The 285,322-nt window shown below is 43.6% G+C and overlaps 14 protein-coding genes, 1 long non-coding RNA gene and 3 other non-coding genes across 47 annotated transcripts in view; 8 read left to right on the top strand and 10 right to left on the bottom strand.

Moving 5' to 3' along the window:
* zgc:172182 (coiled-coil domain-containing protein 89) overlaps window positions 1–592 on the bottom strand; it is a 2,690-nt gene extending 2,098 nt beyond the window's left edge. Inside the window, exon 1 of the mRNA XM_028991539.1 lies at window positions 202–592. Coding sequence (XP_028847372.1) covers window positions 202–261 — 60 coding nt within the window. The 5' untranslated portion in view covers window positions 262–592. The remainder of the gene's footprint in view (window positions 1–201) is intronic.
* An 8,149-nt stretch (window positions 593–8,741) lies between these two features.
* On the bottom strand, window positions 8,742–20,802 carry marchf4b (membrane associated ring-CH-type finger 4b). The gene is made up of 4 exons (XM_028991409.1): window positions 19,847–20,802; window positions 14,074–14,229; window positions 13,098–13,290; window positions 8,742–10,085 (listed from the first exon to the last, which is right to left on the bottom strand). Exons 1-4 carry the CDS (start codon window positions 20,159–20,161, stop codon window positions 9,658–9,660), a joined length of 1,092 nt encoding a protein of 363 aa, XP_028847242.1. The 5' UTR covers window positions 20,162–20,802; the 3' UTR covers window positions 8,742–9,657.
* A 754-nt stretch (window positions 20,803–21,556) lies between these two features.
* LOC114796667 (SWI/SNF related, matrix associated, actin dependent regulator of chromatin, subfamily a-like 1) lies at window positions 21,557–30,891 on the top strand. 3 transcript variants are annotated; one of them, XR_003750772.1, is made up of 17 exons: window positions 21,557–21,894; window positions 22,191–22,503; window positions 22,596–22,646; window positions 23,018–23,278; window positions 23,568–23,618; window positions 23,814–23,997; window positions 24,204–24,354; window positions 25,777–25,938; window positions 26,350–26,415; window positions 27,294–27,434; window positions 27,876–28,094; window positions 28,602–28,672; window positions 28,774–28,876; window positions 28,990–29,172; window positions 29,676–29,739; window positions 29,829–29,929; window positions 30,385–30,401. XR_003750772.1 is itself a non-coding variant. In XM_028991068.1 (17 exons), exons 1-17 carry the CDS (start codon window positions 21,745–21,747, stop codon window positions 30,735–30,737), a joined length of 2,466 nt encoding a protein of 821 aa, XP_028846901.1. In that variant the 5' UTR covers window positions 21,557–21,744; the 3' UTR covers window positions 30,738–30,891. The 3 variants fall into 3 exon arrangements, 1 of the variants encoding a protein (XP_028846901.1); XM_028991068.1 differs by lacking the exon at window positions 29,676–29,739 and adding an exon at window positions 30,576–30,891 and having other exon boundaries at window positions 30,385–30,481; XR_003750771.1 differs by having other exon boundaries at window positions 29,676–29,929; window positions 30,385–30,430.
* A 511-nt stretch (window positions 30,892–31,402) lies between these two features.
* LOC114796668 (thioredoxin domain-containing protein 3 homolog) lies at window positions 31,403–42,449 on the bottom strand. The gene is made up of 18 exons (XM_028991070.1): window positions 42,115–42,449; window positions 41,976–42,033; window positions 41,579–41,682; window positions 41,428–41,499; window positions 39,922–40,038; window positions 39,773–39,845; window positions 39,618–39,694; window positions 39,351–39,443; window positions 38,291–38,445; window positions 37,766–37,968; window positions 37,382–37,526; window positions 37,155–37,262; window positions 36,170–36,321; window positions 35,927–36,071; window positions 33,181–33,443; window positions 32,202–32,291; window positions 31,875–31,985; window positions 31,403–31,716 (listed from the first exon to the last, which is right to left on the bottom strand). The coding sequence occupies exons 1-18, from the start codon at window positions 42,145–42,147 to the stop codon at window positions 31,646–31,648; spliced, it is 2,070 nt and encodes a 689-aa protein (XP_028846903.1). The 5' UTR covers window positions 42,148–42,449; the 3' UTR covers window positions 31,403–31,645.
* Window positions 42,450–92,464: 50,015 nt separating this feature from the next.
* On the bottom strand, window positions 92,465–105,160 carry LOC114797333 (UPF0524 protein C3orf70 homolog B-like). Its single transcript, XM_028992178.1, has 2 exons — window positions 104,660–105,160; window positions 92,465–94,148 (listed from the first exon to the last, which is right to left on the bottom strand). The coding sequence occupies exons 1-2, from the start codon at window positions 104,826–104,828 to the stop codon at window positions 93,532–93,534; spliced, it is 786 nt and encodes a 261-aa protein (XP_028848011.1). The 5' UTR covers window positions 104,829–105,160; the 3' UTR covers window positions 92,465–93,531.
* A 7,409-nt stretch (window positions 105,161–112,569) lies between these two features.
* On the bottom strand, window positions 112,570–123,187 carry LOC114797048 (sterol 26-hydroxylase, mitochondrial-like). The gene is made up of 9 exons (XM_028991659.1): window positions 122,870–123,187; window positions 122,136–122,329; window positions 121,568–121,767; window positions 120,314–120,511; window positions 117,703–117,866; window positions 116,970–117,136; window positions 115,252–115,333; window positions 114,950–115,153; window positions 112,570–114,459 (listed from the first exon to the last, which is right to left on the bottom strand). The coding sequence occupies exons 1-9, from the start codon at window positions 123,077–123,079 to the stop codon at window positions 114,337–114,339; spliced, it is 1,542 nt and encodes a 513-aa protein (XP_028847492.1). The 5' UTR covers window positions 123,080–123,187; the 3' UTR covers window positions 112,570–114,336.
* Window positions 123,188–126,839: 3,652 nt separating this feature from the next.
* Window positions 126,840–130,631, bottom strand: eaf2 (ELL associated factor 2). Its single transcript, XM_028991658.1, has 6 exons — window positions 130,442–130,631; window positions 129,899–129,993; window positions 129,685–129,821; window positions 129,400–129,587; window positions 128,054–128,293; window positions 126,840–127,781 (listed from the first exon to the last, which is right to left on the bottom strand). The coding sequence occupies exons 1-6, from the start codon at window positions 130,602–130,604 to the stop codon at window positions 127,732–127,734; spliced, it is 873 nt and encodes a 290-aa protein (XP_028847491.1). The 5' UTR covers window positions 130,605–130,631; the 3' UTR covers window positions 126,840–127,731.
* Window positions 130,632–134,396: 3,765 nt separating this feature from the next.
* arhgef49 (Rho guanine nucleotide exchange factor 49) lies at window positions 134,397–170,654 on the top strand. 3 transcript variants are annotated; one of them, XM_028991686.1, is made up of 8 exons: window positions 134,397–134,504; window positions 156,600–156,758; window positions 158,677–160,235; window positions 163,186–163,414; window positions 164,461–164,656; window positions 166,060–166,646; window positions 167,062–167,207; window positions 167,734–170,654. In XM_028991686.1, exons 3-8 carry the CDS (start codon window positions 158,701–158,703, stop codon window positions 168,554–168,556), a joined length of 3,516 nt encoding a protein of 1,171 aa, XP_028847519.1. In that variant the 5' UTR covers window positions 134,397–134,504; window positions 156,600–156,758; window positions 158,677–158,700; the 3' UTR covers window positions 168,557–170,654. The 3 variants fall into 3 exon arrangements, with proteins under 3 accessions (XP_028847519.1, XP_028847517.1, XP_028847518.1); XM_028991684.1 differs by having other exon boundaries at window positions 164,458–164,656; XM_028991685.1 differs by lacking the exon at window positions 134,397–134,504 and adding an exon at window positions 149,471–149,716 and having other exon boundaries at window positions 164,458–164,656.
* Window positions 138,779–149,290, bottom strand: LOC114797064 (uncharacterized). Its single transcript, XR_003750801.1, has 2 exons — window positions 147,899–149,290; window positions 138,779–139,138 (listed from the first exon to the last, which is right to left on the bottom strand). It is a non-coding gene; the product is annotated as an uncharacterized LOC114797064 (long non-coding RNA).
* Window positions 170,655–170,716: 62 nt separating the features above from the next.
* On the bottom strand, window positions 170,717–175,293 carry tsn (translin). The gene is made up of 6 exons (XM_028991570.1): window positions 175,141–175,293; window positions 174,965–175,058; window positions 174,793–174,889; window positions 173,671–173,786; window positions 173,288–173,367; window positions 170,717–172,376 (listed from the first exon to the last, which is right to left on the bottom strand). Exons 1-6 carry the CDS (start codon window positions 175,204–175,206, stop codon window positions 172,146–172,148), a joined length of 684 nt encoding a protein of 227 aa, XP_028847403.1. The 5' UTR covers window positions 175,207–175,293; the 3' UTR covers window positions 170,717–172,145.
* Window positions 175,294–176,523: 1,230 nt separating this feature from the next.
* LOC114797057 (high affinity cGMP-specific 3',5'-cyclic phosphodiesterase 9A) lies at window positions 176,524–183,985 on the bottom strand. 2 transcript variants are annotated; one of them, XM_028991672.1, is made up of 14 exons: window positions 183,871–183,985; window positions 182,873–183,034; window positions 182,622–182,673; window positions 182,122–182,224; window positions 181,908–182,050; window positions 181,687–181,746; window positions 180,238–180,415; window positions 178,645–178,767; window positions 178,462–178,554; window positions 178,122–178,189; window positions 177,926–178,028; window positions 177,596–177,700; window positions 177,245–177,391; window positions 176,524–177,023 (listed from the first exon to the last, which is right to left on the bottom strand). In XM_028991672.1, the coding sequence occupies exons 1-14, from the start codon at window positions 183,956–183,958 to the stop codon at window positions 176,898–176,900; spliced, it is 1,551 nt and encodes a 516-aa protein (XP_028847505.1). In that variant the 5' UTR covers window positions 183,959–183,985; the 3' UTR covers window positions 176,524–176,897. The 2 variants fall into 2 exon arrangements, with proteins under 2 accessions (XP_028847505.1, XP_028847506.1); XM_028991673.1 differs by lacking the exons at window positions 176,524–177,023; window positions 177,245–177,391 and adding an exon at window positions 177,405–177,463.
* Window positions 183,986–184,769: 784 nt separating this feature from the next.
* nifk (nucleolar protein interacting with the FHA domain of MKI67) lies at window positions 184,770–187,666 on the top strand. Its single transcript, XM_028991742.1, has 6 exons — window positions 184,770–184,961; window positions 186,015–186,143; window positions 186,434–186,542; window positions 186,657–186,868; window positions 186,955–187,020; window positions 187,306–187,666. The coding sequence occupies exons 1-6, from the start codon at window positions 184,845–184,847 to the stop codon at window positions 187,516–187,518; spliced, it is 846 nt and encodes a 281-aa protein (XP_028847575.1). The 5' UTR covers window positions 184,770–184,844; the 3' UTR covers window positions 187,519–187,666.
* Window positions 186,204–186,336, top strand: LOC114797539 (small nucleolar RNA ACA64). Its single transcript, XR_003750910.1, has one exon. It is a non-coding gene; the product is annotated as a small nucleolar RNA ACA64 (small nucleolar RNA).
* LOC114797538 (small nucleolar RNA ACA64) lies at window positions 187,127–187,255 on the top strand. The gene has a single exon (XR_003750909.1). It is a non-coding gene; the product is annotated as a small nucleolar RNA ACA64 (small nucleolar RNA).
* An 819-nt stretch (window positions 187,667–188,485) lies between the features above and the next one.
* On the top strand, window positions 188,486–247,699 carry clasp1a (cytoplasmic linker associated protein 1a). Of its 23 annotated transcripts, XM_028990374.1 has the most exons (45): window positions 188,486–188,619; window positions 190,299–190,736; window positions 205,106–205,184; window positions 205,368–205,471; window positions 205,656–205,747; window positions 205,841–205,916; window positions 206,495–206,592; window positions 209,747–209,817; window positions 220,072–220,215; window positions 221,152–221,228; window positions 221,358–221,450; window positions 221,598–221,743; window positions 222,606–222,741; window positions 222,839–222,909; window positions 223,269–223,328; window positions 223,699–223,776; window positions 223,856–224,023; window positions 224,899–224,945; window positions 225,117–225,287; window positions 225,935–225,958; window positions 228,078–228,176; window positions 228,546–228,572; window positions 229,165–229,320; window positions 230,529–230,636; window positions 231,097–231,159; window positions 231,894–231,997; window positions 232,574–232,597; window positions 233,363–233,607; window positions 234,089–234,152; window positions 234,418–234,420; window positions 234,581–234,744; window positions 234,865–234,943; window positions 235,020–235,163; window positions 235,569–235,664; window positions 236,593–236,736; window positions 236,950–237,056; window positions 237,575–237,700; window positions 239,932–240,079; window positions 241,094–241,340; window positions 241,719–241,775; window positions 242,178–242,368; window positions 242,492–242,620; window positions 242,836–243,042; window positions 243,789–243,905; window positions 245,678–247,699. In XM_028990374.1, exons 2-45 carry the CDS (start codon window positions 190,542–190,544, stop codon window positions 245,762–245,764), a joined length of 4,866 nt encoding a protein of 1,621 aa, XP_028846207.1. In that variant the 5' UTR covers window positions 188,486–188,619; window positions 190,299–190,541; the 3' UTR covers window positions 245,765–247,699. The 23 variants fall into 23 exon arrangements, with proteins under 23 accessions (XP_028846207.1, XP_028846208.1, XP_028846210.1 ...); XM_028990375.1 differs by lacking the exon at window positions 225,935–225,958; XM_028990377.1 differs by lacking the exon at window positions 228,546–228,572.
* Window positions 204,626–204,754, bottom strand: LOC114797536 (U4atac minor spliceosomal RNA). The gene has a single exon (XR_003750908.1). It is a non-coding gene; the product is annotated as a U4atac minor spliceosomal RNA (small nuclear RNA).
* Window positions 247,700–248,732: 1,033 nt separating the features above from the next.
* tfcp2l1 (transcription factor CP2-like 1) lies at window positions 248,733–259,247 on the top strand. Of its 3 annotated transcripts, XM_028992107.1 has the most exons (15): window positions 248,733–248,789; window positions 249,576–249,724; window positions 250,856–250,929; window positions 251,633–251,738; window positions 252,048–252,154; window positions 252,603–252,755; window positions 253,107–253,217; window positions 253,926–254,023; window positions 255,344–255,395; window positions 255,515–255,608; window positions 256,052–256,142; window positions 257,392–257,480; window positions 257,870–258,012; window positions 258,570–258,621; window positions 259,112–259,247. In XM_028992107.1, the coding sequence occupies exons 1-15, from the start codon at window positions 248,734–248,736 to the stop codon at window positions 259,147–259,149; spliced, it is 1,413 nt and encodes a 470-aa protein (XP_028847940.1). In that variant the 5' UTR covers window position 248,733; the 3' UTR covers window positions 259,150–259,247. The 3 variants fall into 3 exon arrangements, with proteins under 3 accessions (XP_028847940.1, XP_028847939.1, XP_028847942.1); XM_028992106.1 differs by lacking the exons at window positions 258,570–258,621; window positions 259,112–259,247 and having other exon boundaries at window positions 257,870–258,208; XM_028992109.1 differs by lacking the exons at window positions 248,733–248,789; window positions 250,856–250,929; window positions 258,570–258,621; window positions 259,112–259,247 and having other exon boundaries at window positions 249,588–249,724; window positions 257,870–258,208.
* A 4,745-nt stretch (window positions 259,248–263,992) lies between these two features.
* LOC114797314 (sterile alpha motif domain-containing protein 9-like) lies at window positions 263,993–275,690 on the top strand. Its single transcript, XM_028992149.1, has 4 exons — window positions 263,993–264,095; window positions 264,704–264,741; window positions 265,360–265,423; window positions 270,730–275,690. Exons 3-4 carry the CDS (start codon window positions 265,400–265,402, stop codon window positions 275,230–275,232), a joined length of 4,527 nt encoding a protein of 1,508 aa, XP_028847982.1. The 5' UTR covers window positions 263,993–264,095; window positions 264,704–264,741; window positions 265,360–265,399; the 3' UTR covers window positions 275,233–275,690.
* Window positions 275,691–285,322: the final 9,632 nt, after the last annotated feature.

Genomic DNA, 285,322 nt, shown 5'->3' with positions numbered 1-285,322 from the left:
GCGGACTGCGAATCGCGCATGTGACAGAAAGGTGTACGACGCCTGCAATAACAAGCGCAGACCCGCCCTGACAAAAGGCGCCGTCGCCGCATTTACTTGCCTCCAGCGGGTCGCGAAATTGCACGCATTTTGGGTTTTTTTTTTTTTGACGCAGATTGCGTGCGACGTAGCCGCTAGCCGACCCGTCTGCGCTCCGCGTACCTGTTTGGTGTCCGCGATCATCCTCCGGAGGTCCTCCGGGCTCCTCTGCGGCGACGCCATGCCGAAGGGGGGGGAATAAGAAGGACGCGGGGCCGCCGAGAGCCTGAAGTTTGAGCTGTTGCCAGCGGGAACGGGGGGACGGACGCTGGGTCCTGACTCCGGCGCGCCTGACCGCCACACCACGCGTCAGTGCGCAGCTCCCGGACGCCAGAGCGGGCGGCCACGGGCTCTTCTCATTTTTAATCAAACCTTGTGAATTTGGTTAGTGAAGTGCAACGGGTAGGGTGTGTTTCGTCCTAATTCTGGCTGTATAGGTTGTTTCAAGCACAATTCGTCCGCACTAGGCAAACAATGGGATAAAAGGACGTTACCCAAATCTGACGCCCGCATTTAATCGTCGTTTAGTTTATGAAAGGCGAGCAGCGCCCCCTGCTGTATTGGAATGTGGAAAAAAATACATTTACATTTACAGCATTTATCAGACGCCCTTATCCAGAGCGACTTACAATCAGTAGTTACAGGGACAGTCCCCCCCTGGAGACACCCAGGGTTTAAGTGTCTTGCTCAGGGACACAATGGTAGTAAGTGGGGTTTGAACCTGGGTCTTCTGGTTCGTAGGCGAGTGTGTTACAACCAGAAGTGGGACAAAGTCATTGCTTTTCAAGTCACAAGTAAGTCTCAAGTCTTTGCCCTCAAGTCCCAAGTCAAGTGCCAAGTCAAGACAGGCAAGTGTCGAGTCAAGTCCAAAGTCAAGACTGATAAGTCTCAAGTCAAGTCCTAAGTCCTGCAGTTTGAGTTTCGAGTCCTTTCAAGTCTTTTCAACCGCACAATAATAATAATATATTTTCACCGATCGTGTATGCTTTTAAAATCTATTGTTTTATTAAAACAAGTGCAATTGAAACTGCAGAAATAAATAGTGCTGACATTGCACTATTAACTCATATTTTTTAAGAATATTCTTCATTTTAAACCACTGCTTTACAGAATAAACGCATCTGAAAAAACAAGTGCAACTGTAATTATTTGAACAAAAAGTGCTAACATTGTATTTCCATGACATATTGCATTTCAATTAGTTCCACAGCAGTTTGTCCTGTCCTGTAACAAACACATGAACATAACAGACTTAACCGCGGGAAGTGGAAAATAAGATGTACTTGTGTTTACCAACTGTTTATTCAGTTAAATAGCTGCATCCATGTTACCACGTCACGTTTGATGTGGTAATTTCACAGTTCGAAGACTCGTTCTCGCCCCCTACAGTGCAATTCGGCTAGGTCTACATCCACACTAAAATATCAAGGTGAAAGTCATCATAGTGTAGCGGTTCTTCTTCTGCGTTGTGTAACTTTTTGATTTCGTTTCTTGAACCACAAATGATGAGCTGACACCCAAGAGATTTTCTGTGCAAAGTGTATTCTGTACAAAAAGCAAGGTCGCGTCAGAACATCGCGTCACACATCGCGTCTTTCTGCACCTCTCTCTACTCTCACAACTCACGCCATGTGTCCAAGAGAACTGAACATTAACATAAAGCATTCACAATTTACAATACTGCATTCCTGTACAAAAAGCAAGGTCGCGTCAGAACATCGCGTCTATCTGCACCTCTCTCTACAATATACAGTATTAAAAGAACATAAAAAAATATTCACAAAATAACACACATGCAAAATATTCCTAATATGTACATAAATTAAAATGAAACAAATAACTTTTTGCACACAAACCCCACGCACCTCTCACAGCTCACGCCATGTGTCCAAGAGACATGAAACGGGTCTCAAAAACAAAATAAAAGTCTTTAGAAAATAAGAACATAAAAGACACAAGAAAGAAGAAATATACTTAGAAATCTAACCATTTAACTCCGACACAATAGATTGCGTAGTATAGACCCAGATCCCAAGCCAACTTTGTGAATAGATTAACGGCGATATTTTTTTTATCGCCGATAAGAGTCTCACACAGCACGTTAACGCCGATAACGGCCCACCACTAATATGTATGTATTGTGTGTCTTTGTTGGTGGCTAAAATACACGTTGCTGCTGACCGCCGTCTACTGTGTGCGATACTGTACATTGGCTAATGTTATGTATAAGTACCTCATCCTACCAGGTTTAAAAAAAAAAAACATTAATAAGTGTACGAATTAAGGGAGTGAACTCGCAGTGGACAGATTACCAGTTTGCGACGTTAACAGCGAGTTTACAGCCTCACTGATTTAACTACACAGCAAAGAAAAGTTAGCAAATAAGCGTTAGCATTCACTCAGAACTTACCGTTCTTTGTGCAACTTCAAATGTCGAACGAAGTTGGAAGTTGTTGTATCTCCGTCTGTAATCTTCGACCCGCATGTTTTGCATACTGATATTCGTTTTTTGTTGACCACCTCGTAGTTTTTATATCCGAACGAAACTATCTTTGGTATAATTTTGTCTAACTGGCGCGTTATTTGAGAGTTCCACTGCAGTGGTTGTCCTGTAATTTGATTGGATGGATGCTGTTGGCTCAAAACCACGTGGATCTAATTTGATTGGATGTCTTGCCGACAGCAAATACGCGCACAGACGCACATATACACAGACATTGAAAGATAAAGAGCGTTCGGTGATAACATACGTTTTAATATTTAAGTTTTCTGGGAAACAGCAAGTCTTGTCAAGTCAAAAGGCTCAAGTCCAAGTGAAGTCACGAGTCAATGATGTTAAAGTCCAAGTCGAGTTGCAAGTCTCTTTACATTTTGTCAAGTTGAGTCTAAAGTCATCAAATTAATGACTCGAGTCTGACTCGAGTCCAAGTCATGTGACTCGAGTCCACACCTCTGGTTACAACCACTAGGCTACTGCCACCCCACAGAAAAAAAATACATACTCGAACTAGAGTGGGAGGATTCATATTTTTCATTCTTGTTCATTAAAGGGCATATAAAATGTCTGAACGGCTTAGTTATTTACGAGGGATTCTACAGGGTGCGTTCATTTTGTGAGCAAGTTTGCTTCCTTACCCGCGAGCCCACCACTGTCCCACTGAGTTGATGCATTTCTAGGCTTCATGTGAATAACGTAGTCTGTTGCGGTGGTGGTGGTGAAGCTTTTTTTTTTGAGCATCATTATTTGTACCACCACAATGATTGGCATTAAGAAGCAGCAGCTATTCCACCAGTAGGCCAGTTTAACCACTTCACACAGGCGGTAGATTTTTTTAATCTCCGTCATCCACGGCCAAGGCTGTGTTGAACCACACAACATCTCTAAAAAAAATACAGGCCCCCACAGTGCAATTACTTTATGAAGAATAAATCTTAAATTGTTTTTCTCAAACCTCTGGTTGTACTCATGGTACTTCTAATAGCAGGCTGAGGTTTATACGCTGTCCACTGGCACACGGTTGCTTTGGCAATGAAACTCAGGTGAGTCTATTGATATGGCGGGGCACTGTCACAGAGTCACAAAAAGACACAGGAGGCAGGATTATGTATTTGCTGTATTCGCACTATTATCTGTTGAACACAATCAGACAAAACAAGGTCAGCGTCAAAGGGTGGGAGCATGGTACCCGCCGAACAGGGAACAGGGTGTGGGCAGACTCCTTTGACCAAAAACATATACAAGGTGTCGATATGACTGGAAATTGGCATTTAAATCTTGCTGCATCCTGATTGGTCAGTCTCTTCGGTTGGCTGTTCAGGCTTTGATAAACAAAAATGTGTTTATTAAATAAGTCATGCTTGTTGAAGGTTTATATAGATCTTAATAACTGCTGATTCTTGTGATCGTGACATCCTCTGTACTGCTGGACCTTACAGCAGCATTTGATCCAGTTGACCATATTATATTAATTTTCCCGGCTGAAACATTGGATGGGAGTTAAAGGGACTACACTACAATGGTTTAGATCATATCTTTTTGACAGACATTTTTCTGTCAGCATTAGTGACTGTACATCCTCCTGGGCGCCTGTTCACTGTGGGGTCCTCCAGGGCTCTGTACTTGGCCCTTTACTGTCTTCCTTGTACATCATCCAACTTAGAAAATATGACATTTCATACAATTATGCTGATGATACACAAATCTGCTTACCTCTAAAATGGATAGACTCCATCTTTTTAAAACCATTACTTGACTGCCTGGCTGACATTATGGCTTTGAACTTTTAACATTTTAATGAAAGCAAAATAGAGGTGCTAATTTTTAAGCCCAATGAAACTGCTAACTTCCCTAAAGTGGACATTAGTTACTTAGAATTTAAAGTTAAGCTTTCGGTACAGAACCTGGGTATAATCGTGGATGCTGATTTTAAATTTGACAAGCAGATAAGCTCTATGGTCAAGTCAAGTTGTTATAAATTCAGACTTTTATCCAAAGTTAAGCCCTTTTTTTACATTTTAATGATTTTGAGAAGACCATACATGCTTTTATAACATCACAGCTTGACTACTGCACAGCTCTCTATTCAGTCACTGTTATCTTCAGTCACTGTTATCAAGCTTCAGCTGATAGCAAGAAATAGGTAGCAGCGTGTATGAACACATTACAAATTTAATGTCAATTACCACCTTATATCAGATTTGTTCCCACTACTTTACTATATTTTACTCTAGTTTACTGAAATGCATTTTTTAGATATTGGATCTGTTGTGTACATTTGTTTGTCCTTTTATGTTTTGTACAGCACTTTGGTGCAGTGGAGCTGCTGTTCAAATGCTCTAGAAATAAATTGAGACTCTAATTTAATCTAAAGGTTACTCACAAGTAAAGCTTGTAAGTGTTTTTTAATTAATTTGATGCCACCACCGTCCACAGAAAATAAAATAAATAGTCTCTTTTGTCTGTTTTACAAAGAGAAGTAGGAATTTTCATGAACACAGGACATTCAGAGTGCAGATTTGAAAGTTTTTTCTTTATGGTAACAATATATCTGAGGTTTGAGAATAAACCATGAAATTACCCACTGCTGCTAACAGACGCCTCCGATTCAAAACTCATAATTTCCTCATAACCTTGATGAGTCAGACGACTGAGAAAATCTCATTTCATGGATGCATCTCAGAATATATTAATGGACGGTACAGTTCTACTGTGATGACATGATTTTAAATCTAAATTCGCCCGAGGTGCGTTCGATGATGATAATAATAATAAACTGCAGAATATAGGCAACATCCATTGACATTTCAGGGAAAATAATCTGCTTGATCTGAATTATCCTACAATGCAATGGCTTCAGCAAGCCAATTCTTTATAGGTCTTTTCTTCTTCTGACAATCATTACATTGTAGAACACCACAAAAAAAATGGAATCACAATCCTATTCCAGGACCAAAGCCGTGACCTTTTGTTGTGATGGCCGCATTTTACACAATGGGCAGAGTTCCTTGTTAGCTTTTTGGTTCCTTCTCATTCACTCATGTTAATAATTGTATCACGGCTCCCGTGTCATCGCCGCACCCCCAGGGGCGCACAACTCTAACCTGAGCCGTCGACCCGGACGAAAATCTAATCAAACACGCCAGCCAGTATAACACGCCTACACACCACAAACTCTTAGTTGATTCTAATCGCATTGTTGTCAGCCGTTGACCTTGCTTTTTGGATGACCCTTACCGTCTCCCGTCTGACCCCGCTGATCTTCGACCCTTGTGCTCTTAACAACGCTGCCTCTGCCATCTCCTCAGAAGAGCCACGTTCTTCAGCCTCTGGCCTCCCACACCCGCTGCTCCACGGGCTGTTCACGCTCCCGCTCTCATTCCCCGGTGTCTGACCTCCCAGGACCTCCGGTGTCTGGCCTCCGTTGCCATGGCACCCCAAACTCACAGACTCAAACCTGCTTCATCAGGCCCCGCAGGTGCGTCCCAGGTTCTGCCTCCTGACGAACTGTCTTATGAAGCTGCTTGTGATGATTACATTAGTGTGTACATCAGTCCTGAAGGTAAAATAAGTGTTTTCTGTGGTTACGTTCTACAAAGTGGCCTCCATCATAGTCCCCATAGGCTCCATGGAGTAGTTGTGTCCATACTTTTGACTTGTGGTTTGCATGGCATTTCTGTTGTTATCAGAAAGGGCACATCGAGGACTCGTTGTTCTGCACACTGTCACGGTACTGTAATTCTATACCCATTCAAATTCCAGCAACAGTCAGAGGGAAACTCGTCTCACCCAGTTCTGACCTCCAGACTGGAGATGAACCTGTTTTTTTCTCCACATGCCTGAGGAAACGTAAAACCCACACTTGATCTTCTGCAACATGACAGCTGCTCCGCTCATGGATAGACACGTTGAGTTGGAAATGTTTGGATTTTTTTTTTTTTAACTCGAGACTGGCTTGGTTGTTTTCAGACATTTTCCTTAAAAAGAACAAAATAAAAGAAAGCTTACTTCAAGGCAAAGAGAACGCGTGTGAGGCAGAGATCCAGGGAAATAGGGGAGAAACATGGCCAATTAATTCATGCTGAACTCTCAATAACCTCCTCTTCCAAGCAAGCTGTTACTGTCCCCCTTCACGCCAATATCAGCAGGTCGGGGCTTGAATAATTCAGTGGGCAGACGTGGAGTTACCTGAATCCCAGAAGACTGGCTGTGGAGGAGCGGACTGCTGTACACACTGTAATCTGAGGGAGTTCAACTGCATTATCTGAGACGGTTGAGATGGCATCTTCACACAGCGCTCGATGGAAGCGTTACATCTGAAAAAACTTGGCAACGTGGCTGGAGACGAAGCTGACGGCAGTCATCCGTCTGGATATGTTCAAAGCGGTGGTCTCCAAGCCTCTTTTTTTTCAGCACGATTGCTTTCATGTAAGACAATTTTCCGCGGACTGTACAGCGAAGCACTTGGACGTGCATAATAACCACAACTCACCATATCGCAGAATCAGTGGGAGCCCTGAGCTCTAGAAGCTCTCCAGGGATGTTTGTGTCTCGTCTCACTTAATTTAGTTCGGGTTCGCCTGTGGGTGTGATTCATCGAGCATCGAATCTATGACCGAGACAAGTGTGATGATCTGATAATTTTACAAAATAATAAAATAAATGATTATGAAAAGCCCATTGTGCCCAGAGCCAAATGTTCCTCGCTGTGGTGTTTGGGGAACAGTGTTTTAGAAGGTACTGTTTTGCGCAGATCCACTTTTGTAAAAAAACACCCTATAAGAGTGAACATTATAATGTGTATAAGTATTATGGCTGTATTTGCTTTGATTTACATATTACATGTCAATGCAACTTCAGCCTGACCAGGTCACCACTATGAAACCAGAGCACAGAGCCGGTTGATTTCAACTTTCGGACAGTTTTTGCTCACAGTGTCCCTGTTTCATCACTGATTGAACAAGTTGCAGGCCAGAAGTCCAAATGAGGAGTACACAAACACAGAGGGTGACCATGCACTGTGGACTGCTCCAACAGACAAGAAGAATGGCTGATAGTCAGTTGAAATGCTCTCATGTTCCCATGTTCAGTCAAGGTTGTACTGAAGTTATACTCAAGTTACATAGGGTGGTAGTAGACTAGTGGGTAACACACTCGCCTATGAACCAGAAGACCCAGGTTCAAACCCCACTTACTACCTGAGCAAGACACTTAACGCTAAGTTGCTCCAGGGGGGACTGTCCCTGTAACTACTGATTGTAAGTCGCTCTGGATAAGGGCGTCTGATAAATGCTGTAAATGTAAATGTAAATAAAATGGTCCAAAATTCAGCCTTGGTGCAGAATTACAGCCACGTTTCTCCAGTCCCCAATTGAGATTTCCCCAGGATGCGCTGTTTTGATGTCTGTAGCTTTAAATGTTAATCAGGAGGAGAGCAACATATAGAAGTGAGCAGACATTCACAGAAATGACGTCATCAACACCATTCACCAACCACATTGTTTAGTGCAGACAGAAAGTCGTGTCAGGGTTTTTGCCAGAAAAAAATTCCCCTTGTGATGACATAAAGGGGCTAATTCCAGATCCGGCAATCTGAGCTGCCTCGATTTGAACCGCGAAGCAGGATGACCAAAGCACTCTTTATACATATTGCCATTTCTAGCCACTTCAGGACCATAGACAGGCTAGGGGAACTCGTATTAATGTTAAATAAAAGTGCAAAGTGACATTTTCATAATAGGGGACCTTTAAAGTGCTTTGGTCTGTCTGTCTTAATGCTTTTGAAATGAAAAGAAGAACAATGCTGATTGGACGTCTCATCAGTACACATGTGTCCGTGTCCGTTGGTGGACATTTCACGATGAAAACAACTACAAAGCGATTGTACTGGAATATGGAATATGCGAATTAGGACAAAAAATTACTAAGCCCCCTTCCTACAATGACCAATGCCCATTCCAACGTCAGCAAACAGTTTCAGAGCAAGAGAAACTGACAGGACAGTGTGCATGGGGAAATTTGTGTTCAGATTTTGTTCACACACAAAGACCAGAGGAGTTGAGGGGCTGTTAGTTGAAGAACTTTGGACTACATGTTATATGAAACAGAACTGGTTTTAGAAGGTTAGACATCAAAAGAATGAATGAATATGTTGGATAAATCATCGCACAATATTTCTGGGCTTTATTCGCTTTTTAAGCAGCTAAAGGATTTCATTTAACTTGACCGTAATCATCTCACATGAGCATTAAGAGAAAAAAAACGAAACAAGAAACACATTAAAAACAAAAGATTTCCTGAATAAAACATGATTACATCAAATAAATCAGCGAAAGTCATGTAATTACTGGTCTTCTTCATCTGCCGTTATAAGAGCGAGAGGAAATGAATGCCCAGAGGCCTCGAATAATCGAGTTAGCAGACAGGGTCATGCTCCGCTTTCTTCCCAGTCAATGGCCCGCTGAAGACCAATGTTGATTTGTTTAATTGCTGCCATTCAGAAGAATATCTCGCCAATCTTGCCGACATGAGTTCAAGCCGAGACAGAAATGAAAAGCCAGAAACGTGTGACGGCAGAAGAGGCGTGAGGAGCGCCCGCGCGAGTGTTGGTTGGAGCGCGGAGGGGTGGGGAGTGAATCATCTCGGTTTCCAGGGAACGCTTGTCTAAGTGATCGGACTCTCAGCCCAAAGCTGCAGAAACACAGCGGGCCCTGAGAAGACTGCAGTAATCAGGAGGTGTGTGTGTGTGTGTGTGTGTGTGTGTGTGTGTGTGTTGTTGGTGGGGAGGGGGGGAATTCATCTCTGAATCCATTTTTTCCAATAAACAATCTTGACTAAACAGATATGGAAGTCGATGCAAAGCGCTGAATAAATTCATAAGCCGGGGCGCAGAGGAACTTTCATTTCTCATCTAATCCAAATCAATACCCAACCTGCTCCACACAGCCACAGACATTGATCTCAACACGAAAGGCAAGGCATTGACAAATAGATACGCACATAAAAAAAAAAAGATCGTTTTAAATAGCAATTCTCAAGTGTTCCTCCTGTGTGCTCAGGATAAGGCCTCAGAGAGCGTGACATCAGACTGTGGTGACTCTCATGACCAGCTCTCGGCTGGTGCTGCTGGGTTGTCCCCCCCGGGCCTCGTGCTGCCGTAGGTGGCTGAACAGTTGGAGGAAGTTGTATGCATAGTGCTGCTCGGACGCCGCGTTGCCCTGGGTGGCGGAGTTCTGTGCGTCCGAGCTGGTTGTGGTTGCCGCGACGGTGGGAGTCTCTGCGGCCGGCGTAGTCGCGGCAACGGCCGCCATAATGGAAGACGTGGAAGGGGACGCGCTGGGCCCGGCCTCGGCCCTCTGGTGGAGCATCGATAACGTCCACTCCCTGTCCCCGTTCTTCAAGTCCTCAGTGTCTTTCATTTTGTCATAGTTCAAAACCTTCCACTGCTGATTGACCGCCTGCCAGCGGTGGAAGATACGGAACACAGAGGGTCCCTCATGGACAATCAGAGCTGAAAAGGAAAAAAATCTGTTTAGAGTGGTTTTAAAAATGGTATATATATCTTTTTTTTTTCTTTTTGCAATTTACCTGCCTTTTCAAAATATCAAGTGATTACGTGCATGTTTCATCCTGACAGAAGTAAATGAAGAGTGGCATTGCTATTTTAAGGTAGGAAAACGACTGTGTCTAACATCACTGGTGCACCACCAAACAATATTTTTGCACTTTAGAATTGTGCGAGTTTAAGACACTCGCTAGCAGTAATAGTAACATTGACAAACCCATTAGTTTTGGTGCTTTCCACTTTCTGCTATGTGTCAGATCCCCATGGGTAAAGTATGCATGCAGTGTACAATTAATTAAAACAAAAACTTACAAGATACCATTGAAAAAAATGATTTGTCAAAATGCAGTTCTGTTTGAATCGCAATCAATATATAATGAGATATGCTCTCTCTTACACATTACATTATGGCATATTGATCCAAATACAAGATAACCCCAAATAAATATAACATTACCCCCTTTTCTTGACTAATTAAAAATGATTGAAAATATTGAATTTCTTTTTTTTACTAGAAGACAAATGTAAGAAGACACCTTTTGGGTTAATACAGTATTTTAAATTATACATGCCTTATTGCTTTATCATTGCTGACATTGTGATTCTTGTATATATTTTTAGGTTCTCATATCTGTAAATATTGAAAATATTTCCTCTCTGGGCCAGTTGAAAGGGAAAAACAATGTATTGATTTTATAGACAAATTTCACATGATGAAAAGCTCAAATGAAAGTAACAGAATTTACTAGAAGCTATCCTGACATTTACACTTTTTACTCTCTCCTTAAAAACACATAAAGCATGAAAAATCACGACTTTTCCAAAGCATCCCGCCAGACGCTCACTTCATCTCTCTCTGTCTGATGATAAGAGAGTTGCTGCTTTTTCTTCTCCTTGCTGTCTTCAAGGTGACAAGTTAATCTCGGTGAAGAGAGATGCTAATGACTCCAACGCCGGTTTCCCTTTTCTCACCGGAGACAATCCATCTCCCTCATCCTCTCTGATTCTCACTTGTTCTTTGGCTCTCCTCCCTCAGCAAGTTTGTGAAAACTTGCTGATTCCTGTCCACATCAACGGATTCCACAAAATGACCTGAGGCTGGCCAACATAATGCAAAAATAATATAGAAATCCATACCTTCATACATAAAAAACATGATGAAATATCAAGCCAATATCTTAGGTCATTATTGTTCCAATTGTATCCACTTGGCGCAGGCCAAGTCATACACTTTACAAGGTCATACACTTTCTTTCAGCCAACTGTCTACTACCAGGGCAAAATATGTCTCTGTCCATATATTCATAAGAAAACAAGATTTTCTTATAAATTTTATATTAAATGTATTCAAATAATTATAGGGTGAAACATGCTCAATTTCCTATTTATTCAATTGGCCTTCCATTCGAGACGACTTGGTGGTGATACGAAAGCTTGCTATCTGAAAAATATCTTACTCACCTCGTGGGTGAGCATGTACTAAACATGGCTGGTTAATATAGCAAATGCTTTTAAAAAAAAAATCATATCATATCAGTTAGCTGATCTTTACAATATTACAAAACAAACTTTAATAAAGTTGAGGGCATTCTATACTCACTTGTGTTTGTATTGATTTTGATTGCTTGTCAGTCCAGAATCCTGAGACTGTGTACATTTATTTACACACACACAAGCATCAAGCAATCGTGTCTGCTTGCTTTTATAAGTATTACAACAAATTAAATAAATTAAATATTGTCTATTAATTTATACTCATTTACTCATGTGCTTTTTTCCTATGGACGAACATCTTACCTTAGCTGTGTTATATGTGCTTGAAACCAGTGCCAGAAAGGCAAACCCATTGATCTAAATAATGTGACTGAGCCTAGTGGTCAATAGTAATAAACACACCACTGCGGTCCCAAACAATAAGCCCAAGATACATTATTTATCAGTTCCTAAATAATCCTGTCAGGCCTGAATGTGAAGTCTCCGGCTGCTTTAATTAAGGTTGCGTCCAATTTGGGATTCAGCTGGAAGATGGATCAGGGTTTTCAAGGGCCCTGTTTCCACTGAAGAGGACGTTAAGGTGGTTAAAGGCTGCTCACTGCAGCCCTCTGTTTAAAAACGAAGGGGTTAAATATGAGTCTGTAATTTCCAAAGTCAGAGCAGTTCAGGGCTTCCTGAACTGGGCTTCCAGAAAGCCATTCATTACATTTTCACCCATTTTTGCACTGTTTAACACCCAAAAACAGGCACAATTCCCATAAACGATATAGACGATCCCTTGTTCCCCGGAGACACAGAACACACATAATGAATTACAGTATTGATCACAATACAAAGACATCCCGTTTTTAGAGTAAAAGCTTTTTGCGGACCAAATCTTATTTTTATACAGGAAATAAATACATAATTGATAAATAGATAACATGAATGTGCTTTTCATTTATGCTGATAAATTATTAGTGTTATTATTTCTACCAACCTGGCAACTCTGGTGGATGGCTCACTTAAAACACTCTTTACAAAATATCATACATCGCACCATCTACTAGTGTTCTGTGTTTTTGTCTAGAACCCAAACATTAGCCTTTTTTGAAGTAAAGAGAAAAAAAATGTACAATAATAATTCAGCAGTAACAGTACTGACGAAAAGCTACTAAATTAAAGAATGATAATTCTCTAAAATTGAACCCAAACTAGTTCTTCTTTGTTTGGTAGTCAGGCTGCAGGTTTGGTAGCCTGTAGACCCGGGTTGGGTGGGGTGATTGCCTAACAAGAGTCAGGTCAGGTCATCCAAACAGAAGTCCAACACAAATTATGTCTAAAAGAGTGTAGATGTTTTACTTTAAGTGTGCGACTTAACTTCCAGTTGATTCATTGAATTAAGATGCTCTTAACCATTTATGAAAAATTCATAAGAGGGATTATATAAACCACAGCTGGTAACGGCCTTCGTAACGCACTCACCAATGCAGACGACATCCATGAAACCATACATGCCATAGCAGATCTGGAAGAGCAGGTCCTGCCTTTGCCACTTAGCCGAGGGGCTGAAAGATGACCAGACCAGCCAGGAGATGCTGGCGATAAGGAAGAGCGAGCCGAGAATGGCAGCTGCGATCTGAACCTTCTCGATCACTGTCAGGGAGATGGCCTGCCACTGCACGGGAAGAGACGGTGAGAAGAGTTCAGTGCGGCGCGGCGAGCGTGGGGGCTATTTTTATAACACATCCAAAAATAAAGGTGCTGACACAAGGATCAGGAAAAATCGTATCCGATTCACAACGCGGTGTGGGGTTCGGTGCTGCAAATCGCACAGATTGAATTTACACACTGTGCTCATGAGCCAAGTCCACACAGCCAGCAGGTGGTCAGGAAACGCAGGAACTGATAATAACATAACATTTTATTCCATAGTTACTTCTGGTGTCCTGCGGCGGGTTGGCGCTCACACTGCCCAGTGTGCAGGCGTGACCCTGAGTAGGACTAAGCGTGTATGGAAAGTGGTTTTAATTGGTTGAGAGCAAACCTCACGCCTTCATTACTCTGACGTGACTATCAATACCCCTGCACCATAATACATTCAGTTACAGCACCATGTGACCAGCTGCTGCCTGCGTGGCATTGCTTAGGAACAGCTGAATGTGAGATAAGCCATGTCAGCATGGAAGATGCATCTCTAACGTGTATTCAACAATAAACACACACAAAAATACACTTTCTGGTTTTCTATTTGGGGATATATATATATATATATATATATATCCACATATATATATGTGTGTGTGTGTGTGTGTGTGTGTGTGTGTGTAAATATATATATACACACGCTTTGAATACTGATTGTCCGTGATGCTTTACTCTTCCAGGATCTGTGTGTCTGTGTGCGTGTGTATAGTGTTATGTCTGCTTGGCTTTTTCTCCGTTGCGCTGAGCTGCTCACCTGCAGGGGGTTTTTGGTGCTGATGGCGATGACCTGATACTTGTAGTAGCACAGTTCACAGGTCCAGGATCCCCTTTCACTGATCCACTTGATCAGACAGGGCTGGTGAGTGCTGCGGACAGATCCGCTGCAGCGGCACGGACTCAGCAGCTCTCCCTGCACAGAGAGATGGAGTTGGCGTGAGCTGAGCGACTCGTTCTGACAGGCGGAAATTTACAGTTCAATCCCATAAAAAAACAAAGAGACCACCCAACTTTAGTCCCGTTCGCCGTTGCACAGGACAAAAAAAACGTGGTTGTGTAATTCACAATAGGAAGAATTTGTGCTTGGCAGCATTAAACACCTTTAGTAGGCATGTTGGCCTGCAGGCTCTTCCCGCAGCGTGACAGGTGTCACGGCACATTCTGTTTCAGTCGGGAGCCATGCTGCCCGCAGCTCGCTTTAGCCCACAACACACTACAGCAGAACCGCGCATTTTTACATAATATACAAACAGATATAAGAACACCTTTTTCCAGGGTCCAAAAAATGGTCAGAGCATCCTCACGGCATTCATATATTCAAGTCAAACATGCATTTAAGTGTTTATCAAACAGATCGCTTCATCAATATAACAAAACCTGGCATAAACTCAAAAATCATCACCGCAGACAGCTCATCTTTATTATTCAATATAACATACCACCTTGGACGGCTGATGGAAACATGGAGGAAATAGTCGTTTTATAACAGCATTTATTTTTATAGTGCCATTTCAACACGGGTTACATGACCTCAGAAATACCGAAGATGCTCTCAAAGAATTTTCCATGTGCAGATATACAGGCTGGAAATAAATGTTTTTTCTTTAAAACGGATGTGTTCAGGTTGCTATTTCGCTATATAAATAATTACAAATTGAATTTGAGGACCAATGTACAGGCATATTTGCTATTGGGTAAATATATGGGATGTAGATGCGCAGTAAATGGCACATCCGGTGGGTGGCATTTCTTTCCAGAGCAGTTTTGAAATGCCACCAACCATCACGGGTGGTAGTAGCCTAGTGGGTAACACACTCGCCTATGAACCAGAACACCCGGGTTCGAATCCCACTTACTACCATTGTGTCCCTGAGCAAGACACTTAACCCTAAATTGCTCCAGGGAGACTGTCCCTGTAATACTGATTGTAAGTCGCTCTGGATAAGGGCGTCTGATAAATGCTGTAAATGTAAATGTAAATCAGCCGTTCAGGGACATCAGAACGAACAATCCTGCCACCTGAACAAAGAGAAGAAACCAGGAGAAAGATGGAACAAAAACAAGCCCTTTCACAGATGGGCCTGGTGGCAGAGCCTTGGCGTGGGTCTGGTGCGGTACGGGACAATCCAGCCTTTCTCTGGCAGCGTCGCGGGAGGAATGGGCGAGAGCCAGGAGTAACGCCTGTTCAGTCCACTGTTTCAAAGGTGGAGGATGAGCAGCACAGGCGGCGTTAATTAGCTCGGTGTCAAACGCTCTCTCTCTGAGAACCCTGCATACTTACAGCTACGTGACTGAAGTGGCCGGTGGTTAGTGCATGAGTGCACTGGGTCGCTTGTAACTTCAGCTCCCACGATGGGCCACCTTTTGGGCCCTTAACATCTGAATGTGAAACATGTGTCCCTGTTCTCTGTGCACTTGTCTGGGTTTAAGGGATTATTTTGCACACAGAAAGAAAAGCAACACACGGCATATGTGACAGTAGGCCAATGGGTATCAAACAGGCAGGTTTAACCTTCAGTGACCTGTGATATTAAGTTATCTACATTCGATTAATGATATCTGAAGAAAACAAAACCTTTAGTGACTTTAGTGTAGTTTTGCAGCTATAAATCAATAACCTGAATGTACTGATACTGGATTGCAGCTTATTTGCTGGTGGGTGGCAGTCTCATAGAGGCTGACAAACTCTGAACCAGATGACTACAAAGGTTACAACCCCACTTACTACCATTGTAACTCCAAGGGGAGGGGACTGTCCCTAAAACTGGTGATTACATCACTCTGAATAAGGACATCTCCTAAATCAAATAAACATAAAAGTAAGACATAAAATTATCTAGAAAATTCTTGGTTCCATAATTCTACATTCATTACATATTAAGTGAAAAAGCTTTGTTTTATGACTATGGCAGATGAAAACTATAAAAACTTTTATTTCATTGGAATATTAACTACAAATATGACCAATTTTTATTTAGATGCTATTTATTGTCCCACCTTGGAGATCTAGACAATATCTTATTTTAAAATGAATATAGGCATTGCTATGTCCCAGCCAGAATGCCTCATGGCTATGTTTTGGCAACATGTCTCCAAACTGCTTACCACTGACATGTCCAGTGAAATGGAAGAGGACATGTGCCAGGTATTTAAATTGGCAAAGGTCCTTCTCAATTAAATGTGAATTCCTTATGTGAATGGCATTGGAGGGGAGATGCTGGACATGGAATCAAAGACGCCATAAAACGCTGAAAACAATTTAAATGCAGATGAAGACGCGACTCCCTGATAATTGACTCAATCTCAAACGTAGCAAGCCCCACCTCCCCTGAAAAAAAAAGGGCTCCAGCACAAATGAATGATAGAAACTGAAAACGCATTTAGGCACAGAGTGGTTTCTCCATCAGCATTCGCTGGGCCAGGGGCGCGATGTCAAGCCTTGTAATTATTGATATTGCATCATGCAAATTGAATGACCCCTTCAATGCATGAGCAATAAGACCAGGACTCCAAATTACTGCATTGCGTGATTTAATGTCTCCCTTGAAGTCCAACCCAAGGACCTCCAATTCCCTCTCCGAGCCAAAAGGACCTCGATCGTCCCATCATCAGAGCTACCTTTGTGAAAGACCTTTAGCAATCCAGCCCATTCGTTCTGCTCTGAAAATGTGACGGCCCTCTGAGCAGTTAATAGATTTTTTTTTTTGCACCCGAACCCCACTTCACTCCATCCTCACTTCTTTAGCGTGCAGCGTGCCGATTCGACTTATCCTTCCTTACTCATTTTTTGAGGTGTACAAACTCGCATGGAGTGACAGCCGAGTATGTAATAGGATTTGCAGATGAAACACTCCCCGCTCTCCCTCTACCAAGTTCCTTTGACAGATGAGTCGCTTCAGCTGGTGAAGTATGTGGGGAATTTCATCAGGCGTTTTTTTTTTTGTTGTTGTTGTTGCCCCTTCCATTCCTCGCCAAGCACCACGAGGACTCCGTGGCCTTTGGTGGCAGAATTAACACCATTGAATCCCTCCCTGCCTTACGGCTCGCCGTGGTCCACCTCCGGACCTCTGAGGGAACTGGAGACCCAGATCCATTACAGACAGCTAAATAATTTAAGAGGACTGCTTCTACACTGGTAGTGTAGACAACAAAAAAAAGTGATCAAATTGTGTCTCATCCCGCTGCATTTCATCACCATGGGAGCGGCGAGCAGAAATCCGCAGTAGAGGTGCACAACGGGCCGGGTCGCACCGTGGCCCTTTGCAGGGGATGAAGGGAGCTCTGGGAAATTGCATTAATGAATGGAATCGGACTGTGGCGCTTCCCTGGGCTGCAGCCACACTGCCTGAGACTCCAGAGAGGAGCAGGACCAGGACAGTCGGCGCTCTGGCTGTCAGATCAACCGTGTTAGAAAAAAAAAAAATAAATTCTGAGGTCTTATGGCAAAGGACGGAGGACCATGGTGTGTTGGGCACCGAAAAAAAAAAAAAAAGTTTAACATTGAAATAAAAACCAGACTTTTAAGCACGGGGTGCAGGGTGATGTCTCATCATATTGGTATTCATTGCTGTTGCAGCAAATCTCCGGCTTTTATAATAAGAAAGCCTGAAGCGCTTCAGGTTGCAATTGAATAATTGGAGAAGACAGCACCAGTGAGTGGAGTGGAGCCTGCACACAGACCCAATTCCAGAACAACAGAGGGGAGCGGAGATCTCCGGTGGACTAAACATGTTGCAGGCGGATCAATGCAGGCAATTACAGCCTCCTGCCAGACGCTATAGCATGATGGGATATCTTCATAGGATGGTACGTTTGGAAACGCAATTCCGTACCCAAACGACAGAACGGAGGGTTGATATTTGTTCTACGCTGAGGTGAAAATTGAAATGGAGATGAAATTGTGGCCTGTGTTAAGAGAATATGAAGCAGGCATGTTTATTTAAATCCATTCTAGAGATTTCTATTGCACTCAGGACAACAACAATATTTATCTGTGCGTGTTGCATTGCAGCCGCTCATCATTACTCACCCTCTCGAGCATGTAATTGCTACCTTGGGTACGGCATTCATGTTTTCTCCTCCGTGGTCCTGACTTTAACAGGAAGGTCTTTCAGGCCTGCAGAAGGCCCATCATGCCGCACACCGGAATAACTTCTACTGTATCATTAATCATTAGCGTGTAGGAACAGGGAATTATGTATGGTGTGCTGTAATGCATATTGTGCGTTGGTTTTAAGCCCATGCCTGGTGGGTGCTCCGGCCAAATGACACGGGTGCCTGGCGACACCTTGCTGGACCAGTTCTGAAGGCTGCATCAGTGGTTTGGCTTACTTATATATATTCTGGTTTTGGTTTGATAATATTTTGTATTTATTATCTTGTTCAAATATTTACTAACACTGCACCACACCTATTGCATGCTCACCCTGTGTCTTAAAAGGGCCAAAGTGTCGGGCCGTCAACAGTAGGGTCTGTCAAAGCCCATTGAGACATATGTGATTTTGGGCTATATAAGAAATAAATGTTGTTGTTGTTGTTGTTGTTATGTTTGGAATAAAACATAAACACAGCCACCCCCCCTTATCCAGAACTATCTAGCTAACATGCAGTTGCATTTACAGCATTTATCAGACAGCCTTATCCAGAGCGACTTACAATCAGTAGTTACAGGGACAGTCCCCCCCCTGGAGATACTCAGGGTTAAGTGTCTTGCTCAGAGACACAATGGTAGTAAGTGGTTCAATGGTTCATAGGCGGGTGTGTTACCCACTAGGCTACTACCACCCTGATACCCTGATATGCACATTATCTCTGTATTTATCTATGGGAGCTATTTTCATACCAGCACTAAATGCAGCGCTACACTATAAGCATGGTGTTAATTCAGTAGCTTAATGTACGCCGTCCTCAGCATGTACACAAATAGATTAAAAAAAAAGAAAGAACCACAAAGAAGTTGTGTCCTGACGAAGAGAAGCCAACTATCCTTAATTATTCCTGTTACTTTGAATTCAGTTTCTATAAAGAGTTTAAAATGGGAGCTGCTCTCGGGCACAGCGAAACCATAGCCCTCGATCGGTCACATGAGCAAACATCATTAGACAGCACGTGTCTTTCTTGTTTCGTCTATTTCTAAATGCAAATGTTTTGACTGACGCCAGTGAACAAGCGTCTTTCGAAATGCATCCCTTCCTTATGCTGCCATGCTGTCTGTAATAAAGGTAGAGCAAGACTTGCCTACGGCCCTGAACGTAACAGCGTGAACACTTTTGAGGGCCTTGAGGTACAAGCAGGCGCATTAAAAGGTGCCAAACCCCAGTGACCGACCAACGCAGCCTTAAAGGCAACACCTTGTAACTTATTCTCAGACAGAGTCCTCACAGCGCCAGCTCCATCCATCGGCTCTGCTGTCCAGGTGTCCTAGGGAATTAGGGACGGAGCGCTGTAATGTACATTGTCCATGCCTCCTGGACACCTACATAAAACGATCTGTCTGTCTGCGTGTCGAGACAAGCCCAGTCCCACCGTACCTGCTCTGGTCCCTGGAAGCATATCCTGCACACCGGCGTCCGGATGCCGCTGGTGCAGCTGATGAGGGAGAACCGCTCCTCCCGCTTGGGGAAGTCGTCCGGGGAGCAGGCGAAGTGAAAGGCGTCGCAGGACGCGTCCGTCCCCGCGGCTGCCTCCGCCTGCGGACCGGCCCGGACCAGCGTGTTGTTGTTCCCGTGCTCGGTGACCCCGGGCTCGGCCCTTTGTCCGATCATGGGGGTGGGCGCGGGCGGAGGCGGCCTGAAAAAGAGGAGCTTCAGGTCACCGAGCAGGACGCAACAGCGGCTCTTCAGCATGCCGGGGCTGCGGACGGGGGCGACGACGGAACTTTCCCTCACGGCCAGCCCATCCGCCAACTCGGGCGGCGTTTTATTATAGCGTCTTTATTATAGGGCCGCGTGTCCGAAGCCATGAAGCCAGGGGAAATTTGGGGCGACGAGGGTCCACGGCGCCTTAATCCGAAACCCGGCGCAGGAAATGTCAGCGGACCGCCAACAAATGTCCTTTTTCGTAGAAGGATCAAATAAAGAAGGCGAGACGACGCATTAGTTCTGCGACAGGCGAGTGAAGTTGCGACGAGTCTTTTACAGCCAGTTTCCTGCAGTTCCACCGCGTTTAAAAAAAAAAAAACACGATTCTTCCGGTCCTCCTTCCCCAGCCGATCGGTGGAAAACGGTGAAAATCCCGCTCATGTGTTCCCGCAAGAGAGCGTGCGAGCGAGCGTGCGTGCTGCTAGGCTGATGCTGCGGCTCGAGTGCCGCGATTCCTGGGATGAACACGTGACGCGGCGGACACAAGCGCCCCATCCGCGGGGCAGTCAGTAGATGTTATTAAACGGTGCATGTGGAGGGTTGTCTTCGTGGTCTTACGGTAGAGACAATCCTCCGTTGTTGCTCCATTATCACTTATTATCACTATGTTTTCTTATTAATGTGCATTATATCGCGCACTAGGAATCATATTTGGATCAGACATAAAAAAAAATATTTCCCATGTAGTCTTATCACACCAAAGTCCCCTTTTAAATGCAACACTCGCTCGGTATTTTTTTTTTTTGTTACTGATTATTTAACATAATAAAATTATAGATTTGAAAATCATACTTTGTGAAGGATCCATATAAAGAAGAAAATACGACACCTGTAAACCGGTGTGTAGGTCTCACGAATCGAATGTAAAGTGTATGTTTATTCGTGCGGTTGTAGTCGATAAGACACAGGTGGGAGCACGGCCCCCTCCCATCATTCTCCTCCCCACCGAGCAAAAGCACCCACCCCACACACTGCTCCCCGGGCGCCTGTCATGGCTGCCCACTGCTCACCAAGGGTTGTGGGTTAAATGCAGAGGACAAATTTCACTGTGTGCACCTGCTGTGTATCACAAGTGACAATCACTTCACTTTTTTATTTTCATAAATAATACATGAATAAAAATGACCGGGCTTGGTCTGTTTTACGTCCCATGCAAATATAACAAAATGCATAACGAATGCACGCTCATAAGGCTTTTGGAGTCGATTGCTATGCATGCAGTGATCTGCCCCCCTTAAACCTGTAGTACTCTTCAGGATGGGCGTCAACGCCGAAATCGCACTACACTCCGATTGGCCGAACGTCACGCCAATCATCCGCTAGACGACCTCCGCGTTACGTCACCTCCGTTTCTACTATGCCGCCGCGCTCGAAGAGAAGTTTTGCGTGACATTTTCGTTTGATTCGTCAGATCGTATCGTTCAGTTGTTGTTGTTGTTTTTTTTTTATATAAAAACCATACCGTCTTTTGTCACACGTAATTCAACCTGCTTGGACGTGGCCGACATGGCGGCGTTATAATTGCAAGATAATGAGCGATTCTAACACCGCCTGAAGCACGGCGAGCGATGTCCTCCTCCTTGACGGCCGAGCAGCAGCAGAGAATCGAGGAGAACAGGCAGCGCGCGTTGGCGCGGAGGGCCGAGAGACTGGCGCAGGCTGCCGGTCCACAGACTCCTGTCAGCCCGCCTCGTCCCGGTCCCAGTCGGGCACCGCAGGCATGTAGACCCACTTAAACCTGACATGCTACTGATAAATCTGCTCAGTTACCCGGGTTCGAACCCATCGTGTCCCTTACTACGGGGTAGTAAGGCACACTTAACCCTGAGGGTCTCCAGGGGGACTATCTGGGTAACACACTGGCCTATGAACCAGAAGACCCAGGTTCAAATCCCACTTACTTTCATTGTGTCTCTGAGAAAGACACTTAACCCTGAGGGTCTCCAGGGGGGGACTGTCCCTGTAACTACTGATTGTAAGGCGCTCTGGATAATGTAATCTTTTCTTTTCACAGACCAGACCTACAGATGCCATTCCTCACCAAAAAGATGCAGAGGTTCGCCAAAAACCCGAAACTTTGACAGACAGTTATTCGGGCTCGCCAGGACCGGTCCCGAGCGTTGGACAAGCCGCCCGACCGCCGCCCGTCTGTCTGGAGAGGCGACCACCACGTGCTGCCGGGCCTGGAGGAGGTGCGGTGCCGGCGAGGTCCGCTGCTGGTGTTAAAGGGAGGTGCGTTGCCCACAACGCATCACGCTTCAGGGTTGAAATCAGCTACCATGCTGAGCTTATCGCCCTCTTCAAAAACCTCCCCTCCAGGAACTACGGTAAGCGGTTAATATTTAATAAGTGTGTGCATACTGACTGTTTATGCATTTGATCAAGAACCTATTTATTTTGGTTTGTGTCTTTTGAACAGATCCAGCAACGAAGATGTGGAATTTTGGCTTGGAAGACTACAGTCAACTGAGTATGTGTTTTCTTCCTATTTCTAGACCTTTTTAAATAAATTCTTATTACTTGAGTAGTAAATCTGTCTAAATATGAACCGCACGATAATCCAGAGATAGAATGCTGTGCGCTTCTGGAAGACCTGATACATATTTGTTTGTTGCATAAATCAGGGTGAGGACAGCTGGTCTGTGTGTGTGTGTGTGTGTGTGTGTGTGTGTGTGCAGGTTTTTGGCACGACCTTTCAGTCAGTCAACACTAAAGGCTCCTCTGAACAGCTTATGTTGTTGACAAAAAAAAAAAAATAAAAATGTTCCCCACCTCTGGTAAATAAAATGGAATTACTGGTCATTAGCATATTTGTAACGGGACGTCTTCTCTTGTTGTCAGTGGAAGAGGCAGCCAGCATACATTCAGTGTCTCTGAAGCCGCTGGATGCTATGGAAGGCCTGGACGTGGCAGGGGCCACCAGTCGCGCGCGTGATGCCGCGGCTCTGGCCGCCCTGATGAGACTGTGTCAGGGTTGGCAGAAACCAGCAGCCACCTTGAAGGGCCAGTGCACCCTGATGTCCTGCTCCCATTTTGAGGTTGACATTGGTTATCAGGCTGATGTCATTGGCATCTTTAAGCAAATGCCATCCAAAATCTACGGTGTGTGTGTGTGTGTGCGTGCGCCCGCGCATATGCACATGTCATTAACCCTTCCTAATCCTACAACCCTTCACTAATACCACATCAGCACGTCTCTAATACCACATTTTTGGAATTTGGAAAATGACTTTTGCAAGATACAGATTTCATTTAAATTTTATTCTGTAATACCACTTTTAAGATGCATGTCACTCTGCCACATCTTACATTTCAGTAAAACTCTACTTTAAATAAAAAGGAAAAGTGGTAAGAAAATATCTTGGGGGATATTGTAATTTCTTCATTTCAGACATGAAGACCAGAAAGTGGAGTTTCTTGTTGGAGGACTATGAGAAGCTAAGTGAGTCTCAATCTGAAATCCTGCTTGCTTTGTTAAGCCTGGATCTTTTAACAGTTGTACATTTCGGGCTATTACCCTTTACAAAAATAAAAAATAATAATTCTTTAATCCAAGGATCATAAATGCGACTAAAGTTATATTAGTCAACAAGGATTTGATTGTCTGACCCTCAGTCCACATTTTATTTCCCACCAGTGGAGGCTCTTAGTGTGATCCCCTCTGTGGAGGTGGAGCCTCTACCCAGAGCAGTGGTCCAGACCTTCTCCTCTCAATTTGAGAAAAGCCAGTCCAGGTCCCCACAGATCCCTGAAGCCGACCTCTCCAGCGTAGACTCGAGTCTGACATGCAGCTTAATGCCCTTCCAGAGGGATGGAGTTAAGTAGGTGACTTCTAGTACTGATTAGCTATACTGTTGTAGAAATATAGAATGGCATAGTCATTTTTACATCTGCTATATTATTAAATTAGATACCAAGACATAACTAGTAGTATGGAACTATACTACATATAAATGGAGACTTAAGGTTGCGGTATTTAAATCGCTTGTGTCCCTCTCTTATTTGCTCCGCCGGCTTCATGCTGTAGTTTTGCGGTGTCCAGGGGGGGCCGCTTGCTCTTGGCCGATGACATGGGCCTGGGGAAGACGGTGCAGGCCATCTGCATCGCTGCCTACTACAGGAAAGAGTGGCCGCTGCTGGTGGTGGCACCATCATCGGTGCGATTTACGTGGGCTGAGGTACAACTAGGCGATGTTCCCGAAAAGTGTCACACTATTTCTATATGTTTTCTGCAAGATAATCGATATCACATTCCCTTATGTATTTATTTTATTGAAATACACAGTTTTATTGAAATAGACAAAACATAATAATACATAACATGCTTACAATTCTTACCCATCACAATGTCTTTCATATTTTTACCACCAAAAAGAAAAGAGGAAGGAGGAAAAAAAAGAGGGTGATATTACCTTATTTTTAGTGATTGTAACCATCATTGTGATTGTAACCATCACCGTTGGTGAGCAGCCATGAAAGGCACCCGGGGAGCAGTGTGTGGGGATTCAGGGGTACCTCAATGGCACCTTGGCCATTTGGGATTTGAACCCACAACCTTTCAATGCGAGTCCGCTTCCTGTAATTGCCATAAACCAATTTAATTATTAATAGATTGAATTAGTAAGCCTACATGCATTTCATTGACAGTTGTATATGTGTTGTGTATGACGGGGACTGTTTATCATTATTCTTGTATGGAGTTAAATAATACAAGCTTTGCTGCATGATAGATACTAACAAACTCTTGTTTGGAGCCCTTTTGTCTTTTTTGGCTGGACTAATGAGCTCCCTCAGTTAAAATCTCCCCCTTCAAACAAACTCCCCCAGGCCAGAGCGCCTGCAGAAACGTCTGCTGCTCAATCGATGGCCAGGTCCTTTCTCAGACCACCGAATAAGGAGGGCAGACTTCTTTTTTTAATGACGTTTATGCCCAGTCGAGATCTTTCTTTTGAGCAGTGGTGCTCAGTATCTCTCCTTGTCTCCATCGCTCTTTCTGCTCCATCAGCTATATATAAAGGGACTGGAGTTTTGACTATAAGCCTTAATGACAAATGAAGTCACAACAGAGAAAGATACTGAAGCAGGGGGAAGCTGGGTATGTACTATAAAACATTTAGAATTATTATTCATGCCTGTGTCATGTTAAATATATTTTGTACTGCATACATATATTGTGGAATAACACATAAGTGGTGGTTAGAATTATTTAATGAATTACAAATTAAATGTATGCAAATAATGATGAAGAATAGATACATTTAACCTTAAATAATGTAATAAAAATAAATCTAATAATATAAAAGCCCGCAAGTAGGCAGCGAGTGTCATGTATCAGGACAACACTAAATAGCATGTTCTTATTCAATATCGTGGTCAGTCAGAGTTTGTAATGTGACTGGAATTATACATTTATTATGTTTATTATTAGTGTCACAGGATTCTCTCATTCCCTTCTTAAATGTCATAATAAGCATTGTTACAACTATTCATAACTATTTCATGAAAATAATTAATTCTTTCTTTCAAATATCAGAGGCTACCACTAACTAGTGTTCGTCCTTGCTGCTGCACACTGTGGCACCCTTCTGACCCCCCCTCAGGCCTTCCGGCGATGGCTGCCCTCGGTCCAGCCTGACAGTGTTAATGTGGTGGTGACGGGGAAGGACAGATTGCGAGGAGGCCTGGTCAACATCATCAGCTACGATCTCCTGAGTAAAATGGACAAGCAGAGGACGGCCGAGCCCTTTAATGTCCTCATCATGGTGAGGAGTCGAGCGCTCTCAGAATACGGTAGAGAATAAAATGCTGATTTAGATCATTTCTCACATATCAACCATTTAAGCATAAATGTACATTCAGTATTGAGCAGGCATTTTCAGCAGTAAAACACACAAATAGTAATGAGTGTCAATAATTAAATTTGGATATTTAGTGATGGGGAAAACAACAACGCATTGCTGTTCAGAGAATAAAAGGATAAGTCTCTTTCTTTAATGAATAAAGTTAATAAAATGATTGCACATGTCATTGTGATACAGAGCATAATGTGTAAAATCATCATCAACATCCAGCTGCCCGCAATAGATAAGGGACTTTTTCTTTGTATCTTTTTTCTTTGTATCTTTTTGATTTGATTCTTGTTTCTCATATCTGTTTGTTTTTTTTTATTGCAGGATGAGTCCCACTTTTTGAAAAATATGAAGACTGCACGCTGTAAGGCTGCTTTACCGTTACTGAAGGTAATATATTCTCCTCGGTGACCTGAAACGAACCTCACCAAGCAGTAACTCCGAACGTTGTAGAGGGGTCAACAATGTCACTTCTCATTCACTTTGAGTAGGGTGACGTAATGCGTTGACAAATGAAATTGAGGGTTCGCTTCTTCACTTCGCTTGAGGAAGGCAGTCGCATGGCACTTAAGCAAATGTTCCTGAGCAGGTGTTAGACGGTCATATTACATTCATACAAATCCACTATGACAGCTAGATAGCTGCTTTCATGGAAATCAGTTTATGAAAATTTCACTTTGAGATTATTTAACATTAATACGAGTTCCCCTAGCCTCTTATGGTCCTGCAGTGGCCAGAAATAAAGTGTGCTTTGGTCATTCTGCTTCACTGTTCAGTCCCATGAAAAAGGAACTCCACCGACCGTAATGGCTTGAAAATGAGCAAAAATGTATTTTTGATTCCAGTCACATGAGACTCTGAAGAACCAGATGGGTTCATTTTATTTTTGGGGGGAAAAACGCAGACACAAGTTCCTCACTTCTATAGACGATCTCCTCCACGTCCCGCCTCTCTCCTCCTCATTAGCATTTAAAGCTACAGACACCGAAACGGTGCGTCCTGGGGAAATCTCATTGTGGTACTGGCTCAAAGTGGCTGTAATTCTGCACCAAGGCTGAATTTCGGCAAGAGACTCCAAGAGACTATTGGGTGACCTCTTAATTTAATTCATTCTGGGACCTTTAAGCAACTAATTTTTTTCTAATATATTTCTGTGCATGTCACCTGGACACATTTATAAATATGTTTTGTAGAATCAAAAGCTAGAAAGTAGAATCAAAGCGTTGTTTTTTTTTATGTAATAAAAGAAGCTGCTTGTTTTTTATCAGGTGGCAAAACGAGTGATCCTGCTGTCAGGAACCCCTGCCATGTCCCGCCCTGCAGAGCTCTACACACAGATACTGGCCGTGTGCCCTACACTCTTCCCACGATTCCACGACTTTGGCGGTCGTTACTGCGATGCCAAGCAGGTCAGGCCCTCGTCTCTTTAATTCGACCGCACTTCGGCTTCAGAGGGTTAATGTCTGATTGCACTGCAGCTTTGTGATTGGATGCGGTGGGGGAGGATGAGGTATTGCTACTTAAAGTAATTAGAATCCTCTGTTTATTTCAGTGGCTGCATCAGAATCAGAAATGTCACCAGGATTAATTTATAGAAATTTGTTACTCATTGAGTCAGTTCTATATATTCGTATTAAGATTATAAACTATGTAAACTATGTACTTGTTTTAATTTATTTATGGTAATCTCAGATAGAATTAATCATCCAATTCACACTGCCATTCCCAACTCGGAGAGTGGTGGGCAACAGTGTCCTCCAGTTTCTATCCTTAATGGCTCAGTGTTGAGGCTGTAGAGGCAGTGATCAGGATGTTGTCATCCTCTCCACTGTCCCCATTCTACCCCACAGCTCCCCTGGGGCTGGGATTACTCAGGCTCCTCCAACCTGGGCGAACTGAAGCTGCTGCTGGAAGAGTCTCTGATGCTGCGCCGACTTAAAAGCGAGGTCCTCTCCCAGCTCCCGTCCAAGCAGCGCAAGGTTGTCACCATCACCACAGATGGCATCAACGCCCGTACCAAAGCTGCACTCTCCGCTGCCGCCAAGGAGCTCACCAAAGGCCACCGCAACGTGAGGGAGGGGTGACATTTTGGACGTGTCATGTGACCTTAGAGCTGAAATGAAAGTACTTTAGTTAACACGCCCTTATGAGACACTACAACCTTTACCGCATTCAAATCAGTTGTTGTTCATGATACGCTAGTGTCAAGATTTTAAGATTTGGGAAACAGGTTTGTCCCAATAGGATCATTCACAGGATAATCTAATATTCCATTATTCAATAAACAGCATAATATTATTACTATAGAATAATTAATTAGCATTTTATGCTGTCATTTTAATTTTATATCTGCTACACATTAATTCTGCATATGGGTTTATCCCCATTTTTTGTGTGTCTGGTTTGTACATTTGATGTAAGACAGAATGGCACCTCACTGGGAAAACGCAGTGCAGTCCAGACTCCCACCCACTGCTGTTTGATGTATTTACTTGTTTTCATCCAGAGCTGAGGGAAGAAGAGTCTGTGTGATATGAAATGACTGTTTTTTTTTACTTCTCCTTCTGGCTCATCAGAAGATGAAAGAGAAAGAGGCTCTTCTCATCTTTTACAACCACACAGCAGAGGCCAAGATCATGGCCATCGTGTGAGTTCAGAGTTCAACAGCAGTGCCTTGCCATTCGCGGCGCTCCTCACCGCATTGCAAAACGATGAATTATATATATTTCAATTTCTCGTCTCTCTCAGGGAGTACATCTTGGACATGCTGGAGTGTGGAAGGGAGAAGTTTTTGGTGTTTGCCCATCATAGGATGGTGCTGGACCGTGTGACCAAGGAGCTTGGGGAGAAGGTGAGGAAAGCGATTTTCTTCCCTTTACCAGACAGGTCAATTTTTATTTTTCCCACCTGGAGACAAAACCATCATCATCATCAATCATTCATTGCTCAATTGTCCCCGGCCAGGGTGTGAGTCACATTCGCATAGACGGGTCCACAAGCTCGGCGGAGCGGCAGCAGCTGTGCGACCGGTTCCAGTTTTCAGAGAAGAGTTGCGTCGCTGTCCTCTCCATCACTGCCGCCAACATGGGCCTAACGCTGCACTCTGCCAACCTGGTCATCTTCGCTGAGCTGTTCTGGAACCCGGGGGTATTTACCGTTCATCTTGTCAGCGGTGGCCGAGCTGGTAAGGAAGCGACCCCGTAATCAGAAGGTTGCCGGTTCGTATCCCGATCCGCCAAGGTGCCACTGAACAAAGCGCCGTCCCCACACACTGCTCCCCGGGCACCTGTCACGGCTGCCCACTGCTCACCAAGGGTGATGGTTAAAAGCAGAGGACACATTTCGTTGTGTCACCGTGTGCTGTGCTGCAGTGTTTTCCAGTGACAGTCACTTCACTTTCACTTTTAATATTATTCTTAATATCACTTATTTTGAAGAGGCGTGAGACGTGCCGCCCGAAACACATTTTGATGGGCTGATGTGGAAGTCAGGATGTTCCCTTTGGAAGATCCATTAGAATATTCTATGGCTGAATTGTTTTGGTCGTAAATGTTGTAAATGTTCCTTTTGGAGGAGCCCTGTGTAGACCTCAACTTCCCAAGTCACATGACCTCATATAAAACAAAAGTACATTTGAACATTTCATGTAGGCTCATTAACAACAACATAACAACGGCAGGCAAGACGTTGTACGGAAAGACTTCAGTGTGGCAGGTCTGAGATTCTTTTACCGTCACCAGTTTCTGATTCAAACTTTATGACTGGCCTTCATCAATTATTCCCTTTCTGACATTTTTTCCCAGGTATTGATTCAGGCTGAGGACAGAGTGCATCGAATCGGACAGACCAGCAGCGTCGACATCCACTACCTGGTAGCCAAAGGGACGGCTGACGATCACCTCTGGTAACTGGATCCATTGCTTTGTAAAGACTTTAGATCAGAGGTCTCCACTCTTTGTCCTGGTCCTGTATGCTTTTGATTCAGCTCCTCGGTTCATCACCTCATTGTTGAGGCGGAACAAGGAAAGATCTGAGCTACAGGCCTTTATGACCTCTACTGTTGATTGTTAATGTTACTATTTATGTTAATGCTGTATTATTGTACAGAACTTCCCAAACCTGCTTACTTTTTTAATTAATAAATGAATTGATTACTGTAGTGCAGAATCACATGAAATTCTGACCTGTTTTCTGGGTGGGATCTTATACATTTTGTTCTTTTACACATTCTTGTACTTTTTTTTTTTTGTGTGCAAGTGATCACAGAAATAGCCTTGTTGATATTTTTTGCCCACAGTGATGCTTGTTAAAAGTGCACTTCTTACAAAATTAATGTAGCCACTGTGTGTGTCTCCTCAGGCCCATGATTCAGGAGAAGATGAATGTGCTGGAGCGGGTTGGGCTGTCTGAGTCCAACCTGTCTGACAAGGCAGAGTCAGCCAGCTTCCACAGCAAGGTGTCCTTCTATCACTTACTAATTTGATGGATATGAAATGTGCTGACCCTGTTCATTCATTTATTCACTCACTCATTCATTCATTCATTCACAGGATCCACAGCAGAGGAGCATCACTGAAATGTTCCAGCAGTCCTTCACAGAGGATGACATGGACGAGGCTGTTCTGCTAGAAGCAGCAAATGACTGGGAAGAAAGTGAGTCGGGAGTTGACCCCCAAAAAAAGAGGCGGATTGATGACTTCTTTGGTCATTGAGGGAGTCATTATGGAAGTTAACTTATCATGAAAAACTATTAACAGCTTGTTTAATGCCTTGTGTTTATTTCTTATGTTCATACCTGTAATTATAATATTAATGTATTATGTTTTATATGCAATAAAAATGCATTTGTTACTGTGGGATCACTTATGATTGTCTACTGTGTGCAACGCTTTCAGTCAAGTCTTCTGTGTTGCTCAGGTAAAAAGCCAAATTGCTCATAGGTATTCATTGAAAAAGAATCAAAAATACACTTTAACTAAATAACGTAACAAAACAAAACTTTACAATGTTTGTCTGGTCAAAACTGAACCTGACCTGACAGGGTGTGTGAAGGGAAATTTGAAAGTTTCTCATACAGAGCTAGCAAAACAAGATCGTAAATTGTCGTGGTCTGCAGCCTTATCTCTGAAGAATGTGTGAGATCAAGTTCTGGGCATGTCATGTTCAGTGCTTTGGTTGCAAAATCACTTGACCATATACATGCACATCCCTGTATTCGGATTTAGAGATTCTTATAGCAAGTCTTCCCATGTACACATGTAAATAAAGCCTAGCTGAATTCATTTAACTTCTGTCATTGTGGCTCCTCAGACGCTCGGCGCTGGACATTTCCACATCAGGTGGAGAAGATCTGTGTTGTAATGGTTTAACACAATGGAAATGAGATCCGAACCTTTATTAAGCAACACGGTCCGTCTGCCCACAGGAATGTTTCTCCATCAAATGAACACATTTCTTTATTTTTTAAAATAATCTATTTAATCCTATCATGCCCAGGCCCTGGTGAGGCCTTCTTCTGTGGGCTTAAAATGGAATCCTTAAACTGGAAGCAAAAATGTTTTGGAGCAGAGGGGGAGGAGGACACACTGTCCTGTCCTCAGGTCTGAACTGTGCCAGGCAGTCAGTCCTGAGCTGAGCTGAGATCATGGTCATGGTCATCATTCTGGTTTTCTGTAGAGGTCATATCACTTCCTGCAATTCATAAGCACGTTATTAGTCTATTGTCATGCATTTTTTTGTATCATTTTTAATTAGTATTTTTGTTGAACTAATTCAAGTTCTGAAGACCTCTCAGATAAGCTCTGAATGTGAAAAGGTGAGAGGTGGAAGGCATTCGCACAGCTGCTAACCTGTGCTGCTTATGGAACTGTGTGAAGTCACTTCCTCCACCTGTCCTCCGTTCAGTGTGCCATCGGCAGGCAATGTGGGGTCGGCACCTGAGACCTCACCCGCTGGCTCGTCTTCCCACAAGAACATGTTAAACAGTTTTTTTGGTTTTCTCATTGTATGATGTACAGTAACTAATAGATGGGCTCAAGAACATGGCTATTGGTGTGAGATGCTTTTCATTCTTCTGGGTAAACATGTGAGCATTGTCTGATGTATTCAATTTTCAGTTTAGTACCTTAGTACGAAAAAAAAACTGCAGTTGTAGGTCTAATCTTGATGCTTTCTACCTGAACTCATGGACTCTGCCGATGGCTCAGGACCTTCCTCTGAAGCGGACCGTGAACCAAGTTGCTTGAAGTCTACAGAACTGTCAATGCCTTGACATAACAGGGAATATTCCATATTAAACTTCAGAAAAATGAGAAACTACTATGGATGTGTGAAATGTATACACAAGTATTATGATATTAAAAAATACAATATTTATTTTTAAATGCCAGTTAGCATCACTCATCAAAGGCTGTGAGTTTGAAACTCGGACCGTGTGCGTGTGTGGAGTTTGCATGCTCTCCTTGTGTTGGCACAGGTTTCCTCAGGGTTCTCCGGTTTCGCCGTCATCCAAAAGTATGTATACGGGCAAATTGGTGACTAAATTGACCGTAGATGTGAGTGAATGGTGTGCGTGTGCGCCCTGTGGTGTGCCGATGCCCCGACCTTTGTGAGTTGTAGGCCCTGCAGTGGTGGCGTGGCGGGCAAAGAAATGCACCCGTAATGGGAAGGTTGCTGTTCCCCACTTGTCTGTGTGCATGATTATGCAAAATGATGCAATTGTTCCACTAAACTTGGCAGATGTAGCATGAGGCAAGGAAGAACCTTTACCTTAATAGCTCTGTAGACAAATCCATATCCCAACCAAAATTCCTGGCCTGTAACTGTCTATTCAGCAGAAAGCATTTTCATGGAAGGAAAAATAGCATAACAAAACCTTGGTCCTTGTTCTGCACCTCGCGATATTGTGTCTGGTTCAAAAAATGACTGGCTGAGAGAGCCGGTTAAGACAGCGACTGCCTCTGATGCACGACAAGTTTTCTGCTTGGCTTGGGATGTTGTTGAATAGAAAGGGCCTGGCAGCCCTTTTTTTACACAGAAACCACGGACCTGACACAGTAAACGAGAGTGAAATGCGCATTGAACCATGTGAAAATTAAACTCGGAGCATCTAAGCGTTCTCGAGGAACCGCTGAGGAACCAAGAGGATTCCAGTACCTTCTGTAGAGGAGCTCATCTCGGCCTGGCTGTCAGCGCCGGTCTCAGGGTCGACTTCGCCGAAGATGAGGTGTATTTTGTCGCGGGCGTGCTGACAGTCAGAGGAACCGTGAACCGAGTTTTGCAGGATGTCTTTGGCGAAGCGAGCTCGGAGAGAATTTGCCGCCATGTTGCGAGCCTCTGCCGGGTCTGTGGGCCCCATCATTGCCCTCCACTCCTCCACAGCATTGACTTTACTGAGAATCAGCATGAGGCAGGGCCCACTGAGGAACGGGGGAGATGTTCAGTGAACAGAACAGTTCCTGTTGTTTTCAGGTATTGGACGTTGTTCATAGTTAAGGTCACAGTTCTGAACAACACGTCAAAATAATAATATATTTTTATATCTATAGCATCTTGACAATCTTTGCAGTTCAAAGTGCTTAATACAGATATCAGAAAGATAGAAAAACAGTAACAGATATTCATTTGAAAACCATAAAAACTAAAACATCTGTTTGCATTATATTGTACTGTATTTTATTACTTTACTTTACTTTACTTTATTTGGCAGACGCTTTTATCCAAAGCGACTTACAATGGGAAGACACCAGCAATTCTCGTTCGATTTCTATAGAATATCAAGTATACAAACTAAGAGCCCTGATAAGGCTTAGACTTGTCATTGAAGAACATGCTCGGAGAGTGTTGGGTGCTAGACTAAGAAAAATTATAATGTATTTATACATTTTGTATTTGTTTGTTCAATGTGTATGCATGTGTATGTGTTAAATTTGTCTGTAATATTTTTGGAATAAGAGGGTTTTCACCTTCTTCTTAAAAGTGGTGATAGTCTCGGCTAGTCGTGTGGAGGAGGGCAGGTTGTTCCACCAGCCAGGGACAACAACGGAGAACAGACATGATTGGAATCGGAGACCCCGTGAAGAAGGAATTTTTAGTCTCCTTTCGTTTGCCGATCTGAGAGAGCGTGTAGGAGTGTATCTAGGTAGTAGTGTGTTGATGTAGGACGGCGCAGTTCCATTTACACAGTTATTAATTATTAATTATGTATTTTAGTGTATGTGAATTTATGCCCGTTGATTACACTCATAATAAAATGCTGTAAATGCAGTGAAAATAAGGCATTAAGAACTATGAGCAAAAATCACACATTCGTCCTTTAAAGAGTGTTTAGTGTGTACCCCATTTGGGGCAGTGACGGCCTAGTGGGTGAGGAAGCAGACTCCAAAGTAGCCGAGGACTCCAAAGCACCAAAGTACCATCCCCACACGCTGTTCCCCGGGTGCCTTTCATGGTTGCTCGCTAAGGGTAATGGGTTAAATGCAGAGGAAACATTTTGTTGTGTGTCTATCACGATAACAACAACAACAAAAAAAAAACGCATACTGTACACACATAACAATATGGGTGCTATTTTCACACTTGTTTGGTTGCGTAAATAGATATGATGAAAAAAAGAATAATCATTATTAATATTAATTGTGACATATTGACTGGCGCGGGTTTAAATAATCAAGAGGAAGTAGCTGCATCACTATCCTCCCATTTTAAACTCCATTTGTAAAATCATCATTGAAAATTGGGTGGTTTCCTTTCTTACAGGTATCTACCAAGCACTTTTTTTTTTTATTATTTATGCAAATCCTGAAGATGCTGTTGACCTGACTAGTGAACAAGCCCAACACTTAAAAGTAAAAGTAAAGTGATCGTCATTGTGAAACACGGTGCACACAACGAAATGTGTTCTCTGCAGTGTGCGGGGACGGTGCTTTGCTCAGTGGCACCTTGTCGGTTCGGGATTTGAACCGCCAACCTTCCGATTACGGTTCTGTTGCCTTACCCGCTAGGCCAGCCACTGCCGGCAGTACTTACCTTGTGATACCTATGTGATTCCTTGTTAAAATAAAACCTATAAAGCAATGACTGCAATCTCTGTTCCAGTGGCTAACACTGCTTATACGGAAAAGAGGGGATGTCTTGAGAAATCTCCGTAGTCTCTGTACACACGTCAGCAGCCCAGATTCAGTGGAATCCTAATGAGGTGTAAACCTGGGCAATTTGGCCATGAGAAATCACCAGCTCGGCCCCTTGAACAGCGGATGCCAAGAAGCGGGTGTAGCTGTGCTCAGCAGAGGAGCAAATCTGAGAGGAAAGCTCGTCCGAGAGTGAGGCGTGCACTTTGATAAAGCAGAAACCTGGATGGCCAATGGAGATATAAATAACCTGGCGCCGGGCACATCTCTGGCATATCTACTGTCTGCTGACAGGAGGAACGTTGGCACCTTGGTTCCTTCTCAAAGTACAAATTCAGATATAGCATGAGCACAAATATAAATGGCATATGGCTGGTCTACAACAAAACGTCCAGCCAAGAACATTTTACTTTAGCACTTTTTACCTTTATTACATTTTCAGTGAACCTTTTATTTTTGATTAACATAGTACTAGAATTAAAATACCTGTAAAATATATATTCTTATGTAGTGCTTCTCAGTTTAGAATATAGTGAACAGGTTTGCTTCATAATTGAACTCAAAATTAAATTAACTAAACTGGTAAACTTGCTATGAAACTGGTATCAACTGGCGTTAACTTTTCTTCTCAACCTTTTCATTTAGTTGTATTTGTCATGCATGCTGCTGTCTTTGTGAAACAGAAATATATCCCCCTTGTAAAGGGTCACATATATTTGGTGATTAATTTATGACATTTTTAGCAGAAAACAAAGTTATGTCTGAAATCTCACCGACACATGAAGTCCACCAGCTGGTTGAAGAAGGGCTTGCTCTGGTGTTCCTTGTAGAACTGCTCAGCCATCTCTCTGGAGAGAACCATCTCCTTCATCTGAGTGACTGTGAAGCCTCCTGCTTCAACCTCGGCTAATATTGTCTCTGTGGAAAAGACCGAATTTGTTCAACAAACTTTAATGAGTGAACATGAGCTGGTCGGTGTTTCTGTACGGAAATATGGTCATATGTTGGTCACACACCTTTGTGTTCCCCCATGGCGTCGGGTTTTATGACAGCCAGAGTTTCCTCATGAGGGAAGAAGAAGTCTATTTCATGTTTAGCCTCCTCATCAGTGCCGCTGCCATGGAGCTGGTTAATGGCCTCACCCTCTAACCTAAACTGAGCCCGGAGGCTGGAAAACCACATCACAGAGACCCCATATGAAAGGCTTTTGAACTAAATCCTACAGGATTTTTGTAGCTGATCTATGACACTACTGGAAATCTACTCACACTGCAAAATACTAAACCTGCATAATCTGCATAATGAGGAAGGAACTCTGTCACTGGGCCGCAGGGTAAGCTCAGGTCATTTATTTAACACCCTTCAGACAGTAAATAAATTAGAAATAAAATGTAGTGCAAAATAATGCAAATGTGGAAGTGATCAAATCTGTATTCATAGGTCATTAATGCTAACATTTATAGACATGGCACATAGGGCATGTTCATTAATGTCACATCATGTGTTGTCTTCTGGATTTATACAAATAATCTGATCTCTAACCAGCAAGGAAGAACTGGTTAGAATATGAACCGCTCACATTTTAACCAGTTCATATTAGTGCACACAGTGAGGTTTTATCCATATGTATGTTTATCTACATATGAATTTTTTCTTCTTGTCTTTGGCATGTGACTAGAGCTGAGTTTTCTCTGTAGAGTGGTGTGCCATTAAAATTGCAAAATTGCAAAATATAGATGTCCTTTCTGCTCCTCTGCCTGTCAAAATGCTGACAATTCCAACTCGCAAGTGAATGTATCTGTGGATGCCCTGAAAAAATGGGTTGCTAGATCAGCCATCTCTGTCATTGCACTACCTACAACTTAGGAGATCAAAAGCTTGAATCAGGTACATATCGGAAATTGGATTCAGTCTCTCTCACACACACACACACACACACACACACACACACATCATCATCACCAGATGTAGTTTCAGTGTGCGTGCTGTGAAGGCCTGTACCTGTCAGGCTGCTCCTGCAGGGCCCTGCTGATGTCCTTGGGTCCCAGTAAGCTCCTCCAGTGATGGACGGCATCCCTCCTGGCGAGTGCCAGAGCCAGAACCGGGCCACTGTGAAGACGACGAGCCTTTTCTCAGGTGTTTTATATGCTCTACAGGAGCACTGCACTGACTGACTGCTGTATATTTTATGCATCTTCCATTATTCTTTCGGATTCTGTTTGAATTACCTGGTCATGCTTCTGAGTAGCGCTGGGAAGTAGTTCTCCTCTTCATGGCTGCAGTAGAAGCTCCTGACTTGCTGCTCTGTCAACATCACCTCTTTCTGAAGAGCAACGGTGAAGCCGGCCTCATGAATTCTGGACAGGATTTTTTCTGCACAGACATTACCAAAAAAGCATTAAAATAACCAAGATGACTTTAAACGTAGAAAGAAATGATTACGTCTACATTTTTTGGCAGGTGCCAGTGAGAACATTGCTTGCGTGGGCATAAATGTAAATGAAACGTGTTTCTGCTAAAAGAAAATATTCTCAGACTATGGGGGGCTTGAGGGGGTTGGTGGCTGTAGGATAAAGCTTCCTGGTACACAGAAATGTGGTGTTGGCACCGACCCCTGTTTTCCCTGGCAACGTCGGGCCGGATGAGAGCCAGTGTCCTCTCCGCAGGTTCCCTTTCCGCCTCGTCCGGCTCCGAGGCCGCTGCCGCCTCCCTGAAGCTGGGAAAGAAGAAGGCCAGCTCCCTGCTGGCGCGCTCGCTGTCCTCGCTGCCGTGCAGGCCGTTCTGCAGGGCCGCCGAGCCGTACAGAGCGCGCAGGCTGAGGGAGGAGAGAGGGCACAGGGGGAGAGGTGGGCACAGATGGCATCGCTGCCGGGGCCCTGTGAGGGCACAGGGAAGGGGAGAGCAAGGAGGATGTGCCAGTATGCTGCAACTCATCCTGTGCTGCTTGAGTGGAACACGTTCTACAGGGATAAATAAATCAACTCTATACATCTTTACAGTAAATTCTATGGCCTTTTAGGGGAGGGAAATTCTGTCTGTCTATACATGTGTATCTGGGATGTAACATAGTGCTACATGACCTGCTTTCAAACAAGTTGAAACCTTCAAGGTCAAACAGATAAAAGATGCCGGTGTACCTCTCTGGTCGCTGCCTTCTGGCCTCCTCGACGTTCGCGGGACCAATGAACTCTCTCCACGCTTGGATGACATCTTTTGAACCCTCGGTACAGGATACCACCAGGATGTGGGAGGGGCCACTGGACATGAACTGAACCAGGTCCTCAAAGTATGCCTAAATGTCGAGAAGAACAATTGATCTCAGTCACATCTATTTTACATAGATTTTTATTGTGATGACTTAAATAAATAGTACTTTTATCAGCATTTTTTACCCAGCTTTATGTATATTTATCATATCAAAATAACGGTAATACAATGCTGGTTTCAGAATTATTAATTGAACTGATGTAATGTCATGCCACCATATGACCACAAGATGGACACTAATTCACGAATTAAGTGCCAGGCATTTGGGTAATATACATAATATATAACATATATATGCATACTATTTGTCTGTGTGAGCATGTGTGTTTTATTCTCTGCTTCTTATTGCACATTGTCTTGTGACCTTTGTGAAAGGCACTATAAAAAATACTTTTTTACATTGTCCATGCATACAGTACAGGCCAAAAGGTTGAACACACCTTCTCATTCAATGCGTTTTCTTTATTTTCATGACCATTTACATTGGTAGATGTCACTCAATGCATCAAAACTAAGAATGAACACATGTGGAGGTATGTACTTATGTACTCTGTTAATTAGTGAACACCACTAGTGTGACCAATGGTGCTGTAAAAATCACTCCCAAAGTCATCAGGGTCAGAGTATAAGCTCTCTCTACTCCCCTTTATGATGCAGTGTACTGTACCCAGTGGACCACATGGCACACTGGATATTATTTCAGCGGCTTAATAAAAAAATGTTTTTAAAAAAAAAGCAGTTCTGCCCCAAATGGAAACCCACATCATTAGACAAAAATAAGAAAAACAAGGGAATGAACTAGAAATGGAACCATAGTGAGCCATTTAGAACATGTAATCATCTGATCGAGAACAAACAAAGAATATCCAAATCATGGTTTGGTTCTAATCTTTTGTTTAATCAGAGTGTTTGTTTTGAGGGTTGCTCTACCTCTGCTGCCTTGTGCTGATAGAAATCTCGGGCCTCATCTTCAGTCAGCGTCCGTTCCTCATGAGCCAGAATCTCAAACCCCACATCCTGGATCTAAAAAGGCAATTTTCCATCTCTTTTATCTGCTTTTCTCTTATCTCTGCCATGCAGCAGGATCTGCTCAACCTTCATTTAGTTACATGGGATGCACCCAATGCAGCTTCAGCATCTCACCAATTTCTGGTGAGCCTGTCACGCTTTGTTTAAAACTGCAGCACAATGGTGTACCTTCATCATGATCTCATTCACTTTGCCATGTGCAACGGCATCTGGTTTGATGATGCCGACGGTGTGAGACTTGTTAGCTGGAATCAGGAAAATCTAAATCAGTGAGTGGGCAGCCCAGCCAACTTAACACCCAGAATCATAGCAAAGCCAAGTACCCAGCAAATCTTCCTCAGAATCGTTCACTTCGTTCGCGACTTTATCCTCATTTGTCAAGCCCTCATCCTTAACCTTAAAAGCAAAGAAATTATTGAAGATCGTTTAACAGGACTTCAAAATGCAAATGAAATGTGGGTCTGAGCCTTACCACCCTGTGCATTAGCCCTTCCTTCAGGACCCTCTTCTCCTGACACAGCAGCTCCACTATGATCTTCTGCAGCAGCGGGGCATCAGCTCCTCTCTGAACACCAACCAATTCCCCACCCTGCTCACGTCACAGGTTATTAAATCAAGAGCTCAGATTTATATGAACAACGATGTTGTCAATGTTACCAGACAGGTTCAATTAAAAAAAAAAACACGATAGTCCAGTTAATATGTAAGGGAGTCCAAGCCAAGGCTAACCGAGGCAAAATTAATACAAACAAACACAAGGAGACCAGCCCCTGCAGCTTTAAAACATATAAATCAGGAGCAAAATACCTAAATGACCTACTGACCCGCTCTCAGTACAGATGACATATAAAAGTCCTGCCTGTGGTGAGAGAGGCTTCAAAAGGGGCGTGAATTTATCAAATTTCCACGTAGTCCAACAGAGGTAAAATAATAAATAATAATAATAAAGTGAAGTGATTGTCACATGTGATACACAGCAGCACAGCACACGGTGCACACAGTGAAATTTGTCCTCTGCATTTAACCCATCACCCTGAGTGAGCAGTGGGCAGCCATGTCAGGCGCCCGGGGAGCAGTGTGGGGGGACGGTGCTTTGCTCAGTGGCACCTCAGTGGCACCTTGGCGGATTGGGATTCGAACCGGCAACCTTCTGATTACGGGGCCGCTTCCTTAACTGCTAGGCCACCACAGCCCCAGCAGCAACAAGAAAAGCAAATCACATACACACCATTCCTCTATAATGCTTACCATGCTAAATCACATAACTGTCCCAGAAATACTGTATTTTAACACTTTGACCTTCATATTTGAAAATGAAGTGAAGATTCACATCTTTGTGAAACACTGCAGCACAGCACACGGTGATACAATGAAATTTGTCCTATGCTTTTAACCATCACCCTTGGTGAGCAGTGGGCAGCCATGACAGGTGCCCGGGGAGCAGTGTGTGGGGATGGAGCTTTGCTCAGTGGCACCTCAGTGGCACCTTGGTGGATCGGGATTCGAACCGGCAACTTAACATTGACATTCTGCTACATACTGTGTCAGTGCAGTATGCACAGCCACTGCCCAGTGATGTCTGTGTCTGATGTTCTCTTTGAACATAAATATACGCTTGCATTTTTAGCTTGCTTGCGTTTTTTTTCTATCCTTGGTTCCTTTTTATTCTATATCTATATTAATATATTCTATATTTTATTCTAGATCTGCTATCTTTGCACAGTCAAAAAAAAACAGAGCGGTTCAGGAGTCACTGTCTGCATTTTTTACTGGTATAACTATGCACATGACAAATAAAAAACTGCTGCTGATCACACATATAATGCACACATCCTTACATTACTAAATTCTGACTGCTGCTGCAACTTTTTTATTTTTAGTTTATATGAATTTAGTCTGCATGTCTCTTTATACTCTATAAGAACATATATAGCTGTGAGAACAATTAGGTTCATTTTTACTATTTTCACAGGCTTACCCCATAGAACAGAAAGGTGGGCTCACACCTATCCCTGTACCCTTTCAGAGCTTCAATGCTGTCGGCCTCGGCCTGGATGGAAAACGGTGAGGTCAGGCCAGGCCAGGCCAGGAGAACATTGCTTCTGCGTTCCACGTGACACCATACTCACTGTGGCAAAATGCAAGAGGTCGTCCGCCAGTTCGTTCTTTATTTTTCTGAAGAGGCTCACAACGGCACGACAGGGACCACACCACCTCTGGTAGACGTCCACCACTAGAGGAAGTGAGCAAGAAATGGAGGAAAAAAAAACTTCAGTTTTGCAGTTTATGTCGTTTGCTGTGTGTTGATGCAGTTCTAATTACAGACACAAGATGGCAGCAGCGCCAATTCTAAAACTTCACAGTTGCTTGACTAATAAAATCTTATAAATATCTTATCTTAATAAATGGCGCAGGACGCGGAGCACAGCTGCCATAAGTTACTCGCAAGTTGCTCTCATGATTAGTGCAAGGTTAATGCACAGTTCATTGCTGTGCAGCAGCGCACGGATTTGGCTGATTCGCTACCTGTCAACCCCGTCGTCGCCCTCATTTCGGACCATTGCTCTTCGCTGGTAATGGACGCCTGTGGATGATGAAAAAGAAATAACAAGAACGAAACGCAATAGTCGCAGACTATTCAACGAATTGCGGAGAGACGACTGACCTGCAGACTGACTTCTTTCTTTTTCGACGCCATGGACACTCTCAACTAACAGCGATGCCCAGACGTGCCTTTACACGACAGTTCTAGTCGTGCATGGCCCTGGTTTAAGTTCTAGTCTCGCCGGTTAACCCGCCGCATGTGTTTGGACCCGTTGCCTAGCACCTCGGGTCACGTGACCGCGGCGGACCAGTGCTGCCCCCACGCGGTGCAGTTCCGCAACTGACCGCGTCTTCAGCGGGGCGGTTCTATTAAAACCCTCACAGTGTGGTTAAAAATCACGTTTTTATTTCCACGAACAGCTTAACACGAGATTAAGAGGAGAACGCAAAAGGAAGATGACGATTCATACAGCCCTTTTACGGCATGAATTGCGACTCAAGGTGAAAAACACATGTAAAAAATATATAAAAATAGGAAGAACAGTAAAATTAATAAAATATGAACAATTAAAACTGATTAAAAAATAAATAAATAAAACTGAAATATTTTTTTAATTAAAGCTGATGACATTAAATAATTAGGTCCTCAATTTTTCAAGTGATTTTTTAAGATATGTAAGATCTGTACAAAAATCTGGGTATGTCACGCATACTATAAACAAACACATCATTTTATGGAAATGTGCACCTATGCACACTTTTACTGCTGTAACATGTGAGCCAGATACAGGAGTAAACAGTCACTTTCACATCAGAGTTACACAACTAAACTCATTTTTTTACACAAGAACATTGTATTGGAGAGAGAAGATTTGTGTATCATTGTGTATGATTATTTTGTATATTATTTGTGTACTTGAAACTGGTGAATAAGGCCCACACACTAAGTCTTACAAATTTAGAACATCAATAAAAAGTAATACAGTAATATTGAACTGATTGTCATTGCGAAATGTGTCCTCTGCTTTTAATCATCACCATTGGTGAGCAGTGGACAGCCATGACAGGACAGGAGCCCAGGGAGCAGCATGTGGCACTTGGTGGCTCGGGATTCAAACATGGCAACCTTCTGATAACGGGTCCATTTCCTTACATGCTAGGTCACCACTGCCCCACAAGTGCAGCGAGCTCAATCGTTATTCTTTTGTTTGCACCGTGATCAGACTAGTTTTCATGATAGTTCAGTATTATTTGTCTGTCTGGCCTGACCTGTCAAAACATTTTCTGGTCTGTGAGACATGATTAATTTACCAGGGTCACCCTCTGTGAATCAGCACTCATCCTGAGGCCGAACACTGTTTACTACAGAGCTGCAGCCAAGTCTCTCTGGAGATCCCCCTCAGCGGTGCTCTTTGTGGCATTTATATGCTAAGCAGACCTTGGGAGAATTCTTACAGTGTGGCCATCTTTTATTTTATTTTTTTATTTTTTTGGTACTTTTGCACTCTTATGAAGGTTTAAGGAAAGTCTATTGTGTGATTGTATTGTGAGAGGTTTGCAGTGCCCAGAGGCAGATTTTGACTCACATTAAAATGACATCTGAACCTGTAAAGTTGTACAGTTTATGGTAAATCATTGTGAACATTGTGCAGGATGTAAGGGATCCACGTTAGCAATATTATGGAATCAGAGCACACCCAACAATCTTGCTTACCAGAATATAGGAGATCAATATATTAGAGAAATTCTGAGAAATTAGTACAACAAGACCACAGTTTAGTCAGTAGTGTTTTAAAAATAGGAATCTGCATCATATAGAAACTGGAGTTTTATTAAACTTAAACAACCAAAAACAAAAATAGATTAAAATCTAAAAATGTAACATTACACATACATATATTTATAAAGCAATTAAGTATGAGTTGGCAATGAACTAAAACACCCTAATAACTATAATTGCAAAAATAACAGTAATTTGATTTGATTTGATATATACATAAATACACACAAACATTGATTGACCTCGTTCACTGTCAGAGAATTTCCAGAGAAATGCAGATTTCCTAAATGTCATACATGTGGAGTGATCCATAGCTATCCATTGTGGCAATCTCCATAGCTTTTCACTGAGAGTTAAAATATTGGAACTGAAGAGCAGTTCCTGAAGAGCAGTTCCTGTTTCACTTTTTTGTCTCCTAGGGGGCACTGTTGTGTAAGTGTTAACCTGATGGCATCCTTTCTTCAACCTTTGGAAACAGAAAATACCTCACCCTTCCCCAAAATATTTTACCATGTGAGCCATGTGGCCAGGGAAACTCATCTGCACGCCAAACAGCTCGGTGGTGGACAGTGAGTTTGTTCTTTATGCTTGGTGCATATGGCTGCAATTCAGGCTCACCAAGGAGAAATACGGCTGACCCAAGTTCATGCTGTACACCATTTGTACAATTTCAAACAGTCCAGCAGCTAAACTGAGCCTGACTGTGGTGCCAGATGGGCAGAGTTTTCACGTCTGGGATGATTCCGATGCATTGGTTTTATCAGACAAGCCTAAATTAAGCATCTGGCGGGTGCTGTTTGTCACCCAGGGTGTGTGTGGTGTGTGGGCGAAGATAGCCAATGCTCCACTGTGAGATAAGTCAGATTAAAGATGATGATATAACCTGAGTTGGATGATACAACATGGACTGGTTTCCCAGGCAAGGATTAAGTCTCCCTCTGGACAAACATGCATCTGTGGTTGGAGGCATAATCCTTGTCTGAGAAATGGGTCCCCTAAAGAACACCATTAATCAGATTGAGGTGTCCACTCTCAGGAAAAAATATACTAATTAACCCACTTTTATCAGGCTTATGCAATGTATTAATATTGTATCAGGGCTGTCAAAGTTAGTGTTAATTGTAAGTATGTAAGATGTTAAAAAAAGAACACAGCTCTTGTGTGGGGTCTGTACTGTGACACAGAAGCAGAAATTACCTACGTTAATGTGGAAACTTAAGTTGAAGGAGTTTTAGGACCGTTTCACATCATTTGTGGAGCATGGTATCGTGTAGTTGTTTGACAGAGTAATTCATGGCTAATTGAACACAGAAGACACAGGTTCAAATCCCACTTACTACCATTGTGTCCCTGAGCAAGACACTTTACCAAAACACTTTGCAGAGGGAGATGTGGTAGTTCTTGTAGATGACTGCTTGCCATTTAATTTATGGGTTCATGGGTTTTGGGAAAGGTCATTGACGTTCTACCAGACAAGAAATGTCTTATTCGTAGAGTTTGAAGTAAAACAAAGACAGACCAAATCTTGGATAGACCAATTACAAAGGTCTATCTCCTGACAGAATCAGAATGGGCCGGTGATAAAGACTAAGTCCCAACAATTAGCCATGTGCTCTGGCTGTTTCTATCTTTCTCATGCCATATTTCCTCAACTTTCTATCTGTACATAAATTTTTTTTTGTACATACCAAGTCAACACTGGACTGAAGTTCCCTGATATTATAACCACTTATAACAGAACATATATGCCTTCAGGACACACCTTCGCATTCATGTGTTTTCTTTATTTTCATGACCATTTACATTGGTAGATTCTCACTGAAGGCATCAAAACTATAAATGAACACATGTGGAGTTATGTACATAACAAAATAAACCGTCCTTTGCTCTGATTACTGCTTTGCACACTCTTGGCATTCTCTCGATGAGCTTCAAGAGGTGTTGAAATGATCTTTCAACAGTCTTGAAGGAGTTCCCAGAAGTGTTAGCACTTGTTGGCCCCTTTGCCTTCACTCTGCGGTCCAGCTCACCCCAAACCACCTTGATTGGGTTCAGGACTGTGGAGGCCAGGTCTCCACTTTTTGTTAAGTACTTAACTCCACACGTGTTCATTCATAGTTTTGATGCCTTCAGTGAGAATCTACCAACATAAATGGTCATGAAAATAAAGAAACACATTGAATGAGAAGGTGTGTTGGCATGTACTGCATATTATAATGAGTTTAACAGAATAATCTTTTATTAGTGCCACAAGTGAGAAATTCACATTGTCATGGCAGAAAGTGGACAGTACAACATAATAGCAACAAAAACTTAATAGCATAGAGAATATGCCAACAGTATAATATGAAAAGTTGACTATACAAATAAAGAATTTCGAAATAACTGTGGATGAGGGTATTAAAAACTATATGTATATATAAAAAATATGTATGAGTGGATATATATAAATATATTGCACAGAGGAAAACACTAGTTCTCACATACTGCAGTCAGTTACAGTACATTTTTGAGGGAATTCATATTTTGTGCATTTATTTCTAACATGTTAAAATAGGTCCACGGTCATGTAGGTGAGCAGACTGAACATAGACACGGTTGCACTCATCAGTCCTGCGCGAAGGGAAATGTTATTCATTTAAATAAATTATCCGCTACAGTTGCTCCTTTTTCACAGAGCACAGAAAGAAATTATGATATCTGATAAATAAAGCTCTGTGTGTATGCTAATGTTGTGTGCCATTGCTCGGAGAAGGTTAACGATGGGTTCTATTGACTGCATGCCACTCAGAAACAAGCTGCACACAGGAACAGGAACTCCTACCAGTCGTCCTGTCAATCTGTCAATGTGTTTTTATTATTCTTTTGTGTTAAGAAAGCCATTGCTATTGTGCCACAGTGAAACAAAGACAAAAGCTGGCTTATCTCTCAACGGATTAGGAGTTATCTGCAGCCGGGCTGTAATTGGTTTTTGGAGGTAGCATTTTACTCTGGCAGATTTCCGCGTATTGAAAGCAGGTTCATTAGACGTCTGCAGCGGAGGCTCTTTGGCTTTAAAGGTCTCATCGCAGATCACTGCAAAGTGATCACGTTGGCCTACGCAGATGGTTTTCTCATCAATTTACATCCCCCAAAAGCTTTCCACCCTCCAAATTGCTGCATCTAGCCCATACAGAACAGCTGATGGCTCTTTAGCCGGTGCAATTTCCATAATCAGCGCAATCTCATTCCATAGTTTTCAGTCATGGGTTTCCATGTGGGTCATCTGAGAAAACCTACTTCATGAACTGAAATGTAGAATTACATTATCACCAATTAATGGTGGAATTTATAATCTTTTTGTCCATAAGCAGTATGAACACTGTTTTTATTTAAACATCCTGGTCTTTGTGAAGGCTGCAGAATGCAAACAAGAGCAGGGATGTTACAGATTAAATTTGAGGTGAACATATGTACCGAAGTTAACTAACATCCATTTTGAAATGCTTTCATTTTAATAGAAGCTGTCGTGTAGATTCCACTCCCACGACGTGTTACACTGGTGAAGCGACAATCGGATCTGATTCCGGTCAGAGAATCAGGAGCCTGGAGGCCAGCTTATCAATTATCTTATTTATTAACGAAGTATGTGTGTGTGTGTGTGTGGTTTTCAGTCATGAACGCACACATTTACATGTGAAAAATAAGCGTGGCTCATTAGGTGTCACACTCTAACCGGACCAGATAGAAACAACTAACCAAATCTGGTTCCGCCCTAAGTCTTTCTGACACAGCCGCCCCCAATTGTCCTCTAGGAGAATTGTACCTCATCCAGAAAGACTATCCAAACTGCGATCATCCTCGCTGAGCTGGGGAAGGCGAATCAGTCGAGTGACTGGGCGCTTGAAGATCTTACCATGTGCTTCAACGGTAGCAGTACGCACTCGGCCGTCTGGACCAGGAAAGGTCTCAGTCACAGTCCCTACAGGCCATAGTGCTCGTGGAAGTCTAGGGTCGAGGACAATTGGATGAATCATGTCGACTTCCAAGTCAGAGTCTCCCTCCAACCCTGATCAGTCCAACAGCCTCATCGTATTCAGGTGCCAAAGCACTCAACCGACTGTCTGGTGCTACAGATCGGTTGGCCTTGAGGGCCTTGAACTCATGTGGGAATGATTCCTCTTGAGCTTGTGCTAAGAGGCTCCTCTCAGCAGCAATGTAGTCAGCCACCTCGTACGTACTGTCGCTGGAGGGAACAGCCGCCCCGTGTAGTGCCCTCACTGTGGCATGGATGAGCTCTCGCCAAGTCGGGTACTGCTCAAGGTCCTGGGCTAAAGTATTCACTACTGAAGTAGCTCCGACAAAGGCACCTTTCCGAAGCTCACCTAGGTCTGGTTCGGGACATGTGCTGGGCATAGTAGGCCACTGGGCAGGTGACTGCAGTAAGAATTTGGGACCCGATCTCCACTGATGAGGCTGCACTAACGCCTGTAATGGTAACCCCCTAGTGATGTGGTCTGCCGGATTGTGGGCTGAATTCACGTACCTCCAGCTCGCCACGTCGGTTAGGCTCTGGATTTCTGCTACCCGCGTCCCCACAAAGACCTTGTAGCGGCAGGACTCCGAACCTAGCCAATGCAGCACAGTAGTGGAGTCTGACCAACAGACGACCTGTCTTATAGGAATTGTCAGCTCGGTCTGGATCACTTTAGCTAGCTGAGCTCCGGTTAGTGCTGCACTCAGCTCCAGGCGGGGCATGGAGAGACACTTCTTGGGTGCAACACGAGACCTGGCTAAGATAAAGGCTATGTGTACATTAGAGTTATCGTCCAGGGTGCGTAGATAGGCAACTGAACCATAAGCTCTCTCCGACGCGTCACAGAAGATATGGAGTTCTCTCACAGCTGTGTGGGTATCTGCACAGGCTGGCGCATATGGTCGTGGAAACTGTACCTGAGTGAGGTACTTGAGTTCACTGACCCATGTGAGCCATTGGTCTCGCAAAGTCTGCGGCTTGATCAGGTCATCCCATCCCTGCTCTTGCTTCCAGAGGTCTTGGATAAGGACCTTAGCCCTGGTAGTGAATGGCACGATGAAACCCAGCGGGTCATACTGGCTGGCCAGGGTCTTATACAGGTTCCTCATGATAGGCTGAAGATTCTCTGGGGTGCGATGCTTAAAGCTTAGTGTGTCACTGATGCAGTTCCACTGCAAGCCAAGCGTTGGCTCTTGGATGTCTGAGGTGCTCCGTGACAGCCATAACTCGCTACTAGGAGACCTGGCCTCCGGTGGGAGATGTTTGATGACTGAAGGTAAACTACTCGCCCACTGTCTGATTTCAAATCCTCCCTCAGCCAGGAGCTGTCTCAGGCTGTCCACCACAACCTTGGCTTCATCTGGATCTGGGGTGCTGTAAAGGCAGTTGTCGACATAGAAGGCCTGGGTGACTACCTCAGCAATGCCAGCAGTGTCGGATTTCAGATGTTCAACGTGGTGCTGTAGTGCATATATTGCGCAGCATGGACTGCATGTTGTCCCAAACGGGAGTACCTGCCATTCATAGATGGTCGGCTCTTCGTCCCTGTGCATATTTCTCCACAGAAAACGCAGAATTGGTCGGTCTTGTGGTAACAAGCGCACTTGATGAAACATGCCCTTTATGTCGCCGCTGACAGCAACTGTATGCTGACGAAACCTCATGAGGACACCAAGCAAGGAGGGCCCTAAGGACGGACCAGGCTGCAATTGTTCATTAAGTGATTGGCCATGGTACTGAAAGGAACAGTTGAAGACTATCCTGTTCTTGCCATTGTGTTGAACCATATGGTGGGGAATGTACCACGATTCAGCAGTCTTACGTGCTTCCTCTGGTGAGACTTTAGCTACGTATCCTGCTTCCTCCAGCTTGAGAATTTCAGAGCAGTAATCCTTGGCCTTAAGTGGATCCCGATCGAGCTGGCGTTCTATTCGGCGGAGACTCGGTAACACAGCTTCTTCTGGTGCATGAAGGATACTGATAGGAGTGCGACGAAGCAGCGGGGTTGCATAGCGCTGTCTGCCATCCACACTGACTTGAGTAGTGGTGGTTTGCAACAAGTTGTAAGCTTGCTGGTCTAGCTTTGATCGGGTTACTTCTTTCGCACAGAAAGGCACTGTATCCATCTGCCATAAGCGTTGTACGTGCTGGAGTAGCTCAACATCAGCTGAGGCCGTGGTAATATGCAGGCACTGCTGATGTCCACTACATGGGCTCTGAATGGGGATCATTGGACCTTGGAGTGACCAGCCTAATCGAGTGCAGACTGCTATAGGCCCTCCGGTTGGACCTTGGCGAATGGGCTCAATGGGAGAAAGTAGATGTGGCATGTCCGATCCAATGAGGAGCAACGGTTGCACATGCTCTACCGGAAGCAGTGGAAGACCGCTTAGATGATGATAGGCTCTCTGGAGAGCTGCGACAGGATAGTCATGTTCGGCTAGGCTTAACTCTTGGGCTGTGAAAGCATTTGAAACTTTATGCTTCTCAGTAGGCCTGGATATAGGTGAGACCTCAAAGGAGACCGTCCGGCCATGTAGCTGCTTCACCTTCTGGTGGACTGTCTGAAGAGGGAGAGTCTCAGGAGTTCCACTGATCCTGAGGTCCTGTACGACAGGTGAGAGAACAATAGTTCTTTCTGAGCCATCATCTAGGATAGCATAGGCCTCCATAGACCGGTGGCCGTTGTGGATGAGAACCTTCACAACCTTAAGCATGACTCTCTGGGACCGGTTCGGGCGGTCAAGGTAGACCTTAGAGTCTGGTGAACTCACCATGAGAACTGTGTTTGAACTATCGTGAAAGGCATGGTGCAGTACAGTAAGGTGCACCTCTTTACAAATCTTGCAGGGCCGTTTGAGGTTGCAGCTTTCGATCGAATGGCTACGCCCGCACCTCTGGCACCGTTTCCGGTCATTAATCCAGGCAATGACTTGTCTTGTGTTGAGTTTCTTGAAATTCTCACAGTAATTGAGGTAGTGATCTCTGCTATCGCAGTAAGGACAGTAAGGCTTGGGTTTGGGGGTGATCCTGCTATGAGCAGGCTCAGCTGGAGTAGCCTCCTTAACTGTGAACAAGACAGGTGTTGAGCGCTCCTTGTGGTATGGGCCCTTCCGCTCATTCTTGGTGAATTTAGGAGGGTCACCTGAGGAGAGTGCTGTGGCACAACTGGCTATACGCTTGACCTGTGACTTAATTTGTAGCCAGGCAGCTAGGTCAGGAAGTGTGTAAGTTCTGTTTGTACCAGACTGCAGGATGCCTCGGTTGATACAGAATTCAACAAAACTGTCTCTGTATGAAGGTGGCAGTTTGCAGAGCAGCCTGTCCACGTGAGAGCCGCACATGAGCTCATAACCATTTTGACCTTCAAGAGTCTGCAGCATGCCCACTAGTGACTGAACTGACAAAGCGAAGGAGTCAAAGGCATTTGTGTCGCCCATTCTGAGAGCTGGAGTGTTCAGGATGGCACCCAGCTCTGATTGGACAAGCTGTCGTGGTTGGCCATATTTGTCTTGCAGTGCTTGGAGTGCAGCAGTATATGGGCTTGAATCGTACATGTAAGCCTTTGCCAATTGAACAGCACTAGGAAGTTTCAGGTGACTAAGTAACACCTGATATTTGTATTGCTCACTGAGGTGACTATGGCCATTTAACAGATTGTCTAGTGCCATTTTCAGAAGGGTAAACTCACTTTCACGGCCGCTCTCGAACACTGGCAGTGTGGGCCTTGGGATGCCATATGCTGAGGCCAGTAGTAGCTCTGTTCCGGGTTGTGGTGGTAAGCCAGATTGGGGAACCGCTACTGTTGGGTACATCGGGATATGGTGATTTGTGTCATTTAGTGCTGTGTTCCTCTGCTGAGGGCCTGATATGGGTAGCACTAAATGATTAGGTGATGGCTGCCAGGTGGCAGCATGTAATGCTGGGTTAAAGGGAGAAGGTACCTCACATGGCTGCGTGCTGATGGGTACAGGGTGCTGCGCTGCTAAGCTGTGACAGGGTTGTGACCTCACCTCAGCCCTGGAAGGAATTACTGCTGTTGTTGCTGTATGTGGATCCAGAGATGATGATGGTGTCTGATTCATTGTGCTGGAAACTACAAATGGAACTTGTACAGGTGCAGCTGAAGATAGCGCCATTGTATTCACAGTGGTTGACGTCATAGCTGTGGTAACTGTGAGTGGCGGTGGCACTGCAGCCAGTGTATTGAGGTGTGTCCTAACCGGACTCTGTGGTGTAGGTGTTACTGTCCCGAGTGGTGCACCGGTAGGAAAATGTGGGTTGAAGCCTGCTGCTGGTGATGATGGGGGTTCCAGTGTATCTGCACTGGGGTCTGCTGATAGCATTGAGGTTACAAGTTTGGCAATCTGAAGATCAGTCTCTGCTTGCTTCAAGCGACGATTTCTCTCCAGTCGTTTAGTTAAGGCCTCTCTGGCCTGCAGTGCCTCCTCTTGAGCCTGCTGCGCTGCTTTCACTTGGGCCTGCAGCTGTTGGTGTTGTAATTCGGCCAGTAGGTCATCTTCCATCTCCTGACGGAGGTTCTGGAGTTGATGCTGTTTAATATTTTCCTCCAGGAATGCAGCTTGTACAGCGGACAATGATTGAGCTGGATAGAACCCAGTAGAGCAAGAGGTCTTCCTTGTTGATCGTGAACTAGAGGTGCGTGCACTGTGAGATGTTTTCCTCGTGTTGCTTCCTTGTGTGTCATTAGAACAGGTGGAAGGCGTTGGAGGGCGAGCATCTGAGGGACAGTAACTAACCTCATATTCTGCTAAGTGGAGGGGGAGACGACTCACTCTGGTGGGTCTGGTCGGTGCATCTGTCGCTGCGTGATCCATATTGTCCTTTATTGCTTCATCCGGCTCGAAGGACCATCAAATGTCGTGTAGATTCCACTCCCACGACGTGTTACACTGGTGAAGCGACAATCGGATCTGATTCCGGTCAGAGAATCAGGAGCCTGGAGGCCAGCTTATCAATTATCTTATTTATTAACGAAGTATGTGTGTGTGTGTGTGTGGTTTTCAGTCATGAACGCACACATTTACATGTGAAAAATAAGCGTGGCTCATTAGGTGTCACACTCTAACCGGACCAGATAGAAACAACTAACCAAATCTGGTTCCGCCCTAAGTCTTTCTGACAGAAGCAATGATGTAAACTTTGGTTTCTAATAGAGATTTTTTGACTGAGCTCTGAACCATCCATCAGCATGAATATTAGAATAACTGAATGATGAGGGGAGAAAACACCTTTCTGGTTGCATGACATCACTGAAAGAAATAGCTTTTTATTAACATTTGAAACATTTCACACGAGCAAAAACCGGCAATGGATACATGACTACCTTTTAAACAAGCATCACCCTTGCACCCTTTGTCCACCCTCCAGGGTACTTGTACTATATTGACTGGTTTCAATAAATTTTTGTCCTGTCATTTATCAGTTTATTGTCGTGGCCGCCGTTACATGGGGTTTGGCTCTCTCGCTCATGCAAGGACTCTCTGTAAGAAATCCCCTTCTGGGCTCTCGTTTTGAGGATGTGGGCATTTCTGACAGCCCATCCCGCATTTGAATTACGTGACGGCCTCAGGTCTTCCCCTGTTGTTCTGGGGGTTGCGGGGACTCATTATGCCGGCCCCTTGTGTGCCCAGTTGAATATTCCTCAGCTGCGTGCATCATTACCCTGAGCGCAGCTGTGGCGTATGCTGCTGCTGCTGCTGTGGTGTGTGTGTGTGTGTGTGTGTGTGTGTGAGACAGAGCTGGAGGAGGGTAATTGCTTATGGTTGGAGTCTACAGATGAAGAAACACCCAGGGATGCTCCGTTGCATGGGGGGGGCCTTGGCATGTTTTATTCATCGGCCTCGCGCCATCGCAAATCCTGCTGCCCTCCCCGGCAGAGCTAAAAAACATGGCGATGCCACGTATCACTTTTCTCCCCGGCCTCGAGGCGGTGGTCCTGCTGGGTGATGGAAAGAAACACCTATAAACGCTTGGATCACATTTTCTGTTTCTCTCTGAGAATGTTATGAACTACAATATCTCAGAAATTGGTCTCTCTTTATAAACTCCGCTCCAAACCCACTGCAGCTGCTAGAGTCTCCATCAACATCAGTTATTATCTTGAAGATGGATTCATAATTCTTAGTGTTCTCTTTGGATACCTTTCCAAACGTGCGTGTTTATTTGCATGGGCTTTAATAAGTGCATTTACTCCAATACAATTCTCTTGGTTTTATATTCTGAGTGGTTTTGAGTATTCTTGCAGTCTGCATTTGCTTCTTCTTCCCAAATATTAAATTCCCATTCACTGGTCCTCACAACTTCTGGCACCTTATTTGTTCTAGAACCATAGCTCGAATGATGAGGGGAGCTAAGGAGAATTCCATTAGGGGGGGTATCTGTGCACAGAAATCACACCTTAGTTCTATTGACACAGTTTGGATTACTGCGGTTCGGTAAAGTATGTTGTCGGTCCAGTGGGGGTAAAAGTTTAAAAATGTTTGACTTCTTTCTTTCTTAAAAATGAAACGGCGATTTACTAAATATAAGTATGGCTCTTTTAAAGTGTTTTCTTTTTACTTATACCATTTACTCAAACACGTTTTTCTAGTTTTTCGTAACATGACATTAGTGGGGGTGGCTTGCGTCACTGTCATTGTGCTTAGAACAGTAGAGCTTTGGACATTGTTCCTTCATGTCTAACAGATATGATTTATAATGATGATGTTCGTAGACATTTCATCTGTCCTAATCAGCCTGTGTGCACAACAGCTTGTGTTGTTGTTACTGTGCCTGTATTAACTGCGGGGTGCAGTAGAAATAGTGGAACATTTTTCTAAATAACATTGGTATTGACCATGCTTATGTGCAGTTCCCCAGCAAAAATTTTAACTATGTCTCTGTCGTTGCTTATTTTTGCTAAGAACTGATCTCCAGTGGTGGTCTGAATCAGTTGAGCATCTTTCTTAAGAACAAGGGCAGACATTTATTTTCCTAACAGTAAAAGGTAAATCAGTGACGTAATAACCATCCTGAGCCATAATAAACTACAGCACCACATTATTTCATCTTCAGATGTACCTGGAAAGGCCCCATGGCCAGACTACTATTGATTTTTGTCTGTGGCTTAGACTTCTTTTAAGAAAAAAACACTTCGTTAGAGTGGCTCATCCAATATGCATTAATCTCAAGCAAACATTGGCCAAAAAAAAAGGAGAAGCCTTTTCATTTTCTCAGTCAGCACAACCAGGCCCTATTAGCCAACAGAAACTTCAAGCTCAGAAGCCCTCAGAGGACGGTGCCGTGTTAACGTAATTAAACTCATGTCCTCCAGGACTTGGCTTCATTAAGGGAAAAAGTTTCTGCTCCCGTTTTAAATAAGCCAGAGTCCGAAATGAGGTTATTTTTAGGAATCGAACGCATGCCTGAACAGGGAGAGGGCAATGCTGTAACGTGTCAGAGAGCTCTTCTGCTGCTGGCTGCTGGATTACCAGTTCTTCTCACACAAAGCAAATACATGGAGATATACATTCCAGTTTCCCAAACCTTTATTCGGTCTGTAAGGCCCAGTCTCTTTTCCAGCTTCTGCTCTCTGAGTAAGAATAAAACTAATTTTGGGTCTTTCTACCAGTATTAGTAATGCAAGAACATACAGTGGGTATGGAAAGTATTCAGATTCACACTTTGTTATATTGCAGCCATTTGCTAAAATCATTTAAGTAATTTTTTTTCCTCAGCATTTCATATAACAGAAAAACACAGAATTGGCGTTTTTGCATATTTATTAAGAAAGAAAAACTGAAATATTCAGTATTCAGACCATTTGCAGTGACACTCATATACTCAGGCGCTGTCCATTTCTTTGTCACGTCCATGCGGGCAGGACGTGGCGGGTGTACGGAGAGGAGGACGAAGAGTGACAAGGAGACGAGGAATGAAGGACGCTTTCACCTGACATCACGAAACAGGGGTTTAATGGTAATGGTGAACACGGAACAGAACGTTAAAGACCTGACGGCGAACAGAAACGAACAGGGCAGCTTTATACAATTAACAGGTGAAAACGATTAGGGAACATTTCACATAACAATGAAACTCCGGTCCGGATCCCAGATCGTGACATTCTTCTGACCATCCTTGAGATGGTTCTACACCTTCATTTGAATCCAGCTGTGTTGGATTATACTGACTAGACTTGATTCGGAAAGCCACGCCCCTGTCTATATAAGACCTTACAGCTCACAATGCATGTCAGAGCAAATGAGAATCACGAGGTCAAAGGAACTGCCTGAAGAGCTCAGAGACAGAATTGTGGCAAGGCACAGATCTGGCCAAGGTTACAAAAAAACATTTCTGCTGCATTTAAGGTCCCTAAGACCACAGTGGCTTCCATAATCCTTAAATGGAAGACGTTTTGGACAACCAGAACCCTTCCTAGAGCTGGCAGTCTGGCCAAACTGATCTATCGGGGGAGAAGAGCCTTGGAGAGAGAGGTAAAGAAGAACCCAAAGATCACTGTGGCTGAGCTCCAGAGATGCAGTCGGGAGATGGGAGAAAGTTGTAGAAAGTGAAGCATCACTGCAGGCCTCCACCAGTTGAGGCTAAAATGAGAAATAAGATTCTCTGGTCTGATGAGACCAAGATAGAACTTTTTGGCCTTAATTCTAAGTGGTATGTGTGGAGAAAACCAGGCACTGCTCATCACCTGTCCAATACAGTCCCAACAGTGAAGCATGATGGTGGCAGCATAATGCTGTGAGGGTGTTTTGCAGCTGCAAGGACAGGATGACTGGTTGCAACCAAGGGAAAGATGAATGCGGCCAAGTACAACAACAATATTTATTCCTTATATAGCCCAAAATCACATACAGTATGTCTCAATGGGCTTACAAAGATATCCTGGATGAAAACTTTCTCCATAGTGCTAAGTACCTCAGACAGAGCTGAAGGTTTACCTTCCAACAAGACAATGACCCTAAGCACACAGCCAAAATAACAAAGGAGTGGCTTCACAACAACAACCAGAGCCCTGACATAAACCCAATGGAGCATCTCTGGAGAGACCTAAAAATGGCTGTGCACCAACGTTTACCATTCAACCTGCCAGAACTGGAGAGGATCTGCAAGGAGGAATGGTAGAGGATCCCCAAATACAGATGTGAAACTTGTTGCATCTTTCACAAAAAGACTCATGGCTGTATTAGATCAAAATGTGCTTCTACTAAATACCAAGCAAAGGGTCTGAATACTGGGTCTGAATACTGAATACATGTGATATTTCAGTTTTTCTTTTGTTAGTAAATTTGCTAAAATGTCAAGAATTCTGTGTTTTTCTGTCAATATGAACTGGCCTGTTACTCAGAACAGTATTCCTTCTGGCGCATTAATTTGGACGTTTATTTAGGCAAATCTGACAGATTTCATAAGGAAAACAAAGACAGATTCACTGTCATGGCTCTCCTTGGTGGCTGGAAAAGGGGGGTGCTGCAAAGTATTCTAAGTTATCATAAGGACACATCTAGCCATCTAGATTTGAGTTAATGGTGTGTATGAACATGTCGTTCTATCCCCAAAAAATCAACAATTAAGCAAAAGCTATTTTAAATGCGCCTTATATCACAAATGCATCTAATAGAATAATGGTCAGCTGACCAGTGTTTGTAGATTGATCTCCAGCAGGTGCTGGCCAATATCACCAGCTTTGTAATAATACTGCTAATAATAATGAGAGTCACACAAAGGTCCCCAGAGGAAGACACCTGGAACATGAGAGCCCCCAGCTCCACACAGGTGTCAGCTTTCCATGCAGAGCACCTGCATTCATCTTCATATGCTGAACACATGCCTCCAAGGGCCAGATTGTGTTTGTGTGCATTTGTGCATTTCCTGTGATCTTGTGCATTTGTAATGTGATAATCCTGTTATTAACGTTAACAGGATTCCAAGTGCTGTTTTCTCATTTCCAACATCCCACAGGAACCTTGGGAGGTATGCATTTATCTCCAAATAAATTACACCTGGATACAGAAATCACAAATGCCTCGGATGTCTGTTAGATATCAAATCCGTATGGAAGGCTTGGTCAGGAGCTGTGGCGTCACCTCTAAATCCTGCATTTATCTGTCCTGCCCCTCCTGCCTCTCACTCTCATCCCAATCCCCCATTTCTAGATCACATTTGCAGACATGAACAGGTGCACATTAGTGTCACAGTGAAATCTTGAACAAACATGTAACCCAGAATGCCTTGCTTCATGTGATGTAACCCCAAAATCAAATCCTTCAGATTGGATTAAAACAACATACATGAAATCCTTAAACAGGCTGTGCGCTATGCACTGCTTAATCTTTTAAATACACTTATTGAAACTTTTGTTTATCCAGCACAAAAGAGATTTCCATGGAGTCATTAAATTTAATTTTAAAAATATAGAAAAATATAGTGAAAAAAGTATATATTGAATAACCTTTAATCAAACTGAGAGATAAATAGACACACAAACACTATATATAAATCACACAGATACAAAACTTATTCTAGCCAAAGACAAGCCTTATATGAAGATGAGACGGACAGTAAAGGCGTTTTAGGGATAGTTCTAATTTACACGGCCCTGTATCTGTGACTTTTTGTGCGCAGTGAACTTTTACTGTTTGCCTACCACACCCTACCTGGACCTGCAAGCATGTGGGTTGAACTTTGTCCATCTGCTTCAATTAATGCCCCGTCAATATTCAGTGGAGGATCTGTCTTGTTAACACATAGCATCAAACATGAGGAGCTATAGCCAGATGCAGTCAGGAGTCCAACTACCCATCTGTTCATACAAAACCTTCATCCAAGTGCCTGGCACAGCCCAGTGATTTGCCTTCTTTATTGGCACTGCATCGTAACACAGCATAGGATGTGCACAGTGGTGAGAATCAAAAGCAGATGTTGACAGACCGACCCAACCATGCAGCTACTTGACAGTGTGCACGTTCCTCTCAAGATCTGATATTTACTTTTCTTTCCAGGTTGCTTGAAATCTATCTTTAATTAAATTATGCGCGGGTAATAATTGGTATACCAGATAAAGAGGAAGAACCTCACCTGCTCTCCAGTTTGACCTTCTTAATTGAATATCTTTAACCCCTTAAGTTCCATTATCTCCACCTGACAGCAGAGGTGAAAAAAACTATGTTCTACAATACCAATACAGCTGTGCTGTATTGGTATTGTACAAATATATGTATTGTACAAATATATGTACAAATAGATTGTATACTGAAGTTCAAGCAACAATGGTTAAGAATGGGAAAGAATTCAACCTTCACGGCTTCAACTCTGTGGTAAAAAAAAACACATAAAGAAGATTCCACTCAAGATATGAGACACGGTCTAAAATGCAGCAGCACTCAGGAAGCTGCGACTAATCGTGCTGGGCCACAGACTCGGCAACAAGAAATCAAGCAAATCGGCATGATGTGGGCTATTCCTGCTTGTGACATCCCATGGCAGAGTAAGTGTATGTTCTGTTTGTGTGTCTGTCTTTTTCTGTCTCTCTCTGTAATGTTGCAGGGTGGCTCCTCATCAGCCCATGATTGGACTCCTGCCCCTTCCTGTCGTGATTGGTGGGCTGTAATAGGGCAGAGGGCTCAAAATGGCATCTGTTTGGGACAAGAGGGAAGTGGTGTGAAGACAAGACAAGACAAGACAAGACAAGACCAGACCAGACCAGACCAGACCAGACCAGAATCACACCTCAACTGACCAGAACCAGTTTGTTTGTAATAAATGGTAAGTGCAATCGAGTCGTTTGGAGGTTGTGCTCAATTTTTCCCATTTGCTATGTCCCCGACTCTAGACCAGGGACGCACATGCTGAACATTTACCTGCTGGTTATGGTATAATCGGACACCCCCATGTTAACTTGTGTCAGGGCACACCCTGCACATACAGACGCAAATGGTCTGGTGAAAGACACTCAAGTTCAAGTCACAGCTGGACTTGAACTTCCTTTTATCGTTATATTTATAACTTTTGTTCCAATTCAGTTTATGAAACCATATCAGGCAGAATTAAACTGAAAATAAATAGATTTGCTGGTGTCACTCAACCTGATTTTAAAAAGTAATCAGCGAGCAGCAACTGTTCCAAGAATAAGAAGGTACCGATGCTCCATTTTTACCTATTGCTGACTGGAGTGAAGCAGCCATTTGGTTTGTGGCCTCACTGCACACATGCTACGACTCAGGCCTGCAACTTTATTTCATGTTTGCAGAGTAAAGTGTGTGCTCTTTACAGTAGTGAAGGGTTATTGAAGGGTTACAGAGAAGCTGGGTATTTACACAGACTGGCGAAATGGCGAAGTGCTACCCGACTGTTTCATCATGCCACTGAGCAAAGCACCGTCCCCACACACTGCTGCCCTTTCATGGCTGCCCACTGCTCACCAAGCAGAGGACACATTTCGTTGTGTGCACCATGTGCTGTGCTGCAGCGTTTCACAAGGACAATCACTTTCATGTTTATGTTCAAGTCCATTATACCCTTCCCAGTGGCCACCTGTTCCATCTCCCAGCAAAAGCCCTCCCTGCCCCAGCTTCCAGAGGAGGTCAAGGAAACCTCAGATCCAGAGGACAATCTCTTTTATTTCTCTGTGTGTCTGTCTTGTGTACGTTGCCCCCACTCCCCCTCTTTGTGTCCACCTGATGGCGACTGAGCAGCGGAGCAGAACCCCAGGGAAGAAGTTCCTGGGGGGGGTGCAGTAAAGTTTGGGGACTCTGGGGTGGGGGTTATTGGGGAAGCAACGGTGCTGGACACTCTGTACTCAGAGCGCACCTACCTGCGGATCAGTCATTGGTGGTAAAAAAAAGGTGGTAGTAGCCTAGTGGATAAGACACTCGCCTATGAACCAGAAGACCCGGGTTCAAATCCCACTTACTACCATTGTGTCCCTGAGCAAGACACTTAACCTTAAGTTGCTCCAGGGAGACTGTCCCTGTTAATAATGATTGTAAGTCGCTCTGGATAAGGGCGTCTGATAAATGCTGTAAATGTAAATGTGAAATGGTCACCAGAGGGTCTGTGACTGCCCCCCCTTGGGGCAACCAGGAGACAGATGGGAGGCATCTACAGGCACATGCAATGGTCACAGTGATGTTATCCAATATGCGATGCACAGTCTGGGTGCCAACAGCTCTGCCCACTCCAATCATTCAAGCCAGCCTAGTGGGGTTTTGAGCGGCTGTCACCATTTTCTTCAATCTTCGATAAACCAGGGCAATGCCTAATCCAATCCTCATGCAATCTGTAATCATGGTTCTGAATAGGTAAATATCTTGGATATCCTCCATGGAAAGAGCTGCCAGACACACAACCCTCCACCTCTCCCATCTCTCCATCATGTAGCCAGCTGCAGGACTCAATTGATGTTAGGTTTGAGATTGGGCGGTATTTTGAAATTTCACTGATGTCAAGATCAGGCTTTTTAATAATAGGATTTATAACTGCTTGTTTATGTAATGTTGGGACATAGCCAGTGCTTATGCATGCACTGATTAGATCCAGTAATGGCTCCCATATATCCTTGAATAGCTTTGTTGGTGCACTGTCTAACATGCAGGTCGAATATTAGACAATAAAAAAAGTGATCTTGGTCCCACTCCCACTACCAAACCAAACATTCCGACAGTTTATCAGGTCCTGAATTCAGTGCCATTTTCAATATCACCCCATGTGCTATGACTATTATAGCACCGTGAAAACATCCCCCTAACAGCTATATTCAATCAAGCGACTATTCTTCCTGTTCGACTTCAAGGGCAATTCAAATGGAAATTGCCGGAAAAGCAGCTTTTTAAATAAACTGTAATCACCTCACCCAGTCTTTTTTGTGCTGGGAATTTCTTCACAGATTTAGAGCTACAGTTAGACTACTTGCAGGAAAAACAAGAATAAGGTGATTATTCCAGCTATTCTAAAGTGTAGTGATTGTCACATGTGATACACAGCAGCACAGCACACGGTGCACACAGTGAAATTTGTCCTCTGCATTTAACCCATCACCCTGAGCAGCCATGACAGGCGCCCGGGGAGCAGTGTGTGGGGACGGTGCTTTGCTCAGTGGCACCTCAGTGGCACCTTGGCAGATTGGGATTTGAACCGGCAACCTTCTGATTACGGGGGCGCTTCCTTAACCGCTAGGTCACCACTGCCCCGTGCTATATGCCACCACTGCTATATGCTCACTGATGTAGACACATCCTGAATCCTTTCCTGAGCAGATTTCAAAAATAGGATGTTTCATTGATAACAGAAGCCAGAATTGGCTTGACCAAATCTATGCCCCTTCTTTTCCAAGGTTAAAGCCAGGAATGAGGATCAGAGAGCCACGCTCACTGCACATGTTCCTCGAAGGACTCCTAAGCTCAGAACAGCCGAATGGACTGTCCGTCCGAAAATACCCCTGGAGGAAGGAAGCGCTCAGTCCTTCTCATCTCCAATGCCTTTAATCAGCGAAGCCGCTCCGCTGTTCTTTCACGAGCCTTTCAACCAAATCAGGCAGCACAGGAGAGAAAACGGCAGATGCAGGAGTCCTCCAAAGCCAGCAGACACTTTCTGGTGATGCCCCATGCCATATGTAGGCTAGTGTAAACCAGTAGTAGCCGTCTTTCATTTAATCTTTTTCTGTTGCCTGGATTTGGGAATGGAGGTGGACTGAAACGTGACCTGTCTGGCACACGGTTCTGAATTTTATGATTGCTTCTGTTTCATTCTGCAGAAGTTATGTTGATTTTATAAGAAAACACATTACCTTTTGCCATTTGGGTTGAATACATCTTCAAGATAAAAGCACTAAAGCACTTCATGAATACATGATTTTTATTATTTTACTGGTATGGGAACCAGGAGCACATTGAGTAATTCTGGTCACACTCTGCTCTAAGGTTGTCCTGGCAAAAATGTGCAGTGAGATGAATTGAAATTAGGAACCGCAGACCTTGTTTCTATCACATTTTCTTAAATAGTATTTTTGTTGAGTCTGTAAGGACCTGACTGGTGCCATGGTTTTGACTCGAGCATGACCTCATGTGCTTCAGATACTGGATAATCAGGTGAACTTCGCTGGATCTCAGTATCAAGTAAATTTAAGTGGTTATAAAAAGGAACAGACAGCTGTGGCATTTGGGAAGCCTGTGGGCATCTTGTTGTAACTGATAAACATGGTACATGACTACGCTTCAAAATTCAGCATGCTACGTCTCTCTACTCTTCCTAATGAGGCAGCTATGTTATGTACTTATGACTGTACACTTCTCCTGTAAATAGACCTTCAAAGCAGTTTGTAATTATGACTGTCTGCAGGACCATTACCATGGGGTTGTAACAGGGAGGTGGTAATTGTTTTAGGGCATGAAATGAAATGATTAAAATAATTTATTTGCTTAAAAGTGGGGTTTATGGAACAAAAATTCTCACATCTGGTGTTCAAATAGCCTTTTTTCATACAAATTTATTGGATGTTAATCTCTAAGTACAAAATGTATAGACCTGCCATATTGTCTGACAATATGACAGGATAGTTTTTTTTACATTTACAGCATTTAGCAGATGGCCTTGTCCAGAGTGACTTACAATCAGTAGTTACAGGGACAGTCCCCCCTGGAGACACTCAGGGTTAAGTGTCTTGCTCAGGGACACAATGGTAGTAAGTGGGGTTTGAACCTGGGTCTTCTGGTTCATTGGCGAGTGTGTTACCCACTAGGCTACTACCACCCCTTTTGTGTGAGGCTCAGCCAGAAAGCATATTTACATACACCACATCTACTATTTTTGTTAATGTAAGGGTGATAACAGATGCACCCATGACCAATCTAGAGCTTCAGCCAGATCCACCTCGCTGATTAGAGAACCCTCAATAAACAAGTGTTTTTTCATACCTGACCTGACACGTGCCAAGTGATTTCAGAGTTCACTGCACCATAAAACCTATATTTCTGCACAGGAATGATCCACACTAGCAACGTTGTGCCTGTTCATCCTCGGAAATAGGAAAGCCGGCAGCGTAAGCTCGAAGTCTGAATTCTGTGAACGTTTCACTGACTGGACATAATGCCATATTGCCATTGCCTGGGGCAACCTGAAATTACAAGTTGACAGCAACTTCCAGCATAGCATTTACAGGAATTATGCTTTGCCACTGAGTATGTTACAGAGACCAAATCATATAATTAAATTTCAGACACGGTCACCTCTGTCTCTAAACCATCATAGTAAATACCATAAATGTACGTGCCCTATGCCTGTATGAAAGGCATAATTCCAATTTATTATGCCAATGCTGTTTCTGCTTGTTTTTCCAAAGGACTCTTCAAATTATTAACCATAAAATTCTTAACAATTCAAACTCTTAAAACTTTTAACCTTTAAATCTGCTGTTTAGTAAAATTGTAGATGCCTCCCCACACTCCCCTGTCATTTGTTGACCTGTCTTAACCCACTGTTCCATTCACTTTTGTGGTTTCTGTCCACGTTGTATTACCATGTCTCTGTTCAGCTTACCCTGCCTGAGCGATCAAGCCATTTTTGTTTCTGTGCACGATTAAAACTCCCCATTTCACCATGTTGTGCACCTATGCCTCCTCCCTTCAATGCAGCCTGGCACCTTATATTTAATATATTCTGTTTTGCTTGTTTTGCAAAATAAAAGGAGAAAGCGATAGAGGAAGTTAAGAGAAAAGCCAGGAACCAAGCTGTAGAGCGATAGTTTGGCCCTCGAGAAACAGGGAGAGAAAGCAAGACTCAGGAACTGTGGGGAGAACCCCCACCTCCCGATGGAGGAGGAAGTGAAGAGAGCATAGCTCCCAAGAGAGAATTCTTTTATACATTTGACTCGCAAAAAGACCAATCAGGATTGGTCCTTTCATGTCTCTGCCTTATTCAAAAAGATACAGTGGTCACCTTCACCTGACAAGGATTTTCTCGTCATAACACCTCAAGCCATCAAGCCACAAAATGCCACAGACCTGGGATTTACCATCTTACAATAGTTCTCTTTTTTCTGAATGTTTTACATTTTATGTGCTGTGACGGAATATATTACTGGATACATTAATGTTCAGCCAACATTACAGTTACTATATTTTTTTATTTATATTTATTATATAACATTACTTGTTATATAATAAATATCTTAAATACACTTGGAAAAAAAAAATGCAGAACCTTTCAATGTGTTTATGAACCTGTAAAAACAATGAAGACCATGTGGTGTGGGAGAAGAGAATAGAGTGTGTAGAAAAAATTCTTTCTCCCTCCACACAAAGCACTGTATTCAACCACTCCAATTTGATTTTACCTGGCAGAAAGAGGCATGGCACAATAGAGGTTAAAAATGAACAGTTTCTAATTTATTAACACATTCACATTGTAGTTACATGTGAATATTGAATGTAAAAAGGTACCAAGGTTACAGAGAAAGTAAAAATGAGAAGAAAGAGTAAAGAGGGAGAAGAGAAAGAGAAGGGGAGAGAAAGGCTCAGAAGCCTTCCGGCTTCCGATGGAAAACCCCCTGAGCAAGAAAGCTCAGAGCCCTTTTCCCACATGTGAGCAGACTTTTATACCCCTAGCCTACAGGAAGATGTCACTGGCCTACAGGAAGTTGTCATTGACCAATCAGAACCTGTTGTTTCTGATGTCACATTTACATTTACAGCATTTATCAGACGCCTTTATCCAGAGCAACTTACAATCAGTATTACAGGGACAGTCTCCCTGGAGCAATTTAGGGTTAAGTGTCTTGCTCAGGGACACAATGGTAGTAAGTGGGATTCGAACCCGGGTCTTCTGGTTCATAGGCGAGTGTGTTACCCACTAGGCTACTACCACCCTGTCACGCCCCCGGTGCCTCCCATTTGGGGAAGACAAAGAGGGTGGGCGGTCCTGACGGCTGATACTTCACGCGTAACCGTCAGACAAAAGACATGTAAAACAGAGGTGTCGAATCTTCACGCACAACCATCGACACAGGAATGTCACACTTCCCCCTGCAGACATCTGTTATGCAAGGCAAAAGCAAGCTCCCGTGATGTCCATTCTTACAAACCTTTCTGATGACACTTTGGCACAAATACAAGTCTGTTCTGGTCCCCTGACATGTTCTGTGCTGTGCTGCTGTGTATCACATGAGACAATCACTTCACTTTACTTCATAATTTTTCTTTTTTTTGTTTTAATATATATCCCCTTATAATCTGAAGTCTCTTTCTGAAAATACTGCATGTAAAACTGTTATATTATTACAGAAAGGAAAGGAGAAGGAGAGAAAAGCAGAGTGCTAATCTCCAGAGATGGAGCCTGGACCTGGAGAAGCAGGGAAGGAGAGAGAAAGGGGAGAAACCCCCCGGGAAAAAGGGTCCCCGACGGAGAAGGAAAATTAGCCTGCAGCCTTCAAGAGAACCTCTTTTATATTTGCCATTTGACTTCCAAAATGATGGCACAAGGTCTGCCTTGTCCAAGCAGAACATATAGTGGTCTTCCGTGCCCAACAAGACTTTCCTGTCATGGCACCTCAGGGCATTTGTTGGCCTTCTCACCCTGGTGACACCTCCTGCTTGCTTGCGGGAGGCCGCCGCTTGACAAAAGTATACAACAGCCTGGACCTTGAATTTCCCATATTACAATGTTTTAGGGGAGGGGTTGAAAATTCTCTGGGTGGAAAAAGCATGAGAACATGACAACATAAGTGGACTAATTCTAGATCTGACTCTCTGAACAGCCAAACAGAATGGCCAAGGCACTATTAGGCATGCAAGGGGAACTCGTAGTAATTCTCACAAAGTGAAATTTTCATGATAGGGGACCTTTAAGTACCAGATTACAGATGAGGGCAAAGTTACAACATGCTGCATGATGTTCAATTATCAGGCATTAACGTTACTGTGGCTAATGCAACAACTAACCGGGAAGGTCTACTGGGCTGGCATCTACAATATGTGCCAGATCTCAGGATCACATGCTGCCCTGCCAACACTTTTTAACTTTGGTTACAGCACAACATTTACTTCAGTCTGGAGTTGTATTAACTTGTATTATTATTATGTTTTTGGTGCGTGGTTGTGACTCAGCATGCTTTTATAGCGAATGACTGCAATCAGTCAAGTCTAATTGTTGTACACATTTACAGATGGCAATTACCCATCAGAGCAAAGATACGTGATAAATTTCCTGATTGAAATTGGTTTTGGTGCAAATACAACAAGCCTGCCTCACAGGAGATCCATATTAATAATAAACTCATAACTATGGCTAGCACTTATACTCCAAACTTTACAACCTGAGAGAAATTGCATAGTCTAATGAAGTTATAGAGCTAAGATAGGATTTACTCGGTCAGGGTTGCTGACCTACACATGAATATCTGATATCACCGTCATTTAGCCTTATTGTGAATGTAATATAATAGACATAGCGTGCAGGGATTGTAACCGTCCTTATTGTTGGTGTATATTTTTTTCTGATAGTAATTTTAATGATTGACTGCTCTCACATACCCCACTTCCTCATTTTGGATTATTTAAACTTTAACACATTAAATGTTAGAAGTAGCACAAGCAGTACTGTCAAATACCTAGTTGTTTAAGCTTGAAATTGTCCAAAAAAACTGTGTTCCTTAGTACCTACATTCAACAAGACAATTCCCCCCAAAATGTCAAAAATATGCACAAATCTGACAACACTGAGTGCAAGTTTTGCTGCTATTAATAAATGTGGTTCACACCAGTGTGACTCGACATGTAATGAGCACATGATCTCTGTCATAATAATCTGAGGCCCAAACCAAACACGAAGCTACATTACTGGCTCTTTTATTCAGATTTTTATTCTGAATTCTGATTTGCAAAGTGGTAGTGAGACATTTCTGAACACATCCAACATCACTGTTGGCAACACAGAAATGCTTGTGCCATCCCTGTGTTGTACAATTTCATTCATGTAGCTTTTTTTGTCACCAACGGTTACCTAAGGGAGAACAGCGGACCTGTGAAAGGCAGTCGTCACTTGGTTTTGGTGAAAACAGGCTGCATTAATTCCGCTTGGCTAATGTGCTCATTAGCGCGTTTGACGTGTGAGACTCTGGGCTCCGTGTTGTCAATTCTTCAGCTATGCTGACATGACAATGCCTTGCTCCTGCCATCAGCAAGGTCCACATCATTATGACGCCTGAATTAATGGGTTAATTCAAACCACATCCTTCTTGATGTATGGGAGGTGTGTAAGGGTTAGGGTGTCACATGATTCCATCCATGTGACTGGGAGCAACACGGAAACAAGGTAATGTGACTCCTATAAATTGGCAAGACGGCCACTGGCAGCCGCTCAGTCATATTGACACACGTCAATGAGACTCGGCTCCACTCTTTCTTCGAATGTCTGTCGCAGGAGGTTCGCCACCTGCGGCAGGAATGGGACCGAGGCGAGCGGAGAGGCACACCTAACCACTCTGTCTCTGATTTTCGAGTTGCAGCCTCGTCGTTACCCCAGTTCCCAATCGCAGATTGCTTTACTCCTCTCCCTGTTGACCGGTCTGAGTGGGCGGCTGCGTGGCTGAACGCCCCCAATTCTGCGTCACTGACCTATGCCGCGTTCGTGGAGGAGTTAAAAAAACACATTCTGCCATCCGGATGGCGTGGAAGATGTTGCGTCACAGTTGTATCATCTGCGCCAGGGTTCCTCGTCCATCATGTCAATTTACCGCACGTTTCCGGACCCTGGCTGCAAAAACTCCACCATCCACCCCTTTACTAACACCGCCCTCGACGCCCTCTTGGGTGCCAAGTACTTCACGAAAGCTGGATCTGCGCTCAGTCTACAACCTCATCTGCATCCGAGAGGGCGACGAGTGGAAGACAGCATTCATCACCCCCACTGGTCTCTTCTAGTTATTAGTTATCCCCTTTGGACTGTGCAATGCACCCGCTGTCTTTCAGAAGTTCATTAACGACGCTCTACAGGACATGCTGGGATGGGGGGTGTATGCTTACCTGGATGAAGTCCTCATCTACTCACCCACCTTGGAATCTCACATCCAACATGTGAGAGCAGTCCTGAAGAGATTGCTCGCCCACCGACGGTACTGTAAGTACCAGCGCTCCACCACGTTCCTGGGTTTTACCATCTCACCCCAGGGTGTGGCCATGGAGCCCAAGAAGCTAGAAGCAGTCGCTCTACCCACGATGCTGAAACAGCTGCAAGGGTTTCTTGGGTCAACTCAATCCCCGTCAGGCGAGGTGGGCCCTTTTCTTCGAACAATTCAACTTTCATCTATCTTGCTGTCCCACTTCCAGGAACCAAAAAGCTGACGCACTGTCCCGACAGCACGCTCAGATTCCCAATCGGCCGACCCCGAGCCCATTCTCCCACCTCATTGTATCCTGGGTCCTCTCCGGTGGTCCCTGGAGACTAAGGTCCAGTCTACCCAAACGTCCGACCCTGGCCCGGCCAACATCCGACCAGGGTGCCTGTATGTCCCCAATACCTGCCGGTCTGATGTGCTGCATTGGGGCGACTTCTCTGTACTCTCGGGCCATCCAGGATGTCAAAAGACCCTCTCCTTCATTCGCCAGGCGTTCTGGTGGCCTTCGTTATGGCGGGATGTACAGGCCTACGTGGACGCCTGTGACGTCTCTGCCCGGGCCAAGACTCCAAACACTCCTGCTGTTGGTCCCCTGCGTCCTCTTCCCATTCCTCATCGTCCCTGGACTCATAGTGGATCGCTTCTCCACGGGCGGTCCACTTGGTCGCCCTGCCCGGCCTACCGTCATCCGCCACAACTGCTGACCTCGTGCTTCAACACGTCGTTGGCCTCCATGGGTTCCCCCAGGACATTGTCTCCAATCGGGGACCCCAGTTTGTCTCAGCTGTGTGGATTCCACCTGCAGTCTCTCCTCTGGCTACCACCCTCAGACCAACGGCCAGGTGGAGAGAACCAACCAACAGCTGGGACGATACCTTTCGGTGCTTTGCGTCAGATCATCAACGCACCTGGCCCAGTTTCCTCCTTTGGCCGGAGCTGGCCCATAACCTGCAGGTTTCCGCCGCCACCGGACATAGCCCATTTGAAGTCTGTTACGGCTTTCAACCCGCCATCTTCGCCCACCAGGTGCCCGCAGGTGGGGTCCCTTCGGGCCGTCAGATGACCCGTGGCTGCCGAAACACCTGGAGAACAGCGCGGTCAGCCCTCCTCACCGCCACCCGCAGGACGTCAGCCCAGCACGACTGCCGACTGCACTTCCAAGTGGAACAGAGAGTGTGGCTGTCCACCCAGGATCTTCGAACTGAGTCACACAAACAGTCACGTACATTTTGGATCCTGAGCCGGATCAATCCCCTCGCCTACCATCTCCAGCTCCCTCCTACTGTCCGTGTCCATCCAGTATTCCATGTCAGCAAGCTGAAGCCATTCATCCAATCATCTGTTCATCCGCCGGCTCCGGATCCTGTTCATCCGCCGGCCACGTATCGTCGACGGGGGACCGGCTTACACGGTCGAACGCATCATCGACTCTCGGCGCAGGGGTCGGGGGTCCAATATTTGGTGCACTGGACCGGCTACGGACCGGAAGAGTGGTGCTGGATCCCGAGTCAGTTCATCTTGGACCCTTCCTTGGTGACTGAGTACCGGCAGCGAATCGCTTCCGCTCCGGGGCCGCTTACTACCATTGTGTCCCTGAACAGGAACCCTAAGTTGCTCCAGGGGATGACTGTCCCTGTAACTACTGATAAGGGTGTCTGATAAATGCTGTAAATGTAAAATGAAAATACATATTTGCTCTGAGTTGTCCACCTCCAGTGAAACAGGTACAGTGGTTGCTTTCAGAGCACTAATCCAATTCTCCAACTCGCCATGTCTAATAAAAGTCAATCAGTCATCCAGTCTGCAGTTATGAATAAAATATGGTCAGCAGGGTTCCTTTGGACAAAAGCAAACCGTTGATGTAGGAGGTAGTGGTTGTCTGCGCTATTGGGTGCGCTATTTAACAAGTTCATTTGAGGTTTTACTCGATACCACTGAGGAAGGGCGAACTTAAACATTCTCAAACAATCTCGAAAGGACGGCAAGATTTTACTCATTGAGCTGGGGCAGAAGCTGCCACAAATTTAACAGCAGACACACACACGAGGATTACAAGTGGATCCCACACTTATATCCTTATCCTATCCAATCTGATGATCATCTAAAGACCGGCAGGCAATTACCACTGCATTCATGTGGTGTACTGAAGAATTCAGAGTGTAGCCTTGGAATCGACCCTGCAAGCTGAGCTCTGCAGAGATTGGCGCCAGCAGAAATGTAAGAATGATAATAAACTAATAGTTTATTTGAGCACTTAATCATGTTTCTCGTCTGTAAAATGGTCCTGCATGGAATGTTTGGCAACCATAACTATGTAGAAGTACCATATAGGCCATTGCATGATGCATCAGATAGGGAACATCAAGTTCAGTCTAAATGAGTGTTTGCAGTGGTATCCATGCCAACATTGACGGCAGTCATTTTTCAGCTATGGCGGCATTCAGTGAAAATGAACAGTATACAAGGTGGGCCATTTATATGGATACACCTCAATAAAATGGGAATGGTTGGTGATATTAACATCCTGTTTGTGGCACATTAGTATATGTGAGGAGGCAAACTTTTCAAGATGGGTGGTGACCATAGTGGCCATTTTGAAGTGGCCATGTCGGAACCAACTTTTGTTGTGACATCAAATTTATTGGTAATTTCACAAGAAAAACAATGGTGTGCTTGGTTTTAACGTAACTTTATTCTTTCATGAGTCATTTACAAGTTTCTGACCACTTATAAAATGTGTTCAATGTCACCAACCATCCCCATTTTATTAAGGCATATCCATATAAATGGCCCACCCTGTAGATGGTTAGTTTGCCATAGTCTGCCGTATACCTTGAAAAGGAACATAAGCATAAAAATTGGATGAGTCTTTTCAAATCAAATAAAGTATTTGAAAAGTTGAGAATGTTTTATTTTCATACCGAAATGGCCAACACCACACCAAGGTTCAAGAGTGCGGGCTGTGTGCACAGGGAAAAGAATAGGAGAAGGAGTCAAGGAGAGGATACAAGGATCATTTTACTTGGACTCATAGAGTCAAGAAGAGCTGAGTCGGGTTCATGGGAGAAGTCCACAATGATTAAGTCCACAATGTCCACAATTATTGATGGATTTTTTTAAGCAGTGTGGAAGTGGCATTGATTACATAGACAGAATCAACATGTCATAGATGACATATTTCTGCTTGCCCAGTTCTTTATCCTTGTTACAAATGTTGTGATTTCCCATTAAATTGAACAGTCCACACCACACATTATTCAATATTCATCACATTATTCTTCACAAGAGAGCTTATTATCAATTCTTGACCAGTGCAGGAAGCTATTTAAAGGTGAACATATTACTGAGCAAATTGGTAATCAGATTAATTATTCTTAAAACACACACACACACACTTTCTGGATAACAGGACTGCCCCACATTGTAATTAATATATGCTGTTCAAAAAAATAAATGGTGAAGTGGGTGGTATTAGATTAGTGGGTAACATACTCGCCTATGAACCAGGCGACCCAGGTTCAAACTCCACTTACTACCATTGTGTCCCTGAGCAAGATACTTAACTCTGAGTTGCTCCAGGGGGGGACTGTCCCTGTACCTACTGATTGTAAGTCGCTCTGGATAAGTCGTAAGTCGCATGTCTGGATAAGTTGTAAGTCGTATCTGGTAAATGCTGTAAATGTAAATGTGCAGCATGTTTGGCATTTGCCAGAGAACACAAAGATTGACAAATTCGCCACTTGTGCCTTGTGCTCTTCACAGATAAAAGTAGGTTCATACTGAGCATATCTGACAGATGTGACCAGAGTCTGGAGATGCTGTGGAGAACGTTTTGCTGCCTACAACACCCTCCAGCATGTGGGTCAGACATTTCTTTTGGGGGCCACACAGCCCTCCATGTCCTCACCAAAGGTAGTCTGATTGCCATTAGGTCCTCAGGCCTCTTGTGAGACCCTATGCTGGTGCGGTTGGTCTTGGATTCCTCCTAATGCACGACAATGCTAGACCTCATGTGGCTGGAGTGTCAGCAGTTCCTGCAAGATGAAGGCATTGAAGCTATGGACTGGCCCGCCCGTTCACCAGACATGAATCCAGTTGAGCACATCTGCGACATCATGTCTCGCTTTTTCCACCAACACCATGTTGCACCACAGACTATGCCAGAGTTGGCAGATACTTTAGTCCAGGTCATACAGGCACGTGGAGGCCACAGACTTGTTTTAAGGAATTACATCAAAGTTGGATCAGCCTGTAGTATGTTTTTTTCCACTTTAATTTTCAGCGTGAGTCCAAATCCAGACCTCCATGGTTGAAAAATGTCCATCTAATTTTTGTATGATTTTGTTGTCAACACATTCAGCTATGTAAAGAATAAAGTATTTAATAAGAATATTTAATTAATTTGAGATGGGATGTCTTGTTTTGTGTTCCTGTTATTTTTTGAGCAGTGTAGAATGGCTCCACCAATCACACTACAGGATGATGCCAAGATAAAATGCTTCCAACAGCTCACGACATGGGCATGACTGTGTGGTGTTGAGTGTGTGTGTGTGTGTGTCAGAGACCTGCTGAATCAGATTAGCATGTGGTGTGGACCGCACAGCATACGGACACTTAGAGAGATGAACTGCCATGTTTACAGGCCGCTGTCTGTATTTGCAATGGTCCTTCCAGCATCCCTGCTAAATATTACAGATTACATGCAGAGAAGATTCGCCTGCTGTGACCGCTTTTAAGCACACAAACATGTCGAGTCCACCACGCAGACTCCCCAGTGTCCTCCCACCACCGCTGCTGCACTGCTATACCATAGCAAAGCGCTTTACTCCGAAATGCCTGTGTGAGCCTGAGCATGAGCTTTAGAAAATTGTGTGCAAATAAAGATATATTTCATGTCTCCTGAACATTAAATGAAGTAACTCATGGACTCACGCATAGTCAGCTGCTTTCAATGAAACAAATGCAGAGCTTTGAACATTACTTCTTTAGAAGTTGTCCCACTGTTAAAAAAGCGATATTATTTTGTGAACAAAAATATTGTCACTATTTTAATTTAGCTTTTTTAATGCTCTGTGGGAGAAAAGGTTGCCAGGGTAACAGGCAAATCTGCGCTCGAGTGCACGCATAAAAGTAAAGAGGAGAGCAAAATATTTAAGGATACATAATTATAAATAGTATTTTAGGTATTAACCTCACCCATCAAAGCACCCAGAGAGCATCTCTCTGTGTCGGTCTTCGCGTTTGTCTTTGCAGTGGCATTCAGTCAGTAGTCAGTATGGTAAGAGCTGGTATGGAAAAAGTAAAACTTAGATTATTGGAGTGATTGAAGTGTCATTGTGAAACACGGCAGCACAGCACGGTAACACAACGAAACGTGTCCTCTGCTTTTAACCATCACCCTTGGTGAGCAGCGGGCAGCCATGACAGGCGCCCGGGGAGCAGTGTGTTTGGACGGTGCTTTGCTCAGTGGCACCTTGGCAGCTCAGGATTCAAACCGGCAAACCTTCTAATTACGGGGCCGCTTCCTTGACTGCTAGGCCACAACTGCTCACATTCTTGCTCACATTCTTGGCCAATAAATGCAATTCCGCAAAATAAATGCGAAATTGTGACGTTGTATCAAATATTTCAAAATCAGTGTCTGGTTGTGTTGTTCAAAACTTTTGTCATGTCCCAGTGTCGTCAGGCCATGGATCAGCCAGCATTCATGGAAATGACGTCATCAACAGCATTTACCAACCCAATTTTTTTTGCACAAACAGGAAGTCGTTGATGGGTTTTTCAGTTCTTTAGTGACTCGTGTGACAGAGTCACAGAGCAACTGCAATGCTTCGGACATTTTCAAGCTATGTCGGTCGGTGGAGTTCCTTTTTTAGGGGAGGGGAGGGAAATTCTCTGGGCTCACAAAGCCTCAGATAACCTTTCCTCTTATGATGACCGTCTGATCTGCCGCTCTCTGATCGGCAAATCAGAATGGCCCATACACAGTTTAGGGGAACTAGTATTAACGTTAACTAATCTCACAGAGTGAAATTTTCATATTAGGGGACCTTTACATTTACATTTACAGCATTTATCAGATGCCCTTATCCAGAGCGACTTACAATCAGTAGTTACAGGGACAGTCCCCCTGGAGCAACTTAGGGTTAAGTGTCTTGCTCAGGGACACAATGGTAGTAAGTGGGATTTAAACCCGGGTCTTCTGGTTCATAGGCAAGTGTGTTACCCACTAGGCTACTACCACCTTTAAGTAACGTTACCTTCCATCTTATATATTTTTGTCCAATATTCATCCCTTCCCACCAGAGATTTTTAAATGGGGACCCCTTTGACCTCTGGCCAGTGCAGGTGCATCCCCAAGAGGCGCTCATAGCCTGCTTTTAAACCAGCTGGTCTCTCCCAAGCAGCCATAGAGATTAAATACTTACTCCTATTATCCCCCAATGGCATTAAAATCACATTCAGCCTGGGTTGTGTTAGATGCACATAACCTGTTTCTAATATACTTTCAGAAGCCAGTTGTTCTCTTTTGTTTTCTTCTTGTATGCCGAATATCAGTTTTTTGAAACTCCCATATCCAGTGGACTATGGAGAATCCCTGATCCTCTGGGAGATGGAAGTACAGCATCTGTGCACACAATGTGATGAATTATAGAACATCTTATGGCAGATATTCTGTACATTGCCCCCATTCACACTCCCGCTAATACAGTTTGTAGAGTGCACTCACCTCTCTGTCATGCCAACTGCAACTGTCAGCGGGCTCAATAAACCCATTGCAAAGTCCTTTACCGAAACACAAGCATAACGTCGCTGTTTGTGCCATGGTTGCCATTAAAAAGTCATTAGGGGAACACAATGCTGTGCGGTGTAGCACTGATTGCGGTACATCCATCTTGCAGAGACGGGTATTTGCTGCTGTCTCACTGCCGACCAGCCTGCTTGCCTCAGGCCATGGCAGACATCAGAGAAATGCAGCCAGTGCCTGTTATCATGTTCCATGAGAAAGCAACTTTTGGTAGACCAAACATTTATTTGAAAATAGTTTTTAGGAGAATTTACATTAAATCATTAAAATATTTTAAATACCAAAAATGAATAAATTGAATTTATGTAAATAAAAGGTGCATAAAAAGTAAAAACAAACTGCGCTATTGAGTTATGGAGTTTTGGAAAATTCACCTCATCTTATAGGCTTAGTCCTTAAGCCTGAACAATTCCAACAATTCCAAACCTAGAGCAAAACAAACAAAAAGAACAAACAAGCAAGAACAAGTTGATATAAGGCAATATTGCAAAGTATTTTATTTGAAGTCACACATTAATGAATATGAAATTAGACCATACAATGTTTTTTGCCGGATCCACAAAGCTCTACAAATCTAATGCAAAGGTTTCTACAAAAAGAGTGTCGTTATCTACAGTGTCTATCTGGCATTCAAATGTATCTGACAATGCTCAGTCCAGCCACTATTATCTTATTTCATTGTCTATTATCTGATATAAAAATCTATTCGAAATCTATATATAATCAGTTTTTAGATAAATCAGATAATGGACAATGATATCAGATTACAGTGGCTGGACTGAGCATTTCTTCATATATACAGTAAATTCAGCTTTGTTGGCCAGGGCTACTTTCAAGTGTGTGAGATGCATTTAAAAACACACACTGCTTCAGTTAAACCTGTGCAGTTGTGTGGTTCCGAACATCAGACTTTCTCCTGACGTGTGCCCTTTGACAATTACATTTTTGGACATCTGAAGAGCCTGGTTCTTGTCACAGCAATGAAGCAGGACCCGCATGACCTCTGCTGGCAGTTCTCTCAGATGAGGATCATCCTGTCTGCCATCGCCCAGTGAAGCCGGTGGAGATCTGCCAAACCACGGAAGTTGTCTTGAAGGGGGTCTTACTTGACTCATTTGACAGTTTGACAGTCCCAGGCCATATTGCGTCATGAAGTTCATGTCACCCCTGAGGGAAATGGAAAATTTGCCCACTGTATGAAAGTAGGTGCAAGTAAAATTAAGTGTTGGATATTTTAAATATATATTTTTTCCATTCATGTTCTTCATCTTCATTTTTTTTTCATTATTAAATTCCATAAATTAAAGTAACTTATCAGTACAACATTTACAGTTCCAGCAAAGAGTTAAATATAGATATAAGAGTTTAATGTAAGTTAAGTATATATACACACACACACACACATACATAAACATATACATAAATATGGCAGTGCCAATTAGCACATTAGGAGAGTAAGAAATGAGCTTAAAAAACAGAAAGGGACACTCCTGTTTCTGGATGGTAGTAGCCTAGTGGATAAGGTCACTCACCTATGAACCAGAAGACCGTAAAATCAGAGGTTCAATCCACACTTAGTACCATTGTGTCCCTGAGCAATTTGCTCCAGGGGGACTGTCCCTATAACTACTGATTGTAAGTCGCTGTGGATAAGGGTGTCTGATAAATGCTGTAAATGTAAATGTGAAGAAAATTCACTATTTCTATACTGCAAATTGCAAAATGAACATCAGCAATATCATTATGCACTTTTGGGCTATAAAACTTCCAATTCCACATTCCCATGATGCTCATTTTAGGTGTGCAAATTAAGCTGAGTAGCTTTATTAAGACATTTGTAATGTGTAAAGGGAGACTGGTTTTCAGGCTTCTCTTTATTCAAGATCCATTGCCCCTCCAGACCTACCAAATGATTTATCAGAATATACAGTATACATAATTTACCCTCATCTATGCATTTTTACTGTAACAAAGGGTGCAGCTGCAGTCATTTCCACCCCCTGGCGTGCCTCTTCAGCAGCTGTCGCTTCACAAACGTTTCTAACCGCGCCTCCTATATGCCGCTTCCAGGACCAAGGCCTTAATCGTCTTAAGGGTGAGCGCACTTTTCTAATCAGCTTGTTGTACACTTGATTTCTAAATTAATTGTACAATTTATTGGTCACATTAATGGTGGGAACATTTTTTTATGATTTATTGTGGTACATCACAAAAAACATGTTTTAAACATTACAACATTGGTATTTTTTGCCCAGATGTAATTTCATTCCATATCTTCCAATTGTCTTGATGTCAGTCAGATACCGAACAACCTTGATAAAAATGCAGAAGCCCTCCGGTGTCATAAAACCCTCTTCAAGGAGAAAGTGGTATCGTTGTTGACTGCATCTACTTTGCGATTAATGCTCTCCTCTACTTTACGGCACCTGAAGAACGATATAAGCATCCGGGTGACCTTGACACCCTTGTTGTTATTTACATGGAAAATAGATGTTGACCGTACACGGCCTCTGAATGACCTCTACATGAAATAAACATGAGAACTCTCGATTCTCTCTTCACATCGACCTTGAGTGACTTAGGAGAGTCACTCATGTGGGCTTAAGGTCCACATTTCCTTGGAGGGACGACGCTGCAAGAGCCCAACTGTTCATTTGTGGACAGTGCATTAACTGTATGCACGTATTCCATTATTAATTCCTTTCTTTGTTTCTAAAAACAAAGCGAAACAGTGAAAGAAACAACTGGACCCTGTCTGCCGCCCACATGCGTCGCCTTGGAACTACCGGGATAATTGGCATCAATTTAAACAACTCTGAGCGGCGTGCATGTATAGTAGCGCTCTGCCTTCTTTTACCCATCAGTCTCGTTCCCAGTGGCACGTAGTGACAAGGCTGTTTTTACAGTCAAATAGATGAGGCTGCTGCAGAGCACAGAGGGGAGGAGGCAGGTTACATTACCCACTAATGGATATTAAATGTAAGGTTTCGACAGACTGATGGCAAGCCTGAAGGTTCTAAAAGAAGGACACCTACATTTCCAGTGTCACATTTACCTGATGTAAGAGAAAATCTAATTATTATGTTAAAATTGGACTTTTATGCAACATGTAAACTAGTTATTTTGACTGAGATCGCACTAAATGAAACTTGGCAACTGGGCCCAAACTGAGTAGATACTCTGCACATTCTATGCAATTCCCATCCATCTTTGACCCTGATGTGGTACTTGAAATAGCCACTTGCTGTAGCAGAGTCAGACACACATTAGTCAATTAGTTTTAAATCTGTATATAGTGATGATCTCTGTGGCCACTCAAAATCCTGAACTATTGAAATGGTATCAAGTGTTACCTGTCTGGGCCAACACTACAGTCCACAACACTGGGAGCTGTGCATTGGCTTGATGAATGGAATTACAGTTTTAAAGCTCTAGGACACTGAAAACTCACTTTTAGGATGAAATAGGATGTGAAGAACTAGTATCAATTGATAACGTTCATTTTTCACTGTGAAATTGACCTGGGAACTTTGCTCATATGCACATTTCCATATAAAATAAATAGTATTACAGCCTGATGAGTAGTATTTAAGGTGGAACAGACCATTTGAAAAAGGTCACACCTGTTGAAAAGGGAGGGGGAAGGGAGGTTAATTGCACTCATAATATTGTCAATCCAAACAATCCAAACTGTATGTTAATCTGGTTAAATTCAGTATGGTTCTGAGAACAGGTTTTACAATAAAATATGATAATATATAAGATTTCTATTGTATATGTTACACATATGTTTCTGTGGGGGAAATGGCCATTCCTGTCCCAGAGGTTTCCAGAGGAAACAGGAATGCCCTGAATAGTCTCCAGTTCGGCATTTGTACGACCTCTGCAGGTAAAGTAATGCGAGAGACACAGTGAGAGGAATATCAATCTCCACAGTCTGCCAAGGACTTCAGCTGTGTAATGGACTGTGGGAATAATGTTTAATCAACATAAACAAGGCACACAGTCCTGTAAGTGGGAGAATGTCATGATGCAAAAAGCTAGTTGCAAAAACTGACATCTCAATGTAGCATTTTTGTAATTATATGACTTGTCTTTGTTGATGAGCCATAATTGGATAATGCTCTTTGCAAAATTGCTACAGCGCAGTACAAAAGCCAGAAAGAGTTTGAGAATGTTATCGGGAGTGAACAGAGGTCTCTGAGGACTGAGCATTGCGATGTACTTGCACGAGTTTTTGGAGAAGTCTCTTCGGTCTTTCCACTATTAATTAACATAGCAGGAACCCTTGTGCTGCAAATACAATGTGATTTTAATTAATGACTGCAAGCAAACTAATGAACAAAAACACTCCCTTTATCCCTTGGTGTTTTGCACCGGTACCCACCATGCAGATTCTTTGCTGGGCTGAAGAGGTCTGGGCATGTTTAACATGCCAGATACATTGGAAACAATGAGACCCAACCATTTTGTCTTCATTAGAAGAACATTTGTAAGCCAGCAGCTATATTGTTTCGATGCTGCATTACACCACTGTCCTTTTTTCACAATAAGACAACAATACCAAAGAAAGCTAACCACACCCAACAGGCCGTAAATAGAGAAGAGATGAATATGAATGCGGGAAGGCTTAAGCATGGCAAACTGAGTTTACTGGGGCCTATCAGAACAAAAGATCAGGGGGATCCCTGGGCAAAATGGCAGCCTTGGTTGTGTGCAAATTTTGCAACTGGCGCCCTGTAAATAACAAGAAGGTTTTAGCTGTCAGCTCAAGCAGTGACAGTAACGAGCCGAGCACAGGGCGTGAAGCGTACGGCAACAGCTTGCACTGCAAGCTTCACGGCACTTGGGCAAAGTCTGATAAGGCGGCAACGAGGGAATGCGCCTCTGTTCTGCAAACAAATGCAAGACAGAACAGACCAAAGTAGAAGGGCGCAGTCCAAGGACGGCCGTCGACGCCGCAAATTTGATCTGGAAATTTGATCTGCAAATTTGTGACAGGAACCAGTACATATGTCTGGATATACCCTGAAAACTCGAGGAACGAGTGCTTCGGCACGAGTGCTATGCTTCATCACTTTACTGCAGTCGGAGGTTCTGTGAGGTCAAAGGCATCAGAAGTTTTATAGAAAAAAATGGCAGTCAAATTCAGTCTACGTTATTTTTACATTTAAATCTAAGGCCCCAGTCTGAGGCTAAGCAGTGATGTGTTAATGTGGTCAAAGCCAGAGTGGGGAAAATCTAAAGCAAAGTGATAGTGAAGTGGTTGTCATTGTGAAACACTGCAGCACAGTACACAGTGACACAACAAAATGTTTCCTCTGCTTTTAACTCATCACCCTTGGTGGGCAGCCATGAAAGGGACGGTGCTTTGCTCAGTGGCACCTCAATGGCACCTTGGCGGTTGAGGATTTGAACCTGCAACCTTCCATTCTGCTTCCTTTCACGACTTCCCCTCCATTCTTTACTTCACTATTTATTTTTGTGCAAACTTTCGACTTTTACTTTTTTGCACGACTATCTGGACTTTCTACTACGTTTTCAAATCAGGGTCAGATGCCGTCTAAATCCACAGAATACGAACTCTCTGCAATGCTTGGTATATTCCGCTTTTACCTCATGCCCTCACTGTAACGTGCACAAGATTATGAAGAAAAAAGTGTTTAAGAAAAAAATATATAAAACCAGATGGCAACACAGTGGAAAATGTGATAGTGGCAAAAAGCTTAGCTCAGCAAAATGACTGTTCAAACTGGTGAAAAGTTTAGTAAAGCAATGGAGAGTCGAGTCAAGAAACAATCCCCGAAACAAATTTACAAGCAGCAAATCATATGGAAAGAATAGGTACTATAGGTTGGTGTTTACTGGCTGCTCTTTTACCCTGCTAGCTTGACCCGACACGAGCCTGAACCCACGAAGATTTACAGCTGTATTGCGCATTGTTTAGACTGCTGCTTTGTGTCCGATTACTGGGCCGAACCTGGTTTTGTAATGTATTTATTTATTAATTATTTCTTTTTGCTGCCACGTCTGTACGCCAGGGATCTGGCGTGCTGCCTGAATTCAGAGTAAAGGATCACATCACTGTCTGTGTCTTTCTCTTGCCTCTCCCCCTTATAGAAAACACGCACACAATGATGTGGGTAGTTCTCGAATGGCACTCAAAGTCCTACACATGATCTCCTGCTGTTGAATAGAAGTTAGTCATAGGTTATGCATTTAATGTTACTCCATAGGTTTTGAAGTCTGAAGGGTAATATTTATGTGTTTTCTGTATCTGTTTGCATACCAATAAAGTTTTTGAACGCCGAATTTTAGAATTTTTCTCAGCTTGCAATTGGACATGGAATCCAGTAAACCTTTCCCTAAAGAAATGGGGGTTTTGTCCTTCCCAAGGTTACTTTATACTTACGTTTTAGATCCTGTACTTTTTCTTTAACTTGAGTATAAAAGTTCAGTTAATACTTCAACTTTTACTTCAGTCTTTTTAAACACAGGTATCTATAATTGTACTTGAGTAAATAATGCATGTACTTTTGACACCTCAGGCCAAAGGAGTGGCAATATCTAGAAGACCGGGTCAAGTTGCTGTCAAGCTACAGCCGATGAGAGTGAAAGACAAAAATGGTGACAAAATGGGGTGGGTACATACAGACAAATCATATATCTCATGAGTGCCAATCTGTTTGTTCATCTGTTCTTTTTTGTCTGTCTTTTTTAGAAAATACCATTGTGCAAACAACTTGTCCGAGAGGTTAAGGAAGCGGACCCGTAATCAGAAGGTTGCCGGTTCATTTACAGCATTTATCAGACGCCCTTATCCAGAGCGACTTACAATCAGTAGTTACAGGGACAGTCCCCCTGGAGCAACTTAGGGTTAAGTGTCTTGCTCAGGGACACAATGGTAGTAAGTGGGATTTGAACCTGGGTCTTCTGGTTCATAGGCGAGTGTGTTACCCACTAGGCTACTACCACCACTCCTGCTTGTTTTAACTTGTTTCCGTGGGTCTTGACATTTACAACCCTTACAACCTCATCAGAGGACAGAAAGTTGCATAATGTCAACTGTAAACTTGAACTTTGAAAGTTGTGTAGTCAACTTTACTTTGACATTTGTGGATCTGTTCTATGACTTAATGGGTTGTTTTTTTGACCCGTGTAACATATCCACCAATCTTCACAGTGATCGGAGTGGGTTCAGCAAAATGTGTCCTCTGCTTTTAACCATCACCCTTGGTGAGCAGTTGGCAGCCATGACAGGCTCCTGGGGAGTAGTGTGTGGGAACGGTGCTTTTCTCAGTGGCACCACAGTGATTCGAACCAGCAACCTTCTGATTCCGGGTCTGCTTCGTTAACCTCTAGGCCACCACTGTCCCATATAGTAATTCTTGGGCCAACTGATTTGAATGAGTTCCATTCATGAATTATAAAGATTTCAGCTCATTTCCTGAACTCTCCCAATAATATTCAGAGGCATATTGTTTGTTTTATGAACTCATATAAAGATAATATTTAAATTATTGTGTTTTTACATGGTTTTCGCAACCTTTTTACGCTGGTGGATCAAACTAAATTACTTTAACAAACCATTTGATGGAAGTCTGAAGGCATTTTAGTCTTCTCCCAAACCTCATTTCACACTTCCTGATACCTTTTGCTCACTTATGTAAGGCAAACAGGGCCTCCTGCCTTTTCAAAGGATTAAGAAAAGATTTGTCAGAATTGGAGGGCGTGTAAATTCATCAGAATCCTCCACTGTAGGCTTACCTCATTAAATTCATTCACCTTCTCAGGAGTCTGAACTCACCCCCTCCCTCTATGTCTGCATTCTCTAGCTCCAGCCAGGCAGCTGAACAGCAGCTGACAATGCTGACAAATAGGAAGGCGGAACCCTCAAAAACTAGGCAGGAATAATTGGAAAAAGAATATTGCTGCTAAAGTTACTGCGCCTTTGAAATGCAAACTGCTGCTCTGGTTGATTGAAGAACAGGGAAATTTACATCAGCAGGCCAAATAAGGAACCGCGGGACTGAGAAAGGAAGTTCGTCAAATTCCAGCATGTTGTTGTTCTGCTGACATTTTTTATTGCACTTTTCCATAAATATTCATGTTAACGGTCCAAAGGAGCCACTCAGAATCAGAAAGAGTTGTAAGGTGCAGCAGAATTGGGGAGATTGGAATTGGAAAATCAGCAGACCCTCTTTACCTGTGAGAAATCTATTGCCAATCAGAATTAACCAACTTCCAGGAAAAACAGCCTGGATTTGGAATAAAGGGGCTGCTGGGTGTTTTGAACACATATCATATAGCTTTAACCTGACCTTCAGATGTGGTAGTAGCCTAATGGGTAACACACTCGCCTATGAACCAGAAGACCCAGGTTCAAATCATGCTTACTACCATTGTGTCCCTGAGCAAGACACTTAACCCTGAATGTCTCCGGGGGGGGACTGTCCCTGTAACTACTGATTGTAAGTCACCCTGGATAAGGGCGTCTGATAAATGCTGTAAATGTAAAATGTGTGCACTTTATCCGGCTTGTAGCATTCGCACAACTTTTCCAGACTTCTGTGACATATATTTTACAGACATAATACCAGGAGTGGTGAAGGTCTTCAGATATCCTTCCTTTCCAAGATGATGACTGATAAGTCCATTCCACAGTCAGTCAGCACCTGTCCCTGAGGCCCAGAGAGCGCACAGCCCATAATCAAAAGCCTGCAGCAGACATCACATACTACTGCATGGACTCAAAACATTTGAACCAGGGGTCAGAGATCACCAGTGAATTTTAGCAGTAAAGAGGAGGAGTTTTCTTTGTTATCCTACAGAGCAGCTCGACCACCCCGGGTTGTAATGTGAAGTGTCTTGAAATAAAAACAGTGAACTGATAACAACACCCCGCTGGCTTTGGGGATTATAGTTGCCAAGGAACAGCCAATTTCATTGCAAGATTGCAACACCTATATTTTCTATTTGGTCTCAAAACCCATCATGACAGACATCTGAGGACACAGCAAGGGATGATGGGAAAGAGGGGGAGTGAGCAGGTGATTTCCGAGCAGAGATAAGCTTCGGAAATGAATGTAGGATATATTGTTCCTCGCAGGTTAACCCCACTGGAGGATGCAGAACAAGAATGACACCACTTACCAATTAACTTTTAATTAAACAGATTTGCAGACATTCCAGTTAATTTCGATGTAAAAATTGATTTTGTTAAGCATGAGCTCCTACCCAGCTAAGGGGAATTCAGCCCGTGTTTCAATTTTCTGCTACAGTTGTGTCCAGAAAACTGGATACTGTACATGTTGCAGAAATCGTGGATAGAAGCGTGTCTTCAATCATGTTTCCATCTCCACAAGCCCTGAAAACAGCAGGGACCGCTCAATGGAGCATGTTGTTGCAGATTCTTCAAAGAGCTCCACACTACACAGAGGGAACATTAAGCCGTTTCATTCCAGCGTTCGCCGCACTAATGACAATGGATGGCAAAGCTGTTAGATTTTTTTTTTAAGAGATGCTGAGATGATAGTGGCTGCTGGTGGCAGTCACTGTAATTTTCATGCAAATGCTAATCCATTAACCACTGCTCAGATGTTTTTTCTCAATTATATCCTATCAGGACATATCATAATGAAAATGTTTTAACCAATTTATCAGTGTTGTTGCATTGTTTGTTTTGTGTAAAACTATGTTTGACCATTTTTATAGTTCTCTGTAGGATACACGCTAGGTTATTGTTCAAATGTTCTTACTGTATTGATTTAAGGGGTTGCTCAGAGGTTAATATAGAATCATAAAGGGGCAGTGGTGGCCTAGCGGTTAAGGAAGCGGCCCCGTAATCAGAAGGTTGCCGGTTCGAATTCCAATCCGCCAAGGTGCCACTGAGGTGCCACTGAGCAAAGCACCGTCCCCACACACTGCTCCCCGGGCGCCTGTCATGGCTGCCCACTGCCCTCTCAGGGTGACTGGATAAATGCAGAGGACAAATTTCACTGAGTGCTGTGCTGCTGTGTATCACATGTGACAATCACTTCGATTTTAGTTTTAAATAAATGTATATATGTTTTATGCATTTGATGCAAAAAAAAGACACCGTGTCACTGTGTGCTATGCTGCAGTGTTTCACAATGACAATCACTTCACTTTCACTTCAAATGTTGACAAAATGTTTCTCATATTTCAAATATGAAAATGTTTCATATTTGATAAATAATGAAAATGAATGAAAAGGACAAACCTTCTATAGCTGGGGTAGATAAGAAAAATTATATACATACATATACATACAAACACAGTTAAACACATTTAGCGTCGAAGATCATGGAGAGGCATGTGGACGTGACCATTTTTAAGGACTTCTGTGTTTGAGATCTAGGTGAATATGTTCTGTATGCAAAGTCTAGGGAGGTAAAGGAAGTGTGAAAAAGACTTTTCATGCATAAGCAGAAATATTACCTGGAATTTCATGCATGCAACAAGTCCAGCTCTGATTCAAATGCTAATTTTGGGGTGAGGCAGTTGGGGGCTGAGGTAACAGGAGGTGAAGGACGGATGTGTGTGTGTGTGTGTGTGTGTGTGTGTGTGTGTGTTTGGGCTGGAGCTGGACAGCAGGCTACAGATAACCATCTGCTGCTCCTCATCTGCCCAGCCTGCAGGTCCATTCACACGGCACTTTAATCAGCCGTGTCTGTGCGAACCAACATGCGCCGTTTATCACCGAGCTTCTGCTATTCAACAGCAAATGAGTTCAGCGCCGCAACCGTCAGGTTTTTTTTTTTCACTTTCATTTCCATTTATTCAATGGAAGCAAATATTGCAAATGTATGTGTGACAGACACAATGAATGAGAGCGAGAGAGCACACCATTTAAAATATTCCAGGAAATACAATTTTCCCTCCATGGACTGAACCAAAGATGTCAAAAAATTTGCTGGAGGAAAAAACTTATGTATATAGGTGTATGTATATATTATGTATATATATAATATAACTATATATATAAACACACACACACACTCTGAGTGTGTGAGTGTGTGTGGTTATATATATATTTAGTTATGTAGAGAAACATACTGTTTACTTTTTGGGCAAGAGAACAATTTATGCTTTAAAGGTATTGGGTATTTATAAGAAAAAAATGTGTGCGTGTGTCTAGTCAGACTTTCAAGGCAGTGGTCTGAAGTGGGACAAATCTGTGGTCTTTTTGGAATGGCTTTGGGACACAGAATCAACACTGATTGGGAATCCCACTGATGCTCCTTGAATTCTAGAATAGCTTGAGACATATTAAGATGTGTAAGAGAGTGGAGGTCCGTTAAAAAACAAAATAAGAAATGGTTGTAATATATATATTTATATTGGAAACAAGCAAATGTCTACAGATGGAAATCAATATTGTATTGCTGCTCAGAAAACAATAAGATAACAGAGTGTTTTTCTCATGACATTGTTTCATGAAAATTAGGAAATTTTGCACACACCACTAATTCAATTTCACTGCACTTTATATATCCTGCTTGCTCTGCTCCTCAGGCACCACTCCACTATTTGAGAAGCACTGCCTTAGACACACTTGACGGTATGACTGTCACCACCCTGACACTTCTAGGGTCAGTGGTTCCATTTTACAGACTGGAGTTTTGTGTTTTCTGTCTTGTGCTCCTGTTTACCCTGATTGTGTGAATTATTATTATTATAAATTTATCCTTGCTGTGTCCTGCCCTTGTTCGGTCTTTTGTCTTTTATCCCCATTTCATGTGTTCATGTCTTGTGATGGTTTAAGTGCCCAGTTTATTTTATGCTCAAATTCCCCCGTTTTTGAGTCTGAGCGTTTGTGTCCATCCTTTCATGCAACGTTCCTGGCTATGAGGCTCTTTAAGAGCAGGAGAGGCAGCTCTTGGCTTAGAAGACCACAACAGCTTTAGTCAGGACCAGGTCTATATGTGACTTTTGTCTTTGAGCTATTGTTGGTTCTTTTCAATGTGCTAAATGTCAATATCCTCAAAATCATAATCCAGTATCCTAATCTAAGTATGGCTCTGCATCAGTCTGTGGTCCTTCTAAATTCACTTTTGTTGTTGCAATAGGTCCCTTATGTAATTTGTGGTTGAAGGGCATGCTTTTATTGCATCAAAGACATCAGTTCCCACGTCAGTAGCAGGGATTTAGATTTATAACTTTTGTCCCAAATCCTTCTAGAGAGATGATGTGTGCTCTCATATCCCCAGATGTGGCCTATTTATGCTCATCTATTTTAGGTTCCACCATAGGAAGTATATTAAAAAGGACAGAACAATACTCTGACGAGGACCTGGATTATGTATTCATTAATGCATCTGCTGCTGGAAGTTGGGGGGGGGGGGGGGGGGGGCACATTATTGTCTCCAGGCTCAACTTCAATATGTCTGCTAAACACTAAATTCCCCTCAGCAGCCACAGAGCGCAAAGAGAACAATTGCAGGTAATAATTGGAGTACGCACTCATAGCACACTCTAATTCAATTGGACTTGTTAATTGTGCATCATCCGTGGTGTGCAGCTAACCACACACAGAATAGTTGTACCACCCCACCATAATGCTGCTGTATGTCATCATTGTTCTTTTATTGTAAGGTCCATTGGGATGCAGTGGTAGTGCTGTCAGGAGTTGGATTTCTGTTCAAGGCCTTCTGTTCAAGGTAAACAGAACACTTCCATCCCGACCCAGAAAATCCCATCATCTTTTCTTCGTAGTGGGAGGTATCAGAGGTTCAGTGCAGGGCAAGCTTCCTATGACCCGTAACTCTCACACACACACACACACATACTCATAATCTCATACGGTAGCACCGGAGGGGGTGGGCGTCAAATCAGCCGAAGTAATGAAAGAGCTGGAGCACAATTCAGCGGCTGATCAACACAGTTAAAAATCTATCACCAATCCATATACAGTACAGTGGGATAGAGAAATCAGGCACACGAAAAACATTTTCTTTTTCACTCATCACTCAAATTATGGTTGCAAGAGAAATGTTTATAAATGTTGATAGTCTCCAAACTAAATTCAAAATACATTTACAGACCCTCTTATCCAGACTGACTTACAATCAGTAGTTAAAGGGACGGTCCTATTTTCCACGCTCAGACTTAAATGTCTTGCTCAGGGACACAATTGTTGAAAGTGGGGTTGGATTCTGTGACTTTGTGCTCGTCTGGTTCATAGGCAAGCGTCTAAACCATTAGGCTACTAGCAACATAAAACATATTAGCAGAACAACAATGAATCAACAAACTAAACCAGTTCATACCCTTTATGACATCATAATAACGTTTTAACTTAGGATGGGTTAAACAATCAAAAGTTCTGTACGTGTAAAAGAACTTTTGAAAACCAGAAGCGCTTTAAGAACTGGGTGTTTCTTTTCCTTAGTGTCAGTTAATTCACTTGTTCTGTTTATGGCATTAGCATTTAATGCATTTAGCAGATGCCCTTATCCAGAGCAACTTACAATCAGTAGTTACAGGGACAGTCCACCTGGAGACACTCAGGGTTAAGTGTCTTGCTCATGGACACAATGGTAGTAGGTGGGGTTTGAACCTGTGACTTTGTGGTTTTGTGGTTCATATGCAAGTGTCTTACTCACTAGGCTACTACCACCCTTATTTTTATCTCAAAATATTCATTTCGCTGTAAGTCAGTGTCTGCATAACACTTATCATTACGGAGCTTATTAAGAATATTTAGGACATGCAAAAAACTCCTGGTCAGGGGACACGCTTTGTGAACCCAGACGTCTGTAGCATAAGCTTCACATCTATAGGCAGAAAATCATCCCAACGTAGCCTCTAAGACCGCAGCTCATTCTAAAAGGACATGCAATTCCGGCTCCGATAAAGTGTCAGGCTCAGGCAGGTGTAGCACTGAGACGATGGGTGCAGCGAGCCGGCGTGTTCTCAGCAGATAAGAGAGGACATTTTACACCTGACACATTCACCCTAACATTCAGCCACAGATAAACAGGCTGGATGGAGAAGAGGTCCCAGCAGCTACTTTATTTTCCATGCTGAAATGTGGATCCAGCCACAAGTTCCTTCTGTTCTGATTTCAAAGTCTGACCTGTGAATGTCCCTATGTATGTTCTGTGCAGCAATTTGCAAGTCAATGTATATTGCCTGAAGACAGATCCAATGAAGTTCAGACTTTCAAAGTGACACTAAAATCAAAGTGGTAACTCTGACATTGTGACTGAAAATGACTTTGCCAGACATTAAAGTGCCCCGTATGAGATTTTTGCTCCTGGAGAATTAAAACCCCATAAAGCAGGGGGTAGAATTTGACCAGAAATCTGTGAACCGTAGTAGTTGTATTTCACACTGCTGCCATGTTAAAAATGAGTTTAACAAGACTAAGGACTAAGATGGTTGTCACCCAGATTAGTTAGGTTCACTTCCTCAAGAAATAGATGCCTTTGACCTTATACTGCCCCATACTGCCCGATGCTAACTGACTAGCTGACTTACTCATTATGTTACCTCTCTTACATCTCTTTTAATCTAGCAATGCACCCACAACAGATTTACATTGATGGAAATTAATGGGAAGACCAACCACAGTCATGCTGTTATGGTATATAAAAACGCCCAGTACACCCCAACATACCACAGCATTCACCAAAGTTTCCAACACCTCAGAATAATTCATCCCAGGAAGTTAGCCTATGGTTTAAGGTAGAGTGGAACACTGGTGAATGTGAAACATCTGCAGCAAGTGACAAGTGACACAATGAAATGCTGTCTCCTTAGAGACAACCTTTTTTCTCAGCGGGTGTGTCGGGACCAGGATGCTGTGCTTCGGTCTGTCTGCTACTCTCAAATGATAGTCAGTCACTTGCTCTTCTTCTCCTCCAAATTCCAGATCTGGGATCATTGGTTACTTTTACTCTGAAGGGAGGGGAATAAAAATCTGTTATATTTTATGAATGAGACTCTGACATAACATCAGGAGAGGTGGGATTTTTGGCCCAAAGATCCCACTGGTAGCTATAAGTCATCAAAATATGGCTCCAAATGAATCCACAATGCATTAAACTCACAATGGGATAATCATTCGCTTATCATTAGACATCTTCATGACAAAACAATGCAACTGTTATGATGATTGAGATCAATGCAATCTACAACATTTGTGTTACCCATGAATGTTTATGCTATTTCATGTTAATGGCACTGGATCAAATGAATATATGTTTATATTAATAAATGTTGTAATAATACATGTTTGAAATAAAGCCCCTCTGTCTAGGCAGCGCCCATGGCTATGGCCAGGATGGCGTGTTTGTGTGTATGTGCTTTGTTTGTTCATTGTTGTTCAGTTTAACTGCAAAGACAACAGGAAATGTGTGAGTCAGCTGTAATGACTTCTTCAGGGGGCTCCAACCAAAATCTGAAGGTTTGCTTGGCAGAGTCTTTTGATAGGATCTGATGTCTCCCCTCCACAACATGACGGCTGGATGCACAGCCAGACGGATATCTATTTTTAAATCCGTCTCTCATTCCCTCATATTACTTCTTCCTGCCTGTGATTCCATTTCTGTCTCCCCAAAGTTTCCTCACTCGCTCTCTCTGTCCCGCTCACTTCCTGCCAGCAGGGTGATTCATGCACAGGATATGTTCCCATAACTGTAGACCAGGAGGAATTTGATCTCTGTAGTTGTGTCGGTTTGTCCTATAGCTCTAGAGAGAGGAGATCAATAGGAATATTTTCAAGGCGAGGCAGCAAGAATCAATGGGACATCAGCTGAAGGTGAGGCAGACATTCCAAGGGACACACTTTTTTCGGCTTCATTCAGCAAACTGTGATTTGAATGTGAATAGAACATAATTTCTGTGCACCAGCTGGGCCCAGCTAAGACTGTCGTGTGCATAGTGCCACGTCTATGTAAACAACGCTCTCCATATGCTTTACAGCAATGTTCACATGGCCCCGCCAAAGTGACTCACATCCCACCTTATGCATTTATGTGACTCGCATATGAATGGATGTTTTCAAGCAGTATGAGCACGGAAATCAGATCTTTTCAGTCCAATTTGAGCCACTTTCATCTGATCCAAGGCCGTGTGGCATGAATGAGAGTCTTCAGATTGGCATTCATGCTGTTTTTGTGCCTATGTGCATGTGCTGAACGAATGTCATCACCATTCAGCATTTGCTGTGTGGCAAAAATGTCATTTCATAGGACTGACATATTCTCATCTTAGTTACTAGAGTGTCTCATAAAAGAAATTTCCAGCTTAGTCAATACTAGTTTGTGGATTTTTCTCCATGCAGTTCCATTCAGAATAGCTCAGTAAATGCTGAACCTTGCCATGTTAACTCTCACATGAAATACTTCACAGCTACTGTAGGACTTGTTGTTCACCAACAATTATTGCCCTGACCTGACTGAAGAGGTCTTTAATGCTCCTCCTCTGCCTTTTTTTCATGTGTTAATAAAAAACAAATTGGCTACGTTCACATAAGTGAAGTGTCTCAAATCCATTTATTCTTAATTCTTTGTTTAAATCCACACATATCTTATGTTTCTAGGACTGGACACAGAAATGATGAAATCAGATTTCACTTTCCTCCATGGTATTGGACCAGAAACATCAGATTTATGACCATGCGAATAGTCAGTTCTCAGAACAGTCAGAGAAAAGCAGTGAAGCTTGTAACGTGAATAAAACTAAAGAAATCATCAGCAACATGAAAAGCACAAGTAGAGACCAGTGTTTCAAGTGTTTATATTAAATTGAAAGATTTAACAAAAATCATCATCATAAGAAAAATTGCTACAGTACAATAGCATGGCGTGAGGTGCCCTTGAAATCATAGGCAGTTCAAACTCATGTGAAGGATGTATCAATGACCCTGCATCATTTCCTTTAAATATCTCAGAGGGAAACCTGCATTATATAAGATGTAATGCTTTAGGAGTGTTTGCAGATGACAAATTTACTTGTTCCACAGTGCTTGAATTGAAGCTCTGATCACCATTCGTCATGTTTGGTTTGGTAACATACATGTATGACAAAAGTGGGTTTAAATATTTCAGAATGAAAAAGTATTTGAGTAGTGACTTTGAGTAGCTAAATCGTGACTTTTCATCTCTGATTATTTTAATGCCTGAAAAAATTATAATTACACATCACCATTGTTCATGGTAGCACCGAGCAGGCATTCACACCCATGCTCCAGGTCATCTGAAGCAGGGCGACAATGACTGTGAACCACTGGAAAAAAAGGCCTCCTTTATCAAAGTCACACTGGTGCGCCCTAACCTCTTACATGATTTAAATATTTTTGAACTGCACCAATGACTGCATTTTAGATCTGTCTCTCTACTTGCCTTTTCTCTTACTCAGATGTAGGATTATTATTTATTAAGTCATTGCACCCTGGGCTCTAGAGTTACTCAGCTGTTACTAAACATAGATGAAAACAATATGCAAAAAAATGTTCGGCCTAACACTGCTATATGGTCAGATATTATGAAAGAGCATGCATCTGGGAATATTTCCTTTTCTGGCATCTGCTGACACTATGCTGGACAATGTCTCTATCGAATAAATCATGCGAGGGCTTGTCATTAGGAGAACCAAAGATGGGAGCAGCCAGCGGTGCATTTATCCACATATTGTCTCTGAGCTAATGTGATAAGATGCGAAACAAACAGCGGACTGCTAGTTAGTTCCTCCCCCAAATTCATGGTTCAGTGGAGACGCGTGGCATATCAAAGAGAGGAGGAGGTGATGAGGGTGGAAGGAAGAGCTTTCTCGGGGTGGGAAATGTCACACAGTAGTTTCAATGTTTTCAATTATTTCCACAAGGGACTTGGATGGTGAGAGCAGAGAGCAATCATCCTGGTCCCAGAGGCTCACTGGGCTGGAATTCCCATCTGTGCTCAGTTCCTCATCCTCTTCCTCCTCTGAGTCCTCCTCACATGACTCCAGGAAGTGTCGCCCCAATGCATTTATCCCAGAGTCCTCGGAGCTGGATGGTGAAGAGCAGTGGTCCATTTTGGGTCCCTTAATCTTCTCCAGGGGGGCGTTGAATGGTTGGTCTGTGGGCAATGGCCTTGGAGATTCTGGAGCCAGAGTGGCAAGGTGTGGGTGTGGCTGTGGTGGTGCAGAAGCTGGTATTAATGGTGGTGGCAATGGGCGCTGCACATAGCACATCTTGCCATTGATGCGCTTGACTATGTAGTCGTCGATGAAGAGGTCGGAGATAATGCAGTACTTGGGCGACTCGGGACAGGGCGGAGGCAGGAAGCAGGGGGCGATGCGGAGGAAGCGACGCGTCAGTGAGATGGAGAGGTCGATGGTGTCGGAGTAGCCAGACGGAGCAGCGGGTACCGACGTGCTGGGCAGCTGTCCGACTGTTGTCATTGGCTGGTAAACATATTTACCTGCGGAAAGCAATGAACACTCGCATTAGGAAGAGGCATGGGTGGTAGGGTGGTAGTAGCCTAGAAGAGGCATGGGTGGTAGGATAGTAGTAGCCTTGAAGAGGCATGGGTGGTAGGGTGGTAGTAGCCTAGAAGAGGCATGGGTGGTAGGATAGTAGTAGCCTAGAAGAGGCATGGGTGGTAGGGTGGTAGTAGCCTACAAGAGGCATGGGTGGTAGGGTGGTAGTAGCCTACAAGAGGCATGGGTGGTAGGGTAGTAATAGCCTTGAAGAGGCATGGATGGTAGGGTGGTAGTAGCCTAGAAGGGGTATGGGTGGTAGGGTGGTAGTAGCCTACAAGAGGCATGGGTGGTAGGGTGGTAGTAGCCTACAAGAGGCATGGGTGGTAGGGTGGTAATAGCCTTGAAGAGGCATGGATGGTAGGGTGGTAGTAGCCTACAAGGGGTATGGGTGGTAGGGTGGTAGTAGCCTAGAAGGGGTATGGGTGGTAGGGTGGTAGTAGCCTACAAGAGGCATGGGTGGTAGGATATTAGTAGCCTAGAAGAGTTATGGCTGGTAGGGTGGTAATAGCCTATAAGAGGCATGGGTGGTAGGGTGGTAATAGCCTAGAAGAGGCATGGGTGGTAGGGTGGTAGTAGCCCAGAAGAGGCATAGGTGGTAGGGTAGTAGTAGCCTAGAAGAGGCATGGGTGCTAGGGTGATAGTAGCCTAGTGGGTAACATATTCACCTATGAACCAGACCACAGGTTCAAACCCAACTTACTTGTGTCCCTGAGCAGGACAATTAACCCTGAGTGTCTCCAGGGGGGGACTGTCCCTGTCACTACTGATCATATGTCGCTCTGGATAAGGGTTTCTGATAAATGCCGTAAAATGTAAATGCAAGCAGGCTGGAAAAACGCTGGGTCTGTAACATCTGAGCAGTTTGCCTGAGTTTGCATTTGGGCCGTGGCCAGACACTCGCGTGTTCTGCAATGTTACCCAGAGCAGCTGTGTCTTCGCTTTTAATAATTCAAGCAAAGGAGCCAGAGCTAGAACAGAGCCCAGTGCCAGATCCAAACCACTGCACTGCAGCTTCAACTGGCTTCTTTATCACATGTTTTTAGTTTCTAACACAGAACTAAAGTTATTCACAAAGTCAGCAAAACAACTTCTTACCCGTTTACTACAACACTGGCACCTGCATGGGTTCCATATTGTGAACTGGCGTTGGAACCGACCAGGGAGGAGGAAAAGAGGTACGAGTGGGACCTCTTTTTTTCCTCCCCAAATTGCAATTTGCAAATCATGCAATTCTGAGGTATCCTTGTGGATATTTAAGCAGAATATTTACACTCACTCACTTGCTTACTCACTTTCCAAAACTGCTTAGTCCTACTGAGGTTCACGGCTGCCACAGCCCACTCTGGGACACTGATGCGCACACAAGGGTGCAGAAACACACACACCATTCATTCACACCCACGGATAGAGTGGACAGCGTTAGGAAACTGAAAACCCCAGGGGAATCCCGCACCAACACAGGGAAAGCCTACCACAAGGTCCAAACTCACAACCACAAACTCACAACCACCATTATATTTACAATATAATGAAATACCAGCTGACTGGCATTTCACCTGAAAACCAATTCACATCAATAAGATCTTGAAGCCTAATGAAGCAAAGAAGAACAGTTGTCCCTATTTTGAACACAAGGCTTTCACCTTAAAGCTTAAATCTTTATCTAGAATAGAGGAAACCAATTTATGTTGTGACAGTGCTACACAGTACGTATTTAACCGCATTGACCACCGTGGCCAATGCCTGCTTAAACAAACGTCCTGCCCCATTAATTCAAACTTTCAATGGTGAGAAAGAAAGCAATAGACTAGCCACAATCTTTACTATACAAGATTTACTACTGTAGCTGACAAATCCACTGGAAAAAGCACAAATTAGATGTGCTGTGCTGTCTTTGCACAGACCCCCACTCCGCCTCCCCCATCTAAACAGTATGAAAACTAACCAATGTCAAGTTTCTCAGCTGGGCATACACTGTTATGCCCATACATTAAACTGGGAATACACTGTTATGCCCATATATAACACTGGACATACACTGTTATGCCCATATATAACACTGGACATACACTGTTATGCCGATTCATAACACTGGGCATACACTGGTATGCCCATACATTAAACTGGGAATACACTGTTATGCTCATATATAACACTGGGCATACACTGTTATGCCCATACATTAAACTGGGAATACACTGTTATGCCCATATATAACACTGGGCATACACTGTTATGCCCATACATTACACTGGGAATAAATACACTGTTATGCCCATATATAACACTGAGCATACACTGTTAGCCATTGAGCTAACAGGTTACATGGTTCTCCCGCAAGAAAGGATGCATTGTTCAAACAAGAAAAGATGTACAATCTCCACCGTTATTGCCAGACACTACTTTATGATGGATAAATGCAGACCCTTATACCTTCCTCCTGAACTCAGTGTCTTACTGCTAACTGCTTTGTACATAGCACCAAATGCTAATGCTGGCTCGGCTCTGGGGCATTTGCATGAAAGCAGTCCTTCCCAAACTTCATCAACACATAAAATTTGCAACCAGGGGAGAAAAAACACTGGACAACCTGTGTACAAACAGTAGGCTGGCCTACAAGGCTAAATCCCTAGCACACCTTGGTCAGTCTGATCACACGTCCATGCTTCTGATACCTACATACAGCCCCCTCAGAAATCAAGCTCCCATCATCACCCGCACTGTCACTACATGGCCCAACAGGAGACCTGGAGAACCACAGGTCATGTCACCAGGGATGTCACCAGACAATGTCATGTCACCAGAGATGTCACCAGACAATATCACCAATGTCACATTAGGACCTATCCCAACAGGGATCCCTGGATGACGAGGGAGGTCCGAAGCCTGCTGAAAGCCAGGTCGGGGGATATGAAACATTACAGTACAGCCAGAGCCAATCTGAAGAGAGGCATCCAAGAGGCCAAGGCAGCGCACAGCAGGAGCATAGAGGGTCACATGAGGAGCAACAACACCAGGCAGGCAGCACATCACCAGCTACAAATCCAGCTATAATACTGAATATATGGCAACACCAACAGCAGTTCCGCAACAGCCACCAGTCCAATGTAATTTGTATATATTATGTTTATTACTATTTGATTTGTTTGTTATTTAAGTCTTTCTTATTATTTCTTATTAATGTTCCTAGAGAAAAGGAACAGCACATGGCAGACACAAGCAAACCTTTTTAACATGGTCTTGCCTACTTATCAACAGGGAGAAAAGTTATTTATAGCGGTAAATCAAATTCATTTTTGTGACTCTTCCCCCCTTTCTAAAGTGGAGCCATACACTCCACCGCCTAATTTTATTTTTCTGCACGCCAAATTGTCAAAGCAGCACATTTCGCTTGGTTCAGCATCACTACTGATGTGTTTTTTTCTTCTGCTTCCGATGTGTTCATATTGCACGTTTAGTAAATCTCTGTCTTCAAAATCTTAGTAACTGATGAGATAATTCACTAAAAAATACATTCAGTAGGCGACTAGTTCATTGTTCTTGTCACAGTTTCAGTCTCATAGAGAAGTGTTTCTTTGCACAGAATAAACTGGAGGACCTAGACACAAAATAAAGCTTTTCCCTTTCCCACCCCGGCAGCTCACTAAGGGATCATCCTTTTTTCAATGCCAAACCTTTTTTAGTTTTGTTAATATTGGCAATAATGACAACTGTTACTGTTGGGTTTGAAGAAATATGCGTCAGGGACTGTCACGTTTAAAGGAGGCACAGAGGTGAAGCATAATGATGACAAAATAAAAAAAACATAAACACGGCATGAGGGCCAAAAGGGACAGAGAAACACAAAGGGATGGGAAACGAACCCAGAGGTGACTGCTTGACCAATATGCATGTTGAATTTTTGGAGAATGTTTAGGGTTCCTCAGGGCAGGGAAGCATGGACGCAATTTCTCGACTTTTTTTTCATCAGGCTTAGCAGGGCACAAAGACATCTACACAGAACATTGTAAAATACAATGACCGGATCCCAACTAGATGAAATATACATTTTTACTTAACGTGAAAGAAAGTGAAGTGATTGTCACATGTGATACACAGTAGCACAGCACACGGTGCACACAGTGAAACTTGTCCTCTGCATTTATCCCATCACCCTGAGTGAGCAGTGGGCAGCCATGACAGGCGCCCGGGGAGCAGTGTGTGGGGACGGTGCTTTGCTCAGTGGCACCTCGGTGGCACCTTGGCGGATCGGGATTCGAACCGGCGACCTTCTGATTACGGGGACACTTCCTTAACCACTAGGCCACCACTCCCCCCTAGAAAATTCGAACCTCATGCCCACGGACTGCGAGACCAGAGACCGGTGATATTACCCCTGAGCTACCTGGCGTCCAACCTGAGTACTTAACACTTAACATGAAACTCCGGCCCAGAACGTGGAAAAGGAACACCCCAAAAAGTCAGAATCATGACATAAATACATTTTGCACAAATGGCTTCTATAGGCCCTTGGTATCAAAAAATCCAAGGACCCCCTCCTCTTCAAATGGTCTCAGTCCACTAATCATCCATGATACACTTTGGATCAAACAGAAACCAGATTTAAATCAGCATGTTTCTGCAAGTTCTTTGTAGTGTAACCTTATGATATGATGGATTGATACTGGGCCTGAAGCTGTATTTTTTTCTTTGATCAAAATTGAAGCTGCAGTATCACATGTCTCCAAACAGTAGAACATCTAGACCAAACTGTGAACCAAACGCATTCACCTATCACAAAATATTAGCAACACTGTCTTCAAATGCAAGCATAATGCATTCAAAAAAGTTGGAAGCCCGTGGAAATCATAGCAGAACATATGTCATAAATGATTTATGTAATTACCCATTAGGGTCAGTGTGCTTTCTGACTGGCAATTGGTAGCAGTGTTATTACAAGGTGTGTGTGAAGATTTGATCGGGTTTTGGTCTGTTTTGTGAATGCTGGCCATACAAAGGATTTTGGTTTCAGAACATAATGTAAGATTCATTGGGAAAATGCCTCTCATGCAATCCAAACATTTTGCTTATGAATAAATAACTTCCTCACCACGTGTGCACTGGTCCATCGGTCTGCTGGGCCTAATTGGGTAGCGCAGGCAGACAGGGTGTCGGCACGGCCCTACTGCTCTGTAATGAGACTCCAGCGTGTGGCAGCCGGAATTAGGAGTGTGTGAGTGTGTTAGCACTGTTGCTGTTTGTGTGAGCATGTGACGATTGCATACGGAGCTAATGGGTCTTGTGTTTGTGTGTGACGCTGTAGTAACTTGTGTTGAGGTGGACTGGTTGGTGTGTGTGCAATGTGTGTCTGTATGTAAAAGTAAAGAGAAGTCATTGTGAAACACAGCTCAGCACACGCTGACACAACGAAATGTGTCCTCTGCTTTTAACCAGTGGGCAGCCATGACAGGTGCCCGGGGAGCAGGGTGTGGGGACGGTGCTTTGCTCCGTGGCACCTCAGTGGTACCTTGGGATTTGAACCGGCAACCTTCTGATTACGGGGCTACTTCCTTTACCACTAGGACACCACAGCCCATAAGAAAGAAACACTTCCCAATTCGGGGCTGAGCATTTTCACAATTTTCACAAGCAAAAAAAAAATTAAAAAACACGCTTAACACCCCAAATCCATACAACTACAGTATGACTGTACATATGCATTTAGATTACGTGTGCATTTAGCAATCACAAGAGTGCTGTGTGTTGAATTAACAGTGAAATGACATTATTTTTGTACAGGCGAGGTGATGTGCAGTGTTTTTCCCCTTTTACGCTGGCATGAAGTCTGTTTTTTGCTGCCATAAAAACAGATAAATGGACTTGGACATGCATTTTTTTGTGCATCAGGTCTCAAAAATAGGGCCCTCAATCTCTTCCCCAGCTCAGTTATCAGAACCAATCAGACCCATTCCAACAGCACCCATCATCTGCAGTCCCACGACTGCCACTCCGACTGGGAAAAGGATCCTCTCACCCCCGCCATGAATAATGCAATGCTCTACATCTGCCTTCAACACAGATGGGAATTCATCCGTCCAGCCTTCCCCACCATCTCTCCTCCACCTCCTGGCTGAGGGCCTACTCAAGGTCAGTCCAGCAATTTTGTTTGCCGAGGCTGAGGAACCTACGGAGGCGTCTGGAGGGACCCCGTCAGCGTGACTTATTCGATGTTTATTCGTTTGCCTCGGTAGAGGAGGCGAGGTAAGTCCTGACTACATTATTCATGTTGTGGAGTAGGTTTTGGGTAAGAACGCGCTCGTCCAGATGAACGTCAGAGGAGATTGTGTTAGGCCCTAATGATGCCCTCGGGCCTCTTCCCCTACATAGATTTTTCTTTGCGGCCGTTTTATCCCTGCTCACTTTTAGATCTTCTCTCTGTGAATTATCTGCTTCTAATTATGACTCCACTCATGAGCAGATGCACCTGACTTGGTGTCATTCCAGCACGATTCCATTCCAGAGAAGCAAAGAGCAACACAGTAGTAACTCCTCCGCACATTTTTCATCCGACGCTACAACACGCAGGGGGCGCGCTGTTTATTCACCCCATTTCATTTCTGTCATACGTGTTTTCATTATAATGATACCACTATGAGGGGAAAAGCGTGCATTGAAATCGGGCTTTTTGGGCGAGAAAAGTGAACGTCGGGAAGCCTTTTTTCTCCTCGTGGTTGTGGCTTTTGAAAGGCTTCTTTAACAGCGGGAGAGATAACGAGCCAATTTACCTGCCCATTCAGCCAGGAGAAAACGCCTCCACTGGGCATTAGACTCGCGCAAGAACAACATTCAGCGATACGCAACTTGCAGCAGAACCTGAAGAAATAAGCGTGAGGGAGAAGGAGCACAAAGAACCGAGGAAGCGGTAGAACCGGATACCTTATGACTGAGATGAAGTGGTAAAGGCAGCAGAGCAGCTTGAAGAAAAGCAACAGGGGAAACAGTGATGGGAATCCAGGTACAGATGTGATGTGGTGCGCTCTGTACTAGAATCAGGGCCGGAGTGGGACTCATTTTCTGCTCTGGAGTTTCAGGCCTCAGACTGGCCCCCTTTAGACCTATTATTATTAAAATCATGTAATTATAACACTACATATTAAATCTACCATAGTGCACTGTTAAAGCCTTGGATGTTGTAAACTGTATTTTTCTAAAATATTTCCAATTCAGTGCAAGTAAGGGTTGCTTCACAATGTAGATTCATTTCAACATGAGGCACATCTCCAACATTATTCCATTTGTTAAAATGTTTTGTTCTGTTCAAATAGATATCCAAACATAAAAAATAAACAAATATATCAATATTAAAAATTAATTAATTCATATTAAATTCCCAGTTATGTGGTGTCTATAGTTGTTAGTTGTCTAATTTAGTTTTAGTCCATTCTTTGCGTCAATCTGTCATTTTAGTCAGAATTTCCAATCTATATTTTGTTATATTTATCGTCATATGACCAGCATTTACATCTCGTCTTCATCACATCAACAAGGTTTTTTGACAAAGATATTTTGTCATTAATTCAATTGATAAAAACAAAACTAGTTTTGTCACATCATACTATTATTTATATAACGATATTTCATATGCCGCAACACAACACAATTCATTAGTTTTCCTGACCAAGTGTACTTACTTGTGCTTATTTCATCTACCCGGCCCAAAAAAATCTAGAGAACACTGGACCTTGAGTCCCAAACTTCAGAACGTCACACGGGAATTGTCCCGGTCCTCCCGATTAGCCACATGGGGCTGGATTAGAATAGTTTATGAGAACAGGTCAAGACCTCTAGGCGTCTAGAGAGCAGAACAGGATATAATCACTCGGCTAGGCACTAGGTCCTTAACTCATCTAGTTTAAACATAGACCTCCAGGCAGGACCTAAAACTGCTCAGAGCAATGTGACTTTTGTGAATGCCCCCCCATGGGAAAATATGGTGCATAGTGTTTATGATCACATTTTCATTAGTGTATAATCACATCTAACTATAAATCTTCTACAGTTCTTCTGTAGTCGGGTGGTTAGGACACGAGTCTTTGACCTGAGGGAACTGGATTCGATTCTCACCTTGGATGCACTTTTGGGGCATTGGTTGGCATAGCGGGTAAGGAAACGGACCCGTAATCAGAAGGTTACAGGTTCGAATCCCAAACCGCCAATCACTTCACTGTCACTTTTATAGAGGCTTGGTCCTATTTAAGAAGTGAAGTGATTGTCACATGTGATCCACAGCAGCACAGCACATGGTGCACACAGTGAAATTTGTCCTCTGCATTTAAGCCATCACCCTTAGTGAGCAGTGGGCAGCCATGACAGGCGCCCGGGGAGCAGTGTGTGGGGACGGTGCTTTGCTCAGTTGCACCTCAGTGGCACCATGGCGGATCGGGATTCGAACCGGCAACCTTCTGATTACGGAGCCGCTTCCTTAACCGCTAGGCCCCAGAGTAAGGAGTGGTTCCTCTTCCACACACTCAGCCATGATGCATCTTTTCCTATAGTGGCCAGAAGAACATGTTTGATGAGATGTTTGCTTATGAAGGAAGGGGTGAGGGGGCATTTAGTTGCTTGCAGATAAACTACAGGGTAACTACAAGTTATGCCTTGCCTGTTCAAATCAGTTAATAGATGACAAGTGTATTTCCCATTATTTCCAAAAAGAAACAATAGTTCCTCTAATAAGTCTTAATTGCTATTGTGCATTTAGCACAATGACTGGCTCTACGTGTCATACGTCTATTTTGGTTTGTTTTGTTAAATCTGTCCAACAAAGGGCCATGTCGCCCTGCCAGAACTCGCAGAGGAAATCAGCATTTGACAGCTGGAGCGGCGGGCAGCGCGCCAAAGCGGCAGAGATCCCGACTCCGGCTTCCGCAGACCACACAGAGATTTACACCGGCAGCCGGGGGATTCCGCCGCCCAAGGACGCCGCCACACAAAGGACATTATTAAGAAAGCTAAAACCTGAGCAAATCCGCGGCGGCGCTTGCGGCTGCCGGCGGGGAGATTTGCTGTCGTTTCCAACCACCTTGTGTGAAAGGTAATTGCCGGAATCACCGGAGGGCACTGCAACTGGAAATTATAGACCCCAACAATGACGGACGAGCTTCTCGCAGAGCGGTGCAGCAGACGTCACAAGTCATTTTCGAACCATCAGTCCCTGTCTGAGCAAAACGGACCAAACCACGCACCTTCACTTAAATCCCATTCATGAACAAGTCTGCCGGTGCATCCAAAAAAACTGGAATTATTGTGACGGGAAAACCTCCATGTGCTCTATGCTGCATTCGTTACACCTCAAGTGAAATATGTATTGATTCTGAGTGACATTGCGGCTTAATGTCACGTCCCATGACACGCCCCCTTCCTTTTCCTGAGTATCAGGGTTTCGCGTGCGTTGTCCTTCTCACGTCCGGGCTGTAGGTTCCTGATCACATTCCATCCCCAGGTCCCTGCGGCATGGACCGGGATCCTCACCGTGTAACTAGTGTCAGGAGCGGCCTGTTACGGCGAATCGTTATCCGGAGATCGCAGAACCCCGAGGTGTCCCCCACGTCCGAGGTCATCCCCGTAAGGTAAACGCTTAACGGGAGGTAACTGTCTGCACTGATCTCTCCCTCTTCATTAAGAACCAGACGCTGGAGAAATCTCACCGCGCGCTAAATAGACGCGCTTCCTTTTGGTCCAAATCAGCGGGGGGCGAAGACAAAAATCTGGGCACAGGAAGGAGAATTGCGAGAGAGAGATGAACAACAACATTTCTATTGTCCACCGCTGCCAGGCAGTTACATTTTCATTTGACAATTGGCCCCCCCAATAAGACTGAACGGACCCGATCATTTAATGGACTGTTTTTAAAAAAGCATGTTTTATTATCTGCTTATCCTTATTTAATGCGGTAGCCAGCTTTGCGGTGCGTGATCGGTGGACATGTGGTGGACATCCAAGCGAGGTCTGCTGCTTCACCGGCATCGCTGAGAAACACAACCGTGAGACGCACGGCTGGTGGCGGTGAGGTTCACACATCTATTATTGAAGGGGGTACGGTCTCCAGAGCCGAGGACGCAGCCGGGCTACTTTTCATGTCCTTTCGGCAGCTCTGACTGTCTTTTCCAGGAAACCCGGGGCCTGGACTGGTCTAATTGGACTGTGTGCGTTGGGGACGCCACTATTGACGGACGGGCCATGCCAGGCCATGCATGTGTGCACCATCCAATAATGCAAAGTGCAAGTCTACATCCTGCTGATCTATCAGCCTTGCTCAACACTAATATTACCCACGTGACTTGGGTGCTCCGGGATCGTGGGGGACACTGTCCCAATTTAACTGCGGGATTAATTAACAAGGAATCTGATTAAATCGAGTCCGTCCCCGTGCGAACTTCTCGCGCATGGGTCCGGCGGAAGGGACACTTACAGTGACACCAGCCCAGGTGGCAGCACCAGTGCAGTTTGAAGCACCTCCCGTGGCTGTGCGTGGCGCAGATGGAGAGTCCGTCGCACGGCAGAAAGTCCGGTCTGCCCGCGCAGCTCCTGGCCAGCGCCTGCGCCTCGTCCAACTTCTCGCTCTTCGCGGAGGAAGCCATCGGTGTCGCCTCCGCGTCCCCGGAACCTGCGTGATGTCGCGGGAACGTCGCTTACGGGACCGGCACCGACGGCACTACTCACCGGCGCGGCACCCCCGCGCTGCCCCGGGTCCCCAGCACCACATCTGCGGGAAAACTTTGCGGTCCCATCGGCGTCGCCAGCCGCGCACCCGTCACCCCTCTCCCGAGCACCTGGATTAATTCGCGCAGGAATGCAATCGGGAAACTGTAATAACACGCCGGTTCCGACACGCACGGCGGCGTCCGTGCGGACGGGAATCAGCGCGGCTGCGCCGGTCCGCGGAGTTGCGCCTTCGCTCCGCTGCCCGCCTCCGAGCGGAGCGGGGTTGCCAGGTGCGGACAGAACCGCCCGATAAAGCGGAGTGGCCTGAAGTTTGGACTGAAAAGACAGAAATGCAGATTGGTGTGAATAATTTGTTTACTAAATCATAAAACAAATGCAAAACTATAGCCTCCCGTTGCCAGTTAGTTGAAATGTGCTTTTATTGCGTTAGAGCAAATAAAATTTTTTTTTAATAATGTTAACTTTGAGTGGATATTGTCTATACCAATATTTATAACTTTATTCTACTTTACTAAATGTTTAATTCTACAAACATAAATGCTAAAAAGCTGGCAGGATAAAGCAGGTTGAATGTTGTTTAGAAAATACATCAAATTAATCAGATTCAAAGAAGAAAAACAGCAGCAAAGAGACTATTTTATATCTATGTTATTTTGAATCTTGTATAATTTTGATTTTTTTGGTTATCTGTATTAGTTTATATATTTCTTAGAATTTCCCTTACATGGCACTGTATGAAATAGAAAATGACTTACAACAAGCAAACCTGGCGACCCTGCTGGAATCTGAATTTGATCGCTCTCTCTTTTTACCTCTCTCTCTCTATTTCTCCCTCCCTCTCTCTCTCCCTCCCTCTCTCTCTTTTGCTCTCTCTCTTTCTCCCTCCCTCGCTCTCTATTTTGTCTCTCTATCTCTTTTCCCTCTCTCTCTCTCTTTTGCTCTCTTTCTCCCTCCCTCTCTCTCTCTCTTTCTCCCTCTCTTTCTCTCTATCTCTCTCTCCCTCTCTGTCTCCCTCTCTCTCCCCAGGTGGTCGTGCTATTGTTCGTGTGGGCATCAGCAGCCTACAAGTGCGAAGCATTATGCACGAACCGCCACCCGATATTTCGGACACAGCAGACCGAGGCCTGTGTGAAATTCGTTGCAGTTCGTGCATCATTCATTGTCGCCCTCGTCTAGTTAAAGTTCACAGTAAAGGGCGACCTGCATATTAAATGGAATTGGATTAAACTGCCCGCGGCCAGATCTGGCATCTAGAGACCTTTCAATACCTATTGAAGCAAAATATAATTGACCCGTCATAAAAACAGGCTGAGTAATGTAATTTAACCATTAAATATATATTATTGTTAAGCCTACAGTATCTCAGGTCAAAAGGTGACTTTGGTTCTGTTTCCACATGACAAAGACAGTTGACAGCTGGCATTGGCTCTTGCATAGGTGGCATAATGAGGCTGAGTTTCTACAGAGACACCGGGCATCATTCCCCTTTGGGAATAGGACGGGGTGGCAGTCCAAGTCGTCTTAACCACAGACATCTATACAGACTGCCAATGGGGAACTGGACTAAAGCCCCCCCACCTTTCCTTTAACTGGAGATTTAAAAAATTAAATTAGACTACAACCTAACTCTGATTCCCTACCGACCTGTTACTCTGTTCCCTACCCCACTCTAAAAGCACAGCGGCTATGAACCTCGGATTAGCAGAGAAGCAACTATCACACGTGGAGTGTAAGCTGGATGATGGCGGAGAAAGGGTCATGCTTCATTTATGCATGTTTATGTATAATATTTCACACAATGCAACGAAGGAAAGATTCTGCTGTGATTTGTGGGCCGGTCGGCCCTCGCTGGGAAGACATGGCACCGTTGGTGCGGCTCATCAAACGGCGCCCCGCCCTCTTCTTTCACCCTGTGACTAATGGCATCCTCACTTCCCATCTTTAATCACAGGCTCGGGGCTTAGATAAAATATTCGTACTTCAGCAAGCAAGTTTACTCTGAATTATAACACATGCAAACTCCGTTGGTGTTTGTTCATGCTTACTCTTGTATTCTAATATACAGTACAGGCCAAAAGTTTGGACTCACCTTCTCATTCAATGTGACACACCTTCTCATTCTTTATTTTCATGACCATTTACTTTGGTAGATTCTCACTGAAGGCATCAAAACTATGAATGAACTATGAGTTATGTACTTAACAAAAAGTGGAGACCTGGCCTCCACAGTCACCGGACCGGAACCCAATGAAGCTCGTCGAGAGAATGCCAAGAGAGTGCAAAGCAGTAATCAGAGCAAAGGGCGGCTATTTTGAAGACACTAGGATATAAAACATGTTTTCAGTTATTTCAGCTTTTTTTGTTAAGTACATAACTCCACATGTGTTCATTCATAGTTTTGATGGCTTCAGTGAGAATCTACCAACGTAAATGGTCATGAAAATAAAGAAAGCGCATTGAATGAGAAGGTGTGTCCAAACTTTTGGCCTGTACTATATGTACAGTTTTTATTGTTCTGAAAAGGTGGACCAAATCACAAAGACCTTAGCACCCTTGGGAACAATAGAAAACACTTGGCAATACCAAGCAACTCCCCAGGATATCCCAACTGCAGTGGCACAACTTTTAACCAGCACCAAGAAATACGAGCACATCACCCCAGTCTAAGCTCCTTTGCACTGGCTCCCAATCCGCTACAGGATTGATTTTTAAATTCTTCTATTTACCTTTGAATGTCTGAATGGCCTTCCTCCTCAGTGTCTATCGGATTTGATGCAGTCCTACTCTCCTTCACGTGCCCTTAGGTCAGCTGATCATTAGGCAGGTAGAATCCCTCTGTTGTTAGAAATACGTGCTTTCGAAATAAAGTGGATTGATTGAACAATTACCCATCACCACCCTAACAACTAACTCAGATACGATACACTAACCTCCTTTCAACCTCCTACCATTTCAGCGGACATCTAGCAAAACCTTCACACATCAAAGCAACGCTTTAGTCTTTTCTTTCAGATATCGGATAATCTTACATTTATATTTTACATTTACAGCATTTACCAGACGCCCTTATCCAGAGCGACTGATAATAAAAGAATGTCATCGCTGCGCTACAGACAGTTTAATCGTCTGACACGATTGGGTCCTAGCTGTTGAGGAAGCGACCCCCATAATCAGAAGGTTGCCGGTCCGAATCCCGATCCACCAAGGTGCCACTGAGGTGCCACTGAGCACCTTCCCCACACACTGCTCCTCGGGCGCCTGTCGTGGCTGCTCTCTAAGGGTGATGGTTAAAAGCAGAGGACACATTTCGTTGTGTGCACCAAGTGCTGTGCTGCAGTGTATCACAATGGCAATCACTTCACTTTCACTATTTCAATGTTCTGGCAGGGGTTCCTCAATCAACAGCTTCAACAAAACTATTAGGAACAGGAATGAATTTGAATATGCCAGTGCTTCAGATGTAATTTCCAAGGATTTTTTTTTACCAAAGCTGGTACAATCCCGAATCTCATATCGGGCTCCAAACACAAACCACAGCCAGTTCCTCACTCCAGATCAGACCTAGAACAGACGCCATCAGGAAATGAAGTACTCCAGCAACCTTGCCGAACGACTGGAGCAGAATGATGTATAGAGTCAAAGCAGTGAAGCCTGAGCCAGCGCTTCCTACCTTAACAAGAAAGCACATCAGAAAAGTCAACGGAAGGTGCCCGAGCCAAAAAAAAAATGTAAAAAAAGAAGGGAAGCCTGCCTCAAATCTCTCCCTGCCGCACTTCGTCTCTTTATGATGACAGAGCGTGGAGCTGCTGGCGTGATAGGGAGACGGATGTCTGGGCTTACTGTAGAAAAGGTGAAGCACTAGCAGCACGCGGACAGTGTAGAGCAGTGTGTCTGTGTGATGCATTCGTTTTGTTTCTTATTTTATTTGGATGGACTGGAATAAACCCTGTTTTCCTATTAGTTTCTGCTTGTGAGAACAATAAATCTAGATATTTTGTCATTGCATTCAGAAATCCTAGTAAAGGTGCGAAAAACGTTAAAAGAGTTCTGATGTCAGGTCTATGATGTCTATTTTTCTGTGTTGCAGAAATAGTGGATCACATAAAAAAAAAATTTTTAGACCTCTTAAATTAATCCTCGTAATTTCTGGTAGGCCTCAGTTTAGGCCAGATTGACCAGAGAGTAGGTATATGTACAATATCACAGAGTTTGCAGTCGAGGTGAACGACTTTTTCTCCAGGAAAAACATCAAACAGTGTCCCAGGACCTTTAATAGGTTAAGTCTATGACCTCAGGATTGTATGAACCTAAATGTATGAAATCTGAACTTCGGAACTCACATACAGTAATGGTGTATTACACAATATGACGGTATAAGTTACGACAACCTGGAGAACATCCTAACATCCGAGCTCCCATCAGACCCTCAGGTAGAAGCTGCTGTCCTGTGCATGCATCAGAATGTGAGCCTTGTACAATATCACCCTTGCCCCAGCATCATCTGGGAAGGATTCTCTTTCTTGAGGACAGGCTAGAGGTTGCATGATCAGCAGCTGTGAGCTCAGAGCATGTCAGAAAACATGTACACAAATGCACTCCACTGTCATTTCTAGAAATAACATATACTATATGCTCGGATTATACCAATAAATGATTTTAGCTGCCTTTAACTGTATTGCTGGGAGCAGTAAATTATATTTAGGTAAATCAAAAACACTACAGACATCCCAAATTCAGATTTTACTCTGGCTGAGAAGTGTAAATCCCAATTGCATATCCAAACTGACATGATTACATAGGACAGAAGTGGGATCCACTATAGCTTAGCAAACTAGGTCATTTCAATGGGTCTTAAAGGGCCCATCATCTCTGTCCCATCCATCTCTGTCTGTTGTCGTGGCATAGACCCCAGCAAACAAAGGTCTTACTTTTAAAATATATAAGTAGAAGAGTTGAGTAAAAATGAAGAAATACATAAATGCTAATTCTAATCAATCATGTATGCATGTTAAATAGCAAGAAAACATCAACGTGCCATTACGTCCTAATTGTGCACCAGAGTTTCATTTCACTACAAACGAAGAGGAAACTCTTATCTGATTTGATTGTGAGGGGGGGAATAATTCCCGCTGTTAATCTGCAAATGGCTGAGCTGAGACGTTCGTTTGCAGTTAAATGGAAAAGGCCAGACAGATGCATGGGGCAGATGTTTTGCCACGCTGGGCAAAATAAACCCCCCAGAGAGGTCAGTGCTGCCAGTGATGAATATGGAGTGGGTTTCATGCACAAGAACCTTGTTTGATATTTTGATCAAAGAGTTCTGCAGAGACTTTTCCCCTTCATATATAATAAAAATGATGTGGGTTCCCCATAAACAGCTTTATCTGTATTGGTCTTGCATGTCTACACATTTGCACTGCATTGCTGGTGTTGGTCATGATGGTGATGGTCAGTACTAAGATGGCCAACCTGCTCTGTTAATTAGTTGGTCTAACACTGTTGCAGCTCGTAAGAAACTGTCACTAGCAGTGATAAACCATTATCATCAATAATTCAGTTTCACTGATCTGCACATAAGATTTGAGCCCAAATCCACCCACTGCACAGTTTTGAAAAATGGGTAAGGGGATGAGAGGTAGGGCGGAGTGGGCCTTTATGCTGGTGTTCCGTGTCATTAATCCAAGCCACGCTCTGATCAGCTGGTAGTGCCCGTGAAAGTGACAGTCAGCTCTGCCAGGTTAGGTGAGATTCCTGTCCACACGGAATAAAAATGGTTCATTTAAAGGAGGCTGAACAACAACAACATGAACAACATGATTCAACAATGTAATTCATTTATTACACATAACACATGTATTTAAACACCAAAAACTGTAGATGATGAACATTAAGGGCACTAAGCCTTGTTCACTGGTGCAAAATATAACATAAATAAATGACAATGTGTGACAACAGGGGTAGGTTTAAATCATCCAGAATGAGAAAGTGTGTGAGTGTGAAAGCTGTCAATCATCAGGCTCCACCCATTTTAAACTCACTAAAGATCTTAATCTGGGTGACAGAAACAATTACACGTCTTTTAGATACAGATAAGGTACAATGTAAATCCTACATAATATCCCTACTTTTAGTGCATAACACTGTACTTTGTGCCCTAAGGAAGTGTGATCAACTACTGTGCATGCATGTTTTGTCCTCTACTGTCCACTTTTTGTTAATACTATTTATTCTTTATTTTAATTTTATGTTTGTTGCCATAACTCTGTATGGCTGAACAAGCCGTTCCAAAGCACTTGTTGCCAGTGAACAATACAAATTTAGTTTTCAGCAGGGTCACCAAAGGTCATGGTCAAAGGTCAATTGCTGATGCAGAGAGTATGAATCTTATTTGGGCGTCATCTTGTTCACACGCCTGCATGTATGACTGCATCATAAAATAATCTTACAAAGTTGTTGTGAGGACACCTGATGCTATAGTGTATTCCAGGATGGAACCAACCAACAAGGCGTGAGTTTCTTTTCAGCCTGATCTTATAACCATAAACAATGGCTCTTTAAAAACTGCCATCTGTATCCTGTGTGGGCTATAGAAATCTGCTCCTGCAATCTGCTCCTTCAGCCCCAGCTTCTTGGCCAATTTTAATTATTCTGAATTTATTTGAGTAAGGGAGGTCACGATTAATATTCTAACAATGTTTGTCCTTTTTCATACGTTGAATAATACATCATAAGTGCAGAGCAACCCTGAGTCGTCCTGACAGGGATATGAAACATTTATTTTCTTTTCGCTGTGGAGGAAATTGTGGCTGCCATGTTCCCTCTGAATCGGCGGAGGCCCGGATATCCACTGTCCTTCTGTGCCACTGCAGTTGAACGCAACCTTACATCACAACATACTGGTGCAGAAGGCCTTCACGTGATTTGTTTAAAGGGTAAAAGCCATGTCCGCAAGCATGAGCACCAGGTTCTGACATCTGTCCCAGATGCTGATGCTCTTCTCGTTGTCTCAGAAAGTGAAGCAAAATCTTAGAAAAATGCATCACAAGAAAATGTAGAATTTATTTATGGATTACTCGTTCTTTGAGTTCAAAATGAATGTAGAAAGTCATATCCATACAGACAGCTTTACCTGAATTTGCCAGAATTTGTGTAACCTACTCTTTTGCTGCCCTCTTGTGGACAAACGTTTTGCTGAAGCATTTCATAATTTCGATTGTCTTGCAAAATTTAATTTACAGGAAAATTGAGGCAAATATTCATAAACATTGTTTCAATTAAAAAAACTTAATCTTAAGACTTAATCTTAATAAGGAAATAATATTAATCTTAATATACCTTGTAATTACTAAGGCATTTACTAAGATTTTCAAGACTGCCTAGTACTCTATTATTTAGTGTACTGAATATGATGTCAATAAGTAAATTATTCATGAAATTATTCTTAAAATACTGTAAATTAACTATCTTTGTGTTCTGAACTATTGCAGATTCACTTAAAAAGGACACACAATAACATGAAAGGATAATCTAATATTGAAAATGTCATAAATTGAAATATTCTGCATCTACATTGCTTAGCTAAAAACTTAAGAACATGTTTTATGCATTCAGAATGATATGTTTTCTCATGATTGTGAAAAAAAAAATTTAGGCATAGATTTAGGCATAGAAATAAAGTATAAATTGAGATGTCAAGACAAGTGTTATACATAATAATGAGAAATATTAGCAAAAAAATTAAATATGCACAACCTCAGAATTTAGACAGACCAGTTATAGCTGATCTGTACAATTTTTATACTGGAGCCTTAATAAATAGATGTAGATTTATTTGGATGTAATGTTTTGGTTTTTCACCCCATATCATACAGTTAGTGGTTTCCTGTGTGAGTATGTTTTTTTTTCTGCTGTTTGTTGAATTGCCCAAACAAAGAGAACAGGAAGAGTTTAAAACAAAAGAAGTGGAGCAAACTGCAGTACGAACCAGAACGGTTCCCAAATGGACACCTGGCAGCAGCTCAACCTTTCCTCTTCCAGACTGTTCTCTTTCACTGAAAGTGAAAGTGTAAATAAAGCGATTACAGCACACGGTGACACAACGAAATGTGTCCTCTGCTCTAAACCCTTGGTGAACAGTGGGCAGCTATGACAGGCGCCTGGGGAGCAGTGTGTGGGGACGGTGTTTGCTCAGTGGCACCTTGACGGATCGGGATTCGAACAGCCCTTTCCTTAACGCAGTTAAAGCCTAACCAGTTACATGTTAGATTGTTCGTAATATAATTCTAAAAAAGAGTTGGAAGAAAACATGTTTTTTTAATTGAAACAATGTTTATGAATATTTGCCTCAATTTTCCTGTAAATTAATTTGACAGATATTTTTCAATGCCAATAAATTCAGTAAAAGCTAAAAAATTTCCAGTAATTTTCACAGTAATATTATTCAGCGTGCTTAAATCCCTCAAATTAAGCATGAGCAATCAATCAGCAATCACTCGACTTAAGTTACAATCAAGTTACTTTCCATTTTCCCAAAAGCCATAAATACATTTTAAAGGGTAAAGTTTTGTAAATTGACAATGATACACTAGAGGGCATGCTTTACTGTGAACCAGCCTTACTATTATGGGGGCATGGGGTTATACAGAAAGCGCAGGCTCTTTGGTTCAGTGTACTTCTTTTAGCCGAACACTGACACTGTAAATACATAAAACAAGGCACACATTTTCATAAAAAGATATATTTTTATATTTAGCAATAAACATGGGTTAATGGTGTATATTACTTGGGAAAAGAGAATTTGTCTGTACAAAAATGCATTTTTTTTTTTATTTATATGCAGTCAGCTCCTCTGGAATTAACTTTCCTTGTTAAAGTGAAGTGATTGTCATTGTGATACACTGCAGCACAGCACATGGTGCGCACATTGAAATGTGCTTTTAACCATCACCCTTGGTGAGCAGTGAACAACCATGAAAGGCGCACGGGGAGCAGTGGCACCACCGTGGTTTGAGATTCAAACCTGCAACCTTCCGATATTTAGTCCGCTTCCTTATTTGCTAGGACACCACTGCCACTTCCATTCTGTCTCAGATCTTCCCAAGCCTTCATTAACCACTGGGTTAAGGTAAAGCTGCATTGTTGTGAGCACAGTGTAGAAGTATTTCAGTATAAAACTAAAAGCAGTGCCATATGTCTAAAACATACTGAATTCCAGTAGGAAACAAACCATTAAAAAGAGTCAAGATTTGGAACACAAAGACAAACAATTACTAACATAGATATTTACAAAAAAAAAAAAAAAAGTTTTAAAAGGATTTCAGTACTATTATACTTATACATCCAGTTAAGATTCTCATTTTGTCTGAAGGTAAAATTATAGCTAAATTCTTTCTGTGTGGTTCTCAGCGAGGCTCTTGTGTGAACTCAGTGTTTCTTCCTGTCTAAGAACTGAAGGTTGATGTGCGTGCCTGGAACCAGCAGTGTTCTTGTGAGAGCCTTAACGGTTTTTCCAGAAGGATCCGGCCGTACCTCATAATGCTTCATTAGCTGCAAACACAGTGGCAAAGAATCACAAAGTGTTTACTTCATCTCGTCTTGCTCCACGGGCTTTTTTAAAATAGTATAGGAACGCCACCGCTGAACAATGATCAATATCCAGGTTTATATTCAATCAGGTCAGTTATTCATTGACTTCCTGCTGTCAACACAGAGTTTTATCACATTTCTAAACAGCGATGGGAACAGGGCAAAGGTGAAGGTCTGCAATTGATTGCGTTAATTGCTCTGGACGTGGTCCTGTCTCTTCATAAACCCGAGATGCATACACCCTGTTCTGGGTCATTTTAGTCCAAATCTACAAAGGTTAAATTGTAAACGAATACCGCTATTTTCCTGGTTAAAGGAACATCTTGCTTTTTCAAACATTGTTTTCACATTTAGAAATGTAATGTCACGACGTAGTAGAGCCATAAAACCCACTGTGATGTTTTAAGGGCCAGTGCTGCTAAACAAAGTGCACTGGTTGAACTTTACTGACCCGGGACAGGAGGAGGTACATCTCCAGCTCAGCGACCCTGCGGCCCAAACAGGCTCGGACTCCGAAGCCAAAGGGCACAGAGCCAAATGGGTGCTGGTTGAGTTGCTTCTCCCCTCTGAGCCAGCGCTGGGGTTGAAACGAGTGGGCTTCTGGGAAGATCTTCTCATCATAGGAGACGGCGTAGTGGCACAGGTGAAACAGCGTCTGGGGGAAGAAAGGTACCGAAGTTGCACCTCTCAGAAGGTGACCTCGCAGCCTGCTGATGGACCAAAGTGTCGCTGACACTGCGCAGCACTGCTCACCTTCTTAGGGAACAGATGCCCACCAACGACAACCTCGTTTTCAGCAGTAATTCGGGCATTGCCTGGGACCACTGGATACAGTCTGAAACACACATACAGACTATTCAGCCATTGCCCTCAAATGTATTCACGTGTAAATGTTAGTATCTGTTGCTGGTGTAAATTCTCATTATACACGTCACAGAAGAATTCAATACTTTTTTTTTAACTCAGTGTTGTACTTTACAATTTTTAGAATATATAATAATCATCATTTTAAACACAGCAGATATGATATAAATAAGCAGACAAGCAGTTCGCTGGAACCGGGTGATCTCACATCAACACAAACTCCAGGTCAGAGATAAGTGAGATAAGGACTACACGCGTTGTGACAGATGACAGTGATTATTTCAGAACTGTAGATTTATATTTTACAACACTGGTAACAGGCAAGGATGGTTTGGAGTTTTTAATTCATTCTAATTTAGCTTTGTTGTGCTAATGAAAATATGTAAAATAGGTTAGTTCAGAAATTTTGATTAGAGTACAGTTTGTTAATTTATTTTATTTAGTTGTGTGTTTGATAATAGAGGTGGGGTGGGAATTGATTCAGCATAATACTTAATATTTTATGTGAAGCTATTGTATGATTCAGGGACACTTGATATTGCTATTTTTTAAAAATACAAATAAATAAATAAATAAATAAAAACAGTTAAAAGGTTTTACTATAATAATCAATTATTTTTCAATCCACTTTCGGATGGTGGTCATATTGAGTGTAAGTGAAGTAATTGTTATTGTGAACTTGGAAAAACAAGATGAAGGCAGATAAAGAAACTAGGAAAGCGTCGTCTATGATTAAATCAAATGTCTGGGTGAAGGCTGTTCTTGATTCTTTGACAAGGATGGGACAAGAGAACCCAGCTGTGTGATATCATCGTGACATTTCATCGCAGACACCGTCTCTACGGAGTGGTTTGAGGAAAGTTTGTGTACAGCAGAAAGAATGGACTCATATGTCACTATTAGGATCATTAGGGGATTGGCGACTGCTGTCTTACGGTCTTCAGACTCGAGCATTACATGAACGTACACCAGAGGGAACACTGTCGATCTCCTGCAGATACCTGCACGTGAGGTGCTTTGCTTACATGCATACCCAGCAGTGGGCAGGCTCATGGCTAGAGTGTGGCGCATACATGGCTTTTTTTAATAGAAGAGAACGAGATATAGAACGAGAATAGAACGAGAATCTTACAGCTCCCGACTCACAAACTCCAGACTGATGTCAGCACGAGATGGAACAGTGCGAAGGAATATCACAGAACATTTAAAAATCACAATAATATCGTGTCGTTGGGTCTCTGGTGAGTCGCACCTCTATTAGATAAGGGCCGTTTCAAAGGGCCGTTCAGCGGTTAAAAGCCTGTCGGTGAGTGCTCTTCATCTTAGTCTCTCTCCATTTAAAATACATATATGAGAGGTTTGCTTCAGATGAATGATCGAAGTGTAGGAACACCATCAGTGGCTTTCTGGTTCCAGTTTCGGACTGGTGCCCTAGGCAAGTGCCTGCTTTACGTACTCAGCGGTGGCCGCCCTGGTTTGACTACGTGGCACCACTGTTACAATGAGCTTCAAAAGGTCAACAAAAAAAAAACCCATCTAGTCTAACGTTGAAGGGTTTTATGCATTATGTGTAGACATCCCTCCCTGTGGACAATGTTTGCACCTACCGCAACGTTTCTCTCACCACGGCCTTAAGCCAGGGCATATTAGAGATGTCGTCGCTGGTGGGAATCTTGTCCCCAGGGCAGACGCCAATGACCTCCTGGTACAGCTTCTCCTGAATCTCTGGCTCTCGTGCCAGGTGATACAGGGACCAGGATATGGTGTTGGACGTCTGGAGAGCAACAAGATGACAAACGCTGAAGAATATGAGCACAATGAACTAGTTTACATGACATTTGACTCACATTTTATAGATCGTTTTGAAGAAGACATAGTGGCATTTTCTATTCAAATATGTTGCATATTCAAAATAATGAAAAAGATTCTGGTCTGGTCCTGACCGTACCTCTCTGTTGACCTTCATATAGCACATAATTCACTCATTTAGATACCAGTTGCATATTCTGTTTGAAATGCTGTTGAGACGTACAGTTGTGTGCGATACAGCTCTCCACGTTATACAGTCCCAATATGACATCATGTCTAAACTGACAGATTAATTTTAACTGTGAACACAAACCCTATGGCCAGAATATGGCACTCATGTTGTGCTGTTAGAAGCACCCCTGTGTGTGAAGTACCCATGTTCCTGGAAATTAATGTGACGTTGATTCTGAAGCCGAAATATCCAACTATGTGATTTGTATGTGCGTTCTTAGTGTCTGCACGTGCTGCTGGATTGCTGTCCACGTTGCCCTGAGCAGGGGCACACCCTGCACCGTTCATGCAGAACCTCACCGTATCCACTCCAGCCAGCAGGAGCTCGGTGACGCTCCCCAGCACCTCTGTGACAGACATGTGCTCGCTGACCAGTAAGTGTGTGAGGTACTCGCCCTCCACCACCTTCCCTTCTTTTACATTCTCCTGAATCTCTTTCATCTTCTTGTGCACCAGATCATTCGCTGTTGGGCAAGGAGAGAGAGAAACCAATTAAGAGACAAAATAATACACTAATACCCTACACATATTATTTTACCCAGTATGTTCATCAAACTGAGACTGTGGTCATTTTGAGTGAAAGTGAAATAATTGTCTTTGTGATACAATACAAAACCTCACACAAAAGGGGTGAAAGTGAAGTGATTGTCACACGTGATACACAGCAGCACAGCACACAGTGCACACAGTGAAATTTGTCCTCTGCTTTTAACCATCACCCTTGGTGAGCAGCCATGACAGGCGTCCGGGGAGCAGTGTGTGGGGACGGTGCTTTGTTCAGTTAGATCAAATGTCTGGGTGCAGGCTGTTCTTGATTCTTTGACAAACATGGGGCAAAAGAGAATACAACTGTTAGGTCCCTGGACGTATGCTCCCACGTGTTCTGTGTGGCTGGATGTGTTTTTGTGTCCTGTCTCTTTTAGGTTGAAGCCTACCAGCTCCACCTACCATCTGCCTATTGGTCACCTCCACCTATAAAAAGAGACTTCAGATGGTGTTAGTGAGGTCCCCAGGGTCTGCTAGACCCTTACTCTTTCGGGAGGTCCCCAGGGTCCATGGAGATCTGCAAGGAGCTCATTTGGGGATCTCATTTGTGTGTCTTGTTGCTATGAGTGATATACCCTTTGTTGTTAGCGTGTGTTAGCCTGTTAGGCTTTAATGTGCCCTTTTTTGTTAACTTGTGCATGTTTTGAGTTATCCCCGCTTGGACCATCCCTTCCTTAAAGCTGTTTGATGTTGGTTAGTTGTCCAGTGTGCTGTTTATTGTACCTGTTAGCACCCTGTAAATAAATCCACTGTTTGTATGCTTTGTTTGGTTGGGTGTGAAAACAGTGGACGTCTTCCTCTCCACACCCTTCCACGTTTCTTAGACCCCTAGACCTAGGAATAGGGCTGCACGATTTGGGGGAAAAAGACATTTTGCAATTATTGAGATCAATATTGCGATATGATAAAGGACACTTGCTTGTATGTATATGAAAAGTTGCATACAAATTACTAATACTGAAATGTTTAATTTCAAAGTGAAACATACAAACTTCTTATAACAACTTGAAATGCCCAGTGCTTTCAAAATACAATATTCTACAAAATTAAATAATCACAATGAACAACGAACCCCGGTAAGGCTAAACACTGTTTTTGATTATATTTGGCCATTATAAAATCCCATATTATAGTACTTTCGTTAACCAAAATGTTGTTTGGAGGCTGACTTGAACACAGTGATGCATAGCTTTGCTAGCTTAGCTAAGGTTAAGATTTGTAAACTGAAGTGAATTTCTTTAGGAAACCTTCAAAGTTTGAGAAAAGTTAACTAAACAGTTAAGAACAGTCTAAATAGTTAATGCCTACGTTTAGCCAAAACGTTGTTTGGAGGTTGACTTGAACACAGGAATGCATAGCTTCGCTATCTTAGCCTAGTTTAGCTAAGGTTAAGACTTATAAAACGGGATTTTATAATGGCCAAATATGTTCAAAACAATTGTCCTGCCTTACCTATCTGGTTTGGAGCGTACAGCGGTTTGTACAGCCCCAAGCAGCACAAGAGTGAGGCATTTTTATGCACTTCTCTCCATAGACATGTATATGCGTCACGACCCAGCAGAGCCTATCGCAATATGGCGGCATGTTGACGTACGATGCAGCTCGTCATGTGACGTTTACCCAGTCATGAATCTGAAGTCTCCATTGAACTGAATCGAAAGTCATGTGACCAAACACGTCACATCTGACTGAAATGAGACTTCAGTCAGCTCGCAAACTTTGAGAGAATGAGAGAATGTGTTGCCGATCCAATCCATGTACTAATCATTTAAATCGCATCTTTTTGCGTTCATGTAATCACACAGACTGACATCGCGATTACGATTGTGATTAGATTAATCGTGCAGTACTACCTAGGAACGTGACCACAACGAAGATGAGGGCTCACCTCAGCCGCCACCATCCTGAGATATTGTTAGCTGCGGACGGCAAAGCTAATCCATACCAATCCTGAACAAACGTAGTCTAACAAAGCTACCTTCCAGTTCAGAGTGTGCAAAAAGAAAAACACAATCCATCCGTGTCCACCCAATGTTGTGGTAAATAAGGGCTTCTGGAACCCAGCTATGTGATATCATCATGACATTTCATCGTGGACACCGTCTCCACGGAGAAGGTTGAGGAAAATTTGTGCACAGCAAAAAGACTTTGCGAGCTCTGGACTCATACGTGACTATAAGGCTCATTAGGTCACAGAGGATTGGCGACTGCTGTCTTACGTTCTACAGAAACGTCACACCAGACTTGGGCAATAAAGAGAGAGAGAAACCAATTAAGAGACAATATAATACCCTAACAATGCACATAATGCACCCAAAGTTTATACATTACTTTGCCCAGTATGTCTTGCTTCTCAGTAACTTACCCACTTTAAACAGATGATCCCACACAGCCACAAAGTGCTTCCAGGCGGGCAAGTAGGGCCACAGGGACTTAGGGAAGAGAACTACGAGGTTGGACAGGCGAAACATTTCTCCCACGGAAAATATGAACTTCTGCGTCTCCTCAGGCATCACCTCATTCATACAGCCAAGGCGGGTCTCAAACAGCACAGAGGAGATCCCTGCGGAGAAACGGGATAGGAAACATCACCACACCTACACATTTTACAGTACTGCAAATGCTATTCATTTTAATAATAATCATTGAGTGAGTCTTTCACGGTTGCTTCTCTGCACAAGAATAACAAAAACTGACCATTAGCAGACCAACTTCTGGATGTTTGGATAATTTGGATTCAAGAAAAAAACTGAATCAAGAATGTAAAAAAAGCCAGTGGAATCACAAATCGGCAAATTAAACATTAAATTGCAGATGTTAAACATAAAAAGGATAACAAAATGTCCATTTAACACTGGGTTGCTATTTGTAAACTTTAGAGGACATCTGAAACTGAAAGATTAAGCTGGAGGTTTATTGCTTAATTGCTGTCCTTCAACTATTAACTCCAGCCTGACCAGAGCCTGAGAACTGAGCCACGGCATCCCATCACACAGAATCTAATCAGTTGTCCAAGGTCATGTGCAAACTCCAATTTCTGACACACCTCGAAAGCCAGACTCCATTGGCTGTGTCAATTTTATTCACTAAACCAAATAAAGTAATAGTATTCACAATAATCAAAAATAATCATTATGAAATATAAGAAACATTACTCAAAGCTACTGGGACAAACTGGTTGTAAAATTTTAAAGGTGAAACATGCCAAATTTTAAATGGTAACTCTGTTTTGTCTGTAAGTGTGTGTGTGTGTGTGTGTGTGTGTGTGTGTCCACACACTGCTCCCCTGCCGCCTATCATGGCTGCCCACTGCTTACTCAGGGTGATGGGTTAAATGCAGAGGACAAAGTTCACTGTGTGCACTGTGTGCTGTGCTGCTGTGTTTCACATGTGACAATCACTTGTGATTGTGCTCTGGCAGCCGCGCACTAGCTGAAACAGAATTTAGTTACTATAGCTATGCATAAATTAGAACATCGCTGTGTTTTCATAACCTAACAATGTGTCCACAGAGAACGCCATGTAACAATGACAAGAGCAGCTCAGGGGCAAGTTTTAAAACTGATGAAGACAAAGACAGGACGTCTAGTCCTCAGTCATATCACACAATGTCACTCACCTTCAAACGCAAACTTGTAGAGCTCTCCCGCCAGGTCATTCACCATGACACCGTTTCCCGACGTCTTCCTGAGCCAGTCCACCTTCTTGACAAAGTCTGTGGTCACGTCATTGATCGCGTTGGTGTACGTGGACACGTGCTTGGGTTTCAGCATTCTCGGGTTCAGAATGCTCCGGATTCTTTGCCATTCTTTACCCATCCTGGAACGTCAGCAACATAACAAGGCGTGAGACGGATGGTTCCTGATATCGGACAGAACTGCTGAAATGGATTCACAGAGAAAGCACTTTATTTGTGCAACTTTGCAAATTCGCTTAATGATTCATGAGTCTTTAAAAAAAAATCAAAAATAAAAGTAGAAAATTTAGATTTTTTTTTTTTCATTTAAATTAATTAAATCATTAAATTACTTTGAGTACTATGCCAAGTCGCTCAGTATCTTTTTATTCCTTCATCAGCAGCTGATGAAGGAATGATGAAGGCCACGTTTGTGCTTGGGCATCTCGGACCGCTGCAGACAGACCGCACCGGCCACGAGATCGCGGCTGCGGTCAGACGAGAGCCCTACTCACTCCGTGAGGGTCCGAAGGCGTGACTGCGGAGCTCCCGGTACGTCCTCCAGTGCGGCATGTCCGTGCGGATGGGGTGTCGGCCTTCCTGCCTCAGCACCTGCTCGATCAGCTCAGCGCCGGCAACGTTCACAATCACCATGGGGCCGAACTTGGACTTCCAGAGGGGGCCGTAGATTTTGCTGTGTTCTATCTAGTGCAGAAAGTTCAAGGATAAAGCTGCCTTACTTTAATACAAAAAAAAAAAGAATTAGAAATACAAGCTGCTCCACCAAGTGCGCATGACGTTGCAACACGTTCTGCACTCGTGAGGGAACAGGTTGAAGCTTGTGTTTTTTTGACGGAATTCATATCTACGGTCTGCAAACTATGCCGTGCCTGCAGCGAAAACCAATAAACGATGCACATCGAGGGCACTGGTGGCCTAGCGGGTAAGGATGCGCCCCCGTAATCAGAAGGTCGCCGGTTCGAATCCCGATCCGCCAAGGTGCCACTGAGGTCCCACACGCTGCTCCCCGGGCGCCTGTCATGGCTGCCCACTGCGCACCAAGGGTGATGGTTAAAAGCAGAGGACACGTTCCGTTGTGTCACCGTGTGCTGTGCTGCGGTTTATCACAATGACGATCACTTCACTTTCACTTTTCGATGGTCGCCATTGACAATAAGAAGTAAACGTGTATTTTGTTAAAACAAAAACGCACGATGCTTGTAAAAAAAAAAAAGCATAACTTACTTGCATCTGATGCATGATGGGAAAATAGCCTTTAACAAACAGCCAGTAGAGCGAAGTCAGCAAACCGGGTCCGTCCAGATCCTCCATGGTTTTGTGCTTGTTGTTCTCGGCCAGCGCGGTGCTCGGCGAGGAGGCGCACAGCCGCCGGGCCCCCGCCTCTCCCCACCACGCCAGCCGGCCGCCGCGCCGCCACAGGGTCCTGGCCAGCATGCTCCCTCCGTCCGTCCTCCTCTCGCCGCGGTAGTGCGCGCTCTCGCCCCGGTTTACCCGCTTTTTACTCCGGCGGAGGGAGTGCGGAGCTCCGAGCGGGGCGTTAACCCTTCACTCCCCGGAAAGTTGGCATTTAAACACCCCCTCCCGTCCCCCGGTGTCCCCGTCCACTGGTGCCATTTACAGCATTTACCAGACGCCCTTATCCAGAGCGACTTACAATCAGTAGTCACAGGGACAGTCCCCCCCTGGAGCAACTTAGGGTTAAATGTCTTGCTCAGGGACACAATGGTAGTAAGTGGGACTTGAACCTGGGTCTTCTGGTTCATAGGCGAGTGTGTTACCCAATTGGCCACTACCACCACTTCCACTAGGCCACTGTCCCCGTCCCCAGTCCCCTAGTGTCCTCGTCCCCATTATTCTGCTCGTTGTGCAATCTGGGCCGCTTCTGGAAAGTAAAGTTGTTGGTATTGTTTCTGTGTCGAGTCTCACGAGAAAGTTTCAACCAATTCTGCAAAAGACGGAAGGGGGAGATGGAATGCAAAAGCGAACGAACACAGAGAGCGTCGCTATTTCTATTACTGCGTTGCGGGAAACGCCGCTCGCAACGTCGAACCACGAGGTGACACAAGAACACCACGACACAAGAACTCCTCGACGCTGGTGTCACACGGGCGGCGGGGACCGCGGTACTAAACCCCGGGGCAGGCCCACCAACCACGAGCTTGCCTCAGAGTCCATTCCGTCTCGGTACAAACGATTTTCCCCAGAACCCGGCTTTTCCGAACATTCCGAACATTCAGGAATTTGCAACGTTTTAAACCCTCTATGCGCCTCGGTTTTATTTTCTTTTTTTTTTTCAATGCAAATTGTGTTATTTATGCACTGACTGTTGTAGACTTTTATACGTGAAAGATTAGCAGAGACATTTGTTTTTTACAGTGTCATATTAAAAACCTACATTAAAATCCCTTTGACAGAAAAGTGTGTTTCTATATAAAGTTATAAAAAGTTTATAAACCTCTCGCTGTAAACGTTCATACTTTCCATGTTCATACTTTTCAGTTGGCCAAGATTTCTAAAAATCCTTTCTTTGTATTGGTTTTAAGTAATATTCTTTTGGGGGGGTTTCATTAGTTGAAATAAATAAACTTTTTGAAGATATTGAAAATATATGACCAGCAACCTGTATGCCTAATCGTTATCCTGTTTGTCTTCCTCGTCTTCTTCTGTTCCTTCCTGATCAAGCCTTCCTTCTACATCTTTATTTCTTCTCACTTCTCTGCACCAGTCATCCGGGACATCCCGAACAATGGGTAATTTTGATATGTGCCCCCCGCAGAGACAGCTCCAGTGCCATCAGGGTGGTAGTAGCCTAGTGGGTAACACACTCGCCTATGAACCAGAAGACCCGGGTTCGAATCCCATTTACTACCATTGTGTCCCTGAGCAAGACACTTAACCTTAAGCTGCTCCAGGGGGACTGTCCCTGTAACCACTGATTGTAAGTCACGTCTTAGAAATGCCATAAAATGTAAATTCCAATCACGGCCCCCTATTTACACTAACCTTTACACTCACCTAGTCAACCGGCGTATTGCTCGTTCTAATAGAATCACATAAGAGTTTCTTTAGAATTTCATTTTGTGGCCACCCCCCCAAGTTAAAAATTCCTAAATGCATCTGGACCATCACTTACGTGTGCAGTGCAATTTAAGTCGCAATTTGTGAGTTTGTTGGAAGGTGTGCACGCTATTATAATTCCTTTTGACGTATTTATCAGGGAGCGTCTGCACATCTGCCAGTGGTAGGCATATATTGGCGTGTCCTAATAAAAATTCCCTCTGAATGCGATAGCAAGGCGATGTTTAATTTGCACATCAAGTCTCTTGCTGTTAAATTTACCATTAACCGTTGTAATGTTGTAACACAGATTGTTGTAACGTTTGTGGTTTTATGTGCAAAATTCCCCCAGGGTCAACGCTTGACCTTTACTTTATTTTACTTTACTTTACCTTATTTTGCAGACGCTTTTATCCAAAGCGACTTACAGGAGGGGGACACCAGCAATTCTTGTTCGATTTCTATAGATTTTGAGTTTACAAAAACTAAGAGCCCTAATAAGGCCTAACTTGTCAAAAAAAGAACATGTTCGGAGATTGTTAAGTGCTAGATTTTTTATTTTGTGCAGTGTGTACGCATGTGCGTGTGTAAGTGTTAGATTTGTCTGAAATACTTTTTGAATAAGAGGGTTTTCACCTGCTTCTTAAAGGTGGTGGTAGTCTCGGCTAGTCATATGGAGGAGGGCAGGTTGTTCCACCAGGGAGGGACAACAACGGAGAACAGAGTTGATTGGAATCAGAGACCCCGTGAATAAGGAATTTTAAGTCTCATTTCATTTGCCGATCTGAGAGAGCGTGCAGGAGTGTAGCTAGGTAGTATTGTATTGATGTAGGAGGGTGCAGTTCCATTTACAGCCCTGTAGGCGAGCATCAAGGATTTGAACTCAATGCGAGCAGCTACCAGGAGCCAGTGGAGAGAGGTAAGAAGAGGTCTGGAGATAGCTGCAATGTGATGGTTCTGACTCAGTTTGTCGTCAATCCAAACTCCAAGGCTTTTTGCAGACGCCGTGGGTGTTAACAGTAGTGAGCCAAATACTCATTATCCAAATACTCATGTGTCCCTATTTCTGACACTTGAGGGTTATGTAGTGTTCTTAAGTGCTATTATGTGTGTATCAGTCTGTGAAATCCTAAAGTGAAAAAATAAAGCTCACTTAAACTTGAACTAATGTGTTTATCATGTGGGTGTGTTACCTCCCCCCATGATCAGCTTGCCCACAGTTGGGCATGGATTCCATGGTCCAGAGGCTGACAGAACAACAAGAAAATCTGGAGTGATAAAGTGCAGAAGCTGATGGAAGAGAACCAGAAGCTGAGAAGATTGAGAGTAGACACTTGAGTGGAGTTCCAATAATGGCTTCAAATCTTTGGATGTCACTCTTTGTTTCTTTACCTCATTAGGTTCATTTTGACAGAGTGCCTACACTACACATATGAGTCACCTTGCTAAAGGGGACCTCAGTGGCACTTTCGTGTGGCAACCTTCCGATTAAGGGTCCACTTCCTGTCCCTGTAGACTCTCATAGACAAAAACCTAATTTTTATGTAGTAATTGGGAAATAAATTAGTAAAATGTACATAACAAACATGGTAAATTGCTGATATTATAAAGCATGATGGGAAATAAGGATTTTGTGGAACAAGGAAAAAAAAAAGACAATATTGTTTAAATCCATAATTTCTTGCCAAATTAAGGATGTGTGCATGTACAGCAAACGGTAGTACACAATAAGGAATAAGAACATTTTGTCTTTTTCTTTGCACAAATTAAGGAAGATACTGACAGTGTAATTACAGCGAATTAATTTGAACAACATAAAGAAGTGCAGGACGGGCTGCCCACGGGGCAGTGGTGGCCTAGCGGTTAAGGAAGCGGCCCCGTAATCAGAAGGTTGCCGGTTCGAATCCCGATCTGCCAAGGTGCCACTGAGGTGCCACTGAGCAAAGCACCGTCCCCACACACTGCTCCCCGGGCGCCTGTCATGGCTGCCCACTGCTCACTCAGGGTGATGGCTTAAAAGCAGAGGACAAATTTCACTGTGTGCACCGTGTGCTGTGCTGTGTATCACATGTGACAATCACTTCACTTTCACACTTTCACATATCTTCCATTGAAAGCAATAGAGAAAGTAAACATGCAAGTTTGAAAGATATCGATTTATTCTAATTTGTACTGAAGACATCTTTATTCAAATGCAGCATAGAACCCTAAGTACCTTTAAAACCTTTAGATTTTAATATTTAAGATGGCACCTGTACATTTAGCACGTGGTGTTGCCTTCCTGTTCCAGGAAGCCGCCACCACCAGTTGACTTTCAGCTACATTTTCCACAGACAGTAAATGACAGAACCAAAAGTAGCCCAGCAGCTCACAAACACATGAGAAAAGGGACAAATGACAGGTGAAAGTCACCGAATCAGACCCTTACGGTCAGTCAGAAGAACCACGTCTTGCCTGTGGGGAAAGACTATAAATATTTGCCTTTTTAGCACATAATGATATGTTGGTCAGAAGAACAAGAGACATTCAAGTATTGCAGGGATAAGGCGCCACAACCAAGTCTTCAGGATCAGAATTCGATAATAAACTCCTTCATTTCAAGTAAAGCAACGACATCTTCAAAATTAAGCCCAGATAATGTTGACCACTGTGGGCCACAAACATACAAACTATAAAATACTTTTAATATGGCATCTCAGTCTAGTCTGACAGTTTCAGCACATAAAATATGTGAAGAGCTGTTACTACAGGTTTCTTAGCAGGGAGAAAAAGCAGTCTGGTGTAGGCACCGAGCTCTACACCCCCACCCCCCCAAAAAAAGTGATAAAATATCTCTGCAAAAACAATCTTTTTAATCCTCCAATAACAAAATTTACCAGAGTTAAGAGTTTAGGAAGGGAAAAGAAAATTGAATATTTTACAGTCAGGATTTGTGTTCCTCCAGTCTCGGAGCCTGACTGACGAACTCTTCTCTTGTACCAGTTGTAGACAGTGTAAATGTTTTACCGCATCAGCACCAGACCTTGGCCTCAGTCGTCGTCACTCTCACTTCCAGACTCGCTCAGCTCAAGATCATTTTCTGCAGGGTGGAAAGAGGAATCACGCAAATTGCTTTTTGTAAACACTTGAACATTTCTTATAAATTCTTTTTCTTTTATTATATGTTACTCATGTGAATAGCATTGTTCTTTCCATTTGGATCAGATACGCTACACTTCTCTCAAGATAAAAAGGTTAAAATACAAAGACCCCAAACACCCCTGTCTGTAACATACAATCACATAGGATTCATAACATTTAGAAATTCTCTCAGAAATCCCACTGGATTGGATTTCTAATTGCCTGACTCACTAAGCGTATTCATGAGGTGACCTCCTCCCTCCTCGGTACGGCTGTGGGTGGTGTTGGTGAGGATGGGCATGCTATGGCTGGGCATAGGAGCAGGTGGGGGTCCGCTGGGCGGGCGACGTGATTCATCCTCAGAGTCGCTGCTGCTGCTGGAGCTTTCGCTGCTGGAGGAGGAGCTCTGAGAGTCGGATGAGCTGTCGCTGCAGCTCAACTGATCCATAACCCGTGCCTCAGCCATGAGCTCTGAAACACACACAAAGAGTTTGGTCATTCACGTCAACCTAATATCTTTAACAAATTCATTAAGTAACCTGCCATGGTTAAAAATATATACATACAGTACAGGCCAAAAGTTTGGACACACCTTCTCATTCGATGTGTTTTCTTTATTTTCATGACCATTTACATTGGTATATTCTCACTAAAGGCTTCAAAACTATGAATGGACACATGTGGAGTTATGTACTTAACAAAAAGTGGAGACCTGGCCTCCACAGTCACCGGACCTGAACCCAATCGAGATGGTTTGGGGTGAGCTGGAACGCAGAGTGAAGGCAAAGGGGCCAACAAGTGCTAAACACCTCTGGGAACTCCTTCAAGACTGTTGTAAAACCATATCAGGTGACGAACTCTTGAAGCTCATCAAGAGAATGCCAAGAGTGTGCAAAGCAGTAATCTGAGCAAAGGGCGGCTATTTTGAAGAAACTAGAATATAAAACATGTTTTCAGTTATTTCACCTTTTTTTGTTAAGTACATAACTCCATGAAAATAAAATAAACATGGAAATAAAGAAAACACATTGAATGCGAAGCTGTGGCCAAACTTTTGGCCTGTACTGTATATATCAATCAACCTCTAGCTCTATACCATTTACTGTATTAAGGACACCAATCTGCAATTTGAATAGCACTTCACCGCTTTGTGAATTTTGTATACCAGCAATGCATTTCACTAATGTTGGGCATGTTACATACTAATAATAATTTGAGCAGCTAAATTAACAAGGGACTACAACAACACAATGAAAAGATTACTTCAATCTGGGCTACAAGTGCATGGCTGCATAATTCTCCGACTGAGAATTGTTGCTAAACTTGGCCAAATGTTTAGTATGTGATATTAAAATATGTATTGATGTGAAATGGTGACAAGCGCTCAACTATGTTTCCAGAGTGTCATACTATTTTAAAATAGTATATTTTTGGAACAAACCAATAGACACTGGGGAAGGAGGGGGGGCCCTCATCAACACCCTTTAGACACTTTGGAATGTACTCCATTATACATACTGAGATGGTGGTTCAAACTATGGTTTATATATACAGATATCAAAAAAGGATCCCGTTACCTCTCTCAATGTCATCCATAGGGGACGCAGGAGACAGCTTCTCTTTGGGAGGCGAGCTCTTGGGCGGGGCCTTGCTGCTGCTGCTGCTGCTGCTGGTGGTGCTGCCGCCGCTGCCATTCTTCATCTGCTGACTCAACCGACTGGTCTGCTGGTCCAAGCGTGATTGGATTTTACTGCTGCCCTCAGCCCTAAAGTGGTCCAAAATAACACACATACACACCACTCATTAAAAAAGCATGTATGACTAAATTTCTTGTGTCTATAGAGCACCATGCAATTATTCACCTAGTCTTTTTCACTGCAATGTTGCTGTTGAGTTTCTCCAGTCGGTACTCCCCGGTGTCATGGTTCACTATGAGAATGCATTCCTTCATGTATGGCCTCTTGGAGCCTTTGAAAACTGTAACCGGGGTAGTAGATCCCTGTGAGAGAAACAGAGCCGTTGAACCGACGCAGACAGAACAGGACATGTGGAAATGAAAAGTTCCCTTATACATACCTCTAGGTTGGGCAATGTGATCGTAACCTGCTCCCCTTTGCCCACCTCTAGCTCCCCCTCACAGGAAGTATCAATGGAAGCAGGTTTAAAATCGTCTAAAGGCAAACATTGGAAAGGATATCAGCACATTAAAAGTTAAAATTCGCTATTTGATGAAGGCCGGTCATTACACGGGCATATCCAGCAGAGGGGGCTAAAGTGCCGCATCGGAAAGGGCCCCTGCGTGTTCGCCAACCATCTGTTTGCTGAAAAAAAACCTTATTTTTTACCGTACTGTATGCGTATAAGACAGGCGAACAGTTCGCACGTCCTTTTAGCAGTATTTACATTGGTAACAAAGCGGCCCGTGACCCCAAGACTACACTGTAACTGTGAAATTTTTTCGTGCCGCTTGGCAAGTGAATAGCTGTCCAAGCAGAAGCCTGATCGCAAAACGTAGAGCCATGTCGATTTAACCGAATGATATATAAGGCAGCCGGTAATTAGCAGTCAAGTTACATTTGTCATAATCAACAATAGAGTAAAAAAAATCTTGTCACTTACATCGCACCGTATGGAATGCGCTTTTTGGTTGTTTCTCAAACGTTTCGCCCAATTTGAGAATGTGTTCCTGATTGTCAAAGTTTGAGTAAGTTGTCCCATTCATTCTAGATGAAGTTTGGAAACATATGTTAACATGTAACTTTCCACTTCCACTCAAGACCATCTATGGCAGAGTTAGCCACCTCACGCCTAAAACCGACGCTTGTGTTTCCTTTGCTGTGATTGGGTGGGCGCGTTTTTGCACGTTTCGATTGGTTGAAAGCCTTGTCCGTCAACGATCCTGCCGCCCGTTTGCCTTCGAGTACTGGAATCAGCTGTTACGACGCGCTAGTGGCCGCTGGTAGGTTGAAGCGTTCTCTGTTTCTGATCCTGGATCAGGTATAAACCTGAATGAAGAACAACCATTGTGGTTTGGGGCGGAAGTCGTTCCTCCAATGGCTTCCTTTATGTTTATCATATGGCACTGAAAACGCTAACTTGGCAGTGTTACATTTTTATATATGTGAAACTCTTGACATATATATATATATATATATGTGAGCAAATATCTTCGGAATTATTTTGTTTCCCGTTTTGCTGCGAATATCCACATCTTTGCTTTTTGAGCTCTGGAGACAGGTTTCTTTATGGTTCTTAAGTGATACTTTGATACATAATCAATTATTTAATTTATTCAAATCATCCTAATTTCAAAATGTAATTACTGTATCCCAAAGTCTTGTATAGGTAACCAGTTATATGCAAAGTATAAGTACATTAAATAGGCAAATGCATACGTTTTGCAGATACCATTATCTGAACTCACAATAAAGTTAACTGTTCAGCCCAATAAAGATGTAAATCAGTTCATGGTGTCATCAGCTGCATGATGTGATAGACAGAGTCCATTTTTCAAACGTCTGGATGTGTCCTTCAGTGAATATTGTCCTTTGTCATTGTGTTAAATGTTTGTGGCCCACAACTTAATTTTTAAATTGCATATAACACAATTTTTTAATTGTGGAGAAGTTCAACAGATTGAGTTAATTACAGAAGATTAGAATGATAAACTGGTTGGGACTTTAAATAAGATCATTAACAGTTAACAGTTAATTAATCCTTAATCTTTTGAGATTGGCTGTGTAAGAACTTTTACGGCCATATGTCTACCTTGGATGGCCCAAGCGAGCATCATGACGTCTGCCCAGAATATGCCAAACATCTCCTTTCCAAAAATAATCACGATACACTCACTTGACTGTCCTTATGAGCACCTCACAAAAGCATGGATGGATGCTAAAAAATTTGAATCTCAAACCCTGACATAATAATACTTCTGACTGTTAGGAAATGAACTCTACTGCAATCTGGTGATTTAAGACATTGGACTTTGCATACATTGAGTTTTCAGGCAACATTGTCAAGTCCAAGTGTTCCCAGTGTAGCAGAAGTGAGACACCCTCGTGCTCAGTAAGATAATATCCAGCCCCGGCTTCATTTCAACCAAACCCTGTACCGGTTGGATCAGATGTTAGGGTCTTGTAAAATGATATAGCAGTTGATGCAGTTTGTGCTTGTGCAATTCTAATCACAATTCTAGTGGTTTGTGCTGGATGGAAAAAAGATTTATATATTGTACTGTCAAAACGTTCTTCATCTTCCCAGTGGTAACTCTGACATTGTTATGGAGGGGATAATCTAAAAGTGTAAAAGATAATAATAATGCTAACAAATAATAATAATTAAAAAGTGTCAATGGATTCATATCTAGATATGTGCTAGAAGAGCTGGGGATTTTTATCTCCCAACTCTGTAGACTAATGGATGATCTCCTGCAGGCCAAAGAGAACCGTGGATGAAAATAAAGTAATTCTGTGATAAACGGTTTAGGTGAATCAATACTTGAGATTTGTTCTGTCACAATTTTGTTCTCAATGGTTTCTGCACGAATCCCGCACAATCCCATGAATTTAATTAGAACAATATCCGTATGCATATTGTAGGTATATAAACCTTGCTCCTTAAAAAGTGACAATGACAATAGAGGTGTATCTTACATTTACATCTAGTTTATGCCATTTATCAGACACTCTTATCCAGAGTGCCTTATGATCAGTAGTTGCAGGTTAAGTGTCTTGCTCAGGGACACAATGGTAGTTAGTGGGTTTTGAACCTGGGTCTTCTGGTTTACAGCTGAGTGTGTAACCCACTAGGCTACTACCACCCATTGGTAGTCTTATCTTATATTTCTCTGGAGTTATGATGTCTGGACCGCTCCTTTAATTAAGGGCCTCGGCCCTTTTCTTCTCCCCGACCAATCAGCACCGGTCAGCGCCGTTCCCAAGGAGACCCCCCCCCCCCCCCTGCGTAAAGAGGCTGCCTGGCGCGGTGCCCTGAGGAGGACTGTCTCCTTTAATACACGCTGGTGTTTCACCGGAGCTCCAGCCACGCGGAGAGACACTGATAGATGGGGGGCGAGCCAAGAAAGGCGTATCAGTATCAGGGCTTCCAGAGAAGGAGAAGCGGTAATGAGCGAAGCGTCAGCGAGTAACTGGGCGCTGTTGCCAGGTCCGCAGAATCTAAGCCATTCCGCAAACTTTGACAGACTGGCAGTCAGGTGTTGTTGTTCTTTTTTTTTTGACCTGGTAAGATCAATAATAGTGAAATGTCTATAAGACTTTTATAACTAAAAGTTTACTTTCTTATATTTGCTTGATATAATGGAAGAATGAACCTTCAGGAAAAAATATCGATCAGGCTCAGGGAATAGTAGTTATTGTCAGCCACCGCATAGCATTAGCATTTTGATGACAATATGAAAGCCAGCTAATATCTAATGTGTGCTGTTTATGTGATGTTTAAAGCAGAGGACACGTTTCTTTGTGCCACCGTGTGCTGTGCTGAAGTGTATCACAATCCTTTCACTTAGGTATAGAAATTGCATTTTTCACTGGCATTAATATTATAACTGTGATATAATCAGTGTTGTAGAGTAACGGAATACATGTACCTGAGTTACGTATTTAGAATACAAAATATGAGTAACTGTATTTCGTTACAGTTGCCATTTAAATGAGTGATAATCAGAATACAGTTACTTAAAAAAAGGATTACACGGCTGTATTTTCCTGTTTCATATGTTAGGCTATCCCCTCCCCTCTCTATTTTGGTAATTCCACGCTGCCGTGGACCACGCATAACACAGGTGTTCTGTCGAAACATGCTGCCTATCGAGTTGTGCTACCTAGCGGATCTGGGCATGCGCAGTCCCTCAAGTTTGCGCTCTGTTTCAGCGCCCATAAATCCATGCTACCCCTGAAATTGTATATAAATAGGATTTAATTCACTATTACACCATGACCTTTATACTCTTACAGTGCACATTGACTGAGTGTGTGTAAGGTGACACGCCATCACCCGGTTTAACCTCACCGCTGAGGAGGACCGCACGGAACGGGGACTGCTGTAATTGGCCGCTTTCCGCCGCGAGGAAGGTGCGGTCCTAATCAAAAAGAGGGTCATTTTTCTTGTGCAAGGCTACTTTTTATTTTAACTAAGTGATGGAATATCTTGGTGACCATAACAGTAAATACTTTTCAATGGCATATTTTGTGTTTCTCTTCCACTTTTCAGCTTTATAAATAAATAAATATTTAGGGAAAAACAGGGCTTTTTTATTATCTGTGATTGCTACATTCATGTAGTTGTAAAAAAGCATGACAATATATTAAGTAATCCGAAGTATTCAGAATACGTTACTCACATTGAGTAACTTAACGGAATACGTTACAAACTACATTTTGGGGCGTGTGTTCTGTAATCTGTAACGGAATACATTTTAAAAGTAACCTTCCCTACACTGGTTATAATCATGACTGTTGTATCCAGTCTGTGCATGCTGCGATCGCCAAGCCGGTCTCCTTGCACCGACCTGGCCTGCTTGATTCCGTCGCGAGATCTGGCAACCCCGCTTTGTGGACCATCGCCGGGCGCAGGCGGCTTTTCCAGAGAGGAGGTCCGGTGGGGGCTCAGAATCCGCGAGATCTTGTCTGAAAGCGGCGCTGAAGTGAAGGCACCTTGCACGGTAGGTGGAAAAATAACTCACAAACGCCTCCGTGCGTTCGACCACGTGTCCGGGCTCCGGCGCGCATGGTCCCCAGCGCTGTGTTTGGTGACCTTGCACTTTTTAATTTTTTTTTTTTTTTACCCCAACGCGACTGAAAATCGTGAATGCGTGATGATGTCACAATGGAATTGAGCAAAAGTCACCTGGCGATTTTGAATGGATTATTCTGCAGATCTGGCCGGGGTGCACATGGTGATTATTCCGCACCGATCGCCCGCTACGTTCTTTTAACACGTTGGTGCGCTTTGTTTTAATCGTGGAGCCTGAGATCAGATGCGCGTGTGACAACGTCGGATGCCCGTGACGCCAGAGGGAGCGAGAGACGCTTCTTCTCCGATTCTTATCTGACCCGCACAGTCCAATAACTGGGCCGATCACGAACTATTCGGTGATCTTCTTATTACTGCCCGTCTGAAATCGAACAACTGGCCCAAAATGCACGTGGCGAGAGCAAATTGTTGGTATTTTTGGTGTAACCCCCCCCCTCCCTGGTCAGAGGGCGCATGCAGGTGAGGGCAAGCGATGCAGGGGCTGTCACAGAGGCGCATTGGGTGGGAAACCATCCAGTGCATCCACAGGGATGGCTGTTCGGTGACTTTTGCTGTCCCTTTTTTCCTCAGAAGGACAGGTGGGGTCCAGCTGGCGCCCTAAGCCTGCTGGACAGGCCGGCCTGTTCGTGCTTGTGGGGTTCGAGCAACTCCTGCCTAATGCTGTCTGACTGCCGGTGACATCTGTTTCAGCGCAGCGGCGCCGTATAGCGGCCAGTGACAAGTTAAGATATCTAATTGTTTTCCGTGTTATTAAATATTAATACCATTAATGGGTTTTTGTAAGACAACCCCCCCCCCCCTTCACTACTGAATTAAAAATTGAAGATCTGTAACCTAGACACCTGCCGCAACGACACCCTTGTCATGATGTCCCAATACACGCAAAGAAACACTTTGCATTTTACCATCTGATGAGGTGTAAGTGGGTCACGACATGAAAAATATGAATGAGTAAAAATGTTTTGCCTTACTGTAAGACATGAAAGGTTGACTTTTATTATGTAATATAAGGCACTGTAGCATGCATGCCAACTGGCCGCTAAATAAAGAAACCCGCGGGGAAATTTATCTGCGCCACGTCGCGCAGAGTGCAGGAAACGCACACCGGGCCTTCCGCTGCCACGCAGACCAGCGCTGAGCTCCGGTGGCCTTAGGACAGGTTGGCCGCGGCTCGTTTAAATCAAGCCTGAACGGAGGTCCGGCGCAGTGGATCTCGCGTCCCCCCCGAGGGCCGCGGCCCCTCGTGCACGGACGGGGGTCAATAGCACTAGACTTAATGAGACAGGGCTATTTCTCAGGCCGCACGGGCCGAGCGAGCGAGCGAGGGAGGGAGACGGGGCTCCTCGCGCGAGTGCCTACAGCAAAGCACTCAAGACATGAGCTGTAATGGACTCTTTTAATTTAAACGTGAGTTGGCAGAGCTCGACGGAACGTAACTGTCGTCCACTAATTCATTTGCTGATATTGGAGCCCGGGTCCAAATAGTCTCTCCACTTCATGAGCCACAGTCATTAGGAGGAAGTCATTAGGTGATTGTGGTTCCGTCGTCAGACACAGAGGGGTTAAAAAAAAAAAAAAACGTTTCGTGCCAATGGGCTGGCTCGTTCAAATGGCAAAAATGTACTGATGCGGCGCTCCGGTCGATCCTGCGTATCGACAGCGCAACGCATAAGGCCTTTACATAACTCTGCTGTGGGGCATGTACGGGTCTGTGCGCCGGACATTTTCTTTGTTTCTCGGCGAAGCGCTGATTTTAGAACCCACCGGCAGTCGTTAGTATTCTCCGCGGCGCGTCCGTGATAAATATGCCGCGACGCGCTATTGATGAATTGACGATCTGCCGTTCGCGTTGGCAGTCTGGTATAACCTGTTATTGATGATGTGTCCGCGGTTACATGCAGGGCGGAGACACCCTGGCCGGCGCTGGCACGGAGACACGTCCGTGACGACTAGATCCCCCTCGTCCCTGCCGCGGACACGCGCCGGCGTAGATTAACTGGCTTTAACTGCGAGGCCTCACGCCCACTTGGGACCCGGCGTGAAAAATCTGGCCGCCCTCGGCCTCGCCGTGGAGACGACTTTTTGTTTTGTTTTTCGAGAGCAGATCTGTGTCTCCAAAAAGGATGTAAAAACGTCCGGATTTAGTGTCGCCGCACACTAGTAGGGATGGGATGCTCCCTTGGGGACCAGCCCTTCAGGACCATGTGTGTGTTTGTGTGATTTTATCGCCTGGTTTATGTCCCTGTTTGCTTTTAATGACGTTGTCCAGCAGAACGGCGGACCCGCAGCGCGCCGCCGCGGTAAACAGCCCCCCCATTGTTTCCTGATCGCACCTTCCACCGCGCGGAGGTGCCTGCTAAAGTGAAGTGATTGTCACACGTGATACACAGCAGCACAGCACACGGTGCACACAGTGAAATTTGTCCTCTGCATTTAACCCGTCACCCTGAGTGAGCAGTGGGCAGCCATGACAGGCGCCCGGGGAGCGGTGTGTGGGGACTGCGCTTTGCTCAGTGGGACCTTGGCGGATCGGGATTCGAACCGGCAACCTTCTGATTACGGGGCCGCTTCCTTAACCACTAGGCCACGACTGCCCCCCCCCCACAAGCAGACTGCCAATACCGGTGCATCAGACGGATGATAGGGTCTTGGTAGTGGATGCTTGGAACATGCCATTTATTACCCCGGGGGTAATTAAAGCCACACGGCTGGGCAAAGGAACATGAATAATGTTCCCCATTGATTCCAACCTATTCTGTGATGAATGTGTTTGGGACCCGTATCAATGTATTTATCAGTCGGCCTACAGTTGTGTCTGTCTAAAGGACAAACATCAAGTCCAGTGTCCAGGAAAATCGCTGTCAAGGTCAAAATTATTATTATTCAAATTGTGCACGGTCGTCATAGTTTTGGGATTGTGTCTAAGGTGTCTGTATTGTGTTAAAGAGGATGTTAGTGGAGGTAGTGACCCGCCCTGTCTTGAAACATGCAACACTGAGATAGTGTAACATCATGTTTGCTTTCAGTCCCACGTGAAATGGTGAAGAGATAATATAACATTTACATTTATGGCATTTATCAGACACCCTTATCCAGAGCGACTTACAATCAGTAGTTACAGGGGACAGTCCCCCTGGAGCAACTCAGGGTTAAGTGTCTTGCTCAGGGACACAATGGTAGTAAGTGGGATTTGAACCTGGGTCTCCTGGTTCATAGGCGAGTGTGTTACCCACTAGGCTACTACCACCTGTAACCAAATAAATTTGCCACGTTAACCCGTGTGAAATACACAGTAAATCAGTAGCTGCCGGATTCACCAGGTTTTAATTTCCACTCCGGTTTGGATAAAATTGCCATCCCTGCGGCCGCTGACGCCCGTTCTGCTTTTGATGGAGAGCGAAAGGGTTGTGTGGAAAATAAATGCAGCTCTCGGCCGGGCTCTCGGAGGGCCATGTAATAAAACGCTAATGCCGTCGGCTTAACGCGGCCTGGCGGCAGCTCGGCCGGGCTCGTGGCCTCGGATGTGGCGCTGGCAGGTGCTGGCTTCAGTGGCTCAGCAGCCGCTACCTCCTGGCTGCCTCGCCTGGCGTGCCGTCGCCTGGCCGCGTGAGGACTCGGATCGTCTCCGCGTGGCGGTGCCCGCGACGTCCGGCGCTACGAGAATAAAGATGTCGACACCTTAAACCTGCAGCAGCACTGAGAAGTCTCCGAGCGTAAGAAATGTGTTCGGTGCCATGATCTTGACCTCTCGGGACTGACCCTCACACGAATTACACTTCCATTAGCCTCCTGGCAACGTTTAATCTGCCAAAGCTGGGGAGTTAATGAGCTTTGGGTAATAGACAGTAAACATGATATCATGATTTTTTAAGATACTATTTAACCGTATATCATTATGTCTGAGTCTTTTCTGCCTTTGGTTGAATTGTCTGGTGTGGTAGAACTGATTCGGTTATAACTGATTAAAAAGCCAACCCATGAATTCATGTTAAATTTCATATAATCCATATATATTTTATCATATAAAACGCTAAATAATTTTTACGATGACAATGCTTTTGATTCAAACGTAATACTTAATTTTTCCAACAATATAAAGAACACGTTTACAGTCCAGAGACTGCACTGTAGTATTTTGTGTCTGTGCTTGAAAAGATGTAAAAAGAAGACAAAAGAATGACATAATGCCCAATTGCGTTTAAAATAAATGGCAATTGTATATATTCCCGCCGTAGCTCAGGACTGATTCGTTTTGTACGTTTGCAGTACAATTTGATCTCACAGCGTTGGCTCCTGCTGTAGCTGTTCACATATTTGTCGAGTACCCATGAGTAAAAACATACAGGGGTTTCCAGTTGTGTCTCTCTTTGTGTGCTGCAGCTGTGGCCGCGAGGCAGAAAGGTAAAAGCCCCCCCGCTGACACGTAGGTGGTGGGGGTTCTCATCAGGGCGGCTGGGCAGAGCGGTTCCGGACCGTTTCCCAGAGGTCGCTGACCACTCCCTCATCAGCCGCCAGCGTCTCTCCAGGCCGAATGGAAGCTCCCTGCAAGACGTTAATGGGAGGAAGAAGTCCAGATTATGCGGATTCAGACCAGTGCTGCTGGCTTAGCAAGACAATACTGGCCAACCAATACAGCATCAGAACATTAAACTCGGTAATAATTGCTAAACGTTATATTGCAATATGCTTATCGTTATCATGCGTTTTATTTTTGCGTTGTGGTCCAGTATTGCTTTATTATACAATTCATACAATCATAAATAGGAGACATTTGTTACAGTATTAGATCAGCCATTATTGAGCCCTCCTATATATTTCATGTGTACCTTTTGGCCAGTGAAATGCAGAACACAATAAAACCAGCAACGCCGATCTATATTGTTTCAACCCGGGAAAAGCCTGATAAGTAAGGCGGCACATGACATGCATATTTATGTGCCACAGGCCTTATTCAAATCTCCAGGACGGCAATACATGTTAATGATGATCCGCTGCGTTCTGAAAACCGCCACGTTTCCTGGCTCGCCGTGGGCGGTTGACTGTAGTGCAAAATAGCACTTCTGCTAATGGTAGAGAAGTGTCATTTGGAAATCAGGCCAAGGGACTGTAGACCTCACCCTTTTCCCTGGTTCAACGTGATGCTCAAATGATGCTGAATCGGCAAACTGTGGCAAATCTTCAAGGTTCCCAGGTAAAAAGCGAGTCCCCCATCACGGCTACACCCTGCAATATTCAGCCTAGTTCCCCGCTCCTCGCTGCATTCGATTATGTGGCAGGCATTGCTGAAGTGATGATTAAAGCAGGAATGGGGGAGCATATTCCTGTCACGACTACGGACTTACGGGGGAAGGAAGCGCAGAGGTCTGACATACTGGGAAGGGGTTTTTATTATTAAACAAACAAAGAAATACAAATAAAGACTGGCGCGGTGGCCGAAAACAGTTTAACATAAATCAAGAACTAAAACTAACCCGTAGGCGTGTGGCGATTGCCAGAACTCAAATTATAAGCAGTGTTACCAACTGAAGTTCACGAAAATGCCAGCGACCCCGAACGGGCGGAACCTTCCGGCATTTATGGGGCGTCAGGATTAAAGTCAGGTGTGGAGGCCAGCTGCAGGCAATCCTGACAGAGCCCCCCCTCCAAGGGCTACGTCCTCGGAGCCCCAACAGTACCATCAGTGGAGGCGGCGGGGCGGACGGCGGCAACCACAGGGCTCCTGCCCTGCTGTATCCTCCCCTTGGAGGACCCGGTCCCTCGGGCTGGCTCCCCGGCGTGGTCCCGCTTGGCGGCCCCGGACCCTCGGCCTGGCTCCCCGGCGTGATCCCGCTTGGCGGCCCCGGACCCTCGGCCTGGCTCCCCGGCGTGGTCCCGCTTGGCGGCCCCGGACCCTCGGCCTGGCTCCCCGGCGTGGTCCCGCTTGGCGGCCCCGGACCCTCGGCCTGGCTCCCCGGCGTGGTCCCGCTTGGCGGCCCCGGACCCTCGGCCTGGCTCCCCGGCGTGGTCCCGCATGGCGGCCCCGGACCCTCGGCCTGGCTCCCCGGCGTGGTCCCGCATGGCGGCCCCGGACCCTCGGCCTGGCTCCCCGGCGTGGTCCCGCATGACGGCCCCGGACTCCCGTACCTGCACACAATAATCAGGGCCGATCCATCTGGGTACGTGTGGGCCCTGTCTCCACATGTCCCCTCTGACACATCTTGTGTCACCCCCTGCACCGCGCAGGGAGATTGTCCCAGAGCCTCCGGCGACTGTTCCAGGCACCCCAGGCTGGTGCCTTCTGGGACTATGCAGCCCCTCTCGCTGCCCGGCCCTGGTGCCAAGGGGGGGGCATTGCCAGACCATCCGGCTAGCCCCTTCTGCGTCCGTTGGGACAAGCAGGCCCTCTTCCTGTCTGTCCCAGCTGGGTCCTCATGCCTACCCGGGGGCTCTATGGCGCTCCACCCCTCTGGAGGCAGACGCAGGCCCATGCCTGGCCCGCCCTCCTCACTGGCTACCGGAGGACCCAGCTCCATCGCTTCCCCACCTCCCCTCCCCTCAGGAGGAGTCCCCAACCCGAACTGCACCCCCCCAAAAAATTCTTTGGGGGAGCACCCCCCCCGGCTGGACTTAGGGGTACCTTGGGGCTCGTCCACCTCGCCTTGGACCGGTGCAGTCAGGTTGGGAACTCCCTCCCTGGGGTTCGGCTCTGCTGCTGGGTCACCATCTGGTGGACACAAAGAGGGGAAGTGGGGGCGACATACGGACACATATGCCACGCACACACACACAGACAGAGACAGACAGAAGAGAGGGTCGTCTGGCTCCCTCTCTGGGCTCTCCGGGACCTCCTCAGGGGGCACAGCCAGGATCTCGGGAGGTGCGACCTTTTCGTCGCCCGCCAGTGCTTGGTCTTCTTGCCCTGGATCCTGACTGGCGCTGGATGTGGTGGAGGGGCAGAGTTCGATCCCTGGCTCAGGCTCTGGCCGATCAAACTCCGCCCTCAGTCTCTGCTGGAAGTCCCGAAAACTCCTGTCGGTCTCTCCCTGCTGCCAGGCAGCGTCGCTGGAGATGGTGGTGGGCGTGTGGCGTGGGGGGTGGTGGACGTCTTCTCCAGCATGCGGGGGCGCTGGTGATGCGCTGCCGTTCAGCTGGGGAACGTCCGAGCAGAGGGAAGGCGGGTCGGCGACTGGAACTGGGAGGGCATCTTCCCTGTGAGGCAGTTCCGACAGTGCAGTTGCTGGTTGGTGACCTCCTGTCGCCCTGTTCCACCAGCTTACGCCCGCATCTCTGTCCTCCTCCTCACTGTTGTCGCACCTCTGGGACTGACGTGGGTTTCCACGGACCTCGCAACGGACGGGCACGATGGGCGGAGCCATCCCGGCACCGACTGCCCAATCGGCGTCATCCTCGTGTTGGTCCGTGTCGACCTCATACCCTCGGAAGTCACGTGGATCTTCACGGATGTCGCGACAATCTCGGACGCGCGCGCTGGGTGGAGCCATCCCGGCCCCGACTGCCCAACGAAAATCCACGTCATTGTCGCTTTCGTCATCCGTGTCCTCCCACCTGTGACTCCGAGGGTCGTCCACCCTGCGGACATCCTGGACCCAGGGTGCGATCAACTCCCAGGGACAGTACTCTGGCCATGCGGGCTGGAGGCTGCCCATCCCGTCGCTGGAGGGACGCCGCCGTTGTTGTCGCTTCTCACCCCCCTGGAAGTGACGTGGGTCCCCACGGACCTTGCGACGATCGCAGGCTGGTGCGATGGGCGGAGCCCAACTCTCGTCTCCCGTGCTCTCGTCGTCGTCCGTGTCGTCCCAGTCCACGGGGAGCCTTGCCAGCAGAGCGCAGAGTTCTTGGCTCGACATGGCGAAGATCGTGGGGGTCGCATCTTCTGCGCTCGCTGCCCACGTCACTTCCTCGCTGCTGCCGACGCCAACGTCCTCGCTCCGCCCACTCACCCGCCGACGTTGTCGCTTCCGGGTTTCGCGGAGTTTCCCGGGGGTGACGTCATCACGCGGCGCCGCATACCACGGCTTCTCGGGGAGAAAACGCTCCACCAGAACGGGCGGCGCGTCTCTCCCCTGGCGTCCGCGTTCGCCGCGCCGGGCTGCGTCCTTCGCGGCGTTTCTTCTCCTCTGTTTTTTACCTCTGCGCTTTTGGGGGGGTCGCTGGCATTCTGTCACGACTACGGACTTACGGGGGAAGGAAGCGCAGAGGTCTGACATACTGGGAAGGGGTTTTTATTATTAAACAAACAAAGAAATACAAATAAAGACTGGCGCGGTGGCCGAAAACAGTTTAACATAAATCAAGAACTAAAACTAACCCGTAGGCGTGTGGCGATTGCCAGAACTCAAATTATAAGCAGTGTTACCAACTGAAGTTCACGAAAATGCCAGCGACCCCGAACGGGCGGAACCTTCCGGCATTTATGGGGCGTCAGGATTAAAGTCAGGTGTGGAGGCCAGCTGCAGGCAATCCTGACAATTCCCTTCTCCGGTGCTCCTGCGGGCTGGAGCAGGCTTCCTACGAATAGGAAATGGCAGCGAGGCTCTGGGCATCTACAAAACAGAGCTCTGAATAAGCCATGGATGTGCAGTCCCTAATCAAATTCAGATATCAGGACTGGACAAAAAAAAAAAAAAGCCTGTGCTGCTGTGACAGTAATTCGTATGTCTCAATAAAAGAATAATCAGCTGTGCTGTGAAGGTAATGAGCTCAATTAACATGTGCTAATGAAGGTCTTGGACCACAATGAGCTGCAATCTGCTGCTCACATTTGTAGGGACTGGAGACCGCATTGAACATGAAGGGCACTATTTTCAAGCTGTTGCTAAGCGCAGTCCTGCCCGCTAAGAGTGGACCTTGTTCGGCGCGTTTGCACATACGGCACGTTGACAGGTCTAAATCATCAGTGAAAAAGCGAGACCTGTCAATCACCTGACTATTTCCATTTCAAACTCCATGTTCATTAGGGGTGTGACCAGAATTTTTATCACAAAGCCTTACCGGTCACACTGTCCTAACCTTTAAAAAGAGACCAGGTCGAAGGCTGTACAGACATCTAGTAGTACGCAGAGCTATATTAAAATGACACCACGCACAATCCATAGTGACAGGGAAATGGTAAATGTTGTGCTGCAATCTCGCCCCCTTTTCGAGTGTCACACTGGGACAAGAATAGGTAGCTGTCGCCGAAAAAGGTGTTAAAAAAAACCTCATCGTCTCTTGTTCTTGTGAAGCCAATAATTTGTGTTTTCTCATGAGCTGAGCCGCACGTCTCGTCACAATCCTGCCGTTTCTGAATACGACGTTGTCTGTGACAGAAACAATTACACGCCAACAAGACGATAGTGTGCTTCTCTTCTTCGAGATACGGATTCTGTATCTTACAAGTGGTTCATTCTTGCTCTGAGGACACCGGACCTCATGCAAGCGCATGAGTCCGACATTTAGCACATAGCACTGCACTTAGTTCTTTTTGAAAATGGTGCCCAAAGTGTGTTTCCGTATTCCGTTAGCTCCTTCAACCGGCCCCGATTGATCTGCACGCGGGGTTTACGTTGGGACCCTTCCTCGGTTCATCTGCATATGCAGCGTTCCCGCGCTCTTTATTTGCCAAATATCCCTGCGTTTGATGTGCTCTAAAAAGACCCCATTTGCTTCCCTTTGTTGTGTAAATATTGAAGCCTCTCAAGTGTTCCCCCTTTTTACCGCAACGGCGACTGTTTGAACGCTCAAGAAATGCTTTGGCCACACCCGTGTAGCCATAGCGTTATTGATATGAATGATTGAGCCAAATAAGGACCACTTCCTCCTCCAGCACTGCTTGTGATGGGGAGGTGGTTGAAATCGATCCCCTTCCACCGAGCCACAATGAGCCGTGTGCCCGAGGCTGATCTCCCGGCACTGACTGGTGCAGGCCATTGGTATTTTTTTATTGACAGCCTGACCTCTTTGCTTTTCCAGTCGGCGAGAGTGTGCGAGCATCGATGCAGTGCATTACAGTGTCGGTTAGCCAGGCTCAGTGAGTGGCCTCGAGTGGTGGGGGTCTCAGACGGCGGGTCTTGTTAGTGTGAGATGCAGTTTTTGGACATAGCAGTACTCAGTAGACCAGAAACCGAAACACTATAATCGAAGCTGTGTATGTAACATATATGATCATGTTGTGTTAATCATATTCACACACCATGCAGGAATGCTGATGGCGGCTGTATCCCCACTGTATTTCAGCATTACCCTGTTACTTTATTATAGGATGGCAGCTGCCGGGTCGGTATTTTAACATCAGGCTTATTTTTCAGTGTCATTTCTGTTATCAGAATGCATCCACCTTGGTCACTAATGAACTCAGGCCAACAAATGATAGCTTACAGCCTTGTAGAATTGTTGTACAATTCAAAAAAATGTCTATGTCTAATTTGTAGGACTGCAAATTTTTGATTATCTTAATGTGTCACGGTGGCACAGCGAAACAAGGAAGGTGGAAGGATGGACTACTGCATGACTACTAAATGGAGATTTAATACACAACATGACATGACATGACAAGAGGTGCAAAGACAGGTAGGACATGGACAATCAATGACCCAACAAAGATGGGAACCTACAGGCAACCATTTATAACAAGGAACACAGGAGCAACAATCAGGAATCTTGGGAAAATTACATTGACACACAAAATGATGGTCTGGATCAGGGAGGCGGGGCACCCATCCTGAGTCAGGCCATGACATAATCGATTAGTTGGACTAGATGAAAAACATACAAATTCCAGTAATTAAACTTAAATACATCAAACATTGATGAAAGATTTTTATTAAACCTCATTTAGAGATAACGTTTTGGTCTTACCTCACCTTTCTTTTGCTTGATGCTTGTTCTGTATGCTCCAATTCTTTCCCAATTAAGCCAATATTACTAGTATGCACCATCGTTTGCATATTGACATAGACCACCTAACTGAAATGTACATTTGTTGCCAACTATGATGAAGCATGCAATTGTGTACAATTCCACGACAGTGAAGGCAGCAGATCCGTGTATAACAGATCACAGCTCCGGTAGAAAAAAAAACTGTTCAGTGACTTGCAGCAAGGAAATTAGATTTTCCAGCACCATCAGGAGATTGTCAGTATTCAGTGTGCTGTAGAGTAGGATGATTGTGTTAGCATGATCCCACTGAGGACGGAGCATTTAATCAGAGAACCACCAGTTGGAAAACCTGTAATGGGAGCACTGGCTGTTGCATGAATTACAAAAAAAGGTCCATAAGACGTACAGTATAGCTACCAGAAATGAAACAACCCAAAATGAAACAACCCAAAAGATAGAATGCGTCTAGTTAGATCAATGGAAGATTGGTTATTTTTGGCCATTTAACTAATGAGGTAATTCATGGAAACAACTCTGTTTTTCTATACCAATCAGTCCCTCCAACAATTAACCCTAATATATACAGCCCTATGAATTCTGCACAACCTTTCAGCAAATTTGAACACCAAGCTGTGTCTCTCGTGGCTCATTTTTCACCTCCGTTAACGACTGTCCAAGTGCGCCTGAAAAATTCAGTATGCATTTGAAGGTGCTGGTATATATCTGCAGATGTGGGTCAGTGTGCAACACCCACTTACACCACAGTGTGTGTGGGGATGGAACTGTGTGGTGGGTCTCGGGTGTGTTTACTCACTATTTGTTTTGTCTCTCAGGCCTGTCCTCCGTATGTGTGTCACTGTGTCCTATTTGCCATTGTGCCTGTGGCCTAATCAATTCTGCCCGTCCTCCGCCCGGACGTCAAAAGCCGTCATTGTGTGACACAATGGAGTTTTTGCTGCCAAGTATAGTTAGCGCAGCCCTGGGATAACAAACCATTTTTTACGACATCCTGAGTTTGGGTGCTGTTTATTCCCATAGCATCCCCCCCCATTGAGAAACATTTCCAGCCTGACCAGGTCACAAACAATGTATTGTGTGTCTCTCTCTGAGAAGAAGACACTATTAGTCATTGTCCTGCGTGAATACTATGGCTTGAACAGCCTTGAAAACTGTGGCCATGTCCTACGTACATCCACATCCGCTGCTGCCTCTTTACTCTGTACATTAAGACGTTTTCTCTGTTCCCTCTAATGGGCCTAGTCAAGACTTATGAGACTGACATGAGTCTAGGATGACAGTCCCTTACTGGATGCTCTGTCATTCTCTAAATCAGGTGCCATTCTAAATTTAGTCCCGTGCTCAAAAATAGTTCTGAAGTGACAAGCTCTTTTTCTTTCATAACACGCTCTCGCTCAATTTTAAATCATTCCCGGCTTTGTTTAAAAGGAAAAAAAGAGACTGTCCGCACCTCGCCAGCCTCTCTGTGTGCAGAGATATCAATTATTAAAGCTGTGGTGAAGCCCTCATAAATTAGCAATCCCAGAAGTCCTGGGGCAGGAGGGGGGTTATTGAAGGGGTGAAGGGGGACGTACTGTGCCCAGAGTGTCAGGACCTCCTGTGCGACTCGGACCCCGATCTGGACCCGGAGTTCCGGTGGAACAGATACGTCTCTAACCTCTTTACTGCCCTCGAGAGACTTGGCCCACTTCCACATCCCATTCATTGGCACATGGTGTAATATGGAAGAGTTGGTTTTGCTGTCACATTTGACAGAATAGCTGCATTAAGTTGTTTATTTTTTCGTTTTGCAGTCACCGATTATTTAATTGACGATAGTAAAACGGCTCACGACTAATATGTTGGCATAAACTGGCCATTATAAAATATAATTATATTTTTTTGCCACTGTCTGTTTTTGACAGGGCTTTTGGTGTTAGTTTTAATATTACACTTGCAAGGATATTGATATGTATGGGTAAAAATTCAAAAGCTTCTCTGGATCCATTAGTCTTTTAACATAAACTTTACATGAGCTTGTATTATCTCTGTCCTGGGTAACATGTGCACTGAAGGCTGAAGGATTGATATTCCTGGTAATAAAAAAACAGAATAAGTTTTCTTTTTGTCTCTTTTTGTTTTCTCATCTCCCCTTCACCAATACTCTGTTCTGTTACAACCCAGCTTCTAGAACCCTATAAAATCTGTTTAATTTTACCACACAGCATATACACATTTGTATAATCTTTTGTAATGTCAAACTGCGTTGTCCCAGTTGTCCACGTTTGAGCTGTGACAATCTACAATTTTTCAAGCTGAGGTCACATTATGAAAAAGTCAGATCAGTGTCAGGTCTGGGATCAAATCTTGAAGTGGCCCAAATCGGAATCGGCCTGACTGCAGTTTGTACTTTTCACGTTATGATGACACAATTTGGAACAGAGTTACCTGAGCTGAGCGATGTGAATGCAGCCTTTGTACTTTTATCAGATGGGCCAGATAATCGAAGGTCCGGGTTTGCGTTGTGTCATGATCCACTCCAGGCTTTTGTCGACTAAAATCATCCACTGATTATCCAGAAGGACAGAACACAATGAAGACCGGGCTTAGAACAAGTAAGCAGGTAACAGTCCTTGTAGATTCTGTAAAGAAAGATCAAATTGTTTGATTTAGGTAGATTATTTCTCCCCAGTGCACGACAATAGGTATTTATCTTGTCCTTTCGAACAGGTTAACGTTCGTAGGCGAGAGCCCAGTGCGACTGGTGTCTCGTAACACTTTTTTTGCTTTCAGCACCAGCACCAAATAGAATTGATCTCCTCCCCAAAGTCGGGGTCACCGATGGGCCACAATGGGATCAGTTTAGGGGCCTCTCCTCTTTCTGAACTGTTACCCTCCACCAATTTCTGTTCTACATTTTACACGAACTTTTCGGTCCAGGTTGGAATATTTTGGCTTGAATGTCAAAATTGCTGGTGTTTACTTATGCAAAATACCTATTGTGTGTACAATGAGCTGGTATTGATAATAATAATCGTCATCATCATCATCTTTGGTCTCTGTATTGCCTCCCAAGGTAAATGGAACGGAGCGATAGAGCCTTGCTGGAACGGACGTCTGCTCTGGCAGCTTGGTTGGCACTGAGAGGCGGGGCTTAAGAAATGATGTCAGTTTTCCAGCCATGACGAAGGGGGAAAGCTGCGGCTTCCGGGTAACGCTGCCTTTGAGGATTAGCAATCTCCATATGTTCGGGTTTTGCCAGCGCCGTGCGCTGTAATTGCATTGGACCGCCGGTGCCCTCCCGAGGCGGTCTCATGGGAATGTGGTACGGTGGAGCGTCCCGACAGGGGCTCTATTGTTGCATGTGGAGCACAGCCTGATTTTGCATTCCAAAGATAGCTGCTCAGGGTTCTGCACCTAGGGGTCACGGTGCTTTATTCTGGTTAATATTTCATAAACAGGTCATAGTGATGAACATTAAAGCTAATCGGTGTCAGTTTTCAAGATTCTTCGAGTATGAATATAATACGCAAACCAATCCTGTTAATTAGTTCGTATTAGTTTGTTCATTGTAGTTCAGTAATGAATGGGAACAGCAGAAATAGATTAGAAATGAGTTTAGTGTCTGGTGAAAAAAGGTTGTTTGTTCTTATAATTTAATTAAAAAAGATAACCTTTCAACCCTTTAGTCCCAAAAAAGTATCAATTGTAGATATTAAGATTTCTGTTTTTTTCCTTCTTTCAGGTGATCCATAATCGACATAAAACAAAAAGAAATGTTACGAATTTATGAATGAGCTTTTAACCATATTAAAATGAGTTTAGATGCATTAGCACATCTGTTTTTTTTAAGTTACGTCACTGTCAGTGTGATTAAATGGTTGAAGTAACAGCAAATGAAAGATTAAAGACTGTGAACGATTACCACAAGGATGATCCAGCAGCTCTGTGTACTGAATTGGATGAGTGTGTATTGACACGCTGGCTGGGGGGGGTGTGTTGGGTGGGCGAGACGGAAGGTGACAGACCAGGAATCCCCTCCCGAAAGGGGAGTGTGACATGAACCGGGTGTGTTGTGTTCACTGGTTTCTATGCCGACCGTGAGTGGATGTGTGTTGGAGCATGCTCAGTGTGCGCCACGCTGCTGTAACAATAGCCGGGGAGCTCGCAGGCTCTAACACATCGTAGTGAAGCGGGAGACGAACACACACACACACACACACACACACACACACTGCAGGTTCCCGCTCTTCCGTCTCTTCCAAGGTAAGTCTGAAAGTTCCTTTTTTGGACAGAATGCAGCTGTTTTTGTCAGTGTGTTATTTTTTTTCCATTTTAGTTGAAATCTGATTGCCACAATTGATCAAATATCTTTTATACCACACTGAATGCTATATTTAGTGTTCTGTGCCTTTTTGGACATATGTTGGTGAACAATATTTATTATTTTGTTGCGTCTCGGGGCTGAATGGGAAGGAAGAGCAGGAGATCTTGGCACAAAAAAGGGGTTTATTATGAAGAACCAAGCAACCGGCAGGAGGGCCAAAAGAAAGACAGAGTCCACATTAATGTGGCAGCACCTACTGGGTGCTGCCTTGTGGAGTTCTGTTCCATCAAGTCTAATTGGTTTTAGCTGGGATGGACCAGGACTCCATAATCAGACCCCTGGGCGTCACATATTTCTTTGCTTGTTCTGAAATCTTTGTCCTATTGAACATAGGAAAACGTTACTCCCCTTTGATGGTTTGGCTTGATGCTGCAGCCATCCTCTCTCCTCATCAACCACTCCCTGCGGGTGAAATAAAAGAAACAGCGAGTGTGAGTTTACTCGCTCCGTGCCGTCACATGATCCTCTTCTGTTGAAGGAGCAGTGTGGTCACTTACCTCCTCATTCATTGTTGCTGAGGTGTGCGCGTGTGTGTGTGTGTGTGTGTGTGTGTGTGTGTCTGAGTGAAGCGGTAAGGGGTCGGCCTACATTTCATCGCTCCACTACCCTCAGCTACACCGCTTCGGTCTGACCCAGTCTCCGGCGCCCATGTAGATCCTGGCGCTGGCTAATCAAACAGGCGCATTGATTTATGAGCGCTGGAGGCTGGTGGCCGCGTGGTGGGGGGGCGAGCTGCAGAACTCGGCCTCTTACGCGATGTGGATCTCATGCCTCCTGGTCCTGGCACCATCTGGGGCACGTGGGTGAATAGACGAAAAAGAAATTAAAAAAGAAAAACGACGAGCTGCTCAGCAGACCTCAATATTTCATCACGGCAGAGAGCCCACCCCCACGGAACCGGGGTGAGGAGGGAGAAAGTGTCTCTGCTTGGCGGAAATTGGAAAATAAATTGAGGTGACATCCACGTTTGTAAAATATCATTCAGCACAGGCTCCCGTGGCGAAACGGGCAGCGGCAGGGAGTGAGAGTGCTGGAGAAGGGGCGGGGCCACCCGAGACGTTTTTAGTGCTTTCAGCAACCCCGGTCATCCTGATCAGTAAATCATTTACTACACCTGAGCCCATTCCTTCACAGATGCCCCAGCTCTGCGGAGACTGCGGAGAGGTCACCGAGGAAAATGCGGGCAAAAAAAAAAAATCCCCCCAAAAAATCCCACCCCAATCATATAATTACTTGGTGTTTCATTCGTGAATAATAATAAAAAAAGAGATTTCTAGTGCTGGAATGCAGACTCCTAAAGCTTAAGCATTAAGCAGTGTGTCTGGCATGCTGTTCTTGTTAGTAGCACGACCTTGATTCCAGCCTCTAATGCTGCATTAAAACCGGGGACCTCCAGAGACCTCAGGAAAATCCGGCCCCTCAGGTTGGGGGGTGGGGATTTGCCCGAGTCTGAGAACACAGATTCTCCAAAAAACAAGGTCTCGTTTGCAATTTAAATGACTTGCATAAATATGACAGGTTGTGCTTTCATTAGAATAATTCCTCATCTAAACCATAGAGTTTAAATCAAGATTCTGATCCGTTGTCAGCTGTGAAACGAACCGTAAACGTCGCTTTTTTACAACCAGTCATGAAAATCATCAGCAACAGCAAAATTTTCTCTAAACTCAATCTACCACTCAATCAACAGTAATATAAGTGGGACTTTAGTTTGATTTAGATTCATTAAAACAATAAAACCGCTGTAGTTAATGTTACGTTATCTAATGGATTTCATAATTGTATTGATTTCTGCTGTGTGACGTCTGACTTGTCTGCATTGTTCCGTATATTTCCCGCATTAATTAAACAAATTAATGGAATAATGAAGTAAGGTGTTAGTTCCTTTTATGTCAAGAGGTCAATGGCTGTCTTGACGTTCACGAGTCCATTTGGTCAGATAAATGAATTAAATGTGTGTGTTAATAGAATTTATATATATATATATATATATACACACACACACACACACACACACACACACACACACATATATATATATATATATATATATATATTACTGAACTGCCAAATGCAGAAATTATGACTTAACATGTAACTTGCAAAACACAATCGTAAAGCATCTATTAAAAACCTATATACAGTTTTCTAGTTAGACGTGTCAGACGTGTCAGATTGTCCACTCCAGACGCAGTACGGACTACTTGTGACCCAGAGCAGCCTCTGTTTTGCTCCATCCGAGCGTGCTCGCTGCGCCCGTAGTGCCTCGTTTGCCGGCGGTAAGCAGGAGGACGGCTGATCGATGGCGCTCGTGCTGGTTTTTCCCTCCTAATCGCCTTCAGACCCCGCCCGCTCCGCCTCAAAGCCCATTACTGCCTCCCCCAAACACGGGCCGCCTGGGCCACCTTCACCTGCCCGCACCTACCCCCCGGCTGTGATCCTCCCGTCCTCCTCGTAGGCGCTGAGCCGGGCCCCCCGGGGCCAAGTCCCTGAGTGGCACTCCTGAGACGAGCGTCCCCGCTGAGAGACATTAGCGCTGACAGGAGCTTCATCGTGCTGGAAAATGACGCCTTCGGGCAGGCCCACCGCGCGTCCCTGAGGTACGGATCACAGGAACCACGCGGAAATACGATGCACTCGTCGTTACACGTTTTAAAAGAACGAGCGAACGTGTGGGGAATCCTCGCGAGGAGCAGGAGATTAATGCAAAGGCTGATGGGAAAGTCTACCAGTCTATCTCCATCGTTCCTAATACCTCTTTAGTCTCGCCACCCTTTTTTAACCGTGGGCGTGAAGGCCTCTCACGTTTTGTTTACCCGCCGAGCTTCTGGGATTACCTGTCCCCAGCGTTCTCCCCCCGTCCCTCACCTCTCCCGAGATCTTCTCCTCTGTTCCCTGCTCTCTCACGTTTGATCCGTCTTCTCCGGAGGGGTTGCTCGTCTCTGTGAGGTCAGGATGCTGTCAGGTCTGTGGGCTGCTGTTTATCTATTCCTACAGTCTGCTCCACAGATTTATTTTATTCATTTGGACCATTGTTGAAGGTTTCATGAGAACCAGTACCCTCCTGGCCCGAAGACGTGTAGGTCTGGTAAATGGGTTACGTTCATTGGTGGTGTGACAGTCCAGCTGCCTGTAGCTGGACAAGCAAAAGGAATGGATGAGAGCAGTATTTTCTCCGGCAAAATACCGTTGTGTTATATTTGCTGGTTGTGTGTCATCTATGATGCCAGACGCTGTTCCTAAAGCTTGTTAATGTGCACCATTAATGACATAGACTGATGCGGAGAGACTTGTGTTTGTACTCTGCTTTCAATTTTTCACATTTTCATGTTTTTTTTAATTCTTCTGAATAGAGACAGAATGGAACCCTCTAGTGCAGTGGTTCCCAACCTTTTATCCTTGAAGAAAAAAGAAAATCCTAGAAATATAATTTTGGCAACCTCGTAACGCAGATTGAATTGTGGAACCGCTGCACCAGAGGATGCATGGATTCTCAAATGACGTTAGTGGACGGTGTTGGTTGAACCTTTTTTTGGCAAGCAAATGAACCCTAAATCAGCCTTTAGCCACATGCTACGCTTTTACACTTTTGTCACAGAGCGCTAACGGCTAACCACGGCCGTGCTTCATTTCTAGGTTTTTTTTAGTTGATGTGCTGTAAGCTCCGCCCAAGTTCATCTTAACAACGGCGCGCTATGATACAGGTGACGTCCGCACATCCGGGGTCTATCTGTACCCCAGTCGGCGTCTCCGTAAATAGAGACGTCCCATTTGGCTGATTAGCTTCCCAGATGCCGGTTGTGGAACTGGCGGCCGCGCGTAACCGTACCGCTGGCGGCGCCACGGGCCATTAATTAAACACAGCGACCACCAGCGGTAACGGCCGGCCAGCGGGCGTAGGTTGCGCCCATGTGTTTGTCGCCGTCCAGGCTGTCTTGTAAGGAGCGACGGGGCCATAAACATCCTGCGAAAGTGAACGTCGGCGTCAGGCTCAAGCTCAGAATGATTTTCCAGTTTCCAGTATTGATTACTTGTAGTTTCCATGGCTTGTTGTGTTGATCGATGTATTATGGCTTAATTACATGACATCTGAGGGTGCGTTTGATCTGGGTTGGACAGTTATGTAATGTGGTCAGCGATTCGAATCCATCATCTCATCTCCCTAATTACATCTCTATTGGATCTCCTGGTCCAGCACGCTTCTCTGATTACGTGCTGCTATACAAATGGCAGCTAGCTGTTGCATTGGGGTCAAATGTTTTAATAAGTGCACGTAATTTGGTCACGGAAAAACCATGGAATATTCGCGTGGCTTCCTCGCCAGAGGGACAGCACGCCGCGCTTGTTCGCCGTGACCCCTGGCCTCTGCCCTCCAGCCCCCACCTCGGCACGGAGACGGAAGTATGTTTGACGTGTAGCGGAATGCGGAGCAGGACTTGATTACTCAGCTCTTCCGCTGCCCCGCCCGGGTTTTGATGCTTTGTGTCGGCTGTTTAAATGGACAGGGATTTCACCAGGCCAGTCCCTGCTGCCTGCCGATGCGGGAGACTTCGGTCTCGAGGAACGCTGCAGCGTCCCACGGGACAGGGGACCTGCAGGCATTTTAAGGGACGGTTTTTAAAATGGGCGCAATGACATAAAATGCTCAAAACCGGATGAACATTTACATTTACAGTATTTATCAGACGCCCTTATCCAGAGCGACTTACAATCAGTAGTTACAGGGACAGTCTCCCTGGAGCAACTTAAGGTTAAGTGTCTTGCTCAGGGACACAATGGTAGTAAGTGGGATTTGAACCCGGGTCTTCTGGTTCACAGGCGAGTGTCTTACCCACTAGGCTACTACCACCTCATGAACAGCAGGGGCTGTTCCAAATACTTTGGAAGTAGATGACCACCGTGTCAAAATCATCAGCGTCACAAAAGATACTGCAAAATGACGTTGGATTAAACGTTATCACTTGATTTTTTTTATTATTTCTAAAAACGCAGATTTTTTTTCCCCAAATTTTAGTAGTTAGTTTTAAAACGTCACATCCCACCATTTGTGCAAAATCTGAACCAGGGCCATTCGAATTCAGGCCCCCAGAAGATATCGGAGGTCGGAGTCAGGGCAAAGGCGCTGGTATCGGGTTTCCCAGGGATGAGATGAGGATCTTGAGGGTTAAGCTACGTGATGCCAGAACGCGTTCGAGATTCATCCTTCGTATCTCGCCCCTGTGAATGGTATTTCGTGATTGTTTAGTTGGTTTAGTGAAATTTACTTGCTTTAGCGGACTTGGTGAGGTGGTGTGGTGGTGGACAGCGGGACGTTTTTTCGGCTGTGGGCACTGGTCAGTGATGTGAAGTTTGGATTTGTGTGTTCACAGCGGACCACCGGCTGTTGCTCATCCATTCCGGGCAAGTTCCGTCCTCAGCCTGTCCAGTTTTCCCCGCTTCCCTTTTCCCTGGGGTCAGAGGCTGATTCTGGATCAGTGGCTCATCCGTCCTGGTTACGGGCCCTGGTTTACGGCCCCAGCAGCACAGTCCCGCAGCGAGAGTCCGTCGGCCATGCCGACCCCGGCTGGGCCTTTCATCACTGTCCAGTTACGTTCTGCCGCGCTCTGTCACACCACCCCGCCACAGAACACCCCCCCGCTGAGCCACTGCACAAAAACCGCGACAGGCTAAGCTGCGTGTGGCCTGCTGGCCTCCAGCCTGAGCTCCAGACTCTAACCCCCGTCCAGCCGTCCTGCGGACGCGAGACGCTGTGGTGGATTATGGGGGTCCGATAAATACAGGGTAATATGTGTTCAATTCAGGCTGCTCTCCCAGCATGAAGAGTGTGTGTGTGTGTGTGTGTGTGTGAAGGAGGCTCTCCTTCTAAAGTTCCCGTGACAATGTGATAATAGCCTGGCACCTCATTATAGCACCTTCGCTGTTCCCTCACCTGGGAGACCTGAAACATCTACGCTCGTCACGGACGCAACTTCATACGGCCACACGCGGCGTCTGTCGCACACACACACACACACACACATTTTCGTCGCTCGTCCGTGCAAACACACTTTATAATAAGATGGTTCCCAGTCGCTGTGAGATTTTAATGGGAGTAGCAGCTTCCACGGAAGCTCTTTTTTTTTTTTTTAAATTTGGTGGTGTTCATGCTGAATGAAAACAGCGTCTGACGTTTACAGGGCTGGTCCTCGGGGGCTCTGCCACTCCAGCATGTCCCCTTGGGGGGGCAGGGCCACTTACTGCTGCCTGCCAGTCACCAGGCAGTGGCCTGTCACTTCTGCCGCGCCTCGTCCTCGGGCGTACGATGAGAAAAATGGAAATTTCTGGTGGGGAGGGGAAAAACATCTGAAAGAAATGAAACATCCTTCAGTTCGCACGTCTCTCCGTTGTGGCGGAGGTCAGATGCAAGGTCTCCTGTGAAGGACTGAGACGCTTCGGCGCATTCTCCAGACGTGTAGACGCTGAGGAACGGGTTATAGAATTAGAACAGTACCTTGAGATGAGTGTCTCGGTATTTTATGCTGTCTGACCCTGGAAAGAAATGCCACAATATCACGCCAAAGGGCTTAGAACGTGTTAATTCCTTGTTTATCTGGCACATTCATCAGAACTGGTTCAGTGTTAAAAACTGGGTTACCCTGCCCCTTTAAGAACACAAGGCAAACCCACCCGATTCTCTTACTTTCCCCTCCATCCACCACCTCTCCGCGTGGATGTGGTTATTTTTAAGCAGCAGGCATTGATTTCCCGTGCTCTTCCTTTCAGACATCCTCCTCGCCCGAGGCCTTGGCAAGACCGGGTTCGCGGACCCAGTGCCGCACTTGACGAAGCGCCGGGTCTAGAGGTGGGCACCCGGGTCAGGGCCGGTGAGCGGGAGCCCGAAGGAAGCGGAGGGGAAGTGTACAGAGGCCTAATTAAAATGGGGTGAGTTTACCTGGTCTCCGGGCGTACGGTAACCTGCTGCTGTCGTTCAGAGCTCTCTTTCAAAACACTCGCTTTCAATACTACTGCATGCAAAAAACACAGAAAATTCCAATTTAATGCATGTTAACTTTTTTATATGATATATTGATTACATATCATTTTGCTGTTGAATACATTATTATAAATGATATACGTAATATACATTTGAATGATCTGTATTGAGTCACAGTTCATATTTCTAGCTTGGTGTTAGAAAATATTGTTTTATTCAGTCAGTTCTGAAGGTTTACTTTTCTGAGTTAAATGACTTTTCGTTTACCATGTTCAGTCTCTTACAGTTAATTAAAGGATATGTTTTCAATGCTTGTTCAATTAGTATGATTCATAATTCATATTTTTGACATTGTGTTGTGAAGGTCAGTAGTTTTACTGCTACACTGCTACACTACATAGTGTCTTTTATTTTGTACATTTTATGTTTCAATTTATAGTACTACGTTCTATTCGAGTTTTTAGACTTTTTTTTTCTTAAATGCATCTGATAGAAATGCATTTACCGTAACCATGTTGAACTGTCTGTTAAATCCATTATTGTTCTGGCTGCAGGCCATTTCCACGAGTCACGGCAAATCTGCCGTAATGACCATCTGCCTGTCAGTCACTGGCTGAGGCGGCTTGGCACGTCGGTCTGGACTCCTCCGGAGCGTTTATTTACCAAACGCCGCGTGCTAATGAAGTGGGCTCGTTCGCCCGTCGCCGATATTAAAGTGGGGTGCACTGTGCCCTTGTTGGGAGCTCAGACTATTCACGTTCCTATTGACGGTCACTTTGAGACGGACATAAGAGCCGTCGTTGGTTTTATCGGCTCTTTTGTGCCGCTGAAATCAATGAGATGTCACCGTTGCACAGGGCGCCCTCTTTTAATTAAATTTGAGCCTATCTTATTTCAGCGCCCTCGTGCAGGGTAAAATATGAACGTTTTCATTAGTTTATCTCAGTTAGAGCTCCGGTCCGCTCCGGAAAATGAATAGATTAATGCTTTTAGATGAATGCAGAACTTATCTGACAGCGATCTGCGCACATGTGAAACGTGACTTGGCCTTTGTTTTTTTAATTTTCCGATTATTTAATTTCCAACATGTCACGTGTGCCTTGTCTTGTCTCACGTATATATAACACATCGTGCACATGGTAACATTATTTTACATTAGAAAAATCAGTATCCCTGGGAAAAATATTGATAATTGATCAAATTGATTGCCCACCCAACTGTGCGTGGTATTTTTGTAACGTGTGTTTGACCTTCATTTTCCGGGAAGATTTTGGGATGGGAATTTGTGTGGCCCGGAGCCTGGCGTTTTGTACTAATTATGAAGCAAGAAGTAATCAGGACTCTCCCCTAATCCGCAACTCTTCTCTGAGTAGCGGAATGAGCGCCGGAGGCAGCGGCGAAGTGGCCCCTCTTCATTACAGTCGGCTCAGATTAGTTCTTTTCCTTCTTCTTCTCTGCCTCTTTTTTTTTTCTCTCCCACGAGGCCACGTGGGGGAAAGTAATCCCTCCTCTTTTTAATTTCCAGAGTCGAGCGAAGCACTTTTAATCCATTAATGCGATTACACAAGTTAAGGAACCATGCGTCAGGAACACTGTAATCATGCTGTCCTGTCCGGCACTATTAAATCATTTCAGTTTCAAATGGGGAATTTCTTGAAAATCATGACCAAAATGTTCTTCACATGGGATTCGTTGGTTGTAAACAAATCATCATCACAGGTTCAAACCCCTCTTAGAACCAGTGTGTCCCTGGGCAGGACGCTTAACCTGTCCCCGGGGGGGCTGTCCCTGTAACCACAGATCGTAAGTCTGATAAACGCTGTGAAGTAAATGCTGTAAAGATTGACTGTCATTGTGTCTCTTCAGGACTGTGGTCCCTGCTCCGGAGCCATGCCGGACGTGAAGGCCCCAGCATGTGAGTACTCCGCCGCGGGTTCCCCTGTGGGCTGCAGCATGGACCTGGAGCATTGCCTCAACGAGCTCCAGCCCTCTCTCTCCGTCCTCTCGGGCCCCTACCCCGATCTGGAGACGGCGCAAGGCCAGTGTCCCCTCGGCGTCGCACCGTCGGGATGCGGAGGTGGCAACAACAACAACAACGGCCCCCTCAGCAACATGGGCCTGCGCTATTGCTCCACTAGCAGCATGCACCCCTCCAAGTACCCCGAAGCCCCACTGGGATACAGCGGCAAGCACCAGTCCTACGTGAACACCACCAGCAGCCGGCTGTTCCGTAGCATGGAGAACCTGCACTGGGCCGTGTCTGACCCCAGCCTCTACGCCCTGGGGACCCCGTACAGGAGCGTGGACAGCGAGTTTATCCTGCACTGCACCTCCACCAGCCACTGGTACGACGGACCTCCTGAAGGCTCGCAGGTCTATGGTGTGGTGCCCAACCCGGAAAGCTTGGCCTTCTACCCTCGACGAGCGCTGGTGAGGCGGGACCTACCTCTATTTCCTCAGTGGCTCTTTCCTCCTGTGGAAGAATGGGGCGTGAATGGGAACGCTCGGAAAGGCCTGAGGGACAAACTCCGTCTGCAGAGCGCCCGGGTTTCCGAGCCCCACATGCCCCTGCGGCCTCAGGCTGTCATGGGCCACAGCGTTCCATCACCACAGCTGGGGTCGACTGACAAAGAGCTGGCCTCCCGCCTTGCACTGGCTAACTCAGGTGTGACCCCGAGAACTTTGTGTGCCCGGCGCATCACCAGCCCTGAGGAGATCAAGCAGGAGGTGCTGAGACGTCTGCAGCTGCGACGCCAGAACAGCTCCCCGAACCTGGCCCTCCACTCCTGCCCTGCGCCCGGTCGTGTGGGTAAGTCTTGCACCTCCGAGCCCCTGGCTGGGAGCTCCGGTCAGTCCTCACTGGAGCGGAAGAGACCGCCCATTGGACGCCTCCACATCCCCACCTTTGAGGAATTTAAAAGGATGAGGCAGAAGGAGAGCAGTCAGTTGTCGCAAGTGCCCACATCAGCACCTCCTGGTGGTGCAGTGGAGAACTGCAGCCAGGTTGGGAGAGACAGCTACAGTCTGGAGGCAGTTGGTGTCAAAGAGACAATAGTCGTGATAAAGGAAAATGACGGTGTCCCTGGGACACCACTCCAAAGCCAAGATGGCAGCGCCACTGGTGAGGACAATTTTAAACTGAACTCTGACAAGACTGGGCCCATCTGCACCGGGCCCACACCCCGGTCGCCACTCCATTCGACAGCAGCTTCAGCCAGGGAGGGGGCCGTGGAGGAACCATCAGGCCCCAGGGCCACAGATGTGTCTCTTCCCCCGTTTCCTCCCCGAAGGGAGAGCTCAGACGCCCCGTCCAGCTGCTGCCCAGCCCTCCTGCTGGACGGAACAGATCTCTCCAGCTATGGAGCCAAGATCTACAGCATGAAGGACGGCATCCTCGGCTCTGCGCTGGACCTCATCAAAAAGAGGTAAGAGAAGCCTTGGTTTTTATAACTGGCTATATATATATTTTTTTGTAATAACTGAAATTGAAATATGAAAAGAAGTTTTCTGGAACGCATAAAGAATATGTTACATTTTACACATACACACAGTGTTAAAAGAACATTGTGCTGAGCTGCAGAGCTGTATACACAAAGGTGAGATACAGCATAAATAGAGTGGGACTGGGAACAAAGGAAAGGCATTTTTACATTATAACACAGGCAAATACAGGCAGTATGATCAATGAGTGGTCCAAGTCCCGATATGGCCCTTTGGGAGGCCGATGAGGGAGAATCAGGGGCTAGAAAGCATGGCTAGGAAATAGACACTTTTTTTTGGGGAGGTCCTGTGCTCAGACAAAAATTCATCTATACGTGTCAGGCTAATATCGCACTCTAAATCCACGCCAGACTGACGCATGGACAGATGGCATATGCTGGGCTTTGCCTGTGCATTATGACGCACCGGCAGCAGCGAGAGGCGTATTGAGTCACGATTAGCTGGTGTCATTTGCAGCAGAGAGATGTAGGTTGCATGAGGACATGCATGCAACTAACGATTATTTTAATAATCGATTCATTTGTTGGTTATTATTTTTTAGGATTAAATCTTTAGAAAGTGCACAAACACGTTGCTCCTTGAGCTGTTTTAATAATAATAAAATACTTAACATGCAAAAACTTTACATGCAAATGAATCGACTTTCCCACTTTCAAATAATGAAACAGTTCATTATGCGCTGCCAAATAATTTGGAGACAGCAGTGAAATACGAACCTCACCTCACCTCACCTCACCTCACCTCACCTCACCTCACCTCACCTCACCTCACCTGTCCTCTCCAGCTTGCCGGACTCTTGTCACGTGGGCTGACGAGCTCGCTGTTTTGTCGTGGGAGGACAATTTCGATTTTATTTGCTTCGCCCTGTCTATGAGGCACCGAACTCGGAGAGAGACCGAGTGTGTTCGCTGCGCTCCGCGCTCAACTAAAGTTTCCTTTTTAAAGAATCAAATGTCTATGCGTCCTGCGACACAACAAATCGATTATGAAATTCGATGCAGACTCTTATAGTAATCGATTTGTATCGATTTAAGCGATTCGTTGTTGCTACTAGGGCCGGGTGATATGCACCAAAAAGTAGTCATGGTTTTAGATGTTGTTTGTGAGAGTGAGCAATTTGTGTAGAAGTAGTGATTTGAAATGAATGAAATAAATGATACCACACGCCATCCAGACATACTTGTAGTGTACTTGTTGTGGCAAAGTGATCCCTAACGCAGATTCTGAGCTTTATGCAGAGCTTTTATCCAAGAATTCAATGGCAAACTAACGCAGACAAATAAACCCCCTGTATCTTTAACTTTTCTCGTGCGAATTGATGTATGACACTTCCAAATCTGCAAATCCGTAATTCTCTGTGCTCGGTTGTGAGATATGCTCGCGTATACAGATTCAACGCGACAGAGCGAAGATTTACGGTTTCACTTACACGTTGAACGCCCACGATCCATCTCAACCACGGTCTGGGAATCTGAACAGGATTTATATTCAGAGGAACTTTTACTATTCGTATTTGCATATTTTCTGTCTTAAACCTATTTCATATTTTTTGGCCGTTAGCGTGTGAACAATCCAGGCGTTTCACTGCAGGCAAGAAGGAAAAGAAAAAACAAAAGGAATGAACAATTGCATTGTGCCCCATAATACTGATTATTGGGCCTAAATACATACATTTTTTAGATAATAATTTAAGATTTCCCTCAATGGTGAACTGATCTGTAGATTTTCACGATAATGTGTAAGAATCAGTTCTAAAATGTTATATACTAAAGTAAAGCTAATTTGTCTTCAGAGCATGCAATTAAAATATACCTCTCAAGCACACCATGCCCACATGGAATCGATATGAAATATGTGCTACACGCTGAACATTAATGCACGGCTCTGACCATCGACTAATTCTGGGCCACGCAGCACCCTGCTTAGGGAGCGTAGTCATCATTCACACTCATTTCATCACAAATTAACTTTCAGGTTATTACTCCCCATGAATCTCCCTCCCGTCTGACAGGTAATCTCTCCAAGGAAGATATCTGATGACAGACTATTTTATTGCAGCCTTCAAACTGAGAGTATTAATTATCATTCCCACCAAAAGAAAAAAAAAACATCACATCCCACGTGGATGAAACAGCATGAGATGCTGCTTGGCTTAAAGGTGTGTTTCCCGTGAGGGAAGCAGAGCGGTATGCTCGTGCTTGAGGTGATTAATGTAGGGTGATGCTGGAAAAGTGTGTGTGTATGTGGCATTTCTTGCTCATGACTTTAATTGTGCTTATGCAAATGGACCAGCCCCCCACTCCCACGACGAGCTGAGGATTCATGAGTCAGGCACTGAGGCATCAGACCACACACACAGTTTTGCGAGAGCCAATCAGGAGGCGCGCTGATGAAGAGAGCCCGGTCTGAGGGGGTGTGGGTCGCTTGTGGGCTATTATGACAGACTCCTGCGCACGAGGACAATTCTGCCTCCGCTTCATGCTCCATGCCAAGATAACGTTCCTGCTCACGCCTCTCTCGTCTGTCTCACAATGTCCCCCACCACCCGAGCATGTGACTGGCTCTCCGCGTTCCTCGCGCCAGAAGCTTACGCTGCAAACACGCGCACAAAGAGATCTGGCAGATCAATGATGCAGAAACAGAGATTTTCAGCGATCGCAGAGTTGGGGTGTTAATGTGAATTGATGCGTTTAATTAGCCGCCCCCCCACTCGAGCCCCGCTGGTGTCGAGGGGCTCAGTCCCCTCCCTGGAGGTAATGGGGGAGGTGGGTCTAAACAAGGGGAAAGGTGGTGCCAGGAATAATAATTTCAGTTTTTACAGTGACCCCCCCCCTCTCTCTCTCGCTCCCTCTCGCTCTGTCCTTCCTCCCCTAGCTGCAGTGCAGAGATTGCTGCCGAGGCTTCCGTCAGACTGTCACGTGAGCGGGGTGACAACGACGGTGCTGACATCACCCCGGCCCCCCGGCCCAGCCGTCAATCTGTCGGCGTTGCCATGACGACCACAACGGCCTGCGGAGCCGAGGCTCGCGATGACAAGCCAGCAGGACAGGAGGCAGGAGCCGGAGAAGGAGGTGGTGGAGAAGACGAAGAGCGAGAAGAATGCGTAAGGCACCTTCACCCGCCCCTTCCCTCTCACCATCACCAAAATTCCAGCGTGACTCCCTCCCTCCCTCCCTCCCTCCCTCCATCCATGCTCTCTCTCTCCTCCTCTCTCTCCCCTTCTCTCCTTGTCGTCCCCGCCGCTCCAGCACAGGACAGTGAGGGTTGGCTGCGTGTGTGCGGATAGATAAAGATGCGGCGCAGCCCGAGGTCCGGACCCCCGGCATCGGCAGGCATGCGGTGGCGGGAATGAGACACGGAGAGGATTAGGGACAGGTTTTTTTTCTTCCCCCTGCGATGCTTTTTCATTCCATCTCCATTGTGTGTGTGTGTGTGTGTGTGTGTGTGTGTGTGTGTGTGTGCAGTGTTGAGATCCGCTGGTGTGGGCGCCTCTTGCTCCCGTTGGAAAATCTCCGCAATTCTTCACGAGGCTTCGTTCGTTATGCGCTCTGACTACGTTGGATGGGAGGCGGGAATGCTTCGTGCCCGTACCCGGATTTTTGGCCGTGCGGCATTCGCTACCGACTGCGACTATCGACGGACCGGTGTCACATCCTGCTTCGGGTTTCGTGCGTGTAAGCTAGCTGCTCCGGCTTCGCACTCATGGCCGCCGTTAATTAAGGCTGCGGCCAGACACCGTGGTTAATTATTTTGCGCGTTAGCCGAGCTGGCCGCGTCTCGTTCCCTCCTGCGCCGGCGCCGCCTCGAATCCTCGCGTCCATCCTCATCCTCCTCTTTCCTGTATTAACGTAGCGCGCTTGCCTCGTGTCAATATCACTGATATACCTGAGAAGGGGGTTAAAGGTCACCTGTCAATCAAGCAACCTTTTTTTGGCTTCAGTGGCGTATCGATGGTGGATTGCTGGCGGTCCGCGGTTTCGAGGGTGTTCTGGATGTACATGCTTATTCCTTAAATTAAAACAGCTTTGGACGCGTGACGCGGTATCCCCGGTGTGAAATGAATATCTGATCATGTTCAGCTTCCCCTCCTTCTTCTAAACTTTACCAGAGTTGACCATTTTAATGTCATCTCCATCCCCTCCCCAGCAGTCCGGCCCGGGCTGCAGGCGCTCCAGCTCGGACGCCGCCTATGAGCCGGCGGAGTCCGTGAGGGCCCAGCGCGAGTGCCGCCTGCGGCCCCACTACAGCGACCCTATGCCCACCGATGCCGCCAAGCGCAAGCAGCTGGAGATGAAGATAGCGGCCGCTGCCCGCCTCCACAGCCAGCGCCGGGACCGGGATGGCGGTAAATTACATATTCATTCCGTCACCCCGTTTCTCAGATTGATGGAATGCTGATGTGAGGCCAGATTGAAGCGCCGGTTGCCGTGGAGATTATATTTTATAAAACTAGTACTCAGCAAGGATCAGTAGTGAAAATGAAATAAAAACACTGTGGCTGAACTGAGGCTCCGTCCCGTTCCATAAAAATGTCCACAATGAAATTGTGCTCAGGCTTGTCCCGGTCTCCAGGGCATCACTTACCGTTTGCCCTAATACCACCGCAGCGCAGCTTTTATCTGCTGCTGTCACATACACTGTGCCCTGTGTTCCCTGCATTATCTAAAAAGAACTCATGGCCTGTTTCACGATGCTCTGTCCTGAAAAATATTCGGTGGGTTTCTTGGTTGGATCGTTCCTCTTTTGCACAAACAGCAGCAATACAGTGATTCAAATTCAAAACAATGAATTCACAAGATTCACTGTGATTCTTACTCCTAATCAGTATACTTGGGCATTGCTCAGACATAAATTCACCTTTATGTTGCAGTTAGAGTTCCTTGTCCTAAAAATGTCCTGTAGTATTTTCCTGTAGTATCTTTGTAGCATCCGTTTGTATGTTTCAATAATAAGGTCAGAAATGTTGTACTTTGGTACAGATTGAAGCATATAAATATAAGTGCACTGGCGTGTTTTAACTAACCGTTCTGGCAGCATGCAGAAGCCACATTGTAACCACATGATGCACTCATAAAAAATCTAATCTCAAAATCTCTAGTATGAAACACTGGATACAAGAGAACTTCAACCAAGAAGCTACAGCTTGGAATGGACTCATTGCACCATTCAAATGTAACGATTTCATTGCTCTGTTTTGTGAAACAAGGCCACACATTAATTTTTAAGACAATCGATCCAGCAAAACCAGCAACTTCTTTTGCTAGGTGATAATTGTCAAATGTTACTTTAGACAAGAATATTGCACAGTTTCTAGTTAACACGCTTGCATCTGATGTGACCCAGGATTGGCATGGTTAGCCTGCACCTATTACATATCTAAGTAAATCAACCAACTCACACTGTACTGCTGTATATCATTATCATACTATCATATTATGTCATGTTACAATTACTAATATTATTATTATTATCATAGCAAATGACTATATACACCCTAAATATACCCGTACACTGATATATTATAAAATTGCTGCTACTTGTCTGCCTGGTTTGTCTCGACCTGTGCTAGATTAGGGGTCGTGTCCTTTGTCAAGTTTTTGTGTTGTGTGTTATTTCCATTTGTGTCTTTTTACACACTGTGAAGCCCCAAAGCTTCACAAATATCATCTTTCTGTGTACTTGTTTACAGTGAGATGACTTCACTTTGACCACTGTGAACTAATTCCAAATCCTCCGCACTCTCTGCAGGCCCAGCCTCAGTCAGAGGACGCTCGGAACCTCGTGGGGAAGAACGTTTTTCTGGGGCTGGTCTGGTTGTGAGTCGGGTGGGTCAGCACCGCTGGAGTACGGTGAGCAGCCTCAGTGCGGACAGCGGGGTGGTGGGCCTGAGCGACGAGCGCGAGGACGAAGAGGAGCCGCGGCAACGCTCCCGGCACAGTGCTGGGGCTGAGGTGGAGCGCGTGGACAGTGGCATCGGACCGGGACTGGCTCGCGGGTGGAAGAGGCCCTTGGCCTCAACCCGGGGACCGGATGCCCATCGCCTTTGTCCTGACTGTGGCCAGAAGGATGGAAGTGCGGGGGAAAGCATGTGCGAGAGGTGCGCCAAGCTGCGCACCGAACGCAAGGAAGCAATCATGGAGTTCCTCAACACCGAGTCCAGCTATGGAGAGGACCTACGCATCATCAAGGAGGAATTTTACTGTCCCATGCAGAACGCGGGACTACTCACCAATGAACAGCTGGCTGTGGTGTTCAGCAATGTTCAGGAACTCATTGACTTCAACGACAGGTTCACGGAACACCTGCAGGAGAGCATTGACCAGGCATTCGATCAGGTGAGACCTAATGAACGTTTATTAAGAGATAAAAACAGTTGCTGTAATAAAATAATAACAATTGCAAGACCCTTTGCTATAATCTGTCGCAAATGATTGGTTTGATCTGGAAAGTGGTCTTATTACTAGATGCCACAGTTCACTTACAAATTACAAAAAAGTTAATGGTATACAAGCTCTCCCTCACAAAATAGTGAGGCTAACGTATGGTTAGTTAAAGCGTCAACATCGATGGCCGGCACCATCTCATGGGAAGCTGGAGCCTCGAAACTGGCACCTGTACAAACCTTCCCATGAAAGTGGTCAGCTGGCATCATTGTATGTTCTGGTCCATGTTTAATATTGTGCTTTGTGGCCAGATTCTGTTCGGAAAGGGTGAACAGGCACATTGTCACGCCAGTGTTTGCGTTTACAGGGTGACGAGGACCTCCTGACAGTATGCATCGGAGAGATCTTCGTGGAATTTGCCAACATGCTGCCAGCCTTTCAGACCTACTGCCTTCAGCAGTCCACCTCTGTCAACATGCTGAACACGCTGGAGAAGGAGAAGGAGCTGCTGAGGTAAATATATTCCCTCAGCACCCACTCAAGATTGGATACTCAGAATCACGTTTATATGAGTGAACAATGGTATAAAATATAGTGAAATACCTTATATACAAAAATATACAAAGATTACAGAATTAATACAAGTGTACGTAAAGTGCAGTTGCAATGCTGTAGACGTAAAGTAGTGTGATGGCGAGAGGGGAAGAAAACGTTCCTGTGTCACTTCTGCTGAACTCCTATCTGAGAACTTCTCTTTTTTCCTTACTTAACTTCAAAGGGACTGCAAAGTGTCACATAGCTCAGTGTGTTATTTAAGAGCTCTTTACCCAAGAGCTTCACTCCATTTCATTACTTCTCAGGTTCTGTAAATGGTGCTAATCTTACTGTCTCTCAGTAGAAAAGGTATGGAGCCATTACTTATTCATCAATGGTCCTTTATATTCAGAGAAGAAGATGAGATCATAAGCATAGATCAGGTGATGCTCTGGTGCCAGTGTTTCATAGCATTTTTTTCCTTTATGGTCATGTTTTTGGACAGGATATTCTTGGATGTTTCCCAGAACGACAACACGGCTCTCAGACGCATGAACTTGCGTTCGTTCCTCATGGCACCGCTCCAGCGTGTCACCAAGTACCCGCTGCTGCTCAGCCGCATCAGCAAGGCCACCGCCGAATGTCACCCGGACTACGCTCGTCTGCGAGAGGCCAAGAGCCGCGTGGAGTCACACTTGGAGCACATCAACATGAAGACCAAGCAGGAGGTCACGGCCACGTGGTCTCTGCGCTCCTTCCGCCGTGACAGCCGCAAGAACCGCGAGGTCATCAACATTGAGATGCGGGAGCTGTCGATGAAGACAGTCGGGTGGACACGAGAGAGCACTCGCTTCGTCATGGAGGGTCCGCTGCAGCTCTCGCAACCCGCTGACGGCCAGTGGGTTAAGAAGGGCAGCAAGTCGCTGAAGTTTCAGAATGTCCAGAGCTTGCTGATGGTGCAGACTCAACAGTTCCCAGAGAGCACAGCAGACGGGTGCGGTCCGAGAGTAGAACAGAACGAGACACTGGATGTGATACGAGATGGGGTTCTGGTGCTCATTAAGGACAAAAGCAGTGGGAAATTCACTGTTCTTCGAGAGCCCATCCATCTTGGTAACTGTGTGGTGTCAGCAGAGCCGGACTGTGAGGACACCTTTGAGGTCCTGGATATTCGGCGAGAGGCCTTTGTTTTTCGAGCCTCAGACAAGTCACGCACACAGCAGTGGTTTCGTCAGATCAAGAGGTATGCCTGTGATCTGGGACTGTGGAAAAAACGGCGCAATGCTCTTCCCAATATCATGATAAATACAACCCAGAGCAGGTCTTGAGACTGTACCTTGCGGAACACCGTCCCAGCTGGATTCTGGTGTAAACACGTAGACAGTGTTACTCAATGAAGGAGTCCATCTCTGCATTTTGTTCTTTATAGAAGTGTTTTAAACATTTTCCTCCATGCACTTTGTCTTCTAACAAGTGAATAAATGCCCGAAATCAGAGCCTCCTGGGAGACCAAATAAAGGACTTGGTTCGGAACGTTACCGGCCACTGATTGTAAAAGCTGTTTGCTAATGAGGAAAAGAAAAATATGTCCAGGTTACCGTGACAAGCATGACTGAAAAAATGTGGTAGTGTCTGAACTAAAGTCTCTGAGGTAGTTTACGATAATGCACAAATAAGCGATAGCTATGCTCAAGCATAAAAATGAGGACTTTTTTTTTTGGTTCTGTTTTTCTCTGATAAGTCCCTGCCCTCTTTCTGGTTTGCCTAGATCATGGGTCACCAACCTCGGCCCTAAAGGGCACCGGCTCTGCACAGCTTAGTTTTTGCCATGTTCTACCATACCCGATTCGATTCAAGAATAAGGGCAGAGGTTGAATCGGGTGCATTACAGGAGGATCAGCGCAAAAACGTGTCGGATCAGCGCCCTCCGGGACCAGGGACCAATGGGCAGCAGCACTGCCCATTGCCCGTAGACGAGAGTGCCGGTCGGGTGTAACCTGCTTCTATCACTGTGCCAGGGTCAGTCACTCAACAGCAATAATCAACCGCTGTCACAAGTGTAGCTTTTTTTTTTTTTTAAGACATCTTGCTAAAGCAGGACACTTGTGCTACAGGAGATGACGTAAATGTGGAACAGTGGCTTCCTTAGAATTTTGACTAATTTAAGGGACAAAATCAGTTGTATGTGCTTAAGAACCTTGGATTGTTTAATTGCATTTGATTGCAAAACTGTGACAAGATGGTTTTAAAATCAGCATAATTGTGCAAGTTCACAACATGTACTGTTGCACTATAATAATAATGATTCATGAATTATAATTTATATGTCCCTACACTGAGTTCATAGTGATAAGGAAAGGGCGTGAACTTTTGTGCCTTTGGTTTTCAGTTCAAACTGTGATCATGTGTCTGACACACAAGTGCAGTAAAACGATTGATCTGGGATGCCTTGATCTGAGGCATCTGAGTGCAGCCCTGTGTTAAGCTGCTAATGTACTTGTGACCTTCCTCAGACTCACAAACTGTTCTTGCGTTCTGTAGCCTGTCCTTTGTTTCAGTTTAAAGCACTTTAATCCAAAAATTGTTTGGTCTAGAACGTGAATGACTACATTCACGCTTTGTTGCTGTGGTTGAATTTACCAAGCTTTACTCTGTCATTGTATTTCTTTTTGTTCTTTCAAGTAGATACAATAAATCTAGCAGAGGTGACTGTAGCAGGTCAAGGCAATATTTATGAACCAAACTTGATCCAGTTCCCAGATTAGTCCTGCCATGAGTAAGATTACGTCCAAGAACACAAAGAAGAGCTGGGAATGTGCCTGTATGGTAAGATACTCTCAGCCAAAAATAATTAAATACTCAAGTGTCCAATTAGTTTGACATTATATTACAGTGTTTGGGGGAATACTGGCTGCTGGTTTGGGAAACTAAGACGTCCTACTTCAGATCTGTGGCCAGACTAAATGGAGAGCAGTGGACACTGAAAGACTGAAATCTCGCAGGATAATCCTTCATGGCCTATAGTGGCAAGCCAATGATATTTTTCTTTCCTTGATATTAATTCTGTTTGTAACAGATGTAGCGTCACTAATCGTATGTAATACATACCGAGATGAATCGATTTAGCGTACATGGCACATATACTCACTCTGCAGTGATCACTGTATTGGGCCTCTGATTCAGAACAATACCACTGGGCATTTGGATGAAGGCCCTTTACTGTATATCACTTTACAACGGCATTGAAACTGTTAGTACAATATCATACCTTCCATCTTAATTGTCAGACAGAAAGAATGGACTGAAATTGAGACCTGTCATCTGAGACCTGTCAAGCTGTTGACTGCTTTCTTTTTACTATTTTAAATGCCTAATTTAAAACTTACATTGTGTATATATTGTGGATTAAAAGAATTGTCAAATATGGCTGGTATGTCTGCTTTTCTCTGGTATGGTATAAAAAAAATAAAAATAAAAAAAAAGACAGCTAGAACTAGAGATCCTTTAATTGGACATCCTGTATCAAAGAAAACAAAGAACCAAATTACTGCCCACACACTGGACAAGAGACAGTAACAACATTCTTGAACAAAATATTAAGTGAAGTACACAGGCAATTACACAACATCATGAAGTCTCAGTATAGAAAACCATGGGAGAACCTTACAAATGCTGTACAAGTTGAGCAGAATTGAGAATTATGGCCTGTATGAGACATTTCCCATAAGCGAGGTCCTTTGCGGACATGCAACAATACTATACAGTCAACATCACTGACCATCACTGACATGGCTGTTAATAGCAAAAAGGAACACGGGAGACACTAGACTTAAAGCAAAGGGAATGACAAGTGCCTTGGTTACTGTTTATTTAAACACCACGTTATAATGTTATGAGGACGTCCAGTGTCTCCCAGCAAAAAAGTAAAATGTCATCTTCATTTACAGTATCGAATTCAAAAAGTCAGCTGCCTGCCCAATGTTTTCCTAGCAGGGATACCATATGAGTCCAAATATGACATGAGATTAGTTGATTCTGGCCTCTTAACAGAAAGCACAACACTGAATGAAGAAGAATGCCTATAATATTAATCTTGTGAACACTATAGAGTACTGGAAACCATTTAGAGCGCACAAACGGTAACTCTACTGTGCACTCTTAATATGAAACCATGAATGTGTGCATGCAGAAAATCGGCCTGGTTGATGCAGTCGATCAGTCTGGGCAAATCGGCTCAACAGAGAAGATGCATGCAGTATGAATTACATAACAGACACAGACGGACAAACAATGCGTTTGTTCCTCCAATTTTTCTTCGTTTCTCAAACTGATTTTGCTGAAAGGGAAACAGCAGGTATGTGCGCATGGGAAACCTACATGTGACAGAGTTAACTACCTTAAAGTTATGACATGCAAATTTTCGGAGTCAGATTTTGATGCCAACTGGGTTCTACAACCTTAGCTGTTCTGAAGAAGTTCTTATTTTTATATTCATGTTTCCCTGCATCTCCATTGCTTCAACACATTCCCATGCAAACCATATAGGACTGCGGAAATCCCACCCAATGGCATTGCCTCATGCACAGTGACTCACCCTTTATTTTACGATAATCCCTTTTTCCCGCTTTCTAAAATAATTACTGCTGGTCATGCCTGTAACTGGCATTGAGGGGGCAGACTCGCGTTTTTAATTGTTCCCTCCCCCAACCTGTTTCTCCATGGACCCTCTACAGAACATATTTGTGATGCCGAAAAAAAAAAAAAAAAAAAAATAGCACATCCAAATCAAGCACAAGCCTGGCAATGAAAGAGTGATGAGAAAACCATCCATCCATCCATCCATCCATCCTGCAGGTAAAGTCTCGAGTGTGCGGGAGTTCCAGCCCAGGGCGGATGTCCTCCCTCTCCTGCTGTCCCTTACTTGTCTTCCCCAGCCTCCGGCTCCTTGGCCAGGCCGCGAATGGACAGGTCATACACCACCTCCTCAATCTTCTTGACATCATATTTGAGGCCGTCGTAGCGCTTGCGCAGCGGGTCGTTCTTCAGGTTCAGGAGCCGGAAGCCAGAGTCCAACTCGTTGATGAAGTTGGAGATCCGCAGCGGACGTCCGTAGTCCCCAGCCGTTACACTGTTCACTGCCAGGCGGGACTGAAGGTAGAGAACAACACAGACAAATTTCACATGTAGGTTAGGAGAAATAGAGCAGAAGAATTGTCGTTTGATGTCTTGGTTAACAAGAAAATACGACCTCAAAAACTTTCATATATACAGAAATAACAGACTGTATACAGCTCGCTGATGAAAAAGCCAAATCCCGATAGACTCTTGGTTCTTAAACTAGTGGTACTCGTGGTCCCCTGGCTGTGATGATGCCAACAAAAACGAACACGACAAGCACTGCTCTGAAACCCACTGTTTCTACGGCATCTGCGTGTTCTGCGTGTTATGAGAGGAGATATTTAGCAGTGGCTATGGGGCCAAATATAATTTAAATCCAAATGAAGTTTTATCTTATGTATTGTTGGAATGGCAGTATTCCTTCACTCGCCATCCTTAACCGCTGAAGTCTTGTTACACACGGTTGTGGCTGCCGGAGCCCATAACGTGACACTGGGACAAACACAACATAGAGCGCGCACGCTCACGCTCACACACACACACACACACACACACACACACACACACACACACGACCTTCAAGGAATTCGCCATGTTTTTGTGAATCACGGCAGCTTTTTTGCAATTTTGACCTATCGCAGCACTTCCTGTATTTTGCGTCACTCAAATGTAATCAGTTTCACTTCCGCTTTACCGACCATGCAGACATGTCCAATAGGGATGCTGCTCATTTGCTGCTGATAACACTCAAACCACAGACCCCATAATGCAGTGCTTCAGTTGCCTTGCCGAACATGGTCTCAGCTATATGTGTACAGGAGCAGTTTCCATGTTGATGGCAAACGGGCTGCGAAGCAGCTCAAAATTCCCGTGAGAAATCAACGCGTAGTAGGTAGGTGGGCTCGGTAGACTGCTACCAAGTGTAAAGTGGTGGGACTCACCAACTCGCTGGCCATTATCAGAACGCCAGCCAGGTAGTCTTCAACATCCAGGTGAAAGCCTTTCTCTCGATCTACTTCAACTGGAGAGAAACGAAGAATTAAAGTTGCACCGATCTGCCGGTAACTTGTTAGCTGCCATTGGATTATCAGAATGTTATTTCTCTAAATGTTTTTTTTTTTTTTTTTTTTGCAGTGTGCACAATTAGAAAATTAGTAATGAACATTATCAACATTTCTTCTACTTAAATATGTATTGAATATTCGCGCGACTTCAGGTATTGGAGACATTGAGATATTGTAAAAACGTGTTAAACAACGCATAAAACGCAGTATACATCAGCCATCCAGCGTATCACTCTCATACAACCTTCTTGCAAGCTTACCGCCCAATATCTTCACCACTTCCTCTCGTGTCACAAGAGAGTCGCTCTCCAAATACACAACAAAAGCGGCGAGGAACGTCAGGCGCTGAAGGACGAACTTCCAGTGCTCGTGGAACCTGCAGAACAGAGATTCAGGGCCACTTGGCAAGATCTAACCCATCGGAGCGAGTCTCCTCTCAGAGCGAAGCATCCCTCACCCAAGAACATACCGGGACTGGATTTTTTTTTTTTATATCTGTAACTAAATATCTGTGAAGGTTCCCAGTCATTCAGGTCATGGTTCTCAAAAAAATTCACTGGCAACTGGAGTTGTTCATGGATCCATGACAACATTTACCCCTTCCATTCCAGAGGGCCTTCTCAAGTCTGACTGGCTGAAGAAGCAGGTTTATAAACCCTTTGGAAGGATAAGATGTAAAGATGTAAAGTTAAACATTTGGACCGGGAAGCTGATTGGTTCGAGGCGTGAGAAAATCGATTAAGTGCAAGATTGAAGGACCCTAGTTAAACATAGGCCATACACATAGGGGTGGTAGTAGCCTAGTGGGTAACACACTCGCCTATGAACCAGAAGACCCGAGTTCAAATCCCACTTACTACCATTGTGTCCCTGAGCAAGACACTTAACCCTGAGTGTCTCCACGGGGGGACTGTACCTGTAAATACTGATTGTAAGCCGCTCTGGATAAGGGCGTCTGATAAATGCTGTAAATGTAAATGTTCACCCTCTTACAACGCAGTTCTGTCCTCTGTACCCAGTTCACACTCTGGTTCAGGTGGTCTCACGAACATACATGAAAGCCAGGGAGGAGGACAAGTGAAGTGATTGCAGCACAGCACACGGTGACAACAAAATGTGTCCTCTGCTTTTAACCATCACGCTTGGTGTGCAGCATGCAGCTGCGGTGCTTTGCTCAGTGGCACCTTGGTGGATCTGATTACTTGAGACTTGAGAAAGCCCTCTGGAATGGAAGGATGAATAACAAGTCCAGTTGCCCAGTAAACAGCAGTTTTGGTTGTTTTTTTTAATCGTGCTAACGTATTTGGAGAAAAAAACGCGTGTTTTTAAAACCCGGTTTGGAGAGAAGCGCCGTTCTCGGTTATTATCTGCTGTAAACGCACCTGTAATACTGCTCCACCGGAAACTTGGTCTTGAGCTCCCCGACCTGGGTTCTGACCGCGGAGAACAGCTCCCGGGCCCTCCGGCACCTGCTGGGAACTAGAAAGGAAGAGTCGGCGTCAGGCGGGGACGGGGACGGGGACGGGCCGCAGGGTGTGGCGCGGCGCGGCGTACTGTCTCTGAAGCCGGCGGGATGGTGGACGCTCTGCAGGACGGTCAGGATCTCCCGCGCGGTCTGCTCCAGCGCCTGCACCACCTTCCTGATGTCCTGGGGGAACCAGGCGCGGCCGGTCAGACACAGAGAACGGGCGCGTCGCGATTCGCACGGAACGGACCTGGAGTGGCGTTACCTCCCGCACGTCCTGGTCGGCGCTCAGGAAGCCCTGAATGTACGTGAACATCTCCGTGACGGACATCTTCTGCGGCGGCGGTGGCGCGAACGGAGCACCGCGTCCACCAACGTGCTTTCTCTCAGCGCGGCCGTGACGTCACCGGCGCGCCGCGATTCGGGTCCTCGGAGCGCGCGTCACGCGTAGATGACGTCACGCGCGACGCCGTTCATTAGTTATAACAAATAGAAAGAATGAGTGCTTAAGTGAATAATTCGCAGGCTAATAAAATTATACTCAATCATTTCACTGATTTCACCTTTATTCAGTCATTCATTATTTTCTCTGTCTCTTAAATATATATCAATTATAACTAATAGAACCTTTATAGTAAACATTATATTATCTATAGTTTAATGATATATTACCCTAATTCAGCAACCTACATCATTGACAAATATCTAAAAAATAAACTTTAAAAAAAAATTAGTAAAATATTAATATTACAGTAAAATATTAATGATGTGTGGCCAAGGCCGGATTATCCCCCAATGAATTTATAATGTTGTGGTTTATTGAGTTCATCATTTTTGGATATTTGGTGCTGCTAAGGACATGGTGGACCTGGACACCGTTAAGCCCTCTATGTGTGGATGGTTAGAAATATGCAACATTCAGGTAAATAATCTCTTTGAGAACTTATAACCACTGTTCTATAGTGCACATCTAGGCAAGAAAACATCTGCTAAGAGGTCTCCACTAGTATACAACAACAACAACATTTATTTCTTATTTAGCCCAAAATCACATACAGTATGTCTCAATGGGCTTTGACAAGCCCTACAGTTGACACCCCCCCCCACACTTGACCCACTAGTATACTATACTTAGTGTATGGTAACCTAGTGGGTAAAACACTCACCCATGACAACACTCACAAAATCAAAGGTTCAAATCCCACTTACTACCATCGTGTCCCTGTGCAAGACACTTAACCCTGAGTGTCTCCAGGGGGACTGTTCCTGTAACTACTGACAGAATGTCACTCTGGATAAGGGCGTCTGATAAATGGCATAAAATATAAATGTGCTAAATTACAACTAAGTTAATTAACAATGAAACTGAGTAAATCAGAATTTACATTATAATGAGAAATAAATTGAGGAATATGCTTTTACATTATATGTTTACATTTTATTTACTTTTTACAACTTTTATCAGATGCCCTTATCCAGAGCGACTTACAATCAGTAGTGACAGGGTCCCCCTGGAGACACTCAGGGTTAAGTGTCTTGCTCAGGGACACAATGGTAGTAAGTGGGATTTGAACCTGTGTCATCTGGTTCATAGGTGAGTATGTATAGCCACTAGGCTACTACCACCCAAATGAATAATGGGAATTATGTGAATAATGAGAAGATTTTTTTTGTGTGTGTTTTATTTAGCCTTGAAGAAGTTGTGTCATCCAGGATGATACATGCGCCTTAAAGAACAGAACAATGTAAACATGATGATGTTCATTCACACTCTCTGTCAGCACTGATTAAGCTGCAGTAACAGCATGTCATTCATACAAGCACATCGGTATAGATTTTGGGCAAACCATCTAAACTTGTTTCTTTTGGTGTGTGTTCATAATAATTATTTTTTCTCTCCCTGTGAGATTTGGTTATTGTGCAGGAATATACAGCTGGAAGTGGTGTGTTTCGGATTTATGAAGTACAACAGGACTGAAGGCTGCCCTTGATTCAGACTCCCTCTGGCTTCTTTCAGGCATTTCAGGATGTCTCCTTGGCCTTTCCTGTCTTGTCGCTTTGTGTTCGGTTTTGCTTCTCTGTCTCCAAGGCCTTTTCCATCTCTGTGTAGTAGTCCAGGGCCTTCCGCACCGGATCAATAATATGTTGCTATGGGAACAGAGGAGGATGCCCTTAACCTGAGCAGTTTTGTTTTGCTGGATCAGCTGTCTTTGCCAATCATTGCATTTTGTCCTTCACTAAAACAAGAAGGTAATCATGTAACAAAAGAATCAGATCTAATGGCTTTATTTTGGTTTCCATTTATTTAGATTATTATTCTGATCATTATATTATTTTGAGATTTAAATCATTCGAAGAAGAAGACGTACCTCCAGACAGGGGAAAAGATTGGCCAGTTCAATGAAGAGAGGGAAGAGGACAAAGCGGATGAAGCCGGTCTGTGAAGAGGGCTTGGTGACTTTATCGCGGTCCATAAATGGAGTGACAGGGAGCCCTTCCAGCTTCTCCATGTCACTCTAAGTTGATGAGATAGGAATTAAACTTTGGCTTCAAACTTATTCCGCAGCCCACCTGTTTCCTCTTCCTTTCTGATAGTAATCATATGTGCCTTATTGAACCTTATTGCAATGAAGTAAACTTCTTCAGCCTTATTAATGTCTTTAAATAAGTCACCTCATGGTAGCAAGCAAGAGGGGTTGAGGGTGAGTCTATTCACTCACCTGATTAAAGAACTCTTGTAAAAGGCAGTCTAGCCAGGGTTCAGCAACATCCATGGGGCGCGCCTCGTTGGAGATGTCGCTCACTTTGATCATGATCATCATCAGCTGAAGATGGAACAGGAGAACAGGGAACAAAAATCGAAAATTACACCCATATTACAAGACATTCACATTTAAAGAACAGTTACTTTACATCAGTCTATTATGTGTGCAGTACAGTCATTAATAAACATCACTTCATGATTTAAAAAAATATATTAATGTTGAGCCTGATATGTAAAAAGTCATTGACAAATTCCCCACTCAGAAACATTGCAGCAGACCAATTACCACATCCTTGTGGTCCTTGTTACTGAAGTCAAACTCTGGTAGGATGGACTTGAACTTGTTCAGGATCTCATTGTGCCTCAACATGTCTGTGGCAAGAATACACCTGGAGCAGACATAAAGACAAAAAATATATAAAAATAAACATATAAATAAAAAAAAAAACATAAATAAAGAATAGTTGAATTAGAGGCCTTACTTGATGATACCCTCGCGAATTCTTTTGTACTGTTCTATTGTCAGGTTTCGAAATATGTTGCATTCATTCTGAAAAAAAAAACATGATATTTTTTATTTTAGCAATAATGCAAGGTTGTGCTTAAATTCATACATAATTCAAATTCATAATGCTATATTCATAGCTAACGTATTTATAGCTGTTGCTATAAATAAAAAAACACAATAAACATAGAAAACTGAGAAACTTATATAAATAAATATAAGATAGAATGGTATTTTTAAAAAATGTATATGAGGGACATAAAAATGTCAGTTTGAGCTACTTAACTTAATCATATGTTTCTCAACAATAGCTTTACCTTCTCCAAGATTTCAAAGGCTACAGCGCAGTGATGATTCTCCAGTGGGGAAATGTCATTGTAGCGTAGTGCCAGTTCTGTGCGAGCATTGATCTATGAGGGGCAGAATCATCAGCAGCATGAGCATTAGTGTCTGATTTTTGGTCAGTCTGTACAGTGAGTGTAGGAGGCCATGTTGTTCACCTGATAGGCGTTGTTGTAGCCTGTGTGGTCCAGGTCGTGACAGACAGCAGAGGTCAGCATGGTGAGAAGGTCTATGCTGTCCAACTTGCTCCGAATGTCCGTCAGCCAAATCAGACCATACATCTAGATGTGAGAAACAGATGCCAAGGTGAGAACCAAAACGTAACAAAGTGAAATTAAATATGTGAACGTGCTTATATACTGGACATGCAGTTAAAATGCTTTGTTTAGACTGTTATTTCAATGGCCCACCAGGTGTCACCATATCCTTGTTTGAACTTCCACACTAAAATTCTGTGAAAGTTCTCTATAAGCATTTAGACAAAACTATTGCACCAAAAAGATGCGACATGATGCACGACATGACAACAATGTCACTGAGTGCTACAGGAGTGCTGTTAAGGTTAACATAGGCTAACCAGTACTACAATTTAAAATGTGTTGTATGAATGTTTTAATTAAGCCCGATTCACTCTTCAGTATAACATATAAACTGAACTTTGAATGTCTGATTTATAATAATAATTAGCTTTGAATTTCATTGAAATAAGTAAAACATTTGGTGGTAGTAGCCTAGTGGGTAACACACTTGCCTATGAACCAGAAGACCCGGGTTCGAATCCTACTTACTACCATTGTGTCCCTGAGCAAGACACTTAACCCTAAGTTGCTCCAGGGAGACTGTCCCTGTAACTACTGATTGTAAGTCGCTCTGGATAAGGGCGTCTGATAAATGCTGTAAATGTAAATGTAAATGTAATTGAACTATCTTCTACTTTTATATACAAGTGTTCTCTGACCCACACTAATGCCTCCATGGAGCAGGTTCCCATGGTTTTGTTTTTATAAAAAATTGGAAGGCTGTAATGTCCTCTGCACTCCACCCCGGTGTTTTCCGGACCGAAGCTTTGCCTTGTCTTCTTATTTCCTGATTCCTTAAATTGTCTCACCCGTGGCCTGTGTATATCAATCTATCGATGCAGTATCCACATTTACATTTATGAGACACCCTTATCATAGCAATTCCCAATCAGTAGTTACAGGTACAGTCCCCCCCAGAGCAACTCAGGGATAAGTGTCTTGCTCAGGGAACCTGGCTCTGCTGGTTCATGAGCGAGTGTGTTAACCACTGGGCCACTACCAGTCCTTGTCTCTCCACCATCTTTGTGTTTAGTCTTTATCGTCGGGCCTTGTGCCTTGTTATGTATGTATGTATGTATGTAAGTTAATTATAATGAAATTTGAGTGTCAAGCAGGGGTCCTCCAGGTTTTCTCCTACCACACACAGTCTGTAGTCTATTCTATTCTAGACTATTCTGTGTTGGGGCGGAGCTGCCCAGAATGCCGCTAGAGAGTGCTCAGGGTGGATGGTGCAGGAATGCTTTGTTTGTCTTTCTCTGTGTGTTAGTGTTTGAGGGAGTTTTTAGGGTTTGAGTCTGTTGCCCACCATTGGGGAGAGGAATGTTGACTCATTCAAATGTGACTTAAAACACTGAACCGTGGTAAATGATTGATAGATTTAAAGGTACTGCTCAACATCTAAAGATGCGATGAAAAACCACGCCCGCCCCCACCGCCGACACAGTTTCTCACCATCTGTGTGACGCAGAAGCAGTGTTTAAAGTTGTGGAAGGGGATGTTGTTGTAGCGTTGGTAGACCTCGTACAGGAACTGCTGAAGCACCTCCGGCTCGATGTTGAAGGCTGAGATGAAGTCCAGGTCGGCGTACATCACCTGCAGCAGCACCATGATCTCAGCGTCTTCCCACTGCCTGGACGTATCGCGGAGACACGCCAGAGTCATTGACATCAGAAATAAATGTGTCTTCTGTTAAAACAGAGTGCCAGCCACTATGGTTGTGTGTGCACGCGATCCTCAAATTCAATTTTTATTTGTCATGTACACAGTCATACACGGTATGACATGCAGTGAAATGCTTTAGCGACTGCTGTAGTATTGCAAATATTGCATGTATTCAATGAACCAATATGCAAATATTGCAAACATAACCAAATATTACAAATATTATATCTGTTTTTAACATAAAACATAAAATATGTGTAACAGGTAGGGTGAAGGTGTGCAAATGAGTGAAATGTTGTGCAAGAGTAAAAAGTTTGTGCAAGGATTCTGGGGGGATATATTCCAGAAGTGATTGAAAGTGAAAGTGCTGGAGTGTATTAGAGTTCTATGAAGTGTTGTGGTTGTTGAGAGCTCGTATAGCCGTATATCCGTATAGTTGTATAGCCGTTTCAGTCTCTGAACAAAAACCTTATTTGAAAATAATAAAATAAAATGCCCATAAGCTTTGCCTTCAGTTTAGGGGTAATGTTAGGTTTAGGCTAGGAGAGGTCTTGCTACATAGAGGTAGTTATTGAAAATATTCACAAATTCTTTCTTACTACTCCTTAACCTCACGATCCTTCTGCAGTGTTTAATGGCACTGTAAACCTTGTACTAAATTCAGTATACATATCACTTTTATTTGTTAAACTCCAGTCAGACCATGTTTATGTCTGTTTAAATGTCATAATTCAGTGTCTTTGTGAAGATTTCACTGCACTCTGGACAATTTCTAAATTTCAACAAAGAGCTGAATTAGTGCCAACAACAGTGTCGCTGGCGCTTACCCATTAACATGTCCCTGCGAACTAGACTAGGTCCCACATACAGATTTGTTCACAGCACAAGGTGGGCTCGAAGGGCACAGTTTGCTGGGCATCCTCAGCATTTACTCTGCTTGGTCCTGTTACATTTCTTCAAGAAGAGACACTATTCTTTTTTTTTTTTTTTTTTACATGAAAGTGATGGAAAGTTTCCATTACTGGGAAGTGAAAGTGAAGTGATTGTCATCGTGATATACTGCAGCACACGGTGACACAGTGAAACATGTCCTCTGCTTTTAACCATCACCCTTGGTTAAAAGCAGAGGACACATTCCGTTGTGTCACCGTGTGCTGTGATTGCTGTGCATCACAATCACTTTACTTTTCTATTCTTATTTTAAAAGAAAATCTTTAATGCACCACCATTGGCACTTACCAGTTGTCAAAGGTGGGAGTCTTGAGGTACTGTCTCACGTCCTCAGACACCTCAAGAGAGCTGAGGGGGGAAAAAAAATCTAAAAGCTATTCACCATCAACATTTTTTTTTTAAAGCAGGTTCCATTGTCAATGATTCTGTTTATCATTATCATATAATGATCATATATGATCATTTGACCATTTTTAATGTGTGCAATATCTGAAGCTATGCTCATTCACCTCATCTGCAGGAACTTTTCTTTTACATGCTCACACTCCTCCCTGGTTTTCCGTAGAGTTCTCTTATGGTAGAATGGGGACGGTTTGTTTGTGGCCTCAGACAGATCCTTAAACAGACCTAGCCAGCTGAGATGTTCTACGTTCTACGAGACGAGACACAAATATTCATACATACATAAATAAACATGGCATATATGCACATGTTGAGATTTACCTCAAGTTTCTCCCTGAAAGACTCGACCTGACTCTTCATCTCATGAACTATCGCCGGGGTCTCTCCAGCCTCAGTTAAGATCTTCTTCTCAAGACTCTGTAACCTAAACAGAAGAACAGTTAAGTGTCACCCCTGTCATCGCCCGTGGTTGTGCAGTTGTGGCTCCAGCTGACTGTCGTGGTTCCTGCTTTAATAAAATGTACCGAATGTATGAATAATAAATGTCTTCCTGACAAACAACTTTGTGTTTAAATATAAACTTCAGGTCAAAAGTCTTCCGTCATCCGTTCGTATTGTAAAGCCACTTGGTTACGTTTCGGGGTGACAGGTCTGGGCACAGGGCCCGTGTCAGCCCCTGACCAGTTCATCTGACGGTAACTCCAGAGCACCGGGCAGGAACATGGGGAGAACATGCAGACTCCAACACACAGAGTTGCTCCTCTGGTGTGCAAAAGAAAGTGGCGTAGAAAAAGGCGACTGTGGAATGTGCTGGACTTCACCTTTTTTCCATGGAGGAGAGGTCGAATCCTAGCGCCACAGCAAGTTCTGTCCCTGAAATGAAAGAAAAATTCAATAGAGATTTGATGAGTGGAAACTAATACCCAGAAATACTCTTTAAAATGTTAAACATAAAACGTCTTCTAATTTTACTACATGGATCTGGACAGTTGTTGAGCAGCAGCCCGCGTGGTTATGAGGCCGAAGGTAAGTGTGACGTGCCGCTGATCTGCCCCGCTGGCTCGGAGAATACCTAAGAGCTCGCTGTTGCAGTCCGCCGCCACCACCTCCAGCTTGTAGCAGCAGTGCGGGCTGTTGGGGCTCAGCTGTGGAGAGATGTTGATGATGTTGCCTTGAGGGTTGTAGAGCTTCAGGATGTCGTGGGGACCGGCCTCGGCCGCAGCGCGGAACAGGTCTGGAACACACCAATATGCGCAGTTTAATGTGTGATTAGCATGCCCTGTTGTTTAATCGGCATTAAGGACCATGGAGTGCGACTCCAAGGTCGTGGGGTCGAAACCAGGCTCCGGCTTTGGTTTCTTCTAGGTTCTCCATTTTCCCTCCACTGCCCAAAAGTCCGAACACTACGTGGATTGGTGACTGTAAATTGGCCGTAGGTGTGAACCCTGCCCTTCCAGAAGCTGTGATCCTATTAAATTAGTTGAAGTCCCTCTGGACGTTTCTTTAGAATTCGCTCTTTAACAATGAATTCATGTGTTCAGTACTTACAATATCATTCAATTTTAGAAGAAATTCTGTTTTTTAATTTAAACACCTGCTTTTTTGGTATTAGAGAGTCTGCGGAGGTTCATCATAATGATAACCAGGTTATAACCAGGTTGCTGAGGACCATTACTGTCATCTGTGAGCCTAAGCGTTTGAGGAGACTGGCTGTGTCTGTCCCCTGCGTGCTCGCTCGAATGATCTTCATAATGGGGCTGTTCCAAAGCACAGGAAACTCTTTCATTTAAACAACCGCTGAAAATGGACCACTCAAGCTATTTCACCCGGTCAGCGGCAGCGATCAAAGCCAGCACGGCTTCGCTCTGAACTCTGGACGTGCCAGGGGCTGCACTGTGCATCTAACTTAAAAAAAATAATAACATGTTACCCACTCAAGCTTATTATCATCCTTACAATTTACTCATCATCCAATTCGGAAAACAGCAGACAAAAGTCAAACAATTATTAGGACAATTCTATTTGACCATTTAAAAAAAATAATTGTAATTGGCAAAAAAGACTGCTTGCCTTTGACGTCCTGTGCAGGGCAGTCGACGGGAAACTCTGCTCGCTCGGGCCTCCCGTTCACGGTGAAATAGATGATTTTTGTTGCCATCTCAGCCTCTGCTGCTGAAGCCTCCTGGTGATGTGAGGGACTGAGTGCAGCTGGTTTAATGGAGAGCCACTCCGCCCCCCACCCCCTCACCCGCTCTTCTTTCCCCTGACCCGTCCCTTTGAAGCCTCAGCGCCTTGCATATGCATTTCAGCCACCTGATGTCATTTCATTAGCATCGAACAAAACCGTGCGCTTACTTTCACGTTCCACTGAGCAGCCAAAAGTAACTGTCACTGTGGGTAATGGCATACAGTGGGTGACACCTTTTTTTCTGTCCATTGGATTTTTTAAAGTGCGCTGAAGATTTTGCCTACAGAAGATTTTAATATTAGCTATACAATTGATAAATTGTATAGCTGATAAATAAATGTAATAAATTATGATTATGACCATTTATCTTTAAACGAGGGATTTATGTGATTGCTTCTAATAATAGGTAAATATACATGATTATTGACTAAACATATCTTGAACGTTTTTTTTATATTGGCGCAAATGTTTAATTTTTAAGTGTTTTTTTTATTCTGCATCATTGTATAAATCCCTTTTTTTAAGTAAACTTTCAACCCTTCAGCCCCACCAAAGTGTAAATGAAGATACTTTTCTGGATATTTCTGTCTAATGAATCCTTTTGATCCAGATAACAGGCAATAATCCGATAATCGCAAATACTGGACGTTTTCACGAACTGCAGCCAGGATCACACAGAATCGACGGGCCGTCCTGAAACCTCCGCCCCGCCAGGTGGCGCTCTGCAGCGACCGCTGCCATCCCCTCCCGCGACCCCTTCTTTCTCCGTATTCCTCTTTGTTGTGGGGGTGGCTCGGGGCTCAGCCGCAACGTGGTGGAGCCGCGCGTCGTGCGAGGCTCGGTCCGCTCGGTGAAAATGACAGAAGGGAAGCCGGCGCTCCCCGAGCCCGCCGCGGCTCTGCTGGCCCTGAAGCCCGAGGACGACGCCGCCTTTCGGAGGGAGGTGCAGCGGGCGAGGAAGCGTCGGGGGACGGTGAGGGAGTTCCGAGGAGGACCGCGTTGCGGCCTTCTGAAAACCATAAAACAAATCTTGAAAAGGGCGCTTCTCGTAAACTATTTAAAAACCTTCTCGGCCGATTTGTTACTTTGGTTATTTGTCTCGATAGTTATTTTGTAATAAAAATAGAAGCACGTTTATATTTACAGCATTTATCAGACGCCCTTACCCAGAACGACGTACAATCAGTAGTTACAGGGACAGTCCCCCCCTGGAGACACTCAGGGTTAAGTGTCTTGCTTAGGGACACAATGGTAGTAAGTGGGTTTCGAACCCGGGTCTTCTGGTTCGTAGGCGAGTGTGTTACCCGCTAGGATACTAAAAGTAACCAGCGAGTAATAAATATCAGAAGATCCGAGAATAATCGGTTTGAAACGTCAGACGAGTCGGCCAGTGACGTATCGATTTAAGAGACGAAGTCGCTGATGTTCGAATAACAGGATGTACCACCGAGGGTGGTCGTAGCCTAGTGGGTAACACACTCGCCTACGACCCAGAAGACCCGGGTTCAAACCCCACTTACTACCATCGTGTCCCTGAGCAGGGGGGACTGTCCCTGTAACTACTGTCTGTAGGCGTCTGATCAATGCTGAGAATGTAGCTGTCGCTCTGGCGTTTAGCGAGCAGTGTCTGCACATCCTAACCCGTGTCCAGGTCTCTTGTCGTCTGTCTACGTGGGGTGTGTGTTGGCGAGGGTCTCACGGTACGATACGCGGGTCACGATATCTTGTGGTCCTGTACGATATTCTACGTTTCGCTGAAAGTGTAGAAAAACAGCTGAAAACGAGATGCTGTGATCGGTCTGTCCAAAGTGCACAGCGCTACAGCGCCACCTACAGGAGTGGAGGTTGTGGTCACACGCTGATTCTCGTGTCGTCCAACCTCACTAAAGAAAACGCTCGACGGCACCACCTGGTGGACTGAATCTGTAGTACAGAAATATTGATATCCGATGACCCTGTATGATGTCACCACGTAGAATGTCACGATGTGTTGCGGTATTGATGTTTTCCGTGTGTTGATCCGCAGGGCAAGTCGCTGACTCCTGGCGTGGTTTACGTGGGACATGTCCCCACGGGGCTATTCGAGCCCCAGCTCAAGGCTTATTTTGAGCAGTTTGGCCAAGTTAAGAGGTTAAGGTTGTCTAGAAGCAAAAAGGTGAGTTCCCATTTAACGTTAAAATTCAACTGTGACGTTTATGCCCTAGTATTACATGGCACAATCTGAAAATGGCCCCGTTTGCTGCAGTCTTTCGGGTCTAAGATAATTGTGCGCACAGAATTCTGGTACATTTAAGCTTATTGCTGCCTATTTTTTGTGGCTGTGCATTGAAACCCATGTGCCGATAACAAATATTTATTTATTATTATTTTTCATCTTTGTGCAATAGTGGCCTCTGGCTTCTTAATAGCAGAATAAATTTGGAAATCCTGCATCTTTGTCAACAGACCGGTGGTAGCAAAGGCTATGCGTTTGTGGAATTTGAATGTGATGAAGTGGCAAAAATTGTGGCCGAGACCATGAACAATTACCTCTTGGGTGAAAGGCTCATTCAATGTGAGTAGACAGATCATAAAGTCGTACGGTTAACATTGTTATTACCAAAATAGTGATGCTTAGTAGTCTAGTTGTCAAATTGTGCTAATCGATAATGGTCTTCTCTATCAATAGGCAGCATTGTTCCTCCTGAGAAGGTTCACGAGAAACTCTTCAAAGGCTGCCAAAGGAAATTCAAGAGGCCAGTTCAACCCGCAGTGCAGCGCTACAACAAAAAACACAATTCTGATGATCTGAAGAAGATGACCAGTAAGCTCTTGAGCAAAGAGGAGAAGCTCCGCAAGAGGCTGGCAGAGAAAGGGATAGAATATGATTTTCCTGGATTTGTACGTTTCATTTAATGGCCTTGTTCCCATACTTGGTCAAACGAGATTGGAATTGTGAATTTGTTTTTAATTTTTTTTATTTAAAGGCAGCACAAGTTCCAAAGAAGAAAGCAGGGTCTACCAATGACGCAAATGCGTCCGTCTGCAGTGAGGTATGGTGGAATTTTAAAAACTTTGCGTTAGACTTTTAAACAGGTTTGAGAACCCGTACAGTAGGACCAGCTGCCTCATTCATAATGTGGACGGGCATGATCTGGCACAGTCTGAAAATTGTCTCCTCTGTATTAGTTGGTGGAGGTAAGATAACTGTGCCAACATCATAGAGGTACATTTAAGCTTATTGCCAACTTCATGTAGTTGAGCAATGAAACCCATGTGCCCACAATGATTGGTTCCCCTTCTTGTCATGGCATTCTAACGATGTATGTGTCCCTTAGGGTGTCACGCCAGTGTGCACGCCATCTCTGCTCGAGAAAAGGAGGTCCATGCGTGTCAATGATGACGAAGATGATGAAATTGTGATCAAGCCGGTGGCCAATCCCACGTCAACTGACCCGAGTGAAGGACTTGAAAATGAGGAGGAGTCTGGCGAGGGCAGCACAGAGGAGGAGGAGGAGGAGGAGGAAGAAGATTCAGAAGAGGAGTCGTAGAAGCTCAGTGGAGCACAGTTGGGGACTGTTATTGGCTTATGTATATGAACATTATTTACCTTTAGAGAATAAAGCTACATTGTCACCTTTACCTCAGTGGAGGTAAGGGAAAAATGTTTTATTGAATTATAAAACATTTATTATTCAAGTTCGCGTGGTCTTTGTCATTTCAGCCTGGCACTACCGGTGCAAACATGGGCCACAGGCAGTACAAGAATAAAGGGTTTTCGTGTTTGTTATTTTCTGACTGGGCATACACATTCCCTTTACTTATTTACCATGCATATATGCATAGCTCAGTGTAAAGGGTCCATGCCCTCAGAAGCGTTAAATTATCACTCGCAAAAACGTCGGCTATGCTCAAATCAGGTGAGGCCAAAATTCTGATTCAAGGGGTTTACTGTCAATACAACAGTATAGAGTGTGTCCAAATGCAGTTTTGCACAGACCCACCATCGCGCATTTATAAAAAGATCGCCCTTGAATATGAACTTACTAACTACGTTTAAAAGTTTTCCAGTGATGGCAGTGAGTTGAGAGCTCTGACTGCGATTAGAGGAAAGGAAACACTTGGATCTCCGTGCATTAAAGAATCTAGGAGAGCTGCACAGGAGGATATAAAATGGAAACCTCTTGCAACAGAATTTGTTTTACGTTATTTTTTTGTTTCCGATTCTCTTGTCGGTTCTCATGATTGTAAAGCCGGTTCGAATCCCGAGCCACCCCGGGCGCCTTTCGTGGCTGCCCTCTGCTCACCTAAATGCAGAGGACACATTTCATTCGGTTGACAATCACTGCACTTTAAAAAAAAAAAAAAAGTTAATTGACTGAACGTTAGATTAGTTGGGTCGACCCTCTTGCGCCACCTAGCTAGCCCTGTCGGGCGCCGGCCAGGAAGCGTACGTCGACGTCACGTCCCGCCCAGCGGCCGCAGCGGCGTGCGTCCGGCGCATGCGCAGTGCGCGCCCGTCATTGTTCGGCGCTCAGCAGTCGGCCTGGAGACAGGCAGGCGGCCAGGGAGCGTTCGCTGCGGCTGCTGTCTGACGACGCTGGCGTCCGTTCCTTCGCCCCGCGCCGCCTGTTCGTCCGGAAAGGAGACGGGTAAGTGGCAGTGGAAGCGTGTCCGGCGGAATTAGGTGGACTGTTTAAATGAAACATGGCGAGCTCTGACGCCTAGCATTTTCAATGAAAGGAGCTAGCGAGCCGCCGAGCTAAACCTGCAAACGTGCCCGTAAACGTCGCCGCTGCTCTCTGGGCGGAGAGGTTCTCTCGGATCGACACGTCGTGGGAAATAATCCAGCGCCCCGCCGGAGATTTTCCCGTCTAGCGGCGAGTTCGGGCCCGGACTTGGCTTATTGTGAGCCGCTGGCCGGTGTTGTGCCGAACTCTTGCACCGGAAATGTTGGCTGACATCATTTTTTTGGGAGGAGCGACATGATTTTATTTATCGTCTCTCTCTGTCGCTGTTGGCGCGTTGGAAAAAAGACGACGAGGCGCGATCAAAGCTCAAGTAAACTCGAGGCGGTGTGTGTGGTGGTAAAATTGGGCAAAACGTCGCCGACAAAATCGACCCCCGCCTCTCGTTCTCAGTCCAGCCCGGCTGCAAAAGGCACGTACACAAAAAAGATAATAATAAAAGATAATAATAATAAAAAGAAATCCAGATCAAGGCGTCCGCGACTCCTGACACCTCCCTGCAGGAGAGTAAACCGGGACCGGCTTTATATTCGGATTTTGCACAAAACACCGCATCCCGATCACGACCTGCCGCCATCAGGCCAGACATACAGGAGCATTAAAACCAGGACGAACAGACTCAACAGCTTCTGCCATCAGGCCACTTAACTCCGTTTTACCGCCTCCGCTTCAGTCTTCTACCTCTCCTTTTCATATTTTGTGATGTAGGTTCTTTTTTTACACGCAGTATTTAAAATACCTCTCTTATAGTGATCCTAAAGATATTCGGATTCTGACTGGCTTTACATTCCAGTGCTGAAGGAGTCAAGTCTTTTCAGCTCATTAGAGGAACCGTAAATGAACTGATGGGGTTTTATCATGCTGTCACTGATGGCGTAAGAACGGTGAGCCATCGATATTGATCGGGCTGCTCCAACTTTCACCTCTGATCTTCTGCACATATTAACTTTGCCTTGTTTTTTTGAGCACATGTTTTTTTTTTTTTTTTTTATCATTTATGAAAGTGAAGTGATTGTCACATGTGATACACAGCAGCACAGTACACGGTGCACACCGATATTTGTCCTCTGCATTTAACCCATCACCCTGAGTGAGCAGTGGGCAGCCATGACAGGCGCCCGGGGTGCAGTGTGTGGGGACAGCGCTTTGCTCAGTGGCACCTCAGTGGCACCTTGGCAGATCGGGATTCGAACCGGCAACCCTCTGATTACGGGGCCGCTTCCTTAACCACTAGGCCACCACTGCCCCCCCATGATAACAGATTAACCTATTCAAAGTTTAATACCGAACTATTGTGTGTGTGATTTTAATATATATATATATATATATTAAAATCAATCACACACACATACACACATGTATGTATAACAGTTTATATAATTTCTTTGTTGGCCTTGAGTGGTTCAGTGGACTCATTGTTTAAAATCATTGCCATTTTTTGCAGATATTGTTCTGCAATATCTTCAAGAAACCCAACTGTGAATGTATTTCACTTCAAACTGCTGCTATTGTAAAACACACTTTGACTCCTTGTTTTTTTTTTTGTTTTTTGTCTTTTTATTTATTTATTTTGTGGACCACAGATATGGAAGTCTTCTAAATTATGAAGCACCGTCCTCTCATACTCTCCCGCTCACCACGTGCTCCCCTGCAGCGTCTACGTTTTTGAGCGCTTGGAGTGGAGGACAAAATAATCGGGAGGAAGAGAAACCTCCTCAGCTGTCAGAGGGGCAACGCGTGGAGCATTGTCGACATTCCTGGGCCGAAATTTTCCCTTTTTGTTCAATCCGCCGCTGCTTGAGTAGTAGCAGGAACGAACTGCAGCCATGGAGCCAAATATGGAGTATTGTTTGGCTCAGGTGCTCCAGAAAGACGTGGGCAGGAGACTGCAAGTGGGCCAGGAACTCATTGACTACATCTCTGATAAAGACAAATCTCACGACCTGGAGCAGGACCAGACGGCCCTGGACAAGATGGTGGATGGCATTTCCACGTCGTGGGTCAACTCCAGTAACTTTAAGGTAAGATGGGTGCAGTTGGCTGCATTTCATTTTTGTTAAGCGAAGGGGCAATCTGACCAACTCGCAATAAAAATTAATCCAATTGACACGTTGTTTGATATTGATCTGAGGTGATGTGTTCTGAGCCACTTGTCTCGCATTGATTGTTATTTTCCCAATGACCGTCAACTTCAAACTAGGGTCGTTCACAAGTCCGTACGATCAACCAAACGTGAGCTTCAAAATAGAAAGTAAATCACAAAGAAAATGTTTTCTTTGTCTCTCTTTTACTTTCTAAAGAATGTCGAGACATACAAAAGCACACAAGAAAAGAAAGGAGCAGGACATCATCATATTTTCAGATCGAGGTGTAACCAGCAACAGCAGCGCGACCAACATCTGTCCATCTTTCTGCATTTGTTGCGCCATCAGGGCATCTTGTGCAGTCAGTTTTAATATCGTTCGTTATGGCCGTCCTATTCAGCAGAATTTTTTTTATTGTCTGGGGCTGGGCTTGGGCCAAAAATGTTCTTAGCGTCCCGTAATGGCACCTGCGTCCGTGGTTGCAATGTACTTTATTCATACACTGCACAGTGTGGGCTCTTTTTCTTTCTTTCTTTCATTTATTTCATTATAGAAATTGTGGTTTCTGGCGGCCCTTTTCTTCATAGCAGAACGGCATTTCCACCCCAGACATGGACTATGTCAGCGAATAAGTTTTCTTTCTTTATTTTTTTTTTTGCCAGATTCTTAGTTTCTTAGTTACTGATTATTATTTTAGTAATTTGAATCTACCACCTCCGAGTTAAATGCCTGCTCGCTACGTTGCGCCTCTCGGTATTTATCGTTTCCTCAGCGCAGGCCGGAGGTTATGAGGCCGGTAATGTGGAAAGTATTTGAGGGCTCGGCCTGTTGTAGCTGAGCTGTTTTGGTGCCGTTCTCAGGACCGACACACGGAGATGTCCCGCCTCCTGCCTGGCAGGTTGACGCACCGAAACATTGACACCGTCTTTGGAACTACGACGCGGCAGCATTGCTGGCCAGAGAACAGAGAGGACTTCCGCTCGGCGCGGTCGGCCAGCGTGCGTCCGCAGACGCGCGGGTCTGTGAGGAGCGTGAAAGTCAGCCCAGCGGCTCAGCGTTATTACCGCGATCAGATTATAGAGGGGCAGCGCACCGCGGTGCTGGGAACCGGCCTCGACTGCAGTAGCCAGGAGAGCCAGGCCGTCCTCTCCTCCTGCCGGGGCGCAGGTTTCCCTGCAGCGATGTCCCACTTGTCACCACAAGGAGATTCACCAGAAGAGTCTAGAACATTTACATTTACAGCATTTACCAGACGCCCTTATCCAGAGCGACTTACAGTCAGTAGTTACAGGGACAGTCCCCCTGGAGACACTCAGGGTTAAGTGTCTTGCTCAGGGACACAATGGTAGTAAGCGGGATTCGAACCCGGCTCTTCTGGTTCATAGGCGAGTGTGTTACCCACTAGGCTACTACCACCCTAGAAGTGAGGTGTGATGTGAATGAGTATATTATTGGTGTTTTGAGTCCACGTGGTAAAGCGTTCGAGTTGGACAGGAAAATACGGCAAGCGAGGCGTCTGTGCCACAGAGGTACGTAAATAAGGGCCACAGGCCGTGTGGAAACATGTCCTGGGGCACAACATGTATGTCGGGGATAATCCGCTTTGAGGTGCAGGTTAAAGGGTTTTAAAGAACAACCCCAGAGGCGAAGAACCACCCAGTGCAGAGCGAACAGCGGCGGCAAGTGCCAAATTCAAATCCTTTGACATGCGCGCGCACACCTCAGGGCAGATAATCCTACTTATACTATGGTCTTCCTAACAATAATGTCAGTCTTGTATTTTTTTGCTTTGAAGGAACAATGGTGAGTTTCAGAGTTCCCAGTCGAAAGAATAATCTGGATCACTAGGGCCTTATGATTTCCGCAATGCAGAAAATGTGGGCCGGATTCCAAAATCCGGCAAATAAAATGGAATCTGTTGTAAAAGGTGGAATTGTGTATAACTGGCCGCTGCAGCCCGCTGGACGTTCACACACCAACGCGATGTAAACTCACGGCCAGCGATGGTCAAGAGTCTTGTCCGCGCCGGATCCGGACCACTTTATCGCAGCCTCGGCAAAACTCTGCGCCGTTCAGCCAACTCTTGGTCAAAAAACAACCAGAAGAATGTGTAATATTGTGAAGTAGTTCTTTGCATGAAATTCACATATAATTTACATGTAAATGGTTTACAGAAGCAAACAGTGATTAAATGTGATTTGTCATTGCATTTGTTAGTTTTTAGGTGAATAAATATGTTTATAATAGAAAACATGGAATTCAGATGAATTAAAATGGAGAAGTAGGTATTTCGTGGGGCCCTAGGTCACTCCTCGATGCCTGATTGAGGCTGGCGAGATGTGCTGGTGGAAGGAGCAGGGGAGAAACAGTCAGGTATGAATTCTGAGCTCTCCAGAAACTATTTTAATCTTAATAAATAAAGTGATAATAAAGTGAAGTGATTGTCACATGTGATACACAGCAGCACAGCACACGATGCACACAGTGAAATTTGTCCTCTGCATTTAACCCATCACCCTGAGTGAGCAGTGGGCAGCCATGACAAGCGCCCGGGGAGCAGTGCGTGGGGACGGTGCTTTGCTCAGTGGCACCTCAGTGGTACCTTGGCGGATCGGGAATCGAACCGGCAACCTTCTGATTACGGGGCCGCTTCTTTAACCGCTAGGGCACCACTGCCCCTAATCGGGCATGCACCCAGGAACGGTGGCCAGTTGAAATGAGCCCTTAATGAGGGGATGACATCTCCACAGATGGGCTTATAGCCTTTCCTCTAAGCCCGGCTAATCGACCTCACTTGCTCTATGTTGGCCAGGCTGCTGAGGTTCTGTAATAGGAAGCAATATGTTGACTTACTGCCAGTAATTGAACTTCACAATGCAATTTGTTACTCGGAAATACTAAAGTAAGTTTGAAGTAAATACTTCGTTTTGAGCCTTGTTCAGGGTTCAGTAAAGGTGAAAATGAATCTTAGAACCTGGTCTGTCTATTTATATTCAGGACGACATTTTTGTTGAAAGAGTCAACTTTTGTGGGACTCCGATAGGCCGCCAGCTCTACTCAACACATGATGTTTGTTGAGTCTGACACTGAAGGATCATGTCACTTAAATGTAGTCTGAAGTGAGATGAATAATGATCGTGAGGTGTTAGATACAGGGCTTTTAACTCCTCTCCGTTTCATAACGTATAAGATGCTGACTGAGATAAAAACAGAAAGTAAAGGGAATTAACGCTGCTGCATGTATGACAAAAAGTACCCCAAATAAGTGTGATGTTTCCTGATGGAACAAGGTTGAAATTGTTTAAAACCCTCATCTTGGTTATAGATGTGTGGACACAAATCAGTACCATGCATGTTATCTATTATATGACTATATTAGACATCGTACATTCTAGGTGTGTGTGTATGTTTGCACTCAAATACAGAGAGCTTGTAAATGACAGAATATGTGGACTGTCTATTTTTTCCTGAGCAACGAAGGAAATGCACGAGCGTGCTGTTTGTACTGTACGTGCAAATGCACACACACACACTGCATAATTAATTTATTATTTCACCGGAGCAGTATTCCACTGTGTGTGTGTGTGTGTGTGTGTGTGTGTGCGCGCGCGGCCTTTATGATGAAAGCAGAGCCAGGCTGGCAGCAGGGAAGCGCCATGATGCTGCTGTCGTATGGAGCGAGGCATTGTGGGATTGATGCTGGAGGACTAACGGGGGAGGGGAGAATGCATCAGAGTGGCGCTCTGTTATTCTGCCGTTTTTACCCTCTGCTTTCCTTTATATTTTCACTGTCATGCACGCTTCCTTATTTGGCATTTTCCTGTTCTATTTTCCTGGCCCCTCTCCTCCTCCTCCTCCTCCTCCTCCTCCTCCTGTTTGTGTGGGTGTTCGTCATTCTTCTGTGCTGACTGGCTTCTCTTCATGTACTTCTCTTCTGCTGCCCCCTCATCTTGATCTCGACAAGTGTTAACATAGTGTTCGTAGTGGCGGTCTGCACCGTACAACAAATAAAACAAAAACAAAAAAAACACGTCACATAAATGTAACTTTTACATTTACATTTACAGCATTTATCAGACGCCTTTATCCAGAGCGACTTACAATCAGTAGTTACAGGGACAGTCTCCCTGGAGCAACTTAGGGTTAAGTGTCTTGCTCAGGGACACAATGGTACAGCAACAGTGTTAAAAAGTTGGCTAAAGTGCATAAAAAAAAAAGTGCATGAAATAAATTTGTCAGGAGATGTTTTCATATATTGATACGTTTACACTGCATTGATCTAAAATGTAACACCACTTGTTCACCACGTGTTTAATATTTAGCATGTGTGTATATGTTAGTTATTATCACGTAGAAATATAGATTATTTGTGTATATTTCTTAGTGCGTGTGTATAATAAAAAAAGATTTTCAGTGTTTCTAAATGCTGCACAGTTTATTTGCCATTAGGATTCCAGTTTAAGCTCCGCTTGGACCGTAGACTGTGTTCCCTCTCTTCCCAAATGGGTCAAGTTAATCTTTAAGGAGATAGTCTCCTCATGGATGTTTTCTTGCTTTTCCACTCCCATCATTCTGTGCTTCTAAAAATAAACGATCGACTGCAAATATGACTTAATATGCAGTATTAGTGGGTTAATTAGGATCTCTTGAACAAAGAATCGTTTATGCGGTGAAGTGGATTTCTGTATCTCTGCTTGTGGGACGGAGCCAGACCTAAAGATACATGACTTTGTTTTGGGGTTTTTAGACTGCAACCCTGTGATGTGGTGGCTGGGATATTTTTTGCACTCCGCCATGGTGAGTGATTAGGTGATGAGTACGAAGTTTGTCACTCTCGCTCAGCAACTGGACGCTCTGTGCTGTGGGGCTGGTGCCGAGTTACATAAAGGTCCGGAGTGCGGATGCTGTAACCGACCTCCGCAACCTTCTCTTAGGTTCGACCATGAGATGAACGGTGTTGAGTGTTCTTCACAGATTCTGTGTGCTTTTAGGGATTAAGCTGTTGACCTGATGAGTGGTTTTACGCTTTAGCAGGACACAGGGATTTTGGGGATTTTTCTTAAACAGAACTCATCATTGTCAACTATTTACTAACTGTCCTTTTAAATATGTGATTGGTATTTGTAGATTGTCAGACCGGTTGAATCACAGGTTCAGCTTGTTGAGATTCCTTCACAAACTACACTGTTTTCACACTTTGTAGACTCCATCGTATTTGTTACTCTGACAGTTTGACTTGCTGTACACTGTCACACATGAAATGTGTATTAAAGCACCCTGGATATTAACTAATCTATGATGGAATCAAGATAAGCCAAGTCAAGATGATGGTCTTAACTTCACATTATTAATTTTTTTTAATGGAATAAATCTTCGTCCCACAATCACAGCCAGGAGTGTGAGGAGTTCGGTAGTCAGGATCCTGAAAAACTCTAGGGAAACACAGACAGCAGCACCATAAAATGGGTCGTCATGTAGCTGCCCTATATAAAAAATGTAAATGTTTCGTACCAGGAAAAAGCTGGAACTCTGCAAGCATTAAAATGACCCCCCTTCTGTTCATTCTATTTAGAACACTTTATTCTCAGAATATTTAATGACAAACAGTTAATTCATCATTTAACAATACCAGTGTTGTTGTACAGGCTAAGGATTGTTCATTTGAAGTAAAAAAATAAAAATAAATAAATCCTCACCAGGGTTTACTTCAAAACTCAACTGACTGAAAGGGAACATTCCACCTCCTGATTGTTGACACTTCTGTTATGAATGACCATTTGTATAATTTGACATTTTCAGGACTTTTTTTTTTAACGTCCTAAATTGTTGATGCTGACTGCAGCTGGAGTGGCTATGGCGGTGAGACATGGAGACGCCCTACTATCCTACTATCGTGGCCTTTTTAGGGTCTCATTGCCTTTTGATGTACACAAATAATATGCCCCACATGTCTTCACTCCCTACAGCTTAGCTTGTGTGTTGTGTGCTACACACACACACACACACACACACTCAAATAATAAATAATCAATGCCTTATTATGTAGAGCTGCCTGATAACTTTATTGAATTTTCTTGTGTTTTAATGACTTAAAGGAGGTTTTTTTTTTTTTTTGCATGTACCCTAAACAAGTTATTGTTTCAAAATGATTAATAAATTTAATTACACCATGTAACTTATATACGTGAAGATAGACCATCATGTCTGTGGCAAAACGTGTGTTGATCGCTGCTTCATGTATTAATCTGAAATCAGCGATTTGTTTGAACTGGACTTCTGTCCACTGTGCATCGTGCTCTGTTTCCATGGTGCTCAGCACTTTCAGGAGCTGTCAATCAATGGTGCATAATATTCAGCATCTGTTTTCCTTCCCTTTCTGCGCACAAAAACTGTTTCCTTGTTTGCACGCTTTTCAATCTCTCTGTTGTCTTTGGCTTTGCTGCCTTTTGTCTTTTTGTGCATTTATGGAGCAGCTTCCATTGTGGTTGCTTTACTGAACCACTGCTTGCATCTTCCTGAATACTAAAAGCCAGTATGGACGGGAACAAAGAGGACGAGGTGAACATGCCGGTACAGGATAAAATCTCCCTCTAGCACGTCAGCGTCTCGCACCAGTGGACAGTGTAAATGCCACCTTGTCTGTGGGAAATGTACCAGTACTCCGTATGTAGTAAATGTGATGTAGATCGACACAGAGCTGCTGTGTTTATAATGGTCTACCATGTTTGAGTTATGATGCCGATATGCAAATGTAGTTTTCTTTGTCTGCATAGATTCAGAGTGCTGGGTGCATTTTAAGCGTTTATTTCTGCTCTGAACGTTGGAACCTGTTGTTACTTAACAATATGGAGAAAGTCATTAAAAATGATTGTAAAACTGTTTCTCACCCCAAGTCCTTCAGGAGAACACCGCCATGTCACATCTGCAGCTTTATGAGTAGAATGGGGAGGTGCAGAAATGCCCAGGCGGGATGGAGGGACGTGATGAGGTGGTGTTGGGACGCGTGACCGTGTCTTCAGGCGACCGGTAGCGACAGTCCACATAGCATGTGCTTATGTCTGCAGTTCATTTAGACCTGTGCACGACTTTTATTTAGCCACTGCTTTATTTCATTTGCATGAAGTGCTTTGGTGTGGAAAATTCGTTTGATTTCAGACTTGTTTAGTTTAAATGCTTTGTTGTAGTGCCAGCTGCATTGCGGGTGCCAGTCGAATGCTTCAGTATTCTTCCAGTGCAACTTATGTCATGGCCAGGAACCCTGCTGGCTCATCACACTGTAATGTGCATCTCAGAGAAGATTCAAAAGATGGAAGATTATTGGTTTGGTTTTTAATCCAGTGCTAGTTTAGTGCTATATTGCGGAGGACTGGAGAGTCCTTGTTACGCCTGGAATTCCTGACTGCTTTTTCTCCTCTTCGGAGCTCCATGGCAACACAGCAGGTGACCTCTTGAACCTTGAACCCTGAACCCAGGGATCTGGTGAAAGTCCCCCTGGCTTTCTCCTACTCTGACTTCTTCACAAGAGCAGGAGGAAGGATCTACAGGATATTTTGGGCTTTCGGGTTTTTGGGACAGGTGTTTAGCTGTATGTGTTGTTCTCTCAGGACTAAAGAGACCACACAGGGTGTGTGCACTGTCAGGGCCTGGTCTTCAGACCAGGGGGGCAGTGGTGGCCTAGTGGGTGGCACTGAGCAAAGCACCCGTCCCCACACGCTGCTCCCCAGATGCCGGTCATGGCTGCTCACCAAGGGTGATTGTTAAAGATAAAGGAGATAAGATAAGAAGAACTTTATTTATCCCGAGGGACATTCTTTTGTCAACAACATGCTCAATGCAGAAGGAGAAACAAGAGGAATAAATTATATTTACAAAAAATAGCATGAGCAGTTATCAAAAATAGCTTAAGGCTCAATCACAATAATGATATTACTATATAGTGCTAAGTGACAATGATGATATGGGTATAAGTGAGAGGGGGTAGCAGCAGCGGCGGCGTGTGCAGGGGGGTAAAAACCAACTTTCAAAGACATCCAAGTGAGTAGTATTGCACATATGAGTGAAAAAAACATTTGTGTTTGAATAGCCCTGAAAAATCACCTACAGAGCAAGGTCGAGTTATACAATCTGACAGCTCCAGGTAGGAAGGATTTCCTGTGGCGGTCGGTTCTGCATTTAGCGGCTAGTCTTTTGCTTCTTGTGCTCCGATGGGCCATTATGGAGGCATGCATGGGGTGAGAAGGGAGAGGAAACAATCATTCACTTTCACTTGTCTGTTTTGCAGAGAAGGCCATACCACGCAACACAACTATCACTTTCATTTCGGTGAATCACTTCCAGGTCCAAACGCCTTCATGACATTGGGCTTGTAAAACAGCCTATAATTGAATTATTATTATTATTATTATTATTATTGTTAAAACTGCACATTATGTTTGATTCTTCTAGGCTATTGATTTGCTGAGGCATGGACGTATGAGTAGTTAGTTGTGAAAAATTCTCTCTGCCTGTAGGGACTGGATGGGCTGTGTGAGAAGCTGTTTATGTCTAAGTGCAGATGACTGGTTTTCCCACCGCTTCACTGCCCTTTCCCCCCCTATTCTCTTCTCTGGCCCTTTAATCTCATGGGTCTCCTCTCTTTTTGCCTCTCCATGGATAATTTGCGGATGGGGGGCGGGGCAGGGATAGCATCAGGCGTAACCCTTGACAACTAACCAGCAGCTTGTGTTTAATGTTAACATGCTGGGATTCTTGGGTTTGCGTTGCCAGCCCCAGATGTGGCACGTAAGCGCTCGAAACTATACTATGATTTAAGATGATCATGACTCTGGGATTTCTTTTTGTACTAAAATGTGATTTAGATGTGGCAGTTCTTATCTCATCGTCTTGTCACTTCACTGAATTGCATGAAGAGCTGAACAGACATTTTGTTATGACAGTCTTCAGTTGTCTCCTGCTTTTATGACAGTACTGTCATATGCAACGTCGACTGGTGACGCTGACTGTTTCTGACTTTTTATTTAACTATTGCAGGAAACAAAACTACACATTTTTTTAAATTGATGTACATTAGTTACCTTAACATTATTGGTGTCATCTTGCATTTGGTATGCAGCTAAAAAAAAAAAAAAGGAAAGAACAAAACCGTTCGTTATTTATGATTTAAAGAATCAATTAAACAGATTTTATTGATTTAAAATAAAATAACTAGATTTGATGTATTATTAATGCATACCTTTTAATGCCATGGATGGCTGCATAAAATACACTTTTATCTAGTCCTTTTCAGGTTTTTGGAGTTTGCGGGGTTCTTCAAATGCGGTCGACAAACAAATCCCTGGTGGCCGTGTGTGTATGTGTGTGTAACCATACTAGGTCACTAAGGTCAGACAGAAGAAAGTGTCCCAGCAGACATGCATGCACATACACACACACACGCGCACACACACATATACATACATTATATATATAATGTGTGTGTGTGTGTGTGTGTGCTATGCTAGCTTTTACACACAGTTTTTAAGATACCCCTCCAGCTAATTTCGAAGTACATGTTGACAAAGATATTCTGAATTTAAATTATTTTTCAAAGTAATGTAAGTGTTTGTGTGTGTTCTGGCTGAGTTTTGGCAGCCTTGACCGCACCCTGGTCCATCCAAATGAGTGGCGTCGACCTCACATTAGCCTTTGTGCTTTCTGGCCTCGTCCCCATCGGGCCAAGCGGGTCACATTTTGAGGCCATGCGTTTTCTGCTCGCATGATCGTCCCCTGCCCCCAGCTTCCGATCAGTTGATTTGCAGCCTGCGGACACAGGTCTGCGGCACAACATGAACCTGACAAAAACAACCTGCTTTCTCTCCGTGCTCTGCTCAGTGCTTTTTATTATGCGTTCGCCTGCAGTAATTGGTCCCATGAGCTTTGGAGGTCACAACGTTGCTCCCCACGAGGTAGCGTCTGATGTGCAGTTGCACCCCAAGGACATGTGTGAAGATGGGACTGATGTGTTGAGCTTTTGTGTCGAGCTCGGCGCCGGTTCAGTGTCAGCATTTGAGTGTTATGTAACCTCTAGTTGTGATTTGAGTAGCTGGATTTACGACCTGAGCGAGAGATACATTTTAGATTTTTCTCTTTCTGGGTTTACATGCCCCCCCCATGGTCCGTATTAGTTTGTTAGCACATGTTTGATTTGGTACCACCTTAATCCAGCAAAGTTCAAGCATGTTCTTCTTACAGGAACTTTAAAGTCAACATAGTTCCCTGGAGTGCCTGAGGTTTTACGTCTTTCAGCTTATGCTCATTTTAGCTCCTCCACTGAGAGAGGAATCGCAGCGCCAGTTGCTCGGGACGCCCTGCTGCAGTGGGGTGAGGTCAGGACATTTGTCTGGTGGGTTGCAAGGGCATTTCAGACCACTCAACTGAAAAGGACTGGCATTTGTGTAGGTTGAGCGTGAGACCGTTCGCCCGGCTCCTGCGTCCTCTTGCTGAGTCACTGCTGCTTAAAAGCTGTAGTTTCGCTTTACAGCTGGCGCTACACGTCACCTCCCCTCCAGCACTGTCTGGGGATGATGGTCTGATGCACAGAGACACTGCTTGACACGTACACGTCTGGTTGACAGCACTTGATCGAGATGTGGGACCATTTCGGTGGGTTTAAGGTCAGCACAGTGCTCAGACTTCTCCCTACGGCTATGTGGGGTGTAATGACAGGACTGGGTGTCGTAACTGTCCCTTTTGCCTGGGCCTGTCCAGCCGACTCCCCTGGTTACTCAGCTCAGCTGTTCCCTGACTCATGGAAAATCACTGCAGTGAATGTCAGGCTTGTTTTCTGTGGTAAAAACCCTTCAGCAGTGTTTTCTGGAGCTGTTGGATTAATGGGTGATGAGGTAAATAATGCAACTGGACTGCGGCCTTAATCTCAAGAAGACGTTTTAATGGGCTTCACCACGCTCCTCCGTATTGAGAACTGTATTCTAGAAGCACTCCTGGTGTGAAGCAAACATTGGCAGGGTCTGCAGGGTTTGATTGGGCTCTTGGGCTTCATAATCTTTGATATTTTGGAATTTTATCTGTATTTAGGTGGTTCTTCCTTTTGGAAACAATTTTGAGAGGCTCTTATCAAGCTGACGCAAGGTCAGAGCATTTACCTCTAAAACAATCTTCAAGATTTTACATTTACAGCATTTACCAGACGCCCTTATCCAGAGCGACTTACAATCAGTAGTTACAGGGACAGCCCCCCTCTGGAGCAATTTGGGGTCAAGTGTCTTGCTCAGGGACACAATGGTAGTAAGTGGCCTTTGAACCTGGGTCTTCTGGTTTGTAGACGAGATGAAAGCCCGTACTGTTTCAGCACTCTGTCACTCTGTCATAGGCAGTGTGTCCAGGGAGACACTGTCTCTGTAGTTTCAGGTCTTTTCGTCCTTTGAACTGTTTTCAGTCCCCGATCCAGAACTACTTCCTCTCACGATTACGAAGTCATTGCCCCTGCAGCAGCGGAGGGTTTAATATGTTGCTGGTTGTATGAGAATCAGTGTACGAGATTCGATCTTTTCATGGCAGATACGGTTGCATCAGGGGATGTGTGACGCGTCTCTGTTTCATGGCTCTGTAATGATATTTCAGGTCAGGATTGATTTGCTTGTCTTTGTGGAAGGAATCGATTGCTACAGTATGGGCTGATGTTGAAAGACTGAGCCTGGAGGGAGGGGAGGAATAGCAGCGACCTGTGGTGACTCAGCTTTTTAGCCGATATACTACTGAAGTCAAAACTGAATAGCAAAAGCAGGGTAATATCTGTTCCACAGGCAGCAGAAGCTGGTGAGGAGGGGGGAAACCATGCGAGAACTTGATCTGCCATCTGTCTGTCTGAGAGAGTGGGCTCTTCCCCTCCCCTAAGCCCTGTGTGTGTGTGTGTGTGTGTGTGTGTGTGTGTGTGTGTGTGTCAGGTCTTGAGGATGGTCTTTGTGGCTGGTGAAGTGATCAGGCTCAGGGAGGCCATGACAACTCGTCTCGGTGAGGATCAGGCGCCAGGCAGGGAGCTTTTACAGCAGCCTCCTACTGCTACCCTCCAGCTGCCAGCAGCATGCCAGTCCCTGTCTGTCTGTATCTGTGTGTGTGTGTGTGTGTGTGTGAGTGAGAGAGAGAGAATTTGTGGCCTTCATCAAGAATGGTCTTTGCATAGCAAGTTGCCAATCAATCATGAACTGCAACATTTCTACTGCATGTAACTCCAAGCTCCCAGTTCTCCTTACTCGCTGTGACCCATGAACTCTGTGACCCCAAATGCATTGTAATGCGCAAATCCCCCTAGAAAACCCCACGTCCATGGTGTGTTGGTGCTTTTCCGGTTCAGAAAGCAAGAGTAAAATATGTTCAACCTTGTCCTTGAAAATAGTACAAGAAGTGCCAGGAGAGGGTGTGGGTGTGAGTTATAAATAATAAATATGTACAGATTAAGAAGTTGCTTGCATAGCCATTTCTGTTACACATAATGTGTAAGGGCAGACCTGAGTTATGTACAATCAAATAAAACTTGTGAATCAATAATAAGTTCAAGATATAGAGAGCAAGAGTTTTTACTCCATTCCATGTGAATAATGCTGTGGGATTACTTACTGATGTCAGCTGTACACATATTTTCTAAAGAATGTTTTTGTTTGTACATTTTAATTAAATCTTTCTTAAAATACACTGCTCAAAAAATAAATGGAACACAAATATAAGACATCCTAGATCAAGTCAAAATGAGGCTCAGTAGTCTGCGTGGCCTCCACGTGCCTATATGACCTCCCTACAGTGCCCGGATGTGCTCCTGATGATGGTCTCCTGAGGGATCACTTTCCAGAACTGGACCCCAGCATCTGAAAACTCCTGTCCAGTCTATGGTGCAATGTGCCATTTTTGGATGGAGCGAGACATGATGTCCCAGATGTGCTCAAAAGTGCGTTCATCTTGCAGGAACTGCTGACACTCCATCCACATGAGGTCTAGCATTGTCTTGCATTACGAGGAACCCAGGGCCAACCGCACCAGCATTTGGTCTCTCAAGGGGTCTGAGGTTCTCATCTCGGTATCTAATGGCAGTCAGGCTACCTCTGGTGACCCACATGCTGGAGGATGTTACAGGCAGCAGAACATTCTCCATGGCATCTCCAGAGTCTGGTCACATGTGCTCAGTATGAACCTGCTTTTAACTGTGAAGAGCACAAGGCACAAGTGGCGAATTTGTCTTTGTGTTCTCTGCTGCAAGGTGTTGGGCTGTAAGCACAACCTCTACCTGTGGACGTCGGGCCCTCATACCCCCCTCACGGAGTCCGTTTCTTACCGTTTGAGCAGATCCATGCACATTTAGTGGCCTGCTGGAGGTCGTTTTGCAGGGCTCTGGCAGTGCTCCTCCTGTTCCTCCTTGCAAACTTTTAACTTAGTCTTCTGGCGATAAGTTCATTTTTTTCCTCACTGTACCACGTCTAAAATAGTCAGTGTTAAGTAACAGGTAACTATGAATAGCTGCCTTTGTGAATTCCATTCCCCTCAATTTGGGATGTTACTGTAACAATGCATAGTCTGTCTCTGTGTGTGGTTAGACTGTATATATGGAGTATGGCGGCTGGTGCTGTGTGTGTCGTGCATTCTCGTTTACACTTCTGAACAGACTGCAGCAGAAAAGACTTCTTTGTTCTACATCCACCTAGATATACATGCTGCTTGTTTGCTATCTATCAGCTTAAATACTGGTCATGGTCATGGGCTTTCAACACAATATATTTGATTATATTATGGACAGAGCGATTGAAGCCGTACACTATTTTTTATTTGTACTGTTGAGGTGGGTTTCCAAAAATTGCACCATAACCTGAGCAGGGCTGTTCAGGTGATGCTGGAGTGTTGAAATGGTGTCAGCGGGGCCACTCTCACTACACGTTCATTGAGCAAGCCACTCACCCCATGACAAAGATGGTTAAGTGGGTTGCGGTTTGGGACAAGCACTATGGTTCCATGCTCGTCTGCTCCATTACGGCATATAAATAAAGTTCACAGAAACACTGAAAAGATGATTTTATAATTTAAGCAACTGGTTAATTGCACTTTAAATCAGTATAGTCTTAACAGGATGGTCAGTGTAAAAAAAATTCCATGCTTAAATTATTTGTCTAAATGTGGGATTACCCACAAACCTTTGCAAATGCGAATTCATCTTTTGTGAATGCGATTTTAATTGGATTTTTTCTAGAGATTCATGGAATCAAAGTAATCATGTTTTATATATAATCTAACCATTTAAAAAAAAAACAATTATTATTATTTTTCAGCTGGCGCTGCTGGGAATGGACATTTTATCTGCCTTAGTAACAAGGTTGCAGGACCGATTTAGGACTCAAATTGGGACAGGTAGGCTGTTTTTAGTCTTATGTGTTTTGTGGTTTGTTCCGTTTTTGCAGAATTTCAATTACTTTACATACATGATCAAGTAATGGGTCAGTCGATTGCTTGACACACTGTTAGTCCCTCATTGACACTTAGCACTGTGTGTTGTCTTTTTTTCTCTCCCTATTGTGTGCCATTTGTCTCTAGTTTTGCCCAGTTTAATCGACAGACTGGGTGATGCCAAAGACCAAGTCAGAGACCAAGACCAAACACTTCTTTTAAAAATTATGGACCAGTCTGCAAATCCACAGGTAGACATGCACACATACACACAATGTTTCTGTATGTTAATTAACAGTGTTTTAGTGTGCATGTGTGTTCACAGCGTTGCTGTCTTACTATTAATTGAGGTTTTGCTTGCAGCCTTTACCCCAAGTAAACTATTGGAATGTAGTGTACTGTGCTAATTTGCGCTGAGAATAATGTGTTTTTTAGTATGTATGGGACCGAATGCTGGGAGGCTTCAAGCACAAGAACAACCGGACGAGGGAAGGGGTTTGTCTCTGCCTCATTGCAACACTGAACGTGTGAGTGTCCCTCAGCTACTGCACAGCTATGCTTAGTCATCTGAAGGGAGCTTTTGTAATTAATCTCCATCCTCACTCGTGTCCCTCTTCCAGGTATGGTGCCCAAGGATTGACTCTCAGTAAAATTGTGCCACATATATGTAATCTGCTTGGAGATCCAACTAGCCAGGTACTGTTCATAGATTCTTTTTATTTTATGAAATTTTCAGCCATTCGATTTATCTTTTCACTGCAACAAATCAGCAGGCTTTGAAAAATCTAGTGGGCTATGCTGCCCTCTGTTGGTATTTGGGAACAGTACACAATCACTTGGTCATCTCTTTACCAAAAAGGAAAGCAAAACACCTACACTAATGTTCAAAAGTGTTTGGTGCCTTTAAAATACATCTAATGAGTCAAAACTAATCTTGAGATCCAGTGCTGTCTTTGTTAGCCTGTCACTTTAAAAGCTTCATTTATTATTAATAATTATTTGGAAATGATACTATAATTATTTTTGTGAAAACTGACTTATAAAATGGGCAAAATTCACACTAGCAGAGTATCTAGTGCATCAGCAGATGTGGTTTGGATTACATTATCATTTCAAACCCATTAAAAACTTTTGAACAATCTCCAGCAGGAATTTAATGTTTTTAATAGTTTTTCTTTATGGAAATGTTATGATATTATTTAAATTTCTAGTTGCATTAGTACAGAAGCAGTGTCCTTTTCAGCACAAACAGCATCTGTCTTTGTTGTCTGCAGGTGAGAGATGGCGCCATGAACTGCTTGGTAGAAATTTACAGACATGTGGGTGAACGTGTCAGGATGGATCTTAGCAAAAAAGGACTGCCGCAGTCCAGGTAATGACACTCTCACTTTCGCTCACGTCCCTCCTCATGACTCTATCTCTAAAGGCACGCCTGTCTCTTCATGTTTATTCCAAATTCAAGCAAAATCTGACATTTAGGGTGTAACAATATTTACAAGGCCCAGACTCATTTACATTTACAGCATTTATCAGACGCCCTTATTCAGAGCGACTTACAATCAGTAGTTACAGGGACAGTCCCCCCCCCCCCCGGAGTAATTTAGGGTAAAGTGTCTTGCTCAGGATTTGAACCTGGGTCTTCTGGTTCATAGGCGAGTGTGTTACCCACTAGGTTACTACCACCCTCATGACCTGCAGGCAAGACCTACTCTGTAATAAGAAACCGCCTGTTCAGACAGTCATGTCAGACCATATTTCAGTATGCGCTGTAGTCTGTGGGTTACATCACTACAGATTAAATTATAGTGTCCATGTCCAAATGGATTAAGACACCACACAAAGCTTTTTGTTGGGGAGGGTGGGCAGAGTGCAGATTATCCTTCATTACGGTTACACCTGACCACAGAGTACTGAGGGAGCTCCTGGCTAAAGAGGCTACTGGGGCCAGAAGAGTAATCCTGCATTATTTTATTTCGATAAAGGCTGAGGGTGGTTTCAGATACATATACAGACACACACATGCAGAGGATACTTATGTCAAAGAGAATATTTACTATTATTGAGTCATTATTGTAAAAGGTGTGCTTGAAGAATTAACCATTCATTGCCAAGCCACTACACATGCATTTTAGCCTGGGGTCCTGACAGCCTCTAGAATTGCTGCTGACTGTAGACTATGTATTTATTATTCTGTATTCAGTGTTTATATGGCAAAAACACAGAAACCATGCAAGTGTTTAGACGCCATGAAAAGCTTCCAGTGCATGTGTTTGTGTGTTTGGATCTCACTGAAGATATGATGCAAAACTGAGCTGAGTAGAGTTGGTTCTGACTTCCCGCTGACACCCCGGCTTGTTAGATGAACCCCTTAAACACGTTTTTTTTCTCAGAGAAAGGGAATAAGATTCTCCTTAACTATACTTACAATAATAAAGTGAAATAAAATAAATAAAGTGAAGCGATTGTCACATGTGATACACAGCAGCACAGCACACGATGCGCACAGTGAAATTTGTCCCCTGCATTTAACCCATCACCCTGAGTGAGCAGTGGGCAGCCATGACAAGCGCCCGGGGAGCAGTGTCTGGGGACGGTGCTTTGCTCAGTGGCACCTCAGTGGCACCTTGGCAGATCGGGAATCATTTACATTTACATTTACAGCATTTATCAGACGCCCTTATCCAGAGCGACTTACAATCAGTAATTACAGGGACAGTCCCCCCTGGAGCAACTTAGGGTTAAGTGTCTTGCTCAGGGACACAATGGTAGTAAGTGGGATTTGAACCTGGTTCTTCTGGTTCATAGGCGAGTGTGTTACCCACTAGGCCACTACCACCCTGTAACCTTCTGATTACAGGACCGCTTCCTTAACCGATAGGCCACCACTGCCCACATAGTCTACAATGCAGTGGTAACAGTATTTCAAGTAAATATATATTTAGCTGTCAAGGCATGTGCTCAAAAATAGTTCAAAGCTATAACTGTTGTGGGAATGGCACCCTCACAGACCTTTTCTCTTTAATTCTTTTCTGCAAGCTCCCAAGATTTTGCATCAGCAAAGTCAGACTGGCACAGCAGCAGAGTCTTTAGTTATTAAAATGCATTAGACTTAAAATCCAAGACTCGTCTGCAAAAGTTCTTCTCTCCAACTGCCTACGTTCCAGCTCATTTACAATTTAAAAGGCAGCCTGGAACCTTCTGGAGTGTGATCTGTGATGTAAATGATGTGGCTGTAGTTGTTGCATTTGAATGTGGCAAGAGAAGCTGATTGGCTTTGATCCCCTCGGTTCACGCTGAAGGCCCCAGGCGAGTGTGTGTGCGCATCACAATGATGCAGCGCTGGTTTCTCATACAAGCACACGAATGGGAGGTTCCCACCCACCCTGTTCCAGGCGATGACCATGAGCAGTAACATGAGATGCCCCCCTACCAATCCCAGAATGCTTAGCGCTGAGTAGGAGTGCCGTGTCTACGGAGACGGCCAGTATTGGTGACATTCACGTGTTCTGTGGCCCTGTCACTATAGGTGCCTCGTGCTGTTTTCTGTGACCTAGCAAATTGTCCTTTTGTCTTTTTTTTTTTTTTTTTTTTTTTGTAGGGATGTCACAGAGTAGAAGTGAAGTAATTGTCATTGTGAAACACAAATTTTTCCTGCTTTTAACCAAACACCCTTAGTGAGCAGTGGGCAGCCATGACAGGCGCCCGGGGAGCAGTGTGTGGGGACGGTGCTTTGCTCAGTTCTGATTACGGGGCCGCCATCACTGTCCCAGAAGCATGTCTGATAGCAGGGAGTTTAATGGTTCGTTCCATACCTGTTCCTTTTCATTTCAGTGCAAATGGCTGAAGTTCATTCCCTAAGTTACAATTTTTTTTTTTGTATTCGTAGGTAAACAATCAGTTCCCCAAATCAGCCGGAAAATCAAAGAAAAAAAGTTTAAGTAGACAATACATAAATTAAAATTCATTATGTGAATTAAATAGCTTTTTATTTCATTCTGTTTTTATTTTACAGCGCCATCTTTATTATGAATTCTGCTCTTTTACATTAGTCAATCGACACATCTAAACAATAAAAGTATGTAAGTGTTTGCCCTTTATGTTTTAACAACCGGCAACCTGTTTGTAAGGATACTCCAGATCCACGGTTCAAGTTTTTTTGTTGTACCCCTGGCACACCCGGGGTGTCAGCGGGCACTGTGAGCATGACCACAGCCGCTGCCACTCCGGACATGCGGATTATAATCAGCGCTTTTATTTCCGTTGTTTCTATTCAGTTGTTGTGATGTTTCCCAGTATGCTGTGCCTTATAAAGCAGCGGTCAAACAAACTATCTTCATACAGTTTTATTGGGTAAAAAATTACCGGAAACCATCACAGCTATTTAGCAGTTTCAGTAGCTGAATGCCAAAATGCTGTGATATTTCACTCACTGCTCACCCAAGGTCATAATTAGCCTGGTTATTCTGGGTTTTTTTTATTTACCTCCATGTCAGACTTTTAAACTGACTCTCCTTCTCTGTTTCCAGGTTGAATGTAATCTTCAGCAGATTCGATGAAGTTTTGAGATCTGGGAACATGATCCAGTCTTCATGTTCAGGTGAGCACTAGAACCCACATCCACTTAATGCAGAATACAGAACCGGCACGCTGGGGCAGAGCGTGGATGCTGGTGGTTCCGCATACATGGAGAAGGTCTGAGCGAAGAGCTAAATAAATCCAGCTGCCTACAGATGTGGGCAAATCCATGTGAGCTGGTTCATCAGTATATGAACTAAATTTTTTATTTTTTAAATGCTTAACATTGTTTCAGAAATTATTACGTCTGAACATTTTTTAAGTAAATATTTTTGGGGGCAGACTCCTTGTGTTAATAAGTGAACATGAAAGTGAAGTGATTGTCATTGTGATACACTGCAGCACAGCACACGGTGACCCAACAAAATGTCCTCTGCTTTTAACATCACCCTTGGTGTGCAGTGGGCAGCCATGACAGGCGCCCGGGGAGCAGCGTGTGGGGACGGTGCTTTTCTCAGTGGCACCTCAGTGGGGGTCGCATCTTCAACCGGGGCCACTTCCTTAACCGCTAGGCCACCACTGCCCCATAAGGCACTGGGCCGGGTTTCCATGGCACTGTATAAAATTGTCATTGGACTGTGTTCACACAGTGCAGAATATTGTGATATATATTGCTATATTGAAATTTCCTTCCACCCCTTCTTGCATGTTATCTGTTGCTGTGTGGTTATTTCTGACACCTGGAAGTGTATGTGTGTTGGTCAAGGCTGAGGGCCAGGTGTACAGCCTGCTCTGTCTGCAGGTCCCCCTGCAGGAGGTGACCTGACGCTGGGTCTCAGATGTCACATTCCCTCACTGTTGAAAGCCTAGTGACAGGAGGCGCCGTAATCCTCTCTGACACGACACCCAAGCACTAGGGCTTCATGTTTTTTTTTTTTTTCTGGGAGTTGAAAAAGTTGCTTTGGCCTTTCTTCATGTAATATAATTGTGCCAGATTGCTTGTTACTATGTTGTAATTCCTCTGGCACCACCTACGCTGTGATTCGTGCAGATAAATTGCTCTGTTGATTTAATGGAAGAGTCGTAGACCCAGATGGATAGTGAGGGGGTGAGTGGAGTCAGTGTTTTTCTCTTTGGCCGAGGAGGAGTGTGGTTGTCACGGATTGGCTGGCGGTGCGCTTGTTTACTGTCGGGCTGCTCACAAACTCTGTGCAGTTCAGCTCAGGGTTCTAGGGATTTTGGTGGTCTTGGCAAAAACCGATGAATTTATTGTCAATTGTGTTTGTTTCTCTGCATGTAGCATAGTAGATAGATTGAATGCTGTTTAGGGGGGTGCCAAAGGCTGAGTAATAAATACCTGAACTCCCAAGTTATTATCTTTTGCTATTATTATTTTTAATTCTCTTTAAATTCAAGATCCACAATAACAAAGCTTCCGGGGTGATTCATATTGTACATTATTAAGCCATTCATCAGGGATTAGATCTGCGTAGGAGCATCACATTACCAGTGTGCATGACTAAGTCCTTTAGTGAGCTGAGTTCACCACTTCGAGGCAGATTCTTCCCCTCAGCGCTTTGCCGTGCAAACAAATTGCATGGGCTACAAACTGGCCTATTGTAATAAGTAGTTCTCATTAGAGGGCCACTCTCGGTTGCCTGGATACGGGCTTTGGTCTCATTATGGGGGATCCGCTTCATTTAGTTTTCTTTTCTTTCTTTTTTTTTTCTGCTTCTAAAGCTGTGTGTGTGTGTGTGTGTGTGTGTGTGGTGGGGGGGATGACTGTACCATGTGTAACAGCTGTTACATAATCTTTTATTGTGGCTGGTATCATTTACCTACTTTTTTTTTATGTCCTGAGGAAACACAGCAGTTGTGCTTTTTCAGCTTGTGGTTCTTAACAGTTGAGTGAAATTCACTAACCTGATTTTAAAATGCAATCTTTTGAAGTCATTAATGGCACCAAGGGCTTCAGATTTGATAAATGAATATTTCAGCCACAAAAAACACAGCACACCTATACTCAAATGTGGTTCGTTTGCTTGGTCTACGGCTTTTGAGAAAAAAACAGTGCCAGAAAAGGAGAATCCAGCAGAGATGTGCTAGGGAAAAGGGGTTGAGGCCCTTTATTTATAATCAAGTTGACTGATAAAGTAAAAAAAATCAACTTCAAATTTCAGAATGAATACTCATATTGAAAATGGCATTAGTGAAAGTTTGGTGCAAATGCATAATATCTAAAAATATACTCACTTTATGCACAATTGTGGGAAAAGTCTTAATTGTCTATGCAATCGTAGTCCAGGTTACTTCATTATTCTGTTTATTGTACTTTTGATTATTTTGAAGGTACCTTTTTATTTTATTTTTTTTTATGTATAGCTTTTATGTGTAAAATTACCCAACACTGCATTGGGTGCCTCCAGCTAAGTGGTGCATTTAATATGAACCACTGAATACTGAGGCTTTCCTTACAATTAGCATTTACAGCATTTATCAGACGCCCTTATACATAGTGACTTAAAATCAGTAGTTACTGGGACACAATGGAAAGTTAATCCATTTGGACATGGACACTACAACTGAGACTATATATTGTTGCTTTCTTATTACTGATAAAAAGAATTGATCGCATGTAATCTCTCGCTCACGTTCAGCCTGTTTTGGGATTTTGTCTGTCGTCAGGCGCCAGCTGTGTGTTCCTGCACACAGGTCAGAGTTCACCAGGATTCCCTTTGGCACAAGTTCAGGGCTTTTTCACCCTTGAAACGAGCCGCCCTGTACATGAAAGAAAGATCGGGACCTTTGCACGCCAGAGACATTCAACTTACCCTATCATCTGCGCAACAGAAACACGCACTGTCCTGTACAATTATGTGTCGTCTCCGAAGGGGTCACGTGGGCCGCCACTTCATTCCTGTACGCCACAGGTGTAGCTAGACATCTAAATAACAGCACGGCTCTGTTTTGTAGCTCTTGTGCTGGGGGCAGTCACAAGACCAGAAGGGTAGGAAGGAAAGGGGAGTGAAGAGAGGGAGGGGGGGGGGGAAGAGCACCAGAGCGCCGTCTCCCTCTCTCTCTCTCCCTCTCTCTCCCTCTCTCTCTTTCATTCTCCGGGTCTGTGCGCATCGAGTCGAGGGAGCGCTCGCTCTATGACAACAAGCGAAGGTAAGCGGCGGACTAACCTTGTAAATGTCACAGGCGATCAAAGGATAATTACTTCAGCTTTCTGCACTTCTTGCTGGTGTGTGAGAGAGAGAGAGAGAGAGCTGCCACTGAGAAAATCTGGTTAACTTCTTGTTCGTCCTTCTTGCATGCACACGTTGACATGCTCTCTGCGGCTTGCTTATGTAATAATTGTGTCATGAGTTCTCATGTGCAGCTTGGGGTGTTGGAGCGAATACAAAACAGGCAATTTTTCCTCATAACCGACTGTTCATTGTAGGACAAAGTCTGTCTGTCAGTCGTATGAGACCTAGAACGGGGGAACGTGCTAGGCTAAGCGTGAAGAGTTTTCGCTTGTTTGCCTTCTCATCGTGGGAATTTATTTTTAATTTTTTTCCCTTGCAATTCAGCTCGTTGCTTGTTTTGTCTAGCATCCGATTAAAAATTAAATGTTATTGGAACAGCCCCCCTACAACAAGACAGGAGGCCAGACAGGAACAGTTCAGACAACCCCATTTCCATTTTAGGAAAGATCCTGTTTGTGAACGTTCATTTTTATCCGCCTTTTCCTGCCCCATTTAGCCTGATTAGAAAACAATTCTTCTTGTTTATATGTAACCAACTGCGAACTCTTGGCCCTAAGTAGCTTAAAGTTGCGCAAATTGCCAAACACACGAAATGCCCGCATTGGACCGTCTGTAAATATTTGCGAGAATTTACTTGTGTATAATTCTGCTAAATGAGGTGAAGAACCATGTCGCTGTACATTTTATTTATTTATTTATTTTGGTGTGGACTGAATTGGCCTTAATTGTCACTGCTAGCATATATACAGTGCATATATCTATAAATTTGTAAATAGTTAGGTTATATAAAGGGCTACTTACCATGTTTACATGGGGAGGGGTTTTAACACCCTTAATTAAGCCCACTTGACAGGCATTCGAAAGCACGTAGGAAACGGTCCGTGCCTACAGGCATCCATGCATCCACATGCGTCCTTTGCGTTGGCATGGTGGCGGTTGAGTGGCGCATCCACTAGAGGGCAGAGTCACAAGTTTCTGCCAACAACAATCATGATGGCGGAGTCGTCATCGTTCCCTTCTCCGGCTACTTTTTTCCCCTGCTCCAGGGAAAATTTTCCGTGTCTCTTTTGGACATGAATCGGCATCATGAATGGAAAATACGAGCACATAGTGGGGCTACCACAATTCATCCATTCTTGTGTTTTAACATTGAGCCTGGGGGACCCACAATTCTGTCATTTGGGACAAACAGTAGAAGTTGCATCAGCGTCACTAGATTCAGCAACTGAAGCTGCTACTTTCCATTCAATGTGAAGTCTGCCATCCGATGGAACAAGGGACAACTGGGAAGGAAGCAAGTTTAAGCAAGACTTTAATCATGCTGTGCACCCCAGAGGAGATCCCAATTCTGGTCGTGTGTGTCTGTCACTGTTGGGAATCTGCAGCTCGGCTACTGTAAAACCTAAAAGGATTACACTGTGTGTGTGTGTGTGTGTGTGTGTGTGTGTGTGTGTGTGTGTGTGCAGCAGCAGCAGTGTTATGTAAACATGGCAGCAGTCTTGACGTTTTCTGCTGACTGTGTTGAAGCAGAACAGACACGCGCTTCTCTACGCGATCGTGGTGCAGCCTTCATTTAGCCGCTTGCTTACAAAAAAATAAAATCTAGTGCAACCGGAATAGCTTCTGAAGGTTATATGCTGTGTGTGGGGGGGTTGGGGCTTATTAAAATCTGGATTTTTTTTTTTTTTTTTTTTAAAGCCTCCAAGTTAAGGCTTTAAAGTTGTCCCAGAAAGTCTATAAAATTCCATACCATTGTAGACAATTGACAATTTGAGGTGCCCTAGTTTTTGGCAAGTTTTCTTTTATTATTTCCTCTTGGATTGCATGGAAGGCAATGATGGAATAATATTTATCTACAGAAAAGGGAAGGAAGGATGGACAGGAAGAGGGAACCATGTGTGCATGTATGATAGTGATCATATATAAAACACTAAATTTGGAACTTCAGAATTTGGGGAGGGGAAAATGCAGTGTACTAAGAAACGGTGCCTTTTGAATGGCAGTGTATGTCTATTACAGTTAGTGTTTGGATCTGGCTTTAGATTTGGGAGTTCTATTCAGGTTTGGGTTTGGTTTAGGTTTCTGGTATGGAACAGGCTGGGACTGGACTCGTAACGTACGAGTGCTTGCTGGTCCACGATGACAGGCGTCCCGCTTCTTAATAAGCAGAGATGTGCAGGAAACCATTATACCCCTCGGTGGGGGGGTGGAGCCGGAGACCAAGGGCCACTGACAGGGGGGGCAATTAACCCTCAACAGCTGCGTGTGCTCCACCCGAAGCCCGGGGGAGGGACTGTCCGCCGTCCTGGCACGGCTCCAGCTCGTGCCGGTGTATAGAGTTTCACGTGCCACCCTCTGTCCCTCAGGGGAGCTTCACCGGACAGGCGGCAGCAATCTGCTGATTCACAGCCTGCAGACTCGTGGTGTTCTTGCTGAATTAATGTGCTGTGCTGTGTTTTTTTTTTAAATGCTGCAAAGTTAAGACTCTGCAGCAGTTCCTCCTGAAGAAATGAGTAGCGTAATTTGTCGTCTATTCACTTCAGAGACCAATTAGTATCAGGGATGATGACCTTTGGGGTTTCTTAGGTGATGAGATTCTGCTTTTCCCTGATCGACTGAGGGAAATTTCTTTTAACAATTAGAATATAAGCATGATCTTCACAGCACTGACATTTAAAAAAAAAAAAAAAAAAAAAAAAGTCCCCTGGAAGGTTGTAAACAGAATACACTCCAACCTGAGGAGTAAGTTTTACTTTATTCTACAAACAAATTCCATTGCACAGCAGATGTTACTCACAAGATGAAATTATTTTAACTCATCGCCGTTTTATTTTGCATGGAGAACTCCGTAGAACCTTCCTATATGTTATGGGATTTTTGTATTAAAATGCAGCCTAATGCTTGAACATCTACAACTGAAATCATAAACACTGCAATAAAGAATTCATATAATAAAGATCAAGATACAGAGCAAGCTGAAAGCTAGAGTGAAAGACTGAACTGGCAAATTCCGCATCAGAGAGTGTCTGTCATGGAACCTTAACATGACTCCAGTCCAAAGCACATCAATCAACCGATAAAGACCAGAGCATTCGCTCAATCTTGAACGTTATTCTCTTGGTCCCCGTCTACCCTCTTGTTAAATTCATATGAAATCCCAACTGCACCGGCGTGACTGAGAGCCTTTCTGTGCACTAATATGAGGTTTTCATGAATTTTAATCGGAAAGAGCCCAGCCTCAGCAGACATTCCCGGAATAGCCCAGAATACCCACAGAGTCTAAACTCCTCTCTCAATGCGCAAACACCCGCTCTCTGCCCTGATTGTGTTTCTCTAACAATAACCTTTGTTCTCTGTTGCATTTCTCAGTCTGCATTTACTTTTTTTTTTTTTTTTTTCTCTACACAAGCCTTGCTTTGGCAAAGGAGCCACCCGGCCCTACAGAGCGGTTGACATTATGATTACAATGGGAACTGACTGAAGTGCAGTCAGCTATTTTGTCTGGGCTTGGCGTCTGCAGAAGGTGTAGTGGCGACAGCAGTTCGTGTGCTTAAAATAATCTTTCTGTTCAGGCAGCCAGGGGCAGATGAACGCTCTAGATGAAAGTTACTAGCTCTGACCAGCAGTGTGTTACCAGCTCTGACCGATTTACCGCAATATGGTTGTTATTGTGGGCAGTGTACCGATACGCCATCATTTCACAGATGATCTGCAATTTCACATGCTACCTAGATTTCCCATTGCCCAAAGTTATAATTCGAGACGCATACATCTTTATCTTTGTTGGCGATTTGTACACTGATTTTCTTTGACATCCGTACTAAGCTTTCTTAGTAAAAACCACTGCCGGAACGCTGATGGTTATTTTAAGAATCAGCCAGCAGATGAATGAAGTTCTTGTATTGGTGTTGCCCTGGTAACCATGCTGGTTTGACCAGTTTCTGGACAATGTTTTATTGCTGGAGCAGGTTTCAGGTGTCTGTGCTTTCAGAAGCTGACTATTGCCGCCAGAGAAGGTGTTAGTCCACCGAAACATTACTAAAGCTGAAAAAAAAAAAAAAAGTGCAACGTGTCTGTCTGTATCTTAACTATTTAACCTGAGAAACGCGCTTCACTCTGTTGCCAGCCCTGCCATGTCCACGTTCTCTCTTAATAAAATATTCTTCTCATGCTCATATGTCATTGTTGAGAAGGGCTCAGAGCGGCAAAAGCTTTTCTCATTCCTCAACCTATTAAATTCAGAGAAATCCCGGGGGATTTGGCAACAGAAAACATCTTGTGTGAGGCTACGGCTCAAGCATTTATTTTTTAAGCAGCACACGTGAAAGCTGTAAAGAATAAATTGACTGTGGTGTTTGGGTGTAGTGATAATATTCAGCCTGTCTTCCGCTAAATCGACGAGCGAATTGCATAAAATACCTGTCCAGGGATTATAGTCAGTCCGAAGTCCCGGTGCTTTGTTGGGATCGAAGGAAGAGCTGACGGCTGCACGAAGTATTACTAAACATGCTCGGGATGATGGAGAGGTGTGGAAAAATTACAAATAGAATGAAAAATTTGAATGTCGAGGATCCTTTACTGAGGGGGCAAAATCCCACCGTGATGTGGTTTAAGTACGAGGTGGTAAGAATCCCCCATGGAGTGAAACCGGGACACAGTCGCCTCCATATAGGGCAGCCTGTGGCGCCACCTCCTGGAAAGATTTAAATTTACATTTACATTTACAATCAGTAGTGACAGGGACAGTCCCCCCCCCTGGAGCAATTTAGGGTTAAGTGTCTTGCTCAAGGACACAATGGTAGTAAGTGAGATTTGAACCTTGGTCTTCTGGTTCATTGGCGAGTGTGTTACCCACCAGACTACTGCCACCGTAAAAGATGGTGCTTTGAGTTAAGAGCTGCCCCCCAGTGTCACCAGTTCTTTCGTTGTGAAAGATTTGTGTTAATAACTAATTAATAATTCAGCCAATTTTCAAGTATTTGTTTCTTGCAACATAGGTAATCAGGTATTTCACTTGTTGACTGTGTGTCTGTGTGTGTGTGTGTGTGTGTGTGTGTTTGTGTGTGTTTTCTGTGCTCAGCTTTTCTCACTCTCGTGACAGGTGACCCTTGACCGCTTTCTGTTGGTTTTCTGGTGTGCATGTCCATGCTCAGCCCTGCCTTTTAATCATCACCTCAACATCCAGGCTCTGCAGTGTCCTGCATTCAAGGCGCCCTTTTTTGTCTCATTTTAACTGGGCTCTGCGCACCTTCTCATTATTGCTGCAACTGAGCGGAGCTACCGAAAAAAGACTACAGCTTTACGGACAGATCTGGGTCGCTGCAGGTTTTTTCCGAAAGATTGAAGTAAAACTTTACATCTTTTAGTATTTCCTCTGCCACTGAGGTGGTCCTAGCCTTGCAGGGTGGTAGTAGCCTAGCGGGTAACACACTCGCCTATGAACCAGAAGACCCACTTACTGTCCCTGAACAAGGCATGGATAAGGGCGTCTATTTGCCACCTCGGTTCCAACAACACACAGGAAGAATTATTATTATCTTCATTTTCATGTTACACAAGACTCTTCTCTAAAAGTTCACAGAGGAATAGTAGTTTACTTGTAGAAGTCCGTTAACTCCTTTGAAAATGTGTGTACATGAGCGTGTAAGATAATGGATTTTTATGCCAGCATTAGGTGTCCAGTAAGTGGACATTAATCAGTCGGACGTTTGCCCAACCCGTGTGATGGAGTGCTTCTCGGCCTGCTCCCATCACCAAACTGACTGCATGAGTGTGTTTTGGCCTTTCGGAGGCGCTGCTGTTAATTGTGCAGAGGAGCCATCGGTCTCATCGCGCTGCGTCGGGGTCATTCGTTCATCTCGCTGTCCCACAGCTGACAGGCGTCCATAGATCACACGCAGTAAGCTGTAAGTGGCTTAAATAAATGAGAGGTTTGCTCTGAAATGGATCGCGTCGCGCTGTTCGCTGCTTTTTTCTCTGGAGCTACGATAACTTGCAAAGGTTTAGGCGCCCTTGCTTAATATCTGTTTATGTGAATGGTTAAGTCTTCCAAAATGCATTCTGTGGAAGATTTAATTATCAGTCTTATTTTGCGTAATTCTTTGAACAAGGTTCCAGTCCTCATTGAGTTTGGTTGCTGAAATTGTGAAATGAAGTGAAAGTGATTAGCTGTCACATGTGACACACCACAGCACAGCACCCAGTGCAAATGTGGGCACTGCATTATTAAAAATATCATTAAAAATATGGGTCTGGGTCTTCTGGTTTAAAACAGAAATATTCTGCCGCATATGAGAATTTCAGAGTGGCTGGTTATTCAGCAGCAGCCCGTCTCTGTATAAGGTTGTGACCCCCCCGACCCCGCACCGTGTAGCAGGGTGCTCACGCAAATTTGAAGCTTATCTCCTCTTCTGGAGCATGCTTTGTTAGGCTTTACATCAGCTTGTCCCTCCTTTCCCAGAACACACACACAGACAGAAAAGCAGGCAGAGGGTTGAAGCTTGTGTAGATTGTGCAGCGTGATTATTGCGCTGCTGTGAGTGTGTGATTGGGAGAATGCTGAAGAAGTTGCTGTGTAGGAGGATCGGTTCCCGTAAGATGCTTCAGTATATATGGATATGTACATTCATTGTTTATATTTACAGCTGACATCGTTGGATTATTCCACGTGTTGCTATTAGGAATGTTAATATCTTCATAAATGTTGAGTGATTGTGTGATTCTTATGAATGTATTGTTTGTGCAAATGAAATGACCATGGAATTATTATTTATTTGAGGCCTGGTTAAAGCTGTATGCTTGGATGTTTGATGAATAATTTTTAAAAACAATTTTATAAGAATTCACTCTGTCATGCTCACAGCAAATTAGCCAACAAATTAATTAGAGACCTTGCAGAAATGCATACGCATGTAGCTTAAACATGCATACTCATTCATTTCTACTGTGTATTGTAAATACGTCTCCATACACATCCACAGCTATGCATTTGTGTGATAGACATTTCACCGACTGACACAGCGCTCAACCTGTCCTTGAAACCATGATGGATGAAACTTTTTTTTTTTTTTTTGGTCTGTGTTCAGATAAGAACTTTGACGATGAAGATTCAATAGACGGTGGCCGCTCCTCCTCCTCGTCCTCCTCTAAGGGCCTGTCGAGCAGTCGCAAAGCCGCACCCATGAGCTCTGCCCGCAGACCCAGCTCTGCCTCCGCCCCCAAGGCCACAGGTGAGCTGTCTCTGACACATCAAAATATGTTGTATGTTTTAACTAGTGCATTTTTGATGCAAACCAATATTGTGCATTCACATGTTGGAAAAAATAAAACCCTCTTCATCTGCTGACTGTTTCTTATTAAATCGTTTTAGAAACATTTTTGCTGAGTGCCCAGTGCATTCTTAGGAACCCATCTTAAAATGGAGGAATATCAAGTGAAGTATTTTCTAAGTATTCCCTCGCTCGGTGAACTCGTCCCCTGAGCTGAGCGGTGTGTCGTGGCGCAAATCACTGATCACCATCATGATCGGGAGTTGTCAGCAGAGGTCAGCCTGTTGCCCAGATTTTCAGGAGTGTCATCAAGAAATTACATAACAAGAGACATGTGAATGGGCGACATATTGTATGCAGTGCATGATGGGATTTAAAGATTTAATACAAGAACACATGGGAGCTGTACTGAAATTGAAAATGTATTTTTCTTATGTACTTTTCAAATTCAAAAATTTTTAAATCTTAAGTCTTTTTGTGATGTGGGATGAAAAAGTGATTTTCTTATTAAACATCAAGGTTATTATTGGTACACCAGCATTTTATATTGAACACAAATGACAATTGAACACACAATGTGGAAAGCGTTAACTGAAATGAACAAATACTGAAATTAAACTACATGTTTACCACACCATAAAATTCGCAGTGATAAATCTCGTATTTAATGCATGAAAGATGGTCAGATTCGAACATTGCAGGGGTCGACACCATAGACAGATTTTCTTTTATTATTTAGTCGTTTTTCTTTCATGCTCACACCCACATGAGTTGGTGACTGGGCCCAGTGATTGGTCCAAGGACTGTATGCTGGCCTGTGTACACTAATCCGTGTGCTTTTGTTCTTCGTGTAGATGTACATTTCTGCACTTTTGCATCATCCATGCTTTCTTTCAGGGAAGGAAGGAGCAAGTGCAGGAGCGGTTGATGAGGAGGACTTCATAAAATCATTTGAGGATGTCCCAGCGGTCCAGGTACCTCAGCTTTAGCATTTTATACCGCTGTGCTGTGATCACACAAAAGTCTGGCTGAACCTCCAGTAGATCGATCAGGCTGTAAATGTGACTGTGCTCCCCCACCTTTCTCTTTTTTTCTCTGAGCAGATTTACTCCAGCAGGGAGCTGGAGGAGTCCATGAATAAGATCCGGGAGGTGCTGTCTGATGACAAACACGACTGGGAGCACAGAGTCGCTGCTGTAAGGGGAAAATTAGCACTGGATCTGGCACACTTGCATGCTGTAAAATATAATATAAATAAAGCTGGGGTGCAGACTAATAATGAACAAATTGACCGTAATTGTGGTATCTGATGTGGCTTTCTGCCGATATGGTATGGCTTCCAGCTGAAGAAAGTGCGCTCACTTGTCCTGGCTGGGGCTTTGGAGCATGAGGGCTTCAGTCAGCAGATCCGCCTGATGGAGGCAGCCTTCAAGCTCTCTGCGAAGGACCTGCGCTCTCAGGTGGTGCGCGAGGCGTGCATCACCCTGGGGTACGATCACACACTCAGAAAACACCAATATTATACCATGATGCCAATCAGAGTGATTCATTGACCGATCAACAAAAATGGTTCGGTAGCTATGTCCAAGATATGGATTCCAAGCAAATTTTCACTTCCAGTTTGCATCTGGTCAGAAGACTCACCCTCCCCAAATGTTACTTTTTACATAGTGCTGAAACAAAGTTAAAATTAGGCCTCAGATGTTCATGGTTGAAAATTTTGGAGATATCTGAGAACATGAAGCATGTTTCATTTGAACTCGGCATGTGTGACATCATTGCGAGCTCAGACATTCGAAATGCAAGTGCAGTGCAGAAGGAATGCGGACAAAATCTCTCTGCTTTCACTAGGCTGTGTAGTGTAGCGAATGATGTTCGCACAAACTCCTTTTGACGCTGCGATTACCAAAGAGGCTTGTAAGGAAGTAAATGTCATTTGGGCAACATGACTGAAGATTTCCTGCACACTTCAGCTCCTTTCACGCGTCACATGTCACATCGTTCACTGGCTGCTACCTTATGGATGTTTACAAGGGTACTAGTGTGTAGCCCAGGACATTTATCTGTTGGGTCTTGATGGTTCTTCTCATGTCACATGTCATCACTCTCTCATAAGTTGAAAAGAGTCTTCCGTAATGTTGCTTCTTAATGTAGTCCTGATGAGGCGGAACATGTGGCGACTGATACCTAATGGACCTCCATGTTTTACTCTGGACTTCTTAAAGACGTTAACGGATTGAATGGAAATGTAGCTGTCATTAATGTTGGACAGGCAATAATTATGCCTTAACTTAATTCTGTTAAAATAAATCACTGACTAAAATCTTCTCCCATTGGGCTTGTGTTTGCAGGCACTTGTCGTCCGTGTTTGGGAACAAGTTTGACCACGGGGCCGAGAGCATCATGCCCACTCTGCTCAACCTCGTCCCCAATAGCGCCAAAGTCATGGCCACCTCCGGTGTGGCTGCTATTCGCCTCATCATTCGAGTAAGTCCACACAAATAGGATCATATATGAACCTCTCCAGTCATCGTCCACAAGGTCATTACTTGAACAGTTGTGAAGAATGTTTTCTTTACACCAGCATACCCACTACGCTCGGCTCATTCCAATCATCACAAGCAACTGTACATCCAAATCAGTAGCTGTTAGGAGGTAAGAAAGGGGTGTTATATCACTTTTATACTTTATGAAATGTAATTAAACAAGTTCTTGGGCATATTAGTATGATGTGTAGACTTTTGAAATATGTTTTAATAAACTAAAAGGCAGGACTGTACTAGTAATAATAGGTTACAGTGGACTAATGCAATGCAAGAAAACATACATTTATTTATGATATTTATTGTATTGTGATTATTTTTATTTAATTATTTATATTGTCAGATTTTGCCTGTTTTTCCCAATTATATATAATGTCTTTCAATGCAGAAAAAAAAATTTGTAGTTTGTGATCTGGACAAAGCTCATCGGAAAATGTCTTTTGTTCTTTTTTTCCCCCCTCTCTTTCTCAGACGATGTTATGAATTTTTAGACTTGTTACTACAAGAGTGGCAGACGAACACACTGGAAAAGTGAGTCCGTAGTCTTTTTGTAATGGTTTTATATGGTAAAAGTAAAAGGAGTGCGGCGGCTTCAACATGTTTCTACGTGTCTTGCTTCCTGTCCATCTGACTGGACGTCTTAAAGCTCCTCCCAGGTTAAATTGATGAGCCAGTAGCCAGCAGCGACCATGCATCCCCGGCGTTTCCATGGCAATGTTCCCCTCGTGCCTTTAAAAGGCGCGCTGGGCTCCTACTTGACTCCCTGTGTCAGTTGTGCTCTTTTGGGGTCTCAGATCTTTTTGTTGGGGAAGCTAGCAGGATCCTAACAGCTGGAAGTAGGTGTGATAGTGTTATTTTTTTGGAGCCAGAGAGCATCAGACATGTTTCCCTACTACCCCAGGCATGTGGCGGTGCTTACAGAGACGGTCAAGAAAGGAATCCATGATGCTGACTCCGAGGCCCGATCTGTGGCTAGGAAGTAAGTTCTTTATGTTCTTAAACACATTGTAGGTTAGTGCCTTGGCTTTGAATTCTGACCCTGTGCACTCTCTGTCCAGATGTTACTGGGGCTTTCATGGCCACTACAGTCGTGAGGCGGAGCACTTGTTCCAGGCTCTGGAATCGACGTATCAGAAAGCCCTGCAGTCCCATCTGAAGAGCTCTGACAGCATAGTGTCCCTTCCTCAGTCTGACCGCTCTTCCTCCAGCTCCCAGGAGAGCCTGAAGTGAGTATTCATTCACTTGTGAGCGGTCACTATCTTGCACGTGTGATGAGACGTAATCAGTATTCTCAAATTTCGTTTTTAAAAGCACTGCATGCTGCTACCTGACTTTCCTATTGATTTTGTGAAGGCAAGATGGTAGCCAGTATGCTTACAATGGATAGTTCTTCCAATAGCATGGTTCAGGGTGTGCACTTAGTGTCACGTTTCATCAGTACCCATCTGGAGTCTGCTATATTAGCAGGATTTTTTTTTTCTGTCACCCCTATATTACACCCTTCTGCAATATATCCATGATCTCATATCCACTCTCAGCAGGAAAGCATCTGTTTAGGTTTCATCCGTACGATCAGCTGTGGGTTTAGCGTGATAGGCACAGCAGAAAAGTCATGGCCTCAGGAGTAGAATCATGGGTACATTACTTCCTGTTTATTACTGTAGAGTACAAGTGAGAGTTTGGGAAAGCTCTTATTGCCTGAGGATCTGTTGGGGGGGGGGGGAATAATAAATAGCTCTGAGTAGTGTAGTTCTAAATTTCTGAAACGCTGATATTGATGCCAACCTTTTGGATTTTGATGGTCAATTTGTTTTTTTCTCTGGGGAAAAAAAAAAAATATGAGGATGCTCTTTATTTGCCTCTTGCATCTTGAAACAATTTGGTCCTCTTTATTTAATGTAGTTTCAAAGTACAACATTAAAATGATTGCTTTTTAATTTCTTTGTTTCTTGCATTTGTAATTTTTCAGCTGTACTCAGGGTCGGTGCAGCTCTAAACAGTCTAAAATCCTGTATTTGGCAAATTGCTTGCATTCATAAAGGTCTTCGAAGCATCATGAATTGATCTTGTTTGCTAATAACGCACCCTCCTTTCTCCACAGCCGACCGCTTTCTATGAAGAGCGTCATAGGAGGAGGTCTGACCAGAAGTATGTGGTCCTCTTTCTGTATTGCACAACTGATACCTGGGATAGCCTTGCATGTGCATTAATTACAACCTGTATTTTCAGTTATTAAAGGGTTCATTAACATGCTTGTCATGCAGACTTCACTGTGATGTAGATCTCCTTACATTTTTGCTTCTGTTCCCCCCTTCAAAGGTAAAATGGTTAGTTCAAGAGTACCGGTAACGCCTGGCTCCCTGCAGCGCTCCCGTAGTGATATCGACGTCAACGCAGCAGCCAGTGCCAAGTCCCGAATGTCCACCGTACCCCCATCCACCCCCTTCAGCTCGGCAGCGGCGCTGCCTCCTGGGTCCTATGCCTCTTTAGGTAAAAGTCTGTCCCCATAGACTCACCACAGTTGATGTGATTGATAATGTTTTGGTTGCTAATTTCATGTGTTGAACTTTTGTGTACAAAGTTCCTCAGTTTCAAGATGTTTTTTAGGAACTGTAACTTTTTTTTTTTTTTTCAGTTTGAGATAAATCTAATGAGTTCATTTATTTTCTGTCATTTCAGTTTTTATTAATTAGTCGTTTATAATGTTTGGGGGGGGGTTGATGAAAACCACTGACTTTTAACAGCTTCTCCTGCCCCATTAATATAGTTGATGGGTGTTGTGGAGATTATTAAGTTGTCCTGTGGAGAAGAGCGGCTGATGACCAGACCAGCCTTGCTGCTCCATTAACTCTTTGCCTGCTGATGTTCATGTTCCACTCATCACTCAGCTTGATCTCACTGTGCTGCCCCGTTGCCCTGCCTTCATATTCTAAAAAGCTGTATGCTTTATTGCCTTAATGTGCATTTATATGATGCTTTCTTTTTGTCTGTCCCCCTGAAATTAGGGGAGGGGGCCTTTAGCACAGAACTAATGTCCTGCCATGCACGCTTCCCCCTTCTCAAGTGACGCTAACCTCTGCCTCTTACTCTCCTTTCCACACTCCTGCTCTGCGCTGCTTTTGTTTTGTTGCAAAAAGATGGCACGCCTGGTAGGCCTGATGGTAAGCTTTGTGTGTGTGTGTTTGTCTGTCCCCAGAAGCCCTTTTTTGTCCAAGGGGAGGGATGCTGTCTCTCCCCTTGTTTTCCATGAACGCACAGTATGTGTTGGCTATATGTGCATTTTCCCGCATGAATCTGTCGGCATGAAGTTTTTTATTCCCCGTGTCAAGTTCCGGTTCTTGTTCTGAAGTCTGACTATGACTTCTGAGTTTATTCTTATGGGCAGTGGGATGTATTTACAGTACCAAGACACATTCCACACATTTTATTATGCCTCCTGGCACCTTTTGGCCCCTCCACCTTATCAGCGTGTTACCTTTTTTGTTCATTTATTCATTGTGTGATTTTATGATCTTTTTTTAATCCAAGTGTCTCCAGGACTGCTCTTAAAATCCACATTTATGTTACAATGTCTTCAGCAATGTCTTTTGCAGGCATGTGGTAGTAGCCTAGTGGGTAACACACTCGCATATGAACCAGAAGACCCGGGTTCGAATCCCACTAACCACCACTGTGTCCCTGAGCAAGACACTTAACCCTAAATTGCTCCAGGGAGACTGTCCCTGTAATACTGATTGTAAGTCGCTCTGGATAAGGGCGTCTGATAAATGCTGTAAATGTAAATGTAAATGTGTACAGATAGATGGTGCACCTTCCCCTTTTGGTCCCTTCACAAGTGCTCTTTTTTTATTATTATTTTAATTGAATATAATATAATTTGAATATAATATAATTTCAAGGCAGCTATTACAGAACATGAAAACAAAATTTAATTCAAGTGCGGTTAGTGTTTTCACTGAGCTTCGGCCATACTTACATTTACATTTTACCGCGTTCATCAGACGCCCTTATCCGAACGTTCAGTAGTTACAGGGACACTTAACTCAGGGTTAAGTGTCTTTCTTAGGGACACAATGGTAGTAAGTGAGGTTTGAACCTGGGACTTCTAGTTCGTATGTGAGTGTTTTACCTGCTGGGCAAATACCACTCAATATAACTTTGCATTTACTGGTGTTGTGTTCTGTCTGCTCTTGCTGCAATATTAGCACATGACTTTGGTCATGCTAGTTTCTCTTAATCCTGCCGTCTTTGTACCAGGCTTTTCTATATGGAAGAGTGAAATATATAGGTTGCATCAGCTCTTAGTTCTCCTTCCTTGTGTTTGTACTCATATTTTGCTGAATTGTACTCATATTTTGCTGAATTAATGACCATTGCAGATAGGGCTCGTAATTGATCTGTAGTCCCTGCTGTTTGTTTGGCCGATTATCACTGCTAGAAAATCCCAGAAACTCTGATGTCAGAGGAGTATCCAGTTCACACCGGCCTTTAATGTGCAGGAGAAGAACAAGGGTTGAACTTTGATATGAGGGACTGTCATTCCTCTATCCTGTGTGTATACACATGTCTAAAGGTCACAGAATAAATCTTTTTTTTTTTAAGAGATGTTCTTATTTGTTTTGCTGATGCTCCATAAAAGCATGTGACTTTATTGACAGAATTATGACATCTGTTCTTTGGCTAGAGATTAGTGGAAAGATTTCATGGAGGGGTTATTAGGCTTGTTGCTGATATACATCGTTATGAACTGTTTCTGGTTGTGGTGTTGACTCCCCGCTATAGAGCTTGCAGATTTTCCGTTTTTTCATACTTGCTTGGTTATTGAGGAAGCAGCTGGATTGTTTGTGGGTGTTTGGGCCATGCATAACCCCAAATGTTTGGTTTCTTAGCCCATTGTGGAAATAAAGCTTAATTCAGTTTCCTTCCATCTTGAGCAACAGCTGGAGATCATGCTGGGAGACTGAGCAAAGGGTGGGGACATAACAGTAGTACACTGATATTCATAATACATGACTGTAGGGGGGGAAATAGCTAGTGCCACATGTTCAGCTACTATATCCATCGTTTGCTGTATAACTATTACATCCACTGTTAATTAACACTACTTCTGTCCATTTTAGTGTGTCTATAATGTTTACAGGTGTGTGTCTGTCTGTCTGTTTATGGTTTCACACTGGACATTATTGACCTTCCTGTTATTTGTGTTTCTTGTGGAGGGTCGAATGTCGTATTTCTAGCTTTGTCTGCAACTCTCAACATCTGATTTTTCCCTTTCTGAAGGTCGAGTTCGCACCAGGAGGCAGAGCTCCACTGTCACGAGCCCCACTGTCACGGACAGCCGAGGGCGGAGCAGAGCCAAAGTGGTATCCCAGTCCCAGCGTGAGTATCTGCACAGGGTTCCTACCCCTCTCTAATCCAACAAATCCAACAACAAAATTCTGGAAAAAAACATGAGGCCTCCATGCTCATTCCCAGTCACTCACTCTAAATGACCCCTGTATCGGCCATGCCGCCATGACACGTCTTGTGGAGTATCTGTCTGCTGTGTTTCTAATGTTCCCATCATCCTGATTGGTGTCCTGCAGGTTGTGTTGGTGATCTTTGCCCACTTTTTAGGTCCTTTGCTCAAACCCCAGTTAAAGACTCATGCATGCAGCCACTAACCTGGTTAATTGTTGGGTAAACTCTGAGCCACTGTATAACTGGTAACCCTTTCACCTGTCCTGCGCTCCGCTTTCATTCACTAAGGATCCAGATCGGCTAACCCAACTGGTGGTAAGACCTTAACTTCCGAAACAGAACCATCACCCCATCTGTGCTGTTCTCTGCATGACATCCCGTGCACTCTTGTCCTTGTTCTATTAAAAGCATGGATTACCTCTCTCTCTTCTTGCTCAAAACTGTCTGTTTTAGATTGTCACATGGTCTGTAGTAATCACTGAATTTTTTTTCCTTAATTATGATTTATCTCAGTTGTGTTTTTGGTCCTTGTTAAACTGTTCCGTCTTCACACTGTTTTCCTCCAGCACAGTTAGACCCTGGATCCAAGCCCACTTCTGTTTGTCTTCGTTGACTTGTTCTGTGTCTCTGTTCCATTGAAGCTGAACTCACATCTCCATATGACCCTCATTCTCTCCTTGTGTAGGGTCACATTGAAGCAATGCCTTCATTTGAACCATTGTACATAATGGATAGAAAATCCTGCTTAATTTTAGACTAAGGGTTAGTGGGAAATAACATTTGAGATGTGTTGGTTGGTGAATTCAGCTTTGATAAGAAGTGAAATGGCAGAAAGTTGGTTATTAATGTCTGGGTCTGATGTTTTTTTCTTGTATCCTCTGTTTGTGTGCTGATGTCTGTGTTCCAGCCGGCAGTCGTTCCAGCTCGCCCGGGAAGCTCTTGAGTCAGACTTACGGGAGAGTCCTGCGACACGCTCCCTCAGCAGTGCCGGCTGACAAGCGAACTCGGATTCCACGCAGTCAAGGCTGCAGCCGAGAGACCAGTCCCAACAGGCTTGGCGTAGGTGAGAACCTGGTCAACACGATTCAGTCAAAATAAACATCTTCAAACAAAGAAAAAAAAAGTTTCACCGGATCTAAGATCCTCTTTTTCCTAAGATCCAGCACACATGAACCTGCTACTGGAAGCAGAACAAGAGTATGTCCTCCAATACAATATATTGTTGTACACATACTGTGGTTCGATTATAAACAGCTTCCAACAGTATTATACAGATCTGTTGCTTTTAATTATTCACTAAAACAATCATTTTAAAAGCTGAACACGTTCATTAAAAATTAACCACAGACCTGAAAAAAAAAAAAAAAGGTTTCAACATTGTCTTCCGATAAGGACAAAACGGTGAGGTGCCATAGCAGAGGAGCTGATAAGGGTCTGTATAGAGTTTGAATGAGGTGGTTAAGTTTGAAGCGGGTGGCAGGTTTACACACAGCTTGGGAGAAAAGGTGAATCCACATTGAGCCAAACTGCTGATGAGGTGGTCCAATGCCGTCCTTATCCATCTTACTCAGCGATTCTTCCTCTTTGCATTTTGTTTTTGAGTGACAGGCTTGTTGGCAGGTCTCAGATCAACCGCAGTGGCTTGTCATTAGTGTTATGTCATCATCTCGGTTCATGATTGTGGCTGCTGTAATAGACCAGGTGACAATTCCATGAGTTTTTGGTGTCTTGGTGGGCCACCACAAGTCATCATTCTTATCTTTGCCTCTTTGGGAGGAGGGTCAAGAAATTCAGTCGTGGCAGTCAACCCGTTAGCAGATTTAGCCATTGTGTCACTGTTCTTGGGTTATAATACAGTTTTAATAACCCAGAGACCCCTTTCCTGGTGGTCAGTTTTGAGAACACTGGGATTGAGTGATTCACACTAAAATTCAAAACATTTCAAACCATAAATGCTGTTAGCTATTGAGTCTACAGACCAAGAATAGATGATTTTGTGCATTTTGGTTATGTTTTTGTCATTGGGGTATCCCTCTGAAATAGTTTTTTTGCTGGATGGGACGTCTGCATTTGATGGCTGTGTGAGCCAAGCGCTTCGTCCTGCTGCTTTAATTGTGCTAACCCGTCGTGCGATTTGACGGAGTCTCAAATCCCCCTCTCCCCCCACTCTCCGTCCCAGCCTGGCTGAGCTCTAACACCTAACCTGTGTTCTAACAGCGACACCGCGTGGTAAAGTTCTTCTTCCTGCTGCTTCTCCCTACCGCACGCTAGCCCGGAGCAGCCGTATTCCGCGCCCCAGCATGAGTCAGGGGTGCAGCCGCGACACCAGTCGCGAGAGCAGTCGTGACACCAGTCCCGCTCGGGGCTTCGGCCCACTGGGTGAGTATGGCAAGGCCTGGGCCGCACCTAGGAACTCCCACCCTCCGTGCTGTCACTGGCTCCCGAACGTTCTCCTTGCATGAACTGACTTATCTTTCTCGTTTTTAATGGATGTTCATTAATATGGAATTATTTTGAATTTGAACCTGTCACTTGGGATTACGTCCTAAATAGAACTTGAAATAACATCTCTTGGTAGATCCTGCTCTTGCTGCTGCTGCTGCTCTGTTCTATTGGGATGAGGTGGAGCATCTGTCAGAGATTATTTTTTTTATTGTAATGGGCCATTAAAATTCTTCTTATTGTTTTAATTTGAGTGATTTGAATGATTTGAGTGAAGACCTGAGCGCTTTGGTTTACAAAGCTGCATGCTGCTCACAGGAACAGCGAGTGGAATTTCTGTGTGGCCTTAACCACCCGCTTGGGTTTCATCCCACTTTTCCTGCCCCCCTTCCCGCAGCGTCCCGACGACACTCTCGTTCCACCAGCGCACTGTCCACAACCGACCCTGTGGGCCAGTCAGGTGACCTGCATGCCCCTTCCCCCATAACCGCCTTCATTCCTCATTCATGTTTTCATTCTTAACCACAAGGTGGCAATGTGAAACCCTCAGCACTTTGCGCTGTACTGAGATGACGGGATGATGAAGGGTGTGCTTTAAATCTAAAACGGATCATTTAGAATGAATCATTTCATTGTGGGTTTTTAAAAAAAAAAAAAATCTCTAGCACTGCAAGTGAGGGGGTTTGTGCTTGTTCCTGCTAACGCTTCATGGGTCATATGCAGGGCTTAACATTCATTTAGTTTTGGCTTTGCTATTGTGTGATTTATAAGTTGATTGTTTTGGGTTTTTTTTTTTTAATGGGTTGGTGCTTCTTAATTAAATTTTTCAGTTTGCTCATCGGTATTGTGAAGTATTTTTATTTTGTTTTATATCAAAATCATTTTTGCACTGCATCAAGTCCACTATCCTCCCCGTTGTGTTCTTGGATTGAGTACAGGCAGCAGCCTGATCTTGCTTTTGCTTTGTTTGTTTGTTTGTTTGTTTGTTTATTATTAAGCTGTTTATCTGCTTCTTTTTCAGTTTCAAGTTACATGTTGTCTAACATAAAAAAAAAATACATAGTAGACCTGCAATTAGATTTGAACCCATCCTTATAGTTTCACATTGCCCATTGGAGAAGAGCTATATTTGATTCTTTAACACTCAAGCTGTTCTTCATGCTAAACTACTCTGTGTGACGTCTTGCTCCCTAGATCGGTATGGATTGATCCACCAGGCCCGTATCTCGGCTTCTGTAAATGCCATGCGGGTCCTCAACACTGGCACAGAGGTGGAGGCCGCAGTTGCTGATGCCTTGGTATGAATGCAGCGACATGCATAACACCATAAGAGATTTTTTAGTATGTTTGTGGGAAATAGTTTGTTTGCCAAATTAGATTTTTTTCAGAGCCAAATAAATAACCACTATTTTCATTCATCTTTATTCGTAGGAATAAATGAAAAAGTGCAGTTTCAGCTTTCGCTCGCCACTTTATTACCTACAGTGCTGCGGTATCTTAGCTTGGTCATTAAATTCATGCTGCATAGATGTGCAACATGTACAAGCTATGAACCTCACACACACGTTATTTGCAGCGAAATAACAATTCAAGGGAATGACACGAACTCACTTTCTCTTTGAATAAAAATGTGGTGTAAACAGTGTAGTTTCTCTCTATACCTCAAAACACCATTATATATAATCCCCTTATTTGAAACACACTATTAATGTTTAATTAGTTTTAGCCCCAAAATGTTTGTTTTTTATAAAGTGGCCATTCTCCCTCTTGTATACTGTTTCTGTTTAATCAAATGTAATCGTTGTATACCCTGTATCTGTCTGACCCCCCTGTGAAAAATTGTCTCTGCTCTTCCTTCCTCGATTGTCTGTCAGCTGTTAGGAGACGCCAGGAATAAGGTAGTTGTTCAGTTTACATTTCTCGCTGCATTGTGCCTTCATTCACTAATCAGCAGACACCGTCATGGGCTGCCAGTGTTTTCAGCTTTGACAGCACATCAGAAATTTAGGATCCCCACCCCCCCTTCCCGTTTTAAGTTCATTCACATTCTGTTCATCCCAACATGCACTGCTCTTGAAGTTGTTCTTTTGTTAAAAAAAAAAAAAAAAAACTAAGAACATGGTCTTGTTGCTTTTCTCCATTCTACTGTTTGCCAAGTCAGACCTTTTCTGAACTCGTATGAAAACTGTGAGTCAAAATTGCAAGTGCCCCACAGACTCATCAATAAGATATGTGAATTGCTCAGAACTGAGAGTGGAGACAAATGGACCACTTTCTGCATTGTGGATCAACCGCATGACACGTTGAAGCATACACAGATGTAATTTGTATGAAGATGGGTGCTTCCATGTCCTCGGTCATCTGCTCTTACTAATGGCACAAGCAGGATTTTTGTTTAGTGATTCATTACCTGCTTGTTGATTCTGCTGATTTTGAGTGGCATCTTGGCCTTAAAAAAAAGAGAACTAACCACAACTGGTAGATTATCCTGATCATTTGAACAAAGTGCATGGCTGTGTTATGGGAAAATACTGCATGATAACCTGCTGCTAGGTTGGCTAGGTCTTGTTCTGATACTGTGGTTTTATTATTATTATTAATATCATTTTGGGATGACCTTTAAAATATGCCATTTCCTTGTGTCCTCTGCCTTTGTCACGTAGCGCAAGCCTATGAGACGACGGTACGAGTCCCCTGGTATATACTCGGACGATGACGCTAATAGCGACGCCTCCAGCGCCTGTTCAGAACGCTCATACAGCTCTCGCAATGGCGGCATCCCACATTACCTGCGGCAGACGGAGGATGTGGCCGAAGTGCTAAACCACTGTGCTAGCTCAAACTGGTCAGAAAGGAAGGAGGGGCTGCTGGGCCTGCAGAACCTGCTCAAGAGCCAAAGGATCCTGAGGTGAGCCTGACCTTTGTGTCTCATATAATTTTGAAAGAGCGGACTCATTGTGTAGCGGCCAAATCTAAGTATAAACTTGAAATAAAATGCAGTTACGTTATTTGCACAAAGGGCTTTAAAACTGCACGTGTCTCTGCTTCCTTCCCTGTGTCTGCGGCTGTTTATTTCTCATGCGGTTCACAAAGGACCTTTTCCATAATGTGAAAATATTAAAGAAAGAGTTTTTTTTTTGTGAATAAATTGTTTTACTGGACCATTTCTACTATAATTCCAGCATCACCTTAAATCAGTGTACTAAATCACTTTTTCTGTTGTATGCTAGACTCTCTATAGTGCAACTGATATTTATATTTAGTGTAATCACAAAAAATTACATTACCATACAAATACAATCTGTATCTTATCAGTATTTCAGTTGATTTAAAAACAAGTTTCCTCAAATAGAGATGTGACATGATTTTGTGTAATTGTATTTTTGCAGCCGAGTGGAGCTAAAAAGACTCTGTGAGATCTTCACCAGGATGTTTGCTGATCCTCACAGCAAGGTAAAAAGCCTGCCAGTGCATTCTCACAAAATGGGAATTACCTCTGCAGACACCTGATTCTGTCCGCTGTCAAATGATGTTTATCCCTTGCAAGATTGGATGCAGTCTACCCATAATTTTACAACTTGTCTGTTTTTGACGGTTTTTCAGCAATATTCACTTTTACACTGGTGTCTTTTTTTCCCTTTGTGTGTGTACTAATCGAATGTTTATGTATTTATTTATTTACTTTTTGCATGACCTGCCTTGGTGTGGATATTAACAGAGAGTAAGTGAATTTGAATCTTAAAAAAAAAAAAATGCATTTAATAATACACATTAAGCTACTACTAGACATTTTGGTGATCTACCAATACATTAATCAATGTGGTTTTTACTGTTGTCTCATTGGTTCTGACTCTTTGATTAAGTGGCTTGCTGGCTTTCAGGTCTTTAGCATGTTCCTGGAGACGCTGGTGGACTTCATCACCGTCCACAGGGATGACCTCCAGGACTGGCTGTTTGTCCTGCTCACACAGTTGTTAAAGAAGATGGGCGCTGACTTGTTAGGCTCAGTTCAGGCTAAAGTCCAAAAAGCACTGGATGTAACTAGGTCAGTGCGTCAATTTCGATCAGTAAAATTCATATTCATTCATTTTTTTCATCTAACCCTACGTTAATACAGATTTCCATTTGATTTGTCTCCTCTGGCATGGTACTTTTTCCCCCACAGGGAGTCTTTTCCATTTGACCAGCAGTTTAACATTCTGATGAGGTTCATAGTTGATCAAACACAGACTCCAAATCTAAAGGTATGTTTAATCATTTGCGCTAAATTCACACTTTAGTGCAAAGTTGTCCATTGCATTTAATTTTTTATTCTTACAGGTGAAAGTGGCCATCCTGAAGTACATCGAGTCGTTGGCACGGCAGATGGATCCTGCGGACTTTGTGAATTCCAGCGAGACTAGATTGGCTGTGTCACGCATCATCACCTGGACCACAGAACCTAAGAGCTCTGACGTGAGAAAGGTGAGCCTGTGGAAGAACATAGCAACATTATGCTGATGGGATCCTGGCTTATCCACATCAACCCCAAAAGTGACAGGAAGAGCAATCATCTCTTGGCCTCAATCAGCAATCTAACAATAGGAAAGATGTCTTGACTTGCCATCTTCACTTTATTTAGAATTATTACACACATCAGATTTGTTGTCAAATTTTGCTGTTGCTGCAGCAGATTTACGCAATTTGCCCTGAGTTTTTTTTTTTTTTTTTGATTTAAGCATTTATTTTTGATTCCGTCTTGGCCAGGGTGGAATTGAAGTTCTGTCGCAGCTCTTCAAAGAGACTTCTTTATCATGAGATCTCTTTGTTCCATGCGTTTCCTTCACAAATAATATGAATTCCCCCTTCACCCCCATCCTTTTGGCCCAGACCCTTCATAACTGGGTGAGCGAGGAGTTGTCAGGCAGGCCCAGCACTACAGCCCTGCTGCCTGGCGAGGGTAACCTGGAGGAGAGGTGCAAGCAGGTAGTGCCCAGCCTGTACCACCACTTCCATCACCTCTCTGCACGTTTCGGCAACATCTAACCACCCTCAGACCATGAACCCTCCTGAGTGACCTCTCTTTTCACGTCACTTTTGCTCTAATCTGCCTTTTTGCCTCACAGAGTGATGTCCAAACAACAAGAGAGTTTTATTAACATTGCAGATTGTGCTCTTTGATTTGTTTCAGGAAGGGTCACCGTGAACTTGTGTGTTTTTGTAATTTCCATCATTGGACTTTAGCGAAATAAGACACATTGTTCAGGTTCAAATGCTTTCTGGCAACATCTCTACAAAATAACGATTATAATATTTAAACACTGCATTTCTTTTTTTTCTCTTGACTAACACGTTTTATCCTTTTTTATAACAGCTGCTGAAACTTGCATGCAAAATTATAATAGAATAAATGGGCTGTTGCTTCCAGGAGGTAACAGAGAATATCTCATCATGCTACAGTGTGGTACTATTGTTGCAGGATTTTTATATATATTTGATATATTTAAACTATTTCATATGTTATATTTTACCTTTTTGATGGGCAAAATGTGCAGTAACCAATATTTATTTGGTGTGATTTTAGTTTTCCATACTGTTGTGTTGCACTGGCATAAAAATTGCACCCAGTGGAGCAGCTCTCCTTTCTGTGCTTCTAAAATTTTTATAGTCGATAAAAAAAAACAAAAAAAAAACCAGTGGGTTTTACCACACAGAACACAACAGTATCTTTTTCTGTGTCTGCACTGCATCAATAAATAACCCCCCCACTACGAGTGAAATTTAGCAGCTGTGATTTCATATGACACCAAGCAGCATGACTTTCTTTTCTTCTTTTTTTTTTATGATTTCTTTGTTGCACAAAAAAATATGGTGGCCCTTTTATTCTCTAACACACGATCTTCCTTTGCAATAGGCTGCCCAAGTAGTCCTGATCTCCCTGTTTGAGCTCAACACACCAGAATTTACTATGCTGTTGGGCGCACTGCCCAAAACATTCCAGGATGGAGCCACCAAGCTTCTGCACAACCACCTGAAGAACTCTAGCAGCACCAGTGTGGTAAGTGGCATGCGATTGAGTGCTTCAAATATTTTTTAAATCAGTAAATAGAAGACTAGAAGACTAAATGAATAGAAGCTTGCAGAGGCTCATTGGTCTCTCAGTATCATATGTGGATGCATCTGTAGATTGAGCTGCTGTGACCGTGGGAAGCATATTGCAGTTGGTATAATGCAAGACCTGTTAAAATCTGTCTGTACATCTCTACTCCAGGGTTCTCCAAGCAACACCATGGGACGCGTTCCATCCAGACACCCTTCCAGCCGCACCAGTCCACTCACATCCCCAACGAACTGCTCTCATGGCGGGCTTTCTCCCAGGTAGAGTATCCTCTGACATTTTGATTCTTTTCACATCACATGCCTGCTCCAACATCAGGCCTGGTGGTCAGCAAGTAGTCTGCTTTCGTGCTTGTGTAAGTGTTTTGATGTTCTAACTCTTCAGTAATTTTGTAGAATTGTGAGAAGGTTTTCATCAGAACCTTCATACAGAAACCCAGAAAATAAACACAGTTCTAAATTACCACAATTCTAAATTAAAAATGTTCAGTTCTTTTAGTAAGACCTGATAAATTGTTCAGAATTGACCAGACAAATTGGATTGTGTGTGGTTTTTATTAATGGGTTTCTGGTCCATCACCTCTTATTAACTCATGCTGCTAACTTCAGCACTCAGACTGTAGTCTGTTTTTGTCTTTTCTTCTTCTCCCTGCTCTGCCACTCTTCCTCTCTTCTCTTCTTCCTCGTGATTTGTGGCCCCTTCGATCTTCTCTGTGCCCGGTTCTCTCTCCCTTGTGTGTGCGCCCTTTCCTCTCCGTCACCCTGGGGGGGTCTCTCAGTCGGCTGTGGGGCTGGAGTGTCGACGGGCTCTCAAAGCATCCCCCTCCCCCTCCTCCACCTCCTCCTCCCCACTCCATCCCCGCCGCCCCCTCCCTCAGGGCGCTCCGCTGCGCATACTCACCCAGGTAAATGTGCCCGCTGCCCTCCCTCCATGGGTAAGAGGCTGGGGGAAGGACCGGCGGCAGTTGCTAAAACGCATCTCTGGGCATTCTGGAATGAGAATTGTTTTATTTCCTTTGAACTCAAGGGTTTTGTTTTCCCTTGTTCCCAAAAATGTTCAGAATCAGGAGACTTTCTGGAAAAAATATATGTTGATATGTATAAACTTTTCTAAAGCTTTTCTTTAATTTTGCACAGATGTTTGCCTTCCATGGTATACCAGAAGTAATGCTGCAAAATGCAGTTATGTCTACAAGCACTTTTTGTGCTGGTTCCACTGGTGTACCTAATGTTTTTTTTTTTTCCCCATTAAGGCTCACCACCACAAAATGCAGGCGACCCCATTTTTCCATAACACTATTAGCACCACAGTAATTGGGTTTACTTTTTTTGCCATTTCTCATGCATTTCACCACCATTAATGTTGCTTTTCATACAGGGAATTCTGTAATTCTGTAACTAGAGGAATAAATATTAAGACAATAAAAAGTAAAAAAAAAAAAAACAGTAGTAATATTCGAGATGGAATAACTAAATATTTGAGACTATAAATAATTATTTATATTATGACTATAGAACTAATATGTACAAAGTAACAAATAACTATAGCAGATTCAATCACCTACCAATGAGTAATAAAAAGCGATGAGTAATACTGCACAATCCAGTAAGGACCTAATGGTTGAAAAAGAACCAGGAAGAGTTGGAAGGCCAAAAGTTTTGAGAGTGACTCAAATACTGGTTTTAATAAAGATGGCTGCTTCAGTGTTTTTACATCTTTTGTCAGTTGTTTATGTGGTGTAAATCATAATTACAAGCATTTGTATAAGGTTCAAAGGAATTTATTGACTATTACATCAGGCTTTTGCAAATTTAAGTAGCTGTGCAATTCACCCCAGCATGCTGTCAATCAACTGGGCCAAATCCTGACTGATGGCAAACCATTCCTTCATAATCAACAGGACTGATGGTGGCCCTCACCTTTTTGTCTCCAGACAATCGTTTTTCCAGATGCCCCAAACAATCAAAAAGGGGCTTCATCAGAGAAAAAGATTTTACCCCAGTCCTCAGCAGTCCAATCCCTGTACTTTTTGCAGAATATCAGTCTGTCCTTGATGTTTTTCTTGGAGAGAAGCAGCACCTTTAGGAGACTGTCCTGGCACTTGCTGGACTATCTTGGGTACCCTGAAGACTTCTTCAGAACAATTTAACTTCTCTCCTTGAAGTTTTTGCTGATAAGATAAATGGTTGATTGTACTTAAATCTTAGTAGCAGCAATATCCTTGCCTGTGAAGCCCTTTTTATGCAACACTATGATAACTGCATGTGTTCCCTTGCAGGTAATCATGGTTAACAGAGGAAGAACAATGATTTCAAGCATCACTTTTAAAGCATCCAGTCTGCTATTCTAACTCAATCTGGGTTCTCTTCTTTCTTGGTGTTGTGACAGCCAGAATAAAAATAAATAAATAAATAAATAAATATTAAACCAGGGACTGAAGTTTAAATTTACACACCTGTATCTGGCCCATTTGAAGCCTTTTTGGCATGACTCCTCATGTGTGCACCATGATAGAATGATCTCCAGCCTTCTGCTCATCAGAATTCTCACTTGTCAATTAGAAGATCACTGAAATGATTTCAGCAGGTCCTTTTTGTGGAGGGCTGAAATGCAGTGGAAATCTTTTTGGGATTAAGTTCATGTTCATGGCGAAGAGGGACTTTCATCTTATAACTCTTCATAACATTCCAAGGATTGTGGTTTTTGGTTCTGCATTTAGGGTCATTGACTTTTTTTTTTTTGCTGTGTGTGCTCTAATTGCCCATCCAGGAGGTGTGCATTCCCACTGTTACCATGTAGATCATTTTATTTCTGTTACCATTCCCACCGTCCCCATTTCTGCTGTAAAATGTTAGGTGTACCAGTGAGACCAATAGAAAAGGTACCCTGGCAATCAGAGTTCAAAGCCAAATGTAAAGTTTATCTCTTGCCAATACTCTCTGCCAATGGATTTTCTTCCTCATGCCTGGTGGAGCTGATGCTTTTTGTTTTCTTTCTTAACATTTAGTATCTTTAGAAATGGACTCATGGCAGAATGCTTCTAACTGTCAACTCTCTTATGTGTTTTGTGGATTTTTCTGAATTGTCTTGTGTATAAATTGACCCTTTTCTTTGCTTTTGTGCTCTGGTTGGCAGCATGATGGAGTATGATTCAGTTACCATGAACTCTGATGAGATCTACAGCTCGCTACGAGGTGTCACTGAGGCCATCCAGAGCTTCAGCTGCCGAAGCCAGGAGGACCTCAATGAGCCAGTCAGACGTGATGGCAAAAAAGATGATCCAGTGAGTCTTATTTAAGGGGGTGTTGCTGTTATACATAATTATTGGACAGTAGCATCAGTATCAGCAGTCATTTGTTTAAAAAAAATAAAATAAAAAAACTGGATATCCCTACATTGTTTATACCAACATTTACTCGATCACTTAACATCTCTACCCTTCTGGTATCCATTCCATGGGCCCTATTTTTAGACTGGCATAAAGAGCTGCGCAACACTTTAAATCAGGGTTGTCAAACTTGCGGCCCACAGGCCACATCCCAAGATATCACTTTATATTGATCTATTATTATGGCTCGGAGACTGCAGCACTGATAACACACAAACTACAGATCCCATAATGCAGTGCGCACTTTGGTGTCAAACTGAGCGACCTCTGCACTTAGTTTGCACAGTGCTTTGGTGACTGAAGCACGAAAAAAGAATTTTGAGCTGCTTCACAACCCATTTGCTGTCGACATGGAAACTGGTCCTGTACAGCTTCAGCTTCAGTGTGCATTATGGGATCTGTAGTTTGTGCATTATCAGCGCTTTATATCGATGGGCCATAATAACAGATCTATATAAAGTGATAACGCGGGATGTGGCCAGTGTGCTGCAAGTTTGACCCATGTGCTTTAAATAGATGAAGCAAGAAAGAAGCACTGGGAAGTTGTTTTTTCTGAATGAAGAGAAAATGCCCTAACTGCCCTTTTGTTAGTTTTCACGTTGACTGAAATAATTACACACTATCTTTAATTGTTTTATGAACAGTGTAAAATGGGAGGAGTCTGATGATTGACAGCTTTCAGACACGTACATCCTCAATTTAGATGACTTAAGACCAAGGCCATCAATAAGTCCTTGCGCTTATTGATATTCACATTATTTTAGGCTGATTTTGGCCTAATACTACTGAACAAGCCCAACACTTTGTACATAGCTCTGCACGTAGTGCTAGTACAAAAACTGTTCCATATAGATGCATTAATAGCATTATTAATAGCATTAATAGTACCTTCTCTAACTGTTTGCTTAGGTAGCAAGGGAGGGTGTGGCAGCATCTCCAGGCTCGGATGCACGGCTCGGCCTGGACGTGGTGGAAGGTGGGCGCACAGCTCTGGATAACAAGACATCTCTGCTGAACACACCATCGCCACGTCCTTTCTCTGGGCCTCGTGCACGTGACTACCCGCCCTACAACTACGGTGACACAATCAGCGCCTACGACAAGAGCGCCCTCAAGGAGGCAGTGTTTGACGACGACGTGGAGCAGTTCCGTGACTGTGAGTCTGACTTCTGACCTGGGCACCCGCCACCTGCACAGTCACCCTCATCTCCCACCTCATAGTGCTCTGTCATGCTGTGAATTTATGTAGAAACAAGTCATCAATGTTCATTTGTGCTTTATTGAGGTCCTACATAGGCTAGATATGTCACATCAGTCACATTAGTGACTCTTGTTATATTTACACTCACGTCTGATTATTATGTTGTCGATCAAGTCGACAACATTTTTAGGACCTATATGTCTACAGAGCAAGGTTCCTCATGTTCAAATTTCTAATTGTAGATACTACTATACTATTGAGTAGAAACAATAGGTGAGATTGTTAGAAGATACGTCAACCCTGCTGTGTCCCGTCCTTTCCCTCCACCTCCAGGCCGCCGGCAGGACTTTGGTGAAAACAAGATGGTGCTGCCCAAGGGCTTTGCTCCTGGTAATACAATACTATTTAGAGTAGAGCTGCTTGCTTTTATTTTGCTAATTTGGGGCGATTGGTTCTTTATTTTTATCTCCCTTAATGAGACCTCTCCACGCCATTCTTTGCCATGTCTTTCATCTTGTTTTCCACCATTTCAGACTTTTGAGAACTAACTACTTTTTTTAATATGGATTTAATTAAACTCTGCTTTTTGGATAACTGCAGCATGTTTGGCGAGAGCGTAGACCACATTAGTATTTTAATGTCACATGATCAGCATGCTTTTTACGGTCTTCAATTTTTACATCGGTATACTCTAATAAACTTTAAATTCACTGTAAACATCACTGCATGTTGCCTTCAACTAATACCAGCACTGAATGAAATGACTTATGTCATTCCCTTAAATATTTTAAGTTGGCCTGGACCACTCAGACCTGGTGGCAGAGCTGTTGAAGGAGCTGTCCAATCACAACGAGCGAGTGGAGGAGCGCAAGGGGGCCCTGGTGGAGCTGCTAAAGATCACCCGCGAGGACAGCCTGGCCGTGTGGGACGAGCACTTTAAAACCATCCTTCTGCTGTTGCTGGAGACGCTCGGGGACAAAGATGTTCGTATGCCCCCACTGAACACATGCATTACTGCATTAAAATATATAAAATATATATTTTTAAGAAATGCCTACTTTCACCATCAGAGCAGTGTTATGAGGCTGTTCTCCATACCTTTGCAGCACACAATTAGGGCTCTGGCTCTCCGGGTGCTGAAGGAAATCCTGCGAAACCAGCCAGCTCGCTTCAAAAACTATGCAGAGCTCACAATCATGAAGACACTGGAGGCCCACAAAGACTCACACAAGGAGGTGGTTTTATGTAAATTTTTTGCCATAAGCCTCTTTTGGACCGGGTAGTTGACTGTTTTAGGAACTTTAGGACAACAAAGGGAAAACGATCACAGTGCATGTATGTAAAGTGTATCTTGTGCATTTCACCAATCCTATGAAGATTTATGAGAACGGTGGTGGGTTTGAGGCAAGAGCCTGATCTCTCATTTCTGTTCCTTCTGTTTCGGTTTTAGGTGGTGCGAGCTGCAGAAGAGTCTGCCGCCACGTTGGCTGGCTCCATCCACCCTGAGCAGTGCATCAAGGTGCTGTGTCCCATCGTACAGACGGCAGACTACCCCATTAACTTGGCCGCCATCAAGATGCAGTCCAAGGTTATTGAGCGCATCTCCAAGGAGTCCCTGCACCAGCTGCTGCCGGATATAATCCCTGGCCTACTGCAGGTGGGTGGTTTTTATAATAGTCACATTGACTACCAACCTTTATGCTGATTTTTTTTCAATTATTCTTTAGACAGGGAAGTTCAAATATATGTCACCTGACCCAGTGACTGGGTCATAAAACGCATTAGTAAACAGCATAGTTTACTGTACATGTTCAGTAAGAGATTAACTCAGAGATTGAGAGTTTGCCAGGTTTATGGCGTCTGGAAAATGAATTTTTTTAGGATTGATCTGAAGCGTCTGCTTGATGGGAGGAGCTTAAACAAGTTATGGATAAATGATGACCTTCTTACGTTTTGCTGTCAAACAATAGCTGCTCTATAAATTGATCCTACAACAAAATTGACACATTTCCAATGTGAAAAATGTCATAATTGAATTTAGCAAATACCATTTTGTGGACACTGGTTTTGGAAAATAGTGACACACACACACACACACACACACACAAACACACACACACACACACACACACACACCTGTGGTGGCTGAACTCCTGCTTTTAATGCTGGTGACAGCATCTGCTGTACAGAAAAGTTGGAAATGGGCCAGCCTGGCACAGGAACAGCACTGGTATCACTAATGTGTGTACCAGGAGAGTGAGGAATGGGAGCATTATGCCTCATTTGTACTAGGGCATGTTTGAGTTCTTTTGAACTTTGATTTATTCTTCACAGCCAAACCACTCATAAATTTGTGTGTGTAAAACCTGGCAACTATCCTCTGACAAACCCATCTTTGTGCAGGGCTATGACAACACTGAGAGCAGCGTCCGCAAAGCCAGTGTCTTCTGTCTGGTGGCCATCTACTCTGTGATTGGTGAAGAACTCAAACCCCACCTGTCCCAGCTTACGGGTAGCAAGGTACAGTCATGTGCTTCTGCGTCATTCCATCCCCATCTTTTGCCCACCCCACCCCCTTCTGCTTTTCACCAGTTTACGTGTCAGGAGCAATGTTTTTATACCAGTACACACACAAGCACACCTACACACTTGATGGTCCTCTGGGTCATACTGTCAGAGACACTTTTTAGGACACAAACACATATTCAAGTGGTTGTGTAACTATAGTATCACAAACTTTTATATTATTATAGATACATAATAAACAAAAAAAATTGTTATGAAACGTATTCCCAGCATGAATTAATTTCCTAATAATACCTCTGAGCTATTGCATCATGCAATATTTATTATATTTATCATATCTCCATAGTTATCTGTTTTGGACTGTGTGTTAATAAGTGTCAGCAGCAGTGATACGGCGTGGTATTTAAAGGTGCAGATTATGCTGCCTTGGCCTGATACCAGGCATGACCTTTTGAAGAGTGTGTAGGTTGATACTGATCCTCCACCTCTGAGGTACTGTATCTCTGAGCCTTGCTGTAGTGTGTGTTTTGCCTGCAGATACAGATGTTCCAGTTTATCCTTTTAATTTTTCCTGCTCAAACATTCTCAGTTGTGCTTCAAAATATTGAATTGAATCAATGAAGGATTTCATTTTAAAACCATGCTTTGCAAAAGGAACACAAAATTTCAAAATCAATGCATCCACCAGGGGAGTGGTACTAGATCTGCAATTGTTGAGTGTTGACAGGTATTTACTTTGTATAATTAAAACTGTATACACTGCTCCTCAAAAATATAAAGGGAACACTGTAACTCAATCACACTTATGTAGAATTAAACTGTCCACTTAAGAAGCAACACTGTCAAGCAATTTCATATGCTGTTGTACAAATGGAATAGACAACAGGGGGAAATTAAAGGCAAATTAGCATGACGTCCCCAATAAAGGCGTGGTTCTGCAGGTGGTGACCACAGACCACTTCTCAGTTCCTATGCTTTCTGGCTGATGTTTTGGTCACTTTTGAATGCTGGCGGTGCTGTCACTCCAGTGGTAGCATGAGACTGAGTCTACAACCCACACAAGTGGCTCAGGTAGTGCAGCTCATCATCAATGTGGCCTGTGGCAAGAAGGTTTGCTGTGTCTGTCAGCGTAATGTCCAGAGCATGGAGGCGCTACCAGGAGACAGGAGGAGTCGGTAGAAAGGCAACAAGCCAGCAGCTGGAACGCAACCTCTGCCTTTGTGCAAGGAGGAACAGGAGGAGCACTGCCAGAGCACATCTGGAACATCATGTCTTGCTTCATCCACCAACGCCACGTTGCACCACAGAGTGTCCAAGAGTTGGCGGATGCTTTAGTCCAGGTCTGGGAGGAAATCCAAAATGACCAACTCCGGACCTCCATGGGTGTAATTTTTTTTGTCAGTACATTCAACTATGTAAAAAACAAAGTATTTAATATGAATATTTTATTAAATCAGATCTAAGATGGCTTCATTTTGTTTTCTCTTTATAATTTTTTTTGAACAGTGTTTATCAGCACAATAGATTTGACTAATTTTATAGGAGATATATATTAACTCCATTATTATAATAAGTGTTGAATGTTAAGCCAGAATGATGTGTTGGTGCACAATCATACTGTCTCTCTCTATACTCACTGTTGCCAATGCAGGATTTTATGTTTTGCATTCTGGTAAATTTCTGGACTATTTGTGGACAATATCGCGGACGCCCTGTATCAGTATGTTTTGCTAAATTGTAACGGGTCTTTGTGTTTCACTTCACAGATGAAGCTGCTAAATCTGTACATCAAGAGGGCTCAGACCACCAACAGTAACAGCAGCAGTTCGTCCGACGTGTCATCCCACAGCTAGCCGCGGACAGGGCCCTCCCAGCCCCACCCTGCTGCACTGTGGGCTCGGGAGGACATGGTGCCTCTTCTGTACCTCTCCATTCTGCCTGTCAACACATTCACAGAGCTGGACACTTCCAGGGGACCCATTGCTCATCCTTTCAGCTTTCCGTATCCGCTTTTGCGCTGCTCCACACTTCGCTGGAACTCTGAATGTAAAGGTTTAGCTCATGAGAATGAATGGCCCTGGTTTGTCCTCGGCTCCACAGTTCGTGCCCTGCTGTGCTGTCGGTTCTGTAAATAATTCTGCGAACTTTTTGAGTTTGCTAAAGTAATTTGGATTAGAAGGAAGGATTGTGGCATGTTTGATTTTGCCCTGTAAACCTTTTTTTTTTTTTTTTTTATTGAGGGGGGGGTATTGATAATCTTGTGACAGTTAAAAGCTTTCATTTGAGTTTTGGCAGGGGGGGTAGATCATTTGGCTGGCCCAGTGATTCATAGAACCTGATTCAGTACCACGCCACAGCTACCAAAAATTGTAGGGTTAAAAATTATGATCTTTTCTGCAGGTAAAGTTCTTTATTTGAATGAACACTGTACACATTGCAAAGCCTAGATGTCTTGTGGGGGGAGGAAAAAATATTTTATTTAATGTAATATTTTTCTCCAGCCATTTTGAAGGCTTACTGAAAGCCACCTGAGAAGTTTTATTTCTGATGTGTAACTTGATTCAGACCTTTTTTTTTTTTGTTGTTGTTCTAAATGTGAATTATGACTTGGTGGCTCTTTTCCTTTTTTTGGACACAAAAATACTGAATGTAATTGCGTTGCATTTTAATCCTACTGTATTACAGAAGAAAGACCTCTTTGTTATTTAGGAAAAGTGACAATCCACATTGATGGCAGATTTGTTCCGGGCTACAGAAGCCCAGCAGATAATAAGTCACTCCTTCAAGTAATATATTTGTCTTTAGGACAGTCTGGAGGTTGGAGGTGAAGGTTGTCACAGTGTGGGGTGGAGTACACTGTAAGGGCACTTCCCAGCCTTATGACCAGTTTTTACATAATGTTTGACCACTGCGACTGTTAAGGGGATGAGTTAAAAAAAATTCACTCCCATCCCCAAGAGGATTCCACTTTTTTTTTTTTTTTGAGACATTTTAAACTCCAGCTTTTGCAACGGAACAGGCCTGGCAGCCCAGTGTTTTCTGTATGAATGCATAACGAGCCAATCTCTGCAACCTGTCACCGACGGGAACAAAAAAAGTAATAAAGGTTTGACGTCTCACTCCTTTGCACGTTAGCAAATAGCCTGCATGTTTGGGCCACTTGACCACTTTGTGCTAATACAACTGTTGAGTTTCTCTCTCCTCTTCAGCAGTATGGGCAGCCTGTATATACAGTATTATTATTATTATTAATATTATGATGACAAGGAGTGAGTGAAGGATGTGCGTATTCTGTGATTTGACCAAAACTGCACGGACAGACTCGGGTGGCCGAGATGGAAGTCCAGCCAGCTGTTCAAAGCATTTTAGTTATCATGTAGTGCTACATATTTAGGTATGTGGCTTTAAAAGGTTGTGTGTGTGTGTGTGTGTGTGTGTGTGTGTGTGTGCCTTTTTAATATCTGGCTCCTCTCCCCTTCTTGCAATACACTGTTACCTGATTTTGCTAATCATTTAAATTTGATTGAAAGGGGACATCTTCCATTTGTTGAGTCCAGTCCACTTTAAAGGAAGGGGGGAGGCAGCGATTTTGGTTCAGTCTGCTGACATATTGTTGGCCATGAGAGTGGTATTTTTTTTTTTTTTTTGGACCATGTAACATTCATATCTGTATTTATGTTATTTTCTGTTGTCATGACAACTGTACATATTTTTGTTAACATCCACCTGTGCTAGATTTGCAACAAGACACATTTGTTTGCTTTAGAAATTAAACGAAACAAACTTGACCGCATATATTTCTTTTCTTTCCCGCCGGTCTTGCTTTGCATGGACTCCATGTAAATAAAGAATAAAAGTACAGGCCGGGGTGTAACTGGGTGTAACGGGTTATAGGCTGGGGTATAACTGTGTACAGGCCGGGGTATAACTGGGTGTAATGGGTTATAGGCTGGGGTGTAACTGGGTGTAACGGGTTATAGGCTGGGGTATAACTGTGTACAGGCCGGGGTATAACTGGGTGTAATGGGTTATAGGCTGGGGTGTAACTGGGTGTAATGGGTTATAGGCTGGGGTATAACTGTGTACAGGCCGGGGTATAACTGGGTGTAATGGGTTATAGGCTGGGGTGTAACTGGGTGTAATGGGTTATAGGCTGGGGTATAACTGGGTGTAATGGGTTATAGGCTGGGGTGTAACTGGGTGTAATGGGTTATAGGCTGGGGTGTAACTGGGTGTAATGGGTTATAGGCTGGGGTATAACTGGGTGTAATGGGTTATAGGCTGGGGTGTAACTGGGTGTAACGGGTTATAGGCTGGGGTATAACTGGGTGTAACGGGTTATAGGCTGGGGTATAACTGGGTGTAACGGGTTATAGGCTGGGGTATAACTGGGTACAGGCCGGGGTATAACTGGGTGTAATGGGTTATAGGCTGGGGTATAACTGGGTACAGGCCGGGGTGTAACTGGGTGTGTAATTGGCTGTGTAGCAGGGTACAATACAGGATCAGTGGTGGCCTAGCGGTTAAGGAAGTAATCAGAAGGTTGCCGGTTCGAAACGTGATCCGCCATGGTGTCACTGAGCAAACCACCGTCCCCACACGCTGCTCCCCGGGCGCCTGTCATGGCTGCCCACTGCTCACCAAGGGTGATGGTTAAAAGCAGAGGACAGGTTTTGTTGTCACCGCGTGCTGTGCTGCAGTATTTCACAATGACAATCACTTCACTTTCTCTTAGCGGGGTGTTTAGCGAGCTGACGTCAGCTCTCCGCCCCATATAAAGGCGGCCTGCGTTGCCGCCTCCGTGCTCTCGGCGCCGGGCGACATGCTGTTCTGGCACGCACAGCCGGAGGCTTATCACCTCCAGCCCGCGTACATCAGGTGAGGCCCCGGCAATTCCTGCCTGGATCCTTCCCACCAAGTTCTTCCCACGTTCCTGCGCTTTGCTGAATTTTCTTAGTCGATTAAAATGAACGAGATCAACACTGGTTTATTCTATTCATAGGTTATAATTATGTGCTGCGAATATGTGTTTTATGAATTGGTTTGTTAAAGCCCTCTCGGGAAAATCGTACGATTTTGAAAGTTTAAAAAAAAAAGGTCGCGGTTATTGTCTTTAATAATTTGCAGCATCACGGCAGCGAGCACTGCGCGGATTTTATCATTTAAAAAACGCTACTTGCTCGTTGGAGCGAATTTCCCGGAAATTACACGATGCGGAATCTTATAACGAGCGCATTAATCATGATACACATGAACGTAAAATCTGTAAAAAAAAATAAAATAAAACAAAAACAACAACTTTGGATGCACCTGTTTGCGTGAGTTATCGAAACTAATGGCTATTGCAGAACATTAAAACGTGTTCAGGTTTTGGTCGATGTTTGCAGCACCGTAAACAGCGACGTCGGGTTTAAAGGGGATTTGGGGAAGAGGATCCCTGCGAAATGAGAACAAATAGCGATTTAGTAGCCTAGTAGTAGCCTAGTGGGTAACACACTCGCCTGTGAACCAGAAGACCCGGGTTCAAACCCCACTTACTACCATTGTGTCCCTGAGCAGTCCATGGGGGGGACTGTCCCTGTAACTACTGATTGTAAGTCGCTCTGGATAAATGCTGTAAATTTAGTTGCGTGTGGAGCCGACTGTCTGTAAATGTCCACGCAGGGACGCGCTCCCGCCATTCCTGAAGCACGACGAGGACCGGCCGGCGGGAGAAAACGTCGCCGGGACGTCGCCGTTCCAGCACGTCCTCTGCGCGCCGACGTCCCCGGCGGTAAAGGTCCACGACGAAACTCTGACATACCTCAACCAAGGTACATGTCTGCCCGTCGAACTGCGCTCTGCTCAAAAGGCCGCATTTGGCGGGAGCGCCGATTAGTGACGTCACCACACACGCACGTTTCAGCCATAATTTTTTATCGTTTATTTCTATTTATTGTTTTATTTATTAGTATTAGTCTGAATCCCGCTACCGTTCAAAAGGTTTAGGGTCCTATTGAAATGTCATTGTTTCCTTGTCCATGGGGGGGAAATGAAATGGGTGTTGACTAGAAACAAATTCCAAAAAAAGAATAATAAATAATCACAGATGAAATAATTCATATAGTCCAATTTATAGGTAGTTACCCGTCTGGCCAGAAATAAACCTTTTAGATTGGTCTTTTTAAAATGTACGTGTGCTGATGCACCAGGTGCTGTACTAGTCTGAATTTGGCACTTTCATTCCTTCTTTAATCAGTGCAACTAAGTCAGTTGTAATAAAATAATTGAAGGTTGAAAAATCTTTTATAGTGACAGACTTGAGATATCAAACAGATTGAAACTGAAGACTAAAAGTCCCTCTTTACATGTATGTAGATATTCCATCGTTAAGTCATTTCCAGCTACCACAGTCATTTACAACTTGAACAGTTCTGCATCCGAAAATTCCCACCCAAAAAAAAAAAGTGAATTCATATCTTAAATGGTAGCGTTCATTAAAAACAATTAATCTTGGCTTGAGGCTCTGGGATTGGGATTTTTGTGTTTTAAGAGGTAAAGTATGGTGACATTTGATCATCTTTGACGTTTGTTTTGACCTGCCACTACGTACGGTAATTTCCTCAGTGCCTTGATTTTCTGGTAGTATATCTCACTTTCGTCAGGTTGCTCTTCAAGCATGGTCATTCTTTTAAAATAGAATTAACTCTACCATGGACAAACCCCTTGTTTTTTATTTGAGCTATTTAAGAAGTACGCATTTATATTATTGCATCTAACAATATGCAAACAATGTTCCAGATTTAACATGGGCTTATTGGAAATTCCACTGATAAATCAATTTATAGTTCTTTTGGAACTGACATGATCAAACCTTCCCTTTAATCCCCCCACTGCCCATCATTTTCTGTCTGAATGATTTATCATATTTCAATTTTAATCAGGTTTGTTTTAATGCACTGTAGGTCAGTCCTACGAAATCCGTATGCTTAACAGAAAACTAGTGGAGTATACAGATTTAAGCAGCAAATGTGTAAAGGTAGGTTAAAGGTACTATGTGTATGTTTTTTTTTTACCTTAATGTGACCTTTCTCCCCTTTTTTCCTGTTCACATATCCTATTGCTGGTGTTATTTACCCACTGCTTAACCCTCTTTACCATTTTCGGCAGTTGAATTCTATCATTGAAGACTTCTGTAGTATGCATAGATAATCTGTTTCATAATATCATTTTATATTGAATAAGACTGACCAAAATGAGAAAATGTCTTCAAATGTTTTTTTTCTGTTTTCAGAAAATACCATAAGAGGGCCTAACTATACAGTTCCAATAAGAACATATTTACTGTTTACTTGGCATGATTTAAGATCGATTCAGAGATTGGAAATAACGAGTTGTGTGATTGAGTCACAGCCCTCTTCTTACTTTGTCCATCTGGAAGTTCTTTGTCGTCAGGCTGTTTTCTCGTTAATGTTTAATCGGCCGGTCTGACTACACAAGAATTTGCCAGGTGGCTTCCCCGTAGCCAATTGTAAACTCGCCTGAAACCAGGACAGCACATTTGTTGGTTTTAAAGCTTTTGTAGGTTACTTTTTGTAATTAAATAATGAGATTTGCTTGTTTTATCGATCTTGGGGTGGCATGCAGCCACCTGCTGTTTGTCTTTGACTACTGTCACCTGTAAGGTGCCATTTGCATGCCTGGAGTGCTCCATGCTGATGTCCCTATCTGCCCTTTTTCAGAGCATTGTGCGCGTGGTGTTTCATGATCGGCGTCTTCAATACATGGAGCATCAGCAGCTAGAGGGCTGGCGGTGGAACAGACCAGGCGACAGGATTCTAGATATTGGTAACCTCACTGAGAGATGGGGTGGGGTGGGAATAAAAGGGCCAGAGTTGAAGATGTTCAGAAGCTTAGGAGGAGCCCAGTAACTGCACTCACTGTGACCTTCTGTTGATCCTGTTCCCCACCATATCTCCTTGTGTTGTGGTTTTTCATTCATCAGTACATTAATTATATAATATCAGATATTTGTGAGGTTCATATTGACAGAAATTGTCTGATTTTAGACTTTAGAACAAGTGCAGTAATGTAGCATGCTCTTTAGACCCTAATGGACATTTGTACTCTGTGCTGAGCTTGCTGTTGATTATGTAGACATTCCACTCTCCGTGGGGATAGTTGAGCCTCGTGCAAACCCTCTGCAGCTAAACACCATTGAGTTCCTCTGGGACCCCATCAAGAATGCATCTGTGTTTATTCAGGTACATTTTTCAAACTGATATGTTCGTGCATTAATCTTTCATTGTGCAAATTATGGGCAAAACCCAAAAACACTAAACCCTGGCAGAACTTCAAAATATAAATCCACTGAATGTGTTTCTGGTTACTTGTTAATGTTTCCTTTGAGCAAATTTGGAGCATCGGGGCATTAGCAAAGTAAATTTGGAGCATCAGGGCAGTGGTGGCCTAGTGGGTAAGGAAATGGACTTGTAACCAGAAAGGTTGCCGCTTCGAGTCCAAGGTGCCACTGAGCAAAGTACCGTCCCCGGGCGCCTGTCGTGGCTGCCCACTGCTCACCAAGGGTGATGGCTAAAAGCAAGAGGACACATTTCATTGTGTGAACCGTGTGCTGTGCTGCAGTGTTTCACAGTGACAGTCACTTCGCTTTCTTTCAACGTGGACTCTTTGTTGAAATGTTGCTCCTCTCAGGTCCACTGCATTAGCACCGAGTTCACCCCGAGGAAGCATGGCGGGGAGAAAGGTGTGCCTTTCCGCATTCAGATTGACACCTTTGCACAGAACGCGCATGGAGAGCACCTGGATCATGTTCACTCAGCCAGCTGCCAAGTCAAGGTCTTCAAGGTAAAGAAGGTTCTAGGTTGTAGAACTCAGTAGAATGTTGCAAATTTGTTTACATGGCTTCGGAAGACCTGACATTACAAAGTGCTGGTTCAAATCAGCAGATGTTTGGTCTTCATCTTCAAATTGAAATGGGGAATTTTGTTAGCCCATGGGCCAGTGCCATAGCTTATAGTAATGTAATGTAATATAGTAAAGTTTTATTTCTTTTCCAAAAATGCTTGGTTGGCAACATATGTGTCCTTGTTCTGTTTTCTTTGGTATTCTGAATCCACTTTTTAAGTATTGGCACCAATTTGGTACCTTTTAACTATACCTTTTAATTGTACCTTTAATTATCTCCTTTCCTTGTAGCCAAAAGGAGCTGATCGGAAACTGAAGACAGACCGAGAGAAGCTAGAGAAGAGAACTCTTCAGGACCGGGAGAAGTATCAGCCCTCTTATGAAACAACTGTTTTCGCAGAGGTAAAGACATCTGCCCTGGCCTACCATACCCTAGAATTCACTGAAGGAGAAAACCCGAACAGCAAGATCTGCGTCACGTCACGTTAACAAGTTTCAATCGCTCATGCTGGCTTCTTTGAATTGCAAATGTGGGTCTTTGTTTAACTGACCCGAAGGTGCGGGCATGTTAATGATTGAGAGGGTTTGGGATCGTGAAGACCGAACAGTTTCTCACTCCTCATCGCTAAACTAAAAGAGCCACCGGCAGCTACTTGGCCTCAGCATCGCCCGAGCAGTTCTTCAGGTTCACATTTAGTCTCTTTACTCAGTCCCGTGTGTCCTGGTGAAACAGTAACCATGATAGCCTCTCTCACAGCAGCGGTGGCATTGAGTTTTATGTGCCTGACTCTAGAGCCAAGGAAACCAAAAATGAGACCATGGAAAATCAGACGGGCCCAAAATACACAGAGGATGCTTCATTTGCTGGTTTAGATCTGAGAATGATGTAATTCCCACACAATTATATAGCTATTCTATTGAGTGCCGTATAAAGTGTTCTATTAGACGGTGTAATCTTTTCACTACTGTTTGTGCACCGAACAGTGGGTGTCTCTGGGTGCAGACAGTTTGGATTTTGAGATCTGGGTTATTGAGGCTTGTCAGGTGGTGTTCCAGTTGAAATAACAGACCATGTTAGTCTTTACCTTCCTACCTCTTGTCCTCCTTCAGTGCTCCTCATGGCCTGATGTACCAAGCCTCAGTAGCACAAACAGGACGCCACCCCCAGCCTACCAAACTTCATCCACCTGCTATAGCCTCACAGAAGAGTAAGTACAATGCAACTTAATAACACATATTCAAGACATACTTAAAATGTATCATTTATATCATACTTTACATTTACCGCATTTATCAGACGCCCTTATCCACAGCAACTTACAGGGGCAGTCCCTCTGGAGGGGGGTAGGGTTAAATGTCTTGCTCTTCTGGTTAATAGGCCAGTGTTTTACCCACTAGGCTACTAGCACTCGTTTTGATCATGTCCTGGGCCAAGTCCAAGCAGGGAAGGGGGAAAAGGAGGACTTGGAGCAGAGAGGCAACGAGAGAAGGGGAAAAGTGAACAGGCACATTCGTTGGAGCGATAAAGTTCAGGAAGCATCTCCGCAGCGGGAGGAGTATGTAAAGTCAGTGGTTCTCGTAGCAGAAGAAGTCTGGCTGTACAATAGTCGGGAAGCAATAGTTGGCAATGTCGAGGGCTGATAGGTCAGAGGGCGAGGCAGAAGAATGGTCTGTCGGACACGTCGAGGTCCGGACGAGAAACAGGCAGGGGCAACCCGAAAGAATGGTCAGAACAAGGCAGAGTGGTCAAGCAAGGCAGTCGATATGTGGCAGGGTCAATCAGGGACAAGGCAAGCAGCAACCAGGATAAACTATGATGAGTGAGCCCCGAGCAAGATGGCCGGCAGATGTTTATAGCCGTCTGTTTCTTGGGTGGCCGTCCGCTTTCCCCCTGTTGGTCTGGCGGTGGAGTGGCAACCGTGACATTTTTATCAAATCTGTTTTTAAAAATATGGATAATACTGTTTGCTACAGTACTTGTCTAATATTAACCTAAGCAAAATTGAAAAGATAAAAAAAGGCCCAGTTAACTTGGCTAGTGACCCATGGTATAATCTGATTAATCCATCATTCATCATATAAATTATAATACCCTTACCGTACAAATTACCATCATAAATTAATTACCCATCATATAATTAACCTTAAGGAATATGAGCATTAAATGTTTACAAGAAGCTATAAATTTCATTTATTGCATTTAAAGTGGATCATACATTTGCATTTAAACAGGATCATAAATTGTCTTGTTGAAATGCAACCATATGCTGGGACAACAAATATTTTATTATTCAATCAAGAATTCAGTTAAAATTATGTAATTATTATCAGTTTGTAAAATTGCCCTGTTCCCCAAAAGGCTTAACAAGGCTGCCTCGTTCAAATTAAAGAGAATATTTTATTAAAGTGATGTGAAACAGCTTATACTTACATGAATAATATAAGTCACAATGAGATGTGTTGTCACACAACATAATAAGTGACGTGGACTTGCTGTTTCTCTCCTGTGTCGTTGCAATCCAATGCAGCAACTGCTCCGCCAACCAGCAGGGGGAGCTGCTCCTGCCCGGCTACTCTGATGTAAGTACAGCAATCTGCTGTTAACGTTAATACCGTGCTCTCTTATCTTTTTAGGCGTGTATTTGAAGACAGTGGCTGCTATTCTGATTTCAAGGACTCTTCTTCTTTTTGCCATGTAGCAGCTAGTAGCTTCATCGTCCCCTCATGATACCCAGCAGTGGCTTCACCGAAACAGGTTCTCTCCCTTCTGCAGGCTGTTTGCCAGCTTCTCAGGTACTTTAAAAAAAGTATGAAAATGTTGAAAACAATTCAACTGTGTGTGAAACTATACATTTTTTGTAATGAATAACACATTTAATATACATAATTTTCAGGTATTTAGACAAAAATAAAAAATCTTATTGTAATTTATTGAATTGCCCATACCAAGTGAAAACACCATTATATACGATTTGCAGTGTTTTACTCTGACAAAAGTTCAGATGGTGTAAGACATTTTTTGATTTGCTGCATACTTTGATATACGGTCTAGATTATTTAACAATTTCCAGTTGTTATTGTCGTATCTTATGGTTGAGACTGCTTTATTTCTTTATTGTGGTCATTTGGCAATACCAAAAGTTTCCGCTCGTGTGCTAAATATCTTAACACTAGTAACATGTTTGCCAGTATTTTGTAGTGAAATGTTTTTAATTTGTCCTGTGTGAATGATAAAGGTGCTGATTTGCTCAAGATGTGTAAAGATGATTTTGTCCAGATCTGTGGTCCTGCAGATGGGATCCGACTGTTTAATGCCATTAAAGGAAGGTTGGTGATCAAGGATCAATTCTTAAATATTCATTTTATAAATTCTTAAATTTATTAAAAAAAACATAGACATTTACATTTAAGGGCAGACGCCCTTATCCAGTGCGACTTAGAACGTACTTCCATGTTACAATCAATGAAGTGATAAATTCTGGAATTGAACATAGAATTGAAATACATTTCCTACATTCGGTTTTACAGAAATTCCAATTAAAGTATATAAGAAATCTTCTAGACACTCATTTAAGGAGAATGGCCATGTCACTGTTAATTTTTTCCTCACGTTTTTAATGATGAACTTCATTGGCCTTGATGGTGTATGCAGTTCTGGTAGATGTTATACATACTCAGCTCAAGATGTCAGCTCAAGGTGTTCCTTTTTTCGTGGAGGAACAAAAACAAACTGCAAAATGATCGTGTTAAATCAAACGATCAGGTTTATAGCACCCCAAAATGTTACCCTATTCCAGTGCTTCTCAATTATTTCCTGTTACGCCCCCTGTTCTGTATCCAACTGAAATTCATAGAACTTTGATAGAACGTTTCAAAATAAAACCAAACCTAATCCTAACCCTGTTATGTACGGCTTTCACAAGTGTGAAAGTGATATACATGGATTTACACATGTAGTTTGACACCAAGCCGAAAGGCAATATATTACATGTATGCAATATGTACATTAAATCGTTCCCTTTCTTTCCATTTGGAACTTTTATTTTGAAACTTTGCATACCGTCAAATGTGCAGCAAGGGGAAGAGGGGCTGTATTATTTATCATTTTCACAATTTATTGGCTGCAGCAATTGTGCAAGTTCACAGGCATGCATTAATTTGTGAAAGTAGAGATTTCTAGGTTTTTGTTTAAAGAGTAAGAAAAAATCCAGCAAAGTTCTATTAATGTCTGTGAAATACAGAACTCACTGCTATTTTTACTCTGGTCAAAAAAAAGCATGTTCACCTGACATAACTCCATGTTCACCCTATACAGTGATCACTCAGTAACTTCAAACCCGACTGATTGGCTGGTAGCGCTTTGTAGTTTTGCAGGGGAATTAAATTAAATTTACCTGCAAGTATACCATTATGGCCCGAGTCTTTTCCCCCGACTAAATATGCATAATAGCAAGCTTTAGTATTAAGTAATAGTCATTTGCAAGATGTGCACTTGATTAGTTAAAAATACTTGATTTTACAAAAAAAATTTGTACAGGAGCTTAAAAGCTTTCTGACTATATTTGATGTCCCTTAGGTGTATACAACCACGCCTCACTATTTATGTGTCCCAGCAACAGACCCGTAACCAGCACCAGCCAAAACAAGGAGAAAGCAGAAGAGATGGTGGGTGTTGAAATGAGTGTGGCAACTAGGTTTTGTCAGGAAAATTATCAATATTGCATGTTGGTGAATTGTTTATCACTTTTGCATGCACTGGAATAAAGTTTTAATAATATTTACATTTACATTTACAGCATTTATCAGACACCCTTATCCAGAGCGACTTACAATCAGTAGTTACAGGGACAGTCCCCCTGGAGCAACTTAGGGTTAAGTATCTTGCTCAGGGACACAATGGTAGTAAGCGGGTTTTGAACCTGGGTCTTCTGGTTCATAGGCGAGTGTGTTACCTACTAGGCTACTACCACCCATAATATGCATGTTTGGCATTGAGTAGAAGGGTTAATAACCGTTATTTCTTTGTCCATACGAATAAACTTGACTGTCTGCAGTTTACCACGCTTTCTACCTTGAGGAGCTAACAGTCCTGAAGCTCAGAGAGAAGATTGCCAATCTGTACAATATAGCTCCACAGCAAATCCACCATGTATACAGACAAGGCCCAACTGGAATCCATGTGTTACTGTCCAATGAGGTGAGAGAGTCCATTCAAAAGCCATTCTCACAGTTCCGGGTTAACACTGTAGACTCTTTATCACAAAACATACAAATCTTTAACTCCTCTCTCCAGTATGTCATCACCAGTTTTATTTTAAGGGGTTGTGATTATATTATATTATTCATGTAAATATAATCTGTTTTACATCACTTTAATAAAATATTCTCTTTAATTTGATTGTGAGGTTAATTTTCACTGTCTGTTTACATGAAATCATACATCTGTTCCTGACCTTCGGTTATGCAACAGTACAGATGACTAAAATAATTAGAGCTTTCTACAGTCTTGTAGTAAGTGGGATTTGAACCTCTGACTTTGTGGTCTTCTGGTTCATAGGAGAGTGTGTTACCCACTAGACTAATAAAAACTCATCAACCACTATAATTACAGACAACATAAACTACTAGACTCTAGGGATTCGGCAAAGTCTATCATTAGACTCATAGTCTAATTTATCAACTCATTTTCTTCCGTTTGCCATTGTTGGGTAAAAAAACTTCTTCAAATGGTTAATATTTTAATTTAAATTCCAGATGGTGCAGAATTTTTCCGAGGAGACGAGTTTTATTGTCAACACGCTTAAAGGTAAAGGAACCGAAACGTAGTTAATTCCTAAGCCCTGGTTGGTGCATGCAGGCGCCATCTAGTGGTGTGCAGGAGTCTCTGAATGCATTGCTAAAATTCACCCCTGCTGTGCATTTAAATGCAGTCTAGTTATTATTCCTAATATTGTCAATATAGTACAGGTATTGCCAGAGGATAATATTACAAAAACTCATATTAGCAATAAAATGACTGTCTGGAAAAATACATCACTACATTAATTCTGGTCATAATGAAGGTGGTACTGATTGTGAAACGTTTGTGAGACACTGATTTAAAGTTTGTGGACACCAGACCATCACACCATGTCTGCTTGTTAATTGTCCCTACTTGTTAGTTTGTAACCCCCATGTAATATGGAGTTCTTTTTGGATGGTTCGTGCATATCCATACACCTTCAGCCACATGCTGCAGCTTTACCGGCTTTGTTTTTTTTTACTTAACTGTATTTCTCTGTTCCCCCCTCTGGCAGATGAAAGCAGTGATGGCTACTATGTCGTTCTGAAGTGACCAGAAGCTTCTGAAGAGGTCCTCACTTCATGTTTTGGGTGTCTTCTGTAATGTTCAATGACACTTTAGCATTATTTATACAGCTCCTTTACCTAGTATGTTTGTGTTGTTTTTATTCATTTAGTTGGTTTTCCTTTTTTATTAAATTATTGTATAAGCACACAGTTACACTGTAACGTGCTTAATTAAATTAAGTTGGTCAGTCAAATAGTAGAGATCACTACTGCTACCAACCAATTTATGGTTTAGAAATCGCATGAGGGGGAACGGTTTAGCACTTTAGCTGACAAAATTCCAGGGGTCTTAGTAACTTGAATGTGTTAATAATGTTCTGTGTTCATTTAAATACTTGGATATATAGGACTATTGGGGGAAATAATGTCTCTATGTGAAATCTCAGATTACCTCCTTATGTACAGTACAGGCCAAAAGTTTGGACACACCTTCTCATTCAATGTGCTTTATTTATTTTCATGACCATTTACGTTGGTAGATTCTCACTGAAGGCATCAAAACTATGAATGAACACATGTGGAGTTATGTACTTAACAAAAAAAGTGAAATAACTGAAAACATGTTTTATATTCTAGCTTCTTCAAAATAAACCACCCTTTGCTCTGATTACTGCTTTGCGCTCTCTTGGCATTCTCTCGATGAGCTTCAAGAGGTCGTCACCTGAAGTGCTTTTCCAACCGTCTTGAAGGAGTTGTTTAGCACTTGTTGGCCCCTTTGCCTTCACTCTGCGGTCCAGCTCACCCCAAACCATCTCGATTGGGTTCCGGTCCCGTGACTGTGGAGGCCGGGTCATTTGCCGCAGCACTGTGTTCATTCATAGTTTTGATGCCTTCAGTGATAATCTACCAATGTAAATAGTCATGAATATAAAGAAAACACATTGAATGAGAAGGTGTGTCCAAACACCTGTTACATTTCATTTTAGATGTAGACCCATCATACTAAGACTGTTTGCACAAAGTACAACTTGTACTCCATGGCATTCCATTCAATCTGCTCACGGTCTTCCCTCAATAAACATAAAGGCCCTTAGAAGTAATCCAAGTTCAAACCTGGAATGACCGCTTTGGTGAAAGAAATCTTTCAAATCTTTCAAGAAACCTATGGTGGGCTTTTCTGTGTACATCTGTTCATCAGTTGCACTCTGGAAACTGTACAGGTGGCCCTGCATTTTTGTCAATGTGACCTAATGTTGTTCCTCCTAGAATATTAATTAGTAATTCTGAATTTCACCAGAAATTAGACAAAACATGCCACGGGCATAGCTGTAGAATCTTTTCTAATCACACCATTGATTACATTTTCAAGCAACTGTTCTTATGGCTCGCAATCACCTGTTATCTGGTAATCTCCAGGGAAATACTTTTTTGCTTGTTCCTCTGTAGCAGCAGCAACAATGTAGCTTTCATGAATATTCAATTGTATGTATTTAAAAATTGTTTTTATATGATTAGTGATAAGATGAATGTCCCTCTTTGCCATGAAAATGAACTTAATCACCAAAATCCCATTTGCACTGTATTCCAGCCTTGCCACAAAAGGTCCTGCTGAGATCATTTCAGTGATCTTCTCCTTAACACAAGTGAAAATGAAGTGATTGTCATTATGATACACGGCACAGAACAAGGTGACACAACGAAATGTGTCCTCTGCTTTTAACCATCACCCATGGTGAGCAGTGGGCAGCCATGACAGGCTCCCGGGGGGCAGTGTGTGGGGACGGTGCTTTGCTCAGTGGCACCTCGGCGTATCGGGATTAGAACCGACAACATTCTGATTATGGGGCTGATTGAGTAAGAATAGCAGACTGGATGCTTTAAGGTATCTGTCATTGCACACACTAAAACAACCAGCCAGTGGTGCATTGACAAGCAACATCAGTTCATTGGTCAGGTCCAGCTGCCCCAGATGTTACTAGGAAAGACGAAGATGCTGGGAAGGCTCTCCAGGAGCATGAAGACAATTTTTTTCCTCCACATCAAGGTTTAATTCATCAGTTTGGTACCTGATGGCATACTGTATGTTAAGTGCATGGTGTCTTATAGTTTTGTTCTATAAGATTAATAATGACACACAGTTGTACCAGTATTTAACTACATTTTACTCTGGTCACACATATAAGTGCTGTATATTAAATATAATCGGAATAAAATAAAATAGTATAGAAGTTGTGATAGTTTTGGGTCTGTGGGATAACAACAGGAGCAATAAACTAGCATTGTCGCTGCAACAGCCACTACGTTAATAATTAAAGGAATAACGGGTGAGCATTTCATCTGTTGATTAAGAATATTTCATTTTGTTCATAAGTGGTAAGAATGTACACCTCAAAAACATTCAATTTTTTCACTTTGAAGCACTACCTTAGCAAACATGAAGTGATTCCCTGGTGCACTCCCTGTTGACTGCTGAGCGGGCATGTCTGCAGCCAGACACTCTTGGATGAAGTCCCTTTCCGATTATTTGGGGCATCTGTTAATAAAGATAAAGAATGGTACCAAGACATTGCTCAGGTTCGCGCCGCGTATTTCTCGGACAGCGGTGCCTCACTATGAAACAAGCACTGCGTCCTAGAGTTCTTCACCAGCCAATCAAAAAAAAGAAAAGGCCAATCATAAAATTGCAGTGTTGTGTCTGATTAATTTTTTTTATTGTGATGTTTGAGTTCAGAATTTAGAATGTCTGTGGCCAACTATGCTTAAAAAAAATTTATGGGGCGGTCTGAACATAGTTAGCACATTATTCCGCCTAACATTTGAACAAAAATGTCTGGTGCTGTATTGGATTTATGACTAGTAATTTTTTACATCAAGTAATTGAAAGTAACTAAGTAACTTTTACTCAAAGTACATTTTAAATTAAGTTATTTTTCCTGTTACTCAAGTAGATTTTTAGATTGGTACATTTACTTTTACTTGAGTAGAATTTAAGCAAAGATACTTTTACTTAATTAAACTTTCCACCTCTGCCTTTGTATATAAAGTATAACATGCATTATCTTCCCTCCGTAATTCCACACTGTTCCTGCTGTTGGTTCAGCACCATTACTGTGCACCACCCACACAATCCCACCCTTTACATTACATTACATACTGTAATAAACATGACCAGTGCACCTTTTTATGGTTGGACAGGTTTCTTTGAAGCTACACTTATTTTGAGGAAAAAAAAGTGAAATATTTGTATACTCTTTATTCATTTAAATAGATACAGTACAGGCCAAAAGTTTGGACACACCTTCTCATTCAATGTGTTTTCTTTATTTTCATGACCATTTACGTTGGTAGATTCTCACTGAAGGCATCAAAACTACAAATTAATACATGTGGAGTTATGTACTTAACAAAAAGTGGAGACCTGGCCTCCACAGTCACCGGACCTGAACCCAATCCAGATGGTTTGGGGTGAGTTGGACCACAGAGTGAAGGCAAAGGGCCCAACAAGTATTAAACACCTCTGGGAACTCCTTCAAGACTGTTTGAAAACCTCATCGAGAGAATGCCAAGAGTGTGCAAAGCAGTAATCAGAGCAAAGGGTGGCTATTTTGAAGAAACTATAATATAAAACATGTTTAGTTATTTCACCTTTTTTTGTTAAGTACATAACTCCACATGTGTTCATTCATAGTTTTGATGCATTCAGTGAGAATCTACCAATGTAAAAGGTCATGAAAATACAGGGTGGGCCATTTAAATTGATACACCTTAATAAAATGGGAATGGTTGGTGATATTAATGTCCTGTTTGTGGCACATTAGTATATGTGAGGGGGCAAACTTTTTAAGATGGGTGGTGACCATAGTGGCCATTTTGAAGTCGTTAATCTTGGATCCAACTTTTATTTTTTCAATAGGAAGAGGGTCATGTGACACATCAAATGTATTGGTAATTTCACAAGAAAAACAATGGTGTGCTTATAAAATGTGTTTAATGTCACCAACCATTCTCATTTTATTAAGGTGTATCCATATAAATGGCCCACCCTGTAAAGAAAACACATTGAATGTGAAGGTGTGTCAAATTTTGGCCTGTACTGTATCTGTGAACACTAATTTGCTGGATATTTGATATTGCAGAAAAAACACATTCTGATTTTATAAAGAACAGCCCTTTAACTTATGTTCTCATATTTGTGAAATCTAAGTTGTGAGGGAACTGTATCCTTAGTGTTAATGCAGGAGAACAACGTTCCGTATGGGTGATGATAAGAGGCAAAACCATTAAAGAGAAATAAAAGTAATGATGTGTTGTATAGAATAATGTTGGAAATGCACCTCATGTTGAAATGTAGAATGAAATTCTACATCGTATCTTATCAAGCAGACCAGACATCCCAGATTGACTGATAAAGTGTGGAATTCTCAGACTTATAAAGGTGGAATCTTGTCAGGTGTGTCTGGGTGCTGCACACGGATTCATTTAACACGTTCCAAAAGCCGAGGCTCAACTGGTTTCTAAAATCTTCCTCATTTCTTTGCAGGAGAACAACTTTCTGTTTGGGTGGTTATTAAAGTTATTAAAAAGTATTACCAATAACGAAATGATAAATAAAAATGAGGATGTCCTAAAGAATAATCTTGGAGATGCGCCTCAATGAATCTACATTGTGAAGCAACCCTTACTTGCACTGAATTAGAAATATAAAAAAATGACTAGGCTTGACAGAACAGTGCACTATTGTAGATTTATTATGTTATAATTACATGTGTGTAATAAAAAGAGGCCCACTGTAAAATGTCGTGACTGTACAGTCTTCTCTCCTTTCTGGAAACTTCCATCGCAGTCTGGCCCCGTGTTCAGGACTTCCGGTTCCCGCCTCCCGCCTCCCAATAAAAAGGGCGCAGCGCGCAGCGGCGGCTAAGTCGTCGAGTTTCTCTCACGCAGCTTCACTCCTTCCGTCTCTCCAAGCCCCGAATCCTCGCAGAGCGAAAAGTAAGGAGCCGCGATTTATTTACTCTGGGCGACTCGCACCCCGAGGCTCACCGCGTTAAAAGGCAGTTTTGCTGCACCAAACAGTGGTGCCAGCGATTATATATATATATATATATATATATGTGTGTGTGTGTGTGTATATATATATAATACTATATTCTATATAGCTATATATGAGAGAGATCCATTGATGGCTCAATGAGAGAGATCCATTGATGTGTATATATGTGTGTGTGTGTGTGTGTGTGTATAATAGAGGAGGGGGGCGGATCTGGTTAAGTTTCGATTCACTTCGTATTCAAACTTCCTCCCTGTGAAACGAAATCTGCGTTTTGAAATCAGTCATACTCACAACCAGTCTGTGACGGGAAGGGTACATGCAAATTGATATAGTAAGGATAATAGGAATAATAATGCAATAAAAACCAAAAAAAAAAACGCTGCACTTTGAATGGAACCGCCCATACTTTCAGGTCCATTCTTCTTCTGCATAGTTTACGGTGCAGAGCATTGCAGGATTTTGTTTTCCTCACATGTCTGCCACAGCAACATCAGTAAGATTTTCTTGCTTTGATGGGACCAACTGATCAGACATTTTCTTCTTGTAGGTGATGAGAAGGTTCAGATTGTCACCCAGAAAGACCAGGTAAGGGCTGCTGAGAAGCTTCTCAGTCTCACTGCTGCTGTTTGGACGATCCATTAATGGTTTTGTGTATGAAAGTAAATGGTTTTAATCCATTCCCTGAGAACTATATTAAAAAGTGAAGTGATTGTCATTGTGAAACACTGCAGCACAGCACACAGTGACACAGTGAAATGTGTCGTCTGCTTTTAACCCATCACCCTTGGTGAGCAGTGTGCAGCCATGACAGGCAGGAAATAACAAGAGACTCATTCTGACAGGGTTCTGCATTTATTTCCATGATATGCAAATGTGATGATTTGTGCATAACATAAAAAAGTGACCGTTTTGTTCCAATAATTAAAAAATTCTAAATAGCCACAGGCCTTTATTGCTTTGTTTTCAACACTGTCCTCATTTTGGGGTAACCATGAAAAGAACTTTCTTGTACACGCCCCATGCAAAATTTCCTGTTTTTTGTAATGTAAAAACAACACAATAAATCATTTTTCAAAACTCTTTCCACATTTAATGTGTCTTATAACATAAAAAATAAAAGATTAATGCTTTCCCATGGATTTAGAGTGGCTGATCATAAAGTATAATGATTTGATTTTTGCAATTCTCTTGTTTGCTTTAAAGATGAATAGACAAATTCTAGACAAAGGCTTTGGACTTAAGAATGGATGAACCAAGGACCACAGAGGTATTGTCTTTTTTTTTTTTTTTTACATTTTGTTCATGTAAAAAAAAATAGATGTACAATGTGCTTTCCAGCAATACAATCATTTTAAGGTATTGTGACTTGAATTTCACTTCAAAATACAAAAATAACTTAAACAACACATATTACATAAATTAAAGAATAAACAAATAAACATTTAAATAATACCATAATACTATAATAAAGACATGTAATGTAGAACAAACACACACACAAAAAGCACTAGAACCCAACAGAACCAAGACCATTGTTTATGAATTTTTTAGAAATGTAACCACCTCAAAACCCTAATTGACACAAAACCATTTCTCCATCTGGAAGGGTGACCATACATTTTGAAAGCTATTTATATTACCCCTAAGCACAACCGCCAGCCTCTCATGAGGCAGATTGGCAAAAATCTCTCTAGACCATTGTGTGACAGAGGGGGGAGTGTTTTTATCCATCTAATAAGAATGCACAATTAGCAGTTTGTCTAACAATCTATAACATTTTGCATCAAGTTTCAGTGACATAGACCAGGATCCACTTTCACTTTTATCTTAAGAATGGTGCTGATTTCATAAGCAACATAATTCCAGATTCTTGAAATGAGCTTACAACTCCAGAAACAGTGAAGAACAATGTCCCCAACTCTGAGTGACATTTAACACAGAGAGCGGGCATAGAATCTTATTTATTAATACTGGCGTAATACATGTAAACTAAGCCGGTTACAAATGAAAGTGTATCTGACACTTTATAGCCTCCTGCCTGTCACGACCGCGAGCTGAGGGGGGAGAGAAGGGGGGAGAGGCGGGACATGCTGGGAAGGGAGTTTTATTAATAAACAATAAATAAATACAAATAAACAATGGAGCAGTGGCCGAAAAGGGAAATAAAATGGGATCAACTTATACTACAGGAAGTGCAGAATTATTAGGCAAGTTGTATTTTTGAGGAATCATTTTATTATTGAACAACAACCATGTTCTCAATGAACCCAAAAAACTAATGAATGTTTTTGGAAGTAGTTTTTAGTTTGTTTTATTTTTAGCTATTTTAGGGGGGATATCTGTGTGTGCAGGTGACTATTACTGTGCATAATTATTAGGCAACTTAACAAAAAAAAATATATATACCCATTTCAATTATTTATTTTTACCAGTGAAACCAATATAACATCTCCACATTCACAAATATACATTTCTGACATTCAAAAACAAAACAAAAACAAATCAGTGACCAATATAGCCACCTTTCTTTGCAAGGACACTCAAAAGCCTGCCATCCATGGATTCTGTCAGTGTTTGGATCTGTTCACCATCAACATTGCGTGCAGCAGCAACCACAGCCTCCCAGACACTGTTCAGAGAGGTGTACTGTTTTCCCTCCTTGTAAATCTCCACAGGTTCTCAATGTGGTTCAGATCAGGTGAACAAGGAGGCCATGTCATTAGTTTTTCTTATTTTATACCCTTTCTTGCCAGGCACGCTGTGGAGTACTTGGACGCGTGTGATGGAGCATTGTCCTGCATGAAAATCATGTTTTTCTTGAAGGATGCAGACTTCTTCCTGTACCACTGCTTGAAGAAGGTGTCTTCCAGAAACTGGCAGTAGGACTGGGAGTTGACCTTGACTCCATCCTCAACCCGAAAAGGCCCCACAAGCTCATCTTTGATGATACCAGCCCAAACCAGTACTCCACCTCCACCTTGCTGGCGTCTGAGTCGGACTGGAGCTCTCTGCCCTTTACCAATCCAGCCACGGGCCCATCCATCTGGCCCATCAAGACTCACTCTCATTTCATCAGTCCATAAAACCTTAGAAAAATCAGTCTTGAGATATTTCTTGGCCCAGTCTTGACGTTTCAGCTTGTGTGTCTTGTTCAGTGGTGGTCATCTTTCAGCCTTTCTTACCTTGGCCATGTCTCTGAGTATTGCACACCTTGTGATTTTGGGCACTCCAGTGATGTTGAAGCTCTGAAATATGGCCAAACTGGTGGCAAGTGGCATCTTGGCAGCTGCACGCTTGACTTTTCTCAGTTCATGGGCAGTTATTTTGCGCTTTGGATTTTCCACACGCTTCTTGCGACCCTGTTGACTATTTTGAATGAAACGCTTGATTGTTCGATGATCACGCTTCAGAAGCTTTGCAATTTTAAGAGTGCTGCATACCTCTGCAAGATATCTCACTATTTTTGACTTTTCTGAGCCTGTCAAGTCCTTCTTTTGACCCATTTTGTCAAAGGAAAGGAAGTTGCCTAATAATTATGCACACCTGATATAGGGTGTTGATGTCATTAGACCACACCCCTTCTCATTACAGAGATGCACATCACCTAATATGCTTAATTGGTAGTAGGCTTTCGAGCCTATAAAGCTTGGAGTAAGACAACATGCATGAAGAGGATGATGTGGACAAAATACTCATTTGCCTAATAATTCTGCACTCCCTGTAGCCTGCAGGCGTGTGGCTATTGCCAGAACTCAAAATACATACATAGTTGCAAGGTCAAGTTCACTAAATTGCCGTCACTCCCGAAGGGGCGGAAATCTACGGCTTTCATGCACTGTCTGGATTGGGCCCTGGTGATGAGCCCAGCTTCACTCAATCCTGACACTGCCAGCCATCTTCTATATAAACATTACTCAGATCTTCCTCCCATTTCCGGACAACTGTGCTCAACAGTCCAGAGACATTAGCTTAAAAATGAGTAGAATCTAGAAATGAAATGAACAGCATTGGTTGTATTTAGAAATAAACTCTCCAGCCTGCTAGGTGCTGAGGAATCCAGTACCTGCTTTTTCTTTGACATAACACAGTGCCAAATTTGCAGATTTCCAGAGTGATGTTGATTTGGAAGATCAAATTTCTGTTTTAACTGTTGGATGGACATTAGAGAGCCATTCTGGAATAAGTCCCCTAGTACACTAATCCCTTTCATATACCATGTTTTAAAGAGATGTGAGCCTATGCCAAGAGCAAAATCCATCTGTCGCCAAACTTTTGTAGAATTATATAGAGTATTGGATTTTTCCTCACTGAATCATATTTATGGGGACAGGCAAACAAGCTCCAGACAGATACTGGGGACAGGCCCAGGAATCTACAGTAGGACACAGATTATAATAAGACCTAAAACATTTTCAAAAGAATTAGGAGTGGCAAACCCAGTTATAATATAAAATTTTTGGCATAGCTAATCCACCCAATTCCACTGGCACCTGCAAAGACTTGATCTTTTGTCTAGGCCTTTTCCCATTCCATATAAATGTAGAAAATGCGCTCTCCAGATGAGCAGAGCATTTCCGGTGCCGAAAGTGCTTGCCAGCGACTTAGATCTCTTTTAATGGTATGAATAATCTGCATAATTAAGTTTCCATAATTTATTTAAATCACATTAATCCCAAAATAAACAAATCCAGATTTCAACCATTTAAAAGGGAAGTTAATTATAGATTCTGTATCAAAATTACCTAATGGTAATCCTGATTTGCCAATGGTAGATAGTTTGAAGCCATTTTAGAAATTCTTCCTCTATACCAAATCTCTGCTGTGTCCCAAACAGGTCAACTCTGTCAAAAGCCTTCTCTGCATCCAGAGATACAGAAATTGCCTCACAGTTTTGTTGACTAGTATATTGTATGAAATTAAAGAGTATCCTTATATTTGTGATCGAAAAATGCTTCTGTATAAAGCCCGTCTGGTCTGGGTTTATAAGGTGTGGAAGAACCACTTCAAGTCTTCTAGGCAACAGCTTAGAAAGTATCTGGATAATAACCATCGGGCCCAGGGGCCTTTCTTCATCTGAGAGATTTGAAGAACTCTTTTGTAATTGGCCTACAGAGGTCTTCTTGCTCTTCAGATGTGAGAATGACCAGTCCAATTTTATTAAGAAAAAAAAATCATTCTTTGCTCTGTCCAGTGGCATTCTGATGAGTAAAGATTGTTTCATAATTTAATTAATGTATTTGTTTTCAAACCTATGAGCCCCAGAAGTGTCTTTTAAGGATGAGATTACATTAGTCTCTGTCCTCCCTCTAGCCAACCCTGTAAGAAGTCAACCAGGTTTATTCCCTGACTCATAAAGTCTATGTCTGGCAAAGAATAGAGATGATTCAACCATCTTAATTAATTGCTTATCTAAAGCCAGACAGGCTGCAGTAAGCTGCTGGGACACACCTTTGGAAGGTGACAATTTGAAATCTCCTTCCAGAATCAGAATTTTCCACTATATTCATTGCCATTTTCTTTTTAGCTGAGGTGTAAGATATAATTACACCTCTTAAATATACTTTTGCCGACTCCCATAAGATTGACAGAGTGACTTCAGGAGCTTTATTAGTTTCATACGGTTCATATACGGTGGGAGCATAGATACAACCAATCACAATATGGCCCCCATATAAAACACCTGAGAGCAATATGTAACGACCTTTATTATCTGTAATAGATTTTTCAGATTTTATGAAAAATAATTGCAACTCCACTAATATTAGACCTATAAGAAGAAAAAAAGACCAAGAATGCAATTTGACATTTCTCCTGAAAAAAAGAAAAGTTTTTGCCTTTTAATAACATGGTTAATACCTTTTACATTAAGGCTAATACATTTAAGATCACTCATAATCAGACTGCACCGCTATATTGAAATAGACTTAATAATATAGAAAACAAAGCACGAAAGGGTTTTGTGTTGTTAGAACAGCAGATAATGGTCAAAATAAAAAACAACTAAACACCCAAAAGAGAACCATAACCACCCCACATCTTTACTATAGGACAATAGACTCAGCATCAAATCAGCACAGGTACAGAATCGGGAACAAATTCTATAAATGAACTGTGAAGTGTCTTTAAAGTACCTGTCTGTCTACATATTTACCTATTATACACTCCTTCCCTTCATTCGTGTAAACGGAGCAATATTAGTCCAGCCCGTTCAAAAGCGGCATCTTTATTAGCTTTATTAGCGGCCACTTGGCCTTTTGTCATTGCGCGGCCCCATCTAGTTTCTGGTTGCGAGGGACCTGGACCGCTTCCTGACATGGTTAAGGCTGTAATGCTGAAAATTACAGTGAAATAGCCACTTAGTTCAGCGGAATTAGTGCAGTGTTCGCGGGAGCTCAGCAAGACGGTGGCACTTAGATCGAAGGCATCACATTTTCTAAAGCAGTCCACACAAGATCACCATTTACAAAGGGGTGATAATAGACTTGTTGTTTATCTTTGTAACTTCAAGTATATTTTGATATATTGTTTTTTATATACATTGTGCCACAATTATTTGTACAGTTACAATTTTAGGATGACGGACAGAATGTCCCAGCTGGCCAACTTCCAGCTGAGATCAAGAGTTGGACAGCGGGTGATGTGAGACAGTGGATCCTTGGGCTGTCCAGTGTGGACTCAGAATGTGCTGACGCACTGTATAATCAAAAAATTACGGGAGAAAGTCTTTTGCTTTTAGATAAATCTGATCTTAAAGATGTTGGTATTGAATTGGGCCCTTCCAAAATTATAATCCATAAGCGTGACGAACTCATTAAACTCAAAGAAGAACAATTAAATGCCCCTGGCACACAGTCAGGTGGGAAATGCAAGCCATACCCTTTCATCAGATTTCACGAAGCCTACAGATACAGAGAGAACAGCAGCCTTGACGTACCAGAATCAGGTCCGTCAAATCTGATTGAACCGTGCCATGAATTTAAAGCTTACATCAACACCGAAAATGCAACAAAAGATGGCAAAATGAAGAAGTTCACTGATGAAGTTATTCGTTTTGGAGCAGCTTGCATGAACTGTCGTTCAAATGGGACCATTCACTTTGGTGTTGGAGATAAACCAGACTACACTCATGGGCAAATTTTAGGGACAAGTGTAGATGATACAGAGGCCTTTGGGAATGCCCTGATTGATGCAATTGAGGGCCATTTTGAACACAAACATGTAGAGGCAGCTAAGCGGTGCATCAAGCCACCTCGTTTTGTGGAAGTCCTCCGCCCCGACATGACATCTGCTGAAAAATATGTAATAGAAGTGGACATAGAACCAGCTTCTACAGTCTGTGAAGAGAGTTTCTATAGTATCAACAATATGGACACAAGAAAGTCAAGAAAGAAAAAACAGAGAGAGGCCAATGACAATGCGAAAGAATGCAAGTTCTTTTACATTCGGGATGGCAGCAGCAGTGTAGATCTCTTTGCACAAGACACCTCAAATAGGCGCATGGAAAAGTACAACAAATATGTAGCAGAAGATATCCCAAAGAATTCAACAATGAGAAAAGAGGCTGAAGAAAAGCATCTGACTGTGGTTAAAAATAGTGTCCAAGGATCAAAATTATGCGAAATGATAACTGGAGCATCACACTCTTTGGATAAGTCACATTTTGAGCGCTATGTGCTTGTAGCCAACAAATCACACCCAGTTCAACTGGAATCACTGGCCTTTCTCAGGGAAATGGACCTGACTGCAGTCTTGGATTTTGATCCAGAATCTGAAGAAAAAGGTTTAAAGCAGTTTTTTGAAGATCGAAACACAAATGTCCACACTCCAGCAGAATACAAGATCACTGAAGCAGTAGAAGACCTTGCTAGAAAATTGAAATTGACCAGAATCACAAGTTGGGTGTTTTGCAATGGTGTTACAAATAGAGAAGATCCCTCAGATATTGATTCCTGGTTAACAATGAAAGGGTCATCCATTCGAGATGTGATTTCGTTTCTGTGCCGAGGGGAAGTCCTGCCACCTAAAAAATTCCTTGTGATTTTCTTGTTGTTGTCTGATGTCTGTGGCAACAAAGACCCTATGCTGGAGGCTTTCAACATGTTCTTGCAAGAGCTCAGAGGGACAGGCCAGGTATTGTGTATTTGTGAAAATGAGCGGTCATTCCTCTGCTGGAGGGACTTGATTGAAACCCGCTATGGAGTCAACATCTCAGAAAGATGTATATACAAACTCAGTTTTGCTGAGATTAATGGAACTGTCCTCAGCTTATGGTCCAACAATCGCAGATCGATACGTTTCTTGCCCTGTGGTGGAGGAAGCAAAGTGATTTTCACAAAGAAGGTAGAAGGTTCTCTGGACACATTGAGTGTCCTTTGTGTAAACCAGTGTGATGGTGGCAGTGATGACAAAGCGCTCATTGAAGAACGTTTTTACAAAGGAGGCAAAGTGTCCTGGTGGAATTTCTACTTCTCTGAACAGCCGGGGTCAATGCCATTCATCAAGCGTGACAAATTTGCTTACATTCTTGAGACCATCATCCCAGACCTGTGTTCTCTGAGAAAGGCTTGTGTGCTCTTCAATGTGCAACATCTACCAGGTTGTGGGGGATCCACTCTAGCCATGCATGTTTTGTGGGAACTTAAAGACAAATTCCGTTGTGCTGTTTTGAAAGACAAAACAGCAGATAAAACAGAAATAGCTCGCCAAGTTGTTCAGCTACTCACATACGAGACAACCAAACAGTCCCCCCCTCTTCCTGTTCTGCTGATGATCGATGACTTTGAAGACAAGAATACTGTGTGTGATCTACAGCAGACAATTGAGGAAGAATGTCTGAAAAAGATCCTTGGATTCAAGAGTCCACAGGTCATAATTCTCAATTGCATGAGGGCAGAGGTGTGGGAGCAGACAGAAGCTACAGCAAACACAGTTTTTATTGGCAACAAACTCTCAGAACAGGAGCAGAGGCTCTTCCAAACAAAGCTTGAAGAGATTGAAAAGATCTATAAAAATGCAGAAACCTTCTATGGTTTCATGATCTTGAAGAAAAACTTCTCACCAGACTACATAAGAGGAGTGGCCAAAAATACCCTAAAGAACTTTAATCTCCATCATAAGCAGGCCCAGCTTATTGCAGTCATGTTCCTCTTGGATTTCTATGGCAATAGTGCAAAACTTTCTGTCCCTCTTTGTGAAACATTCCTGGGTCTTCAGACACAGTCAAACTCTACCTCTTGTAAGGTTGAAGATGGATTTGGAAAGTTTGCCACAATTTTGACTCGCTGCGTGGTGCAGGCCAAAGTGGTTTTTGAAGCTGTGAGAGTATTCCATCCAAGTATGGCAGAACACTGTTTGGATGAGCTGACACACACATACAGTGTTTCAAAAGCAGAGATAATTAATCTGCTGCTGACTGAAGACAAGTTTTACGAGTGCATTCAGGGCAAAGAAAAACTAATGCAGGATGTGCATAATATGCTGGTGAGGAGATGCCTTTCTTGGTTCTCACCACTCATTGAAGCCATATCCAATGAGACACCAGGGTCTGAGGAAACAGTTCTTTTCAACGCAGCCAAGCGCTTCGAAAAACATGCAGTCATCGCCCAGCTCCTTTCTAGATACCATTACATAAAGAAAAAGAACTTCACTGAGGCAAAGGAGTGGGCAAAACAAGCAAGAGAACTTGAAAAGGACAATTCATATATTTGTGACACGTCTGCACAGGTCCTCAAACATGAGTTGAGGCATGCCATCACAAATGACAAAGATGATCCCATTAAACCTCACAGTCTTGGAAGGTACCTTAAAATGGCTGAATCAGCAACAGACGCTTTCAGGCAAACACAAGCAATTGCAAAAAAAGAAAATGCTCAGAGGTTGCAGAGTAAAGGAGATTACAGCCCCTACAATACAGCAGGCTGTCTTGGGGAAGTTCAGGTTGGTGTAATAGTTATCGAGCTCCTGGAAAAGATTCCAGTTTTTTCTCTGGACCAAATACGTCAAAACATTCTCAGTCGTGTTCTCTCTGGCAGTTTGAAGATCCAAAATGTTTGTGCAAATGACACATTGAAGCATAAGCATGTCAATTATTACCATGTTCTGCAGGAGTTCACAGAATTTTTGTCCAACCTGAAGGTCAACATCAGAAAGCAGTTTGACTTCCTTGATTGTTTTTTTGTCAATTTGGGTCAATTTTTCGACCAAAAAGACATCAGAGAGGCGAGAACCCAACAGGAGCTCTTCAGCTGTTTCAAACGTTATGTAGACTTCTTCTGCAAAACAGATGCATCAGATCTTATTCGTAATAAGAACTTGCATGACATGCTGAAGGCTCGTACATTTTTGGAGAAAAATAAAGCTGACACATATTCCGGACTACTGCAGTACCTTTCCAAAACAAATTCAGGGCCAATCATGGAAAACATAGTCTGTCAATACTACAGAATTCGGAAAATATGTTGCAGTTTGAGAGATGATGTAAATTTGATCTATGCCTGTGTGGTCCTCAGTGTTGTCAAGCCTGAATCGCAACACAAAATGCCTTACAATGAGCTGATCCGCGTTTTGGGCAGTGTTCTTGGACGTCCAATCCCCCAAAGTGAGAACCTAGCTGTTCACTTCATTGCTGTTGTCCTGTTGTGGCCAGATAGACACTCAGTGGGGATAACTACAGGGAAGCTGAGAAGCTATTTGTCACAACTGAAGAGCACTTTTACAAATGAGATGAAATCTGTGTACAATGGAAAGAGACCCGTGGCACACTTCTACCTTGGAAAGAAGCAAGGTTATGACCGATTGATCTGCCGTAAAGACATAGAGAAGTGTGTTGAACCAGATCAAAACACATTCCAGTGGGAAAATGGGAAAATCTGGAAACATGGGGGAGTCAGACAACTTCTTTACAGAGTCGAGGGAGAAGTTAAGGACAATTACATTCTGGCAGATACTGCTGATCCAGAGGTGAAGGTAGAAGTCAGCCCACTGTTTAAAAAACTGTTGACTGGAAGAGGAGGACACAGGGTGTCTTTCTTTGTTGGATTTACAATAAAAGGACCAGTTGCTATTGATATCGAATAAGTATATTGTATGGTGTTTCCCTCATCTGCCAAAAATTGTTGGAGAGAGATTGTTTTAAGGGGTGTTTTATACAAACTCCAAAAGTCAGTAGCACTTATACTTATTTCTGTAGAATAGGAGTACTTAATAGGAATAGGAGTTTGAATGAACTGAATGTAATCCAAAAAGCACTGAGCACTGTCTGAGTTTCTTCTTGTTGCGGATGAAATTCAGGAGGCTAAAGAGGGATCTAGACAAGCGACCAAATGTTAATTGAGTTGTCATTTATTTATTAATGCATTGCATATGTTTTACTGATCTTCCATCTTAAACTACACGACTTGAAACATGAGGATGTCTTAAAAATGAGGAAGATAAAGTGGGAGTCATATAATTTGTGTTTTTTCCAACAATGTTTGTTTAATTAAGTGCTTTTACTCTTTTCATATATCAAATAAAAAAACTACCCTGTAAGTCTACATTTTGTGTTAGTTTCTAAATTTCCATGTTGTATTGAGTGCCTGGATAGTTTACATGATGGCAATTTATCAGTAATTCACTAGAGGTTCAGTTCTATGAATTGGACACTGGTTATGTTTTTATTGTCAATAAAATTGATTTGCCTAAATTGCCTATAAGTTTCTCAGTACAAGTGTGGAGAAGTTGAGGTGAGAGCTTTATCAGCTGCATAACCAAGCATTTTATGCAATACTTACACTCAGCAATAAGCTTCTACAGCAGATTCAAAAAGTGAAGATCTTATCTGAAGACGCTTTTAAGAGGTGACAGATGATTAAACGGATCAATGCGGAAATTTATCTGAAAACATTTTATATGTGTCATGGTCGTTTGGCATGGCGAGGCAGGTGAACTGAGATGAGGACAAGACTTTACGATGAAGAAGGATGCATACATTGAAGATCTGGTCCAGATCTCGAACCGGAGTAACCCCTTCCAGACCGGATCATGACAACATGAATACATTTAGTATACTGATATACTGATGTTAATGAAATACTGATAATATGGATTTCAATGTATGCTGTAAGATTAAAGTGAATTATACAATGAAAGACACCTACTTAAGAGCAATGACAGTCATCATATTCACCCATGGAAGATCTGGCACTGTTATCAGAAAGTATAAGAGATAACACTAGTTTCATATTCGTAACTCAATAGTCATCAGGCTTATTTTCACCTCTGACTGTACAGTTAGACAGAAGATGTCGCATTCAGACTCTTAAGCATGTGTCAATACTGCCACCATATTTGGACAAACATGCTTTTCTGACGGTACAAGCAAAGATGTGTGACTTTTGTGTCTTGTATGGCTGTAATAACGAAGGATCAAGGCATAACATTTTATAATGTTACAAGATTTTGTGTTCGACAATTAATGTTTGTCACATTCCTAAGTCTAGGGGTCTAAGAAACGTGACAAGGGTGTGGAGAGGAGGATGTCCACTTTTTCACACACACAACCAAACAAAGCATACAAACAGTGCTTTTATTGACAGTGAGCTAATAAGTACAATATAACAGCAGACTCAGCACAGCTAACCAACATCAGTACAGCCTAAATGAAGGGATGGTCCAGTGGGGATAACTCAAACATGCACAAAAGTTAACAAAAAAGGGCACATAAAGCTAACAGGCTAACACATGCTAACAACAAAGGCTATATCACACATAGCAACAAGACACATGAATGAGATCCCCAAAGGAGCTCCTTGCAGATCTATGGTGGTAGTAGCCTAGTGGGTAACACACTCACCTATGAACCAGAATCCTACTTACTACCATTGTGTCCCTGAGCAAGACAAATAACCCTGAGTGTCTCCAGGGGGACTGTCGAGAGACACATAACCCTGAGTGTCTCCAGGGGGACTGTCCCTGTAACTACTGATTGTAAGTCGCTCTGGATAAGGGCGTCAGATAAATGCTGTAAATGTAAATGTAAATATCCATGGACCCTGGGGACCTCCCAAAAGAGCAAGGGCCTAGCAGACCCTGGGGACCTCCCGAACACCATCCGAAGTCTCTTTATATAGGTGGAGGTGACCTAGGCAGGTGATAGGTGGAGCTGGTAGCAAGGTTATTATAGTTAACGAAAACGAACGATAAAACTAAAACTAGAATTGAAAAAGCATTTTCGTTAACTGAAATAAAAATAACAATGAGAGTTAAAAAAAAAACGAAAAATAACTGAAACTGTTTTGTGTGTATACAAAACGAACTTAAACGAACTAATATTAGGGCAAAAACGTCCTTCGTTTTCGTCTTTGTAATAAGCCTTTTGGGTTGAATTAAAATCTATTTACTTCACGCTGCCAGTTTTAAGCCAGGTTTTTGACCATTATGGTAACACGTGGTCTGTGACGTCACGTGTCCATAGTCTGTCCGTGACGCCGCCGGCTAGCGTGATGGCTGCAGCAAAAGTCGGAAGAAAGCGGAAGAAAGTCCTATTTGGGATTTCTTTGATTATGACAGTGGCAAAAATAAAAGTAAGTGCCTTGTTGTAGAAGCAGGTGATACAATATGTGGAATACTTCTCAAGGGGAAAAACCCCACGAATCTGAAAGTCCATTTGAAAAGCTCACACAAAAAGGCGAACCAAGAGTACCTGAACAAGCTAGCCTCTCGCCCGCCCTCCCCCGAAAGAGAAGCGGTAGCCAGGCCAGGTAACATGGGAAAGGAACGTGATACTACAGCATCCATAATGGACCAAGTAGCTGCTGGCTAGTAAATACGCAGGAACACCACAAATGAGAAGAAGCGTTGGTAAATATGTTTAAGACTGGAATGTCTACACGACTCTGAGACTCGATTACCTTCAAAAAGTTCACCACTTCACTCGAACCAAAATTCAAAACACCCGGAGCTGCAAGAGTCAATAACCTTATCGGAGCTAAGATGGATAAGGCTATTCTGGTGATTTTGATTCATGCACCTGTCAAATATCCTAATTTACAAAAAAAAAACTAAAACTAACACTGTAACTAATAAAAACTAAACTAAAACTAAGCAATTTCAAAATATCAAAACTAATAAAAACTAGTAAATCTGCCTCTAAAAACTAATTAAAACTAACTGAATTTGAAAAAAAAAAATCTAAACGAAATAAAAACTAAAACTAATGAAAAATCCAAAACTATTATAACTGTGGCTGGTAGGCTTCAACTCCTCCCTTGAAGTCAACCTTAAAGAGACAGGACACAAAAACACAGCCAGCCTCACAGAACACGTGGGACATACGTCCAGGGATGTAACACCCCCACCACCAATTATCAACCCATTGGTTGATCCAAAAGAGCACAAGAAAAAGCATTCCCCTCAAATACAATATCTGCATTATCCAATGAATCTCTAACCAAAAATTACGAAAGTCAGCAGGCCCTCAAAACAGACACACCGCCATACGACAGCAGTCCTAGACTTGACCTGAACAGGAGCTTTACACAAAAGCACATCAGTGCTTACACTGGTTGTAGGTCACGTTCCATTCCAGCCTCCTGCTCCAACTTTCTGAGCTCAAGCTCACGCTGACACTCAAGTTGGCAAAAGCTGAAGCTCCTGCACCATCTTGCGAGCCCATAGTTACGGTATTCGCATTCTGGTCAAACTCTCGCTGGATCTAGCCACACTCACGCATCTCCAATGAGCACTCACAGATTTTTATGTCCGCATCAGAGTCACTTGCCGGATCGGCAGAAATACTCAACGAGAGCACATCAGTAGGCAGGGCTTGGAAAAATGTTCCTATAAACCAACACGCTCCACAGCTAAAATAGGGTATCCTTCTGCCAAAGAACCTCACTACTGAGAGTGAGCGAACACCACACGGCAATTCAAACAGTCATTTGAACACTGTGCCAGATGAACGCAGAAGGAGCTCTAACGAACACAACCATGACACACACAATGAATCTTGTGCTAACATTAGACCCACACCTGTGTACACAAACAGATCAAACCGCCCCACACAAAAAAAAAGCCGAGTATTGACAACCACCCCAGTTTACACAAACTCTCCACCGAACGTGTACCTGAGGCCACAAACACAACAGCAAAATTGTAAATCCAGTCCTATACCTAACACCAGCTATCTTAACCTACCTGCACTTCGGAGGGTACCAATTGGAGGCAACTCAAGCCAAGGCGTACCCCCAACCGGAGTAGCTCCAAAAGAAATAAAGGAAAATAACGAAGCAAAAATACAAAAGTGGTTTTCTGCAGGGAGGGCATTGCCACAGCAAAGACACCAAGAGACACCCTAACTTACACCGTGGGTGCAGTAGCCTGCCACTGAAGGATCTGCTCAGTGCTGTAAGGGTATCCTGCATGGGGTGGGAGATGTTGTCCAACAGGGATGACCTCTTAGCCACCATTCTCCTGTCACTCACCACCTCCACTGCGTCCAGAGGGCATCCTAAAACAGAGCTGGCATCCTCCAGATCAGCCTGTTCAGTCTCTTTCGGTGCCCAGCAGAGATGCTAACCCCCCCAACAGAACACACCATAAAAGATGGCTGAGGTCACCACAGAGTCATAAAACGTCTTCAAAAGTGGGCCCTTCACCCCAAAAGACCTGAGCCTCCACAGTAGGTACAGCCAGCTCTGCACTTTCCTGTAGAGGTCATGAGTTATGAGTCCAGTCCAGTTTATTGTTCAGATGAACACCAAGGTACCTGCAGCTCTCCACAGCCTCAATGTCCACACCCTGGATGTTTAGTGGTTGCGGTAGAGGATGTTTGTGCTTGCAGATGTCTACAACCAGCTTCTTCCCAGTGTTGATATATAGGTAGTTCTGCTGCCAGCAGTTCACAAAGCCCCGGGTCATTACTATGTACTCCTTATCGTCCTCATTTGTCATATCGACCTCAGGGTCTTTCAGCTAACATTGCTGGCCTTTTTGAGAGGTTTGTATTTGAATGTAGTAAGACATTAAGAATGTAATTTAAGTTTATTTTAACTGAAAAATAATTTTGCAGATTACTTTATGAACATAATACTATGCTATGTTTAAAAGAAAAAAAAACGCTTCTCTATCAATTGATTCACAGCTTGGTCGTAAATACATAGAAAATAAAATTGCATCTCAAATTTGCCGGTATATGGTCCTTTTATTTTGTATTTCACCTTGGCCCTGATGTTGCTCTGGATATGGGTGTCTGGTAAAATGCTGTAAATGTAAAATATAAAAGGAGGTCCACCCTGTCCCAAGGTGGCACCTCTGTTGACACGTTCGCTCCCATAGATGCCCCATTAGATGCAACATCTGGTCTATATATCTATGTACAATTGCACTGACTTAAGATCAGCAACTACAAGGACCATGAGTGCTCCCACTGGCATGAGGTGTTTTTACAGTTCAGAATGATTCGCTAAACAAGAAGACCCTCTGATGGATGAGAATTGTCATTGAATCCGGCGGTTCATCAATTCACCGGGTCTTCTCGTTAGCTGGATCACTGCCTTCACTTTTCCCTTTAGTTATTCTGTGGTTCACCAGTTCCTTTGGTTCACCAGTTCATTTTGTGCACCTGATTTAGTGGTTTGTTGAGTACAGTCATGGCCAAAGTACAATTAAAGTATAATTACAAGCATTACAAGTTTCTTCTTCACTTTTATTGAGGTTTAGTTTGTCCACCTGCCTCTTGAGGATTGACCGCAAGTTGACTGCTGGAGTGGCATCTAATAACCAGCTCACAAGGTTAAACATGACACTGAAGTAGCTCCTTATGATCTCTGTGACCACTCAACATCCTGAACCATTTAAATGGTATCAAGTGTTACCTGTCTGGCACAACACAGTTTTCACTGAAAATTTAACATGGGATCACATTGGCTTGATGAATGGCATTCTTTTACAAAAAAAAAACCAAACAAACTGCATCCTGAAACAAATGGCTGGCGCTTCACACCTTTTGTTTGGGGGAAGGCTGCTAAATGCTGTAATGCCGTTTGACAAAGATATAGAAAACAAAGAGGTGATAGGCCTCTCCACAAGACAAAAGCTGCCGAAGTATTGTGGGCCTGCAGAATGTCCCATCTTACAGATGGTCTTTCAGAATGTCCCATCTTACAAGGCGGAACAGAGAATTAGAATAAGCAGCTGTGAAATAAATAAGCTTCCAAATAAAGCACATTTTATTCATTCCTAATATTTTCAATCCCAGCTCATTATTAATTTTTCCTGGGTTCTGCAGAAACACACTAAAGTGTCTATTCATTTACATTAAGCTGATCCTCGGGTTGGAGAATGGGTGTTGATAGTAAAGTGTAAAATTAACACAGATGAAAGATGGACAAGAAAAGCTCAAAACCTATATATGTGTACCTATATATGAGTACCAGGTTAAATGCACAATGGTTTCAACAACAGGTTTTACATATTTTAAAATATGTTAATATATACTTGTCACTGCAAGTTCGGGGACGCATTTGCAGGCATGCTTGGAACGAAGGGACAAGCCGTCGTACTGGGAGAGGACACTGAACGAGCTGGGGAGGAGGACCGGCGGTGCTCGGCCGGTGAGAAAGAGGCAGTAGGTTATTTGGAACGGGAGTGTAGCCGTGGACGCGCCGCTGCACGGCGGTGAGGGAACTCTTGCTCTGTAGTGGGTAGCGGGGAAGGAGGCTGGACAGGAGGGCATCTGGGAAGGTGGGGTAACATGGGAGATCATTTTAGCAAAAGGCGCAGGCAAAGCTCGAGGTCAGGGACAGGCAAAGGTCATAGTTACAAGTTATTATCAGTTGGGTGTGGGTAAAGAAGGCTAGCGTCTCTGGGAATAAATTGGCTTTTATACTTGCCGCTGACCACTCACACTTCCGTTTCTGGGTCGCTGTCTCAGCGGCTTTCTGGTGGACTGGAGGTGTATTGGCCGTGACAATAATTATAACGGGAGAAATTTTGATTATTCCAGCCAACCACAGAAATATTCGCTCATCACCTGAAACCACCCCCACTTGCAGCACGAGACATTAGTTTCGGTCGGGGGCACAGAGGAACAGACTTTAAAAGTCCTAAATTTGAGTTTCCAAAAACCAAGGCCTTAAATATCATTACAAATGTCTAGTAATCCTTAAATCTAGAGTTTAAAGGTTTGAAAAATACTGCAAAAAAAGCCTTCAATCTGTCAGTAATCCGCAGGCGTGGAACCGATTGGGCAAGTTGTACTGATTGGGTACTGACAGCGCGCATGGAAATGACCAGGGGCAGTCCTAACCTGTTTGGTGCCCTGTGCAAAAAAGTCACTATGATTTTAAAAATCACACAAAATAAAAAATGAACAAGCATAGTGTTACTTAGTGACAATATTTTTTATGTAAACTGTACAGCTGAATACAGAAAATCTTAAAACTTTACATAATCACTCACATCATACAAATATCTGGTATTTCAATGGCCTTATGGGTGTGACAGAAAGTCCACTTTTAGAACTGCCCAGATACTGTTTTATCTGCAATTCCGTTATGCTATGTTGATGTATCTGAACTCCATTTTTATCCCAGCCCTATTGGCAACCAACGCTACAGTATAATCGCCAGACTACACAAGTTGTAGTGAAAGTGAAGTGATTGTCTTTGTTACACAGCACAACACAGTGACATAACGAAATACTTTTAGCCCATGTGGTTTTAACCCCCGGATTACCTTCTGATTATGGGTCAGCTTCCTTAAATGCTAGGCCACAACTGAAGTGATACGGAGTCAAGGACATTACAGACATTCTATGTACTGAGTAGTGAGCTAGCGAGGGAAAATGGAGACCAGTTGATTTCTTTTCATCCAAAAGATTTTTCAGAATTACTGGAAGCACACTATTCATTAAGACATGGGGCAGTGGTGGCCTAGCGGTTAAGGAAGCAGCCCCATAATTTTACTGGTTCGAATCCCAATCCACCAAGGTGCCACTGATCAAAGCACCGTCCCCACAAGCTGCTCCCCAGGCACCTCCCATGGCTGCCCACTGCTCACCAAGGGTGGTGGTTAAAAGAGGACACATTTCGCTCTGTCACCGTGTGCTGTGCTGTGCTCAGTGATGTGATTCATTTCACTGAGACGCTTCCAGTTCACCTTTGTCCACAGGACTTTCCTCCAGGTTGCTTGCACCCTGCCTGTCATGACTCTTTGAAAATGTCACCAACTTTCAGAATTGCTGATGAAGGAGCATGTTACCTGTAATGAAAAACAAGAAAAGGAGTTAAAAAAAAACTACGCCACAGATGTGTTTCTGCCTTCTTCTGCATCTTCCATCATGAGCTGCTTCATCAATAAAAATTCCAGAAGCAGCCACAATCTCTCAGCCACCATGCTTCACAGATGATAACTTGTGAAATTATATTTCTGTACCATTAGATGACAGCAGAATCCCATTTTCAGAAATATTTTTGTGATAAGGAAGAAAAGGGAAGCAGCACTGCAATTAAAAGCAGACCAAAAAAAAAAACCCCAAAACAGTAGTTAAGAAAATTTGTTTGGTCAAACTGAATAGTTTTGCACTAGGGATAAATGTCAGTCCTCTTCTTTAAGGCTGTTTGGAAAACAGTACTTGCCAAATGTACAGTGAACGCCCTTCACCAGACGAGGGCGTATGTGAGCTGTAACGCAGAGAGGCAGCATGACGTTTCATACGCTGGAGCAGATGATGGGCACTCACATGAAATACAACTGTCAGTTTGGATGTTAACCAGTAACATCTATCATATAAGTATTTATATGCGGAAAATGTGGAAAATTACTTTAATGCCACTGTCTAATGGGCCTGAAGTCATGGTGATATGATCATATGACATGAGTTGTATGGTCTAATTACATTAAAGAAGATCTGAGATGCATTAAATATGTGATGCTTTCAAAACAAAATTCTCCACACGACTGGACCAAAATGTATCATTTTTTAGCATTTTTAATTTTTTTACGTAAAATATGTAGTTAGGTAGAAGGACCACAAAATATTACACACACGCTCACACAAAAGCAGTATTTCAGCAGTACGGCAGTAACAAAAAAATCTGTTTCTGTGCAACCACTTATTTTTCATAATTTGTAAGCCTGTTATTTACATGCTGCTATACTGTGTGATTTTATACTGATTTTATAGATTAGCAACACAACAAGTTAGAACTCAATACATTTCTTTAAATAATTTAAACACATGAATGTTGATGAATTTGGTGTTTTTCCCCTGATTTTATTCAGGATGAAAAAAGGGAATTGACGCGGGTTTAGCTGTGTGGTCAAGTAGTCAAGAGTTTTTTCATTTTAGGCCTTTTCTTGTATTTTTTCGGACCTGAAATTGATGTGTTACTCATGTATGACCTCAGCAAACTCTCTTCAAACTCCTTCTTCGTTCTCTAAAGTCTACGCTTTGTTTAGGGGAGGGCACGCAATGTAAGGACTCTGATTGTGTTTTAATAGAAAAAGATGGCTTCCTCCGAGAATCAGTCGGATTTATGGGCTCTGTCCAGGCCGCAGGCTGCAAGCTCCCTCTGATCTGCCTTTACTCCATCGACCCCTCTGACCCCCAGGGTCATTAGGGACCCCAGAATGGCCTGACTACCCACCAGTCGATCCCATGCAGCTTGTTTTTCAATGAAATCACTATATTTAACACGAGTCCAGCACACATCTGTTTGAAATTGTTACTGGCAATTATTTTATGTGTTAGTTTCCCGCCCTACTCCACTGGTCATTGCTGTTGGTTATCAGGTTTATTAGTTTGGTATGCTAATGACTGCAGAAAGAGGCTGCTCTGGTTCCTGAAGGTTCACACGCGTGCATAGAAAGATGGAGAAAAAAAATCGGCAAAACCAGAATTCCTTGTCAGCAATCTTTTTTTTTTAGCCCAGAACTCAAAACAGCAGCTATTTACAAAAAGCTCTCATGTACCTGGCTTTCTGTCCTTTTTTTATCTGTATACATTCGACAGGTCTGGAAAGAGGTCCTCACATTTTATAATTTTAAGTAATGAACTATTTGTCAAAAAAACAAAAACAACAGAATTTGGACATGATATAGTAAAAACCCTAGACCCTCAGGAATTTTGAAGTCAACTAGAATATGAATGTTTAATATGAAAACATTTTTATGTTCTAACATACAT

Source organism: Denticeps clupeoides, chromosome 9 (assembly GCF_900700375.1).
Source record: "Denticeps clupeoides chromosome 9, fDenClu1.1, whole genome shotgun sequence".
Classification (NCBI taxonomy): Eukaryota; Metazoa; Chordata; class Actinopteri; order Clupeiformes; family Denticipitidae; genus Denticeps; species Denticeps clupeoides.
The sequence above is the reverse complement of the archived record's forward strand: the minus strand, read 5'-3'. Positions and strand labels throughout refer to the sequence as shown.

Coding starts and splice junctions, on each gene's coding strand:
- nifk (XM_028991742.1), top strand. CDS start 184,845: ATGACAGAAGGGAAGCCGGCGCTCCCCGAGCCCGCCGCGGCTCTGCTG. Junction 186,543..186,656: donor GGGTGAAAGGCTCATTCAAT/GTGAGTAGACAG, acceptor CTCTATCAATAG/GCAGCATTGTTCCTCCTGAG. Junction 186,869..186,954: donor AATATGATTTTCCTGGATTT/GTACGTTTCATT, acceptor TTTTATTTAAAG/GCAGCACAAGTTCCAAAGAA.
- tsn (XM_028991570.1), bottom strand. CDS start 175,206: ATGTCCGTCACGGAGATGTTCACGTACATTCAGGGCTTCCTGAGCGCC. Junction 173,787..174,792: donor CCGGTGGAGCAGTATTACAG/GTGCGTTTACAG, acceptor TCTGTTCTGCAG/GTTCCACGAGCACTGGAAGT. Junction 172,377..173,287: donor TGATAATGGCCAGCGAGTTG/GTGAGTCCCACC, acceptor CTCTACCTTCAG/TCCCGCCTGGCAGTGAACAG.
- tfcp2l1 (XM_028992106.1), top strand. CDS start 248,734: ATGCTGTTCTGGCACGCACAGCCGGAGGCTTATCACCTCCAGCCCGCG. Junction 250,930..251,632: donor TAAGCAGCAAATGTGTAAAG/GTAGGTTAAAGG, acceptor GCCCTTTTTCAG/AGCATTGTGCGCGTGGTGTT. Junction 257,481..257,869: donor AGGAGAAAGCAGAAGAGATG/GTGGGTGTTGAA, acceptor GACTGTCTGCAG/TTTACCACGCTTTCTACCTT.
- marchf4b (XM_028991409.1), bottom strand. CDS start 20,161: ATGCTGAAGAGCCGCTGTTGCGTCCTGCTCGGTGACCTGAAGCTCCTC. Junction 14,230..19,846: donor GCTTCCAGGGACCAGAGCAG/GTACGGTGGGAC, acceptor CTCTCTGTGCAG/GGAGAGCTGCTGAGTCCGTG. Junction 10,086..13,097: donor CATGGATGTCGTCTGCATTG/GTGAGTGCGTTA, acceptor TTTCCTTTTCAG/CTCTGATTGTCCATGAGGGA.
- LOC114796667 (XM_028991068.1), top strand. CDS start 21,745: ATGTCCTCCTCCTTGACGGCCGAGCAGCAGCAGAGAATCGAGGAGAAC. Junction 22,647..23,017: donor GGAAGACTACAGTCAACTGA/GTATGTGTTTTC, acceptor TCTTGTTGTCAG/TGGAAGAGGCAGCCAGCATA. Junction 24,355..25,776: donor TGCGATTTACGTGGGCTGAG/GTACAACTAGGC, acceptor ACCCCCCCTCAG/GCCTTCCGGCGATGGCTGCC.
- LOC114797057 (XM_028991672.1), bottom strand. CDS start 183,958: ATGGCAACAAAAATCATCTATTTCACCGTGAACGGGAGGCCCGAGCGA. Junction 182,051..182,121: donor CTTTCAGGGAGAAACTTGAG/GTAAATCTCAAC, acceptor CTCGTCTCGTAG/AACGTAGAACATCTCAGCTG. Junction 177,701..177,925: donor ACAAGGACCACAAGGATGTG/GTAATTGGTCTG, acceptor TTCCATCTTCAG/CTGATGATGATCATGATCAA.
- LOC114796668 (XM_028991070.1), bottom strand. CDS start 42,147: ATGGCGTCGAAAAAGAAAGAAGTCAGTCTGCAG. Junction 39,444..39,617: donor TGAATGAGATCATGATGAAG/GTACACCATTGT, acceptor TTGCCTTTTTAG/ATCCAGGATGTGGGGTTTGA. Junction 36,322..37,154: donor CTGCAGGAGCAGCCTGACAG/GTACAGGCCTTC, acceptor GTGGTTTTCCAG/CCTCCGGGCTCAGTTTAGGT.
- LOC114797333 (XM_028992178.1), bottom strand. CDS start 104,828: ATGGCTTCCTCCGCGAAGAGCGAGAAGTTGGACGAGGCGCAGGCGCTG. Junction 94,149..104,659: donor CCACCTGGGCTGGTGTCACT/GTAAGTGTCCCT, acceptor TGCTTTCCGCAG/GTAAATATGTTTACCAGCCA.
- eaf2 (XM_028991658.1), bottom strand. CDS start 130,604: ATGGTCTTGAGTGGAAGTGGAAAGTTACATGTTAACATATGTTTCCAA. Junction 129,994..130,441: donor CGCATTCCATACGGTGCGAT/GTAAGTGACAAG, acceptor GTTTGCCTTTAG/ACGATTTTAAACCTGCTTCC. Junction 128,294..129,399: donor TATGGATGACATTGAGAGAG/GTAACGGGATCC, acceptor TGTGTGTTTCAG/AGCTCATGGCTGAGGCACGG.
- clasp1a (XM_028990374.1), top strand. CDS start 190,542: ATGGAGCCAAATATGGAGTATTGTTTGGCTCAGGTGCTCCAGAAAGAC. Junction 225,959..228,077: donor CACGCCTGGTAGGCCTGATG/GTAAGCTTTGTG, acceptor CCCTTTCTGAAG/GTCGAGTTCGCACCAGGAGG. Junction 232,598..233,362: donor TAGGAGACGCCAGGAATAAG/GTAGTTGTTCAG, acceptor TTTGTCACGTAG/CGCAAGCCTATGAGACGACG.
- LOC114797048 (XM_028991659.1), bottom strand. CDS start 123,079: ATGCTGGCCAGGACCCTGTGGCGGCGCGGCGGCCGGCTGGCGTGGTGG. Junction 121,768..122,135: donor TTCGGACCCTCACGGAGTGA/GTAGGGCTCTCG, acceptor CTGACGTTCCAG/GATGGGTAAAGAATGGCAAA. Junction 114,460..114,949: donor TGTACCTCCTCCTGTCCCGG/GTCAGTAAAGTT, acceptor CTGTGTTTGCAG/CTAATGAAGCATTATGAGGT.
- arhgef49 (XM_028991684.1), top strand. CDS start 158,701: ATGCCGGACGTGAAGGCCCCAGCATGTGAGTACTCCGCCGCGGGTTCC. Junction 163,415..164,457: donor ACGAAGAGCGAGAAGAATGC/GTAAGGCACCTT, acceptor TCCCCTCCCCAG/CAGTCCGGCCCGGGCTGCAG. Junction 164,657..166,059: donor GCGCCGGGACCGGGATGGCG/GTAAATTACATA, acceptor CACTCTCTGCAG/GCCCAGCCTCAGTCAGAGGA.
- LOC114797314 (XM_028992149.1), top strand. CDS start 265,400: ATGGATGAACCAAGGACCACAGAG. Junction 265,424..270,729: donor ATGAACCAAGGACCACAGAG/GTATTGTCTTTT, acceptor TTACAATTTTAG/GATGACGGACAGAATGTCCC.